This window comes from Pelecanus crispus, chromosome 6 (assembly GCF_030463565.1).
Source record: "Pelecanus crispus isolate bPelCri1 chromosome 6, bPelCri1.pri, whole genome shotgun sequence".
NCBI classification, from domain to species: Eukaryota; Metazoa; Chordata; class Aves; order Pelecaniformes; family Pelecanidae; genus Pelecanus; species Pelecanus crispus.
Window position 1 is genome coordinate 61,921,655 of NC_134648.1, and position 288,358 is coordinate 62,210,012.

The 288,358-nt window shown below is 43.6% G+C and overlaps 3 protein-coding genes across 8 annotated transcripts; 2 read left to right on the forward strand and 1 right to left on the reverse strand.

Annotated features, from left to right (window-relative positions):
* The first annotated feature begins 17,265 nt into the window (after positions 1 to 17,265).
* On the forward strand, positions 17,266 to 81,006 carry TRAF3 (TNF receptor associated factor 3). 4 transcript variants are annotated; one of them, XM_075712090.1, is made up of 12 exons: positions 17,266 to 17,304; positions 17,978 to 18,033; positions 51,933 to 52,189; positions 55,199 to 55,250; positions 57,728 to 57,832; positions 58,740 to 58,907; positions 63,527 to 63,607; positions 66,288 to 66,362; positions 68,173 to 68,265; positions 72,764 to 72,904; positions 78,077 to 78,251; positions 79,458 to 81,006. In XM_075712090.1, the coding sequence occupies exons 3-12, from the start codon at positions 51,948 to 51,950 to the stop codon at positions 80,027 to 80,029; spliced, it is 1,704 nt and encodes a 567-aa protein (XP_075568205.1). In that variant the 5' UTR covers positions 17,266 to 17,304; positions 17,978 to 18,033; positions 51,933 to 51,947; the 3' UTR covers positions 80,030 to 81,006. The 4 variants fall into 4 exon arrangements, with proteins under 4 accessions (XP_075568205.1, XP_075568207.1, XP_075568206.1 ...); XM_075712092.1 differs by lacking the exon at positions 68,173 to 68,265; XM_075712091.1 differs by lacking the exon at positions 66,288 to 66,362.
* A 12,692-nt stretch (positions 81,007 to 93,698) lies between these two features.
* On the forward strand, positions 93,699 to 119,679 carry AMN (amnion associated transmembrane protein). Its single transcript, XM_075713077.1, has 12 exons — positions 93,699 to 93,753; positions 95,939 to 96,057; positions 96,239 to 96,283; positions 108,250 to 108,337; positions 110,293 to 110,528; positions 112,132 to 112,269; positions 112,351 to 112,459; positions 114,301 to 114,383; positions 115,361 to 115,547; positions 116,639 to 116,813; positions 119,188 to 119,290; positions 119,569 to 119,679. The coding sequence occupies exons 1-12, from the start codon at positions 93,711 to 93,713 to the stop codon at positions 119,677 to 119,679; spliced, it is 1,437 nt and encodes a 478-aa protein (XP_075569192.1). The 5' UTR covers positions 93,699 to 93,710.
* A 6,205-nt stretch (positions 119,680 to 125,884) lies between these two features.
* Positions 125,885 to 223,808, reverse strand: CDC42BPB (CDC42 binding protein kinase beta). Of its 3 annotated transcripts, none has more exons than XM_075713132.1 (37): positions 223,631 to 223,808; positions 194,307 to 194,398; positions 180,155 to 180,238; positions 176,511 to 176,606; positions 171,863 to 172,011; positions 167,977 to 168,070; positions 166,450 to 166,650; positions 164,393 to 164,641; positions 163,335 to 163,414; positions 162,172 to 162,338; positions 161,957 to 162,076; positions 159,918 to 160,051; positions 158,050 to 158,292; positions 156,268 to 156,378; positions 155,563 to 155,807; positions 155,277 to 155,382; positions 154,571 to 154,695; positions 153,681 to 153,786; positions 151,905 to 152,053; positions 151,223 to 151,317; positions 151,056 to 151,135; positions 148,583 to 148,672; positions 148,071 to 148,145; positions 147,540 to 147,645; positions 144,941 to 145,077; positions 144,227 to 144,366; positions 142,574 to 142,655; positions 139,131 to 139,347; positions 138,674 to 138,736; positions 134,593 to 135,186; positions 131,823 to 131,920; positions 131,627 to 131,711; positions 131,354 to 131,474; positions 131,145 to 131,262; positions 129,920 to 130,028; positions 129,756 to 129,826; positions 125,885 to 127,651 (listed from the first exon to the last, which is right to left on the reverse strand). In XM_075713132.1, exons 1-37 carry the CDS (start codon positions 223,806 to 223,808, stop codon positions 127,520 to 127,522), a joined length of 5,142 nt encoding a protein of 1,713 aa, XP_075569247.1. In that variant the 3' UTR covers positions 125,885 to 127,519. The 3 variants fall into 3 exon arrangements, with proteins under 3 accessions (XP_075569247.1, XP_075569246.1, XP_075569248.1); XM_075713131.1 differs by having other exon boundaries at positions 131,354 to 131,471; positions 134,590 to 135,186; positions 148,071 to 148,125; positions 148,554 to 148,672; XM_075713133.1 differs by lacking the exon at positions 148,071 to 148,145 and having other exon boundaries at positions 131,354 to 131,471; positions 134,590 to 135,186.
* Positions 223,809 to 288,358: the final 64,550 nt, after the last annotated feature.

Below are 288,358 nucleotides of genomic sequence, written 5' to 3' on the forward strand. Positions count from 1 at the left end.
GATCTATGTTCCTATCATGTAAAGGGCAGTATTGACTTTTGAGTTAATTATACTCAGATCTACTGTTATCTCTGCATAAAGCATAAATGATATCGTTCTCCGCAACTTCCATGTTCCTCAGCCACTCTGCCTCCCTCGCCTCCCGACGGCTGCTCCGCTGCCTTTAGCTTGCTGGCTTTCCTCCTCCTTTCCATCTTCCCCGCATGTTACAGCTTCCGTGTTTTTCTGCTGCTCCAGGTTTCTCTTGAGATCATCGTGTCATTTCCTCCTCCTTTTTAACCCATCCCTTCCCTTGACATGACCATTCTTCTCTTTGCAGGGCTGCGTGAGCTGACATTGTAACCATAAATAACAGGAGGGCTGTGGTCAAGCAGTAACAACTCTCAGTACACGAGGAGCGCCAGGGGAAGCGGGGTGATGTCTCACCCTACCCCACTCCCCCAAGATTTCTCAAGGTCTCTCACATCCCCATCAGCCACAACAAACCCACCGGAGCTAGCCGTGCTCCAGAGATGGGACCCATCAACGGCCCTCCTCCGCTGTTGACCATTTATCTACTGGCCACAATCCAGCTAGGGAATCTCTTTTTCCTGCTGCCTGCCATTGCATTACAGGGACTGCAGCTCTTCCATGCAGCTCGAGACAGCAGAGGGTTCATCCTAGCTTTTGGTAGGGGGGGTGGGACAGTAGTTGTAATGTCAGTATCTGGGCCCATGTGGCACAACAACCAAAGGTGGAAGAACTGAAGTACTGCTACTCCTCCCTGGTACTCAATCAGCCCTTTGCACTGTGCAGTGTACTTCCTTGGTGACTGCTATCTCCTATTATACATTTTTAATTGATTAATTTTTCATCCTTATCCTAAGGTCGCACATTCGTGGCAGTCATTGTCAGCACCCCGTGTTCATTTCATGTAAAGCTATATTTAGACATTTCCCAGATGACATATCCCTAATGTCCAATATCCTTTTACAGCTCGTGTTAAGTCAGACTTCAGACCTTTAGACTAGGATTTGGTTAGTCCTTGTCTGGACCATAAGCCATGCTGCTCAGGAGAAGCTTGTTGGTCTCACCAATGTGACTGCAGTTATGCAGCTACATGAGGTTTCCTGGTTTTTCACACATTTTTGGCATTGCATTGGCCTGCCCTCTTCCCTTTGCTGCCTGCCCTCGGCATGCTATCCGAGTGTGGCCGGGAGGGCTCCTGTGTGTGGCCTTTACCACAACAGCACCGCAGTGGCCGTTGCATATAGCATGACTTGAGGCACTGGGTGTACTCACCAAAGCACTATGCTTCCCCCCTCCCCGAGTATTTTAAAGCCAAGAGATATTCTAGGAATTGGGTAACAGGAGCAAAATCATCTGAGGTCAACTTGGGGAGGTCCAAACCATGCTCTCTGCCTTCTGGCCACTGTTTTTTATAAATCCTGTAAGAATTTTAATAACTCTGAAGAACTTTACTTTCTGCATTAAATTCTGTTGAGATTGGCTAACGGGGGAAAGAAGATGGGGAGAGGAAGAGACGCGCATTGCCCAGCTGATCTCATAAGCCTTATTTCTACAGAAAATGGGGATAAACGCTAAAGGGAAAGGGAATAAGGAGTGTTAAAAGTAACAGCCTTTCTTGATCCTTTGCATATCCGATGCTTTTAATATTTTCTCTCTTTTTCAATACCTTAAGGAGGATACGTAGGGCTGAGATGTTCTGCCTGAAGCCTCGGACTTCATTTACTAAGTTGAAGTTGAGTTAGCACCTCTGAGCCTCTGGGGCTGTGTCTTGCATCAGAAACAACACAGCTTGTTATCATCCCTGAACTCTGCTCCTGTCAGTTGCTGTGCTAGGTGATGCTAGGTGACATGTGGAAGAAAACAGGACCTCTTCCAGAATATGTGAAAAGGTAGGTTTGACATAAGATTAAATCAATAAGAGGAAGATGGATGAGCATTCATTACCTGTATTTATTGAGGAGACTGTTTTAAGAGAATTTGTTCGCCTCCCTTTTGTTGTACAGCTGCTTGTCAGTCAGCTCTTTGGCTGCCACAGTTGGGAGTGTGTGTTTCAAGGTGAACTGTTGCTTATTTCAGTTTGCCTTAAAATGTTGCTTGGCAAACGGAGGTAGTTCAGGAGATGATTGATGAGCAATGAGACAAGCACGCAGCAGGGACAGGCTGGACAGCTGGGATGACTTCAGCCACAGTCCAGAGCTGATCCTATCATTTAAAGGGCAGGATTGGGTCGAAAGGAAAAGGGATGCTAAGGGAGAAAGGATGAATAAGGGGGAGAGAGAGACAGTTTCAAAGGCTGGGAGACAGCCTGTGATACAGTAGTCACCATAGTGATGACGAGGGAGGGAGGCGGGAGACAGGGCAAAACCAAAGTCAGTCAATAGTAAAAACATTCAAGGTTCAAAAGGCAGCCTGCTGGCTTTGTGCATGCCTGGGGATCCTGAAGACTGGGCAGGCACCAGCTGGCATCTCCATGCCTTTCTGCTGCTACTGGGTTTTTTTGCTGAAGTTATTATCTGGACCATCATGTAACAGTGACAACAATGTTTTAGCTAAAGGATATTCTCTTTTGATATAAGTGACTCTTGGCTAAGCTTGACTAACTTTGTGGTAAGATTGATATGGGAAAAAAATTCCTTGTGTCCTCCTTCCTGTCTTTTACTAGCACCTTTGAATTGTTAGTGCATTTATTTGCTGTGAAGGGAGGACTGCCCTACTGATGGGGTAATCAGAACACAGGTACACACCAGCCACAGCAGGATCTGCAGATCTGTGGTAGACCCCTTGGTCCCCCAGTGCCTGGAGATGATAAGGTAACATCAGAAGGAGATCCACAAAAGCCACTATGCTGAAACGCCAGTTACCGAAAATAGTCCAAAGGAGGCACTGAAAAGAGGAGACATCCTTGGGTATGCACTACCATTTTAGAAGAGGCTGCAGCAGTTTAACACATGATCATCCTTTCAGCTGTTTGAGTTTGTCACGTCTCTGCCCAAGGTTGCCATTGTCACAGCAGAATGGTGCACCTGAGCGCTCCTCATCTGCTCCAGTGCAATGTCTGACTGGTTAGTTCTTGCACTGGAGCAGATGAGTTCTGTCACAAGCAACTTTGCCAGCCCTGCTAAGGGAAAGCAACAGTTTTCAGCCCAGGAGCTGTAGCTGAAGGACAAGGAGCTAATTCCTTATGCTGTCACAGTTACATTTGCAAGAAGCTACCTGACCAAAGCTTTAAATCCATCCCTTCCCATGGCATAGACATCGTACTGCAGGCCACCAGGCAGTGCCTTTCTCCTTTCAAAATTCGAACTGGAGCTAGATGCCTGAAACTTTGCCTTATTGTGTTAGTCTGTTTGTTCATGGTTTTGTTGTTTCTGTGTCAGCTGCTGGAGATGACACAAGAGGCAGGGGTTAGAGCACTTGACAAAGAGATCCATTCACCTCCTGCCTATCAGCAGAGCATCCAGGCATAGCTGGAACTATGCTGGAAGAGAAGACCCTGAAGACCTTTTGAAGCTTTTCTCTGCTGCATGACATAATTAGAGATTCTCGAGGGAGAGAGAAAGGGGGAGAATAACTCTGTTCCAGGTATTACAGCACCTATCTCTGAGTCTTAGCATCCCAGGCCATCCCTAATAATTTAGCTAGTCATGCCTAGTCTTGTTCTGTCTTTGTCCCCTCAAAACTTTATTCCAGACAGCAGTGTTTCTCTGAACTGTGGAAAAAGAGACATATAAGCTTAGAGACAAAAAGCAGCCTTATTCCAGTTATTACTGGAATACGCCAAGGACATAAAAAATTGACGCTGTGTATTAGGTGTGTTATTGCTATCACTTTGAAGGCTTCAGGATACGCTGTATCTACTCTGACTCTTTTACTTGTGTCTCTTCCTAATGCTTCATGGTAAAACTATCCATGGGGTTTTTTTCTTTCTTCAGAAATTAGGCAAATTTTAGATTTCCAAACCTGTTTTCCTTGATGTTCTTCAATGAGAAAGGGCCTCTAACTACACCATGAGAAGTTTAGGGATTTTGTGATTTTTGCCTAATTTTTTCAAGGGTGTGGGATGGACTGAGTCTCTGGATTTACTCCACATTCAATGAATATCCTCACCACACTACTCCTCCCATTCCATTTGGGTTGTAAAACCAAATCTAGCCTTGCAGGAAAGAGGGTGTCAAGCCTAATTAGCCCCCTTCCTTTGATCTCTTAAGCAGAACAGAGTACATGTTAAAGTTCTTGATTCTTGGACCCTGCAGTTCTAGACGGCTTTCAGGTTTCCTGTGCCCTCCTATAACCATTTAAAAATGTGCACATTCTGTGAAGTGTGTTGCGTGATGGACTACTGAAATTGTGAACCTGAATTACAGACAAACATACTGACCCTTACTTCTGCATGTATTTTTATGGTATTTCAATACTTTGTGTTATACAGACCTTGTGGTGTTCAAGCACCAAGAGGAGCTCAAATTGCAGCATGGCGGTCTTCCATAACCTGCCTTTGGGGTTTTTTTTGGCAAAGATTGCACAATGGTACCCTGGTGTGGGGCACAGGCCTAGAGGTGAGAGGGAGAGAAAGGGAAAGGGAAACGGTATAAGCAATAGAGAGGAGAAACAGGAATTAACATGATTAAAAGATGGCTGGTCCTTGGTGTGAAGGCATTGACAGTGTAGAAAGAGAACAGTACTTGGATGGAGAATCCAGAGATGGAGGTTATAGTGAGGCCATCAGAGAGACTTGAATGAGGATGAGATCCCTGAGCGATGGAGAGTGAAGTTAAAACAACGGGAGAAGTGAACAACATGAGAGGAAGCAGGGATGTGAAAAAGACTGAGACGCAGAAAGGTCCATTTTAGGGGAATGCCCATCAAGATGCGTGATACCCCTGTCAATGTATGGAAAGGCAATCAGGCTGCTGAGCCTCCCTGTTCTGCTGTCAATAAATAGCAGTGAAGCTGTGATGGCAGGAGAGGTGCTCTCCCCTCCAGAGTACACGGCATTGTAGTACTGTGAGCAGATACTCCATTAGGTCAAGCGGTAGAAGTCCATGGAGTGGATCTAAAGAGTCTCTTCTTTCTGAACGTGAGGATATGAATGATTCCAGACAATACATTAAAAAAAAGTCTTCACTCTCCTTCCCCTCACCCTAAACTAGAAATCTACATATACAAGTGACAAGAGGTTGAAGTTCAGGTGATTCAGAAATTCAGATGACTCAGAAAAATGACAGAATAGAGACTGCATTATGATGCAGTTCTTAGTGGGATACTGTTCTTTCCAAAGGACTTGAATTTCTTTGGTACACAAATGGACAGAGGATCCCTTAGTCATGTTGTTTTATCTGCAGTATTTAATGTGTGGTACCCTACATATTTTATTGTGTGTTCAGGCTTGTTTTAAAGGCCATATGTCTCATCCTAAGTAAGGATGCCATGTATTTGTTTTTCTCTGGTACATCCTTCTTTCCTGCACTTCTAATCCCATCTGGGTGATTTTTTTAGGAGGTAATCAGGATTTTAAAAGAGAGTTCGAGGGATAGGTACTCATGGCTTTGAAGGGTTTGGGAGTTACCATGTAAGACCTCTACTCTACCCTTACTTTTTGGCAGCAATATGGTGGCTCAAGTCCTAAAATTTTCTCTAGTGCTCATCACTGCTGTTCTTGAGGGCTTCACAAACACTCAATTCATCTTCATATCAGCCTGGTGAGGGTTTCATTTTGCTCTGTTATTTTGGGGAAAAGTTAAGTGGGGTTTTAGAAATAAATTTCATTATCCATCTTTCAACTTTGATTATAGGGTACATCTGTCCAAGCAAAGACCTTGCCAACAGCATGCTAGTAGCGCAATGGATAACACCCTCTGATTATAGATCAGAAGACTGTAAGTATGACTCTTGGATCATTTTTCTTTTGCAGGCCACATGTTTTTCCCTTCTCATTCAAGGTGTTTGAAGCAGAGTGTGGTAAACCCTCTTGGCAATCTAGGATTCCTGACCAGCTGAGTGCGCAAATACCCCATTTTCACCTACTTTCTATAGGACTTGGCTTGTGTAGCTCCAAGTACCTCTTCAAGGTTAAACTGAAATAGAGATCTGGAAGGCAGGAGTCTCTCTTACTGCACACTTCACGTTTAAACCCCAGCAGAGTGATCCAGTACTCAGAGAGGTAGAGGATCCTGTGGAAAAAATGTGATCACATAATTAAAGGTTTCAGAATTAATATTCAGAAGCAGGACAGAAGGGCTATCAGTCACACTGAAGTTGCACACACAGGCTTAATTTTAGTACTTCCTCAATTCCCCCGTCACATTGTTCTTACTAGATTTTTATATAAATGCTGGAACTAGAAATGGAAAGACAAATACGCTTAGCAGAACTGATATCAATTCACTGCAAAATATATTAGTTGTGACCAATAAAGTCAGATTATTTCACTGATTTACTCTGGGTTTACCCTAGTGTAACCCAGAACAGACTGTGGTCCACTGGGTATGGGAAAAGTTACACTTTAAAGAAATAAATCTCACCTATTTCAAATTTTATTAGCTTCTGTTTCTGTTGTGCCTTTCAATTTTTATGTTTGTCATATACTGGGACTTGGCTGGATGAAAGCTTTAGTCTTCATTCTGTTATAGAGTTTTTGTAAAGAGTAGATGATGTTTTTAAAAAGCCAAGAATAGACAATACGTGTAATTGTTTATAGTGAACTTACTCTTGGCTCAATTTAGCCTTTAGCGTGACAAAGAATTTTATCCAAGAGCATAGTTAATCTATATGGTATTGCCAAATTGAATCATTTAAAAATCATGAGTCAGATCTTTTAAAAAAAATATTATGACATGGACTTCTAATTATAACGTTTAGGAGCAAATATATGTTCAACTCGTTTTACTTTGCCTTCTGATTCCTGAGCCTTTGCAGTGTGCTCAGGTTATATGTTTAAGCTTTCTCGCTACAACCATGAGAGCAAGAAAATTACTGCCTTTTTGTTTAAATGAAAGAAAAATGAGAGTTTCTCACATAATCACATCACTCCAAGACGTGGTACTTTGAGGAAAAAGCCTCAAATATCACAAAACTTATGATAAAAATTGTGAGAATTGGCAATTTGTGGCTCCTCAAAGGTGTCTGATTTTCAGATATGCCCTTCTTACAAACAAAGAACTTCCTGAAGTATATAAAAGATGTGAAGCTGTACTTTTGCAGCAATACCATTAGAAATAACTTCTCCTTCTCCAGGGAAAGACACAGATTGCCACCTTCTCTCCACAACCGCTGAAATGGGAGGACCAGCTAAAGAAAAAAGAGTTCTGATCTTAGCTGAGTCGACAATCTGTTACCACAGTATGGATTGGGAATAACTCCAGGAAAGTTAGTGCAAATACCACAGCTTTCCACTTTGGATCTAAGATCAGAATGTTTCCTGATACCTCGGGGAAACTGGAGGAGGGAGGGATACTGGTTTTTGGTTTTATGACTGTGTATTATCTCAAACAGCCCAGGAGAGGTTTGGGGCCTCCTTCTGCTCTGGATTACGTTGGTTTAATTCTGCAGAAATTGCACAAAGACAAATTAGCATACCTCAGATAAGACTGAGGTCAAAGAAGAATTTGGCTTTTTGCAACTTTTAGTTTGGTACAAAGATGACATTAGATTTTGTGCATTTTAACTCACATCTGTCTGCAACAGGGGAGCATTTAATTCAGGATGTGGAAGCACATTTCTCAATGGCTAGAGCAGACACTGGAGATTGACCTCAGGAAAGTGGTAGGAACAGATATGGGTTCTTATCTCTCTGGGATATAATCTAGGGAGAATGAAAAAGTGAACAACCTGGGAACTGCTTGTGGCATGACCTAGTGAATGGTGAAGTCCCATAGTCCCATCTCCCTGGGGATCCTGAGAATTCAGCTATTCCATTTGAGAATGGACACAGCAGCCCCTTATCCTAAACCCCAGTGATGACATTTGTCTGCTATTATTAAAGTGAGAGGGTTGCACTCAGAATATTCTGGGGCTTCTTTGGCTAGATCTGCTGAAACTACAAGAGTGCCTGGGCCTGCCTGCAGTTTGCCAACAGGTTCTGTTCTGTTATTACTTGTTTTTATGAACAAATGCACACTCACCTCTTTTTGCTTTGCAAAGAGTCCTTATTTTCCACTCTGGCAGCAGATTACTAGGTGTGTCCTGTAAGGTGACCAGATGACTTCTCTGTACATCTTCCACTACTCCAAGGGTTCCTTATGGAGTTGCAGCCTAAGCATCTCTCCTGAGTTTCAAAGGAGCTCTTTTTTGTCATGAGGGCAGCTACAGCAAAGTGTTACCATCCTATGTCCGCTTTTTTGCAGGAGGATGCCTGTGACTGATATACCATCCCACGGCTACAGGAGATGACCGCTGCTGACAGCAGCAGCTCACTCATTTCTTGTGGAAAATCTTCAAGCCAGTTTTGTCAGACACACTCCTTTCCAATCATCTGAAGGCTCCAAAGGAAGTTTTCTAATACTTCTAGCTCAGACCTTTGCAGGGTCAGAGCTAATATTTCCCCACTTCCACAACGGGCCTTTCAACATCTGGAAGAGCAGGAGAGGCTTCTTCTCTGGTGGACGTGGCTCTTGTGCGGGTTGGTGCCAACAGAACTTGTCTGTTATCCCCCCCAGTTTCAAAACAGCTGCCTCTGCAGTGGAATAGTTGAAGACTATATCCAATAGTTGAAGACCCAATGTCTGACAGGTCTGTTTGGCTTCCTTTTGCTGCTTGGGCCTTGGTGTGAGTCTGCACCAGAAGTCCGAATAGTCCCGCATGATTGAGAAACTCAAGGTAGTTACCCTACCAGGGTAGCTCTCTTCCAAACGCCATACATGAAAGATCCATAGCTCATTACAGCTATCTGGCAGCTGCCTGGCCTTGGACTGGGAGGCATCTCAGTTCTACCATCCTACATCTCTCAGGTTCATTGGAAGCCTTATCCTGGATAGCCAACTTGCCTTTTTCCCTTCTCAGCTTTTCTCCCCAGTCTATGTGCTCTTGAGTCATTACTCCTTTATGCTAATCATTAGAGCTGGGTTCTTTCTAGCTCTCTTTAATTACTGTCTAGCTTATATATAACCACCTCATACTGTAATCACAGAGATAGTATAGATTATGCAAATGCTGATTGGAGTGTAATGTGGCTTGCAGAACATTTATCATAACTGGTGAGAGGGGAGAAGAAGGGAAGCTTGATTCTTAGGGGCTAGGCTGAAGTTGTCCTGAGAGCATTTAGATTTTACTTTTTTTTACTTGAAAAGTGAACATATTTGATACAGAGAATACTGAAACTCAGCAAGGAAAATATTTGAATAGAATCATGTTTCCCTGGAGATACATTTAAACAAGATATCTGTTCTTGGGTCTCACCTATGCAATACGTGAGGGTGGTGAAGACTGTTGTTTGCATCACAAGACAGCCACTCTCATCCTGATACCACTTGGAGCACTTTTTGTCACTTTCTTCATATGCACAGGGCAGAGACCTCCCCAAACCCTGTGATAAAAAATTATAGGCGAAAGTGAAATTATCCTAAATATCAGTCAGCGAAGATGCTGACCTTCTTTCCTCTCTCAACTCTGAAGACTCAGGTGGATAAGTAGAATCCAGCTGTCTTCAGACAAACAGCTGGGTAACTATTTTTTCTCTAGAGTTACCGCATTTTATGCATATTATTCGCAGGCAGGCTGAATGGTACCTGGGAAAATGTAAATCTGAATTACCATTTACTATATAAGGTGAGAAAATTGCCAAGAATAATAGAAAAAAACATTGAGTAACAAGAGGCAGACTAAAAAGGAATACAAGCTTTATGGTAAAGGCCAGCGACACAAGGATGTTATACCTTCATATAGGTGTGCATATGTCTTGGATCCAACACTTGTGGATCTACTAGAAGCCTGGATATATGTTAGACAAAGGCTGGAAGGGAATTGTTAATGCCACGAAGGAAGTCCCAAAACTGTGTCTGTGAGAACTAGATCTGGAATGGAACATCCTTCAGTAGCACAATAGTATCTCTGTCATACACGCCGGGCAAGATCCATGTGATTTAACAAAGGGAATCAGGGGTAGCTATATCAGCTGTAGCTCCCATGGGAACAGTCTTGACAAGAGAAGTGTTGTTTTCCTTTAGGCTTCTAGAACAACTATTTAGATGATGATTGCTCCTGACTGGATTGTCTCCAGAAATCTGCTGGTATTACCATGTAGCAAACACAGAGGTTCCATCTCGCAGTAATCTCTTCGGTACTGAAGCCTGGTAGGTCTGCCTGGGTCAGGCTGCATGTGAAATCAGGACAGAATATTTCAGGGGTTGGAAACACACCTTCTGCAGACCGTTTACTTAAAAGAACACCCAGAGGCTCAAACAACCTTCAAGAATGCTCTGAAATCTCCCTTTAGGACTTGCTAGAGCACTGTCAATAAAAGGGGGGGAAAAAAAAAGCCTCTCAGCTGGCACAACTTGAAACCTGTTCTGATGCTCTGATGGCGCTGGAGGTAAGGCACACGGCTAAGCTGGAAGCCAGGAAAGTGATGAGACTCAGCGACCACCTCCCAGTCACCTCAAATGCTCAAATTGTTCCTAAGCCTGATTCTCACAGGTTGGTTTGCGTTCCCATGACTACATGCAGAAAAGGTGAAAGTAAAAATAGTTACGTCACCCTGAAGAAACAGCTATTATTGATTACTGCGAAGAGCCAATAACCATTCCTACAATAATGAACAATTCTCAGCATTGGAAGTATACCCATCTGGTCTTTCTGCCAATATTAGGTGAGGGTTTTTCCTCTTATATGATTAGATTCTGAGATTCTTGATGGAGAAAAGATCCTAAGGCTATTTTCAGAGATACATGTATCATCCAGAAAATGAGGGCATCTGGACAAATCAATACAGCTGTTATATTCATGTCAGCCTTTTGCTTTGCCAGGTATTCCAAAGAATCCTTGCAGTTGTTAGTTACAAACTAGTATAATGACTGACATTTTATGTCTGGGGAAAACTTTTGGACCAAATCCTTGTTCCCGATAAAGCTGCTTTGTGCTCCTCAAAAGGCACAAAGCAGCCTTTAAGATGCTTTTACCAGTTATACTCAGACTCAGCTGTCACAGGGAGATCTCCATATGGTGGAGAGCTGGTCTTGCTGAGTCTGCACTCTTCCCATCACAGCTCTGATTTTGGAGCCATACTGAGAGACAGACGTACAGCTGAAGCATTGCTGTGCCTTAGTAATTCCCTGCTGTGGAACCACATCCTGTCTCTTTTTCCAGGTACAGCTTAGAGTTCACACGAACCACTTTATGAGCCTCCTTGGAAATCCACTGACATGCGCTCAAAAATTTCATTTGACTCCGAAGTCGATTTGGCATGGGCATAATGGCAGTCTTGATGGTAGGGGAGCCTGGGGATCTCAATATATTTTTAATAGTCTCAACAAGAGAGTAAGGCAGCCCTAAGATTACTGAGACGCAGTTGTGATATGCCTTACTAATATTTCTCATCATTGTGAAGCAGATCTATAAGCTGACTTGGGAATTACAATTAGCTCGAAAGAAAGGAAAAATGTCACATAGCATACTCATAAAGGCATGTATCACTAACTTCTGGAAGACTTGGGAAATGTTTCACCTCAAATGCTTGTCATTTAGAAAGCCATCACTTTCTAGGAATTTAAAGTAGAAAATCACAGCTTGGGCAGAGGAAGTCTTTTTTTTTCCTTAAGCAAGTGGGCTATCACATTAGACATTATTGCTTAGTAGCAGCTGAAATAAACCCCAGGGAATCTTTATCTCATGTATAGGATGCAATAAATGAATGTGTATTCCCATGATACAGGTCCTCTTGGGCTGTGCTTCGGCAATAAAAAGGAATATAAATTTAATGATTTTATTATTCTGTAAATAAGCATCTTCAATCCAAAGCATAGGATGAGGAAGCTGCAAGTCAAGAAGCTTCCTCAGTGCCAGAAATGCAGAAACTGGGTCCTGCTAAGTCTTGCTCAAATACACAGTAGGTATCGATTAGGAACGCAACATAACCACCTTCTGCAGAAACTGTGGAGAGGTCATGCACAATGCACATGAATCACAATGCTTAGAGATAGCATTATGTACAGAAGCAGTGCCAAACTGCACCTGAAGCAGCAGGGCTAAGAAGGATGTACCGTATCATTACCAATTACAATAGTTCAGCTGAATGACTGTTAATTGCAATAAGCCAATTCACACAAGAAACAATGGTTTTCTGCCTCCCCCCCTCACCCCCCTGCCCCCAGATTTACTTCCAGCATTAAAAATAACCTGTTGATGCCGCATTTGGGAAAATAGGACTGGAAATGATCTCTCTCTACAACTACACAATGCCAGTTTTGTTTAGGAGGTCTCACAGAACACCCTTCCTGCAGCCCCCACTCATTGAAGGTCACAAAATGCTTTTCAGTACCAGGCAATAAACTTAAGAGCCACAGTAAAAGACCAAACGCCTCAAGCACAATATCACAGAAGACTATAACTGGTACCCCTGCAACAAGATACTTACCAAATAAATCTCCCAGAAGATTCTGAGAAAGTAGCAGGGGGGGAAAAGGCAAAACAGTTCTTTGCCAGGCTCACCTGAGGGAAAAGGTTTTGTTGTGACCCAAATCTGGCAATCAATTCAACTGTACGCCTGTGAGCAAGATGCACCACAAGCCACCTCATGATTTAAAGTCACCAGTGTCCTTTCTACATCCTGTCTCTGACTAATTTCCAGTGCTTCAGAGGCAGTTGAAAAAAACCCTCACAAGCCAAATGCAGATGGGGTAGAGGACCAGAAGAAGCCGTAGAGCTTGGGAATGGTTGAAGTACAAGGCCAAAGGTCAGCAGCTCAATCACCTTTCAAACCCCCTTGGACCCACTGAAGTATCATGCCCTGATTTAAAATCATTTAGGTGCTTGTGCCTAGAGTACTGTTTGTTCACTTCTGGAATGGTTAGAAAGCTTTCCAGTCTAAGTGTCCTCATGACCAATTTATAACCATACATCCTCATGCTAGTATAATTCTGTAATTTAAATAGTTCTCCTTCATTGATATTTACTATTTGAATCTATTTACAGTGAATCATCAAGCTGTTTTGGCTTTGCTTGGCTAGCTAAGGAAGCCAAGCTTGCTTGCTTGCAGCTCCCATTCAATGGGATCTCTGCTCCCCCATCACCCCAGTATTCCTCTTCTGCACCTGTGGCGACCTGAGTCAATCTTTTCTGATCATAAGTCACCAGAACTGGACGTAATTTTCCAAACGAGGGTCCTTGGCTGTGCTGTGTATAGCCGTATTAATACTTCCCTATCTCTACTAAAAATACTCCACTTTGTGCACCACAGGCTCACATAAGCCTTTTCCACAGCTATTCCTGCTGGCAGCTCTCAGTCATTTTCTCATGGAGGAATTCACCCACATAGTAAGGTCAGACGAGTAGGCCCAAAGCTACCAGCATCACCACCTTTCTCCTTTCACTATAGAGTTTTAGACAAAGGGTACTACTTCTAACCTTGAACAAATCCTTGCTTTGGCAATTGCAATTTCCTTTGCCAGCTTCTTTCAATATCTCTGGGTAAAAATCACCTTTGGGTTCCTCTGTCCTGCCAACCTCATGCATTTCCTCCGTTTCCTGTTCTGCGATCCCAAGCCTTAGACAAAGATCTACATTTGTCCCTCTTGCAGTTTAACATAAGCCAGATTAGTCCATGATCACTCAGTTCAAGATTAGTTTCAATACTATGGCCTTCTACAAGGTCCTTGCCACTTATTAATACTAGGCCTAAAATAGCATCCTCTTTCATGGAGTCACTCCCTGTTTGCTTGAGAAATCGAGTTTCTATGACACTCGAGAACATTTAAGCCCTACCACTTCCCAGTGGTATTTCCCAGGCTGTATCTGAGAAATTATAGTTTCCCATAATCACATGATACTCACTTTTCTGTATCTTCCCCATAGTTTTTGGAGACAGCTATCCCTGTCCAAGTTTGTAATGAATTACCACCCTTCTCTCGGTGGATTTTTTAAAAAAAATTCTTTGCTCTCATGTGATTTTCCAATATAGTGCCCTATGATTTTATTTCTTCAAACCATTTTACTAAAATACAGTTACTCCACAGTCTTTACCGTTATTTCTGTTGTTCTATGTAGCTACCCCTTCAACAACTATATTCTAAACACTCCTGCTAAGCAGAGGTGTGCAGCATGCAGCAGCAGCACTGAGACACGGCATTTCAGGCCCCAGTAAAAAACATTGCTTATAACATGAAACTCCAAACCTGGTGAAGACAAGACATTGGTGACATATCTCACTGTAATAACTGTATCAGAAACCTTTAAAATCTTGTAGGCATGATATGGAAAAAGAAAAAACCAGCAAAGCAGTTGAAATGGTAGATATTGCATTAGATCAACGTTTATCCCTTTGGTTACAGACATTTTTAAATGTGGGAAAGGTTCTGACATCTTTTAGATGGTACAAGAATTTGTTTTCTCTTTTGGGGGAAGAATTAGAATTACATTAGTACAGAATTAGTACAAGAATTACATTAGTACAGCTGCTGGAGCTACAAGCATTGGAATCTTATTATGTTCTTTCCCCCCCCCCCCCCTTTTTTTTTTTTTAAGGGCAAAACAAGAGGACACATATGCAACAGCAAAAAGAGTGGCAAAGAAGGAAATTGCAGGTTTGCCTCTGATAGAAACTTATTTGCAGCCCCGCTGCTGGAGAAATCCAGGCTTGGTGCACAGTCCTATCAGGTGGTCCAGAGCTAAGCAATCTTGAACAAGTGATGGGAACATTTAAGACATCGGTCTTAGATTGTCTTTCCGATCGCAGGTTCACGGCATCATTTCAAAAGGCGCAGTTGTCTTGACAGCTAAGCCAGCCTCTTACTGGGGACAGCAGCAAAAGGCGGGGGGCTGCAGAGAAATGGCATGAGGGAAAAACCGGCACACACGGAGGGAATTAGCGGTGCGTGCCAAGCTCCGTATTTTCGGGGCTGGTGAGGACACAGCCGGAGCTAGAGATGTTTGGTTTTGCAGGGCAGGTTGGCGTGGGCGTTACAGAGATCCGGGGGATGAAGACCGAGGAGGGTCAGGATGGATTTCGGGACGCGGGGAGATGCTGTAAGCGGCAACTATGACGCAAAGCTTCTCCGTTCAGGATCACGCATCCAACTGTTCCTCCCTAGTGATCCCTCGATAAACAATGTCCAAAAAGGACGGTGACCTCATCCCACTGAAATTAGCCAAACACCACACATTTCTCCGTGTTCAGCTCCGCACATTCCTTGCAGCTCCGGCTCTCCCGGCTCCCTGACCCACCAGCCCCATGGCTGCACCCGGAGCTCCGCAGCCCCCTGTGCGGCCATTCCTGCGGCTGACCCCGGCCCGCGCTGCCGCCGGCTCCGGCTGAGCCCCCCGGCTCCGACCGAGCCCCCCCTGGCTCCGACCGAGCCCCCCCGGCTCCGACCAAGCCCCCCGGCTCCGACCGAGCCCCCCCGGCTCCGACCGAGCCCCCCCCGGCTCCGGCTGAGCCCCCCCCTGCTCCGGCCGAGCCCCCCCAGACACCGGCCGAGCCCCCCCCCCGGCTCCAGCTGAGCCCCCCCAGACTCCGGCAGAGCCCCCCGCGCCGTTTCTGCGCCAGAGCCGCCTCTCCCCTCCCCTGCCCTGCCCTCCCCTCCCTCCAGCAGCCCGGGGAGGTGACAAGCCGCACACCGCTGCCCCGCAGAAAAGCGAGGCCGCCGGTACCGGCCGGGCATCTGCCCTGATCGGGACATGCCGCGATACAAGCGCAGCCCGGTACAGCCATTCATTTAACCTGGCCGCCCGGAGCGACCGGTTCTGTCGGGTGTCAGCGTCGCCCCCCATCCCCCGCCGCCGGGAGAGCCGCCTGCGGAGGGCGGCCGGCGCCTCTCGCAGCCCCGGCCCGCCGGCTCGGGGTTGCCACCTACGGTCGCTGCTCCCCGCCCGCCGCCGGCCCGGGCCCGCCTGAGGCGATCGGCCCCTCCGGGGGGCGAACGGCTCTGGCTCGCTGCTCTTTTCCGATCTTTTCCAGACTCTTCTCCCCCTCTCTTCCCCTCCCTCCCCCCCGCGGTTTTTCCTCCCTCCCCTTTTTCCCAGTGGCTTTTTTTTTTTTTTTTTTTTTTGTGTGTGTGTGTTTAAATAAAGGCTATTGTGTGCGAGGCGACCCTTTGTGCGGAGTTGCTCGCACCTCCCTCGGGGCGGAGAGGGGAAGCAAGCGGCTCTGCGCCGCGCCGATCCCTCTCTCCCGGCGCCCCGCGCCCCGGCGCCATCCCCCGCGCCCTTCCCCTCCCCAGCGCTCCCGCCCTTCCCTCAGCGCCCAACGGCCGGGCCGGCGCAGCACCGCCCGCCCTCGGGCCGCGCTCCCGCAGCGGCGGGGCGAGCCTCGGCGCGGCTGCCGCGGCACCACCCCCCGCGCCCCCTTCGCCGCTTGCGGGGGGCCGGCAGGCGCCGGGCGGGACGGGCCCCGTCTGCCGGGCGGGGAGCGCGGGGTCCCTTCTGCCCGGGCTGCGCCCGCGGCGGCGGAGCGGGGGGGGGCGCGTAACGGCGGCATCAGGTGCAGGCGGGCAGGGCAGGCCCGGCCCCCGGCTGCCGCCTGCGCGCTGAGCGGCTCGGCCGGGCCCGCCCCTCGGTGTGTGTGAGGAGGAGCCGGGAGAGCAGCGGGCTTCGCCGGGGATTTCCAGCCTGAGCGGGCGGGAGAGGAAGTGCGGGGCGGGGGGAGACGGCGCTGAGCGGCAGGGACTTTCCGTCGGGCTGGCGGTCGCCTTCGCCGGGCTCCAGCTGCCGCCCGCCGCCCGCTCCCCTCACACGCTCGCAGGTAGGGCGTCCGCGGGGCTCGGCGCGCCCCGGGGAGCGGCGCGGTGGCGAAGGCGGGGGGCGGGGGGGGCGGGAAGCGCGGGCGGTTCACCGCCGCCGTGGCGGCTGCTCCCGCTCGGGGCTCCGGCACCGGCCGGGCTCGCCTGCCCGCAGTCGGGCTCCCTGGGCGGAGGGACGGGGCCGGGCGGGCGGCGGGAGCCGCGGGGGTGCTCCCGCGGAGCCGGCGGGCGGCTCGGCGGCGGCGCGGCGCTGATACGAGGCATCTGCTAGCAGGCAGGGGCCGAGCGCGCTTCGCCCGCAGCCTGTTGCCGGGACCTCGGCGGCGGCTGGTGCCCGGGGACAGATCAGCCTCCGGCGGGGGCGGCGTGGACTCTGCCTGCCCGGACGCACGCACACTCCAGGGCTCTGCAGGTGCCCCCTTTTCGCTTACTTATTTTGCCTCCCCTCTTCCCTCCCCCCCGCGCCCCGCGTCTCCCCCCTCCGCCCCGCGGTGCGTGCGTGCCGGGGCGGGCAGGCGAGGCGAGGCGAGGCCGGCAGGCCGGAGCGGGGCCGTGCGGCAGCGCTTGCGGCGTTTGATGTGTCGTTTGAATGCAGAAGCCTCGCTCCGCTCCTGGCTCCCTCCATATGCAGTGCTGGGGGCGGGCCGACGGCCTTTAAAGGGGCACTGCCGGCAGCCGCCGCGCCTGGGTGCCGAGCGCGGGCCCCCCGCAACTTGGCACCTCCCGGGGCTGCCCGCTGCGGCTCCGGCTGCGGCTCCGGCTGCGCTCTGCCCGCGGGGCCCTGCCCGCCGCTCGGCTCCGCTGCAATGGGCGCTTGGGCGGCCGCCGCCGGGGAAAATCCTTCGCCGTCGGTACGGAAGGAGTTATATTTCTATAAAGGCTGTCTGCCTACCACGGCCCTGCGCTATCAGCCCGGCTGCCTGGCGTGAGCGGAAAGAAAAGTGTTTTTGTTGTCACGCCATTCATTTTATGCGCTGCTTCGCAGCACCGCGTTTTGGTGTGTTTAATTACCGCGTTGTAGGTTAGAGAAAAAAAAAAAAAAATAACGACTGTTTAAAAGTTTATACTGAGTCATTCCTCTGCAGATGAACCTATGACTGACTCATAATCTGAGAACTGCAGCGGCTTGTAAAATAGGAAGGTAAGGCATTTACATCTTGATTTATTTGTGTCTTCGAGTGTCTAAGATCTGAATTATCTGCGGAAAAACAAGAGAAATGGGATTAATGCCGAGACGCATAATCTCACGTTCTGTCGATCCGAGCTCGCGTGTGACATGACGGTCTGCATGTGCACCTCTGTGTGGATCTTTGCCGTGCGTTAGGACATATTTCATCTTTTTCTGTTTCTGTAGCAGTAAAATGTGGGAAGTTCCCGTGATACAATGTGAAATTTGCAGTCTCCTTGGGTCAGTGACTTCTCTAGCTTGTTGGGATCTAACCGAGCTGTGTATGTTGTAATTTGTGCGGGTTTTCTATTTCTTCAATAGAACTGTGTGTTTTTTCTTGCAGGTTTGTCCCGTAGAATGGACATAGCATTACTGTGCACTAATCTGAACTTGCATTCATAGACCAAAAAGGAGTTTAGCGTATGATGTGAAGGTGTACTAGTGCTATTTAGCTTAGACAAATGAAATAGTATAATTTGAAATAGTTACTAAAAACCCGTATTTAAAATAGCTGCTGGCTTGCATGGAAGCCTGGATTTAAAGGCTACGCTGGCTGTTAGAGTTAGAAGTAAAGAGATCATAAAATATACTGTATGTTGTCCTTTAAAATGAGCCATTTGGCTGAAAGGGTTTATAAATGGCAATCCATATACACCGTGGATTAACATAGATGTTAAGTGTTATTTATTGTGATTAGGGAGAGGGTTTTTCTTTTAAGATGAGAAATACTTGAACCGTTGGACTGAATCAGAGTTTTTTTATGGCTGAACTGGGAAACCCCTTGTCATAAAGCATGGTAACGGAAACATTGATGTATCATGAGTTTGGGCATTGCAAGCAGACGGCACTATGAGGTTCTAAAAGTTGCTTTGTTCCAACATGAAAATGGTAGGTGTTTTACTGAAACGTGGCTTGATGAGAAACTTCCAATAATAGCTGGACCTAGGATATGGGAAGGTAAAGTGCATTCAGTAGCAAAGCAAATTAATTCTAATCAAAAGAGGGTGCTAAATGACTCTGTTTTTAGGCTTTCCTGAAGTTGTTCTGCAATTAAGTTTGATGATACCAATTTTGAGAAGCCATTCTTGTATGGATTCAGAGAATTTGATCATCATGTAAGCCTATGTAGTGGTGGTACCTTGGAAAACTGTGTAAGATGGCAGTAGTTAGCATCAATGACAAAAAATTCTTTATGAAGTCTTACCAGTCTATGCTAATACAGTTTGTCTTCTAAATGATTTCAAGATCGTGTTGTATCTTAGATCTTTACAGTGTTCTTGTTCATAATGAAAAGTTTAAGTGAGTGAAGAGGAACATGTTTTTTCAATACTGAAGTCTAGCTGTTCTATTAGTAGATGTGGGAATGCTGAAAATATGAAAAGCCAGAAATCCTAATTTTTAACTTCTGTTGTTAAACCACTGGAACGTAAATAAATTGATAAGTAGATGATCATAGTTCTTTTGCAGATGAAAAGGCAGTTTAAAAATAGGAATGACTTAAATCTACTCCAATATCCTAAACTGGCTTTGTATGAATAGATAATGCAAGAACAACACGTTTTGATCTCTGATATCCTAGATGATGCAACAACTGGATTTCATTAGGTTTTTTATTTTAATAGTGTTTCTTAATTGAAGGTGCCGAATCTTATGATGTCTGAAGACTGCTCATTACACATTGGTTTCAGATGTCTGTGCTCTTGTGCGCAGTTCCTTTAAAGAATTGCCAAGGCTTAATTTTTTTTTTTTTTTTTTTTTTTTAATGCCGGTGGGTGGGTACTTTCTGAATACGATGCTTGTATTTGAAACCTCCTGGCATTTTTGGCGTATGGCTCAGGAACACCAAAAGTGGTGGGAGAGAGTGAAATTGGAGATTTCAAGATGTGGTATGGGGAAAAGAAACCAAGGGAGGGAGGGTTGTGTATTTTTGTGCAACAGAATAAAGGTGTGATTGTAGCACAAGAGATAGTGCTGTAATCACGCTAGGTTTTATCTTACACTTTTCAACCTGTGGTGATGAAGTGGTGATACAGAACTACAGCAGTGAAGGGCTGGCAAAGAGAGTATAACTGGTCTCCCAGCTCTTCCTGCTGGAAGCCCATACCCTCATAAATGGGTAGTTTAAAGTCAATATATGTTTGTTTTGACAAATCACAAACATGTTTCATTTTTTCTATGCCTTTTTTTTTTTAAGGTAGAAAGAGAAAGGACTAGAGAATTGGTAGGAAAGGGGGGGGCAACTTACGATGAGAGATCATTAGGTGTCTGCAAAGTAGGAAGAGGTGCTCTCTTCTAATGGGAAAGAAGAGAAAAGGAAATAAAGACAAAAAAGCTCCTAAACAATCAGTAAGGAAAGTATACAGTAAGAAAGATCTTAGAACTTAGGGAGAAAGTAAGGCAAAAGATTATTTGGTATTGGGAGTTGTGTGAGAGAGAGAGGGATACATTTATATAGTCTTTGAGGGTGTTTTTGTTTTCTTCCTGGAGATCTTTTCTGCTGGAGCACTGACAGCAAAATATTATTGCCACTGTGACTTCAATTGCTACTGACTGTTGGCTTTGTAACTAGGTTATCAGGGCGAGTGTCTCTAAAATTATATACAACAACTGTAGGTCACTAATCCTCTCCACCCCCCAAAAAATGTTAAGCCTTTGATTTCCATGCTGTTGCTCTTCCCTGCTGCTTTCCTCTGCATGTGTAAAGTGTGATTTTCGTAGAATTCCAAGTTCTGCAGTTCATCTAGTCAAGTGCAGCATGGGAAGTCCTAACATGTTCATGGATGCAGAAGTTCAATATTGGACATGTGTGATGGCCTCCATCCCTGGCTCCCTCCTTGTACTGAAAATTAGGGTGATGTGTATTTTGACATCAAGATTGAATTTTTGCAAATTGCAGGCATTAGAACTGCAGTGGGCATAGCAGGAATGCTTCAAGTTGGGATGATTTATAGTTCCAGTATTCTTTTGTATAGTATCATAAAATGATCATTTATAAAATAGATTTCTCTTATGTATAGAGGAAACACTCTGTAGATTATTTACAATGGTAAAAATTGCGAATAACTCTGTAGTATAGTTTAAATGCTCTGAAGTAAATATATCCTTTCACATACAGTACACGTAGCAAATGCTTCAGTCAAAACCATTAGTGAAAGAAGTCATTAAACTTCTATTTTACATGCTTTAATGATGACTGTATGGAAGTCCATAATTAGAAAAATTTAACATTTGGAGTAATACTGAACTTTTGTCTGACTTTGTGGTTTCTGCATTAATGTGGAAAACATCTTTCTGTAAATAAAGATATGCCCACTCAAGATAAGCTTGAAATGCTATGAGTCTTTACAGCTTTCTTAGGCATCTAGCAAAAAGAGTTATTTTGATTTGGTCTGTCTTGAAAAGCAAGTTGCAGATGCTACTGTAAGATAAGAAGTGCCTTCCAGGCTGCCACATCGTTCCTGCAAGCTTTGACATCTATCAAGGAAGACAAGATGGTCCACTGAAGATACCAGTGTAAAATCTAGGAGACCTGGAGGCTGCTTTTTTTTCGTTCCTGTAGATGTGTGTACTGTAAGTCATGCAGTTAGGGCCAAACTGACGAGGGGCTTTGATGTTGCAGTGTGGAGTGATGTGACATCACGCCCAAGTCCCAGGGGCAGAAGGGGGATTCCAATCCAAGTTTCTTACTTCCCTGGGGAGTATTCTCATCATCAAGCCACAGGCCAGTTCGAGTAGTGTCACTTCCTTCTCTTGAAACTCTTCTGCTATGCCAGGAATAATCAAAACTCGATGTGCCTGAGAAACAGAGCAAGAGGAAGCATGATGTCTCAGTCAAGTGGTCAGGACAATTACCAGGATGAGGAAAGACATGAGTCTGCTGATGCTTCTTCCACTGCTGTTTTGTTTATTGTTTTCTGGTGCATTTGAACTTGGTGTTGAGATGCTTGCTGAGGTGACCAGCCTTGTCAAGACAGACGTTTCCTTAAACATAGAAGATGTGCCGGGGAAGAAAAGAGTACTGCTACTTGGGTGCCACTGGGGTTAGGTGGTAGCTGGCTGGGAGTTCTGAGAATAACTTTGATGCAGCTAGTGGCTTATGTGTGTCTGGCTTCTGGCTCCATATGCAGACCATTTTCCTGGTCTGTAATAAAATGGGAATAGTGGCGCTTTCCTGCAATCTGAGGACGTAAAAATGATGAGGTGCCGAGACCCAGCAGGGCAGTACAAGCATTATCTGTTGATAAATGAAATGAATTGCAAGTGCTGTGTAGAGGCCTCCTGCTCTGTCTCCTCTGCAGTGCTGTACCATTCTGCACTGTCAGCACCGTGGGACAGGAAACACTATTTGCTTCACACTCTTCCATTGTTGCGTACCGCAAACGTGCAACGCTGTGTGAAGCTGAGTGTACATGATGGAGTTTGTCAGTGGTAGCTGTTCTGGTGCTTGTACTTGTTCCGAACTTCTTCCTTTGGATGTTCTAGAAAAGTAACATTTTTTTTCTTATTCTATGGAACCAGCTTACACAATAAATGTGCCTAAAATAACTTTCTAACAGCAAAGCCCAGCTCATAAATCAGATTTTGGCAATGTGAATGGATTTCGTTTTGTAAGCTCATCCATGTACTTGAGAGAGGGAGATAATTAGAACAATTATTAGAGGTTTTTATAATGGACATGTTGTGTACTGTACCAGTCTGACTGTGCCTTCTCTCTGTCTTCCTACAGAGAGGAACCTTCTGAGAGTAGGTTTCCTTGAGTGTTGTGGCTTCTGTTTACTTAATGACTTGCAGATGTAAGTCTTGATTTTGCATAGAAAGTATAGCCTTACAGTTTTCATTCGACTTGTTCTTGTTTTAATCTCCTTTAAACCATCCCAAATGACTCCTCGTTCTGCATTGTATGCTCTTCAGCTACTAATGGAATGCTCTGGTCCATGCTGTGCTTCTCTTCCGTCTTAAGTTGTTTGGCCAAACAGTATAAATGGTCTTAATTTCTCAAGATGGTTCCTCTGATTCTTAAAGTGGCTTGTTTTGAACCGGTTTCGGTCAGATCTCTTGTAATTTTAATTTGTTACAGGGTGACTTTTATTCCAAAGTGGCTTCATCCTTGCACTTGAGCAAAGTAACTGCATTTTCCCCTTTACTTTCCTTCCATTTACATCACTTTTTCTCTTGAAAGACTTGTTCCCAGGCTCGTACTTACTTTCACACTTCTGGCTAATAATTTTTATCTCCAAATCCACTTTTCTTTGACCTCTCTGTAGCTACCTGCTTCTTCGATTCCCTCCCCAGCACACCTCCCGCTCCAGGTGAATTAAGAGGCTCTTCCCTTCCAGGTCACTAAAGACGGTCTACAGTGTACCCTACTATTGTCTGAAGTACGCGTCTTTAAATCTACACTCGCTCTCCGATTCCATCCTTTTCACTGTCCTCTCTTCTGTTCAGCCCAGCATCCTTGAGAGAGGAGTGTTGTGCTTTTGCCTGGGAATGTTTTTATTGTTACGGCTGTTGTGGCTGAACCTGATTAGGGTACTGGTTCTATGTTCAGTAGGTGCCAAAGGTAAAGTGCTTGTGGCTGTAAAATGACATACTCTCAAAATGCTACAATTTGGCTGACAGCTTGAGTAGAAGAAAGTTGGATACCTAAGTAAGTGAAGGCTGCTGATTTGCATGTGCACATCTAGCAGCTTTGGAACCCTTTGATGCAGTAGTATTTTTATTGCCTTCTAAAACTCAGCATTTTGGGGGGGCGGAGGGATTGAGCTAACTTCATTTGAAGTTAACAATATGTAGTATCACTTGAAGTCAGCAGTATCTTCTCTCTTTTTCCATCAGGAGTTGAATCATGTTTCTATCTACAGAACCTGAGTATGCTATATTTCAGATTAGCAAATATGTCTCACTACTCACCCATGGTGTTGATATGTAATGGAAATACTAATGGATCCTATGTTGTAGTTCAGCTAGCAGATATGGCTGTTGTGTTGCTCATACTGTTTGGTAGGGTTTTTTGTATCTGTGTTACAGCAAGGTATTTTGACACATTTTTGGAGCATGTGCAGAAGAATGCTCTTGGCAATCTCTAGGAAGATAAAACAAGTTTATTGTTATTTGTGTGTTGTACTTCATCAGCTGTTTTTCAATACCCAGGACCATGAATTTCCCTTATTCCTCTTTCCTTCTTACAAATTCCTGAAAACTTCACTTTCATTTTGGAAAGGGTTATTTAGACATGCAACTTTCAGTATTTTGGCCAGTAAGAATTTGAGGGAGTTCTGGGGATTTACTCTTTTGGTTGTTTGTGTGGAGGTTTTGGGGGGGTTTTTTGTTTGCTTTGGTTTTGTGTGGTTTTTTTTTTAAGAAAGATTTAGGACAAGGAAACAAATATTCACCTACTGTATTCTGTGTGTTTTTGCTGAGGAGATTCTCCCAAAATAAATGAGGAAGAAGCTTGGAATTGTTCTGTTTGTGTAAATAAAGCTGTAAAGTATGATGCTGTAATTTTGCAGAATTATTTACTAAGAATTTTGTGTGGGTTGTTTTTTTTTTTAAATATGAACTCTCAGTGTATTAGTTGACTGTTCTGAGATGAGATAGGGCAGAAAGTCCTTTGAGCTATACATAAAAAGGCAGTTATTCCAGAAAAAGAGTGTCTGTATGCTGAGTTAATTGGAAAAGTTCAAAGTAGTTGAACCCTTACTTGCAATGTTGTGATTTATATAAAGAATAAGGAGGACAAAATGCAGTGAGGAAAAAAAATAGTACTTCTAGATCCATTTCGCATGTAAGTTCTGTCATGTTTGTTTGTATGAGAAAATGTTAATGACATAAATAGTGGAAGTTGCCAACAGTCATCATGCTATGTGCTTTATTGATGCTTACAATAATTTGTACCCATCTCCCATGTTTTGTAGCAGAAGTGCAACCTGAAGATGTCTTGGAATGCTTAACTTCATCTTAAGCAGGTATAGGTAGTAACTTCTGTTGCTATGGTTAAGGTCCAGTTTGTCCATATTCCCTACACTTTAGAGGTACTAACATGTCTGTTTTGCTTTCAGAGAGAAAGTTTAAACATGCTTAAGGTAGCTGTATTTTTAAGTTGGCATTGCTGCTTCACAGTTATTTCTAACTAAAATCTGACTAAAATCTTATCTCCTGGTTAGACAAATGTCCTGTTGTACTTAATAAATTTGTATGTGAATGTAATGTCTGTGGGGAGAAAACCGTCTGATTGTTGCCTGTGGAGAAATGATTTGGCTTCTCTTGTAGCTAATCGGTTTTTATAGAGTATTAAATAGGCCATGTGTTAAAGTATCAGTTGTTAACACCTCCAAAATAAAATGTTTGTCATGTTAAAGAAGGGGAAAAATCTCCATTAGATGGTGCTGCTGGGACTGAAATATTTATATACTTAATGGTAGCAGGCTTCTGCCTAGAACTGTTTTCATGGCTTTTTTTTTTTTTTTTTTTAAATAAAGAAATCTTCTCTTTATTAAAATACTTTCCAAAGGCAGGGATACTTGCTAAGATATCCCCCCCCCGCCAAGTTTGAAATTAATAGATAAGATACTAAAAAAGCAGGCTGTCTCCATGGGAAGGAGCTGTGGAAGAAATAAATCATATGCTTTTTGCATGGGTGATTTAGATTTTGGAAGCTGCCTCTGTTGTAGCTCTCATCTGCTTAAGTGTTGACTCTGTGTTGTGTTTTTGCCCTGCTATCATGTAGATGGGGATACTGCAGTATTAAAGAAATTTGGTGTCAAGAAATACTTGATTTAAAAATCCAGGAGTTAACTAGACTGACCAGTACAGCAGTAACACCTGTCTGAGTTCCTGTCTTCTTGTTGACCCCTGTCCACTAGCACTTCTTGTTAAAGAGCAGTGTTTTAACTTAAACTGATAGTGATAGTATTCCTTTGCTTGAGCCCTGACTGACTAGTGATTTTAGAAAAACTTAAAGGAACAAAGATGGTGCCTACACACAGAGGCACTGAGTACCATCTTAAATGCTGTAGGTGATCCCAGATCCCATCATCTGAAGTGATGGTCCAAAAGTGTGCGATCTTCCATGTGGCCAAACTCTTACCTGCCAGTCCTGCACATGTTTTGGATATTTTAGGGCATCTAAAATTGTACTAAGCACCCATGATTGGACACCTGACTCTGCAATAGTTAGAGTTGAGATACATATTAAAAAATGTGCATTAGCAAGTGTATTTGTTAACTACTCCTTGCTGTTAGGACTCCTTCAAAGATAGCAAGGCAAGGCTGCTGATGTCTTTGAATTCTCCCACGCCACAGGGCTGCAAGTAGAAAAAAAAACCCTCATTTTTAGAAATGGCATTGGTCAAGAGCAATAGAAGTTAAGTTGGGTTCATGAAGCCACAGCCCTCTTCTCATTACAGGTAGAAGTATTTTTAGTGTGATTTAAAGAATCGAGGTGATTGTGACCGGCTAGCAAAAAAGTCTAGTAGCATTAAATAGCACTGAGCAAGAAATGTAAGAGACAAAATCTTTCTTGAGAAACTGAGATTTTTTTTTTTCTTTGGAAAAAGAAGTAGCTTAGCAAAAATCCACTTCTTGGGGTTGGAAAGTTTAAATAATTTCAGATCCAGCAGCAGGAAGCCTAGTTTAACAGGCTTGGCCTGAGTTTAAAATCTCTTAAAGTGGTGTGCAGTAGCCAGTGGACTTCACATGTAATTTTCTGTTTTCAGAAAAAGAAATTGAGAAGTTTGCAGAAATCTTTGTTGACTTTCTAACCTTGGCCAGGGTTAAAATGTGTGATTGCCAGGTGCTGTTCTGCAAAATCTAGTAGGTTGAAGTAATAGGCAGAGGGATGATTCTCTTTGGTCTTAATCATCCATTTTGGAGTAACTCAAATAGGAAAAGTTATCAGTTTTATGATAACTGGAGAAATGGACAAGCTGTTCTGTGAAGGTGCTTGGCCATTAGTATTTTACCAGTTTGCTAATAATAACTTACATCTTGCTAGTAATAACCCTTAAAGGGGCAATTAAAAGATAGCGGTTATGATGTCATCCAGCCATATGACTTCACATCAAATATGAACTTTCTATTCCTCAGTTACGTGATTGGCATGCTAAGTGAGGCCAGAACCGCAGGTGGGAATGGATCAGGCAGAAAGTCAGTCATGCTTGGTCACCTTGAATAGAAAGCCTTGATTCTAACATTGCTGTAGGATAGCGTGTAGACAGAAGGGTGATTGTATTCTGGGCTCTATTAATAGATACTTAAATATTAGCAAAACCTAGCCTTGCTTCTTCCCTCCTGCCTTGACTTTCAACTGGTTAGGAGGCTACCTTTGTGTTTACAGGCTAAGACTTGGCAGTTAACAGGATTTGTCACTGTATTTTGCTGTGCTTAGATTCCAGGTTGAGGAATAACTATTGTTCCTGTGGCCAAAATGGCATCAACAGCATATCCCACAGGAACGTTGATCAGAGAGGGCGTAGTAAGGACAGTCAGGGAAGAAGTGACAATGTGTTGTAATGTATTAAGGATGTGTATGCTTATTTTTGGTAAAGAAGGTAATGAGGTGAGGTCTAGGGAGTGATAAGAGCAGTATTGTGATAGACCCACCAAAAATGTGTGGGGTGGTAAAACTTAATTCTGTTTTTAAAAAAAAAAAAAGACTAAATGAACAAATGATCAATCATGAGATATGGCGTAAATGAAGGATTTTATTTGCACAGGTATCTTTTGAGAAAGGCGTGTGGGATGTGCTCCTATGCAAGAATTTATTGGCGTACAGGAAAGCTCTTGACAATAAAAGTTAATGTTTATCTTGATTTAATGTTGACTGACTAAGAGAGGAAGGAGCTGGTTAAAAAGATGGAAGAAGGAGGCAGCTTGGGAAAGATTAACTTGAACTCATAAAATTCAGTATTTCTAGGAAGTGAAGGAGGAAGAACAGCAAAATAAAGAGCAGCAGCAAAATAAAGACGACAAGAATTCAGAAAATTTGTAGGTAAGGTGCCATAGGAAGCAGGTTAGAATCTAAGAGGAATTCAGTAAAGTTATCTTCTTTTTAGGGAGCAAGTGTGAATTAGTATTTTTGCTTTCTTTTGCACTGACATATAGCAACAAACTGCTTTGGCTAAATCAGTACATAGCTAATGATCTGAAATTTGAGAAGAAGTTGTATGAATTCAGGTGACGGTGTTAAAGATGAGTAAGAAAGAATGGCACAAGGGAGAAGATTGGAGTGTTTGAGCCATATAACAATATAAAACTAACCATGGAGATAAAAGATGAATGAGAAAATGTTGTTCATATGGTCTTGAGCCGTAAGAGGATATAGTTCCAGTAGCCAATACGGAGGGAAAAGTGACAAAAGTTGATGCCAAGAGAAATGAAATAACTAATTCTTCTTTCTTCTGTCTTCTTTAGAAAAACCAACTAATATAATGCATAACCCAGTTAGCTGTTAACTCTTTCACATCTGTTTGTGATAATTGATTGAGGTTAAATGCAATTGAAAAGCGTTTTTGTATTTGATCTTGTGATTTGTTTTCTGTAATAGGAGTGATATGAAACTGAGTAATGAAATTTATTTTCCAGAAAAATTAGAATAAATGTTTGTTTATGAACATCTGCAAGATAACAGAATGGTGGCAAGGGCCATTAGAAGTTTTTCCGTAGTATTTTATCACAATTCTTCCTGTGTCGTGATTAATAGTCTAGGGGACTGAGGAGAAAGAGTCTGGTTTAAAGGACATGGCTGCAAGGGTAGCATGCAGTGGATTGGGAAAGTGAGCAGGAAGATGCAGGTAGTTGTCGTCATCTTGGGTAATATTGCCTAGGCATCTATTTTGGCTCCTGAGATAGTTAAAATTTTTGAACAGTGACTTTAAGGACTGAATAATAGAGAACAAATTTAGTACGTTTGCAAATGGATATGAAACTGGGAACCCCTGTAAATATTCTGGAGAACAGAACTCCAGTTCAAACTGAACAGGCCTTGACGGGGTCAGTGCCATCAGGTAGCTCACTGCTCTGAAGTTTTCATATGGCCGACATTTTTCTTGCAACTAAGGTTGCAGCTTTAGTTTCTCTTATTCACCTGATTTCAAATACTGAATCCAATTCAGGATGTCATTGAGCTTCCAAGTACTTGGCCTCCAGCTTCCTATATTATCTTAAATGAAATGCCTGAATCTGATGTTAAGACTAAATGCAACGTGCCAGTCTTGATGCTGTTACCGACGCTGAAATGAAATCGTGTATTTCTCCCACTCTTAGAGCAGACCCAAAGCTACAGTGTGCTTTGTACCTTGGGTAGTGTTTAAACCACCAGTGAACACAAATTTTATGTTGTATGATGTTGTGAAGTGAACTGTAAAAACAAAGGAGCCATGGTTTCAGGGGGTTTTTTGGGGGGGTGGTGGTTTGGTTTTTTTGGGTTTTTTTTGTTGTTGCTTTTTTTTTAACTATCACAAGCATATTCTAAGGAAGAGGTAGGAAGGCCAAGTAAAGATATACCAATATCTTAATGGCTGTAGTTACTCACCAGGGCTCAAGCATCAGAGCCTACTGCTGAGTATTACAGACAATAAGTAAACCAGAAACAAGAGTGTTTAGAGAGCATTTTAATAATACATGTTTCTATATGGCCTTATTCCCTGTTAGAGCTCCCTGAGCCTGTATGATACTCTCCTTAAACTGCTGTTGTCTCTTTGTTCTTCTGGTCTGTACTCATTTTCCTGTAAATAGAAATGTTTTTAAGAAGCCTTTAATGTTTGCATACAAGTGACTTCTGAGATGCTGTTTCCTTATGGCCTCTGATGAAAGATGAAACCACCCTATATCCAGATGTTCACTGCAAGAATAAAGAGGCCAGCGTATAATGGCTGTAAATTAGTACAGTAGAGTTCAGCTTCCATTGTTCTAAGATCATGTAGGCTATTAACCTGTTTTCAGTAACTAGGATGAGACTAAGTGGTGACAGGGCCATTCTTCCCGCTGATGCTCAGAGCAGTCAGTCCTCTTTGTGACAGTATCGCAGCTTTGCTATGACTGTGGCAGAACTAGCTAGACAGTCCAAATTAACTAACTTTGGAAAAGCAGGCAGGATGAGAATTGATATCAGACTGATGACGTTTCAGGATTATATTAACTGGTGGAACTGACCTACTACCACTAGGGAATGAGGCAGAAATGCATAGGGGAAGTAGATCTTGGAATGTTACACATTTTAAACTAGTAACACTGTTGCCTGCAGTTTGCCCAAACTGAACTGTTTCTGGTGGTTGTCTAAACACAGAAGGCTTCAGTGTTGTCTGCAGTCCATACTCAGACTTGCGGATAGTTGGACTGGAGGTATAAAGTCTGGGAAGTCAGTATGTCCGTAGAGAAGTCTTAAGTGTTCTTAAACAGTGATACAGGGACTTCATCTTCTTATGTCCACAAGCAGAGCACCGTAGAAAGACAGAAGTCTCCGTTACAGAAAAAAAGGAATCTTTCAGGTGTGTAGTAGTGTTCTGTCTGCCTTCATCCTCTCCTTTTTTCCCATCTACCAGAGGACTAGATCAGGGGCTGGACTATAGGCTACAACACAGCTGTTTGCTGCTGCAAGGATTTCTTTTTTTAATCCATCCTTTGCTTCTGGTCTAGGTTGTTGTTGGTTTGGGGTTTTTGGGGGGGTGGTTGTTCTTTTTTTTTTTTTTTTTTTTTTTTTTTTTTTTGAAATTTGTATTGTGTGTTTTGGATTACTCTACTGAGGTCTTTCCCTGAACTACATGGAGATACGTTGTTAGACGAGAACAACTGAAACCTCTATAGCATTATATTCCTATCTGAATTGAGGAAATTGTTTTCATGGTGTGACCTTAGCTTACAACAGTAGCTCCAAGGGTTCTGGTCTCTGTAGGGCCATTTTGCAAAATAGTAGATTAAGCTTGCTCCAGCATGATTTCCAGATGTTTAACACTCTAGGAAGAGCTGTGCTTACTCTTGTGATTTGAAGCACAGCAATTGCCTTAGGTGGAAAACCTAAGGCAGACCACAAAACCAATATTGTTCTGGCTGTGGTTTTTTGATAAGGCATACAGGGAGTGCAGCCTGCCAGTCTGTGGAGGGTGAGGACTGGTATTCAGTATGTGGATGCAGATGATGAAGTCCATGTAGGTACAGCGCTGTCAAGACTGACAAGAAAAGTCTAGTTGCAGGTGAGGAGAAGTGTTTAGCTGTCCCGGGGAACTTGAAAAGCTGTGCTACTGTCTGCTTTCTGTGTGAACTGGTGGACACCTTTGGGTCCTCAGGACGGTTCCCAGAGATTGCTTTGGTCATTACAACATGGAGACGTTGCTTTTTACTTGGGCAATGCAGCTCTATCGCTGATCTTGGTCTGTGTCCTCCGGGGTAGAATTTAGGCCTTCAAATGGATGAGTGCATCACCATATAACAGAAAGAAACATGCTTTTTGTTTTGTTTTGCATGGGGTGGGTTTTTTTTTTTTCTTTCTCCATAATTACAGGTTGGTTCTGTTGTGCAGTGGCGACAGCCCCCTTAACTAGGTTTCAATTTAAAAAGGAGCGTATAGTTATTGGAGTCAGAAAGCCTTTTTTGTTCATTCTTCTGTTATCATCAACTCAGATAAAACTCACATAATCAGAAATGTGGCTTTTGCTGGCAAATACATAGTTAAATTATCTTCTCTCTTGTCTGTGAGCAGAAAAGTGAGATAGGATGTCTTAATGTACTGTGGGGTGGAAAGAATGTTTCAGTCGGACAGAACGCTTTATAAAGGATTTGCATCACCAAAAATAAAATAAAAAAAATAAGGTCCAGAGAAACAGTTGTTCATATATTGCATTATGGAGCCCTAACACCAGGGGTTGGCAAAAGATGATGAATTTAACTCTCTGAATTTGGGCTTCTAAACTCCCTCCCTGCCCCAAATGCTTTGTGGCCTGCTAGGGAAGTTGTATTACGCTGTCATGGTAACAGAGTTGTACTTCAGTACTAAAACAAATGTGGTCTTTGCATTTTTGAGACTTTACATAGTAGAGTTTAGTTTATGATCAGTTTTGTAATTTAAAGTCTGTTTTAGAGCTCGAATCCTAATACTTGTGCGTTTATGATCCACAACATTAATTCAAAGTATTTATTAAGTTTCCAACTTTCAAAAAGTTGTGTAATTAAAAAAATACTTACCCTTAAGTATCATTAAAAGTATTTTAAAAGCAGAAACTAAAATAAAAATACAGATTGTTCAGATTATATGTTGATCGTTTTTAGCAGAATAAGGGGACTAGTACTTGAGCTGTGAGATGTTCTGAATTTACTCTTTGGTTTTAAATACAATCCTTAAGCTGTTATCAGCTCTCTGAAAGCTGAGGAAAGATTCCTTCATTCAAGCTACTTTACTTGGTTTGAGCAAACTGGATTTTATACCATAGTTATGTTGCAGCATATTTTCATAGCTAAAAGAAGGAAAGAACACCTTTCAGTTGGTTACTGACTGACTGTAGGGATTCTCGGCTCTCTTGTTAGCCTTTATTTCACAGTAAAGTGAAAATGGAAGAAATAAGATGGTATCGTGCTTTCTTGTAAATCCATTCCGACTGTTTCACTAGTACTAATTTTCTACAAGAATAAAACTGGTGGCTTGAAAAACTACTGAAGTTCTCAGTATCATCGTTCAGAAATGGCGACTGTGTGCTAGCCAATATGTTTTAATACCATGTGGTAGTAGTATTAAAACTACCTGTGTTTGGTGTTCATATTTCCTTCCTTTTATATCAGAGTGTAAATCTTTCCTGTGCTGAATAGGTTGAAGTACAGTAGCCAGTAAAATTAGACCTGTGTTGTGAAATGGAGCATGCATCTCAGATAGTTTCTTTTCTTGGTTTTGGTTTGGGTTAACAGAAGTATCTTTACATCTGCAGTTTCTGGAAATTTAAGAACACTGTGAACCTCTGGCCAATGAAAATTTTCCCATTATGTAAAACATTCTTGCAGATTAGCTTGACTCACTAAGTGGTGGCAGTGGTGACTTCCTCCATGAAGTAAATAGACTTTTGCAATGAATTTTTCTAGTGAACTAATAAATCTCAGTGCAGCTTTTTGATTTGCTATAGTTTGTTATGGTTTCGTGCAACCTTAACCTACTATTTCTCTTTTCTGCCTTCAGGCTTGTGAGAATTGTTTCTGTAATTTGATAGGAGATGCTCGAAACCGACTTTACTTGTTTGTTTCCCAGCAGGAAAGCCTGAGTGCTTAGGCTTTAACTGAATCAAGACCAGCTCTCAGCAGCGGGAGACAATATATTAATCCATTGGAAGCACAGACTGCAGTCTTGTGTGTCACTGTGCTTTGTGTTGTGAATTTTTTTTCATGTAAACAGGTAGGTAGCAACAGTTCTTCTGCTATATATATTTTTGTGATATGTACATTTAGAAGCCTCATGACAGTTGTGTGAATTGGGGTTTTTTGTTGGTGTGTTGGTGGTGGTTTTTGTTTTTTTTTTGTAGAAGTGGTATTTGTATCATTGCATGAAACTGTAAAGTACCTTGTTCTCCTTTGTGTTTTCACATCTTTAAGTTGATGGTATTACTTTTACAAATCGTCTTCAGTGCCTGGACTTGCTTTAGTTATGAATGAGGGTGATACCTCAAAAGTCAAACAAGTTTCATTCTTATTTCTGTTAAGTAAACCCTCTTATAGCCTTGCTCTTTCCTGTTCTTTGTCTTCCACACAATCAGAATGGACTATTTAGCAAGTTCTTCTGCACTCTTTGCCTGATGGAATTAAGTTGCGTTATAGTGTATAGGGGCTTGTTCATAAATTTTTGGTTCGTTTTATCAGTTCTGCTGTTTTTGCAAGGAAGGTAAGCAAATTGCCTCCATTTCATTAAACATCTGAGGGAAAGATTTTTTTTACTTTTAAATAGCTTAAAAATATTATTAAAACTCATAGGTGGTAGCCAGCTGCTTCAGTCAGCCACAGCCTAATTTGGGAAACTATGTTATACCTTAGTTACAAGACGAGAAAACATCCTGAATCTCTTAAAACAGTACATTAAATGTGTTTGAGGTGGTGCTTTCCTTCCTTGTTCCGCTCTACTTTTTCTGGAGTTTGAAAAGAAATGATGCTTCTACAAAAAAGTTAGTAGTCCTGTTTGCCTTCAGTTTAAGTTATAAACTAGGAATGGGTAAAAGAAGACAGACATGTTCCTTTCAGCTTCTTGACATCAACATAGGAAATTCCTCAATCCTTCAGGTGAACAACAGGGGTTGTGTCTTTAGAGAGTAGCAGCAGGTGATGCTCTGGGACTGCTCTGTGGCCTGTTCCTCAGAGCAGGTGCAGCTTTATAGAGCTGGAAGGTAGAGAAGCTCTTTCAAAATTTTGTGTGGAAATGGTGTAAAAATAAGCTTTTTGCTACAAGAACACTAGACAATATGTTAAGCATTATGACTAAGAACTTGTAAGTTAATAAATTATGTGAATTAATGATGCTGTTTATACACCAAAGTTCATGTTCTTGTCACAGTAAGTGCTTTTTGTAGGCTCATGTAACAGTATAACAAGTCCTTTCTAGGTTGTGATCTAGACGTAGCACCTGAAGGGTGCAGGAGGAGGAGGAAATAATCTGCTGGAGTGGTTGGATACTGTCTTGGCCTTTTCCCTTTCTGTCTTACCCTCCCACCAAGAATACACGGGACCTTGAACAATTTATGAAGCAGACTTGCTATATCTCTGTAAGACATTTTCTTCCTTGGCCCCATCTTCTAACCTAGTGCTAGGTGGATGCTGTGTGCAGCCTTGGTAGTATGTGAATCGCAGCCAGAAAGCAGCTAGGCTGCATGTGGCTGTCTTCAAGTCATTCTCAGTGTCCTGGAGTAAAACAGGTTAAAAAGTGTCATTAAGGTGCTAGTTTTAGACTAACTGTGGAAACTGAAAAATATTTAAAGATCTTATTTTACCATTTATGTTATGTTTTTAGGGGAAAGGGATATTTTTGGTCCTCCTTCCCCCCAACTTTACGAAGATATAATTATGTTTTTGTGTTCCTTATTTCTAGTTATTTTTTCACTTTTGGCAGTTCCCAGCTTAAGACTGAAGTCCTGTTATACAAGGTAATATGTATACAAGTATGTGAAGAGATGGGAACTTGGTAGGTGTCCAGGTAAGATCAGAGAAAGGAGGCATTATATCTCTTCCTCAACGAAGGAGAATAGAAATGTACAGAAGTGCGCTAAGTTATGCGGAAAGTCTCTGATAGCTCTTCTGATTTTTTTTTTTTTCTGTTTCAAAGCCAGCAGGCCTTTCCCCTTTTCAAATTCATTATCATATTTTTTAAATGTGATACGTGATGTTTGGCCTACAAACCAGGGAAGAGAGTTGAAACTGAAGATGAACTTTAGTGTTAGATAAATTATTTTTAGTAGAGACAAGCTTAAATTAAAACTAACTAAAACTTTGTTTGGGAGCCTAAAGTGAGTATATGTTGTCCATTACAGAAATTTGAATTTTAACTAAGCCATGTTAGAAAAGAAAAAAAAAAAGTAAAACTGCTGTTTTAGTGCATGGAAACTCAGGAGCCCCTGTGAAGAGTAAGCAAAGGACTTTTGTACAGCTGTGAGAAATCTTTCTCCCATCTGTGGGTGCGGGAGTGGTAGTAGGTATGTTCTTTATATCTGCGAGTCTGTACCTATGTTGCCCATTACCTTTTCTTTAAAAGGCCAATGTAAACCTTGTTGAAACACGCCATAAAAACAGCCAGCCTTTTCACTGCCGTGAGCCAAAACCCAAAAGGACGCATCTACCTCCAAACTCTCCCATTTCCTTTCTGCTTATCCCTGTATCACATGCTCTGAACGCTGGCTACTGTCTCTTCTTCTGGGGGGCTGCAGCAGAAGGTAGGGAGGTGCTGAAGAGCTGCTGGAGGTTTCTGAGCTTCCCGTGTCGTTGTCGGCATACGTTCAGCCCCGCCTGATGTTCCAGTGAGGCCAACCCAGAAACGACTGGGCAGGATCCTCCTTGGGGCATCTCCAGGAATAATAGGTTGCTGATGGTAGGCAGCTGGGCTGCTATGGGCTAAAAGATCTGGCCTTGAGCCTGGTGCTGCCGGATGCAGAGGGAAGGAGGGGTGGAAAGCAGTGATGAGCCCATTGTTGCAGAAGAGCCAACAATTGGCTGATTGACACCGAGCACTCTTGTTGCTCCCTTTGCTCTTCAGTGCAGCTGTGGAGAATGAAGAGGTGAGGGGGGGAGGGAAATAAAAAAAGCTAACCCAAGTATAAATTAAGACTTCTAGTGTCCAAAGAGGCAATGGGCATAAATTAAAAAAAAGCATAAAATTCCATCCGAACACAAGAAAAACTTTTGACGGGGGTGTGGGTGTGTGTACACACGTATGTACTCAAACACTGCAACAGGTTGCCTAGAGCGGTAGTAGAGTCACTCTCTGTGCAGATACTCAAAACTCGATGGGACACCGTTCTGGGCAGCTGGCTCTAGCTGACCCTGCTTGAGCAGGGGGGTTGGACTAGGTGATCTCCAGATGCCCCTTCCAACCTCAGCCCTTCTGTGAAAGCTTCTTTAATATTCAGATGTATTCTTTAGCTGCTGTTGTGGAACACTCGGGAAATAATTACAAATGCTCCTGCTGGGCATTTGTGTCACAAACGCCGCCGCTGTGTAATCAAGGCAGTTTTAATTGTATAGGGAAAGAATCCGAGTGTTAAAATGGTTAATTGACTGAACTCCCTGATTTAAGCAACAAAAGCAAAAAACTCACCAGCACCACCCCTTCCAAAACCCAGAAAACCCCAAAACACCCCAAACCTTAAAAGACTTTTTTTTCTTTAGTTTTTTAACTCCTTAAAATATTAGTGGTCATGAGAATAAAAGGTAGCTTTAATATAACTTATAAACAATGAAGTCACTAAATATAAGAAACAACTTAAAAAATTAAAAAATTGTTTATCTTTTTTTTTCCCCCCAATTCCCTCTAGTTTTGCTACAAAGTAAAAATCCCAAAATTATCCTATGAAAAATGAAGGAAGAGAAAGGCAGGAACATGAGAAGAGGAACAGCAGAGAGAATCTGAAGAGATCCCACCAACCTCTGCAGTTTATTTCTTTCAGCCCACAGCTAATAAGACATGAGATGATTTGAATGGACTCTTCTGTAACTGTGTTTCTTTCCAGGGCTCTTTCAGTCCTCCCCTGTTTGCATTTTGCATAGCCCTCAGAAAGACTGCAGTGCAGTAATTGGCAAGGAGGGAATTACTAGGAGGGAAAAATCAAGCTATGGTGGCTCCTCTTGCAGTGTTACGTTGCCGAGATCTGCATTTTGGAGCAGGGGGTAATGAACGGCTGCCTTCAGGTTTCCAATTCGGAGATCTGACTGCTTGCAAAAAAAAGGTGTAGATAAGTTTTCTTTAAGTGTCCCTAGTGTGTGCATGGCATGCTGGACAGCCATTAACTTTATTGATGGAGTGGTTTGGTTTTTTCTTGATCTGAAATACTTGCAGTTTCTGCCTAATGCTTTGTTTTTAATCCTCTGTGCTCAGACAGTGGAGAATAAGGTAAGGTACTTTTTGTTGCCTAACATATAAAGGATAATAGAAGTAATTTCTGCATGTTGTAGCATGCAACAATAACTGCGTTCTGTTGGAAAGTAAAAGTTTTGATTACCTTTTTTATTGCTTGTAACTCATTGAAATTCATTATAATGAATTCCCTGAATTACCTAGTATATTAAAGTTGACAAACAGTTATTTGTACTTCATGTGTATTAAAATGGTTTTTTTGAGTCAGTTTTCTCTTTGGTTATCCAATATAATAAGGAATTGTTTTCAAGGACAGTGTTCTGGGGATGTTCCTCTTTTTATGTTAAGAGCTAAAACCCCAATACTTTCTATGTCTTATCCATGTCTTTGGTTTTTTAATGCCAGAATTTTAAGGGTGTAGCACTGTCATAATGCTGCTGTTTAGCTGTGGAGTGCACTTGTTCAGTAAGAATGAAACCTTGGAGGTGCCTGAATTCTCTGTGAATCAGAAGGGTTGGTGTGTTGGGAGAGAAAGGAGACGCTGGAAGTGCAAAACTCCCTGCACTAAATTCAGCTTTATAGCTAAGAATATGAATGGACAGCGACCAGGGCAATCGTAATTGGTGTCTAAACTCAGGATGGGAGCTTAAAAGAGCTTTAGAACTTAAATTTCTTGCTGAGTTACTATATAAATGTTTAGTACAGAATTCATACTTCATTCATGACGTCTGTAAGAATTATGGGCTGATTTGCAATTTATATACTATTTTGGTGGGGAAAGTGTTGTACAGTTGCAGATCTTCTTTTCGTATGAGTAAGAGTTTATTCCTGTACTTTTCTATAAATCTCAGTGCTGGACTATTTTTCCAGCTACTGTGTTTCTGGAATGAGCCAGACCGGGCTTTCCTGGAACAGTGTGTTTCTTTTGCCAGAGTCTGTAACCACTCGTTAGCCTGTTACTTAATACGATTCTGGTCCAAAGTAGCATGGCTGCTACCTCGTTAGTAGCAAGTAGCCTTTGCTTTCCACCTGCTGAGGACCAAAGGTGAATTGTAGCATGTGGCAAAGATCAAAAAACCAGAAAGCCATAAAAAAGGACTCATCTATAGGTGTGGAAGTTTGTGGCATTTCTCCCGACTAGAGAAATGTTATCTTGGTCTCATGTTACAAAGTCACTTAATTTAGACACGATAATGGGAATGAGAGCACAGCACGTTTAGCGGCAGGTATGCAATTGTGTGTCTGTCTGAACTTCCATAACCAGCTCTGTGTAACTGCTGAGGCTGATCCATCTTCGCAGCATTCTGTGCAGGATGACAGCTGGGAACGCGCTGCCGAGGTGGGCCCTTGGTGCCGGTCTGCTTAGTGTCATCTGGGAACATCGCCGCTCTGGCACTACGGAATAGCTGCTCACATTTGTCAGAGTTCACTGGCACTGTTGGACTCTGTGGTAGGTGGATGCAAACTTCATGGACAAGATTTGAGAAACTTAAGTCTTGTGAAAATGTGGTTTGACGGTATATATTGTAAATGGTCAGGTGAGGTTATCGCAAGGAGGTCACAAAACGTTGTCCTTGAAGTGTAAATATGCGAGAGACTGTGGGGGCTTGAAATTTAGTGTACTGGTGGCCTGGGCATTGTTGTCGTCTTCGTTGTGTCTAAACTTTACTATCAACATTTAGGAATGCATGCAGATAGAGATTGATGGAGATGTGTATTAAATATGCTTTCAGACTCTTTTTCCTCTTTTTCTCTGTGCCTGTAAAAATTCCAGGATCAAACAAGCTTCCCCAGACCAGGTTGCTTTCTTCTAACGATCTGTTGGAATATTGTCATAGGGTGTGTTTGTGGGTTTTTTTGTTGGTTTTTCTTGTTTTGTTGGTTTTTTTTTTAAGAAACACTCTGCACAACAATTAGTTACTTTCCCAGAATTGGGCTGGTGTCTCCAAACGGAATTTAACAGACTGTTACCAAGAAAATGGCACTGCTCTGAAGATACAGTCTGTAATGACATGTAATGTATCTGGGTGGAGAAGTTTGTATGTGTGTGAAGGCAGGAAGAATTAGCTCTGAGTTTTACTTTGTGCATGTCCTTCTATACTGCTATTTTGTTGAGAGTCCTTTGTGAACACTAGTGGAGGAGAGGAAGACAATGGTTTAAAAATCATGTGTTGGTATGTTACCTATAATGTTCTTTATGTCTTATTTTTAAAAATTACCATTAAAAAATTAGTTTGCTACTTCCGCAGTTTCATTAGACTAACTTTACAGATGTTGAGAAGCCTGTTACAGGGTTTTTGAATGAAGGTAATGTAACTTAAACTTTTCTTTCTTTAGGGCAAAGAAAGAAACGGGGCAGACTATAGCAAAGCTCCTCTTACTGGCAAGAGTAAAGAGAACCCTAACAGAGCATTGTAAAAAGCATTCTCCTTTCTCCTCAAGCTGCCGATCAAATGAGATTCAAATAAAACGAAGGAAATGTAAGCAATCAAAGAGTATTCCAAATCTGGGGGAAGGGAGGGGTGTTAGTGTGTGGGGAGAAAAAGAAGTATACAAATTTCATCAAGAAAACTGGCACAAACTTTGGAAATCAAGAGGTTTTTTTTAAACTTAACCAGTCCGCTTTTAATATTGTAATCTCTTCAGTTGTCTTCCAAGGAGAATCATTATGTGAGAAGAAGTATATAATTTCCAGATGGATCCAGAGTCTAGCTGGTAGCAGATAGCTAGTGAAGAGGTTAGAAGAGGCAGTGAGTAAGAACAGAGGTTGGGCTGGGGAGAGGACAAGAGCTATCAAGGTTTTCAACCTTTATGCCATTCTGAACAGCAGCTGTGATACTGATGAGGTATTTAAATGGAAGAGGGTCTTGTAACCTGTTCTTAAGGTGAACCTATTATAAAGAGTAGATTCTAAGAAAATACATATATTTTATGGAATTGTGTTACTGCTAGTTTGGAGACTCGCCTTTAATCTTCTAATGCTTGTAACTTGACTTGCAGGTTGCTTGAAACTGTATTCATGTCTCCGTCAAATTCTTTGGTGGCACTGCCACTGCTTTGTGTAGCTATAATGTGGTAAAATTCTTTCTTGTTCCTTTTGTTTTTAATATAACTTTTTCTGGCTGCTGGGAAGAATCTCACATTTGTCAAGCACGAAAATTCTGATAGCGTTGGATAAACTTTGAAGGAGAAATATTTATTTGGAATTACAGATTGATCTACTTTCTCTCATAGTGGGGTTTTGGGTTGGGTTTTTTTTTTCCCTTTTATTTGAGTGCATGGCTGTACTGGACTGTACTCAATCCAAACTTCATGATCTTGCTGTTTAATGGTTAGGAGACCACATTTATCAAGGAGTTTGTGATTTTTATTTTTTTTCCTTCTAAAACATGAGTGTTTAGACAGAAGAGAATATTTTACCTGAGCAGTCTTTTTATTGCATTGAAGTAGGTGGTTAGGATTCATGTGGAGTATTTTTCCACTTGCCTGCCATCTCAAACTTTGCTGGAAACCTTCTCCTTTTTGCCTTGTTTTTTAATTCAGCATCTAGTTACACACAGAATTGTTTTCTCTTTACATAAAAAAAAAGTGTTACAACTTTTTGTGAGGATGAGCATTTATTTTGATGACTTTTATCTGAATTTCCATGTGCAACACTTGGTTTCCATTGCACTGCTGCTGTGACAGAAGATAGATGCCAGGAAAATAAATGGCAAAAACCTGTGTAGTTGATTTGTATGTTGTGCTTCAAGGTAAAACTTGAATGTGGTAGTGAAGGGCTTGATTGGAACTACTGCTTAAAGTTCTGCAGATGAGAGAAAAAGGGGGGCTATATAAAGGATATTATATGAATGTAAAAGGTTTGTATTAATAGAGATGAGCTCTTACTTGCATATTATATTCAGCTTAGGCCACTTTTTAAAAAAATATATCTGTGCATGGTAAAAAAAAAATGGGTGATGACATATCATTAAAGATTTAAAACTTTCATATGGGAAGAAAGAGAAAATTGGGGTTGTCCTCATTCAGCTGAACTTAGATACTGTGGATTTGCCTTAATTACAGTTGTTGTTGTCGTCCCTCTGTCTTCTGTAAGCGCACTAATGAAATTCCTTACTTAGTGAGGCACAGAAGCTGTTTGCATTGATAACAAAACGTATCCTTGTTCCAAAATGGGATAACCTTCACTTCTACTTATTTGCCAACAGCTGTGCCAGTGATAGCTGTGATTAGTAAAACTCTGGCGTAGTCAATACCCAGCAGAATACTAAAACTAGAAAAAGAAATACAGTGTGAGTTTGCATGTAGCTAGTTTCATAATTCCTTTTTTTCCCCCTGAATAACTGTCTTGGAAAGTGGAAGATTAAAAAAAGTTAAACCTGCTATCACTTCATTAAACAAATGGACAATATTTTTGTCTTCCCCTACATTCTGATAAATAATAAAATACAGAAAAAGAGTGGAAAGACTTTCTTGTGGAAGTGAGATACTGTGATCCCAGTTTCGTGGGAGCGCCATTTCTAGTTCCACAGTACTTCATTTCAACATGGAATTCAAAAAGTGCAGAGCCATACTTGAAGTTGCATTCTCTTTCATTTACCAGCTTCCTCTATACTCTGCTGTGTCCAGAATTTCTTGGGAGTATTATTTTGTTAAAGATGAGCTACATTTTAAAATTAGATTAACTAATATTCTTGAGAAGGCTGTTTACCTGTAATTATTTATAACAAACCTCTTGAAGTCCTTTTGTTTGTGGTTTTTTTTTTAAATTTATTTGCTGTTCTCTGACACCTTTGCCTTCAGATACTTTCTTCTAATAACTGCAGAAGATGAGGTAAAGAATTTTAAGACAGGTAATACCTCTTCTTAGGTTTCAAGGCTGGATTCATTAAGAGTCAACACAGATGCACTCTGCCAGAAATTGGCAGTGAAGAAAGTATTCTTCATACACTTGCCAGTCAGCAGAGTAGATAGACTGTGATTTGAAGAATATCTGTTGCTATTCTGCTAGACTTTTGAAATTTCATTAGGTTTGAAAATGAGGATCTCTCTGATTAACAGAGTGGAAAAGAACAGCATCCATTGATAAGTCTTGGTTTAAAAAAAAAAAAACGCAAAACAACTGATAATAACTTTAAAAGACAGCAAGATTTTTTTGATTCCTACTTGGTGATTTCAGAGATGAAGAGACTTTAGTGTCTTAAGTTGATATAATTTAAAAGCAAGTTGTTTCTGATAAATCATGCAGCAGATTTTTCCTGAAGGCACGCCTTGGCAGGAAAAGGGGACTTTTTTAGGTCATTAGAGAATGAGACGTCTTTTTCTAGGACTGTATACTTTGGCCAAAATGATTTGGATGTGCCATCTGCCTTAGCCCTTGTTGATCTGTATTAGGATTTGTCATGGGTAGTTCAAATTTACTGTTTCCCAGTCATAGCAGGCAGAAGTGGAAAACATAGTGAATGACTTCTTTTTTGGGTGTATGCTATTTGACATTACTGCTTGTAACGTGAACAGATGACTTCTATGCTGTGCAACAAAAGTAAAGGAAATGCTAGGCTTACTGTAAAACAAGAAGTGGAGGAAATCTGGACGCTGATGGAAATAGCTTTCCATAAAACCAGAGTATTCAGAATGCAAATATAAATTGGTTTTGCTAGTTCTCTCTTCAAAGTGTATATAAAACAATTTTGTAAAAGGAAACTACCTTTAACTTGAAATATTATGATAATCATGGCATTCCGCAGAATATTTGATCTGAATATTTTTCTTCTGTGGTAGATTATAACTTTTCCTTTGTAAACAGAGCCAGAAGTTACAAAAAATACACAGTGTTGATCCACTTCCTCCACATGAGACTGGCATATATATCTCTATCATGGACTTCCCCTGAACAGCAGAGGAAGAGATGAAAGTACGCCTTGTCCTGTGATCATCGGCTCGTCTTTTGATCTTTCCTGTTCTTTAAATGCTTCTACTAAAAACCTCGTCTAGAAATACGGATCCCAACTGGGGGTTAACTTCATAGGTGAAATGCAATAACCTTGTATGTTTTCTCTTTTCTCTTCTGCACCCGTAGACAAGAACTGAAATTGGAATTCAAAATGCAGAAGAAAGTACAGAGGGCGAGCTTGGACAGCATGTCTCTTATCTGTTGTCTTGTGACCCAGGCTTTCAAAGCTTAAGAGGTCTTTTGATTTCTAAAAGAGGCTTTTGATTTCTTGCACTTCAAATGACTTTATACTGTGTTTTGGTAGCCCACTGAGATTAGAAAGTAATTATTGAGAGCTGTAGATAACAAGTCTAAGTCAAAATACACACTTTGTTTTTACTACTGCCTCAGGCTGAATCTTAAAGCTGTTTTGCCAGCCCATTATGTCATGATTCAAAAGAATGCTGTTAACTTTCAAAAAAGTCATAGTTAAACATAGCATCAGGTAAAAATCAGCTTTCCTAAATTGCACTGAATTACTCTTCTGTTGTGGTTTTTTTTTTTTAATAGTTAAAATTGAAACCCGTCTAAAGATTTTCTTCTCATCAGTGCAGTATCTGTTAGCCTGCAAGTTAATTCTATTCAACATATTATTGGGTAGTTATTGAAACTGTCAGTCCCTGGGCTCTTGGATACCCCAAAAGAAATTAATACTACATTATTATTTATGAATATTCCCATTCTCATCTCTTAATACTGAGGTAATTACTTTGCACATCTATCCAATGCTTTCTTTTCTGTTTAGAATCCAGAAATTTGTTACCTGCAGGAGGGAGTGTATATTAGAACTGATTCCATGAAAGCATAGTTTAGCAAGCTTGCTAAATTGAGTTCCCTGTACTGGGATGCTGGTTTGTTTAATCCTGTAAGACAAGATACTTCACGTGAATGTGTAGACTCATTGTTGAAAGAAATAGAGCCAAGGAAGGTGTTAAAAAGTTAAAATAAAACAATGTAAAACTTAGCTTACCATTCATTTTGTGCTATTCAGTCATCTTGCAAACTAAAACACGGGAAATACACAATGTCTGCAATTCAAGTCATGTGCATGGTTGTTCTTTTGCAAGAATATCAAGATACCTTTTTTGGTTATACTTCTAATTTTCTAGTTCAGATAGGAAAAGAAGGAATAGCCTGTACCATCCAAGCCAAAAATGGTTTTGCTGTTTGTTCAATAATTTTTACAGACTAGAAACCTTAAATATTATGGTGAAATCTGGTTTAGTTGCTTGAGAACACAGCAGTTCATGTATCGGAACAGGCCTTTTTTCTACATAACAATATCATGCCAGAATTGCTATAATAAAAACTCCTCACAGAGGAGTGTTAAGCATTGGAACAGGTTGGTTGGAGAGGTTGCGGTATCTTCATCCTTGGAGTTTTTGAAAACTCAGCCTTGGACAACCTGATCTAAGTTTGAAGTTGGTCTTGCTCTGAACAGGAGGTTGGGCTAGGTAACCTCCAGAGGTGCCTCCCAACCTCAGCATCTCCGGGATGCTGCAGTAATAAGTGACTCCGAAGAGGCTGCAAATGGCAGAAGCTTCTTGTGCGGAGCACACTTAGTGTCTTCTGTGTGTTTTCAAATGCTTCTGTCCTACTTGTTTATATCCAAGTAGTGATTTTTCCTATCGATCTTCTGTTATATTATGTGTATGATCTCAAGGTCTTCTTCACAGTTATTTTGCATTAGTTTATGCAAGGAAGGTGGATGCTTATAGAAGTATAGGGCAAACTTTAAAGTAGTTAAAATACCCAATTTATTTTAACACAAGGGAAAAAAAAATTAAGTATCAGTGCTGCTTGTATAGTTGTATAGGAATTAGACTTAGTAGTTGAGTATTTTGCATAAAAGAAGGTAAGTAATGGTCTCATCTTTTTCACTAGGAAGTTATATCTAGCGTTGATGACCAGCAACCTTTCTCCATCCTCCCCTATCCCCCTCAGAATATCTGCTTAAAGCATACACTGGAAATACCTCAGCACTGGTTGGTTGATCCTATATATGCTGTATAGAACGGTGCTTCAGGCATGACAAGTGCATGGAGGAAAAAAAAAAAATATGTATCAGTAGTTCCCCTGTACAAACAAGAGGAGGGAAAATGCCAAGACTTCTGACGTCACACAAGACAAAATTTATGGATGGTCCTCTGCTTTCAAACCTGCCGCTCCAGTGCTGCTGTAGTCGCTGCCTGGGTATTTCTGGGAGTATTTGCATTTTATTTACCTGCCCCTGTCCAGACTCAGTGGTGGGGCTTTTACCAGAATGCCAGGCTGAGGGGTGGCCGGATGCTGTGAGAACAGACCTCTGCAGCAAGACACCCTCCTGCTTAAGAGCTCTAGAGTCAAGATTCCCATGGCAGTCTCCCTGCTTAGCCTTAATTTTTTTTGACATGTGTGCACTGACTAAGTAGGTAATACGTTGTCGCCAATATACTGCTTTCAGCTTGCATTATTGTTTTAACCAGTCATCAAGGTATGACAGTATATGTTGCATATTATAATCACGCTCAGAAGTAGAAGCAGAACTGAGTCAGAAGACTTGTCTGAAAGACGCTGAAAGAAAGAAAGATGTTCTTTTCAGTAAGTATGTGCTAGGAATTTATTAGAAGCTATAAAATGCTGAAATATAAGACAAAGGAAAAGTTCAGATTGTTTTAATAATTTAATTTTAAGATAAAGATTTCTGTGTGATAACTTGAAGTAATAATTCTCGGTGATAGAAAGCACACGGGCTAGGAAGACTGAAGAGCTGGAAATACCACTCCAGGTACTCGATTATTTGGCTCTCTGAGGGTATCCTGTAAAGTACAGAAGCAAGCTCTGTGAAGAGTGAAGCTGATGAAGTCTGGTTTCCTATTGATCTCTGCTCTTCATCCCTTTTATACCCCTACTGCCCCCTTCTCAATTAACACCCCCCCCCCAAAAAAAAAAAAAAACCAAAACCCAACCAACCCTCCAGCCCACTCCCTGCTGTTAAAATATTGGAGGAGACTAAGACCATGAAGTTTGCCTTGGACAAGAGGGAGCAGGTGGTCTTGGTTGGTTTGGATGTGATCGTGTACTGACTGGCCAACTGATAGACCACACAGAGGTGGTGATGGGTGGGGCTGCACTTTTACAGCCTCTTGCTCACGGGGACACTACATTAAGTTTCTCTTTCTGTTCCCCATGTAACTGCTCATTTTCATGAAATGTATGTGTCCAGTTAGTTCCCAAGTGGTTTTGAGAGGCTGGGAGGAGAGACAGCACAATCACAAGTCCTATCTCATTAAAAGCTAGACTAAAAAGGCATAAGCCATGCTACCAAAAAAATGACCTAGTTAGGATGACACGCTGAAGTTTGTGTGGTTTTACACTTTCTAGATAAAAATACACAAACTGTTTTTTGAAGAGGAAAGGTTGAATCATCTCATTGGTCACTTTTCTGCTGTGATCTTTAGCTCACTGTCCAACTTCAAGTTTCTTTTTCAGAGCTTAATTTAGATATTGTGCGTGTAGTGCTGTTCTGTTTGAGTAACTCCTGTTCTTGGTGCAAATTGTACCTTGATGGAAAATCTTTTCTGTCCTAATTAAATTGTGTCTTCTGTTATCCTATTCTCTGGTAGTGTAACAAAAACATTTATTTCAAATAAGTTCTTGACCTTTTTGAATTTTAAAAATTTGGCAAAAGCATATTTGCTTTGTGTTGTCAATATATTGAAACTGTCTTCATGCAGAGCTTGCTAGATGCCAAATCCTGTGGTCCTTTTTGCAGTCAATTTTTTGGGGGTCTTTTAGATTATGTAAGAATTACAGGGGTTTTTTGGGTTTTTTTTCAGATGAAAATTTATTTTGAATTTTTATAAAAGCTTTATTGTATTTCTATGTTGTAAATTGGTTTTATTCCCAAAGAATAAATAAAAAAAAATATATGTGGTATAATTGAGAACACTAATGCAGATTTCTAGGATATTTGTCCTCTCTGCGGTGAGAACAGCACCCTTGCCTGAACGAGGAAAGAGCAAAATGCTTTTTGTTTGGGAACTCCTATGCTTTCTAATTCTTGGAACATCTTTGCTGGTAAATTCACACTTGCTTCCAGTTTCTAACCCTCTCTACTAATGTTAGTATGAGTTAAGTAACAACAAATTGTTCTAACCCTTATTACAGTATATACAGCCTGAAATACTAACTGAGGTCCAGCCTCGGATACTTGAGTACCACTTGTCAATACAAGTAGTATTGTCATAAGTAGTGACAAAAATGGTGCTCAGTGAGACATCACGGACTGGAGCAAGCAGTGTCACCCATCGGATGACCCGAACAATCTGTGCTTATGTTACTCTGCAGAAGCATATGCTGGCTACAGGAGAGGGGGCTGAAAGAATGTAATCAACAGTGGACAGAACCGACCTTGGTGACTGTGTGTCTATGTGTTTATCTGTCCTGAAAGGGGATCGTCCAAGATTTAACAGCCTTAAAAGAATATGACTTTTAGATGTCTTTTATTGTGATGATTTTTCACAGGGATAGGAACCTGGAGTTTAAGAAATAGCTAGTGGAGAATGAGGAGTTAAGATTTAGCTTGCTGAACAAGAACCAGAGTCTTTGACTTGATGGCAGCTTGCCATGCCTTTAGGAGTCGGAAGCACCCACCAGAACTGGCCTATCTTGCAAGTTCTAGCCAGACTCCTCTCCTTGCTTTCTGGAAGTGTGTTAGCTTCACTTCTGTAAGTGCTCAGTATCTTACTGAGGTGTGACTTCAAAATTGCTTCTTGTTGGCAGTTTGAAACATGATTATGGGGATATAATCTGAGTCCTGCTGTTAAAGGTTCCTGAAAAGGAAAGGAAGACATTGCAGATGTCACCCTGTAGTGGTATGTAAACCATAATAGAAAGCTGTTCGCAAAAGGGTGGCAGCTGAAATGTTTGTATTGTCTGCACTTGTGTTCACCGCTAATCCCATATACAGGTGTAAGAGCATGTAACTCGTGCATGAGGACATAGCTCGGTGCATACAGATTTCTGTGTGCAGTTTGATCGACATCATGTCTCCCCACCCCCTTGTTAAATGCAGCTCTTTTGTTGTAATAAGGAGGTTTTGGCATTCTTTTAAGCTCAGTTCTCTATTGTATTTTTTTGCAGTACTTCATGAATGGTTTCCTAGTTGTGCTGCGTAAGAAAATGCTGGCAGTTCAGAGTATTGTGGAAGAGAGTTCCTCACCAAGCTCGCTACTCTGGTGCTGCGCTTGTTTAGCTTTTCTGGTCTGACATACTTCTTCATAAAACAGACATATAAAACCCGAGGCACACAAATCTGACTGTTAGGCATATTGCATAGTAAATTTTATTTATCAGTGTGCTTTCTGGTTGTTTCTTCTGTGACAAGATATCCAATATGTCAGTTCCAAAAGTGGAGTCCTGTGGAGCCCTGTGCAGTTTATTTTGGTATGAAATCTCTCTTGACAGCTGACAGTCCAGCCCCTGAGCAGTTTCGTATCTCTATGAAAGTCTCACCTGCTGCTCATTTGGCATTCGGTACTCTGTCTCAGTTAAATCTTGAGTATTCTCCTGCTCACTCCTGCCTGTCTCCTTGTGACTAATTGCTCAGTTTCCATGAAGAAATCGTGCTATTGGAAGACTTCACATCTCTAGTCATCTTCAGCTTCTTTTTGTTTGGAAGAAACTTACTGGGTAAACAGACATTTGGTAGTTGTGTTGTATGACTTACAAGTTGATCTTGCCAGTTCTCTTGTCAGCATGTCTTCTAGTGCTGCTTTTTCTGAATTTCTTTTGTGGGTCAGAATCAGGCCATGCCTTGTTTTATTCTGGTATTTTAAGGAAAATCATGTTCCCTGTGTTGTTCTTACCAGTCAGCTTGCTTGAATTTGGCTTTTGACTTCAAGAGTTGGCAGAATGGTAGAGGTCTTGAATATGATAAAAAAAATATTCAGTTGCAGAGGGAAAAGAGGCATTAGTATCTATCTACAAATGATAAATTGGTGAACTGAAAACCTTTACAGATTCCTAAATTGCAAGCTCCAAATGAAGCTTTTCCCGCAGTCGCACACAAGAAGCAAATCCACAGGTAGCTAAGTTTCACCAGTCCGGATGCTTATGGAGTTGCACTTTTTTTCCTCTCTCGCTGATCCCCTTTTCTCTTACAACTGCAACAAAGTGCCAGGTCCTAAGCTTGTGACTGGGTTCCCCCCCTGTCCAGCCACAGATGTTCAGCAATGGCAGTCATGCCAGACTACTTTCATCAGCTGCTTTCCTTTCTCACTCATGGCACTCTCTTAACCTCCTTGTCTCTCAGACTCTTGTTCTCAGCATCACATCTCATTTCTTGTGTGCTGGTTACAGTCTCTTGAATTGCCTCTTCAGTGCCATCATTATCTGGGGGTTTTTTCTCTTTTTTTTTTTAATGCTTGCTGCTGAAACTCTAGTTCAGGCTTTGCTTACTTCCCTGGTCTGAAATAATCTGAATTTCCTCATTAATGAGAAGTGCAAGTTGCTTTCAGTTCAGCACTGATTTTTCTGGTTTTTTCAGATACTGTTCCGCCAAGGCATTAGTCTTTGCAGAGTAGACAAGGAACAGCCAGACATTGATTCAAATTATGGACCAGAATTTATATTTCCCTTTCAGTTACTGTAGAAACTGTTTTGTTGGTGGTTGGTTAGTGTTTTGGTTTTTTTGGTGGGTTTTTTTTTTTGTTTTTTTTTTTTTTTTTTGCTTGGTGGGTTGGGTGGTTTTTTTTTTTTTGTGGTTTTGAATAAGACCCAATCGTCGGATCTATGTAGCGAGTTATGAGGATGGTTTCCTTGGGCTCTCTCTGTGTTTGATGGAGATAGAGAGGCTTCCCTCTGGGGCAAGGGGGCAATGAAGTGGGGATTCTTCACTCAGCACCTCTGCACTTGCTCAGCTGGTGTTGGTAAAGACATGAAATGGTATTGGCGATGAGTCACAATGATGTTGTCTTTTGTTTTCTAGAAATAACAGTTGGCATCGGAAATGAAAGAAATTTCCTTGTCTGGTTAGTTTCTGTGGAGAATTCTATACCAAAAGTATAGATGCAGAAATGATCTACAGGAAAATATGTTTAATTAAAGTACTTGTTTTGGGCTTAGCAAGGGAAGATAAGAGATCACAAAAACCGTGTACAGCAAGGTTTGCATATTTGGGATGCGAGGCATTTGACTCCCTTTGTGGTATTGGTGGACATACTTTTATAATTGAGAAGTGAACTGGGCCTCATTTCTTCATTCTGCTGCTTGAAGTTGAATTATAACTGTAGCAGTTGAGGCAACCGTAGAGCAGTGGAATAGGTTTATATTTCAAGTGTCAGTTAACATGGAGGGAGAACTGCAGTATGCCTTTCTCTTGTAAATAGCCAGGCATTTCTCTTATGTAAATAGGTGCTGTATCCTCCAACTGTGCTTTCTCCTTAATGTGCTGAGGTTTTTTTAAGACCACTTACACTTGTTTGACTACAAGATAAGCAAGGAAATTATTGAAAACAGGTTTTAAAATTTAACCTGGGGTATTCTTCCTCTGTTGCTCCACTAATGTGTTGCATGCTGACCTAGAAGAATCATAGTCCAATATAACAGGTACTATAATTCAGTCTTCAACTGCATTAATTATTTTTCTCAGCTGTCTGTCAGTTGTGCTTACTCCTGGTGAATTGATCAAGTGGCCATGTTATGTAGGCGCTTCTCTTCTGTCAATTAGACGTGTATTGCCGGTTCTCTTTGTGTGGGGACGTATGATGAAAAGGTTGGGAAGTGTTTAATAAGTAAAAACCTGTTGTGTTGTTCTAAAACAGACTTAAAGAAGCATGTCTTACACTTTGCTATTGCATGGGATAGACAGGAAAAGTTTAGCTGGCAGAGGAGCTGCGTAGACTCCAGATACACAACCACCAGTGTCCTATACAGGGTGTTTTTTACAGTAGCATCTGAGTAGTATCATGCATAGTAATGTACCAGTGCACCTTTTCCACCACACCCCTTGCTGCTTCCTCTCATGATACTTCAATATTAAGGATGTTTTTCAGAGACAGAGAAAGATATGGAAGAATGCAAGCTCTGTTCTTATTTGTTCCTAGAGTGATGCCCATCATTAACTAACACTTTGCTTTCAGGAATAGGTTTTAATTCTTGACCTTCTAGAGCCTTTGAAAAATGTGGAATATTTTACAGATTTGCTATGCTTAATATACTTAGGCAGTTACGTATGTATTATGTTCACGTGATCTGTGGACATGGATCTGTTCTTAGTGCTTTCTGTTTTTACGTAGTCTCTCGGAGATGCTGTATTTGTTTTATTTAAATGGAAAAACCCGTCTTCATTTCTCAGAAGTTTTCTCTTTTGCTTCACAGAAACTATCTTAGAGCATGGACACCAGTAAGAAGATAGAACCCCATTTATCTGTAGAAATGGTACAACAAAGGGCCAATCCTGATCGCAGTCCTTCAGCATCGATTTATGTTCCAGAGCAAGGTGGCTACAAAGAGAAATTTGTAAACGCCGTGGAAGATAAGTATAAATGTGAAAAATGTCACCTCATCTTATGCAATCCTAAACAGACTGAATGTGGACACAGATTCTGTGAGACCTGCATGAATGCCTTGCTCAGGTATGTTTATTGTTGTTATAGAAGATACTTTAGATCTTTTGAACTGCTGAAAACAGTGTGAACACCATTGTAGTTTTAGGAATACATTAAGCTAATGCCCTGGCTCAAAGCAGCCTTCTGCCTGTTGCTTGCTTGATTATTTGTTATCCATATGCTGATGCAAACATTTGTGGTCTACTCTGGGTCAGGATGAGACAAGCTTTCCATCAATGTTGTTGAATCAGTTGTTAAGGTGGTTTAATCCCACGTAGTGATGTGTTAGGTAAGAATTTCATTGCTTGTGGAGCCTAGGCTGAGTAGCTATTTCATGTGACTGCTTAACATGGCTAGTTTGGTGTAGAATACACTTAGTAAATTGTGGCTGTGTGAGGAAGTGAGCCTGCAGAGGCTCCTTAGAGTAATGGTACCTAACCTAGCTGTGGACCCAGCCTTACAATTGAGTGGTGGGACTCTTGGATAAACGTAACTGCTTGTGGAGCTTCCTTTCCCCATAACCCTTTTAGCTGTATGTCCTGGGGTTGCATGTTTTGTGGATTCCAGGAGGGTCAGGAGGGCTGGCTTCTGTATTACTGAGATGTTTGGGCCAGAGTGCAAAGTGGGTGAGTGAATGTTACAGACAGACAAAATGAATGCCGAGAGATGCCATCTTTCCCAGTCTAGGTAAGAATAAAAGTGCGATCATTCAAGGAGTATCTAGCTTTTAAGAAGTATCTGTGCATCAGTAAAAGTATATTTCTTTGCTTCTCATCTTTGATGCGTTGCTACTGATTGTATTCAGCAGTGTGATTTCAAAACTTGGTCTAATGTTTGGAGACCATTCTGCAAGCTTTAATCTCCTGGGGTAAATAAGCAGTCAGTACTTCTACTTACTGCTGGGAAAGCAGAGGTACAGAAGAGATTGAGCTCACTGGATGTTGCACACTGGACTACTAACAGACAGAGGATCTGACTTTGGAAGGTCTTGGTGATCGCCTGTTTACTTTTTGTGACCATCCTGACTCTAGGTATTAGTTTATATTTCACTTGGAAATACTGTAATCTCAGGTAGATATAAATCAAGACTATATGCAGTATGGCAAAAGGGATTGGAGGATATTACATTACTCTGTCTTATGACAGAGTAACCTCTGTACTGGGCAAATACAAGGGTCCATAACTCACTAATCCACTCCTGTAGGTTTTGTGCTACAGCATGTAAAATTTAAAACAACAACAAAAAAATTCACCAACTTTTCTTTCAATACACATATTCAGGTGAGGTGTAGTTTGTATTTAAGAAATGCAGTTATTTCTGAATATATGTTTTTGGAAGACTCTTACATGGTTAATAACAGTGACTGCAGAAAAGCAAACACCTGCCATGCTTGGATATGTGCAGATGGACAGAGAAGATCCTTAACAATCTAAGCAGTAACAATTCTGGCATTGCTGGAATCTGGGCAGTTTTCCTTCCCTGCTGTGAGACATGCACATGTGCTTATTACAGTGCAGCTAGAATATGTGTAATTTTACCTTCCTGACTTTCCAACCAGTCTGTTATTGAAAGGGACACATGGGTAGGACCATCCACTACACTGCTCTTTCATTCAAGTTATTTCACTATATTTACGTGGTTGTTGCAAACAAATCCTTTATTAAAATTAAATTTACGGGTTTTTTTGAGAAACAAAAAGTGTGCTATGAAACTGGAAGCAAAATAAGTTTACATTGTTTCTGTATTTGGCACAGAAATTTTTCATTCAGTGTTGATATGCTGCTGCACACACATACACTGATTATACGCTAGCAGCTTCTGTTCCAGGGTTATCTGAGGACAAAGAATTGGGAGTCAGTGTAGATAATGCAGTAAAGATGTCTGCTCAGTATGCAGCAGTAGTTTAAAAGAGCAAGTGGGATGCTTGAGTGAATCCAGTAAGAGCAAGGAAAGCATGACATTGTATTAAACACTATGTGCCCTCAAGTAGATTAGTTTCCTTTTTTTTTTACTTACAAAAAATCTCACAGATACTGAAGCTGCAAGGTAGTGAAGATGCTTAGAAATATGATGAGACGCAGAATGGTCAGTTCAAGGAGCAGAAGCCAGTGAGATGATTTGAAATAACCATACTGATTATATAACATAATTGAACTTATTCAGCCTTCTACATTGATTTGCACTGTTGCTAGCAGCCACAACTTACGTATCCTGTCAATGAGTTGCTTTACGAAAGAATTTGCCTAGCTTTTACCTAGTACTTACCATCCATAGATCTCTGTGCTTTACAAAGGAGATCAGTACCACTATCCTCATTTTATATGGGGAAAAGAAGCTAAAAAGGAATGAAGGGATTTACACTACAACACCTAGCAGGTCAGAGCCAGAAACAGCTGTAGGAACCCAGGTTTCCTACACTCTAGTTGAGTTTGTGTTCATGGACTGGACTGCTGCTCAACCTACCTGTTGTCTAAGAGATCACAAGTTTTGTAATCAGATGACCAAAACAGCTACAGGGCAATAGTCCAGATAAAGGAGGGACCAAGGATCTGTAACAGTTGCTAAAACAGGAACAGACTTGAAGGAGATGGACATAAATACTTTTTTTTACCCTAAAATGATGTATGATTTACTGTCAGAGAAAGTAAAGTTTAATTAGGTGGTGTTTGAAAAAGGACTGGATAATTCAAGAGACAATATTTTGCCTGTTTGCACAGATTGAGAAGTGATGAAAATTGTGGATCAGGTGCAGGCTGTAAAATAGGGAATGAATTTTGCCACCTTGAAGAAAACCACTGCACAGTTGGCTGGAGGCATTGTGGTGGTCTTATTTCCTTGGGAATGCCAGATACTGTCCACTGACAACTCAGTGTTCAAATTTTTTGAAGTAACATCATGTTATCTCATTGTAATGAACTATATCCACTTTGAATGATTTTATATTGAATAATCATAACTGCCTCATAAATAGAAATTTTTGTACTACAAAAATTCAGATGAGTTAAAATAGTTTTTCTGTTTTCTTTTCTCTCCAGTTCTTCTAGTCCAAAATGTACAGCGTGTCAAGAAAGCATAGTAAAAGATAAGGTATTGTTAAAATTGTTTTATTCAAGGGTATTGAATAGTAGTGTGGCATACATAAGATGTGTTACTGCTTTGTTGTAATTATTTCATAAGCCTAATAAGCTACCTGAGGAAGATAGTTTTGTTATAAAACCTAAACCATGTGTTTTATGTAGGAAGACAGCTCATTTTTACTGTTAACCATGTGGTAGAAAACAACATGTCAGCTTCATGCCTGACAGGATGTCAGGTCCAGCCAGGTGTCATATCTTGTTCTCATAGTTGGGAGCCGCAGCAACACATTGCAGTTGTCCTCCCATCACCTGGGAGGATGATAAGAAACGGTGCATCTCCTGTAGATGCAGACATGTGGCAGATCTAGAGAAACCTTACTCCTGATTTGGCTCCAGACTAGTGTCTACTGTTTCACTGATCTGTTTTTACAGTGTGGTGTTCCGTGAACCACACTGGAACCAGAACAGTGTGGAGTTAACAGTAACTGTAATAGAATCAGATTCTCTTTATATGGATAAGGTATTTCACTGATACCCTCTTCGCTGTTTTTCACAGCAAAACTTTGTGTTGCTTTTGAAAGGTTGAGGATGGAGAAAGTTCTTTTTGACTTACTACATTGTTTATGCAGTTTTTACATTAGATTTTTCTAAAGTGTTTAGTAAGTTCTTTGTGTTAGTATCTTTCCTGCCTAAATAAATACTTGTAATAGTAACCATTTTCAAGAAAAGGTTAATGGGTACGTTAATCTCTCCTTGTCTTAACGCAAAATAGTTCTCTGAACAGTGCTCAGCATAATTCAGTTTTGATGTGGATGGGCTCTCCAGGAGCTCAGACCAATAATCATGATGCCTACTTTATTTGTCATTTTAACTCTGACTTTCTAGTTCCCAATTTTCATAAATATGTACATTTGTTATGGAACTTCAAATATCTCTAAAACAGGAGGAGGACAAGAAGGGCATTGTATATTAAATACGTTAGACTAACTATGCAAGACGGTGATTTTCACAAAACTGGAAACATCTCTCTTCCTGTAGAATGCTGATGTCCAAAATCGCTGAAAAGCTTTTAGGCAGTCTTGGAAAAACTTTTTTAAAATTATCTTCTTCCCTTAACTTCAGTCAGCAAAACTGTACCTAGTAACTCCGTGAATTACTTCAGAAAAAAGTACTAGAGTACTGGCCAATCGATTATTCAAATGAGATTCGTTGATTCATTAAACTTCACATACGCATCTGAAAAGTCAACAGAAACCAGTGACCTGTGTCAGATGAGATCGGATGAGGATGGCTGCAGCGTTTCCTCCTTCACTGATACTGGGGATAGATTCATAGTCACTGTGGACAGATCTGATCATAATTCTTTGTTGTTGCTGTTAAATGTTAGCATGCAGAACCGTTCTGTAATTACAGTATCCCTGCAGTGTACACAGTGTCACAGAACTCGGTTTGTCAGAGAAGTAGTCATAGGTTGCGCTTGGTTCTTTGGTATTTCTTAATGGTCATGAAAGCAATTGCAAAATAACTAGAAGTTTTTATCCCTTTGTTTTGGACTTCAAAATAGTAGTAGTGATGTCTTCAATCCTCATCCCCAGTTCCTGCCCTTAGCAATGGGGGTTCTTGAGAGTGCAGTTATGTTGTCTATCTTTTATGGGGTGTCACCCATAAAGGGTGAAAAATCCAAACCCCGAGCTCCCTATTTCCAACTTCTTGCAGTTCTATTGTAGACAAAAATGCTGGAAAGGCTTATAAACATGAAAATCGTAGAACAGAATCATAGAATGCTTTGGGTTGGAAGGGACCTTGAGAGATCATCGAGCCCAACCCCACTGCAGTAAGCAGGGATTGAACCTGTGAACTTGGCGTTATTAGCACCATGCTCTAACCAACTGAGCTAACCCGGCTGGTCAAGGAATGGAGAGATGGTTAAAGCCTGCTTATCTATGAAATAATAAACCTGTTCCAGTCTAAGACCTTAGAAAATGTTGTTAATTATGTGTTACCACTGAAGTGCAAGTAGGTGTTCCAACTAACCTGTCTAGTCATTGTGGAACTGCCTTCCATGAAATTCTTCCTCTCTGAACCACTGTGCTTTGGCTCTCTTTCATGTCACGGTATTGTGCCTAATACACCAGCTTCCCAAACAATATAGAGAGTTCTAGCTTATGCAGGCCTATTATTGGCAAGCAAATAGCAAAAAATTTAGTCCTTTCTTGTACCTGTCACTTTACTGTATTTATAGTAAAAGTGAAACAGTAGTAGAGCATCTGTCCAAATGCTTTCTTTCACTGGGCTGCTTCATAGTAGAGGAAGCTCAGTGATGTGCACGTTCAAGGAAAATTGAATGGTAGGATTTTATTTCTGGCACATAAAGCTAGAATTAAATGACACTGCTGTAGCCAAATTGCATGGCTTCTACTTTATTTGAACTTGCATGTTCTTGAGTGCTTTTAAATGTCTAAAATGAAGTTATTTTTGATTTTTCAGGTATTTAAAGATAATTGTTGCAGGAGAGAACTACTTGCCCTTCAAATATACTGTAGAAATGAAAACAAGGGCTGTAAAGAACAACTATCTTTGGGTCAATTACTGGTAAGTAATCTAACATAGTCATAAGCTTCCTTTTGAGTTAAAGAATGAGAAGAAATCTTACAAATTAAAACCTCAGTGCATTTCTTGACTTGCTCACACTAGTGGTTAATCTGATTTATAAATGTCAGAATAGACTTAAACTGTTCTGAAACTCAGCTTTTCAATGAGCTATAAGGAATTGTAGTAAAAAATCATGTGATTGTGTGACACTCAAATGTAAATACATGAAGCAAATGAGAACTGGAGGGAGAACTAAAATTAGGAAAAATATTAATATGTACTTCACAAATGTGAGAAATTTTAATGCCTTTTTGGTATGTGTTTTATTTTTATTTACCAGTCTTAATCCTCTCATGTAAGTGGTGGTTTATGCGTGGAGTTAAACCTTTGGCTTCTCCAGACTTGTACAAAGTAACTTGTAGCTTTGTTTCATGAAGGCATAACATAGCAGTAATCCAGTAATTTAACAGTCAGAAGGGATGGCTACACAGCAGTCTGCAGTAAGATGTGTAGCTACTTAAACTTGCTTTGAATGAGCAAGTTCAGGTACTTAAACAACTTAAAGCAGCATCCATGTTTATGTGGAATAATATATCTTGAAAAAGAATGCTTACCTTTTGTTTAAATAGCCTGTGTGGAATTTTGGACTGTGGTAGAATGCTTTTGGTATAAAAGTAGCTTGCATACATCTATAATACAGTGAAAGCTGCTGTCTACGTAAACGTAGCATAAAGTCAGAAATGTATTCCTGAGTAGATTTGTTAGCGTTTTCTTTTGCACAACATAGTGCACAAAATAACTTGGCTTACTATGGTTCTGAGTTATTTCACATGGGATGTCTCGAAGGATAGGAGACATGCATAAAACTTAGTTGGCTTGACTATTATTTTTTTTTCTAATCTTTCAGATGCATTTGAAAACTGATTGTCAGTTTGAAGAACTCTCGTGTCCTCGTGCTGATTGCAAAGAAAAAATACTGAGAAAAGATTTGCCAGACCATGTAGAGAAGACCTGTAAATACCGGGAGACAACCTGTAAATACTGTAAAAGCCAAGTCCCAATGATTACATTGCAGGTACAGTATTTTCTTGTGCACAGAGAACAAGATTCTATACATTAATGTGGAATAGTAATTCTTCTTGTGCTTCTATGTAGCTGCCAGTAGAGCCTTGGCCTCTCACCCAGATTTAGTAAGTCAAAAAAGAAAATAGGCTGACTTTCAAAACACATTTTTTTTGCTGCTAAAACACCAGCTACTGCATTGACTGGGAAACATTTTCTTTTTTCTGATGTTCAGATGCTGCATTTAAAAAAAAAATTCAGACCCACTGCATAATATTGATACTAAAGTAATTTTTGCTATGCTTTTTTATTTTGCTTAAATTGTTATAATGAATGCAACTACCATCATAACAAATGTTGTACGGGAAAAGCATAAGTACAGCAGTTGACTGGAGAAACAGCATCTTTCTATATAATCCTTCTTGGGTACTGTGTGATCTATTATGAGAGGAGAGGAAGAAAAAATATAAAAACAAATTGTGTCTTGGCATAACCAGCAATGGTACATGACAGGCCTAGGCAGAGTTACTGCTGTTCTTGGCATATGAGTAGGTTGTCTGATAAGCAGCATGTTGTGAGTTAGAAGTATATAGCAGAGGTTGAGAAAGTCATACCTACTTTACACATTGTGACTTGACTGCATTTGCATTATTTCACATTGAACTGTATTATGCTGAATCTCTCTTGCTGTAATTTTAACACCTTTTTAAAAAATTCTCTCTACATAGTTTCCATAGTTTGACAGTCTCGGATTTCGGACCTTCTTAGTATAATAAGAGTGATGTGAGACTTCACCTGACAAACAATACACAAGAACGTAAATGAAAATTAAATTCTCAATGATGAGAAGCGTTCATTGCTCAGATGTCTTTAGAAAAAGGCGTAGGTAGAATCTCACCAAGTTCTGATTTAGATCTGGCTTTCAATTATTTGAGTGTATACTTGCAAGGGCTGGTACTTTAATAGTTGTGCATTACGTAGCATAAGGTGGTTCAGATGTGAAAATACACAGAGAAAATTAAGTTTACACTGTGTTTATTCTTGCACATTCTGATACAGAGGTGAAACTGTATTTAGTTAGATTATGGATGCTGTTCTCACAATTTTCTTTAGGCTGGGAATTGTGAGGCAAAAAGTGACATTAAGAAACGTGTGGTGTCTTAACAGACAAAATCAGTGAGTATTAAATATGTCTTGTCATACAAGCTGGATTCCCGTATCTAAGCAACATGCTCACAGGTTCCTTGTAGGCAGTTTCTTTTTATAGGAGCAATGTAGTTAAATTTTTGAGAGTCTGAAATCATCCTTATGTTTTGAGGAACTCTGTTTTGGTTTGAGCTCTCTCTTTTATCAGATTTTGATGGATTTGACATCTATGAAATCTTTGAACTAGTGGTAGCTTTCAAGATACTCAGAAGCTGAGACAGGTTTTAGTCTATCAGATTTTTAATTCACAGCAAAACCTATTTTAGACATACATGTTGGAAACAAGAATGGCATATTACTCTGAAGTACAGAAAAGAGTGTTTGTAAATAAAGTAATTGTTCTCCAAAATATTAAGTGGTGGAATTCTGAGTTGCTTTAAGAGGTAATAGACTTGGCTTATCCAGAGAGCCAGAGAGGTTTGTTAAAATGTAGTTTTATGTTGAGATGTCATTATTTTGATTGTTTTAAAGTTGGTACCACTATTCACCTGTCCTTAAAAGTTCTAAACAAATCTGCAGTTGTAAATCAGAACATTTCCAAGGAGCATTACGTGTTCTCATGTTATCATTGGCTTATATGTTTCAGTACATAGAAAAAGGACAGTTTTGCTTCCATGCTGCTTTAAGGGTGCAAAAAGCTCCACAATTAGAAGATTAGCAAAAACAAAATTTTTTTTTTGGCCTAGATTTTTTTAAAGTTCAGTGATTACAGAAATGCAGATGCTTTTATTTGTTCTGGCCTGATAAAATGTTACCTCATTGTACTTTGGTAATGAGAATCGGAAGCTTAATGAGACTGTGCGTTTGAAAGGCTCCTTTTGACTTCTCATTTGAGTTTTGTCACCCAGAGCTTGAGTTCATCTCTAGCTTCTGTAGCCTAAAATTTTCTCTAATGCAATAATGACTGAAGCAGGCCTCAGTGACTTGAACTGAAAATGGAGATAGAGAGAGCGTATTGAGAAAAAAGGTATGCAAATGGAAACAAAAATAATTTTACCGGAGTACATATGGTTCATGTCTTCATAGAATCCCATGACCCGTGGGGTAGGAAATCCCCGTTGTTGGAGGCAGACTCGTTAGTTAACAATGTTAGTACACATTTTTTTAGATTGCATTTGTCTTGCCTGCATTGTCACTAGGTGAGTTAACTTCTTAATTTCTTTTCTTCTGTTTAAATCATCTAAAAAGCTGGCATGTTTTTGTCACAAAACTACCTTTTCCATCCTGTAACTCCTGGCAGATAAAGATGGTGCATTGTTAAAACAGAAATTAGTGGCCTGAAATGCTCTTGAATTATTATATTTTTCTGTGGATAATCCACAAAACTATTTGAAATTGCTTCTCCTATAAAATCAATACTTGGGCAGTATTAGTATGATACAGATGTGGAAGGACAGCATTAGTTAGTGCTCAGGCTCTTCACTACCACCCTGGCCACAAAAAGGCTGTCCCAGGCAGACCCTACCAAGGCAATCTGAAATACCACTGAGCTGACTGGGACAGCCACTGGGGAGGACACGAAAGACTGTCATCTTGCTCCCTTGTCACTGCTCTGGAACCAGGCGTGTTCCCAGTGTGGCACTGGCTTCTCTGGGGAGCCATATTAATATCCTGCCTTCCTCTCATGTGTGCCAAGTGCCCTGCATGTGGTGTCACCCATGTTTTGCGTGCTCGACTGTGTGAATTTAGCTGGTTGGTAGGGAGAGGATTCTGCCACTGGGATGGGATTAGGGTGGTATATCCTGAAACCACTGGAAAGGCTTCCCTTGGTTTCAATGCATGGGCCCTGGGATGCATCCAGGGAGTGAGGAGGAGAACTGGAGAGAGAGCCGAAAAGAAGTTGCATGTTGCCTTTTTGTCTTGAACCAAGAGTCAATGTCATAGCCTCTGCCAGACTGGGTAGGTTAGAGAAAAGAGTGAGTTAAAAATTAGGGAACGAATGTTAGAAGGGAGTATCATTTTTCTAGTTGTGTAGTTGATAAAGCATTAAAGAAGTTCGTAGGGCAGTGGCTCCCTAAGCTGCGCGGTAGCGTGTGATGGCTTTCTCCAGCCTGATTGCAGATGTGTTCAGAGTGAGGGGGGGGCCCAGGTCCAGTTCTTGAGTCCAAGCAGAAATGGCTCTATGAGCCCGTGCTTATCAGAAGAGTACCACAGTCACCCCGACAGACGTTACTCTGGGGAGAGGTGTCAGTCTGTTAACATAGCCCCTGGTCGGGTATCCGTGTCCTGGTGGGGAGGGACTGAAGCTAGCTCCTCGCCCCCACCGTCTGGGAGGCTGTCCCAGCTCTTCGGCCAAGGAGCAACTTCGGCTTCCTTGCTTTCTGTCGCTGTGACTGTCTACGTGTGCTACGCCAAGTGAACTAGTGCGAACAGGAAGGATGGCAGGATAAACTTGCTTCAGAACAGCATACCTGAGATCTGTTTTTAAAAGCAAGGAGGTATAAGTTTTCAAATATTTGCAGATTTATGACAGAGTTCTGAGCCAAGGCCGTTCACATCTCAGAGCTTGCGTCTCCTTTACGTCTTGGTTTTGTTTCAAAAAATAGACATCGTTACTGGGCGAAAAGGGCATGCTATTTGTTCTTCTTTTCTAACAGGCTTATACATCTAGACCTTTGCTTCCTTTGCTTTTCTGAAGTACCAGAAATGAAACAGTTTGTTTCAAGTTGAATGGGACATGTCACTTGACATGAAACGAAATTTTTTTTTTTCCAGATTTTTCATTTTGTTGAGAAAAACTGAGAAGAAATGTAAATTCCATTAGCTTAGGCCTGATTTTCTTCCCTCCCTGTGGTGATATGGTTTGACAGCTATGAAGTTTCTGTCATCATCTAGGTTCAGATCAAAATGCCTGCCCAGCATCATAATAAAATTTCAAAATCTCTTTGAACTTTGGGTGTATAACAGTGAGTATCAGATGTTTGGGAATCAAAATTAGAAAAGAATTGGAAGGGGAGTATCTGTACATAGGAAAGAGAGATTCTGTGAGAGCGGCCAATGTACGTTTCTGAAGACCTTTTCCAAGCACTGTGTATACCCTTACTAAAAAGGACATCTGCAGTGGTTCTGCTCACTCTTAAAGGTGCCCATTTTTTGTGAGTAATTCTTGGGGAAGAAAACTTGACTTCTATTATTGTTTCATTGCTCTAAGTAAAAATAATAAAATGGGAAGTAAATAGGTTTACTCTGCATGGGAAAACACAAGAAAACCCTTATTTTTGCTTCAGAATATCAACACATCTATCGAAAGCATAAACTGATGTTTGAGCAATTGCGGTTCTGTAACTCTGCACAATTGGGATAAACATTGAAAAAAATCTCGTGTGTTTTTTTGAATTATTGTAGGATGCTTTTCTTTGCAGGTAAGTCCTCTCTTTAATTTCAAAGTAAGAGTGATTTGTGGTTTGTTTGCTTTTTCCTCTGTAGAAACATGAAGATACAGACTGCCCATGTGTCATGGTTTCATGTCCTCACAAATGTAGTGTTAAAACACTCATGAGGAGCGAGGTAAGAAGTCATGCCCAGTGTTGTACTGAAAAATTAAATAATTTTGTTAGTAAGATCTCGCAAGAATTTTGCCAGAAGCCATTTCCTTATTAAAATGTGAGATCTAAAGAAAAGCTTTTTCTACCACACAGTTAAGTGTGATAACATTCAAATATTTTTAATGATTTCTTGAAAAAGTATTTAAAAAGACATAATTTCTTAGTTTTGTGTCATTATTACACTTGGCTTGCCCAAGATTAGCGCATGTCTTTCCTGCTTTCATTTTTACTAGTTTACCCCCTGCCCTTCCCCCATTTGAAGCATTTGTTAAGCATAGTTGAGCAGCATCTTGGGGTAGTTAGCTTATACCAAAATAAAAAGAGAGAATTAAAATTTAGTGCACGTTGACAAGAGTTAGTATAGACTAGAAAAATCATATAAATGTGTAGAATCGTTCCATGCAAAAACTTAAATTATGATTAAATCTCTTAAATTTGGGGGGACCCCACCCCAGGCACTTAAAGAATTAGATACAGGGTAACATGAGTACAACATTCCAACAGCCAGATGCAGCAATGCCTAAAAATTTCTCTTAATGTGTAGAAGCTTGCAGTAATATATAGATCAGATTAAAAAAAAATTAAAACCTTTGTTGTTTGAACAGATCCATGTTCTTGTACATAAACAGATATAAGTAGCATCTGTCAAAGTCAATGTGCGTTATTTTTTCCTAAAAATAAAACTTACCAAGGATGGGGAAGAGCTTGTTTAAGTCTTCAGCACTCTGTAAGCCTCACTTAAGGAAAGTGAAGTTTCTGATCTGAGGATAAGCTTTTCTCTTTTCACTGATAGTTACTTCCTGAGTTGGATTCGTACTATTTTTCAGTTACACTTGTAAATTATTAATCATGTCATAGTGCACAAGGCACATAAGGCACCTGCCAAACACAGGGGTAGTCCTTTCCCCCAGGATAATGAAATATAAAAGATATGATACTGCACCTATTAACAGAAATTGAGCTGCTAAGAAAAGGGAAAATATGTATACTGAGCCAATTCAATCAGTGCTTACTTCTGAGTTTAGATCCTGCTTCTGGAGCACTTGGGCATATTCTCAAATCTTGACTTGAGCAGTTACTTTGAGAAGAGGTATATCTGAGTTCTAGTAAGAATTGACCCATTAAAGCCTGGGTTGTTACACATATAGTCAGAACTGGGTTCTGAAACCATTGGTAGAATCAGAACTTTAAACAGTCATCTTGCCCTGCATCATCTGTTGCTGTATGTTGCTTAATTTTTTTCTGATAACTGTGCAAATGTATGTATTACTTAGCTGCATGGTTAGGGACAATGACTCTAATGCAGAAAATGGGAAAATGCCTGCCTAACAGTTTGAGAAAATTCTGTAGTGTACCACAAGTGAATGTAGAATAAAAGGCTATTTTTCATGTTTAATTAATAACTCTTTGGCAGACTTCTACTTTTGAGAAGGTGAAAATGTGGCATTCTTGTAAAGCCTGTTATACCACGTCTCTTTCTTATTTGGACTTTTTTTGCCTGAACCACATGTGTTTTGAAACTATACTGTGAATTTCTACAGATAGTGTTTAGAACATAATAGGTGTATATCAGAGATGAGTGACAGATTGCATCTCGGTATCAGATTTTAAAGACTGTCCTGTTCCAGAGCTACATGTTCAAAGTGGAATTGGTACACCACTTCTCTCCATGGAGGTGGATGAGCTGAGTCATGTGGGGCTTATGGTGTAGGAATTTCAAATGAGATTTTGAAACCCAAAAGAGTGATGCCAGCTGAGGAGCTAGACTCTAGCTCCTGTCTGCTTTGTGGGAAATACAAACTGCAGATCCTGGTTTTGAAGAGAGAGTGTTTGTTGCACTATCCCTTCCAAAAAGGGGCCTTTGCTCCAACTTCTAGGCAGTTTGCATCCAGCTGCTGCCCTCTGTGCTGCAATGGCTGCTGTCTGTATATACGTATATGCTTCTGTGAATTGGTTTATTTTTAAATGAAAGGTGGTCTGTGCTCATAATAATCCAGGATATTGGAATAAATCTCAATCTGTGAAAAATGCAGGCATTTTTACTAATCGGTTTTAATCCTGTGTACTGCATTTTTTTAAAGTTACTTAACTGTACCTATTCTAAAACTCTTTGTCTGTTTCATGCAGTACTTGTTTAGTCTTTTTTGTGTAATTTAACTGTTAAATTTAGACAGAATTGCATGTTATGTTTTGCAAAATCGGTTTCTCATGAAATTAGGATTAGAAAAAATGTACTTTACTACAGTGAAACTGATCTTAAGACTTGCGTAGAACACCAGTAAAAAAATCACCTGTTGTGAAAAGATTAGTCATTCACTAAAGTCAAATGAAATCATATAAATAATTGTAGAGTGTGTTCTTTTTGTTTGCTTTTTTTTTAATTGGGTTGCCTATTGACATAGTCTTTAGTAGAAGTTTCACTGTATATTAAATGTATCACAGTGTATTGGCATGTGCGTGTGGTTTACATATGTGTATATATAGTATTTGCACTTTGGGTCAAACTGGAGAAAATATACACACGTGTGTTGTATGTTCTGGAAATGGCACGCAATACAAACTTGATAACCTGTGCCCTTTATGTTTTGAGCATTATCATGCAAACGTCTTTTGCCAAAACTCACATTTTTTTCCTATTGCAGTTGAATGCACATTTGTCAGAATGTATTAATGCCCCAAGTACCTGTAGTTTTAAGCGTTATGGCTGCACTTTTCAGGTCAGTATATAACAATTATACTTCCCAATTGATGAAAGTCTGCAAATAGAACCTAACTCTTTGACATGAAAGTTCTGGACTTCTCTAGTCTCAGTTAAGAAAAAGTCATCCAGTTGCACCGAGTGATTATGCAGCAGATGTTTGCTTTTCTATTTTAGAAAGAAACAATATAAAAAGCCCACACGTTCCTGCAGTGGTTTGGGAGTTCAGTTATTAGGTACATCTTGTTGAAATAGGAAGATGATATATTTGAAGAACTTTTTAACTTAGAATAAGAGGAAAGACACTTTTGTTCTTCAGAAAATAGACTAGTAACTTCAGTTGTTTCTATGAAAGTATTTATTTTCTTGAGCTAAGTATGTTTATATTTTCTCTCATTTGTGTGTCTTAATATTTTTATTAAGGTTAAACATAGGTTAGCACACTTAAAACATGTACTTTTATGTGCATTCATATGTCTGTGTGCACATAGGTGTATAATCAAAGCATAGCATGAAATTTATTTTAAAAAAAAATTTTAGATTTTAATCCTGGCAATCCCTGCAATATTTTAAAAAATAAAAAAAAATTCCAAACCTCAGAGTTTAGTTTCAGTTGTATTATTCCAGTCTCTTCTACTATTCTGCTTCCCTTACCATGTATCTTGGGGAATTTGGATTCTTATATAATGAAGAGATTAGTCAGGAAATTTCAGAAACCGCTGACAGGAAAAAGTGGAGTTTATTGGATCGTGTGATTCGTTTGTTAGCCCATGATAACTTAGAGACAAGAACTGTAAGCAGCAACATTTCTCAATAAACTACTTCCTGCAGGTATTTCCAGGTTCTTAAATAATGGGCATTCATCATTTTAAGTGTTAACAGTAATGCTCTTAGGGGTAGAACTGATCAATGCTGTAACCCTGCCCACTGTTATGTCGTATGTATTGCCATTCATTTTATGTATGTATATGTGTGCATATATGTACATATATCCACATATATATTTTTAGTATTTTATATAGAGTACATAACTTGAGGATCATTGAAACCCTTTCAGTTGCTTTGCAGCATATCCAGCATCAAAGCTAATATACTCTGCATTGCAAAACACTTACTGTGGTAGGTGTAATGCAACACAATACAAATAAAGAAAGTAATATGGTCTACATCTTATGTACTCTGTATATAATCTATGTGTGTTCTGTAAACTTTTTATATAGTGGTTATTTGTAACAGCATTTATAGGTTGTGCAGAGGCAGCATATCTGAATATCGCAGAGCGATCATGGTAACATGTTAGGATGACAAACTAGGCATTGTAGTATCTCTCAAAGTAGTTTATAAAGCTGGCAGTTTCCAGTGATGATAAATTTATCTTAAATATTTCTCTTTAATACTCAACGGAGGGAAAGCTTAGTGCTTATGAAGCTGTTCATGAAATACAAGAGAAGTTTTAAATTACGGTTTGGGGAATTGGACATGTTAGGTTTTGTATGACTCAGGAGTTTTATTGTGCTTTATTTAGTGTAAAGCTACACAGAAGACTCTAAAATACAATTCATTTTGTAAATCTTGTTCATCTTTATTGTCTCTGACGTATCAAGTACACTGAATGGAGATATATGGCAGTTGTATAAAACACTTGCTATATTAAATGTGTTCCTGACTTTTGTAAATTCCCAAGTAGATTTCCCTTCTCTCTACAGTTCTGCAACATGCATCCGTGAACCAAAATATGTAGTGTTGGTTCGATGTCTTGATATACTCTTTCTTTGTAGGTTTAAAAGAAGTGGAATTGGCTAAAATGTATAAATTCTTTGTTGTCACAGGGAACAAACCAACAAATTAAAGCACATGAAGCCAGCTCAGCAGTGCAGCATGTTAACTTATTGAAAGAGTGGAGCAATGCTCTAGAAAATAAGGTATATCTTCTACTCACTTCTAATTTTCATTGATTTCTTTAAATCATATAAAAGTACTGGAAGAAGCGCTTTTTTTTTCCTGTTTAACAGCTGTTCAACAGTACAGCTAAAGCACTAGTAGGCTCCAAAAGCAATCAAGCCATTTAGCATATCTGGTACCTTTGTTATAATAAAATGCTGTGAGAAACTTGGCTTCGCAACTCCATATACAATTTTCCTCATTGGTAACTTAATTAAAACACTTTCTTCACATAGATAAACAGTCCGGTATTAAGTTTCCTCTCTGAGCTGCCTTCTTACAAAAGGGAGGGTGCAGAAAGCTGTGGCAGCGCTGTGAGCTGTATTTTTGCTACCTCAGTATTTTTCTAGAGATAACATTATTAGAAATACCATGTAATAAACTGGTTATTTTTTTTCCTTGCTCTCCAAACTTGATGACCTGCAAAGGTTAATTAAATTAAACATATTATAACTCATGGACATGATGATTTCTGCTTTAGTGCTAGACGAGAATGAAGTTCATGTTGCAATGCTTCCTTGGGACTCCTGGTTTTAGAATGTTTGGGATTTGGGAGATGCTAGAAATCATATCAATATCAGCTACGATCTTGTGAATCGTTTGAATGACTTAACCACCTGTTCTCCAAATAAAATTTAAGGCTTTGATTTTAAAAATGCAAAACTTTGGAACAAATCACTGTTTTCTTAAAATCTTTTGACAAAAAGATTACTGGTTCACATAGCCATTAAAAGAATGCTTTGGGGGGGGGGGGGGGGAGGGGAATCCCAGAATTACTAAACTATTCTACAAATGTAGGCAGAAGAGCCAGGAGCCCCTTCAGATTTTTCTAGAATGAGTTAAGAAAGAGTAACAATTCCAGTGTAAGCTCAGTGGTAGTTATGATATGTGTGGCTTGTGACTTCTGTAATCTCACAGCAGACCGCTAGCTCGAGTTTAGCAAACTCTGTCTAGAAAGCGTATTCCCTTTTTGGCCTACAGTGCTCTCTGATGCATTGGGTTTCCAGCAAGGTCCTGCAGCCGCAGGAAGTACAGTTTTAAAGCAGAAGTTAACAGGAACAGCAAAATATGATTTTGTACCCAGCACATTTGTCCCTGGACTGCTTGTTTTTGAACTTGAGGCCCCATAAGGAAACCATTGAACCTGGAAGAGGTCCAGTATAGTTTTTTTAGATGCAATTTTTACTACATGTGTAAGTCTTAGTTTGATCAATAACAATGCTTAAGTTTGCTTTTGCACTTGAATCTCTTTTTTATTATAGGAACTGAACACTTTTCCATTTTGACAGATACAAATTCGTATCCTTAGTTCTCTTTTTCATTAGTCTGATTAAAACTATACAATTTATTTTACATCCTAGGAAAAAAAACCACGTTCCCTGTGACTTCCAGAATAGATCATGTTCTGCCTTTTGTCAGTGTCCTGAGAGGTGCTTTGTCATTTAAAAACTGCCCAGCAGTTCTATGTTTGTCTCTCATAGAGCTAAGACAATATACACTTTACTACTCTTATGTTCAATTTTTGTTTTAACTTTCATTTAGGACATAACTGCTTATCACTGTTTGTCCATTTTTTTTTTTCTTTTCACTTCCTGCTTTGTAGACTTCTTCCTATTCATAATAGAGTTGAATCACTGGAAATCCCAAGACCGTGCCAAGTTACCAGAATAGCTAACCACATAGCATATGTCAGTGACTTTATTCTAGAGAAGCGTAACAAAGTGATTTGTAACTTCATTGTTGTTATCTTCTTTGAGAAAAAATTAATCGATGTGCTGAAGAACAACAGTGCAAAGTTAACTTAGCGGATGAATATCACAGAAATCTTGGCCCTGCTGAAGTCAGTGGAATTCTTGTCATTGGTTTCTGCAGGGTCAAGATTTCATTAAGGGTGCTCACTGTGGTATCTATGAAGGGAAAAGGAGAAGTTGCCTTCTCCCAGTCACCACGTTCTTTAACAGTGCTTCTGGGGTATGCAAACTGAAAGTCTTCAGAGCTGCAAAGCTTGTGCTAAGTTATGAGTTTGGTATTTGAATGGTGCTGTTGGCAAAGTGTAGTAAGAGAAGGTCAGATGTAAAATCTTGAATCAAAACTTCGTGGGGCGAATTAAAATTTGGTGTTTTGTTCACTCTGTGATGGGACAGACTTGCAGACTGAACTCCCACGGGTTTTGTGATGTTGGAAATAATGACTTGAACATGACTTTGTGACTTTGTCACATTCTTAAAGAAATCTGCTATAAACTCATTTTTCTTTTTTAATATGTGACTTAAATATGGGATCTGTCTGTTTTAATCCAGTTCTTTGTCACGTAAGAGGGTTTCTTCCATTCTTTTTTAGTAAACAATAATAAGCAATAGCTTAATTTGAAAAACTGCTGAATAAAAGCATGCTTTATCCTAGAAATATTTCAAATATGACAAGGAAGTAAAGGAAGCTGATTGATGCAGTTTGTAAATAAATAGATGCTGTGTTTCCTTTACCCTGTTTTTTAACTCAAGTTCCAAAGACTTATGCCAGATGCAATTAGGAAACTATATTTAGTGTTAAAGATTTCTTATTCACAAATTGCCACCAAACTACAATTACTGACTTAGCAATGACAGTTCTGTATGATTAAGGGCTGCAGGACATAATTCTGTTTTTCTTTTGTTCTGTAGAACTGCGTGGAAAATCTCAGTACAAGACAGGCCTACGTTTTATAACTTGTACAAAAATGGAAATGTAATGCTAGTGACACAGAGTGTAACTGTCTTATGATTGGGAGGCCTGGGGAGGAAACAATGAGAGAAGGGGAATGTAAAGATCACAATTAACTAAAGAACTCTGATTCATTAAGGAAAAGGACGATGCAAAAAAATTGAAGTGGCTACCCAGCAGATCTGAAACACATAGGAGGCAGGGGTACTAGTTTAAATTTAAACTTGTTCTTGAAAATTTTCTGTAATACCTAGGTATGCATTCCTTCAGCCTCGAGATTGCTTCTCTCTCTGCACTGGCAAAATTAGCTTTGTCTCATTTCTGTTGAGCCTCTTCTGCCAGTTTTTCATACATGAAACATGGAACTAACATATGTGTGTATATGCACAGTTGTTATGCTATATTGAAAAGTAGATACGCATATATAGTATGGTTTCTCTACATATTTTTGGCCCCTGTCTGATGAACCTGCTGAATGCCTGTGGATTTTGGCAGTCCTTTGTCTTTACCTTTTTAAAGAGACTAGCTTCTTGAGCGTAGGAATGCAGTGACACGTTAAGTTATTTGACTGTCTGATTGGAGGGCAGTTAAAGTGGTGGAATTCTACAGTGGTACCCATATCAGAGGTAAAAATGGCTTGACCTCAAACCAGCATCTGTACTGGGGGTAGTGGTGTAGATTTTTTGGGGAACATGAAGCATCCAAGTAATTGGTCTTAATGTGGAATGTTTATCAAAAGATTTTTGTGGGTCAAAAATGGTGCTGCTTCTTATCCATATAAAGATCTATCTGTGGAGCTAGTCAGGGCGTGTCCAAATGTCATTTTGTGTCAAGTGTTTGTTTTCTATGTTTTTGCCGCTGAATAATCTTGCCTGGGGAAAAATGAGATTTTTTTTTTTTTTTTAAAAAAAAAAATAAAAAAAAGCAACCCACCACCACAAAGCAACCCCCTTCCCCAAACCAAATTAATGAACAGAGCATGAAATAGTGTGACAAAGAATATTTACTGTGTTACTTTCATCCCCAAAAGATAATAGATGATATTCCTCTAACAAGGCTCATGTTTTAAAGTCAGAATGAGTCACTAATGAATTAATAAAATGTCAGTGCAGAGAGAGAATATAATCCATAGCCTTGTATCTCTTCAGTCTTTTCTACTAGTAGGCACCATTGGATTTTCCTTCAAATGCATGGATCCCTTCTGCATTCACTCATTTCAGGAGTTTTCATCACCATCACATTCTGTGAAGCCAAGCCAATCCCACGCAGATGATGTTTTTTGTTAAATTTGCTATAGATCAGGATAGATTGGACTAGGTGGGGAAGATTAATATTTCCCTTTCCCGACTAGCTTCTCAGCTGCTCAGCTTTTCTCTGGTATCCCTTCTGTGCAGGGCTCGAGTTCTTAACACTGATGTAGAGCTAAATAGGTTGTTTCTTCTGAACTCCAAGCAACTCCCAAGTCAGTTAGTGGAAACCAGGAAACCAAGCCATTAAAGAACAAACTGAATAAAGAAAAGATGATGCTTAGACACAAGTTCTTTTGCTGTTTGTGTATCCCATCTTGCACTTTCATTAGCCAAAGTTGTGCCAATACCATGTTGTGGAAGTGCAAAAGTAGCTATCAGAAGGTTGGGGTTTATTTATTTATTTGCAAGACATGGAGAGAGATTTTACTAGGATCTCATCCCTTTTATGTGTGTAAGATAGTTTAAAACTAACAAAGTTATAGGTATTTTAAATAAACTTTGGCAGGAGTAATTGTAGAATTTTTTCCAGGTGGCCATGCTCCAGAATGAAAGTTTGGAAAAGAACAAGAGTATACAAACTTTACATAATCAGATTTGTAGCTTTGAAATAGAAATTGAAAGACAGAAGGAAATGCTGCGGAATAATGAATCTAAAATACTTCATTTACAGGTAAGAAATTTAGAATCTCCCCATTAAAGCAGAAATGGTAGTAGCTTCTGTTCTGTGCCTTTACACTTGTGAAGTGAGGTGTTCTAATTAAAAAAGGGGTGGGAGAGAGTTTACAGAGTTTACCTTACTACAAAGATATTCTGGTTTGTTTTTTGGTTTGGTGTTGTTTTGTTTTGTTTTTTTTTTTTCCTCTTCTGGTCAGTAGCTGGTTTATTGTGTTTGTTGGAGTAAGAGACTTCACTACAGCACTGCAGTTGCCTAGCCTATGTTAAAACAAAATGCCCTGTTTAAAAAGGGAGAAGATTGAAAACAAAATTACAAACCTTATCTGAAGAATAATCCTAATTATTTTTTCTTCTCTGCAAAAAATAACTGCTTGAGGAACTACTGCCAAGCTGGTGGACAAGATTACCACCTTAAAACTGCCATACGTATAATGTCTCTTTCTTTTCTACTTGCTGGTACTTTAAAAAATATTAATCATGAGTGAGATCAGTCTGGTGTGGAATTAATCCAAACGTAGTACAATGCATTTGAATACACTTTAAAATCCACGTTTCTGTTGTCTTCCTTCTGAGGAAAATGTATCTAATTATTCCTTTGCCAGTAGGTCTGAGTTTCTTATTCTGTGGTCTGAATAGCCTGGCCGCAAGCCAGCGTCAAACTAGAAATCCTCTGGATGCACAACCATGGTGCTTAGCCCAAGCTTGTAATTCTTTGCTTTGCATTCAGAGCTGACTTGGAATGTGGATGCTGGGAATTTGCATTAGCTTGCGTGATACTGACCACAATTAGGGAAACCCCAGGAGATACTTAGCAAGCTATTGTGAAGGTATCATTTATGCATTATTTTAGTATGTCTACTGCTAGAATATCAGATACTTGCTTTAGCATCCAACTTAAAGGAATGTAAATAAAATTATCTTTTTCACTTACTATTCGCTTCACATATTAAATTGCAAATGTTTATACTCAAGAAAGATATAAGTATCCAAACTAGAGCATGGCTAAAATTCAAAGGGTAGCGCATTCAAGAGCTCAGAGCCTTGAAACCCTCAGTGTTGGTTTATAAGGAAACCTTTAAGTTCGGCAACAGCAACATTTCTCCTTATCGCACTTATTTCTTTCCATGTTCTTGCCCACGTAGTAACCAGCTTAGCCTGCCTTAGTCATTGTTATTTGGTCTGATCATAGTCTGGGATATGGCCGCATGCTTACAATATTGCATTCTGACACTGGGAAGCTAATCCTTGTATGTATTGATATTGCTGATTGAATCTACCAGGAGGTAAGTTAATTTGTAAGCCTGGGGTTTTTACACATGCTGTCTCAATAACCAGTGATGAGAGGGGAAATGGAAAAAATGTAGAGCAGAGTTTTTCATTATTGTCTTGATGACAGATTGCAATATCTTTGATTTCCTCAAGCTGTAAGTGTTAGCAAAAGCAATTTTCAAATGGTTTATGTTTAGGAAAAAAAACCAAAACACAAAACAATATGGTTGGCAGATTCCAACAGGTAGCTTTTTGGTGGTAATAAGTACTGGGGAAGATGTGTTTTGCTCTTTATTCCTTCCTCCCACCCCCGCCAACACACACACACACACACACACACACACACACACACTTGCCAGCTATTTTAGTTCAGTTATTTTAAGCCAAATTGTGTTTTATACCTATTTCAACCTGTTTCCTTCCATGTGCTGGAACTTCCTGGTTCAGTCAGGTTGTTAAGGGCATCCTGGAAACACACCTCAATTTGTTTTTCCCTGGACAACATGATTAGCCTCCTTCTGTTGTGTACTAGGAGTTGAAGGAATTAGTTGTCTGTTGTGAGCCATTCTTTTTCTGGGTTGCACTGAGCAGCCGTGGCTATACAAGAGCCACAGATATTTCCAGTGTAGAGCTAGCAAATTGAGGTCTGGACAGGCATTGTTTGCTTAGTCCCCCGAGTCATATGCTAGTAATTTCTAGTACAGTTTCAGTATTAGTAGTTATGTGACCTCCTTTGGCTTGGGAACAGCTGTTTTACTGAGCACAACTGGCATCATCTGCACTGCAAAGCATTTAATGCAACTATTGTAAATGCATCAAAGTTGTCTGGGCACTGGCAGGAACCTCAACCTTGAGATGTTTTGATTCAGATTAATTTTCTATATAATATATAATATTAATTTTCTATATACTGGTCTCTAGGGAAAGAGTTTTTGCCAAGAGAGTATGTGATACCTTTTCAACTGCTGTCTTGTGGAAAGGAACTTCCACATCCAGTATCCAGTCTTTCTTATGAGTATATGGAAGCATATTAGTAAGCCAAGTCTTAAGCTGAGTGTGGACATGAGGTACTTAAGACAAAAGAAACAATGACCTTATTGAAATTATTAAAATTATTTGATTGGTAGTACGTTCCTTCAAAGGAGGAGGATGTATGATTTGTTTTCCCAGTCAAGTAGTATCTGGTTCCTTTTCTAGTGTGTTCTTTAGCTTTTTGGTTTTGCTGTACCAGTTGCAATGGAAAGGTCCATTAGGAGCATCTGAAAGAGAGACAACTGTGAATATAGCTTTCTTCAGTTCATCATGACATTTTCTAAATTCTTTTAGTAATAGTAGTGCTGAAATTCTGGAAATTGTTTATCAGAAATACCAAACAAAACCTAGACAAAAAATTAATATCAAGAAGAGCCCTCAGTATTTTGCCAGGCGTATAACTCTGGATTAATGATCTGGAGAGGTCAGCTGCTGGAATAAAAAGTGCATACAGAAAATTGATACCTACTTGAAAATTTATGAGTACAGTGTGAGACATCTGTGTGCTTTCTAATGGAATAATTAGAGAGAGTGAAATTCTCCACTGCTGCATTAAATTCAGATTTAGTACATCAGTACCTCCCAGCATGAGGGAGGTTGACTCCCTGTAGGGTAAAAAGATAGAGATCGCACTGCTTTTTAAAAACGGAGTACAAGTCTATTTCTGATTATTCTATCTCTCTTGAGCTCTCATGAAGACGTACAGGGGATTAAATACTGCACCTTTGCCGACGTGTAGTAGAAGCAGGTAAAAACCAGAATTGGTTGTGCTTGTACAAAGGTAGAAGGTTGCAAACAGGTTGATGGAAAGAAGTTGGACCCTAGTAACAACTTTTGATAAACTTCTCCCAAAAGAAGAATAACTTACAATTCTTCTGCATCTTTACCACTTTCCCAATTCATTTAAAAATGTATTTATTCATTTTGTTTGATACTGTGTTAGTGCCAAGAGGTCCCAACTGGAAATTAGAACATCTCTATATGAGGCACTGTACAAACCCACGACCATGTAATTGTTCTTTCCTTGGAGGGTTCATGTTTTGTGTGAGTAGAGGAAAAAGGTTAGACTTGGGCACACCTTGAGTTTACTTTTGCATGTTAACTGTGAACTAATGGCCAAATCTTGTGGCTCTGCTCTTAAAACATTCATTCAGGCCATCCCATGGTGTGTTTCCTTTTATATGTATAGCTAACAACCCTTCCCTATTTTATTTTCTGATTACCGTCAGTCCAAGTGAAAGGGTGTGACTGTGTTGGTAGCTGATGATTAGTACATCCAGGCAAGTTGCTTAATGTATTTAATGGGACCGTGCCCTGCATTTATGATTCGGTACACAACTTTCCTTCACAAAGTCATAATTTTGCAAGTGAGATATATAAGCTTGTTTTAAAACACCAACATAGAAATAAATAGTTAATCTTGACATATGTTAGATTATTCAGTGGTTTTGAGACACAACAAAATAAAACACTCCTAAACATGACTTTGCTAGCTGGCTTATCAAATTGACAGCCTTTAATTAATTGTTACAGACTTTCAGTATAACTGAAACCACATGATTAAAAGCAAATGCCTAAAAGGGGAAATGAAGGTTGCATGAGGCAGAAGGGTTTTCCCCATCAGTGGGGAACATTGAATCCACATGGCTAACCAGAAGGCAAATGCAAAATGGCTTTATTTTCTTGTTTTGTACTCAACTGCTACTTTTTTTTTTAAGAAGTGAAAAATCATTTTTACACATGTTGGCACTATATGATAATAAACTGTAAAGTTAGATTTGGAATTTAACTGTAGGTGGTAGGAAAAGTAGTTTCTTGTCTCAAATATTTGTGTTATCATTTGAACTTCACAACTGATTATAGGGTTCTGGCTAAAATTCCTGCTAGTCCAAATTAGCTGTGATAACGTAATGTGCTATGTATTCCTTGCATCGGATTTGAGATAGACTGGGAAATATGTTCTCCTTTATATCTGTAATATACTGAGGTGCTTGCAATGTCCCTCTTCTGGAGAATACCAGCCTTTCTATGTATTTTTTTTTCTTGAGTATTATATTTCATGCCTTTCCAAAACTCAACGCGTTTTGGTTTTTTTTTTTCCTTTGTTTTCTTAAAAAGACTCAACCAGCAAGCACCTTCAAGGATGCATGGTTTATTCAATTTAGGAAGTAAGGGTGGGAATTTTAAAAGTGTTTAAGGGGTCAGAAATGGTAGATTTGCGTACACTCTTTGAGGGCTTCTGCTGTGGTTGTGGACACATAATAACCTAGGCTTTGATAACTCATTTATGTGAACTTGGAGCTTGATAATGCCACTGTATCTGCACATACACGTACTCCTGCTCCGTGTGTGCAAGAGTACTGATGTTTTTCTGGAGGGGTAAGTTATTTTGCTGTTACCCAATGCTAAATACATGCACATGAGCAGCCACTTGATTCACACCATGGTAAGTTGTTGTTGTTGTGCCCCTAGTTTGTTGCTTAAGTACTCTGACACAAAACCCAACAAGTATCAGCCCAAATATCAATATAGAGACATTCAGGATGTTGTTCTTGCATTGAAAGGTTTTAAAAAAAATGTTTAGACAAGAGTGCACTAACAATTTCTTTTTTTTTTTTTTAAATAATTGTGTTGATAGTTCTGATAGTGCTCTAATATTAATACCTATGCAGCACTGAAGATTTTTTATAAGTGTTTTATAAATACTTGGGCTATTCCTCTAAATTTTCAAGGTTTGTGTTATTAAAATATTTGACATAAGTGAAACTTGTTTATATTGGAAATGCATCTTATTGATACATAATCCTTGTTTAATTTGCATAAATTATGTCTTTTATTTTAACTCATAACTTGCTGTTTTATAAAGCGAGTGATAGACAGTCAAGCAGAGAAACTGAAAGAACTGGACAAAGAAATCCGTCCCTTCCGACAGAACTGGGAGGAGGCTGACAGCATGAAGAGCAGTGTAGAATCCCTCCAGAACAGAGTGACTGAGCTGGAAAGTGTTGATAAAACTGCAGGGCAAGGAGCTCGAAATACAAGTAAGTGTAAGCACAATGGACTAAAGTAGTCAGCAGCGCTGTCAAGAGAAAAATTGTCTCCTTTGAATGGCACTTCCATTGTGATTTTTATGTGGAAGCATCAATAATGCTGGTTCTGATTTTTGAATTGGAAACTGCGTAATCCCTTTGATGTGGCATTGCTTCCACGCTGTTCCTTGTCTTTCATTTTGTTTTCTTGACCCTTGTCTTGATTACAATGTTAATTCATTATAAATAGTTTCTCAACTGATCTTTGACAGCTAATAGCTTTCAGCAGCTTCTTTAAATATAGTCTTGGTATATTGACAAGTCTTCTTTTACTACTCTTCTCCCCCTTGAATGGATCAACACTATGTTATCCACCTGAAACCACCTGTCCTGATATCTGTTACAGAGGAATATTTGATCCAAAGAAAACTGTGAGATCTGCTTGAGAATAAGGTTGTTGTGCTTGCTGAATAAAGTGAAAACTGGAGTTTAGCAAGATAGTGTAGATCATATGTAAATGTTTAAATGATTGGGAGAAAGAACTTAATGTTTAAATAGATCTATATAAAACAAACCTGCCTTGTGAATTCATCTGCTTCTCAGTATTTTACGTTGACCAATTTTGCCAGTGTGCAAAGAGAAACATTTTCATGTGAGGGAAAGGGGCCATTAAAAACAGCCCTCCCTCCAAACTAAGTAAGTGACCATATAATGCAGAGCTAAGCTTGACTTTTCTATTCTTTTATGATGAACTTTAGACAAGGTAACAGCACTACACTTCTGAGACAAGTAGTGTCTGAGAAGAATATTTTGAGTGATCAGTGGTGCTTCTGAATTTCAGAGGGATTATGTAGGATGTGTGACCACTTCCGAGGTCTTCACTGCTTGCAGCAATCTACAGATAATGCTACCAAGTCTCCTCTCAAAAAATGGAAGCCTCTGTAGTTCTATTGCTTAGTGACCAGACAAAATTTATGTTAGATGATTTGAATATTTGATTTCTTTTGCATGTGTGGTTAACACCCATGTTTGTAAAAATCCCAGTTAACCTAGATACTGGCTGGCAAACTACTGTCTGTGGAAGTGGCTTCATCGGTGACCAAATGCACTTTGCTTCTTGGGGAGGAAAATGTTTTCATATACAATAGCAGCACTGGCAATTGACTTTTACAGTCTTTAGAAAAAAAACACTTTTCTCACCCTCATCCTTTCTAACAGGCCTGCTAGAGACACAGCTGAGCAGACATGATCAGATGCTGAGCGTTCATGATATTCGGCTGGCTGACATGGACCTCCGATTCCAGGTTTTAGAAACTGCCAGCTACAACGGAGTATTAATTTGGAAAATTCGCGATTATAAACGTCGGAAGCAAGAGGCAGTCATGGGGAAGACTCTGTCCTTGTACAGCCAACCCTTTTATACTGGATACTTTGGCTACAAGATGTGTGCCAGAGTTTACCTTAATGGAGATGGTATGGGAAAGGGGACGCACTTGTCACTGTTTTTTGTCATAATGCGTGGAGAATATGATGCGTTGCTTCCTTGGCCATTTAAACAGAAAGTGACTCTCATGCTAATGGATCAGGGACCGTCTCGACGCCACTTAGGAGATGCTTTCAAGCCAGATCCAAACAGCAGCAGTTTCAAGAAGCCAACTGGAGAAATGAACATTGCATCTGGCTGCCCAGTCTTTGTGGCTCAAACTGTTCTAGAGAATGGAACGTATATTAAAGATGATACTATTTTTATTAAAGTCATAGTGGATACATCGGATCTACCAGACCCCTGACATACAATGGGGGAGGCGGATTAAACAGAAGACAACTCCGTTTGGGGGTTTTATATCAGTTTGTCTTCAGTCAGAGGTCCTAAAGCTCACAGAACCACCTTGTGGAACAGACGGAAGAGTTTGAAGGCATAACTGCATAGGGTCCAATTGCGAAAGTGGCAACACATTAAGAAATCATACCATGGTATATTTTTTAATAGAACTAGCAACACTTAAGCTCTGAAGAATCACTTATCCCTCATGAGGATAATGATTATGGTCAGAGAGGATTTTTTTTTTTTTTTTAACTTATTAATGATCTAGTCAATTGGAGTTGAAAAGACATATACAGTATGTGCTGAATAAATTACTGACTTCTATTTCTTTAAGCTAGAATACAAAAAAAAAAATCTTCACACGTGGGCTAGCTGGAAATTGTCAGCATGTTAAAAGAAGAAATGATGAAGTAATGTTGCAATTATGATATTATTTGAAAAACTGAGGTGCAATCTTGTCTGAAATATACTATATTGTCTTTTTAAGGCCTCATCTGGTCTCTGTTTTAAGAATTACTTTGTCAGAAGATCTTGGAAAAGTATCCATGTCTTCTCAAAAGTATCTGAATTGAAACCATATTTTTATTTAAAGTTCTATTGTTACAGAAAACATTTTATTTTAAAACTGTTGATAGACTGATATTTCTTGGAAGAAAAATAGAAGATATCAAACACTGGTTATCACTTGTGATAGGAAAAAAAAACTATTCAATTCTGTTATTTCTCTTTAGAAATGTAAACCTGCAATATATGTCGTAGTTAATGACACTATTTCAAAATTAAGGAAAAATCACTCATGGATGCTGTGCATCATTATCAGATTTATAATTGTTTTCACCCTAAAATAGGGCATTTGTTGAACTTTGGAGTTCTAAACGGAATCCTGTACATTTTTTAAAGTTCTGCCCCATGCGTTCCAATCAAGCTATATATGTTGCACATTATGCTGTCAGCAGTATATAGTATTTTCAGTATTGGGGAGGAGGATTAGTGCTGAAAAAAGCCTGTATGTTTGTTCTGTACTAGCAGCCATTGCTTCTTAAGGACAAATCAGCAGTCTTAATACAGTGATGGTGGCTTGCATGCATACATGTGCCTTAGATGTGCTGTGCTGCTTATAAACCATAGCTTTTTATTCAGATTGATTCTGATATCTGAAATGGTAGTTTAATTGGACTTCAGGCATAATGTTTAGCCTTGTCTTCAGAGCCCTTAGGTACCTTGCCATGTACAAAATAGAAGCCAAAGCCCATTTCTTTGGCTTCTGGAGCTTGTATGACTTGGCCATGGCGGAATTCATCTTATTCAGGTGCCAAAACGTTATGCTCAGTGCTCCTATGGAGCTTGGACTAGACAGTCTCCATGGCCACTGTGAAGGCAGGCGACATTTTTCCTCTAATGCCTGTGGTTGTAAGGTGGCATCACTTGAAACGAACCCATCTGAGAACTCTGTGGGGCTGTGAATGTATATGCTCATGACAGCTTTTCATAGCAGACAAACATCCTAACAGGGAATGCACGGGCTTCTTTTTTACAACAGCCTGAACTGTAGTGGAAAGCATTTGCTAGCCCTGAAACATGCTGATAGCAACCTGCTGTGTTCATCTGCTTCTATTTAATAGCCTGTGACAAGCAAGTCTAGAGACGTAGCCTGACTGTGGTGCTCTTTAAAATCCAAGAACCGCTTAAGCAGAGCGGACTTGCACCACTGTGTTCTTAGCCTTTGTGGGCTTAAAGGAAAACATTGCATCTCAGCCTTTAATGTCAGGTTGTATCAGTTTTCTGCTTTTTGAGGCATAGTCACAATTTTTGTCTAAGGTGCAGTTGAATTCATGCCTTTGTATTTCAGCTTGTCTTTGCCGTTGTCTTTTTTGGCTGTGCCTTCACACACAGTGCCTGCAAGAAGTATTTATGAATACACAATGCATGCTAAGTGGTCTTCATGGGTTTTCCAGGCACCTGCTAGAATACTGCCTGCTGCTGACCATCGCAACCGTCAGCAGCAACTTGTCTTCCTTTTCTTGCCTTCCATTGTCCAGGTACTGTACTCCCTTTATGGTACATAGCTGTCACCAGGTGCAAGCTCAAATATGGAGGCATGTGCTAGCATTTAATTTCTAGCACGGAAGGAGGACATTCTGCACAAGAGATAAATATCTATAGATATACCCTCATCTATATCTCTAGATATAATTATATGGCACTTGCAGTTTTATGCAGGCTGCATAAGCAAACCCATCACTTAACGCTTTAGGGAGAAGGTTCGCTCAACTCGTGTCATTTTAATAATTGTGAATGTAGGCAGCTGAGCTTTTGTGTTTGTGCATCACAGAATTTTACTGAAAACAGGATTCCCAAGTGGAAATGTCCAAAGGACTCTCCTCCCATTGCTAATGCATGTCTTGCGAACTTAAATGAAACCGTTTGGCCATCTCAAAACAGTTTATATCCTGTTTCAATCTGGGACTTGGAGGAGACTTCTAGTATAAGCAGGGCCCAGCATATTCTGCAGATTTGTGACTACAGTTTCCAACTCCTGTGACAGAATTGCGCTTCTAAATCCAGGCTCTTTAAAAGAGGAGGAAAAAAGAGTTTCCAGCCTTTGTGATTGAAAGAGGACGTTGAAACATGCGAAAAGTGTAAACTAATAGGGAAGTCTTCCTGAGTCTGCACACAGCCTAAACTAGTAGCTTTAAGAGATCTGAATATCTCCTCTTAGTGGGATATTGACTCAGAAACTTCATAGAGAAGTTTAAATATGAACACTGCTAACTATATTAATGCCGATCACTGTAGCAGAAACATCAGTCACTGCTGTATTTCACAGATCTCTATGCTGCTTTCCACATCTCCCAAGTGCCAAAAGCACCAGCTGCCAGAATCTTCAGCTTCACTTGGGCAGCTTTTATAATGCAGTAATGTGCTATCGATATAAAAATATTTTTGCATATATGCTTTTTATCACAGTTAATAAAATGGAGGCCTACTGCACTTATTTTTTAAAACTACATGAAGCTGCCAGAGAATTTCCAGTTTGCCAGCCTTGCGTACTGTGAAATCCAGGATCTTGCTACACAAATGTAGACACCGCCTGCTGTGGAATACCTGAAGCCTTGACTGTAACACCCCTTTCTCCGCAGAACTCGCGGGCCATCTCTGTAGAGTTCTTACTGTGTACATAGAAATCGGTTTCCTCTGCTTTCCAGCAAGGAGTATGTAGCATTTTGTGAAAACAAGGCCACTGTATATTCTCTAAATTGAAAGGAAAAGATACCTGGTGCTTTACTCAACACTTTAAATTATTTATCTTTTTCTCTCATCGTTGAAATGCCCTTTATCCTTTTTTCTGTATGTTCCTGACCCAGATATCCAAAGTTTTCTAGGGACTGTCTGTTTAAAGTGACCCATGGGGCAACAGTCTGCACCCACATATACTCTTGAATCCCAGCTAACTCCTGTGGTGTACCGTTGTTGCAAGGGGGTCCCAGAGTATTTGCATTACTTTGAACAGAGTTTCTTCAATGGAACCTTTTTTTCCTCTGCTTAGTAATTCTTTGCAGTGCACAACTGAAGTCTCTTGCTGGTATTCTTTCTTAACGATGACGCTCCAAGTTACGTACAAGCCTCTTCCGTTTCCAGCTTTCTCTAGGGAGATTCCAGTGTGTGACCATCTGGACGTTGCCCTTTTTGTACACTCTTCAGCACAGGGTGAGTGCATCTGTTACCTAGAAAGTCTTGAATTCTAAACAGGATGAAACTCTTTGGGTGTTTAAAGACCAACCTGCGATTATGATGCATGACTATGTCTGCATTATTTCTCTGATCTAATTAATGGGGTCTTGTTTCAGTTACTGTCTACATGGTACACCTTCAACTGCTGACTTACAATATGCAATGTTGATTTCAGCCTTGTACTGTAAATGTTGTTCTTCACAAAGAGAATGTGCAATAGGAAAAGGGGATGATGGGTGGCATAATTTTGATGGGGGAAAAAAATGTTGTGGGTAACATGCTAGCTTTCTTACGAATATGAAATACAGTTTATTTCCTTTTCCTGGGGGTTTTCCTACTTGGAAAAGGAAAGTTGAAGATATGTGCCTGTTACTGTGCCTGGTGAATTTCTCAAATGCAAAGGTAATAGAGATTTGTGTTAATTGTAATTTAAGTGTTGAACCTATGAGTGTTAGGTTGTGTTTGTACCACTTGTGTTTCTCAGCTTGCCACGATTATGGCTTGTTGAGATGGAGTTTAAAAGTTACCACCTATTTGTCTCTGTATTCCATCATGTGAGATAGGCATTTCACCAACAATGCAGGGTTTCTGTTGTTCTGTTTAATTTTTAAAACACTGGTGCTGTTTGGTCCAAGACAGAGAAGTGTGTAGGGAGTGACAAGAGAAGTTGCCTGCACTGCAGAAGAGTGAAAAATGTGACTGCAGTATTGATGCCTTGATATGATTTAACTATGCAAATATACAAATAGGTGAGGGGGAAAAATTCTTGGGTTGCATACCTAATCTCTTAGTTTTTGCTCTCTAAATTACTCGTACGTGTGTAGGTACATACATAGACATACAGACATGCATGCACATATATATGCAAAGGTTTTTCTTTACATAGAAGTGATGAAACAAAACCCTTTCCTCCAAGTTATACCTGATCAATTGGTGCAAATACAACTTGCTGCTGCTAAGGGAGGATCTTGGCTAAGGGCAAACTTTGGATTCACATCTTCCAGGTTTGAAGACCTGTATATAGCAAACTGTTTAGCCTTTCTGAAGACCTTGGAATGTCATCTAGGACACACGTCCTTCCTCATACTCCGCTAATTTGGAGATTCCTGTATTTTAAACAAATACAGTGATGGGCAACTTGTTAATTGCAAATTTGTTCCTTTAATTTGGGAACAAAAGGTGATAAAAAGCAGCTGGACCTCTTCCTGGAATTCCTGTCCTGTTCAGTCAATACCTCTATATTCTGGTTGACCTAGAAATCATAGCAACTGCAATAAAAATGATTGGTTTGGGAATTCAGTCTGTCTGAGAGTAGTTTTTAGTGCTATGTAAAGCGTAGGAAGCGCTTTGCATCTGCAAACATGTTCTTCTTATAGCAAGTGCCATTTGTCTTTTCTGGAAAAAGGAAATCAAGGATGAGAAGTGAAGCAACTTGCCCAGAGTTGCAAAAGGAATCTCCTGGAGCCGGGACTGAATGAGAGGTTCCAGTTCCCTAGTGTTATCTTCGAATCACTAGGTTTTACTCTTTTAATTCATTTGTCCCTTTAAAGGAACCGACAAATAAGTTGACATACCTTAAAGACCCACATCAGGACAGTAAGGGCTAGAATTAAACACACAAGCTGTCATGATCTGGGGTTGTACGTGTATGGTAGCCCAGACGTTGCTCACTACTTGGCAGTGCTTTGCACGACCTGCAGAGTGGAAGGCCAGCGCCATGTGTCAGTGTGAATAACAGCAGCAAATGTGTGTCCTGCTCTATTTGTTCAGAATCACCCAACAAAATAAGTCTCATTTGATGCTCCTCTTAACTGAGGAGGGAGGATACCATTTGAAAGTGAAGTGGGTTCATCTTTGTTCTACCAGCCTGTGGTGTGACTGACCATTTCTTTCTTGTGGGGCTTTCTCTCTTTTTTCCTTAAACCAAAATACGGAGGGCTTAATTGTTCTTTCCTGCCTCTTAATCCAGGCCTTTGCTGAGAAGCACCAGATAGGAGGGTTGTGGAAAACTTTGGACTGCTGATTCAGGGACATCCTCTTAAGGGTTAGAAGAGTAGAGATAGACAACACATGTAAGGGATCTGACTATTCCTATTTCTCTTCTAATTTATGGTCAAGACTGCAGCTTCTGTCTTCCATTTCATGATCTTAGTGTAGATACTAGGCTGTGTTTGTTTAGTTTTTTTCCCTCCAAGTTAGGATTAGTTCCTTAGGGTTCAAATAAGTTCTAAATTTCACAGAGAAGCACCTGAACCAAAATCCTGGATCCAAACATCCCAGACTTGATGTGGAATTCAAATCTGGATCCCAACTCTGTGGCTTACTGACCTACCCATTTAGGGAAGGGTTTGTTGTCTATATGTGGTGTTTGTGTTTTTGGTCCTTTGGAACTAAGCTTTTAATTTGGTTGCCAGTTCTGCAAGGACTTTTTAACTTCTTAGCAATGCCGGTGTTCACACGCTCCATTGCTGGCAGTGCGATGCGTAGTGATAAAATTTGACTCTGTCTAAGGGTTACTGAGATAAACCAGCATTATCATTCGTAAAGGTCATTTTCTTGCATAGTGTTCTGAGCTTTGGATTTGAATATAGCTCACATCTGAAAGGACACATCTTCCAACTATGACCTGCATCACTGGCAGAGAGTTGTATAATCTGTACTTGTGGAATGGGAAGGTACAAGCTTCCATTGTTGCTGATGCATCATGTGATCCACCTATTTTGTTTTTCTTAGAGCTGTTGTTTGGGTTTTATTTTTTTTTTTTCAGTTTTATAGAAAAAAAAAAAGGGGGGGGAAGTTCAGGATTTTTTCTACAAGGTATAAAACTCCAATGATTTAGTGGTGACTAGAGAGCTGTGAAAAATACCCCATTAGGAGATGATGGGCTAAATGTAGGTCCATTTCTCTTAGACAAGTAGGATAACCTTTAAGATGCATGGAACAACATACTAGTTGGGAAAACTAAAGCTGACATTTGTTTCCAAGAAATTCTGTAAGAAATATCTATGGAAAAGACATCAGTGATTGAGAATAATGTACAAATTAATGTGTTTGAAACTTGTGTATCCATTTCTTTAATCTCATACTCTTCAGTGAACGGTACACTTGTGTTCAGTTTTATGATCGAAAACAAAGACCAAAGAAGGCCAACCTCATTTGATTGTGTATATTCTGCCTGTCTTAATTATCAATAGCTGTAAGGATACAGTGCAAGTGATCTGGTAACCAGTGGTTCTCGTCCTTTTCTTTTAGGGGGAAAAAAACCAACTTTAAAATGTATAATTTATTGCTCAGCAATAACCATGTTGTTAAAATAATAATAAAAAAAAAGAATTAGCAACATGTCTTAATTTCCCAATAGCATTATTATATGTTGTATTTCAGTTTATTGTATATTGTGTTTTTGTATTTATTTGTGTTTGGAGGTCTTGCTATGTCTTTTTGTGTTTAAATGCTAATAAACAAGGACAGTGTGTAAGACTGTAGAATGCAAAACTCTGAAATGCTAAACCGTGTTATTAAAGGAAAAATAAATCTAAGTAGGAAATCATATTTTTTAAAAAAAAATGGTGTGTTGAATTTGAATGACTGCTGTTGACTTGCAAATGGCCAAGGTGCATCCTTTCTCCTCTCTGAACCCACTGTACCTTGGCTGTTAAGTGCTTTGTGCTTACGCACCTGATAGACCTTTATTTTCCCTTCCTCTTCACAGGAAACTTGCCATAACTTTTATCAGAGTCGTATTTTCCATGGGATAACTCTGCTAGAATAAACTAGGCAATGATGTTCATCCTAATGTCAGTGTCAAGAGTCCTCGTGCAAACAGAGTAGAAATAATTTAAATGGCTTTTTGTGCATTTGTGGTACACCGCTTTCCCAAAGAGGTGTGGGAGAGGAGAGACAGAATGTGGCTTGAATGTCTGAAAACGGAGAGATTTTTTTTTTTCTTCTTCTCCTCCTCCTTAGTGACTCTTCTCAACTTGGAAACGCATTTCAGGTGTGTGTTTGAAATCATGGAATGCGGTGCAGTCTGTAAAAGCAGCATGCCATTTTGAAATGAGTGAAGCAATAGTATTTCCACCACACTTCAGATTTAGCCTAGCAATGAAAACCCTGATCCCCACTGGTGGCGTATAAAGCATGTCACTTCTACCGAGCACTATGCTGATCTGTCTGTCCTTCCGTTTCTTCTTCCCTCCCACTCCTTTCTTACTGAAATTCCCATTTCCCCTCTTTCACGTCACTGCAAGGGTAATATTGGGTTTAGCAATGTGGGAATGCCCTGCCTGTGCTCAGAGGCAAGACCACAGTGTCTTGGCAAAAGCCACCGCCATGCTGCTGGCACCCGAACGCGAGTACAGCCCAGCCAGCGCATACCAGCACTGGCAGCAGGTAGTCTAAAAGTGCTGGGTGGCTGAGTGCCTTTTCTTGATAAAATGGGGACACCAGAGAAAAGGCAAATGCAGGAAGGTGGGCACGGTGTGAGGGAAGGGTGGCTAAGAAATGCCGTGCTCACCGTGCGCAGGATGTGCTGAGGTGGATGTTCCCTTCTGCTGCTGAGAGCAGTCACCGGTAAGTGACTCTGGGTGCCCTGGCATCCCTGCCCTGCTCATCACACTTTCCGCTCATCCTCCCACGGCTGGCACTCGAGGCTGCGCCACCTGAAGCTCTTCACATCTCCTCGCTGTGGAGCACAAAAAGATGGTGAACTTCCTTGTCTTCTGAACGAAGTGGGTTACCTTCAAGCAGAGCCCTCTTAAGGAAGAGCAACCTTTGCTATCCCCAGAGCTCCTCCTCCTTCCAAATTTTTTTGTTTGGTGCTGCTCAGAGGTGACACTTCTGTCATTACAGCGCAGCAGGATAGGTGGAGAGGAAACAAATGAAGGCAAACACTGATTCTCTCCTCACCTCCCTGCTCCTCCTTCCCCAGCAATGAATTGTAATTGAAATGACACACGATGCCGTTTTCTGGCAAGAATGAGTCTTTATAGAAGGTTTCTCCTTTGCAACAGGTCACAGAAGGCAGCTGGCAGCTTTGTAGCATGCTTTCCCCCGGCAGGCAATACGTTATTTAGGGTGATGGGAGCAGAGTGCCAGCTCTGCGAGAGCGGAGCAGCCCGGGAGAGCAGGGTGAGGAGCTCTCCTGGTCTACAGAGGGTGCTGTGCAGACACGTATGTTGCCTGAGCCTGGATCTGCTGCTGGGGCCATCTCTTGCAAGAATTGAAGGGGGACTTTTTTTTTTAATTTTTTTGGAAGTTTTCCAGTGTTTCAAGCCTTGGGTTTGCTTGCTGGCTGGTAAGGAGAAGCATTTTCAAAACCTCTGACTTCTTGGTCCTACAGATGGACCTATCTCCTGCTCTCTGGGATAGCCTGCTTCGGTGTGACCAATTCCTGGAATTGTTTGAGGAAGCGGGGAAGATCTGGTGGTCAAAACAAGTGGCGAAAGAGGTGATTTCCCCCCGTCCTTCCCCAAAGTTGGTTTTCCATGAGTCAGTTGTGTGGTTCCTTTCTGCATGCCTGGGTTGAGCCCTGGAGGCTGTCACCGTGGAATAACGCATCTGGCTTTTCCTTGTTTGGCCAAAAGAGGTGATAGCTCGAGTGTCTTCCTCTGCTCCCCTTGGCGGGGAAGGTGAGCAGCCCACTCAGCTCTTCGCTGCTTCAGGGTGGCCACCGGAGCTGGCTCTGGCAGTGGTGAATGTTGGACCCGATACATGCTCTCATGTGTCCTGTAGGCTCCCCAGAACAGGGTACGGACCCCAGGAGGTAATGGGAGGGCTGAATTCCCACCAGCCAGGCTGGCAAATGCAGAAGAGACCCCAGGGCCTGGCTTCCACTCCGCAGGCTGCAAATTGGGTTAAGTCATGTTTGGCCACAGCTTGCAATACTGGTTGCAGCTGGTGGAAATGTGTGTTTTGACAGCATGGGCGTGCTGATTAGAGGCAGGAGTTGTTTGCAGACATTGCTATGGACACTCTATGGCTGCTTTGTGCCAACACGGGAGCTCCTGCAGAGGAGATTATTTGGATCAGCCCTGGCTGGTAGAAAGGGCATCTGTCTCAGCATATCCTGTGCCATCAGCCAGCGGGAATGCAGATGAGGCGTGAGCCTGTCCCCAGCCGTTGCCCCTTTAGCAGATGTCCTGGGGGTTGGCAGTGGAGGCTGGTAAGTGGCTCTCAGTCTTCTGAGGATAAAAAGATCTTCCCCAAGCGCAGGGGCTGGATGAAGTGGGCTGGTTAAAGTGTCTGGCAGGGTGGGGGCTCAGGACTTGAGAAACAGACCCAGTTGCTCAGATCCCCACGTCCACACAGGTGTAGCTCCGTACCCGCTTCTTTGTGGCCACCTCCAGCAGGAGGACCTTATTCTCCTGCTTTGGACCACGAGATAAGCGGTGAGTCGGAGTGTAGCTTCCAGATAGCTCCGAGATCAAATGTGATCCCCTCCAGTGACGACTTCTGCCTTACTGCTCCTAAGTTGGTGACTTAGTCGCCTAAGAAGGTGACTGTGTGACTGCTGGAGGTCTCTAAGCACCAGACAAGTTCGTCTTGCTGAATTGGTGCAGAGTCCCAAAGAGGGTTTGTCTCCGTGGGTTTACTGAATATTCAGCTTTAGCTCCTGACTGGCCCTGACATGGCACTGTGCCTCTCCCAGGTGGGCACACAGCTCCTCTGCCACTGAGGATTGGTCCTGGCAATACAGGTTGTGCTGCTGCACCTGAGACTTTAACATTTTCTTAAACAAGACGAAATTCCACGTGGGATCTTATTCTGTTCCACTGGGTCACTGCTAGGGGCTGCCTGCTTTGAGGGCAGGTGCAAGATACAACAGCTAGAGGGGCTGCACCTGGCAGCGCGCTTCTCCCCAGTTATTTAGGATTAGCTTCATGTCCAAACTTTAAGCAATGACGCTCCATGCCAAGGGGACGGGTGAATAATGTGTGCCTGGGTACAGCCCAGCCTGTCAGCATGCCCCAGGAGCAGCCTTGTGCACCCGCAGCAGGGCAGCTTCAGCGCCGGGGAGTTTGGAGCCAGCTGCTTTTGGCACGCCTCTGCCCTCTCCCCTCTGTCTGAGGCCACGGGGCCTAATGCAGTTAACACAAAATAATTTTTCCATGTGCTTCATGACTTTCTGTGGACGGCGCTGTTGCAGCTTGGCTGTTTGGAGGGCTGCAGGGAGCGTGTGCCTGTTGAGGGTGATCACTCGCCTCAAGCACTGGTGCTCGCAAGTGTTGCTGCTCCAGGCTCAGCACCAGGCTCCCTTTCCAGCTGCAAAGTGCTGGGGCTGAGGACTCACACTGGAGAAGTCCCTTGTGTTGCAGGCTACGAGCATTTTAAGCGGTGAGAAGAGATGCAGTTGTACAACAGGGCAATTCAGCAAGGTGCTGCATGTCCCTGACAGACTTTAGGAGGTGGCTTTGCTGACTGGCTAAGGGAACAGTTTCTGGCTTTGATACCAGTTTATAACTCAGTGCTGGGAAGGTCAAGCATCCGCTGTGTGCTGTTTTCCCCCTCTGCAGCAGTGATGCGCTCACCCTCCCCAGGAGCATTGCGAGCCACCAGCACCAGGGGAGCAGGCTGGGGGCAAGGAGTAAAACGTGCTGATCTCCGCAGGGCAGCTGCTTTCATTTCTGTGGACTGATTTCTCCTTCCTTTCATCTTTGTTTCCTTCTCCCTGTAACTGCCTGATCCAAGTCTCGCTCCCGTGCAGCCTTTCGTTGTGCCTGCCTGGTCCTGGGGCGCAGCAGCATCTTGGGGTGGTAGCAGCGACAAAAGCTGGGTCAGAGAGGAGCGTGCTCGGGCCCTGGGGAGAGACCCGCAGCAAGGGCTGGGTTATTCTGTCCCCTCGCTCCCAGCAGTAACGCTGCAGCGAGCAGCTGTCCCCAGTAACACAGGTTTTGTTGGGATTTCTGTAATTGCCCTGCCCTGTCCTATCCTAAGGCTAGAGTGGGGGGAGCAGGGACTGTCAGTCCACAGGCAGGATTTCACAGGCCCTTTGAATGCAGAGCAGATCGGGTATTTTAGACCTCTGCCTGCTTGTCAGATGAATCCTGGCTCACTTAAAATCAAACGAGTATCAGCTTTGGCGGGACCAGAGCTGCTGAGCAGCTCAAATGAGCAGCACCCAAAAGCAGTGGCTCCAGGGCACAATAAGTAAAAATAAGGGTGTGGAGCACCCTCTGAAACACAGGGTTTCAGGGACCATGGCATCTCTCATGGTACAGGATCCCAGAAGCGGTTTCTCCCTTGCCGCCCACCCCAGCCATGCTGAGGGATGCTGAGGCCACAGACAAGCGTGCACCCTGCCCTTTGCACGCTGCAGTCCTTTCTCCAAGCTGATATTGCTGAGTATCCATGATTTATATTTTTTTTCCCCTCTATTAAAATACTGCAGCCAGCATTCACCCTGAGAGTCCCCTGGGAGAGATTTGTGAGCGGTAATGAGAGCGCGGGAGCCTTTCACCTTGAGGACATCTCTCGGCAGCCAGCTCCCTGCACGGAAAGTGCTGACTGCGTTTTGGCTGATGCCCAGGCTGAGAGCTGCTGCTCAGGAGCTTATTCCCTTGGCAGTTCACAGGCCACACTCACGCCACTGGTGGGACAGAGGTCGGTCCGGGCAGGGGGCACCTCCATCTTCCTTCGCAGGGCACGCTGCATCACCCGGGGCTGTGCTGGGGCATCCTGGGGGCAGGACCCCCGCTGCTCTTCTCACTCCTACACCTGCAGCAGAGGTGGGAAATGGCACCAAAAGGGTTAAGGTTTTGGGAGACAGAGAGATTTCCAAAGAGTGATGGGTGCCTGGTCCCTACTCCCCCTGCCCCGGTCTGCTCAATTAGAAGCTGGGAAGTGGTGGGAGCATGAAGGGTGGGATGGGATGGCCTGTTCCCTCTCCTGCGCTCCTAAATCCTCGTTGGTGTCAGGTCAGAGCTTCTTGTGGTTTGTGACCCCTCCACTGATGTCCCTTCCAAGCACTGCTCCAGTCTCCTCCTGGGTTCCTGTAAACCCCTGCATTCACAAATCTTCTGCCCTCACCCTGCTTGTACCAGCGTCAGCTGAAGGGTCCCTGCTAGAGGGGTGCTGAGCCCCAAAGCTCTCCCCATGGCACGGATCTTTGTCACCGTCCCCACGCTGTCCCCTTCCCAAGGCTGTCATTGCTCTCCTCCCATCCTTTTCTACTCCTAACACACCCTTGCAAAGACCCGGGCCCAGACCTGCATGCAGCATCGCTCCGCTCTGGGGCAGAGGACAGAGATGGTGGGGTCCTTCCTCCTGCTCCTCCTCCTCCTGCAGCCGCAGGCGCTGGCGCCGCCGCCAGCTGCCCCCTTTGGCCCCCGGCAGCCTCAACAAAAGCAGCGTGGGGCAGTGCCGGCGCTGCCGCGGCGCGTGCCGGGTAATGAGCAAATCAGCTGGTGGCCAAAGTACAATTACAAGTCGTCGCTGGGAGCTGCTCTCTTCCAAGCGAGCTAATTGAAAACGCATTGAGGCCGTTATTAGTAATTACAAGGTAGCCAGCGTTCTGCAGGGGAGAGCGGTGTGGGATGTGCACATGGCGCAGTCACGCTTGCCGCCCTTTAGCAGGACCCGGATGGGTGGAGGGGGCGCGGACGGCGAGGTCCGGTGAGCCGAGCTGGCGGGACCACCGCTCTCGCCTCCCCGCCGTGTTCCTTAGCGGCTCTCCCAGGCTCCCCGCGGATGCCAAGGAAGTGGGGAGCTTGGGAAAGGAGCAACTCTGAGAGCGAACTGGCTTCTGGGACTGAGCAAGGCTCTGGTTTGTGCTGGGGGAAACCTGCCTCCTGTCCTGGTTTGTTCCCTTCTCCCTGCAGCCTCCTCCGGGCTGGGCCCATCACGTGCCCCTGGGGAGGGTCCAAGGTCCAGCCGGGCAGGGGCTGCGGAGGCGAAGGCTGGCAGCCTGCTGCAAAATGAAGTGCCTGTTCCTCCTCCTCCGTGTCCTGCAGCTCCTTGGTGAGTATGCCCAGGGCCCAGCCGCCATGGCGAGCAGGGGTGACCGCTGGACAACTTCTCTGGTTGCACTTACGGCAATCCTGTTTCGGAGCAGAGCTGCAGGCTCTGTCACTTCAGGCATATCTGTAACGCAAACGGGAGAAGGCATTTCCAACTGGACGGAGAGAAGGCAGGGGAATGAGGCTGGGACTAGTGTATCGTGCCCACTGCACCTCCGCAGCTCGGGTTTTCCTGCTCTTACTTGAAGCCAGCAGCTCCGCACTGCAGGACACATTCTCTGTTGAATATGCATGTCGCTTTGATGTTCAAGGACCGCGCTTCCCTGGAGACAAGGCTGATTAAATAGCAGGCTGATATTTCTAGGGCTGTGGAGGGTGCAGGAATGCATCAGTGCAGCTGCATAGGGGAAAAGGCTTTGCAACGGGAGGTTGACCTCTGCAGTCTCAGAGCCCCCAGCCAGAGGAGAAGCCCCCGCCACTGCTGTAGCCAAGCCGGGTCAGCACACACAGCCATCGCTGTGGTGCAGCACGGCACGAGCTCGCTTGACACAACACCTCGCAGCTGCAGGAACGTGAGGCGTGTGTGCAATGGGGCCAGCTGAGCCTTTCTGCTGGAGCTTTAACCTCTCCATTCTCCGGCTTCCCAGGACGGGAGGGACGCAAGTCAACCATAGCAGGGACAGAACAACTTGCAATTACCATCTGGGGGCTTTTGCCTTTCTTAAGCTCTTTTTGACCTCAAATCAGCAAGGTGTTTGTGCCCATGACACTGCAAGCAGCTACCCGGGTGTGGTTTTCATTGCTGTACTTTTCCCTCTCAGTGGGTTTTAAAGTAGATATGGGGCAGGGGGGTGTTTGCTGTGCTAAGGGGTCCTTCAGGCAGCTAAAAGTCATGGCTGCAGCCTGGTGTGGGGCTGGGGGGGCCCCTCTGCTCCTTGCACCCAGGCTCCCACCCCTATTCCTACATTAGAACTTTCATTCAGCTTAAAAATATATCGCTTCCTCTTTGCCCGGCAGTGGCTACAGTACTGCAGAGTCAGACTGCAAATTAGGCCCTGAGGTGATCGTTGCGCACTGATAAAACCTCCACAGAGCCTACAGAGCACAACCTGCCACGTCCCTCCCGTCCTTCGGACTAGCAGGGCCCAGGCTTTCTGCAGGGCACCTCCCTCCATCGGCCGGAGTCACTCAGGCCCCCCTCCCATCCCAGGATGGGGGTCCCCCCATGGCCCCTCCTTGCCCCCTCTGTGGCCAGGTCCCATCCACCACTGGCTTTCTACCTATTTTGTAGTTTTGTGGGGTTTTCCCCTAAAGAAAAGATGATCCATATTAAGAGCGAAGGTTTCTTCTTTTCTTTCTTTCCTCTTTTCTGTCTCATAACTCGCTTGCCTGAAGCCATTTAATTCAGGCTGCTGGAGATTCACCTTCAGCTGGACGTGCATCTCCCAGCCAAGCCTGGGCAACGTTGGGCCAGGAGGCACGCGTCTCCACCGCGCTCACGCAAACACAGCGGGTCAGCGTGGAAACCCACCTCTGCCACGGCCCGGCCCCAGCCTGCGGGCTCATCGCTGCGGGGACCCGTGGGCAGGACCACCACCATCCCGGCAAGCCCCATGGGGAGGACCTCTATTTCCCAACCTGCCGGTGCCTGAGGCTGCAGGACACCGTTGAATCCTGCCCCTCCAGTCCCAAACACATGAAACCAGCCCATATTTTGTGCTACACGACCCATAGCAAATGACCTTTCTCCTCTCATCCTGTCCTCATGGTCCTGCCAACTCTGCATGCCCGCTCCGTATCTACTGGAAACACCGAGGTCAAGGGGGTCTCTGCACATTTGATTAGTCTGCGTGGCAACAAAACCCACTGCAATGAATGCTTAGGTACCAGGTGTATGTTATTCTTACCCATTGCCTGCAGGACTTTCCTGCCTTCTCTCTGCCTACCAAATGTTTGTCCCTTACTCCTCTTCCTACCTGGGTAGGTAAAAGCCATCACCCAGCCAAAAAAATCCCCTGTGCCGAGGAGGGCTGTGACTGTCCAACTGGGAACACGCAGGGACCGCTTCTGAGTGGAAAATCCCCAAATCTGGCCTGAAAAGGCCAACCCATCCCATAGCACATCCTGGACAGGGCTCCCAGTGCCTCCCACGGACTGGGTCACACTGGTTTCCCTGCTCCTCCCAGCTGCCGCCGTCGCCGTGTACAAGCAGTGGATCCCCAACACCAATTTTGAAACTGCCTCCAACTGGGATAAAGGCAGAGTCCCCTGTGCCAGCGATGTGGTTCATTTTGAGAAGAACAAGGTATTGGCCATTTTTATGTTTTTTTGGTTTTTAGTTCTTGGGTTTTTTTGTTTGTTGGTTTTTTTTTTGTGTGTGTGTGTGTGTGTGTGTTTGGGTTTTTTTCCCAAAATACCATTGGGCGTTCAGAAAAGCCCTTTACTTGCCGGGGGAAAGCCTGCTTTTATTTTTCCTTTCCTTACAGGTCGTCTCAGTCTTCGTCAGGTCTCCCCACATGCTGACGGATATGGTAAGGCAGCGTGCGGCGGCACCGGGAGGGCGGGCGAGGGCAGGGCTGGCGCTGGCGCGCTGGCAGCCGGTGGCACGTCCCCCGTCCCCCTCTCCAGGGACTTCCACATTTTGCTCCGGCCAGACTCGCCCAGGATGCCTCGGCTGGGGCAGGGAATAAGGGTCACAGAAGCCAGGGGGACTCTGCGCTGTGGAGCCAAACAGCCCATTTCTGGGTTTATTTTTTTTTCACTGGGGGCTATGGGAGGAGCACCCCAAAACCCACTTTCATTTGGAAGAAATTAATTTTTCCTCCCCAAAGGAAGGGAAAAAGCCCCTCCATGGGACTGGGACCTTGGCAGTAGTTTGCCGAGGAGCACCAACACGCGGCATTGCCGACATGGAGCCAGCTCTAGCCCGGAGCAGAGGCTAAGTGAAGCTGACATCAATATATCTTGAAATGAAAACAAACTGTTCTGGGAAATCCCAAAACATTGCTCGAGATATTTCCTTTCAAGTGCCGTTGGGTTTTATATTTTTCTGCGGTGCTGTTAGCCTGGCCATGGCAGGACGGGCACAACACCCTACTGAAATGTGTATGTTGGGTGAGATCAGGCTGGGGGGGGCCTCACCTCGGAGGGGTTTCTGAGCAACCCAGTGTCCCCGAGAAAGAGGACCCCTTCCCGGAGCAGGCTGACAGACAGCCATGAAAGCGCAGGGTCTCGATCCCCACAGTGTGGAGGGTCAAATTTAACAGGGAGGAAGGAATTAAAGGGAAAAGCAAACCTTCGCTGCCCCAACACATCAGCGTGGGATGGGTTGCCAGCGATCCCCAGCCCAGCCCCAGGATGGCACAAAATGGCCTGGATCCCATTTGCAAAACCTTCTCCGCTGGACGGAACGACCTTGTGGCCGAGTTTTCTCTCTCTGTTTTAGAGCAGCTTTGCTCTTTTATTGGCCATTAAATCCAAACAAGCCCTTGAAATTTATGTGGTGTAATATGTTCAGGCTGTCTACGCCACTAATAGTTTTGATGCTTTAATAATGCCATGCGCCGCATTTAATCCCTGTACAAATATTTGGAGGAGTTACTTTATTTATATGGCATTTTAAATATGAATTTTTGAAGGAAAGAATGTACTGGGGAAATACGTACAAATATAATGAAATAAATGATGTGGAATTTACCCAGAGAAGAAAAGAGCAAAATATCACTCCAGTAGATTTTATTTTACTTACAGATGAATGTATAATATTTCTAGAGTACTTTCAGCAGAGGCCTGCAAAGTGCATAATTGCAAAGCAGCGTTATTCATTATGGCGTAAGCCTTTCACAACCAAGCGAAAGAGCCGAGCTGAGCAGCCCTGCGGCGGGCTGAAGGAGAGGGAGGTGCGACACAACCTTTGCACAACTAATGACATCCGTGGCCGTGCCGCTGTGCCAGCCGGCTGCTCGGGCGGACGTTTCCCGTTGTGGCTGAGTGACAGGGTCAGGGTGCCGGAGTGGCCCCCAACTTATCCCAATCAAAGGATCCGGCGGTCCCTGCGGGAGCCCCCGGGGACCGTCTGCTGCCCCGGGGTTTCTCTGGGATCCCATTGCTGGCAAGCGGCTGCGCAGGGTCCAGGGTTGCAGCGACTGTTATAGTCCCACCGCTGTGCAGGAGGAGAGGAGGGCTGGGGGGCCCACGAGGGAATAAATCCTGGCAGCCGCACTGGCTGCGAGAGCGCGGCACTGTTCCCCTCCAGCCAGCAGCTCGCCCCACTGCTGCACCAAGTTGCACCTCCTGTGAGCAACCAAGCTCATCTCAGGCTATCACCCGACCCGCGGCTCATGCTTTCCTTCTGAGCATCACCGCCCCAACGATTTGCAATGAACTGTCCCAGCAAGTTTCCTAGCGTGGTGGTTAATATTTCTTTTTAATTTCAGCTCAGCCACCTCCCTCCCGTGCGCTGCCATGTTCTGTTGTTGCTAGGTGATACATAGAATCATAGAATCGTTTAGGTTGGAAAAGACCTTTAAGATCATCCAGTCCAACCATTAACCTAACATTACCAAGTCCATCACTAAACCAATTAAGGGTAGAGTAGCAATTTCATGTTTCCTGGCTTGGTGGCTGGATTATTTATAATGAAAGTAAAAACTAGGAATCATTAAGATTGGAAAGGACCTCTAAGATCATCATTCCAGTCATCAACCCAACACCACCATGACCACTAAACCATGTCCCCAAGTGCCACGTCTACCCATTTTTTGAACACTTCTAGGGATGGTGACTCCACCACCTCGCTGGGCAGCCTGTTCCAATGCTTGACTACCCTTTCTGTGAAGAAATTTTTCCTAATATCTAATCTAAACCTCTCCTGGTGCAGCTTGAGCCCATTTCCTCTTGTCCTATTGCTAGCTACTTGGGAGAAGAGCCCAACACCCACCTCACTACACCCTCCTTTCAGGTAGTTGTAGAGAGCGATAAGGTCTCCCCTCAGCCTCCTCTTCTCCAGGCTAAACAACGCCAGTTCCCTCAGCCGCTCCTCACAAGGCCTGTGCTCCAGACCCTTCACCAGCCTTGTTGCCCTTCTCTGAACACACTCCAGCACCTCAATGTCTTTCTTGTACTGAGGGGCCCAAAACTGGACACAGTATTCCAGGTGTGGCCTCACCAGCGCCGAGTACAGGGGGACAATCACCTCCCTGCTCCTGCTGGCCACACTATTCCTGATACAAGCCAGGATGCTGTTGGCCACCTGGGCACACTGCTGGCTCATGTTCAGTCGGCTGTCAACCAACACCCCCAGGTCCTTTTTCCCCAGGCAGCTTTCCAGGCACTCTTCCCCAAGCCTGTAGCGTTGCATGGGGTTGTTGTGACCGAAGTGCAGGACCCGGCACTTGGCCTTGTTAAACCTCATGCAGTTGGCCTCGGCCCATGGGTCCAGCCTGTCCAGGTGCCTCTGCAGGGCCATCCTACCCTCCAGCAGATCAACACTCCCACCCAACTTGGTGTCATTTGCAAACTTACTGAGGGCGCACTCAATCCCCTCATCCAGATCGTTGATAGATATTAAACAAGACTGGCCCCAAAACAGAGCCCTGGGGAACACCGCTCATGACCGGCTGCCAACTGGACTTAACTCCATTCACCACAACTCTCTGGGCTCGGCCACCCAACCAGTTTTTAACCCAGCGAAGACTATGCCCATCCAAGCCATGAGCTGCCAGCTTCCCAAGGAGAATGCTATGGGAGACTGTGTCAAAGGCTTTGCTGAAGTCCAGGTAGATGATGTCCACAGCCTTTCCTTCATCCACCAGGAGGGTCACCAGGTCATTAGGAATGACAGAGGAATGAAATCCAGCACCTGAGCTGGTCTGCCACTTGTGGGGATAGCGTGAAATTTGGCAACCGGGTGGTTAGAAAATGAATTGGTCATGAGGCTTTTTGCAGAGAGGCTGGGCTGTACCTGTTCAGCTGCCGGCCGCGCCGCGCCAGAGCATTAATCACTTAAATCAGCGGGAATACATTAAGCTTTAGAGTCGCCATGGAGATGCTATACAGTCTTTGGCCAAAAAAAAAAGAGCGTGTTGCCTGCTGTAGTAGCGCAGGAGGAAATTCATGGCCGGGGAAGGGGCTGGGCTCTCATTGACTTTCATGAGGGCGGTGCGTGCCGCAGCGGGGGAATGCTCGGTGCCAGTGCCCCGCCGGCGGAGGGTCAGCATGAGACCTCCCACCCTGACTCCCCAGCCGAGTGGAGCGAGACCTGGGATACTGGGGGGGTCCTTATGTGCCACTGTCAACCTCCCCTAGACATTTATATTCCGTATGGTGAGCCCTCTGGCTCCCCTCCCCACCCATCCCGTGGGGGCACTGGCCAAGCACCGGGAGCTGCTTTCTCGGGAGGAAGCCAGGGCTGTTGGGGCATGCAGCCCACCTCCCCACTCAGAGAAAACCCATTTATCACCCAGCTTGGAGGTTATTTGGTCTGAAGTTTTGCGTGGGTCCCTAATTCAGCCACACACTAAATCCAAATCCACCTTAAGCGTAAGTGACTTTGAAGCACAACCGTTGTGATTATGCTGGATTTTCTATGGTATTTAGCTGCCTAAAGATGCAGAGGGGTATTTAGCTGGCTTTCAGGGGCACGTGGGGGTAAATGCACAAAAAAGATGGAGGCGCTCAGGGTGGTAGTGCCTGACATGGGTGCTCCAGGGCACGGCGGGCTTTGGCTTTGCTTGTCTCCCTGCTGGGGGAGAAGGGCTCCTCCGTGGGGTTTAGAGCCTCTGGCTATGGCTGCGCTTCGAAAGGCAGCCAGGCCAGGGCATGGCTGCAGCTGCGAGCCCAACATTTGCCCCGATAACACCAGCCCTGGCACAGTTTGTGCCCGAGCCAGCCAGAACCACTGCACAGGCCAAGGATGGATGATGCTGCTTACTATTTTTGGGGTGGCAGGAGTCAGGTTTAGCCACGTGGGCAGAGCAGCCTCACTTGACGCCCATGGTGCCAGGGTGAGGGCACTGGCGGGGGTTATTCGGCAGCACCAATGTCACATTTCCAGCTCTGCCCCATCACCGAGCCCTGCCATAGCGGCAGCAGCTGCCTGCACCTCCTCCCTGCCTGCCCGGTGAGGGGCCGCAAAGGCTGAACGAGGGTCAGGAGCGTGCGGGGCACTGGGGTCTAACCAGGGACATCTTGCCCAGCCTTATATTTTTAGCTGCCTAATTGCGAGAGCAGAATGTACTCGGCTTTGCTGCAGGATGCTCCTGCTCGGTTCCTGGCAGAGATTGATCTCGAAATGCCAATTGCTCTCCAGGGGCGCCCGCTCTAATGAATTGCCACGGTTTGTGCTCGTCCCAGGCGCCGGCACAAACAGCAGGGTAACGAGACACCCAGAAAAGGAATTAATTTTCCTTCTCCTGAGATGAAGGTAAAAATTTCATGGGAGTGCGTGTGTGCGTGCGTGTGTGCCAGCGCATCATTACAAGCCCGAATCCTGCAGGCTTTTCTCCGGCAGCATTCCCGCTGAAGGTTTGCCCTAGGAAAGGCGTGTGGTAAAACAGCCTTTTGCTGTCACCTCCCCGAGTTTATTTGCTCCTTGCAGGCTTGTTTCCAGCAGAAGCAGTGATTAAAGCCTGTGATGAGCAGAGCAGCTTGCTGGCATCCTGGGCTGGAGCGGATACTGGGGCAGATCTGGCTGGGCAGCCGCTCCGTGCACCAGCTGCTGTCCCTCGATGCCAGGCATGGCTGCCCTGCCCACACCACCGCTTTCCAGCTCTCCCTGACCTTGTCTGCAGAGGGAAGTTCAGGAAAATGAGCTGAACTAACCTAAAGTAGGTTTGGCAAATGGCTTTAAGTGTCTGTGTGCTTTCTGCATCCAGAACTCAGGTATCTTGGGCTAGTTTACCTTAATGCGCTCCCCAAGGGGTTCCCGACATTCCCTTGCCCCCCTGGGACATCTGATTTTTGCACCCTGCTATGACCTGTTTGGCTCTGCATCTGGAGGTGTGCGCTGGGTGGCTGCAGTCAAAGTAATGGCTTTTTTAGGACGGTTGCTTTTTTTATGCCCTGATGGCTTTTATTGGGGTTTGCGGGGTGGTTTGGCAGGGTTGTGTGCAGGACAGCAACCACACAGGACAGCCAGGACCTGTGGCTCCTTTGTGGGGACAGGCAGGAGTGTGATGTTTCGGGAACACAATGTGTCGGGCCAACCCTGTGCCAGGGGACATGGTGGCAAGGCCAGCTTGGGAGCCCGTGCCCCGAAACACATGTAAAAAGTGATGAGCAGACATGGCAGGGGAACCGGCTCCTGCATTAAGAGAGCACGGCATCCTACTGCCAAAAGGAGCCTGCCTTGCAGGAGGGGGAGGCAGGGCCGCAGGCGGGGAGAGCAGCCAAGCGCCTGGCTGGCTTTTGGGGGATGGCGCTGAAATGATGGCGTCCCACTGCTCCCCTGCCCGTGCCCCTGCCTGCTCCGGGTGGCAAAAGCAGAGGGGTGAGTTATTGCTGGGAGCAGAGGAGGGCTGGTGGGCATCTTCTGCCTGCTGCTGATGGGTCCCGCCGGACGGAGCAATAGCTCCTGTGCCCTGCCCTGCACTGCACCAGCCTGCCCGAGCGTGAGGTTTTTTTGGGAAAAAATGCATTTCTTGCCCATTTTCCTGGGGATGCCAGCCCAAGGATACAGGTGGGAGCTTCAGCCGGGGCAGGAAAGCAAGAACGAACCCCGCTAACGAACCCAAGAAGCCCTGCGGCGAGCGAGCCCCTGGCAACGCTCCAGAGCCGTCAAAGGGATTCACCTGCAGATGAATCCGGCCTCGTGCCCTTCTGGGGCCTTCAGCCAGCAGCTGGATCCCACCCAAGCACCCTCACACCCGGCTGCGCTCAGACCCCCCCAGCCCCAATGGGCATTAGGAAAACCCCCACTATTCCCACTTGCGGGCAGCAACGGGCAGGGTCTGCCTGGTTGCTGCCCTGCCTTCCTGCTGCCATGTGTGGGGCTGCCGCTGCCCCACCAAAGGATGACTGCGAGACATAGAATCATAGAATCATAGAATCGTTTAGGCTGGAAAAGACCTTTAAGATCATCCAGTCCAACCATTAACCTACACTACCAAGTCCACTCTAAACCAATCAAGGGTGGACTAGACTAAACCATGTCCCGAAGTGCCACATCTACCCTTTTTTTGAACACTTCCAGGGATGGTGACTCCACCACCTCTCTGGGCAGCCTGTTCCAATTCTTGACCACCCTTTCCGTAAAGAAATTTTTCCTAATTTCCAACCTAAACCTCCCCTGGCGCAGCTTGAGCCCATTTCCTCTCGTCCTATTGCTAACTACTTGGGAGAAGAGACCAACACCCACCTCACTACACCCTCCTTTCAGGTAGTTGTAGAGAGCGATAAGGTCTCCCCTCAGCCTCCTCTTCTCTAAGCTAAACAACCCCAGTTCCCTCAGCCGCTCCTCATAAGGCCTGTGCTCCAGACCCTTCATGAGCTTCGTTGCCCTTTTCTGAACACAGAAATCCTTGAGTGTTAACGTCTGTGGTGGGTTATGGCACACATCCTCTCCGTGGCGGACAGATAATCCCTTCACATCCTACCCCAGCGATGTGTTTCCATGGGGTGCCAGCAGTGCCAGCCCGGGAGCTGCCCCTGGGCCGGGTGCTGGGCAAGGGGATGTACCCAGGAGCTCTGCACAGCCCCGATGCCTACCGAGCCGCTCGCTGGTGCACCCATGGGTGCAGTGCTGCGGAGCCCAGCGTGCCCAGGCAGTCTCGGCATTGTGCAATGGTGACGGTGGCACAGTCTCACCCAAGGAAGGAATTCATAGAATCACAGAATCATAGAATGCTTTGGGTTGGAAGGGACCTTTAGAGGTCACCTAGCCCAACACCCCTGCAGTGAGCAGGGACAGCTTTAACCAGATCAGGGTGCTCAGAGCCCCGTCCAACCTGACCTTGAATGTTGCCAGGGATGGGGCCTCCACTACCTCGCTGGGCAACCTGTTCCAGTGCCTCACCACCCTCATTGTAAAAAATTTCTTCCTTATGTCTAGTCTAAATCTATTCTTCTTTAGTTTAAAATCATTACTCCTTGTCCTGTCACAACAGGACTTGCTAAAATGATTGTCCCCAGCTTTCCTATAGGCCCCCTTTAACTACTGAAAGGCTGCAATAAGGTCTCCCTGCAGCCTTCTCTTCTCCAGGCTGAACAACCCCAACTCTCTCAGCCTGTCCTCGTAGGAGAGGTGCTCCAGCCCTCGGATCATTTTGGTAGCCCTCCTCTGGACCCGCTCCAGCAGTTCCATGTCCTTCTTGTGCTGAGGGCTCCAGAGCTGGAAACATGTTGATGCTGTGAATTAGAACGAGGTTGATGGAAGAGCCAGCTGCAATCACGAGCCTCGCTCACCCGGCTTTGAAGCATTAGTGCCGCATTTTTTCCTGCACTGATGATGGTGACATGCCAGTCACACTGCTGCTGTCAGTCATCTCAGCCTGATGCTCACAAACTGAGCAGAGCTGGGATGTGCCGGAGGCCAGTTCAAAGCAACCCACTTCAAAAGCCATGCGCCCAAGCCTTTGCCATTTTTTTTCTTTTGCATTTCAGAGGTTAGTTTCATTTTCACTTACACATTGGGGCAGCAGGATTTCTTCTCAGTGCAACGCTGGGGTTGCAAACGTGGTGACTGTGGGTTGAGAGCCACATGGGGTCTTTCCTCTTTTTTTTTGCTGACTTCGATGTGAAAAATGATGACTGTGTTTCAGTTGTCATTACACTTGATAACGATGACTGAAGAGATAAGTCATTTACCAGTATCAGGGATGGGAAATGACTAATGGGACTCAAAGCTCGCTGTATTAATGGCCCTGGAGTACAGGTTGGCAGGAGCAAGGGAAAGGAGATGAAACCGCCAGCTTTTTGGCTCTGGTCCTTTGGTACATGTCATTGCTCAGTTCAAAATGTACTTGGAAAGTGGCCCAGCCTATATGCAATTTCTATACTAAATAATACCCAAATGCAGAAAGCCACTGCCCAACTGGAGTCTCCATTTGTCCTCTGCAGCAAGCTGAGATGGTTAACTTACGTTAGGAAAAAAGAAAGGGCAAATTATTTCCAAACTAAGATCCACTGAACAACAGAGCCACTTCTGAAACACTGCCCAGTGGCATGCATCTCGGGGAGGGCTGGTGGTGGATGGCAACATGTCCGCCTTGGCGGGCAAGGACCTGCAGCCTCAGAAACTCCTGCTGTGAAGCAGAAGTACAGGGCTCTTCTTGCACTTCAAGTTTGTGGGGATGAGGTGGCTCCATCCCCTGGCTTGCATCGCATTGCCTTGCATTTTAATTCCAGGGCTGGTGCTAACAGCGTTTGGGCAGTCCCAGAGGGTGAAGGGGTCAGCGGCTGGGACACTGTGTGCTGTGGGACTCTCATTTCCCTGCCACGCTCACACTCACGTGGACAGCTTCCACTGGGCTTGGGAAGTCCGGCCAGCCTGGGGTTTTGGCCGTGGTGGTAGAGGGGCATCTCCAGCGGTAGCTAGAGAAGCTGTCTTTACCAGAGAGCCCAGTGTCTCCAGAGCCCTGCATAGATACTGCAGGTGTAGGGCAGGTTTAGCGTGAGGCATTTTGTCCCACCTCTCCCCGTGGGTAGGATTGATGCCGCGTGCTGCTGACCCTGCATCTGCTCCTCACCCCATCCAGACCCCACTCACCTGGGCCCTCCCAGGCACAGGAGGACATGACCGTGGTTGGTCATTGGCCCAGCATTTGTGCATCTCTGTGTGCACGTGTGTGTGTATCTTCAACCCACCAAGCTCACCTCATCCCTGCTCTCCTCACACTGAACTCAGCCATGCCATGTGAATCCTTACCAGATTTTCCTTGCTTTGCTTTGTCATAATGCATGCGCAAAACGCTCTTGCATTGCTCCCTGGAGCAGCGTGAGTGATGCAGCTTACAGATGTAGGCACGTATTTGTCCAACTGTTGTCTCTCTGGCTTTTTTCTCCCCCTAGTTAATTTGTGAAGATCTGAATGAACACCCCCCTGGACAGGAAAGCTCATTGTGTGCTGCATGGCCACTGCAGGGTGTTTGGGAAGCTGTGACCCACAGCCGTAGTCAAAGTATTTGGTAACTCTATAGGGGAAAGAGCTGTCAGGCAGGCAGGAATCAGAGCAGGGACTTCCCAATCCAGTGGTCTTGATCCAGCCACAACACTCACAAACGCCAACTTCTGCAGCCTGGGAAAGTGAACAGAGGCCAGCTAGCCATGACCCTGCTGTGTCACCAGCCATCCCTGTCACCAGCAGTTGCTGTCTGATTTTTCTTCCTCCACCCAAAGATGGGTGCAGCTGCAGGCCCAAGTGCCCACAGGTAACTGCTGTAAAGAGCTGGTACCCTGTGCTGGTGAACTGATCAACTGCATCCCATCCAAAACCCCATCCTGAGCAGCTCAGCTGGACCCCAGCAGCCAGCTGGCCACTCTCCCTGCTCGGCCCCATCATGCACGGCAGGCTGCAGGGTGGCAACCTGCAAACTGGGCAAGAGGCAGCGGTGAGGGGCTCCAGCCTGAGATGGCCCAGTGGGTTTGGAAGAAGGGACTTAGCCGGCAGCACCTGCCCTGAGTATTGATGGTAGCTGACTGCCCCAAAGTGTCCCACCACCTGTTGCTGCGTGGGCTCACATTAAAACAAGCCAAGACATTTCTGAAATGAGGCACCTTGTGAAAGAAGCTGGTAGCATAGACCTTGCCCAGCTCAAAGCAGGCCAAGTCCTGAGCCTCAAAACGTCATCAGACATAGCTTTTATATCTGCAGCTAAAGGGCACGTTGCCATTATTCTGGCAGACCTTTCAGCCTCTTTCAGTGCTTCAGTACTGGAAAAATTGCCTTTACTCAAGACTAATAGAAATTCAGGGAACATGATGGCATGTTTTCCAGTTAGGCATTGCACTTGCTGTGGTCTCATGGAGCAGCATCCATAGGCAAAGGCTTCTTCCTGGCCGGTGGGGACACTCCATTCCCTTGGGGCAGATGTTGCCCAGACCTCAGCTATTCACCTCGTCCTCCCTTCTTCTCCAGCCCCACATACGACGTTGCTGGGTCTGAAGCAGGTGGTGCACAGGAGCACTGCGGGGCTCTTCTCAGTGGCAGCCACCCTCTGCTCTCCACCCTGGCTTCTCACAGTTCCTGAACCAAGAGGGGGACCAGGGCTATGGACTTCAAAGCACCACACCAGCAAGGCACTGAAGTTCTAAACAGCCGCCTACAGCTTGGGGGTGAGGAGCTTTTTGCCATGTCCACCCACCCCTCCAGGGCAGTGCCTGTGTGGGACAGAGCATCCTCAGGCAGGACTGCCCCAAGGACAGAGAGCCATCGCAGCCACCCACAGCAGTCATTCATAAGTCTTGCTTTCTCTAACCTACATGCATATTTAAAGACCAGTTAAGTAGAAGAAACCTTAAAATCCCATCTAACATGCTTTTGCCTGAGCAAAGGACCCAGTGCACAGGCATAACGCAGTCCTGGAGGGCTTTTAGCTGCTGTCTGGGCAATGATCCTAAAACCCTGACTAGACCAAGTTAGAGGAGAATGGCACCATGAACATCACTCACTCCTTGACACATGAAAATATTGGGGAAAAGCCCGACTTTCTCTGTGGCAATTTCTAAATGGAAAATAAGATGGGCTGGGCTGAATAACCCATGTACTGTAAACAAGTCGCCTGACTCAGTTTGCCAAGGCCTGTCCTGGAGTCAGCAGTGCTGGCTGGTGACCCGGGTGGCCACAGCTGCTTGCTGAAAGGGCCCCCATGGCAGAGCTGCACCTGCTGAGGTTTGTCCTCATGCCCCAGAACAGAAACCTGATGGGGCTGAAGCCAGGCAAGCGTGGTGACCCTGACTACCTGCCCATGATGTCCTACCCAACAAGAAGAGGGTCTAGCTATGGCAAGCTGTGCCAAATGCCACTGAGGGCTTTCCTTAGCTCGCACTGAGTGTGAATCCACTAGCTGACACCTCACCAAGCATTGCTTGGGCCCCTGAGTTATTTTTTGTGGGGTAAGTGCAGTCCCTGGAGGTGGGAACCCATTAAGCAAAGGGACCTCTGGCCACTTGCGGAGTAAGTAAGGGTTTTTCGTGGCATACCGATGTATGAAGCCTTTCCTGATCTGGTGGAAGTGGGTGTGCAAGAAGAGGAAGGAGCTGTCAAAAGAGCTTATTTTGCTTTTTTCTTTTTCTTGCTTCCCTGAATGCTTCATGCTTTTCTGTGTTACTGGAAGATAACGTCAAACTGCCTCTCCCCATCACAGCGTCCCCATCTGTAAAACCGGGAGCTGATATTTTCCCATTAATGCAGGGCACGGCGAGGGTAACTCCTAATGACTGTAAAGTGCCTCGGAGACAGCAAGTGTAATAGGCAGCCTAATAATTAGCACTGTTATTTGATTACAAGCCTGGGTGGCTGGCAGCAGGACCGCACAGTAATACTCTGAATCCCTTCATCTAGTACCTGCCCCTGAACGGAGAACTCGTGCTGGCATCTGGTGCAGGATTTGCAGCTTTCGATGGCAGCTGGGATCCAGGCTGTGATTCAGGTATTTTGTGCCCAGACCAGTCATCTCATCAGCCCCTGATTAATCACTCGAATTCACCCCCAACGCTTCTACAAAGGTCTCTGCTGTCCCACCTCAGAGCAAAGTGAATCACTCCTCTTTTAATACCTGCCTTTTCTTTGATGACCTCCCTCACATCAGATCTTTTTTTCCTGCTAGATCACCTCTCTTCTAAAAAAGCAATTATAGTAGGGAAGCCTTTGAAGTTGTGGCAGAGAGGCAAATATTGTTTGTATTTTACCCTGCCTATTAAGCATGTAACCACATCAAAGCCCTCATTTTCTTTGCCATGGTATTTCTAAAGAAAACTGGTTAGGAATTACACACCGGCAAGCTGAACCGCAGCCATCGCAGCAAGCTGGCCTTTGGCCCAGTGCGCACAGGCATTTCAGCGTAAGTGCATCTTTCCCTCCCCTCTTAGCCTCCAGCCCAGGTTTGCAGTGACGGAGGCAGCAGGTTTGTTTCATCGGTGCCTGTTATTAGTCTGAAAGCTGTTTGCTAGGGAGATGTATTCTGGGTATTTCAGAGCTACCTAACGCTTTCAGTGGCAAGTAACTTTTTAGTTCGGCCACAGGAAAGGAAGAGTCCAAGTGGAACACCTGTGCCTGTGCTCTGACTGGCAAAAAAAGAGAAAAAAGAGAGAAAAAGCCCAAACGGGTCTGGCTGGAGGAGAGGCTGCAGCATCAGGCTGTTTGGAGCCACTCCAAAAACCTTCATCCCTATAATTCTTCCACATTGGGTCTGTTTGCCCCCCATCAGGGATGCTCTGGCAGCTGCCTCCACCTTGCACTGGGCTTTTTCTTCTGACCACATGCTGCTCACCTGAAATCAACAGGCATTTCTGGGGCAGCTTTCACAAATGGGTTTTTTTAAAATCATGACTTTAAAATGAATGCAAATAATTCAGTCAGTAAACGCCTGTGTGATAGCTGAATCGGTAAAGGTTCAGCGGTGGGGAAGGGTGAGAAGGAAGCAGGGCACTGTGTGATGATACTAACTGTGTCCAGCAGGGAAACAGTTAATGGTTAAATAATTAATGGTTAAATGGTGCACTGGTTTTGGGGGTTATCCACTGCGGGGACCAGGGCTGGTCATGTTTCTGCAGGCCTGCCAGGCTGCTTGGAAACTGGGACATGACTTATCATACCCATTTTCTTTCCAGTTTAGCTGTTATTCAGCATTTAGGCTCCATGGCTGTTTTCCTCCCTAACCATAAGGGTGAGCTTTAAAGAAGTGGGGGAAAAACGTCCTGTGGGATCTGGGGCCAGAGGTCTGCAGCCAGAAGTGGGGTCTGGGCTAAGCTGCTGAGACGCCAGCCCTGAGCACTGGAAAGTTTTGCCGAGCCTCCGCCGGGCTCTGGGAGGTGCCTGCAGTGGCTGCCCGGGGAAGGCGATGCCTGGGCCGGCCCTTTGCTCCCTGCCCGCAGGGTGAGCAACTCTGCTTTGGGCCAAGCACTCACTGATTTTACCAACCCAGATGCATCCTTCAGGGCTGTGGATTTGGGTCTGGGTCACGCTCAGCCTTTCCTGTTGCTTTTCCAGGTGCTGTGGATTTGGGCTGTGGATTTGGGTCTGGGTCATGCTCAGCCTTTCCTGTTGCTTTTCCAGGTGCTGTGGATTTGGGCTGTGGATTTGGGTCTGGGTCATGCTCAGCCTTTCCTGTTGCTTTTCCAGGTGCTGTGGATTTGGGCTGTGGATTTGGGTCTGGGTCACGCTCAGCCTTTCCTGTTGCTTTTCCAGGTGCTGTGGATTTGGGCTGTGGATTTGGGTCTGGGTCACGCTCAGCCTTTCCTGTTGCTTTTCCAGGTGCTGTGGATTTGGGCTGTGGATTTGGGTCTGAGTCATGCTCAGCCTTTCCTATTGCTTTTCCAGGTGCTATGGATTTGGGCTGTGGATTTGGGTCTGGGTCATGCTCAGCCTTTCCTATTGCTTTTCCAGGTGCAACAGTGAGGTTTGCTGATGCCGAACACCATGCGTGGTTTGACCCCATGCTATGGCAGGCCGTGCTCCCCAGTGGGGAGCTTGAACCAGGCAGGCGCATCTTTTCTGTGGATGAGGAAAACGTCCCGTGCCGCTACGATGATGTTATCTTCCAGCCTGAAACCTCCTTCCGGGTAAACGTCGACTCATCGCGGCGAGTGATTCATCTCCGCAGCATCTCTCTCATGGGCCAGGTAACGTGGGGATGATGAGAAACCGGCCTGACGCCTCCTCACCATGGCCCCAAAGTAGGTCAGGAGAGGAAGGACCAGCCAGGGATGGAGGAGCGGTGCTGCACGGGGCGCTCCCACAGTGCTACAGCTTCATGGGCTGCTGCTGCTGCGGATGGTCTCAATGATTTTTTTCCTCTACCCGTTTGTTACCACCTCCCTCCCTGCGGCGTGGGAGCATAGGCCATCTCACTATTCATGTTAAAAAAAAAAAAAAGGCCACTGTGCATGGGTCAAACTGTCAGCAAATGGCATCTTCTGCGGCACCCAGGGGCTGCCTGTTCCCAGGCACGTGTCCACAACTGCGCTGCTCAGGGGCCCTCTGGGGACACCTCCCTCCCATCCCCGACCTTAACGCAGCCCGCGGCCCGGCAATTGTCTCCCAGCTTTGCTTCGGTACTGCTTTTTAATTGATTGGAGGGATAATTATAGAAATGCTGGCAGCCTGCTGTGCTTCAGCCCGGGAATCAGGTGCACAACGAGCCCCGTCCCTCGCCGGTCGGAGGAGTGAAAGATCACAGGCACTGCAGCAGTAAACACAGGCTCCTTCCAGGAGTAGGAGATGCGGCAGACATTTCATAAGTTATTTATTATTTCTGCTGCTGTGCTGCCTGGGATCTGCCATTTCAGGGCCAGGCATTAGGTAACCGGTTTTTGAGTAATAACCTCAGTCGGTGCCCAGGCGGGTGCAGGCAAGTCTGGACAAGGCAGGACCCCAATGGAGCTCACCTAGGGCACACGTAGCCCCAGGGATGCAGAGGTGGGCAGTCCTGGGTGCTCAGAGTGATGCTGGTCCCACTGATTCCTGGGGACCAACCCATAACACATCATCCCCCCTGCCAAATCCACCCCTCGCAGGGACTGGAGCTGGCCATGCCCTGGGGTGGAGGCTGCTGCCGAGTGATGAGATGGAAAGAAAAGGTGCTTTTTATTTTTGTGATTAGAGCATATTTCCTAAAAACTGACCTTATAAGCTACTTTGTCCCTTTGAAGCCAGCCCACTCCTTGTTCTGTTTGGGGTATTTTCACCCCAGGGCCTGAGAGATCCTCCTGCTATGCCAGGGCATGGAGAAGCCTCCTATAGAAGGCAGAGGGTGAGGGACTTACCATCGGCTTGGTAGGACAAGGCTGGTCAGTCCGGCTCAGCCTTTGCTAATGCTGAGTGCACTGAAATGCTTCCCAGATGAAAGGAAAACACCTCAGATCTAGCCCCTCCCTTGCAATAATTAAAAGCTGATAAACTGAATTCTCCAGGCCAGCAGAAAGAGGGAAAACAAGAAGGGAAAAAAAAAAAAAAAAAAAGCCCAGCCATCTCATGATTTATTTGTGGTCCTTTTTTTTTTTGTTGTTTTAAATTAGAAAGGGTTTTTCTGCTGGCCCCATGGAAAAGCCCGAATGGGTGTAGTGGCAGGATTTTCCTGCTGCACTCACTGCCTACAGTGGGGTTGCCCCAAGCTGGCTGTCAGACGTGCCACCAGGCGCCCGGGCGGCATGGCTGAGTGCCTGGGGACAGTGCTGGGACCTGGCTGGGGTTGCTCACCAGTTTTTGTGGCTCTTCCTTGCTTAGGAGCTCAGCAGCCCCGAGGCCTGGGCCGGGTACCTGCGGGGTCCCTCCGCCCCGCTGCAGTTTCATGGCAATGGCACTCTGCAGGTGACAGGCACCGGCTGTCCCGACAAGTCTGGCTGTGCCTGCGGGAACGCCCTGGTGAGTCCTCCCATTGCAATTTAGGGGGGTGCCATTACAGTTTGGGGGGCAAGGGACTGACTCTGCTCTGATCTCCTTTAGGATGGCCACCGCATCTGCATGGCCCTGCTCGGGGCATCAGGGAGGCAGTGCCCAACACCAGCATGCCGGAGCCCTTTGCAACCCCTGGGCCACTGCTGCAAGGTCTGCGGTGAGTGGGGGGCACAGCCCTATTCCTCCTCCCTGCCACGCTGGCTGCCCCTGCCCCCTTCCCCTGGCTCTGCAGGGGAAAGCCAGGTGCAGGGGATGCTGCTGCTCTGGGGTCTGGGTGCTCGTGGGCTGAAGTTTTGCTGTAGCACTGCTCCCATGGGTCCCATCTGCAGATCCCATCTGCATCCCACATGCCACCTTCCCAGGGCATCTCCCTGCACCGGGGTCGGTACAATCCCAATACAGGCTGGGCGATGAGTGGATTAAGAGCATCCCTACAGAGAAGGACTTGGGGGTACTGGTGGATGAAAAACTAGACAGGAGCCAGCAATGTACGCTTGCAGCCCAGAAAGCCAACCGTATCCTGGGCTGCATCAAAAGAAGCGTGGCCAGCAGATCAAGGGAGGTGATTCTGCCCCTCTACTCCATGCTGGTGAGACCCTACCTGGAGCACTGTGTCCAGCTCTGGGGTCCCCAGCACAGGAGAGATACAGACCTGTTGGAGTGGGTCCAGAGGAGGGCCACAAAAATGATCCGAGGGCTGGAGCACCTCTCCTATGAGGACAGGCTGAGAGAGTTGGGGTTGTTCAGCCTGGAGAAGAGAAGGCTGCGGGGAAATGTTATAGCAGCCTTCCAAAAGGGGGCCTACAGGAAAGATGGGGAGGGTCTCTTTGTCTGGGTCTGTAGTGATAGGATGATAGGTAATGGTTTTAAACTGAAAGAGGGTAGATTTAGATTAGATATTAGGAAGAAATTCTTCACTCTGAGGGTGGTGAGGCACTGGAACCTGTTGCCCGGGGAAGCTGTGGATGCCCCATCCCTGGCAGTGTTCAAGGCCAGGTTGGATGGGGCTTTGAGCAGCCTGGTCTAGTGGAAGGTGTCCCTGCCCATGGCAGGGGGCTTGGAACTAGGTGATCTTTCAGGTCCCTTCCAACCCAAACCATTCTGTGATTCTATGATTCCATGAAGAATCAGCCTGGCTTTTGGGAGCCTGTTCTGAATTGCAGCCCTTTTGTCCCTGCCTCTGGTTTATCCTGTCAGGATGTCACAGCTTGTCAAGCTAATAGGGCTCTGCAGAGTTTATGCAGCGGAAAACACTCAGAGGAAACGCACCTTTTTCACCATAATGTCACCTTTCCAACAGCAAGTTCGTTTCATTTCATTTAAAATAAAAACATGCAGATTGACAGCGTTCCCTCTGCAAGAGGTGCTTCTCCATTAACCTACCTGGAAGGTTGTTAAGGGGAATTTTTCAGGCACAGTTGTACTTAGATATTTGGTATATCATATTTGGTATATCACACCAAATGGCACCATATGTTTCTCTGACATGTTCCTAAAAGCAGAGCCTCTTAAAGCCTTTATTTCATATTTTAACAAATGCTTCCTTGGGTTTTTTCCCAAGGAAAATATTTGACCCAATGACTGCAGTGCCATGGTACCGGGAGCACAGGAATCCTTTCCTCTCCGCCTTCCCTCCAAAGCCAGGGTAACGTTGCTGAATCGCAGCCTTGCAGCCCTGACACCCAGTTACATGCAGTGCTTCCTAGGGGATACTCAGGTGAAAGCTTTCCAGGGAAAGCTTCTCTCTGGAATATGGTGGAAACCAAGAGCCCTTCACCAAACCCAGCTGACAAAAAGACCAGTGAGGGAGGGAGAGGTTTCTTGGGGCAGTGCTGCTCAGGCAGTTGTGGAGCTGCCCCTCCTGAGCCCAGCCAGGCCAGTTGCACGGAGCTACCGGCGGGTCCCAGTGCCTTTCGTGGCGGTCAGAGCCGTGCCGCTGTGACAGCTCTCTGCCCAGGCTTGGTGACAATGTCCTGTCTGTCTGTTTTTGGGCTGCAGGAGCCATGATTAACCTGGATTTTACTCCCGATTTTGACCTGCAGAAGTACCGGGACAGACTGGTCCAAACCTTGCTGAGCCAGGTATGTCAGCCCGCCAAATCAGGAGGGACTAATGAAACCGCAAGCCACTGGCCACGTCTGCCGTGATTCAATACCGGTGGGGCTGTCTGGGGGGGGCACAAGGTCCCAGGGATGCAGGGGGTTCAGCCTTGCTCCCCACCACCCTGCAGGGCTCACCCCCATGTTTGGCCTCTTGGATGTGCCAACTTGCCATGGGTGCCGGTGCAGCCTCCTTTGCTCCCCACCACAGCCACGCTGTCCCTCTCAACGTCGGGCAGGAACAGCTGCCAGCAGGCAAATGGGGAAGGATGCAGGGGGACTTGCTGGAAACCCTAGGCTAGAAAACATAGGAGGTCAGGTTGAGATAATGTGGGAGGTCAGCCCATGCGGCTGGGATCATGCAAACCCACTGCAATGCATCCCGTGGGCTCTGGGAGATCATTCCCAGTGCTGGGCTGCTTTTTATTCCCCAGTGGGCAAGCACTGAGTGGGTTGTTGGCACTGGTCGGCACTCAGATGCATGCTCTACAGGGCATCACTCCACGCTGCTGCTTGTCAGACACAGCATGACATCCCTCCTCCTGGCTGGGAGCTGCTGCGGGGGGAGGCGTGCTCCAAGGTACACTGGGAGGATCGATATCAGAGTATTTCTCTATTGATCCCGAGCTGAAAGCCTGCTGCCTGCCCTCCTTACAGCTGCACATGTCTTAATACACCATTTAACGGGTGTACTACACGAAATTGCTTTCTTGGCGCTCTCACCTCCACAGGGGGACGCTACGTGCTGGGTGCTGGTCACAGCTTCAAAGGGAGGGGAGATATAAACCTCTCATTTGGGAAACCCAATAGCACTATGGTAACAGGGATGGCAGCTCTGTGATGGGACTCACATGAAGATTTATAGGTGGGCCTTGCTGGTGCATCCGCTGTGGCTGTCTGCAGAGGCGACTAATTTCTGCCACCTGTTCTCATTATGTGTTGTCTTGTGTTTTGAAAATCCCAAGTACGCTGGTGTGCGGATGGCCATATCCAAGGTGCACAAAGAACAGACCTTCCTGGGAGTCATACCCCGAAGCTCTACTCCTCTCATCCAAATTGTGCTGATCGATGACGAGGTGGGAGCGCAGACCGGCACCACTGCGGAGCAGATGGCTGCAGACGTCATGGAGGACATAGCACAGCACGGTAACGCTGCTGTCCTCCGCAGTGGGTCCCCCATGGGTGTACCTAAAGCCACTGTTGTCCAGAGCTTCTTGTGCCCCGCCAGCAGCCCACGTGGTAGCCCCACGTCCCTGCTCTTTCACCAGGGAATCACCTGGGAATCAAGTGGCAGCTTCGTTGAAGCTCTTCGAGTTGAACGCTCCTAAGGTCCTTGTCCTCATCAGTCTGGTCCAGCACACCTCTAAGCCTTCCTAACACACATGCTCTGCATTTCTAGTGATTTCAGTAGTGAACTTTGCTTACCCAGAAGTTTTACCATTTTAATTGTAGTAGGCCAGTGGTGTGGGCAGAGCAGAACTGCAGGATCAGAATTATTGGGGTTGGCAGAGACCTCTGGAGACCATCTCCCCCACTGCCGCTGAGAGCAGGTTGCCCAGGGCCGTATCCAGCTGGGTGTTGAATCTCTCCAAAGATGGAGACTCCACAACCTCCCTGGGCAACCTGTCCCCCTATTTGACCACCTTTGCAGTACAACAATTTTTTCTTATGTTGAAGTGGAATTTACCGTATTTCAGTTTGTGCCCATTGCGTCTTGCCCTGTCACTGGGCACTGCTGAGAAGAGCCTGGCTCAGCCCTTCAGCTGTGTCTCACCAAGGCAGAGCAGAGGGAGAAGGGTCATCTCCCTTGGCCTGCTGGCAACCCTCCTCCTCATGCAGCCCAGGATACCATTGTCCTTCCGTGCCACGTCTGGCTACTGTCAGCTTGGTGCCCACCAAGACCCGCAGGTCCCCCTCTGCAGAGCTGCTTTCCAGCAAGAACGCTGTGTGTGGAGGCAGCCACGTAAGCTGGCAGATGCTGCTGAGCATGTAGGTCACAGCCAGGGGAACTGGTGGTGGTTGTATGGGTAGCAGACCCATGTAGGCTTGTCCCAGTTGAGTCCACCCAGCTCTGTATCCCACTCCCTGTCCCCAGGGAAAGGTGATTAACCAGGTGAGCAGTGCCAGACCCAGCTGCAGGCTCCCTCTGCCCTGTGTGTGAGTTGGGGTGGTATGCAGGTGTGGGGGCCTGTTGCCCCGTCCACTCCTCACCCCTATTTCTTCTTGCCCTTTCCCAGGTGAAGCACTTGGCATTTCAAGTGGCAAAATGGAGGTGGCCACCGGCAGCACTTTCAGCAGGCCAGCAGGGAGCCACGCATTGAGCAGGATCACAGCGGGGACGGTCTTGGGGCTACTCTTCGGTCTCCTGTTGCTTGGAGGGATCCTCTTTCTCTACAGAAAGGGAAAGCTAAGGTAGGGATGAGGCTTCTGCTTGGCAGCATGTCACCAGGCTTCTCCTGCCTGGGGGCAGCTATCATCCCAAGGCTGTCCTTCCAGCCAGCCTGGTGGCACGGAGGCACACAGGGCTGCCCAGAGCTCCCGTGGTGGTGGGCATGGCCGGGCAGTCTGCTATACCCAATGTTACTAGTTCATGGCATCACAGAATGGTTTGGGTTGGAAGGGAGCTTTGAAGATCATCTAGTCCAAGCACCCTGCCGTGGGCAGGGACATTTTCCACTAGACCAGGTTGCTCAAAGCCCCACTGAGCCTGACCTTGAACAATTCCAGGGATGGGGCAGCCACAGCTTCTCTGGGCAAACCGTTCCAGTGTCTCACCATCCTCACACTAAAGAATTTCTGCCTTATATCTAATCTAAATCTACCCTCTTTTAGTTTAAAACCATTGCCCTCATCATTCCTCACAGTTTATTGGAGGTGAGCTGGCTGAAAGGCACTTCTGTACTCTTGCAATGGTTCTTGGCCGGGAGGACTTGCTTCTTGGTGCCATGTGGCACCGTGTGCTCTGGCAGGAGTGGGGCTGCAGTGGCTTGGTTGGAACCCTGCACAGCCTGGTCGTGCTGCCAGGGGACATCTCCTGTTCCTTGTAACTCTTAGTTTGTAGTCCTGCTGGGGGATGGAGGACTGAAACTGCCAGCTGCTAAATAGAAATGCATCAAAATAATTCAAAGCACTTGTCCAGCAACTTTGTATCCATGAAAGGGAGTGACAGCATCCAGAAGCAAATGCAGCTTCTGGTGCCTTAGTTGCTCACACTGCATGCAGAGTGGTGTGCAGGTCCCAGGGGAGGGACGGTAGGGTGCATGGCACCTGGCCTCACCGTAGCTGGGAGCTGGACAGAAATACCCTTCTCCATCAACTTTTCCCCTTGCAGCTTGGAGACAGGCTCCAGCAGTGAATAGGGCGTCCTGGCAGTGCCCACAGCAGGTGCTTGGGGCACCCATCTCTGCTCCTCACTCTTGCACCCAACTTCAAGCAGGGCCTTGCCCCTGCCGAGGAGGGTTTTGCAGGGTTTATTGGCAGACGTCTTTGTGTGGAGGGCTGTCTGCTGAGCTGCTATGGCTCGTCTCACCTGCTTGACCACGGGTAAACAGGATGGACCCTACGCTTTTTATAACAAGGGAATGGGAATTGCTTTAATTTCTGTGTAAGGTGTATTGGTGTCTGCCTGGGCATGCTGGTCCTGTCGCAGGCTCACAAGTCAGGTTGTTTCTTCCCTCCTGGTTCCTCTGCCGGGATTTTCTCACCACGCAGCAGCAGCCATGGCCAGGGATGCTTGCCCTGCCACTCAGCACGTGCTGACATGACATTTCCTAGCAATAAACCCGCGCCTTCATTTAATTTCTAAATAAAACTCCCAGTCCCATAATTGCTACTTGATGATTTATCTTCCACTGACACTTCTTTGGATTCCGGACAGGCCTTTGAAACCAGCTCCATCAGCAGCAGAAGGGAAGTTTGTGTAGCTACAGGAGACGGAGCTGAACCCAAGCCCAGGCCATGTCCCCAGCCAACCCGCTCCTGCTGCATGTCCCGGGGTAGCTCCAAGGCAGGTGCCCTTCTGGGCAGTGCTGCCGAGCATCACGGAGGCATCTGACACTGGCAGAGATGCTGCAAATTAGGCAGGCAGCTCTGGGAGCCTACAAATAGTCTGCCTCCATGCAGGAAAGCGGTCCTGACCACTAGCAAAGCAGTGAATTCAGCTTGTTTCCAGCAAAAAGGGCCTGGTACAGCTTCCCTGCAGATAATGCAGCTCCTTCGATTGCCTTAGAGCCTGTGCCACGGCGGTCACAGTGTTTCAGTACCAGTGGGCTCTCAGGATCTGTGGTGATGAGTGCGGACCCACTGCCGAGCCCACCCGCACCAGGCGCCTGGTGCAGGGGATGATGCTCGGTGACTGGGACCCTTAGGATAGGACTAATGAAGAAAATAATAAAAATGGTGATGGTGATTAAGATGATAAAATGATAACATGATAAAAGTAATTAGTGCTTGTTGAGATTGCAGTGGGAACAGGTGTTAGCTCTGTGGCAATTCATTTTAGGCCACGGGGGGAGAGCGATGGCTCTGAAGCAGAGCCTGTGCTGGGACTGTCTGCCTCTGAACAAACTCTTCCCTCCAGGATGCAGGTCCTAGACCTCCAGGCTTAACGGTTTCTGCTGGGTAGGGCAGCTTTTCCCTGGGAAAAGGTACAAACATCCCGTTTCAAAGACAGCCTAAGACTTTGCCCTGTATTTTCCCATCCACCTCTTGAAGATGCGGTGTTTCGTCTGGGGGAGCTGCTGGGATGGGCAGGATGCGGGTGGGTGATGCCCAGGTCTCTCCCCAGGCTGCCTGCCCTGCGCCTCCCCCGGCCTTGGGACAGAGCAGAGGACCCGGTGTCCCTTGGGCCAGCCAGTGACAAAGGCTTCGACAACCCCATGTTCGCTGTGGTGAGTCGCCGCCGCCCGGGGATGCTCGGGGCCGTGGGCAGGAGGTGGCGGGGCCCCAGCCAGGACCCTCTCAGGTGCCCGTGGGGCTGCAACGCGAGGTGCAGCGCACCCGGCAGGGCTCCTCCTTTCCCCAGGCCGGGAGGGGTTTGTGGGACGGTCCCATCCTCCCGTGGGTCACCAGCTCCTCAGCTGCCGCAGGGACTCAGCGCTGGGTGGGTTTTGCCAAGTGTTTTGCTTCCCTTCTCCATCAGTTGCTTTTCCCTCCCTCGCTGCCGCAGGAGCCGCCAAGTATTGACACTGGGGAGGACAGGCTGCAGGACATGGCTCCCAAAGACCATCAGGTGTTCTACCTCAACCCTCTGTATGATGCAAGCGAGACGGAGACCTGATGGCGTGACCTCCCGGGGGAGACTGCTGCCTCTCCAGCCCTCACAGCCCCTCATGTCGCTCCTGGCGGGATCTAAACCACAAGCCGGCAGATCCCACCTGAATAAAAGTGTCCATGCGGTAAAGGAAACCCACAGCAAACCTTCGCCGTGAGGGCTCAGCCACTCAGGCACAGCCTCCCTGATGTTTCTCCTAGGTTTTAAACTGTATTTTGTAGGCATCAGTCCTTTTTGATGGTTCAACATTGAGATTTGGGTCTCAGGTGGTACCTGGGGAAGTTGGGCTTTAATTCAGCACCCCACTCTTGAGCCAGCACTGTGCTGGATTTGCTCAGGGCATGCAGCAGGCTGAAGGATGCATCCCTGGATGCATGATGGAAATTCAGTGCTTAAATTAATTTCTAAATATGGCCTTGAGCCTCCAGAGCTTGGACCCATTAGTTGAGTTTAAAAGGAAATAATTTTGCTTTCCAGCAGTGTGCTTGGTGCTGGGGGGGTCTCTGCACGGGGTCCCTTGTTTCTCCTCTCTGGGACCTCGCTCCTGTCCCCTGGGTGCTGGCATGGGGCTCCGTCCTGAGCAAACATTTCCCTCCCCTGAGCTGCCTGAGCTTGCTCCTCTCCCCCGTGCCCAGGCTGATGGTTATGAGACCCTCTTGGACCTACCTGGGGATTTAGTATGTTATTCCCCGTGCCAAAAGAGCGCTTCTTCTTGTGGTGCAAGGGGAAAGGGGTTCCGTGGCAGTGTGAGGGGTCCCCGGGGAGGGACGGCTGGGGACAGTGGCTCTGGCCTGTCTCTAACGAGGGTCAGGGCAGTGGCGGCACCGAGGGGCCTTGTTAGCGGTGGCGTTTGCAGCCTGGCGTGTGTCAAATACCCTCAGCTTCCTGCAATGTCAGGCAGTGCTTCATTACGGGAACGGGTCTGATGGGTGAGGCGGAAATTATGGAGATGTATGCAAATTTATGCAAATTTACGCTCTACTGGGTTTTCAGTAGGGCTTGTTGGCATATTCCATAAGGAAGCAGCTATTTTAAGTTTATTGTATTTTGTTCCAGTCTCTGGAAGACATAATCCCTTCTCAAAGGTCTGGGAATTCATCATTAGGAGCATCAGAGGCCTGACGAAGGGTGACAGGCAGCGCGTGGTGATGAGACCGGCCCTGCCGCCCCCCTGCCGGGAGAGAGCCCGCCGGTAGGGCAGTGTGAGCAGGCAGGACACAAAACACCAGCCAGGCAGGGCACAACATCTCCAGGCCCCGGCTGCTGCCATTGCTTTGTGAGCCAGGGCAGAGCCAGGGCTGAGAGGAGGTCTGCGCTCGAGGGCACAGGGTGCGGATTTCGCCGTGCACGTCTCTCCTGCGAGTGCCCCTCCGGCAGCGCTGGGATGAAAAGCAACTTGCCCAGCCAGGAGCTTCTGCTGCGGCTGGCAGGCATTTGGAGCCGAATGGAACGGTCACCAGCTGGGTCAAAATGCAGAGGAAGCCATCGGCTGCTGCAGGTGGTGGCTGACGCCGGCAGGTTGGGAATACCCAAGCCCTACCATCCCGTGGTCTTGCAACAAGCACATCGCCGGGGAGAGCAGTGACCCAGGGATGGTCCCCAAAACTTGCCCCACAGCGCACACGGTCACCCCTGTGATGCGAACCCAAAGGAGACACCCCACCACCACCACCACCAAACCATCATCCAGACCTCGTGAGGCCAGACAGCACCCCATGGCCGGGGGCCCGGCGCGGGCATGGTGCAGCATGCTCAGCCTGCACTGCTGGGTCAGCGTGGTGCATTGCTCGCCGGTGAGGCGCTGGAGCCGCGATGTTACCATGGTGCCTGCGACAGCAGCCGCAGCCGCCGCCGGCTGGGTCTTGCTGCGGGGGGGGGGGGGGGGGGGGGGTGTCTTCATATCTGTATGGGTGTTTTACTTGCTGCCTGTGAGACCCTTTTTTGTGCGCTTTTCCCCTTTCAAATTAGTCCACTGCAAGTGACTGTAGCTCCTCTAGCTTACAAGCCTTTAAACACACATGAGTTATTTTTCCGAGGCTGATGCTGCGTGCTGGAGGCCGTTGCACCAGGCAGCCCACAACCCCAGCTCTGCCCCACACAAGGAGAGGGCTCAGGGCCATCCCCCTTGCTGCTCACCTCAGCGTGAAACGCTTCCCTCCCTCTGCTGTTTTTGGGGCCCCTCATGCCAGCATCGCGAGGGGGCTCGGTGGCTGCATCCCTGTGACGCGTGCTGGAGGCAAGAACATCCCTTGGCTGCATGCTGGGGGTGGGAAAAGACAACCCGGGGCAACAGGGACCATCGCACAAGGTGGCGGCAGGATGGTATTTGAGGATGTCAGCTCTCTGTCCCGCCTGGGCACATGGGGATTTTGGCGTGGGCTGTGGGCAGGCGCGTGCCCGTGAGGTGGGATGGCCCCCAGGGACGCACAGCTGGCTGCACAGCTGGCAGGGAGGGGGGCAGGCCGCCCTGCAGCACGGATTGCCGCCCGGTAACACCTCCGTATTGGGGTGTATGGATTTGCTGCTGGCGAGGCTTCATTTTTAAAATGCATTAGCAGCTCGAGGTCACTTACAATAGAGGCTTTAATTAAAGTAGAGATCAATTTTTGTCAGTGCGCTAGCAGAGCACATTCTGTACTTTTCCTTCAGGACCCACGTTCGCTCGCTTGTACAAAAAGCGTCACAGGGAGAGGGGGGAGCTCTGCAGAAAAAAAACCTGAAGCACCAGAGTCAGTTTGCGATGCTGAGGGCCAACAGCTGCTGGAAAACCAGCTGTATCCATGATCGCTGGTGCACGCAGACAGCCCACTGTGCAGGCAGGGCAACGCAGTGGGTTTCAGTACGTAAGGGTCTCTCCTGGGATCCTGCCTAAACGAGGAATTTAATTCGCAGACATCTTCGGTAAGCAGTGCATTAGATGGGTGGTTTATGTCAACGAGGCTGTGCGCAGCGCGGCTGGGCACCTCATGGCTTTGTTTTGCTCTTGGTCCTGAGAGTCCGGGGTCCCCTGCTGTGACAGACTAATGCAAAATGCATTAGCGTTAGTGGCAAGATCTCAGGAGTCATTGCTTCCCAGGGTCTTAAAAGAAAAAGCAACCTGGACACTATTAATAGATACCAACTTGTATCACCGTGCCTTCCCTCCATGCGTTACAGCCACTCATGGAAGTTGTGCAAATCCGGATTCAGACAGTGCAGCAGGCAGCAGTGCCCAAAATACAACCCAGCCTGCAAACAGACTTGGCCCAATGCTTTTTTTTAATTTTTTTTTTTTTTTTTTTTTTTTAGCAGGAGGTAACAGCAGCGAAAGGGAGGGGATTTGGCAGGGGCTGGCACCACTGGAGTGCCGGAGCTGGCCAAGGCGCTGCGGGGTGGCAGCGGAGCTGCGGCCATCTCCTCCATCAGCACGCAGGGCTCCGCACTGCTCTTCCTCACAGGACCGCAGAGCAGAGGCTGCGTAAGGAACCGGGAAGCAGGCGATGCTGCAAAAAAACCTGAGGGTTTTATCTATGACAACACAAGCAATAAAGCTGCATAAACCTGTGTAGTCAGGTGACGAAAAAGTGCTGCATCTTATTGGGGAGCAGGGAAAATATTTGCTGCAAGGACGGGGAGCTGGCTGATTCCTGAGTCCATGTTCCTCCTCTGGCTGGAGCGCAGCATTGCAGCTCTGGCTTGCTGAGCACGTCCCGCTGTCTTGGGCTCCTGTCCTCAGCTAACCCTGCCGGCAGCGCTGGGCTGAGCTCCGTTGGCCACCGGGACACGCTCTGCCAACGCTTGGCTTTCCCTGGCATCCCGCAGCAGGCGTGCAGCTATGTCCGGCCTCATCGTCACCCCGCGCCCCCAGAAACCCGTTTGGGAGGGCTTTGTAAGGGAGCGCCGAGGTCGTGCTGGCTCTTTCCAACCACTGTGCCTTCCCTGATGCGGTACCTGCGCCCATGGCACCCCTTCCCCTGAACCAGAGCCCCTCCGACCCCGCGCTGCTGCGGTGCCCTGCCAGCGAGCAGCGGCTCCGAGCTGCAGGAAAGCGGCTGCTCCGTGCGGGGCGAGGGTGGCCGCAGCCGCAGCTCTTGCCCCACGAGCTGCCAGGAGCCCAAGGCTGCCAAGGAGGGATGTGGGGAAATTGAGACGGGAGCCAAATCTACAGGGGAGCAAGCGGACAGGAGAAGGCAGCCCAGACCTGCTGCCACCGCAATGGAAGGCAAGAGCTGGGCAAGTGAACGCTACTTTCTGGCACGTCCTCCTCACTCCTGCCTGCTGGAGCCGCTTGGTGCGGAGCGGGCAGGGTGCAAACCAGAACATGAGATGCTCCGGCAGCCCGGCACGCAAGAATGAATGCCACCTCTCTTTTTTTCCTTTTAGAATAGGCTAAACTCGGCAGCAAGACAAGGTTTGTGGTCATGATGTGACACCTTCCTTTGACTGTTACGTCGCTTAACTGCACCTAAGGGTGCAGTTCGGTTCCCGCAGTCATCTCTTCCCTCTTCCCACGCTTCCCTGCCTCTCAGTGCTTTAGACTGCCACTGCCAGCCCTTAAGATTTTTATGCATCTGCTTTCTCCCAGGGATGCCTAATCTGGTGTTGTGCAGAACAATGAAGGTGCCTGGCATTTCCATGCCGAAGTCCCCTCCCTGTGATTTAGCGGTGTTAAGCACTTACTCAGCAAACATAAAGCAAGGGTTTACACACCCCCCCCAGCAGACTGCACCCATTTAGGAAGCTGTTTGTTCTCAGCACATCTGTGCTATAGATGGAGCTGATGGCAGATGGGTTTAGTTCTTGGGTAGCAAGTCACACCAGGAGGTATTCCAAAATACACAGCCTTTCAGGGCACAGATCTGTGCTAGGAATGACCAACCCGTTCTGGTGAGTGGTACACCCACGGCCCTGGCTCTGGGACCTGATGTGGTGCCTCTGAAAATGGAATGGGCAGAGGAGCAGGCAGACCAAATTACCCTCGTTCCTTGTGTAACTCAATTCCTCACTTGCGATACTAGACCAGTAGCCTCCAGGGAGAAGAAAGTGCACCGTCAGAGGGACATTTCACATCGAGTCTTGAATTTCTGCATTTCTCAAAGTTCTCCTGGGGGCTGAGGAGGACTCTTTAGGTAACCAGCATTGGAAGCCTTAAGGGAATAAGAAGATTTGCAGGGGGCTGTGGTGGAGGACTGGGGAGGAATTCTGCTTGGCCAGACTTGAGGGGAAAAAAAAAGAATAATGTATTCATACTGAGCAATTAGTTTATTTTTCTAGAAACGTTCTCCTGCTTAAATTATAACCAAGCCCTGGCACTGCTGAGTGCTATGATTTAATACCCCCATAATTAAAGACTTTGTTGTCATCTGAAGTCTTCACTGTGCAGAGAAAAATCAGCTCAAGAGCAGTAGAAATTTTTTTTTTTTTAAGTCAAAGGCTGATTAGCATGAATACTTGTGAGGAGGCTTCCAGCACACAGCCCTCAAACCTCCTGTCAGCTATCACTCCCGCACTTCCTAAGCCGGCCCACCCCAGCCTGCTGGCCTTGTCCAGGTAGGTTTGGTCAAGCAAGGGACAGCGGGGTCCAAAATATTAATCTAGGCCTTCCCCATTAAGATAACCTGGAGTAGGATGGGCAAGACAAATCAAGAAGTAACCCAGGAGCACTGGGGCACTCTGTAAGGGAAGAGGGATGCTTACCCAGGACACGCTAGGGAAGATGTTGGTGCTGTTCTAGCTACACTGGAGCATGAGGGGAGCTTTAAAAAAACAACCCCTATATTAGGGGCAGCACCACTCACACACCAATCCTTGAAGTGTTCCTAAGTGTTTCTTTGGGACTAATGCTTCGACAAGAAGTCAAAAGTCTTTGTTGTTTTATCACACTTAAGATGTCTGAATAGATCCTGCAGCCTCCTTACTATGCTTCGGCCATAAGGAAATAGTCATATTTAAAAATTAATTAATAGGGCCAGCGACTCGATGAAATGACAACTCTAACACAAACCAAGGGCACAAAATTTCAACACTGTATTCCACGAAAAGGACTTCCATCGCTCCTGAACATGCATTTACGTGCAGAAACACACACCTTTCTCGTAGCATTCAGGTATGGAGCTTCAAAGTATCTTTCACAGTTTCTGTAAAACGTCCATGTGAACAAAGTGAATTTACCATGAAACTAAAGCAAGTGTCAGTGGTATACTGTTTTCACATGTCAAGACAGACAACTATGAACTTTAAAACCTCCCTCTTCTGCTTTATTGACAGGTAAATTGTTCAAAAATGTTCTCACAATTCAATAATTACAAAGACTTAGACTTACATTAAAAAAGTAAAAACCAGAAAACCCCCAAAGCAGTAGTGTCCAGCTCTATCTGAGCCCCTTTATCAAGAATCTGAGAAAAAGAGCAAGTACTGTCGAACACTTAACATAACAGGATTAAATGTTGACTAGAACACTCAGTTTAAACTAAAGATAAGTGCACGTCCTATACAGTGTTTCAGAAAAGAACATTAACCATTGGTATATCATTAGCCCATTTAAACCAAATTTTAAATAAGTGACATCCAACTGTCATAGAATTGGCACAGAAGGCACACTAGTGTGACAATGACAAACTGGATATGCCAGCCACTGAATTAATTACAAGCTTTTAATGAAACATGGTCACAAATCTTTGATTACTAAATGTATAATACATGGAAGCATGAGATTAAATATACACGCAAAACATCACCACTGCACGTGGGCCATAGCAAAATATACAGGAGTGTGTTGTGCATTTTTCTACATGATCAATACTTGATTAATAATCATGGGGTCTTCATGCAGGTGAGGATACAATTAATGAGAAAAGCAGCACTCCCAGTTACACATCCTTCACGTTCCACTTTGGTAACCAATAAAACAGACCGATGTTTTAGTGTGATATAGTCCCTTAGGTCAAGCAGACTTTGAGGGCAATGCATCCACGAGAAGGCTTGCTAGCTAAACAATGTAGTGTGTCCTTACACCAAAAAACCCAGGAGAAACAACTTCTCAGAAGGAGATAGGCAGGAACTAGGAGTAAAGTTTTTTTCACAGCAGTAATTACCAATATTTTAAAAGCCCTGACTAATGACTGATTGATGAGGACTAAAAAGCAGGGTATAGGTAAAAGATAACTGGCAGTAGTCCTATGTACAAGACTAAAAAGTTGGTAGAAAGATAGAAAGAGAGTTAGTTATGCAGCTGTATGTGTAACGGCTAAATGAATTAAAAGGCCACAAAACTATAACCAACTTTTATTTGACTTCCTGGTGATTCTATTGATGTTGGAAACGACCTACAGCTTCCTAGCATTCTCCTTAAGATTTAGGAAACAAACAGTTATGGGAAGAAGGGAAAAGTGTATTCTTTTGAGGATGTAACTAGACCTGCTCGCATTTCCTATTTAGAGGTCCAAATTGTGTCCAAAAGGATTTCCTGCTAATGAGACATTACATCATTCTATAGAAAAATAATATTCCTGATATTGTAGCAATATTATCAGTATCTCTCTCTATTTCTTTTTCAGCATAAGAATAAGACTATTTACTGGTGGCCTTAAATGCTCCTATGCAATAAAACTGTGTCACAGCTGTGCAGAAAGGAATCAACCGTAACTGAGCAGTGAACAATTCTGCATAAAAAGCTCGATTGCTATTTAGTAAAGAATTTTCTTCATTTCAATAGTTTGTATCTACAATCTAGATATATAATTACTCTTGTACAACACTAGAGATTCAGTGTCAGTCTTGGCACTAGCATCTGAGACAGTTTTGCCCTGCTTTTGAATACTCCACGGAGTAGTGGATGATCGAAGCCGGAACGGTGAGAGCGGTACTGTTATGCATCACAGGTTGACTGGTCCAGTCCATCTAGTGTAAGCTGATTCCTATGAGGAGAGTTGGGACTTGGGGGACCACTTGGATTTGAGCTGTTGGATGGAGTAGAGTGTTTGGTGGAGTCTGAATCAGGCTGTTAATGAGAAACATTAAAAAAAAAAAAATTACTCTTACTTAAAATCAATTCTTTACACTCAAAAGCTTTCAAAGGCACTCAGAATTTAGGGTGAGCAACACCTATGAAGCAGTGTGTATTAGATTCATTTCACAGCTAAACATTCATGCAACTACTTCCATTATTGTCAATAGGCCATGGTGCAGTCCTGAAGGTGACCACCTTCTGTTGTAACAGGAATTTTAGCAAAGTATGTGGAAATTGCTGAATCCCAGGCTCCTCTCCTTTAGTCATAGCAAAGCTTTCCTGATGGAACGCATCCATCTGTCCACTGTTGTTCTGGATTTACCAGCCTGTGTTTTTTTAAGCAATTTTTACAGCCCTAAAATAGATTTATCTGCCCATATAAACATGTACACAATTATGGTCAAATCACATTCAGTTTGGTGAGAAGGAAGGAAACAAGCACATGAACTGTTTACAAAACAGCAACAGTGACAAGCATGTGAAGTGCCTGACAAAAGAGCGAAGGTTGCCAAGTATCAGGCTGGAGATCTGGAAAGAGAATATACTTACTGGAGACGCCCTATGTCAATATCTAATAAAGACAGTCTATCCACAGTTATTTCCCCACCGTTAGATCGGTTGTTGGATATTTGCCTTCACAGACTGGTCTCACTTCAACAGGATGGCTGGCAAGTTTCCCACTATTTTGGTGAGTTACAATTCTGAGCACTGCACACATTCATAGCTAATGAAATACTGCACAGGAAAAACTAGTACCATTGCAGCAAGTTACTTTCAAGAAAGGGAATATACATTTAGCAAATAGATTGAAAGGTAACATCCTTCAAAAACGCTGTTCACAAGGTTTTGCATGGCTCAAACAATAAGAAGATCACCTATAACAAGATTATCCTAACATGATCCAGTTCATGCTGCAATAAAGCCAAAAACCATGGAAGAAACAGTATAAAGCCAAAAGGTGGTATTAGAGCCTCGCCTCCTTTTTCAAGTTTGAAACTACTATTGGTTTTTTTTAATTTAAGAAGTTGTAAGAGATTGTAAGATCTACTGAAAAAGAAAACATAAAAACCTTAGAATCTACCGCTACTTGTGCCTACAAGCAGCAATTATCATTAGAGCATGGAATGTAATGGAATTTGGGAATGATGCTGCAGAATAACTAAGTCAACTGACATAGTCCGTCATCGGCACCTTTGACAATCAAGACAGTTTCAAAAATACCTGTGTTTAGAGATCCCCATTTTCACATGCTTTTAATGGCTACTCAGAGTGACAAAGGAAGTCAGAGCATGGCTGTGATCAGAACTCTGGACAAATGCTTTGACTTAGGGTGTACTAAGGCATCCTGCAAAGGTCTGGCTTCAGGAAAACACCCTTCAAAATCCAGAACATTACATGGACCTGTAGCAGGGTACCAAAAAGCACTAAAATAAAATGCAAAGATCTTGATCCAGGAGTTTACCTCCCAGCAATAATTCCTAACACTTCCCTTGCACAGGCAGTGCTTCAGCAGAGCTTGGAAGAAGCTACACCTATGATAAATCAAGTAAACAAAAATCATACGTCTTCTCTCCTTAGATTCAGGGACACCAGTTTTGTACAGCCAGGACATTTTCAGTTTGATGACTACTGGCACATACTCTTACTCTTGCTAAAAGCAGCTTTACATATTTTAAAATAAGATTCCTTCTCAAGTTACATGACAAAAAGTCTTCCTTAAGGCAGCACAGAAAATTACTTAACTAGTCATATTACTTTGCTATTCTATGCTAATAGTCCAGAGAACATTTTTAGGATCTTTGAGGACATTTCATCAATTAGTCAAATTTCCCTTGTCTACAAAGCTTAATCCAAGACATAATACTTCTTAAAATATCACCATAAAAAGATCTTTTCACAGCTTTGCTTTTGTGCTGGCATATCTAACTTGCAATCATATATTACAGGCTGGAGAAAACATTTGTGGAAGGAAAACATCTCCATAAAGAACACAGTCTTTATGAAATATTTCCTCAGAAATTTAATTTATTGGAATAAGAAAACAATCTACATCAACAGGATATCATCAGTTTCCATTTAATAAAAGCTACTTTACCTCTTTGTCAAACTCCTGGTCAGGATCAGACATACTTCGGGAAGGCATTGCTCCTCCCACATCACTGCCACCTGTAGAGAAAGAAGCAAAAAAAGGCAGGTTTACACCTCTTGTTGAAGCCATAAATTACAGCTCAGAACTGACAAGCTTGCTTCCAGCCTTACTTGATGAGGGCCATGAAATATAGGTTTTGTTCCTCTGCTGCTGCTGCTGCCGTGAGAGGTTAGCTGTAGATGGACATGGCTTTTCATCCTGCGCAGGAGGTAGGACACTCTACAGTTGAAATGAAACACCTTGTTAGCCAGCAGCGAAAAGCTATCCAACTAGGAGCTGTTACTCATGAAAACTTTACTGTGCTTTTGAAGCTATTACAACCCAGTGTTGGTAGAAAAACTCTGAACTTACTTGACCACATCCACATATTTTCAGTAACAGACACAAACCCTGAGAAAGACAGAGAAAGAACTAAGCCCCATAGCAGCCACTGGAACCTGTCAGCCAGCAATCCCTCTACGAAGGGGCAGGGACTGCACCAACAGCTCTGCTTTCCTTCCTCCTCCTGCTGAAAGGACAAATGCATTACCCTCATCTGGGCTAGCCGAGAAGGACAAGAGAAAGCCTGACTAGCAGCTATAAAATGGAGGGTACAGAACATAAAAGTGTACCTTCACGCCTCCTTCTTGTGGATTTAACACTAAAATAGCTCACAAAATGCTGTATTTGTTAAATGCAAAAAAAAAAAAAAAAAAAAAAAAAAGCAAGCTATAAAGCACTGCAACTTACATGCATTTTAGTTACCTCCACAGCATTAGTTTTCCCCCCAGTTGTTTTTGCTCTAGAATTGGCAAAGTGCCACAAGCACACCATTCCAGTTCCTAACAGTTTGTAGCTACTCCTACCCTTGCTAGGGAAGCAGAGGAGGGACAGGAAGAGGAAGAAAGCAGAGGGGAGCCTTGCAGTGAGGAATGGTCACTCTGGAGAAAGATTTCAGCAGAGATTGGGCTCATGTGATAGACGTGCTGAAAGCCTGTTGGAGGTGGTATCAGAGCAGAATGTTGAGAGGATGAGGGGGAAGGAAATTCATTCTGTTATTTTAAGAAGACAAACAAGAAAAAGGAAGGAGGAGAGACCGATTATTTACAAAACTACTAACAAGCTCCTGGCAGTGACACCTATTTCTTTCAGGGTCTCATTCGTAAGTCAGCTAACAGTATTTCCTTGCACAGGATTTAGAAGCATTGCAAATCAGGAAGGTTCATCTTTCTCAAAATAATTAGAAGAAGAATTTGGTACAGAGATAACACTTGAACCCTATACAGCTCATCTTCACAGTTTTTCTGAGCAAGAACAAATGCACATACATCTCCCTCCCTTTTAAATGTGTTTTACCAGTGGGAGGTCCATGAGAACCTGCATTCCATCTCCTGGTCCCATATGAGCCACGTGGTTGAAATTCGTTGGGTTAGAAATCATCTTTGACCTTAGCTCAGGGTCTCTAAGCATTTCCCTAAAAGAACAGAGTGATTTTTGCTATTAGCATTCCCAGTCTCTGCATGTCATCATGTATATTAAGTTACATACCGTGATTAAATTCTTACCGCCTTTGTTGTAATCGCTCTTCCTCGGGAACCTTAAATACAAATTTTCTTTTGCTCCTAGTTCGAAGCATTTGCTTCTTGCTATTGTCAGATGTTTCTGGTACACTGAGGACAGCTCCTGCTGTAACACCACAATGCAATTTCACAAACATAGGTACATGCTGACCCAGCCGCATCCAATACAAGTTTCATCTCATGCAAAGGTAACATTGCTTAAAATTACCCAGTTAGCTTTGTATCATTTTCCCATTTCTCCCCGTGCTCAGTACTCACCTGCAAACTTGTTCTTGAAATATATTAGTCTTGGCGGCTCACAGTTGAGAAGATTCAGTGTGCCGTCCATGTTTAATGGTCTGATCTGTTTTGAGGAAGGAGGCAGAGAATTAACTCAAGCCTAGCATACACTGTAAAGAAACATCTCATTTGGAATTAACACAGTTAAGTTCTACATTCAAAGAAGATTACTTACCCTTCGCAGGCCAATAGTCTGGACCCATTCCATAGTGTTAACATCAAATACATCAACACCATACTCGCTATACACTGTTACATATGAAGAATTGCAACCTGCATAGATTAAAAACAAACAGAAAACCCTAATGTGGTTTCAGTAGTCAAGAACTGACATATATTTGAGCAAATTTCTATATTTACCAGTTTTCCACCACGTGCGAGATACATTTTAAAACACTTTTTCCCAGCCCCACTTTCAAACAGATATTTTTGTGATAATAGATTTGCTAACAACAACTGCCATCATCGTGGAAAGATTTAAATTTGACTCTTTCTGTATTTTTAAACTTCAAATTATGATTTAATGAAATTGCAAAATGGCATCTGAAGTTTTCAGATGCATACAAATTTGCTACTTGGTAGAAACTGAGCAGCTAGCTTTTCTACAGATGCAGATTACTTCATTTCGGAAGCATCAAACCAACTATACATCTGCCGTGTGCAGGGGAAAAGAGAGGCCACCATCTGCGAGGTGGGTCATGAAGTCATGATGCGGATCTGTTCTCAATTTCCTTCCTCTTTTGCTAACAATTATCTAGCTTTAGATATTCATGTATGGGTTGCTTTCATCAGGTTAACAGAAAAATGTTGCAATGCTTAAAGCCCACAACCCATTTTCTCTTTTCAACTGTTTTTTTTTTTGTTTTTTTTTTTTTTTTTGTTAAAGCATAAAAGGCATCAGCAGACAAGTTTATTTTAGGTCAAATGAAAAGCGGAGATCCCTAGAGCTTCATATCAACATGCTTCTGCTCATGGAAAGACCCTGTCCTGATGTAAAGAGCAGTTACTAGAAATTTATGGGATTTAATAGAGGAAAAGAGCCACTTCAATAAACAAAAGCAAAATAACGCAGTAGGACACTAAACACTTCACAGAATCTTCTTAGAAAAAATGAAGTTGTGGTGCCATTTTTTAAACTTGTTCACAGAAAGCCTTGGGCAGCTATCATAAATATGTATCCCAGAAGCGATTTATAGTCAAGAATTTATTATACGGTGTCATGGTTGACTTGGATGTCCAGATCAAGGGAGACCACCGAGCATCAGACAGAAACACCAACTGTTTCTGCCTGGCCAGCACTTACCAGTCAGAGCTGACGAGCTTGATCAGACCTCAACTGGTTCCCAGAGAGACACGTCAGTGTCTGCCCTGGGCTTGCCCACGCTACAGCTTCGAGACCTGCTGGCTCCAAGTCTTTGCACTGCACCGTACTCAAGCTAAGCAGCCCCACAACACCTATGCTGACTCAGCACAGAACCAGTGCATTAAGCTGGTTTAACCACAACCTAGACAGGCCATCCGAAACAGTAGAGCTGACTGCCTTAGCACTGGCCTTCGCCTCTCCTAGCATGAGGGGTCTGAATGCCCTAGAGACAAATTCTCCATCATATCCTAAAACCTCTCCACAACATCGTCCTTTACCACAGCAGAAACTGCAACAGGGGGAGAACTATTTCCACTTTGATGATCTCCTGATGGGACAGTTGAAAAAAAGCCACCATCACCAGTGGCAGACACCAGGGCTGAGGAGGGAGGACAAGGCTGACGGAAAGGAAAGTAATCCAGTTTCCTTTGACAGCAGACAAAGTTGCTCTTTCTACAAAAAACAGCCCTAGGCCAACACCACTCAGGGTTGCACATACAAGAATGCTATGAAATAGTTTACACTAAGAACAGCTTCTAATAACAACAGACAAAACAATTAACTAGCAGGCCTAGTTTGCTGAAATGCAAAAAACTGTAAAGCTGAGAAAAGAAAAGGAAACATTAGCTTTGCCTAATGGCGTTTTAAAGTAAATTTGCAACTACATCATTTCCTTGGGCCTTTGCTTCAGATTTCTGTACAGAACTAGGTCAGAGTAAAGCAAGCAAACAATTTCAGTTCAAGACAATTAAAATTAAACAAACTGCTATTAGGGCCTGGCCTGATCAAACCAACGAGCACCTAACTGCTCAATGTACTATTTAAACAAAAAGCTATTTTTTGCTTTCAATCATTCAAACCACTTTAATTGCTATTTGAGCTCCAAATAGAAATCCCGGTTTTATCATAAACTGCCTTTGACTACCGAATACTGAAAAATGCTCCGCATGTGCTTCCATCCTAACTAGCTGATAAACCAATGAGCCTGAAAAGAGTAGAGCGGTTGAAAAATTACCCTCCACCTGCCTATATTATTTTTGGAAATTCTCCCCCTAAAAATAAAACCAATAAGAGAAAAATTGCAACCAGTTCTGCCAAAAGCAATATTTTTACCTCTTATTTTGTTATCTTTATGAACCTTAGTCTTGCAGTTACATTTAATCTTCAACTTTCTATTGTACTCTGAGTACAGGACACAGAAGACATCTTACAGACAACTAGACATTTACACTCTCTAGGGGAGCAAAAATCTGTACAGAATTTCACAGGCTGGTAGTCTTGCACTGTCCTGCATCCAGGACTACTCTCCGCTCCATAAAGTTGATTTGCATTCCATCACTTGTTCTTCTGTGTCCTGTAACAAGACTGAGCTTCTTTTCTTGCAGCGTCCAGGATCTCAGCCCAGGAGATCGCCAAGTCCAAAACTACCAACAGGAAGAACTGTGTATCCTGTTAACTCATCAAAACTTAAACTGTAGATATTGAAAGACAAACCAAAGCAAAATAGAATACAATGCTGATTATTTTTAGACAAGTAAAGCAGCAACAGGGATATGGCAACAGAAAAACATATACATACTACAGGCAACAGGAGTTGCAGGCCACATTAGTTCCTGCATGCGTGACCTTCGACCTTGCGAATCGACGTATACTCCCATATGGCTGAAGCAAAGCAGGTATTCCTCATTACTGAGCTCCACAGCACAAAGGGCATCAAAAGACTGCTGTGAGAGGAAGATAAGCGAGGGGTCATTAGGATTTACCAGGTTTATAGATTGTCCATCTCCCTGGATGGTCAACAGAGAGAACCCAGACTGGTAGCCAACACAGAGCTTGTCCTTGAACACTGTCATCCACTGTACAGTTCCTGGAGCCTGGATTTCACTGAATTTTTTGTGGAAAGGTTTAGTTCTGTGAATTTCATAGCAAAAAACCTGTCGTTTGACAGCCACAAACAAACAAGTTGAAGAACTCTTCTTTAGTGTTCCAGTTGTAATTGATTGGCAGCCTTTAGTTTCTGCAAGCTTAATGTCAACGTTTCCTTCTAACCCATCCAGAGAAGCCCAGGGGTAAAGGTGAACGTGATGGTTCCGACCGCAGATGAGGATGATAATTTTCTCTTTGGGAGCAACCTCTATCTGGTACACCTTCTTGCAGTCAGCAGCTCGGACTATCACTGCAAAGGAAACGAGCTGCTCTAAGTTAAACAAGAAAACCATCAGGCCTGGAAACATTGCAGTGTTACATACTGATGTCTGAAAATTAATCTAAACACAGACACATACCAGATAAGAAAGAGCACTTATTACACACATTCAACACTCCATTATTAACTCTCAGAACAAACAATGAAACAAAGCATTCCTGTAACTCTCTCTATGGATATAAAATCTCACTTCAGCAACACTTTGTGGGAAAAGGCTACTTAACCTCTGGGATAAACAGAGAAAAAAATTTACAAAATAATATCTGCACTATCTATACACTGCAAGATGGTGTATCTTCTGAAACAGGTCCCACCTTCAAGAAAAACATCAGCATCTTCAGCAAATTACGGAGGAAGACAGAATTAGCAGAACACAAAGAGAATAAATATAAAGTATTTAATGCTGGTAATTGAGGATAGAAAATGCTGTACTGTTGGCAAATGTCTCAGCCAAATACAAAAGCAGTACAGTAAGTGGATGTTAAACACCTATAGGGAAAGGCAAAAAACGCTGCGTGTGCTGGGGAAAGGGTAAGTAAGAATAGGCTTAAGCTGTAGGAGGAGAGGTTTAAGACAGGCACCAGGAAAGCCTTCTCACAATGAAGACTAGTTAGGTAACCTGTGGAAGCTGGGGAATCTTCACTGTTGGAAGGTTTCTTTAAAACTGGGTTAGATGCAGCTAACAGGGTTAGGTACAACATGTTCTGCTTTTGGGATCGTGGGTATATTGGCACTTTCAAGAAAGCAGTGAGTATTTGATGGGGTAGGAATAGAAGAGACTAAGCAATTCCAAACTAGGAAACATAATATATAATATGCATAAGCCAATTATATTAAAACACCATTTTCATTTTTCTGTTAACCAAATGTGTTCAAAATATTTGTGAATTATAATAAAAAAAAATGTTAACTGGAAATTATATGCATTGTTTCAGTAGTAGTTGAGTAACATAGCCAAGTTACCAAATTCTGTAAAGTTATAACAAGACTTTGGCTGTTTAGATCAAAGCCAAGTGTTTTATGGCATTCCCCCCAACTGTACAAATAGATATGTCTGAAGAAATGTTCTATGAAATAACCAGCTGTTGGAACTTTGCCACAAAGATTTTTTTTTTTTCCCCTACCTCCAACTCCAGCTTACAGTTTAGTTTATTTGTCAAGAACTAAGTGATATTATGACGAAAGACCTTTGATACAAGCAGCGCACAGTTAATTAACACTGAAAATTACAACTGACATAAAATGAAAAAGACATTACGATTTATAAAAATGCTATTAACACACAGGAACTGGTCACAGAAAACTTAGGCAAAACATCTTTTAACTTGAAACCAAAACTGATAATTCATTTTCACATTTACATATGACACTGTGATGCAGATAATCGTTCCTTTGTGAAATGACCTTTCAAATTAAGTGTACAATTTTCTTTTATGCAATCAGCAGTACTGGAATCTCTGGAATTACTTGCATCTAAAGTTATGTTCATATCTAAGTACTTACAGAATGGTGACCACTGGAAGTTTACTCAAAGGAATGGCATTTCTTACTGCTAAAAAGAATTTCAAATATCTGCCATCTCCATGTATAAAGCAGTTTCTCCTGAAATTTGGCAATGGCTTATTCTAAGCAAGAGGAAGCAATAACATTTTCCTTTTTCCCCTCAAAACTACATCCCTGACTTTGTACTTAATTTTATTTTGAAAGTGAAGTATGTCTTTAAAAACCTGTATTCGCTGCTGTATTTTACATTGAAATGCAAGTTTTAGCATGACTGCAATTCAAATTTCAAATAGTCACAAACTGAATGGCATTGAAAAAGGAAATTCAAATTCTTCCATCAAGTCGAAATTCAATTAAATGTATTCTTTGAAATTTGAACAACAATGACTAAAAATGGTCAAAGGGCTATTTCAGGAGTGTCCCAGGGATTTTTTTCCAAAGCTAGAAAAGGGACCCAGGCACCTTCTAATTTTACAAATCTGTATCACCAACCTCAACATCCGCACTTGCAGACAGCTAAAGACACCAGAAGAACCTAAGCTCAAAGGTTATAAATATAGGTGAAAAAAGCATTAGGTATTTTGTTAGAAACAATCCTACCAGAGAGCCAAGGCTGTTAGCTCTTATACCACAAAAAGCATGGATTTAGAGTGTTGTTTAAATTTAGCATGACTCAGGAGTTATAAGAAAGGATGGATTTCACAAGGTATGTTTGGCGCCTTTAAAGTCAGAGAGAAATAACTAACTAGTATTTCCCACAGTAACTTGGAAAAGGATAAATAGTAGATTATTGTACTTTAAATCTGCTTTCCTTCTTAGAAATACATTACTTCTATAAATTCAGTTTAACTTGCTTTTTTAATTTTTTTGTTCATTTGTTTGTTCAAAATAAGAATATCTCATTTTGGAAACAGACTGCAAAATTAACCAGACTTGTTCCTTGCTTTCCCATGTTTAAAATTGCATTTTGTATGGATTGACCCTGAACAAACCCCATGCTCATGTGCTAGAAACCCTTTTGGCCTCCATGCTTTCCCCACTGTACCAAGGCATGTCTCCCATTGTTATTGTGTTTGTGCTCAGTATACCAGGTTAAAAGGAAAAATGCTTCCCTTACTCCCTAGCTGTGATGCCTAATAATTCAACGATAGAGGGGTATGCCTGTGCTGCCCAGTGACTACACAGCATACACTTTGCTGTGCTACCCGCAGCACACTCTGTGTGAATTTCTGGAATGCATATGGTAAGTCTTCAGAAAGAACAGGCTAAACTGATCCCACTTTTCCCAAAGCAGAGGGCAGAGTGCATTAAGAATGGGAAGGAAAAAGCAGATTCAGGAGGAAGCATGGGGTCACAGAAATAAAGAAATAATGGAAAAGGGCAAGCAAGACATTTGCTTTGGCCATCATCAGTCTGAAACAGAATGAGAGTGGTTGTCAAATTTCTGGAAGAAACAGACAACAATACATGTAGACTTCAATGGAAAGCCTACAAACTCTTGCGTTGCTTGCACTGGCTACCTTCTAATTCATGGCAGTTTAAATCCTCTGATGGTGCAGACTGGAACAAGTCTGTTTCCATGTCAAGTTTTTCTCAGCCAATTCAAGTTCTATTTAGTAACTGTGCATCAACTGCTGCTGTGTGTGCTGTGCTGTGCCTGCTCTGTGTGCTGAAGCATTTTGCTACCTGCTGTGGGAACACAGTTTAGGTGAGAATGTGTCAGAATATGCCCAGTAGCCCATCACTTTAATTTCAGCCAGTCAACTAAATGTAATGATAATGACCAAATTAGTGCTTATATCTCACATTCACTTTTCCTTCTCATCAATTAACCGAGTGCTTAATACTTACTATATATGAAGTGTTGTTGTGTAACCTATATTATAACAGCACTAAAAGTTATGGAACTCATTATTCTGTATGTAATTACTGCATGCATTATGGCCTAACTTACCGTCACGGGTTACCTCTATCACATACAGTCCTTCTTCTGAACCAATTGCTATTCTATCTCGATCTAAAGCAGGAAGGGGAAAAAAAGGCTGTTAATTCAGCTATACTTAATCTTATCTTTAAAACAGACTGTTTGCTTTGAACAGCTGGAAAAACTTCCGGACAAACAGATTTTCAACAGCTAATCAATTTTGCTTAAGTTCATGCAGTCTGTCAAAAGCATGCTATATACCATATTGCTAAAACGACCTATTAAACAAGTAAACAGTATTACTTACTCTGAGTGGATGAAGAAATTTGAATATCAATGCAAGATTAGCATTTTTTCCCCATTATTAAATTCCTGTGAAGGGATTCGGCTGAGGAATTTATTTCAAGGTGTCAGTGCTCTCATTACAGAAGCCCATCTAAAAGCTCCAACAACTCTCACACACTTATAAAAGTTAAACCAAACATACCTACAATAGCAGCAGCTAAACTTGCTTTAATAAGAGGCAGTGTACTGTCATAGGCTTCTTGTGGAATATGCACAACCTGGTTTTTCAGTCTGTTTTTGTGCAGGATAGACTGCAGCCCTTCTAGGATTCCAACCCACTTTCTCTTCTCATTCTCATTTTCCGTCAGGATCAGTAGAGAACAAGACTTGGAAGGCAAACCTAAGAGAGAAGCTGTCACCTTTTAAGAGACAGAGAAAGCAGAATTAATAAGGGTAATAAAAGCCCTTTTTGTCAGTATTGTATGCTCTGCAGAACTGTGAAAGTAAAAGCCACTTTTTCATAACAATGTGATGATGTACCTGAGTGGTATGCAACAAAGCACACAGCTAATATGGCCACAGTGCTTTGAAAAAATGCACAAGCCTCAGTGATTTTGTTTAAAAATACTCAGTCTTGCTTAATCATTTTGAATCCTAAAATATGGTCAAGGAACTCTACATTCCTTTCCTACAATAACCAGTATGTGCCAGCAGAAGGATCCTTCCTGCTCCAAACTGCAATTTTAGTAGCATGCAATAATTTGTCCTGATCCCTCCGCGCACCATCTTTTAATAACTTACTGAAAATGACACACATGCTTTCTGAGTCAGATGCACTTAAATCCAATGGCAATGCCACGATTAGTTCTAGATTTTGATTTGGCTACTTAATTTTCAAAATATTTGTCCAGGAGGAAGAGCACATCATATCTGCATTAAAAGCTCTGGAGGAAAACAATCTTTTGAGACTGAAGTATTCCTCCACTTCCCCAAGTTAAAAGAAAATCACGATGGCTTCACTTAATTTTCAGGTAAATCATCCTATAGAAAAACCATCCAGGAACTTTCTGTTGGCCAAAGTATGCACTTACTAATTCTTAATATTAGTTACGTGTCCTGTATGAAGAGATTGTAGGAATGGTGAGATTGTGGGAACTATGCTTTCAGTCATAGACAAACAGGCCATCAGCCAGTATTGACCCTCACAACAGACTCTTAGAATAATCACAGTTAAACAGAAGAAAAGCAGCAAAAGGTGCAAAAATGCAAAACTGAAGGCTATAACTATTCATACATGGAATAACACACCTTCAACCTATATGCCTTGATAAGAAAAATCACCATAAAGATGGACGATGTGGTTAGGCAACAAACATTTCCTGAAAGAGTGAATTAAGTAATAACATTCATCTTAAAGAAAAAAAAAATACCTGGAAGTAAACTTGGGACAATAGGATGTCAAAGACAGAACTCCAGAAGTAAGACGAAAGTGAAGAGCAGTAGGGAAAGAACGGACTACTTTGCAATTGCTCATAGCTCATATTCCTCTGCATCAAGCTTTGTTCATGTCCTAAACTGTAACTAAGCATTAATATTTTAAAGATGGATGAAGGCATAACGAACAATATTTCTAAATTTGAAAACCAGACTTCAGCTATGGTTTTCTCTTTGAAGTACGACCATGTATTTATTACTCCTCAGTCTTTTGAAGGTGACATCTTACATGCAGTCAAACGAGAAAAAATGGGAGAAGCTGGTCATAATATACCTAGCATTATTCATCATACAAAAATCCAGTATTTGCTATGACACTCAAGGCTTCTTAACTCAAACTGCTACTGTTTGACTCCACTACAGACACTCTTACACTATTATTAATGTATCAATGGCAGTACTTAAGACTGCAGTGTCTGAATGCCAGGATGGCCTAACATCCAGCTTTAAAAACTGGTTACCAAGGAGAGATGTTGGAGTCTGAGACAAGTTCTTCCTCTTCTTGATTTCATGGGGTGTCAGAGGTGGCAATATTTTGGTGTTTGGCAGCATTCTGGTATTGCTTTCTGCTGGTAGAAGATCCAAAAGGCATGAAAATCTGTCTTTGGTGGGACACCAATATCATCATGTGTTACATGAAATAACACATATGAAAGAAGGACCACATTTTTATACAGATGAGGTAAAGCAACAGCTTTAACTGTTGTGTAGAAGCCACTCTGTCATTATGTCAGCAAGATGCAAATCTAGAATTAAATGAAATTGAGAAAATAGACTCTCTTGGTTTCCAGTTTTAGAAATTCTTCTTTTGAAGTTAGACATAAAACTGAGAAAAGAGGTAGACTTTGGCAGCATCTCCTCTGGTCCTTGTCAACAGGGTATCTAAATAGATATACTCACACACTGGGCTTCTAGCTAATTCATCAGATCTCTTTAGTAGGGGATAATCTGATAAAACCATGGAGACATTTTTTCATGTCTATCCACACAAGTATTCTTACATGGGGATATTTGACAAAAGTTTTTTTTCTTAGATACCCTTTCAGTTAAAAACTGCAGACAGAAATTAGAGCAGCAAGTCAAGCAGGCTAAACTGTATGGATGCCTTGCTCTTAAATGAATCAACCACCATTCTGCATAGCTCATTTTCTCTCCTCTGAAGTTCTTTCCCATAGTATTCCACATTTGCTAATTTGAGAAGAAAGTAGTCAGATGGGAATAAAAGAAAATACATTTAGAAACAAGTGAGAGGAAAATGAAGGTAAAAGTAGTAGTAAACTAAAGGATGAAAACCCACTACAGAAAATATTTCTACAAAAAAGGAGAAAAGCAAAGCCACAGAAGCATTCAAGTAGCCAAGATGTTTCCTAAGTAAAATCCTAAAGGACCAAATGATTGGGACTGCAGGTGACTGTCAGCTCTTTAGCTTTCACATTCCACTGATTTGATTTTATATGACTGAGGATCAGAGATGCTGAAAACAGTGAGTTGCTGTATTCAAATGCAAGGGATTACAGATATTGGCTACTAACGTACTCTTCTCTACAGATTAAATACAATTCATGTAAAACCTATGAAAGAAGTTCCTGTTGTTAAAAACTAAATACAGCATTCAGATAGAGCATATATCAAAGAGGATATTACAACTAAGCTAATTATTTTCTCTTATTTTAAATTTTTTCTACTATACTTAAATATAAAATTAAGGAAACTGAAATTTCACATGTATTTTTTTTTTTTTTTTACAAGACAATACATGGCAAACTAGAATCAGTGAGCACAACGCAGCTGCAGCCTACTCTGTTACAGCATCAGTTCCTAAAGCAAGTGTCCTCCAAAGCTAAGAAAGAAAAACCAGGATCTGGTAATACCAATGGAAGAGGAGACGAAAATATACTGAATTATAATCAAGGAAAAAAAAAGCCAAACTCTGTATACAAAGCAGCAGTAAAAGAAGGAGAACTTTGTTCTTTACAATTCAGTTGTAAGAGGAGTATCATACTATTGTTCTACACATTTCAGCACACCTTGTAAATTCTTATGTTTCTGCATAACTTAACAAACATTAAATATGGATAACATACTTCAATATCAAAACAAAACACTGGTATTTAGCTTGTATTTTCCTTAAGAGTAAATTGGTAGCCATACCCTGAATATGCAAGGGATGTCTTTACGAGTTGCGTGTATTACATCCGATGCTAGGACAGAACTCACGCAAAAATCTTCATCTCTAGTAAGAAAAAGAGCAAGAGGATCACATACATGCACACACTAACATTATTCAGCAAAATCTTACTGACATCACAACTGTTTCAATAGGCTGCAGTCTCCTAACACTGCACAGAGGTCACAACTGCCATCACTGCTTTGTTATGCTCTAACCATCCTTGACTCAAACAACTCACAAAATTTAGTTATGTTTCTACAGCATTCAGTACATGTAACTCAGTCCACCTGAAGTTAAGTGGGGTGGCTTTGTGTAGTTTTGGTTTACCGACCACACCTATTCTACAATTAGCAGCAAGAATATTGCTTTTCCAGCCCAGCAGACACATTAGAAATGAATAATTCATACCTCAATGTGTAGCAAGAGAGGGGCCTTTGGAAAAGAAGAAAAATCACATAAAAAGCTCTTGGCAACATAATTATAGTTTGTGGGATTCAAATAAGGGTTTTCAAAACAGCTAGATTTTATTGTCTATTACAGTAAAATAAACAGACATCAGAACAACTTCTGCATTTCAGAGCGCTCCACCCCAGAGGGCTTGTCTACATAAGCCTTTTGAAACTGAATTTGACCAAGTCGATCACCATAATTGCCAATTTTAGTGTAAAGATGACACTAATGCCTGAAACTTGCCCATGCTAGAATTCATAGCTGTGGTGGTTAACGTCTATTAAAACATCTAAGAATCCTCAAAAGCCAGACTCAAAGAGGCAGCTACAATAAGCAGATAAAGCATGGGACAGTTGGTATAGTATCTGGCTGAGTTGCTTCAAGCAATGTACTGATGTGAATACTGTTATTTGCAATACATCCACACTTCTGCCCCTGCTGCCAGCATGTCAGAGGGAGATGACACTGACAATTCTCAGAGAATAAATGTGAGAACAGAACAGCAGTACTGGTGCAACCCCATGGTACTCCTGTCTAGAAAAAAATATAAATCAAGGTGCTTGTGAATGCAAACTTTATATTCAACAGAGATAGAAGGTGCTGTAACATTAAAAGGTATTACACTTTCTTGATATTTCCATAAATTGAAATAAAACAACTTCTTTGTTACTCTGATCAATGAAAGTCTCAGACCTTTTGTAGACAGTGTTCAGTGGTTCAAATGGTTCACCATGAAGAAATTACTCCTGTGAGAAGGCAGGGTCAGAGCCACTTACACTGTACATTAGTTGGTGCTTTTCTGAAGACTACTTCAGTTTTTCTAATGTTCCTGGAATTACTGGCTATGGGATGATCTATGACTCACTCTTGAGGTCAGAGTGCAGGGGAAAACCCAATATGCCAAAGTCTATTTGTTTTCCATGTGTGCATGTGGAATTCTAGGAAGAAGCATGCTAATGCTGTAAATATTAGTGATTGTAGTATAAGTGACTATAAAGTCACTTAAGTGACTTCTTGTTGAGGCACTTTGTTCAGCCTGAACTTAGCTGCAGTCTATATTCAGAACGCACAGGTATTCTCAGACCAGAGCTCTCATGACCTACAAGTTTCTTATGCACTATAAATAAATATTCCTGTTAGGGAAAAAATATAGAGGATTTCTACTCTGTCATAATGATACAAACCTGAGATCCAAGACTTGACTTGCAGCAACTCCAGGCTGGGTGGATTTTCCTTCAGGCACGTCATATAAGAACAGTTTACAGTCACAGACAACTGCATAAGCCCTCTGCCACCCTTTCTTAACTCCTGTAGGCTTTGGGACCTGCGTATAAATAACTGATTGCTTATTAAATGTAAGCACATGTAGTAGGCACAGAAAGCAGGGACATTTAGAAAAGCTTATACTTAGATCAACGGAATTAGAACACGTTCTACTTGCCCTTCAAAACGTAGTGAAAAATGTCAAGTAATCAAGCAATCATTTTTCCTCCCTTAAGTTCAACCATTCCCTGCTACAGTTTAATAAATATATTATGTAGTATTAGGACAAACAGCGGGGCTTGTACGTTCCACAAATGCCAAAATGGTAGGACAGTTCACCTTTTATATTATGCTTACATCAACAATGACAGAAATTCTTCCTTAAAGTATGCTTTCCTCCCTCCCCCCCGCTACTTATGAACACTGTAGCTACTAATCTACTAACCTTTAGCTCTTGTAATAAAACCGACTGTTTCTCCCACATCTAAAGCAACAAAGGTTAAATAAGTTACATAGCTAGCACACAAAGCCTTAAGGCTTTAGCCCAATTTAGGAGATCTGTTTAAACATACTCCAAGCTGCATAGCTGTAAGTGTTTAGTATTCTTCTCTTGTCCAAGAACAAAAGACTATTACCTTGACATAACCTTTATAGGCAGTTCCTATTCCTCTTTGCACATCCACTCCAAGAGGCCTTTTGGCTTGCTCAGGGGGTATAGGGCAGACCTGAGGTGCGCTATCCTTGCAGGAAACATGGCATGCAAATGAACACACTAAGTACAAAAGAGAAAATTCACAGTGAAATGCATGTATGAGTCAATCATAACAGGAGATTAATGTAGTCTACCCTTATGCTCAGCAAATTAATCACACTGAAATTGGCAGTCAAATATTGCAATAGCCCGCTACGCTAAAGGAATGAACACACCTAGATACTGTATGAGACTCTCCAAAGTGCTTTTATTTTCTCTTTTAAGCTTATTGCTTCCATAAAAGGCAGGAAGTGAGTCCATATTTCAAGGCAACTTATGAAAGCATTTTCCAGAAGGAAAAGGAGTTGGTCAGCCTCACTGGTGTTAAGTAGCAACTAACCCAGTCACAGAAGAGAAAAAGTATTAATAAAGGAGGAATAAAAATTACGTGGCAGTGGTAGGAGACAAGATAAATATAGTAGGTGTTTAATTCGATCCAAGTATACAAGAATACTGCAAAGACAAAGCAAAACTAAACTGACCAAAAAAATAGAACAGGTTAAACTACTAAACACAAGCAATAGACTTAAAAAAGCACAATAAAGTAGAAACGAGGGAACAAGAACTGAAATACTGTGTGGTGAAAGGGGCATGCTTTTTTTTTCTGATATATATATCAGAGTTCAAATAAGGAGCAAACATCTATACGAATTGTTGCATCCTTTATTACGATTTACATCACTTTGTGCTGCACTGGCAAGGGACAGAGGTCTCGTCTATATACAACTCTAAGAGCACTTCACACAGAAGCAATACACAGAAAAAACTCAGAATATATGCCTCTTCACATGAGACAGACTACAAGAACTGCAGAATGAATTAACATGTTATATCAAGGCATCTGACCCACAGTTTATGGGCCAGACCTTTCCACAGAGATTTTGCCTGGTTTGTCCCAGCCACCCTGTTTCTACCAGTGGGCTTGGGAAGTCAGTGGGAGAGTGGCACGGCACTGTGATCTATCCTGTGCTTCCTCCTAACCATATTCTCAGAAGTGGGCATATGGCAGATACCCTGTGCACATCTAGTCCTGTCATTACGAAGGGTCAAAAGATTTCAGAAAACGTGGAAACAGCCTGCTTCTACTAGAGTCACAGACTGGGCTACAAACCCCTCCTCACGATGCCTGAGGGAACAGCCAGGAGAGAGGGCAGCCCAGAGCAAGCTGCCTGGCTTGTTCTTCGAGCTACAGTCTGCTCCCAGGAGAACGGGGGTTACCAAAGAGCCATGCATGCAAAGCATTGTAGATGCTCCCCAAGACCAGATAATAAATTCAGCTCTTTCAGGAGGCACCATAATTATTTGGGACTGTGCATATCAAGGTACACTGGTTGCAGAATAGGGAAAATCCACAGGATATAGCTGGTTCCACATGCCTCTGGAGGTGCAGCTGTATTTTACCGTAGTCTCCAGCATTAAAGAGAGGAGGAACTGGGAAAAGCAAGTGATTGGGAGTGGAACATGGCAAAGTTTTGTTCTACGTGGAGATGGAGTCATCTCTATTCTTATGTCAATGTGATTCTAGTTTTTTCTGTAGCTATCAAGATCTGGAGCAGGAGAGGCAAACTGGAAAACTAATGATGCAGATCTTAATCAAAATACATGAGAAAAAAAAGAGTGAAGTTGATAGCTACGCTAAGGGAATAAGACCATTTGAAACTTGCAGGAAGAGATGCAAAACAAGAGTTCAGAACTGTCAGCAGCAGGAGACAAAAGGCAGCCCCAGGGCAAGTGCTGGCAGAGCAATAGGTGCTCCTGCGGAAGAACCACCACCAGAAGATCTGCCAGGAAAAAAGCCCTGAAGGGCAGATGAGGCAGTCTGAATATGAACGTGTCAGTGGAGAGGGTGTCACCAGCAAGAACTAAGCTGGGCACAGAAATACGATATGGTTATTTATATTGTAGTGTCTTCAACAGATTTGTGGACTACTTACTGAGTTCATGTGTCTAATCAAGACACAGATAAGTCTTTTCAAATAAAAATACCTCCATACACTCAAACATGGAATTCAATAGTGACACATGCACCAGAGACAGCATTTTAAATAAAACTAATGGACAGCAAGACAGGCTACAGGTCAAAAAACCTAGCAAATGGTCCTCCCAACATACAGGGTTTACGATCGGATAGCACAAAATAGACAGACTCAGATTCATGTTACCAGAGCATTCCTGCAGTCTTCTCCACTACAGAAAGAGAAAACACTCCTGCTTTCTGCACCCACCCCACCCCCCCCCAACTCACGCTATAACAGCACTAATCGTAGCAGAATTAATTAGTGATATGAAAGGGAACCATAAAGGCTTATATTAATTCTTTGACTTTAGAAGTCTGATGATGATGCAAAAGGAAGGAGAACCATTCAGTGGCAGCCACCCCTCTCATTCCCTCCCCAAAGAAATGGTTGCCTTAAAACACATTAGTGTTTTGGGATGATTTTTTCAGGGACTTGCTGAAAATATATAAAGTTTAACTGACTCACCGTCACAGGCATAACCTTGTCGAACTAATCCCACCATAAGAGAGGTGCAATGACTACACTGAGTAGGGCTTGTAAATGACTTGATATTGAGCTGGTGAGCTTTAGGCTGAAAGATACATTCAGGATAAAAAAAAAAAAAAAAAAACAAACCCAAACACTTTTCACTTTCAATATTTATGTAATGCAAGCATCTCCCTTCACCACCCTCCAGTATATCAGAGTGTACATTATGAAACCTTGGCTTCTTTTAAGTAAGTGCAGCTTGTTAAGGTGCTGCAAGACAACAATAACAGTTTTATTTCCAACTGCATAAGACACTCAAACCCAAACCGACAACCAACTATTTTTTATCATCCCTTCTGACAAATCAAAACCCATCAGCTTGCATTTGGAAACATTTGATTAACAACACAGACCTAACAAACACACACATGACAAACCCAAACAGGACAAGAACAAACATGGAGGGCTAATTTATAAATGATATTTTTTCCTTTGTTCTTTAGCATAAGGTTAGCACAGTCCCCCTACCTTTGGTACAGCTAGAGAAATGGATTGAATGGTGGGGGAAGGAGCAGCAGGCATCCTCTGAAGCCGAATTGGTTCCTGAATCACAAAAAACTGTAATTGAGCAAAATGAGGCTTCAAGAATTTGTTTCAAGATTGGGGTGGCAAAGATAATGTCTGATTTTTTTTTTCTTTTTTGAAAATTATGAAAAATTTAATGGTCATAAACATCGCCATTCTGATTCAATAGAAACAGGTTGTGTTTTAAAGCACTCACAGGAAAGCCTGCACACTAACAAACAAGCAGCAATACAGAAAACATATGAAAATGAGGTACATCAACATAGACAGAGCCAGCAAAAAGGTTTCATTTGCAACTGTCCTCAAAGCAGGTGCAATTAACACTGACACATTGCAAATAAGCAACATTCAATCCTGCTTCTTCATAATGAATGCTGCAATATGTATTTATCATGAACAAGACAGAGAGACTTTCTAGTGAATTACTCTTCAGGGTAAAATAACGGCGCTCTTACTTCTTGTTGTTGCTCTGCAGTTACAACTGAAGTAGATGGTGAAACTTCTGACTTGGGGCCTTGCGTTTCCTGCTCACTAATAGAACTGGTCTGCAAAAGCGACAGCAAACACGTTAGATTCGATACCACAGATCTGAAGAAGTTTTCTCATGTCAACAAAATGGAAACAAAATCCAATACTGCTTTCTATACGCAGTACGCATACATCTAACAACTTGCCACTCTGAAAAAGTCCTTTTCTCAAAACAAACCCTGCCACCTGACGGAAAAGCTGTAAAGCTGTAAGTACTGAAATGCAAAACCTCACAGTAGGCAGCGTAAGTGCTGTAACAGCCTTCTCCCAGCAAGGCTGTGTCTAATCTCTTCCATGCAGGTATGGAATGATGTTTGAGAAGTTTGGCAATCATCCATAAAATAGCTTATTTCTCATGGTAGCTTACTACACTAAGATTTTTCTAGCACACAGCAGCCAGCAATTCTGCCACAAGGAAAGTTCTTAAAGTGGTACTACACAATCTTTTAAAAAGTTGTTTAAAAGTTGTTGGCCTCTGTCATTAAAAGAATCATGTCTACTTAATCACATTGTCTTCTATTTCACTAAAATTTAAGACTAGCATCCATTACAAACCTTCTATTAATTTCACACTCACATTAGCAACTACTAATTGCCAGCACAAGGGGGAAGTATGCTACAATTCCAGAGCTAAAGAAGCTGGGTGTGGAAGTAGGATGCCGTATTACTGTACTCTGAGGACATCATGAAAATCATGATTAACAAACATCAGATTAGACTTCACATCAATGATGTAATTAGCACTAAAGGCAACAAGTAATGAATCACTCACTTCCCAGCCAGTTTAGACAGGAAGATGGCTCAAGTTCAGTTAGCTCACTAAATATGTTCAGATATGTTATTTTTTTTTGTTATGAATTGATTGGTAGGGCTGGGCCATTAAAGATCAAATTGCACCATTATGTAATATGAACTATTTAAAAATGCTAAGTGTAATTCAGCTTTAGCCATACAGATAGTCAAAATATAAAATAGTAAGCCTGTAAAGAGGTATTAAAAGAAAACTAAACTAGCTCTATTTAGTGGATTAAGTCATAGAGAAGTTAAGGAAGCAAAATATCTAGTTTTAGAAGGCCATTTTTACTATGACAGTTCACAACAAAATAAGGAGACAAAACTACTAGCAAAAACTTACTTCTTCCCAAAAGGCTAGCAGAGAAGATGTAGACGAAGAAGAAACAGAATCCTTTGTTGTAACAGATATGAGGGATAAAAACGATCACTTATCACCCACAGGAAAACTTCAGATAGAATATTAGTAGGCTAGCTAAATAAAATGTTTTATATGGCCAAATGATATTTATTCAAAATAAATTAACCCAGAGCAGATGACATGGACTATCTTTAAGTACACATAAAAAAAATTGTTAATGGAAGTCATTAAGCACAGTATCAGCAATTTTAATGTCATTAATCAGAAAATGCCACCTGCATTTCCACAGCGACTATATATCTATTGCAGGATCTGTAGAATGGTATCTTGATTAGTTGTGGGTTTGATATTCTACATGTTGCTGTTTTAAGTATATCTGGTACTTTTTAAAGCAATGTTTTAAAATACCAAGGTCGGGGGGGAAGTAGTAGCATATACATTTCAGATACAAAATCTAACCGGACTGATGAGGTTTTAACCTGAGCCCCTTTAGCTCAGCTCCATAAACATACCAGATTATTCTTTCCAGTTCCAGCTCTTGGTTTTATCCTAAACTATGTGTTTTGCAAAAAAAACATCCCAGAAAATATTCACAGATCAAGAGTTCATGAAGTAAGGAAATGTGATTCAATGTTGCATATAACAGCTGCTTCCTCAGGGAATGCACAAACCTTTTTAACTGAAACGCCCACTTGGAGCTGTGATTTGTATGATTAGTTTTCTAAGGATCAGAGGGTGTGTCACAATAAACTTATTACACCAACATCTGTGGGTCCTCTGATTCTCCTTCCAGTTCCTTCTACTCTTAACCACTCCATTAAGATCTGGAGCCAGCAATTTTACATATCTGTTTAAACACTCCTTGAACTGTATGAATACTTTTCCTTGTAGTAATCAGCATCTTCCAACTGTAAAGCATTTAATCCCTTATTTGTAGCAGGATGCACCAGTCTTTCCAAAAACCCCTGAATATATATTATTCAGCCAAATGTTTGAGATTAACCTAAACAAAGAAGCTAGAATGGGAAATAGCTAATGTGAACTTCTGGGAATATTTCCCAAAGGTGCCAGCTTCCCTACAAAATGCCAAGCAATCTGACATCTACTGGACATCCAATTCTGCATCACACTAATTTGGCTAATACGCCAGATCCAAATGTGGCATATAGGGTACAAGCATTACTTTTACATAATAAAAATATAATTCAGCCATCACATTTTTATAGTTACTTTATGTAATAACTCACTCTGAAAGTCAGATCACGTGCAAGAGGAGAGGTGTTGAAATATTCAAAAATGGAATCTTGAAAGTCTGGAAGTTTAAGACCTAAAACCCAAAGCAGAACAGGCTTAGCTAAAAGGCAACATTGCAGGTGGTGTTAGAACTCTGTTAAAACACAGTAACTTTAATTACCTGAATCTGTTCTGTATTTTTCTTCCAGTTTTTTCTTCAAACCTTCCATCTCTTCCAACAGTTCTCTATTTTTTGCTTCCGATTCCTTTAATTTACTAAAGCAACACAATATGATCAAAATGTAATCTGTAATGTCTGAAAGGCAGGAATGCCAGTGCATGGGCTTGTTCATTTCTGGTCCTACATCTCAGAGAAGTGGTGGTGATTTTTTAAATTTTTTTTTGTAAGGCTGATTAATTTTATTTTTCCCCTGAATAGGCACCTCACTACTTGACTAGACAGTGAAAACTGTACTTGAGTCTCCTGCTATCATTGCAGATATCTGCCAAACAAAATTATTCTAATAGTAGTTTGGCTTTTAATTCCCAAGAACATGTCTACTCTCCAGTTAGTCTAAGAAAAGGTACTGAATTTGCTTTGAATTTGCTCTTATGGTTTTTTTTTCCTGAGGTGCCCGAGATCCTATCTTATTACATAGCTGTTCACAGCAGTGAAATGTTTACCTGAAGAAATTTTTACAGTTCTCATTTGACTATGTAAGAAAGGCGTAGTCTGTGGAATGGGATCTTTCTGGCAAAGTCCCATATCCCAGGCACAAGGGGCATTTTTAAGAAAGTTACTATTCTAACCAGCAGTTTAGAGCAGCACGTTAAAACCCAAACAGGACCAAAGCCCTTATTACCTTTCAAAAGATATGTTTGCATCTTTAACTTTTCGTAGCTCTTCTTGAACTAGTTGTTTGGCACGAATTTCTGCATCAAGGGCAGACTGTAATTCCAACCTAGCTGACATGTCCAACTTCTGACTGCGTCGCACTTTCCAAAGTGGATCCTGTTGCAGTAAGTCAGTGAATATTAATATCAACTGTCTAAAGATATTTCTATTCTTGTTCAAAGACATAAAATAGCTTTCACACTGTTTTAGAGAATGCTTTTTTAATTAGTTATGGATGGCATACCTGCTACATGGAAATCAGTCAATAGACAGACTTTGTTACACAAAAATGAAGTAAAGAGCAATTTTTATAATGGCTAAACCACTAACACAGTATGCTTGAAACCAAAATGCTGGATCACTGAGCATGGAAGTCAAACTAAGAGAACCCATTGAAAATGGCTAGTTTTCACTGTCCAATCTAGAAAAGAGTATAAAACTTGCGCAGTGACATACTGGACTTTCAAACATGAGATAAATGTAAATATTTAATGTAAAACACACTAATCTAAAACATACAGAGAGTGGCAAAAACATGAAAAATTGAAATAATCTGGGTCCTGAGATACCCAAGATACCGGTTTCCTAAACAATTCTTACGCTTGCTAAGCAGCACACACAACGCAATTCTGCCATGCTACCCCCAAAAGCTAATTTTCTGAGCTTTGCCAAGCATTTTTCACTGTGGACTACATTTCTGATATTCCCTAATGGATACCTCTCTAGTCACACATGAACTTGCAAATAAGAGTAATGAAATTGAGAGGCCGTTTTTTACGTTGAGAAATAATTGCCTTAGATCAGGTTCTGCTGAAGTTAGAAAACCAGTTGTGATATAAAGAACAGAGAGCATTCTTTATTCTGGCAGTAGCCAAGAAGAAAATGCCAACTGCATGTGATGTGATCTTTCTTCCAATTAAACCTCTCAATATTACAGTTGTCTCCTGATGACGTAGGCAAATGGTAGCTCACAGAAGTCATAACTTTCTCTTATTTTCTCCTATTCATAGGTTTGAAAGGGGTGAGTAACTTCTTATCTGTATAACCAGCAGCGTACGGACTCTTTGCATGGCAGACTGTGCTGACTGGCATTGCTAGGGACGTGGGCTTCCACGCCTAGCCGCAAATGGCTCTCCCTTCCCTTATGCAGGTATGTAGTACCTGCCAAGGCAAGACAGTGTTTTTGTCTCTGAAACCGTACTCCTTCGTGAGGACTCTTCTATTTTGTGGATTTTTGGGAGAATTCATGTTACCACTGTATGGGAAAATTATAGCATAAGGTCTCACTGTTCTGCACGTAAATAAAACTACATGCTCTCGGTGTGTCACTGGTTTGTAACAATATCAACCAGCTAACGCTTGTTCACAAATGAAAACTTAAACTCGTTATCTCACTGTAAAGGCAATTAAAATTATTCACTTGCATCTAACATGGTGAGGTACATTTCTGTACTCCCCTTTAATGGTTTAAGTTATTGTTTCTTCTCTCCTCTGTACTGTTTAAAGCAATTTGTGATGGCAGATATTAATAAGAATCGCCCCCCCGCCTCTATCAAATTCTGATCAGATGACCCAAATGGATTTCACAAGCAATAGCTAAAATCTAGAAAGTAATTAGCAGAGCAGAGGATTTATTAGAAAAGAATTCTGATTATGAACAGATATTGATAAGACAGTAGCTGAAACTATAAAAGTAGCTTCCTAGACGTCCCCAGAACAGCCTGAATGATTGCTATTTTCTTACCAGTGTTCGTGATCCCAGACTGGAACTTCTCAATGATTCTAGTTCTTCTGTCATCTTGGAAGCTAATGCTTGGAGATAGCCACGAGCATCCTTCTCATCGCTTACCCTATTGTACAATTACAAAAAACTTACTTAACAGTTTCATGGCTCATAGCACCAAATACTGTACCACCAAAATAATCAGAGTGTCTGCGCTGGATTTAGGGACCTAGTAGAAATGAACACAGCAGGGAAAACTCTCCCAGCAACAGAAAACTGAATATATCTTAGATTGCCTGCTTTAGATTTTTCTTTTATCTTATTCTCTTGATTGTGGCAGTTGCTAGGGAAACTGAAGTTTCCCTTCTGCCATCAGCAAGAGTTCCGCAGAGATTCACTGTTATTGTTTGTAACATGATCTGCATATTGCTTGCTCAGTTTTTAGAAGGTCTACCTTCAAGTCCTTCTTGTCTTGCATGCTGAAAATACTTGCACACAGCTTGCTAAAACAGCAAACAACAGAGGGAAGAACTGACCTGTGAATTAAGTGCTTGTCTAGTATAGCTGGTGAGGTTCTATGTGTTAACATGGACCTTTTAAATCATGACCATCCTCCTGAATTAATTTATCGAAATATTTCAAATTGGGCGATTTAATGATCACTTTAGAGACTGAAGCAAGTTGACACCAAAACCCTCTCCTTCATACTTAATAGCATCTGACAATTTCACTTGTCATTACTGTGCAGCAGTACCAGAAAGCAGAAGAGAAACAGTTAATCAACACTCAGAAGTACCATGCTTTTGTTGATCCCAGACACAGAGAAAGGGCCTAGCTATACATTAAAAAAGCAAGCCAATCAATATTTTGAAAGTTGAAAGTGGCCATCTGGATCTCTAAACAGCACATACCATTGAATAATTTCTGCAATCTGAGCTTCCCAGTGAGCAACAGACTCCTTCTTTGCTGCTAGGTCTTGGAGCTCATCTTCTAGCTGCCTGTTCTGTGCTGTTAATTTGTCCACAAAGGAGCAAAGCTGAAACAAGAGATAAATTTCACCCATGGCTTATGTCAGCTTCAGGCTTTTTACATATGCATGTGTCTACACACCTACAGAATCTGAACAAGCAAGACCACCCTGGGCTATCTGCAAGTTCTAACACAGACCAAAGAACTGGAAGGGAGGGTTTTTTTGTGGAACTGGAGACTAGCTCCTGAGCATAGAAGACCACACTGCCAGTTAACAAAAAACAAACCAAAACAAAGGAAAAGAAAGAGCGAGTGTAGAGGCCATCGAGAGGAATGAGGTTTAACTGTAAGCCATCAGGAAGGCAGGCAGTCTTTGTAAATGCTTCCCTCTCTGTGTGGCCTTCATGAAGAAATCAGAAGGCGGTGGTACCCTCCGAGTTGTGGGAATCAATCCCACAGAGAGCAGTACTGAGATGCTAAAGTTACTATTTAGCCAGATCTCTGACATTTATATGGTGATAACTACATTTGTTTTATTCAGATATTGCACGAACATTTACAGATCTCATCAACGAGTAGACTACTTCAACATCAGAAAGTAACAAAGTAAGAATTGTTTTGCGTAAAAATGTTTCCTAAAATAATTACCCTCTCATTTTCTGTTGTTAGCTTTTTGTTATCTTCCAAGAGCATAGATTTTTCACGCTCATATTTCTCTTTCATTGTTCCTACTGCTTCTTCCATCTCACTGTGCCTGAGGAGAAGGACAAGAAATAGAAACTCTTATACTGTAACACTGCTGAACCTGTGGACTGGGATTTTCAAACAGGACTAAACAGAGTTAAGGTGATATACCATCCTGCACAGATACCTATGCAATGCAACACACGAAAAAAAGAAATCCATAGTTAATGAATCATGCCTGAAAGCTTACCTCTCTCGCTTTGTTTTCTCTAATTTATCCTTTAATATCATGATCTCTTTCTGCAGTGCAAGCTGATGGCTCTCTGAATCATGTACTTCCTTTTTCACATTTTTTACTTCCAAAACGTGTGATGCTTCCCGTCGGACCAACTCCTCTTCATAAAATAAGATTTTCTTTTCCAGCTCAGACTTAATTTTGGAAAGCTCTTGCTGATGCTCTAGTGTGGCACCTGCTGCACGGCCTCCCTGCTTCAGCTGCAGAAGAAGAGAAACCATCAGGAAGAGACTATGATCTTTATATTTTGGGAAAATTATTTAAACTTAGAATTGTTGAACTGGTGGCACTTTCGAAAAATTTTTATCTGGGCACGGAGTGATTTAAAAGGTGCCTGTCTCCAAGCATGAAGCCTCATAAGTGACTGCTCTGACTACATGACTCTAGTAAGGGGTTCAAATGGGTTGCAGACATAACAAATTTGGATCACATTGGTTTAGTATCTGGTTAGAATTCATAAACTGGACATTTTCAAGACATTAGTGTCCAATGAGATATTAAAGTGCTTCAAGCAAAAAAAAACCCAAATAAACCTGAACAGGTTAGATCAGGCTTCTAGTAATGCTGTAGGTTAAGTCTCCCATAGGTATTGACAGTTGAGTAAGCAAAACTATTGCAGCTCCTGTGTCATGAGTAAAAATCTGTCAAAGAACACGTAACCTTTAGAGCTTCCAGTTCATTTTCCAGTTGCTTGGAGAAGACCTCACTGTGCTCACGAAGCTTGCGCTCTTTTGATGCTTCTGCTACAACTTCTTCAAGTTGGGCTTCCAGCTGCAACGAGAGTAATGTTAAGTCATTTCAACACAAGATACTGCTATCTGTATCATTCATTTCCTCTCCTCCATACAGATGAGCAGCAAGCTTTTCTTTATTTCTATTTTATGTTACACCACTATAACAATCATATCAGAACATCATGATAATTGTTTTGCCTTCATTGACCCAGGCATCCATCTGTCTCATGCAGTAGAACTATTACTATATGACTTTTTGTACTGATATGAACTACACTAAGTATGTGCAGGGATAATTGCACAGCTTCTATTAATGCTAAGAGAAGGACATGGCACTAGGAAGTCATTGCAGCTGTGAAAGAATAAAGTTTCCTACATATTTACAGGTCAGCTCCATGCCTCAGTATCTACTAAGGCATCTTAAAAATCCCAACCTTTGAGCCAAATTATTGCAAAATACTTCAAATATGAACACTGAACACTTTTACCTTGCAATTATAGAGCAAAATAAGCTTGATCATCCATTTATTGACTTCAGAAAGACAATTTAGTGGCAACTAAGGCAACTGTTGCAATTCAAGCAACAGCGGCACAGTTTTAAAAAATGACAGGAAGAGTAAGATTTGCTTTTCTGCATTCAAATTCAACTAGCAAAGTTGGTTTTAAAAGAACTGTATTTAGAATTGCGGGCCAAGATAATGAACTTATAGACTATGTTCTGAATAGAAGATTGATACAGCTGTTAGGAAAGGGAGAACAGAAGAATTTGTAAGAACAAAGACAGGAGACTATAAAGCCCTGCATGGAAATATTTAACTGAATAAGCAACAACACTTGAATGCCTGCTGCACTCTGCTCTAGAGATGAGGTGCCAGAGCCCTACGCATCAAATGTGGTGCCACAGACACCTTTGCCTTTCCCAGTTAACCATTTCTTATTCATGGATCAAAGTCTGAGAAACTTCATCTCTTACTACATTTTCATAGACTGCCCTTCAATTTGCTAGAAGGTTTCTAGCAATGTTTATAAAGGTCTTGAATTTCTCTTCTACATTTCACCCAGAGAATACATAAAATTTGATGATTTTTCAGTAATTAAAACACTCTGGGTTAACCATAATAGCTGTTTCTTATGCCCTCTTCTGGTTATCCACTTCATCTTATGTAAAACTATAAATTGCCTAGAATACTAATTGGAAATTAATTTGCTTAAAGATATTACAGACATTCTCTACAATGACTAACTACAGAGGAAGGAAAACCACCTATTTAGCTTGTATCACTATTCCTCCCCTCCAGCTGAAGAGAAAAATTCAGTTGAAAAATAAATGAAGTCAGAATACTCCAACATTAAGCTTTCTAGGTTTCAAGCTCACTTGTGAGTCAGAGTCTACAGGAATCAAAACACAAGAACTAAGAAGCTGGGCATATAGCAAGAATAGTTTTCTCCAGACTAAAATCAGCCTGAGTACAAACAAAAAAGAAGACTTGGTTCATTTCCTCATACATCAGTAAAACATTTCGAAACAAAATCAAGATCTATTTTGTGAGCTGTAGCAAAGTCATATGAAAGAGTTACCAGGGTAATTTCTTATAAAGAGACAAAGTAAATTACTGTTAACAGTCCTGATTTTTCAATACAATCAAATATGAGATACTGGATAAGCAGCAGCTGAAACATGTTATTGTTTCCTATTTTATCAAGATACCTCTTTTCTGATCTTCTCCGATTTACGGATGTCCTGTCTCATAGCATCAATTTTCTGCATGCTCACTTCCACCTCCTCTTCTTTGTCACGAAGTTGACGGGACAGCTTCTGCTTTTGGGCCCGCAAGTCTCCCATCCTCTCACTGAGCTCAGAGAACTCCTGCACAGCCAGCTTCCTTTGCTGGTGGGCATCCCTCAATTCTTTGGATTGTGCCTTTAATCTCTCTGAGGCTTCTACAAGTTGCTGGTTTAAATAAAAAAAATATAATAATAAGAAAGTCATTTGAACTCCATATATTCTTTCCAAGAAGAAACAAAGTGGACGTACATAAGCATGACTTGAAAGCTCAACCTCCTCACATAACTTTTAAATATTATTTATACTACTTAATTTACACTAAGTTTTTTTTTCTGGGTAAGCAGCTGCAGTAACATACCAAGACAGCAGTTATTCTGCTTCTAGCGAGGCAGCTCTAAGAGTACCTTTGCTGTTCCAGAAGTCTGTCTTATAAATCTGACTACACAAGGGCCACCTCACTTCCAAATAACTTGATTTCAGACTACCACCATGTACCTGTGCAACAGTAATCTTTTTTTAAAGGAATATTTTACCAGACAGCACATTCAGGGGAGCCATCAAATACAGTCTACCAGCACTGAGACGCTGCAGCAAGTCTTGTGAAATTCTTCAGAAAACTGATGAAGATTCCTTAGAACAAACTGTGAAGCTCTTAATACTTTAATTGAAAGTATAAAAGCTGTTTCCTTTACAGCAAATGGTTAACAAAAATTAATAAGATTAAAACACAAATTGAATGTTCTACATAAAATCATTGCGGGGGGGGGGTGGGGGGGTGGGGGGTGGGGGGTGGAATAAGAAAAAGAGCAGAACTAGACAACAGAATAAATGTATACTGGCCAAAGCACTTCCAAAAAAATTCTGCCGTTAGTAGGAGTATTGCAGGAGCATTCATTAACTTCCCAAAAGGCACATGTTCAAGCCAAGAGGAACAGATTTGCCTTCTCTGCTACTCATACACTCTGGTAAATAACCCCTACCAGTGGTTAACAGACAGAAGAGAGACTGTTAAATTCTAGGGGACAAAAACCCCAGAGATTTTTGCCCATGGATTACTTTTGGGTCTATCTAAATGCCACGTGAACAATACGGCTGCTAGACTTTTCCAAAACTAGCTAGTTTTCCAAAACTAGCTAGCTGAATACAGGCAGCTTTTTTTGATATTATTGAAAGTTGTATGTAGTATATGCAAATGCTTATTTACTTTACTGCAAAATATTTTGCTGACTTAAACTAAGATACTGTTACATTTTAGGAAGCAAACAAAGGTGTAATTTACACAACAGTAATTGCTGAATTTATTTACCTAAAAGTCATCCTCAGCCTTAAGGAATAATTAACCTTTTGGTATTACAACGAGTAAGTGGGCTCAAGCTGGAGCAGTGACCTAGCTCTATTAATTCTTTCATACACACACACACACACACATATATATACGCATGCTTTTTGGCATCTACAGGACTGATGACTAGCCATAGATCTGAGTTTAACTCCTGTGTATACTGAAACAGTTGAGAATAATTAAACAGTTAAACTAAAAACATTCTTTAGGTGTTTGTTCCATCTAGCAGAACACATTTGAAATAAATAAGATGCCAATCAAATTCCAAAGAAGAAAGTGTGCTACTTTGGAAAACTACTGTATTGCTAATGAAATGAACAGGTTCACTAGCATCTCAGTATAGTTTTAAAAAGGAGCATTTATAACACTAAAACTGAAATCACAACAAAACTGTTCTACAACTCCTTTACATGACCATTTTTAAACGTATCTAGCTTTGGATCAATACCTTATGAAGGTCCTCCTTTTCTTGCCGCAGTACTCTGCACTGTTTTTCTAGTCCTTTCAACTTGTGTATAGAGTCTTCATGTTCTTGTCGAAAAGCCACTGCATCTGCAAGCTGTCCTTCCAGTTTACTTATATCTGTAGATTAGTACATATTAAAAGGTAACTGGTCCCAAATTTACACCAATAAAGCAAGCAACATTACCCAAGCAAACTGGCATCACCTTGTTTGGATAATCAACTTCTTCCCTGTTCCCGCCATTTTAGACTTTAAGGTAATTCTGGGGCATTGAGAGCTCCATATAGTTTTAATTTTCTCAGCCTATTAAAGAAATCCTCCCAAAGACTGTCATCTCTTGAAGTGAAAAAGCCTTAGCTTTGTTTTGTTTTGGAGGAATGCAACTTCTAGCCCTTGAAAACATTGAAACAAACTTGAGTTGTTCAAATTCCAGTTCTAGTAATTTGTCTCCTAAATAGTTTTCATTATATGACAAGCAAGGCTACAGTCAGCCATTAGTGCGTCCAGCAAGAGAGGAAAGGACTATTTATTTCTAGAGTAGATAAGAACTCACAATCTGGGAAGGAAATACCATCCTGCACGAGGCAGGCTGGAGACCCGACTGCCCGTATTTCTGGCAGTATGTTCTCCTGGTCGTTCTCTCTTTACTCTCGAAGAAAATTAAACAAATTTGATTTGAAATTATAACCTTTAAGCACAACAAACTAACCTGCTTAGTTATTTCTTAGTTATATTCCTGCTCAGTCTCAACAGTTGGTAAGAAAACGAACTGCCATTCTCCATCTGATTTTAATTACTATTTCTTTTAAACAAATAAATAAGAAATTGCACAGGGAATAACTGTCGCACTCAAGTTCCACTGATGTCTGTGGCAGAAGAGGAAATTGGACCTATGTGTTCAGGGATCCCAAGCACCGCTGTGACAATTAAAGTATTATTCCTTTCCTCATTTCAGCACAAACCTCCTCCCACTCTACAGGAACCAATACTACTTCTTTTTAAATGAGATTGTACTGCTAGTTTTTATATTAAACAGGACACCGTTGGCTGAAGAGCTGGATAAACCTGAACCATTTGCAGAAGTCGCACCTTAATCTAACTATTTTGACTCAAACCTAATTCCAGAACATACAAGAATAGCTTTTTTTTTGGAAGGATATTCTATTTAGAAGAGCTGAGCTGATTTTTGCAATGCATGCACCTACAAAGCGGGTATATTGCCAAACTGCAGGGGGAAAAAAAAAAAAATCAGCATCAGCAACTCAGCATCTGAACTCACTTATGCTATATTACAGGCCCCTATAAATCTCTCAGCCAAGTCATTAGGACTCAAAACTACCCTTTTGTTTATCATTCATTCCCACTTAAAAATCAGATGCTAACAGGAGGTTTATATGGATAAACTAATAGCATTGTCAAGCAACAGATTTTCACTGATATGGATGAGTCAGTCTTCTCTCAGGACAGATGCCAGTATTTGTTTTTCTGCAATGCTCAGTGCTTCCTAATTAATGCATCACCAGACAGAAACACAAAGGGAGCAGGATCTCAGAAATATTTAAATATGAACTATTATTACACATCCTCCCACCTATCCCCTTATGCTACTAAAGAGCAACTAGTCTTCTCTCCCCACTCTTACATCTACCTCCAGTAAAAACCCCTCCAAAACAACATGCACGCACACACACCCTGACAAAAAAGGAGGGGTAAGAACAGGATCTCTTGAGACTTCTAGAAACATCACAAAAAAAAATTTAACTGAACCCATCTAGACAATTCATTGTACTCTAGACTCCCTATAGCTAGTATATGCTATCAGGCTGAGCAAATGGAAGAAAAAGTTAAGTCCTCATCTGGAAAAACTGAAATGCCTCTTAATATTGAACAAGACTAAAAAAAAACTTTTTTTTTTTTAGCACCTCAAGAACATTAATTCTACTTATTGCAAAAACACAGTATGTATTTTGCTACTCCTAGTAACATGAAATTGCATTACAATAATTACCATGCCAGAGGCTTACCTGTTAATTTGTTCTTCAACCGGTCAATTTCTTCATTTAATTTTTTTATTTCCTTATCACGGCTTGTATTTACTGTAACACATGCTGGACCCTGGAGGTTTTGCATTGTCTGTGTAGATTCTTAAAATCAGAAAAGGAAAGGGTTTTCAATAAAATACATTCCAATTCCTCCTAATGAGCAGAAGTAAGAATCCAAACAAATACAAACCACTAACCTTGCAGTTTTCTGTTCAAATCCTGCTTTTCTTGCTCTAATTTCCGTATTTTCCTTTCATAGCCTTCTATTTGTGAAGTGTTCTTTAAGTCACGCTGTACATCCATATCTTTGGTTACAGTGTCAGACTGCATCGCACTCTTTAAAGTGCCTCTATCAGATAAAGAGCTGAAAACAAATACATAAGTTAGAACATTTTAATAAATACTCACAGCAGTCTATAGCAGTGAGATGCTGTGATTCCACAAAGTACACACCTTAAATTTACAAGAACAATTACTGCAGTAATTGTCACTGTTGAGACAACTGTCAGGGTAGATAAAGTTATTATTCCCTAGCTACTGTAGAATTCAGATACCTGCATTCAGGACTTTAAGGATGCGGATGTATATTCACTTTACAAACTGCCTAAATGATTGAAAATGTTAACTTCCCTATGCCAAAGGTTACTACTACCTGACAGCAAAGTAAGCAGGTAAGTGTACCTGTGTACCGAGAGAGCTGAGAAACAAACCCAAAAGCTTAGTTTAAAGGGTGACAAAAACTGATTTAGCTAAGCCACATGATCTCACTCTGAAAAAGATGAGATGTGCGTACTGGGTTCTTTCTGAAATTGTATTGCATGCGGTAACAAACCCCAGCAAAGGGAAATAACGGAATAACAAACAGGGCAGAATAACCTTAAGATCAGATACAAGCATATGTTTGACGGATCTCCGAAGTCAGATGGAGGCCATTTCAAAGATCTGCAAAGTGAGCCACTTTGTCCATGCTCAGAACCATCTATGTTAACTTAGCCTACCAGCAGGACTTTGGACCAATGAGCTAATCCTAAACTGTTCCTGGCAGACAATCAACATGGACAAGACTTGCTCTCAGCTTCTCAATGCAGGAACAGCAAGTTTATACCCAAGCGCAAGTGACACAACTAGTCCCTTAGCTTTCATTAATTTCAAATAGATAAAATATTAAATACAAAAGCATCTAATCTGGGCAAGCAGAATCAAAACATGTTCAGACACTTGGAGAAAAAAAAGGGATAAAGGTTTATCCACAGGCACACCTATGGACATCGACCTTTCTACATGTTTATAAAAATGAGAATTTCCTAGAATTAGCTGCATTTGGGAAGCAAGTTTAATGAACAACATATCCTTTGCTTACCTATCAGTTGTGTATGTAAAGCCAACAAATGGTAAATGCAATCCAGAAAAGCCTGTATGAGAACTCGGTGGCACCACTTCCTGCATGAAAACAACATGCATGAAAACCCAAAAGAGAACCCATACAGAGCTAAAGGCATTTGACTTAGCCTCAACAGTTAAAGAGAGACAGCTAACAAAGACTTTTCTTAGCGCATACCAATTGAAAATTGGCAGTTACGCTTCATTGGATAGCCTTCCATTGTCCCTGGACAAACTTCATTTCAGATTAGGTCACTTAATATAATGACCTGAATTTAGGAGCCTCTTGAACTGGCACTTGAAAGGGCAGCATTTCAACAAGCTCAAAGCACAATGCAACCAGTAGAAGAAAACCCGAAATTTCAAGTTCCTAATTAAAAGTGACTTGGCACCAAAATGCATGCTGTTAGTTTTAGTATGCTAGTTACTGTTAGATATGGAATGAAAAAATATGCCAAAAGCTCTTCATTTCTTGGAATCCAAGCTGATGAACAAATTACCACAAAAGCCCTCTGCTCCTCCTGAACCAAGTTTGTAAACTACTACACAACAGAAATAGAGGAGAGGAACACTAATGCTCCCACTCCAAAAACCAGCCTCCTGGTTCTAAAGTGAGTGAAGTAGCAGTGTGAGCTCTCTCACCTGGACAGCTGTGATTGCAAGCTGCATGGAGCATATATGTGTATTTCTGAAGACAGATTTTTTCTCACCTTTGAAAAGCAATAAATCCAAATACTAGCTCCTTGTAAAGGTAAACTAAAAGGGCATCTAAGGTTTTTTCCCCCACCAAAATATTTTTTAACTTTGACTGACCGTGTAACAGTAGTCCATTTTGGCAAATGCTACCATTTAGAAAAGCAGCTCACGATTTCTGATAACCCAAAATGCCAAAGAGATGAAAAACTTGAATTTTTCACATTTGAAATGACTTATTTTTCATCTCTTACATTACTTATGTTGAAATAAGTTCTCACTACTACCTTACAGTGCAGCAAGGTTGCATACTTGCATTAGCAATATTTAAAAGCAAAGACTCACTGGATTTCTTAATACATCATCATCTACATCAAAGTTTGAGGTGTCAGAAGGACTGCTAACATCTGGAATGTAAGGTGCTTCTAAGTTTCGGATGTTATCCCAATTAAGTCCTTCAAAAAATGCATGAGACTTAAAATCCTCTATTCCATTCTGTCCCAGTCTACGCTCCCTACTGCAGATAAGTCGCTGAATAAGATCTTTTGCTTCTTCAGATACATCTGTAACATGGGATGGAAACTGAAATCGTTCCTAAAAAACAAAATAAACAGAGAAATTTTTAGAGAAGGAATCCATTCCATAACTTTTAATAGTAGTTTCAAAAAGAACATGCTAAGTTACACAAATAAAACTGCAAATGAATAGTCAAACATTGTTCAGTTCCAGTGAGCAGTGGCAGAGCACAATGCAATACATTCAGTGACAGACTTTTTGTCTTAAAATGGATTTTGAGGACAAGTAATAATTTCTCAATTTCTTTAATACAGATCTGTTTGAAACTAACTGCAGTTACAGTAACTCTATTAGGAAAAGCAAACTTTTTTTAAGACATACAGGAATTTTGACACACTACAATATGTTAAAGATCATACAATAAAGTCAGACCCTCACTGGTATTCTTAGTCACAGATCCACGTATCTCCTGAAGACGTGCTCCTTGAGATTTTATTAATTTCAACTCTTAAAAACCCATGATGGCAGTCAATTCTTTACAAAACACTGTTATATGTACGGATGTATTTTTCTATTTTATAGGTTAAATATCTGTTTTTCTTACCAAAATATAATGTAAATCTTTGCTAAATGTAGATTATCATAAACAAACAGAAGACCTAAAAATTGTGCTTACCACTAACATCTGAAATTACTCTAGGTAAAAATCAGGAAAAGTTTTTCTGTATTTTAGCCTGCTACTACTACCACCACTCTATAGTCAAGAAAGGCTTTCTGGTTTGGTTTGTTTTTTTTTTTTTAAATAAAGGACAATAGCGCATCTCTCTCTCTCTCTCTCTCTAATACAACTTCTCAAGTTTAAAATGAGATCATTAGGGACCAAACCAGCATAACTGAAATTAAACTTCAAAACTTCCATTGAAAAGCATACAGTCATATTGACTGTGTGTCCAAATGAGATTATAATATTAAGTCTGCAGGACAACAGCTTCCAATTTCCTCCCAAGTAGTTTAAGAGCCAGGTAGCCAGAGTTCATGCTGGTTACGTTTGCAACCAGCTAGTTCATTGAAGAAATTAAAGCAAGAGAGATATTAATATTCATCACATCAAGGGTGTGAGCTCTGGCAAGGATTTCATGTCTTATCCATTACTGCTTCACTGTGAGAGCACAGCATTGTAAACACTAGTAAACTGCACTCATCCTGGGGAGAAGAAAATGCAACAATACAGCCTATGCAACAGCTTCTGGCTACCTAGGATGAGTATGCACATAAACGCATCCTCCTAATACAGCTCATGAAAGGACACCATGAACTGGTTTGTTCTTATTCTCTAATGTTCAAAATGCACCCAGAAGTTCCAACTCTTCTCCACCACTTTGACCCTGGACAAACCCCCTAACATCATGTTCTTCATGAAGCTCAAATTCATGTTTTTCTACCACTTCCACTCCGGCCAACTCCCCCCAACCTCCTGTTCTTCATGCAGCTCATGTCTACACTGGTTGACTTGCCTGTTGCCTTTTTTGTACCGTTATCAGTGTGACAGAAAATGCACGCAGCTGTGTAAATACTAAGTTACTTCATTTCTCTTACACAGTCCAGAGAAAGCTTTAAATGGGCCTGACATGAGAGTTGGTTTTAATCTCTATTTTGTGATGACTGCTTAGGTTTTCAAACAAGAACATCAGCATTTAGAGGAAAATTTCAATTTGACAAAGAAGCAAACATTCCTCAAACCTGAACCAACAAACCTACACAACATGGTTCTAAACCATCATGAAAAAGCAAAGAACTACCATCACTCCAATATCTTTAAGTGATAACAGTTTCTGCATAAACATTATAATCTCAGTGAATACATAGAGATTTAACATATCTCTTACTTCATGATTCATAATCTTCCCATAGGTTTCCACTAACGACTCTGCATAAAAGGGTGTTTCACCATACAGCATTTCATACATGCAGACACCCAGTGACCACCAGTCACATTCAGGCCCATATTTTCCCATTCCATCTTCCATTGCTTGCAGTATCTCAGGGGAGATGTAGTCAGGTGTACCCACTGCTACTGACGACTGTACCTTAAAAGTAAGGCAAACATAATTCTCCTAAGTTTTCAGGTTCTCTCAGCAACTTTCACTAGTATTTGTGACAAACAGACACACCATGATTTTGGAAAGGGAAGAGATTTATAAAATCACAGCAACAAAATAAAGAAACTATTAAGAAAGTAACAAAGACTGCGAAGATTAAGTTCCAGTCTACTTCTACATAAAATTATTTGATACGTTTTATTCTGAACACAGTAGAAAACCCAAACAGTCATACCTGTTGTGAGAAAGCAGAAAGACAACAGGAGAAAATGTTTCAGCTTTGTATCTGTTTATACTTTAAAATTGCAGTTGGCTGCCAGAAGTTGAAATGAGAAATGAATAAGCAGGGAGTTCAAGTCCTATCACCTGAGTTTTACAGTTTCATTTGAAGACAGCAAGGGCAAGTAGACCCCTATTTTTATTACGTCAGAAATCGGTTTAAGGCTTATAGCATAGTTGTGCAACTGGGTGCAATACAGGGGTAAGGTGAGGATTACCCTGTGCCCAAGGAGTAGGGAAGCCCTGACCACCAGGGCAGTGGCAGAGCAGCTCTGGTCTCTAGGAACATGTTCAGAGAATTCACAGAGACTTATAATGGCTCCTTCCAATTCATTCTGCATTTTAATATGGTAAACATTTGACAGGCATTTTATGACTACAGAATGTCACCAAGACTTGAGTTTGTGCCAAAAATCAGTGAACAATGTTGCATGCCATATTCTGGCAGGATTGGCACCTCTGGAAGCACCCTACACTAGGCAAAACCAAACAAAAAAACCTCATGAGTTATTTAGCTTTTAGGGTGTATCCAATCTGGTGCACAAGATGGCCAATTACCATAGCGTTGCTGTTCAATTTGTAAAAGGCATATAAAATAAACTGCTTATTAATTATCTCCTCATTTTGAATGACTTATACTTCAAATCTGTCATGGCTGCTAGGTTCCTGGTCAGCAATGATTCCAGCACATAAATAATATCAAACTTCTATCCTTTTTTAACACAGGGTCTTTGGACAGTTCATAAAAGTCTCATGAGAACTCAAATGGCTAGTAGGAGAGAAGGTGAAAAACAGAGAAACATAGCAAAGGATAACTTTAAAAGGTAGCAGCCAGTGAAACAAGGAGACGAAGATGTCAAAAATGTTTTTATAAATACGCGGAGTTACACACTTCCCTCAATTTTTAGCATGTCGATAAGCTTACAACTATCACCTCCCTGATGCACACTGACAATGTCTAATAGCTTTAAGACCAGCAACTCACTTAAAAGGTCTCACTACCAGTGACCAAATTAAATTTTTCTTCATACATACTGTGCCATCTTCACTCATTTTCAGACAGGATCCAAAGTCTGCCAGTCGTATGTGGCCATTCATGTCCAAAAGGACATTATCAGGCTTTATGTCCCTGTTATAATAGAAAGAAGTGAAAAGATTTAAATATATAGTATTAACTCTGCTTGCAAAGATTAATCTTGCACCAGAATAACAAAGAATTTTATGTTGGATACCCACTGATGCAAACTCCTTATTGTACTAGTTACGACCTTCTCTTCCTGCCCAACTTAAAAGTTTGCCCGCAATATTGAAGCCTTAGATTACATCAGATTTTCAAGCTCATCAAAGTTGAACTCTGGTCAAATAACCAAGCAGAACAATTACAGTGAGTCATATCGACTGTAATAGATAGGCAGTTTACTTCATCAACATAATTTCAAGATTATATGCATCACTATGTTGTTTAGAGGCAAGAAAGATAAAAGAGAAAAGGCAATCTTTTAATCTCATGGTTTTTGCCAAGATTTATAACTAACTTCTAACTCCTTATCTAGGAAGATTTATTTTTACTGCTTCTCTAAATTTTGTCCAGCATTTCTGTTGGCCAGTGTTTTTCATATGCTATTCAAGACTTTCTATACACTACTGCACAGCACATTAGCTTCTATGGATACCTTCTAAAGACCTTTGCATCCTGTGTACTCTACAAGCCACTGAATTCCCCCAGCTCTGGGATCAGGGCAATGCCATTTCAACAGGATACAGTAACATTAGAAAGTCTCCAATATCAAACTGTGTCTTCCTATTCTTACATATGTATACAGCAGGGTATAAAACAGTATACAGCATGCTAAGGCTACTAAATGACATGGAACTAAGATTCCCATTTAATGTTAGCTCATTACTTTATATTCTTTTTGATATCAGAAAGGCAGCCAAAAGGATTTACTAAAGAGCATGTTAATTGAATTTAGCTCACCAATTAACCACATTTTATTTCACCACTTTGTACTCAAATTCACATGAAGTAAAGTATCAGTAAAAGATCGATCACACAGACAACTTAATAAGACAGTCCTGATACATACTATGCTGTTTGTTTTTTTTTTTTAAATTAATAGCCTCAAAATATCCCAAATTATTTTAAGAGCACCTAACCAATATGTTGGGAAGGTGGCAAGAAAGGAAGAGGGAAGAACAAGTGCAGAAGACAGAATCAACTCAGTTATGTACCAATTCTGCAGGCTAAAAAGGACAACATACATGTCTTCCAAGGTAACACATATCAGTCTCCTTCCCTTTCTTTATCCAACACTATCCAGGATCAGTTCCCAGCATGCTAGCATATCACTGTGACATTTTGAAATATTATTATTATTTGAGCTAGCCAAAAAAAGATAAAGAAACCTATAAATGTGTTGATTTGGTTCTTTTAAGATATCATATTTATTCAGATAATATTATCTATTAGTAATAAATAAAACCACATGTGGTTTACGTTAAACCCACCAGTCTTGTTGCACCATAAAATACTGTATTTCTTTTCAAATGCAAAGTTCCAAATGCCACTACATGTGCTCAAAAACTTAAAAATTGTACAATAGCTTCAGCTTAATTTTTGAGGAAGAGACTAGAATTACTAGGAACAAGGAAAAAAAAAGTGCTCTAACACACCTTGCCACATAAATGTGGAAGTTGACAATGTCTGATTTTTAAGGTGCTCAATTCCACAGTTTCACACTCGAGGAGACTTACGAGAAAAACCATGATAGGTTTAACAAAGGGTCTTCATATGTGTAAAAATCCTGCCAATCTGATAAATTCTTCCAACACAAACTTGAATTAACACTTTTTAACCAAAGGCTAATGCTTTGAAATTAATTACTGAAACTTCACTAATACTGTTGCTCATTAGCAGTATTCAGACAAAATGGTAAACGCTAATCTCTGCCTGTCAGCATAAATTAAATGCACATATACTTTTTATAATACAGAAAAAGATGTGCTAACCCAGAAAATTAAGACCATCTCACTATGCTTTCCCAATAAACGCATTACTAATTTTCTATTGTTAAATTTATTCCATGCATTTCAGTTCCAGATACCGTCAACATTCCCTTACAGTCCCCTAACCAAAGTCAAACTCAGTAGGTGCAGAGGACTATTTAAGCTTATATACCACGATATACCAATTTCTTTGTTTTTTACAGAACACTGCTCACAGTGCCATTCAAAGCATGAGCCAATCTCATCCAACACATCTCCGCTTTTCTGCTTTGCATGCAGATCCCGCTTGCCTAAGGGAACACTGTTTCTGTTCAGAAAGGCTTAATGCCTCATCTCTGAGCTCCACTGTTTCCTATCTACAGCTAACAGGTCATATAAGCCTTTAAAGGGTCCTTGAAATCCTCTCCAGAGCAATCATGCTTCCTCCTAATCCATTCCAGTTGCCAAGCAGTAATTTCTTGGGCATTCATACATCCCCTATTCAAAGTGTATGTTTTGGCCTCAGAGCCATTCATTCCTATTGCCACAACAGATATCCATTCAGCCCCGCGCAAAGATGTAGCTGGTCAGTTAGTCAGGCCACCTGCCTCGGAAATGGGTGTAATGGTGCCTCTGGTGAACTTCTCTGAGCCCATAACATTTTTAAATCCCTGCATATTGTCCACATTTACTCAAAGGAGTATTACAGAGTTTATGTATTTTTTCTCTTTTTAATTTTTGAAACAGTGATCAAAGTCCGAACAGAACAGTTCAAAGCGTCATAGTTTGAGTATTCCCCATGTCTTTTAAACATTAATTGTAAATAAAAATCACCTTACTTACCTAATGGTTTTCACCCACAAATGCATAAAAGAAACAGTAAATCTGTCCTTATTTCACAGACTAAGAAATGAAGGCATAAAGAGTTAAAGGGACCTGGCCAAGACATACCTGCCAAGCCAGGTACAATGCTAGTATGAAGTCCACTTCTCCTGAGCCAGGACTTCAGTGACCTACCATGAACCTACTTGTACAGCCATAAGCAGTTTTCACGTTAATTGAAAAAACCTCTCTACTCTCCCGCTCTGCATTTTCTAACTTCTCTGAAATCAATATATATATCAGCACATAAAGAGACAACTGCAAAGGTTTCCAGAATTAGTGTAATTGACACTAATTGACATATACATAGTTGTTAAAGCTGAAGAGCAAACAAAGGATAGAAATTCTCACTTGATCAAGATTCTTGCAATGATGAAATAAAATATTAATCAAGTGCTTCCCTTGCACTACTCACAGCATTTCTAAAACAGTTCCTCCAAGAGGAAGTCAAAAAAGAAGCATACAAAGTGTGCTCTACGTTCCTGACCAGTTTCCTCTGACAGAGAATAAGGAATATTATATATTATTAACTACTACAGGACACAACCTAAGTTAACATGATGGTAGGCACCATTTTGGAATATACATCCTGTGTGCAGAAACAATTAGACAGGCACATGCCCACTCATTACAAGAACCGTTTGAGGATGACCTCAGGTAAATAGATGCACTGATGTTATCATGGGCTTACTGTGCCTAAGTTTTGCAGAATGTCTGAACATTTGCACAGAATTCAAACTGCTTCAAACTTCTAGGTTGGCTTGGACAAAGGCAGACAAATATTCATGAAGTGAACTGAGAATAAGTCAAGAAGCCTGATTAAAAATAAAAGCTTTAGTAAAAGGTTAGTCAGGTAAATGCCACTGCTTCTAATATCAATCCATCAAAACTTGATATTTAAAATGTAATAGCTTATACAGCTCTTATGCAGTATATAGTAAGCAAGAACCCACAGCCGTCTGCATGTACCCATTTACATATGTAGCAATATCTTCAGGATTAAGATTGTATAATGGTACATGTGTTTTTTCCCCTAAGTGAGACGGTATTTTACCTGTGCACATAATGTAGCTCATGTATGGAATGTATAGCAAGCACCATTTCACCAATGTAGAACCTAGCCATATCTTCAGGAAGCTTGTCTTCAAACTTACTGAGAAGTGTCAGTAAGTCACCACCAACATAGTAGTCCATCACTAGATACTGAAAAAGGAGAAATAAAGCAGTTAAGTACCAAGAGACAGGTGGTAAGAAAAAAACTAAAGTTCAGTTATCTGCTGAAAAAAACCCCTATCTATGCCTGGGGAAAGCTGTCAAAACTGGTAATCATTTGCATTACTTTTATTTGCTTATTTAGTGTAAAAACATACCATGTTCCTTTAATAATCACAGTAAGGGTTACACATCAGCATTCAGTTCTTACCATAAAAAAAAAAAAAAAAACCAAGCTACAGTAGCAACAAACAAGTAAATTGGGGTGAGTTTATTTCTGTCTTAACTACAGTATCACACAAGGAAAATAATCAAGTACCACCAAAACTAATGTAGGTTATCAATCGTTAAACTGACAATTTCCAGAAGATGCAGGAAGAAAAAAATATAGTTAAAAACAATACTTGATGCAGCTTATTCTAAAATACACATTTCATTACTACTTTTTAGTTGTGGTACCATTTCAATACTAATTCCAAAGTTCCAAAAGTGGGACTTATCACATCAACATCTTCAAACACTCATCTTGGCACATGCCACATCATGGATGCATAACATAGCTGGCAGGAGCTTGATGACACTATATTAGGCATGCTAGTGACAAGCCAGAAGCACTATCAAGCCAGAGGCACGACAGCAGTGGGAAACTTAAAAATCAAACATTTATGTTATTTTGAATACATTTCAGTAAAAAAGTATGCAGCCTCCTAGGCCAATCGGCCATTACCCTACCCATGGAAAGAACCAATACATATAGGGTAATGTGAAAGAAAAGGACTCAGACTTGCTATTTGTTTCTCATGCCACAAAACAGGGATTACATTTAAGTTATTTCCTAGCAATGTCCACCTAAATCCAGACCATCACTTCAAGTATAATGACTTTATCTGGTACTACCAGTCTTGAGCCATTTTGTTCCATGCTTCCCAAGATGCTTTGATACATGGTTTTAGGAATAACGTTGCTTATTTTGGAAATAACTTTCCAAAGCAGTCATCATCTTTTTCTCCTCAAGGTAAAGCAACCTGCAATCCACTGTCCCTGCCACAGATTCATCTTCTACAAGGGAAGAAAATTAAACAAGATAGGAACCCAAAGGAACATGAAGTGCAATACTAACCGTTTCCTCACTATCTTTTGGTTTAAAAGAGCAACTCTGAAAGGCACAGGTTTTGATGTTTCCCCATAGCATACAAATTATAGCTTAATCTGACAGGCAAACTGCACCACTTACATTGAAATCAATCAGTCTGTACTGCACAACCCATCAAGGAATTTTAAACACGTGTTGGAACACTGTACACATAAAACAATTACGTTTGAAAACAGAAGGCTACAGACAGGAACCAGCAATCTTTTAAAAGGGATATTGTATTTAAGTGTTTTCTCTCAAATTCAAATATAAGAGAGCTTAGAGAGGCTTCTGTGGGAGCTGAAATAGCCTGCCTGTCAAAAAGACAAGGTAATGCACTTCCCTCAGCTCCCACAGCATTCGTAAGTCAGCAAGAACTCAGCTGACCCATGAAATGAGGCACTTGGATCAGAGAAAGATGGAAGACCTCTTCTATAAGAAAGTCAAATTTTATTCATCTTTCAATTCACAATGATTTTCTTGCCAGGAGGCACTTCTTTCACATGGGATTAAAATAAAGGGTATTAAGATGCTGAAATCTAGAGGTATTGCATTCTTCTGGGGAAATGACTACATCAAACAGGGGGAGGGTAGTTGGAAATCAAAGAAAAAAAACACATCAAAATACTCTCATGAATACTCAGGAGCCTTTAAGAGGCTGACAGCACACAAACACACATATGCCCTTCTTCATGAATGAGACCGGGAAAGAAAATTTTTCTGATAAAGCACAAGAAAACTAACAGATTTGAATCTGGATGAGATTAAAGAACTTCAGGTCCCATACATGTTTCTAATATTCATGGACTATGTTTTATCTACACCATATCTGCTTCAGCAAAATCACCAAAGGCTTACTTAACCCATTTTGACTCAAACTGTCTCTACAAAAAGCTTTCTAGGAACCAGAAAAAAGCCATGCTAGCATTTCCACGTAATGTCATTTAAGAGCTGGCTGTTTAGAAAACACTACCACAAGGTGTATTTGCCTCTAAAACATTTTAAAACTACAGAAGCAGAACCAGAAAATGAACTCCAGAACATAAAGTGTTTTGTGGAATTTCATGTTTCTTGCTTATGTGTAAATTCTGCATCATCACATGCTCTACTAATATTAAATAGAGGAAATAAACTCCCAATTACTTCTAGACTGTCCAAGGGCAGCTACTACTTTTCTACCTTAACATCTCATCTTCTCTTTATCTGTCTCATTCTGAGCCCTCTATCATGCAGCCAGAGGAGAATGGCAAAGCCCTAGGTGTGGGAAGACGCCAAGGTTCTTGCTCTGCTTTAGGGTTACCTTACGTGGTTTTGCCCTTAGGAATCACTGGCTGTAATGCACCAACATCACTGGGAGCAGACACCAGAACCTAGACCTTTCTCTTTCAGAGGACCGATGTCCACTCCAGGTCGGGGAACCAAGCTCTGTTGTCTGTTCCTGTTTTGTTCTCAGCTTTGCATTCCATTCTACAAGAATCAAGGACGAACAGCACAGCTAAAAAGTAAACCCAATCTGCTCAGGTTCTGTAACATGGCAACACTCTCCCGAGATGTGGAAAAACATGGCTATAAACTTCTTCAAGTTGAGCAGAGAACTGAACAGAGATCTTTTAGCCCCTAGACAAGTGAACCACTAAGATGGTATGGAAAAGAACCTTCTGTCCAGTCTTTGGATGAAAGTCACTTCCTGATGTGTTTCACCTTTTCTTCATGCATCATTTACAAGAGTGACTGAGATGCAGGTACACTCCATCTGTGAGCACTAGACATTTACATGAGACGGATGCTGAGTAAGAGATCAAATTGGAAGGCAGCATCTCAGCACATGCAGGACCAGACCTCAGGCAAGCTGGGAATCTGCTGACTTTGGCTGCCAGGCAGAGCTGATGCTTTCTTAGATACTGGATCTTAAATTAGATGCTAGATATCTAAATTCTGCTGTCAAGTGAAACTTCAACATCTAAATGTCTTTGGCAAGTTGGGGAAAAGAAATGTATTATACTGCTATAGCTTGCTTGGAACAGATTTGTATAAAATGGTATTAGCAACACTAGATCCCTCTCTATACTGTCATTACTACTGCTTGCTATCTTACACAGCTGAAAGTTTTTTCTTGGGGAGCTTCGTTCTTAGAAGCTACTTGGAAATACTACATTATAGGATGTCCTAGGCTATTTTTGTGCAAGTCTGAAGGACGTTTGGTTCTGAGGGAATTTGAAATTATGAGCTATCTTCATAAGGCAGTGCTAGAGGTAACTAATCTTTGAGAGGTTAAAAATCTGGATCTATCACAAAGCATTCAATGGAAATAGCTTGTAAATGAGGGTCTAAGACCCAACTACTTATTTACTTATGATGTGCTTGTTATTCTGAAAATACTTTTAACATGAAGGTCAAAATAATTTGTTTTGTTTCAGCACCTGTGGAAAAGTCTGAGTACTTTCTAACTCTTTCATATGCTTTAGTTCCTGAACTCATTGGCAGCCTTTTATCAATGCATTCTTTTCTTATTTATAATCATGACTTGCTACTGTGGTACTACCTAAAAAGTGTTAAGTAGGTGAAAACTTTCACATTACAACTATGTCAGTTTTAACACAAATAGGAGGTTTGCAAACCCAGCCTCAAGTAGCCACACCGAAGCTGTATGGTTCGGTATATTGCAGTATGTTGGGGCTTTACCGACTTTGCTCCTGACCAGCACTCTCCTGACTTCTGTGACTAAGGTAAACACAGCTTAAATGTTACAGTTCTAATAACCCATCATTAAAAAAATGTAATAGGAGTAATGACTTTCTTTATAAATGGTTGCTAAAGTCTCTCAAACTACTGAGATGACCGATCTGCTGATTTAAAAACATATTTTATTTAAATACTTTTAAGAAATGGGCTATTTTTTTCTGAAGCCTTTTAAAATATCATTTTAATCAGTTTTTAAATAAAATTTTAAATTACTTTGGCCATTTTTAAACAAAATCTTGCTTCAAAAGACATTCTGAAAGTTTAAAATAAAACAATACTATTTCTTACTTTCACAGAGTTAACACCTCTCAAATTATTTAATTGCAATGTTATCTAAAACATTAAACTTAAGCATGATCTATTTTATGCAATGGTAGGTTAGTTAATTTAAGGTGCTTAACTAAACCTCTCTATATTATAGTACTACACGACTTTCTCACTCTCCTGGAGTTACAGTCAGCCCTTTGAAGTATTTCTTCAAGGAGAAAACAAGAATGTTGAAACACTGCTGCAAGGCATGAGGTGGACTGATTTATTGCACTAATATCCTTAAATGTACCAAAAATAAAGTTATTTCATAACCTAAAGCTTTTATTTGCTGATGAATCAAACATACCAAATAGTTCTCATCTTGAAAGGCATAGTGCAATGTAGTAATCCACTGACAATCTCCATTCACCAAGACATTTCTCTCTTCTCGGAAGCAAGCTGTCTAAAGGAAGAGAGGGGGGAAAAGCCATTGTCAGCATCAACAAGTAGTTTTCACAGGATGAATATATATGGATGTTTTACAGGATTATTTAAAATTACTGAACAGAGGTCTCTATTCATTGGAATTTGGTCTGCACAAGTGACAAACCAGGGAATCTCCACAGGCTTGTAGTCAGGCATTCAGTCACTCTAATCCTGACTGTGACCTTAAAAAAAAAAAAAAACAAAACCAAAACCCCCAAAAAAACAAACAAAAAACCTCAACCACCAAACCAACCAATACACAACACTCCCCCCCTCAACACCAAAAAGCCCACAAACCAATTAGAGTCAACACTGGATCTTTGTTCCATAACGTATTTTTAAAAGCCAGAAAAATGATAACTTGTCACTGCAATCTGTAGCAGAAACATAACGGCTCTAGGAAAGCAAGTCTTGTTCTTCTGAAAAAGACCTTTGTGAAAATACAGTTTCCTGTATACTTTTCTTGCATTACAGTTCCAGTACCAGACACTGCCAACACACTATAGGAAATAAGCAGATTTTACTATTACTGTCTTATCTTTGTCCAGTATAATACATTTTTAATAATCTTTCCCCCATTTCAAATAACCCACTACAACACTTCAGAGAAGCAAGCTCTGTGTAACAGGTTTTCTCAGCATCTTTACATAAAGCCAACTTTCATAAACTTCAAGGCAGTCCTCCTTAATAAAAATATATTAATGTTTTTATTGGATCAGAACTATCAAGATGCAGACCTTGGAACTCTTTCACTACTCTCAATTCAGAAAGCCATTATTAGGATATTCAGTAGCTGCAGTTCAAGTATTTGGGTTCTGGATAATAATTGATTTTTTTTTTTTGTCATTGCCACTTGTCCAGATGTCTTAGAAAATGTACCATGGAAGGAACATTCCTGGGAAGCCCAAGCCTTATCATATACTGATTGCATCTTATAAAGATATCTCAACCATTTTTCCCCCGCCTAAGGAAGCAAAAGTCAATTTACATTTCTACTGAAGATGACCATACTGTGGCCACGTTGTAAAGTTAGTAATTTTTGGTGCAAAGAGATGTAAATTGTAATTAAACGTTAACTGAGAGTGGTTTAATGGTTTATGAATGCAAGGCCAAAGTATCACTCTACAAAAAGTTTGGCAGCAACAGCAGCTCCAAGTAATCTTATCCCCTGTCCGCAGCACCAGAGCACAGCGCTTCCCAGTTCTTCTGGCACCACGATGCGAGGAGGCTGCCAACACAGAAAACTAGTTTGTTTATTTTTGAAGACATCAGTTCCTTGATCCAGTCCACTGTGCAACCTCAAATAGCGAGGGAATGTTATGAACACCTCAAAACCAGTAATGCTGCTGAATACTTTGCATCATGAATTCAAAGTATAAAACTCTCCTTTTCTGCTTACACTAGTTTAAAAGGCCTTGAGGCATGCCTTGAAAAAAGCATGACAGGCTACCTAATCAGCCAGTCAGGACTTATTTGGAACTGTCAACAGTAATACACTAATGACTATGTATTTTGCTGTCAGAACAACGAATACAAACGGTCCACCTTATCAACATAATTGGCATGCCTATTTTTTCTTGCTACCCATTTACAGATGTCAGCTGATGTTCACTAATCTTTCCTCTATTTTAGTGGCTTCCAACCATGGTTAGTTTTTCTTGCAGCTAGTACACAAATAAGCAGTGTTTAGATAACTTTTTTGCTACGTTTACTAAGTCATAACATGCTTCATATTACAATTCACAAAACAAACATAAACCAGTGTAATGACATGCTGCTTAGACCACTCATACAGTGGCTAATAAAACACCCAAAGTCTGCTTTTCAGTGGAACTGCCCACTTAAGAGGCTACTGTATTCTTGCAGGCTTCCTAACAAGTTCTACCACACTTGGGAAATTTTAACACCCAGATGTTTTATGAACTTGATATGCAGGTTATAAAGTCTTGCTTATCCAGAAAAGCCAAATCAAGCAAGCAAACCAAACAGGAAAAGACAAAGGGGCACAGCAGAGAAGACAGCTCCTTTACTGTCCTTTGTAGATGGGGAAAATCAGTGAGAGAACTTAACTGGACTGTTACTTGTCCTAATTGTGTATTGGGAAAACTATTCCTCATTATACCTCTTTCTTGGTGGATAACCATCTTCCACCTCTTGCTGCCTGAGAAGGTAAGAGGGGTTAGCTGCATAATTTGAAGACAATTTGCAAACAGCTGTCTTCTCAGGATATGTCTCCATGTAGAAGTTTCAGCTATTTAGGTAGCCCATTTAATTGTCACTTTAAAAATGACTGAAGTAAGCCAGCATAGCTGTATTTCCATTAGAGTGTGGGAGCCCCCTACAAGCATTTGGGTTTCAAACAATTCTATACTGACCAATGAATTAACCCAACTGAAACCTGTGTAGAAAGGGCACCAAATTTCCGCCAGACAGGGGAAGGCTCAATGCAGACCTGCTGATGCAGCACAGCCAGGAGCATGAACTCTGCTGACAGCTCAAAGAACAGCCGAGTGGCAGTGGCTGCTGCCGCTTCGAAAAACGAGCACAGACCGATGGACGGAGTGCGACTAAATCAGGCAAAGGCAGTGGTGAAGAGGGGCTTAACACGAGGGAGGAGATTTATTCACAGGAAAAGAGCTGGCACTGACTCACTGAAAGGAAGGGAGGGCCTAGGAAGGGTAGGCTGGGGGAGAGAAGCTGTCAGGAAGGGGACAGAAGAATGGGACAGGGAAGGGTCAGCAGGCTCAGTCCTCAGCAAGCGGCTAGCCTTCGCCCCTTAACAGAACTGCTGCAAGCATTGATGCACTACATGTATTTTCCCCTAACATCTACTGCTCATTTAACTCCCGATTTATGTAATATTACATTTGCCATAAGGTTTTCCTTTACAGTGCAAAAGTAGGTATTCTAGGAATATGCCACTTCCCATGGCATATTCTCAGCAGGCCCTTTCCTTATCTGTGAAGTATCCATTCACATTTGCATAATTTGTTGTGACAATGTACATCTCCTTTCATCAAAAATACCCTTTTTAAACAGATTTACCTTTTTAACACATTTTGTTTTACAATCTGGAATCCGTGATTCCAAAGTATTTAGTTATAGTTCACCAGTTATATCAATCCTGTTACAAACTGTAGGATGCAAAGCTCCTTAATGTATGCTTTCTGAATGCAAGAGAAAAAAGACCTTTTCATAATGTTTTTGTATACAGCTGTGAATGTCATAGTAGCACGATCTCAGTTTTCATGTAGTCTTTAACTTGCCTTTATTGTAAACAAAAATCTGGCCAATAAATTCGGGGTAAGAACTAGGGCAGACTGTCTGGTAAACGAATACACAGTAATGCTGAGAACAACAGATGCCTGGAAGGGACTGTCAGACTTGATTGCATTAAAACAGCTTAAGAAAAAAAGAAAAAAGAATGAAGCTCATATGCTCATGAAATAATTCTTCCTAATCTGGAATGCAATTTTCCTAATGCCATTTTAAAAATTCTCTGTGTTAGAAAACCATATTACTTACCTCTGCCCTTTTAAGCATTTCCCATTTATTTAGAATTTTCATTGCATAAATGCGCTCTGTACACTTCATTTTAACAACTGCAACCTGAAATAAGAAAATATTTAACAAAAACATGGTCAGAGATATACAATATTTAAGCAAAATGTTAATAAAGTAAGGTACTAAGGAGTCATCAGCGATCAGCTCACACATTGATAAATTACAGCTTGATTCTTTGCTCCTTCTGTATTCCTCCTGCATTACTACGATGTACTTGATGCACAGCACACCATGTGTGGTCAAGTGCTTATGATCAAGCACACGGAAGATGATACAGGAGGGGTATGAAGCTTTTCATATGAAGATGCAGAGTAAAGCTGCATTGTTTGCCAAGAACAAGCGATGCTTGTACACCATGCCTTCAGCCAACGAAGTGACATTTAAAAGGGCAGCCTGTGAAAACGAGGAAGGCTGCTGTCAATAAAAATAAACTACATTTGACTAATTTGTTTTCACATTTCAGGTTTCAGAAACTTGAAAGATATTTGCAAATTAACATGCTTGTGTACTATATGCAGATATTTAAAAAGAAGCAAAAACAGTATCATTTACTTATTTATCATTTTGCTTGAAGCATTTTACTATGCATCCTGTGTATTAGGCTTGCTCAGACTGGTCTATTATGAGCAGTAGTTGCGCACATAGCTGTACAGTGGAAGAAAAAACAGCATACAGAAACTTCAAGGCTTAGGAATGCAAAGACTTTATTTTGACCAAGACTTGTATTCTCCAAGACCAAAACTAATTCTTCTCATAGGAAAGCCACCATTTCCACAAAATTCTTCCAGTTAGCAAAGAAAAGCAGGGATTCACAGGACTATACGCGGACTGCTTGAATGTTTCTGCTGCTTCTCAGCTTGTCTCTATTTCAGACACAGAAAACCAACCAGCTTTCATTGCTTTTAACAGAGCTCTAAATAGCAGTGGGAAAAGTTACAGGAATCACATCAGCTCGCCTCTTCTGTTGCTGAAAAACTCTCATCTATAAGGGATTCAGGAGCTGCAGCAACTCTAAGAAGACACTAACTATAAAAAAAGGTTGGAATAATGCATCAAGCAGAGCCAAACTATACAAAGTCAGAAGTCCTGAGGAGGGAAGAGGGAAATATAGTACCTCCCTGCACCTTACCAGTAAAGAAGCTCCAGATGAGGGGCGGGGGGATGACTGCTCCTCCAGTAACACAAGAATGGGATATTCACATTTAGACAGACACCTGACTCTGCAGATGCATACTTAAGCCTCCCACCCCTCGGTGGGTGAAGGTCCACTCACCAGGTCACGTAACAGGTGATCAAAACCTAGTACACACGTGCACACAGAGTTGTGTAATGGAAACATATCTTAAGAAAAGGACTGGCACGTACCATCACAGGAAAGACATGGGAATCTGGCCCTAAACACAGCTGGGAAAGACACAGCACAAAGAAGAAACTTCTGTAAGCTATGTAGAACATCCACGGCTCCATTACATCCCAGTGTCTCCTGGGCTACAAACACCTCCCGCAGACACTGCTCGTGCTGCGGGGGAAGGATGAGTAAGATGAGAACATCTCATTTGAACACATGAGGTTGTTTGGGACATTCGGAACTGTTCAACACTGACTTTTGGTAACAGCCTAAAACATTAGCTTTGTTCCTGTCCTCTTCACGGCCCTGCAGTTAACAGCCACTGTAACAACCTCTCTGCATACATTTAATTGAATTATTTGCCTGATACAGCTGAAGGCACACTGTAAGTCAAACTGCACATTAAAAGCTTTGGGAAACCACAAGATGCTGACATTCCTTGCTACACACTTTAAACTCTGTTCCACACAGAACATGATGACTCAGGAGATACCCCCATCTCCACTGAAGGGACAGACCAAACTGAGCACCATTACCTGCTGCAGACGAACAAAAGCTCTGGGGCAGAAGCAATTTGCAAGCCTAGCTCTTCCAGCCCTGAAGTAGCAACATTCAGGTTTTATTACACCACAACACTAAAACTGCTCAGCCATTTAAGTACAAATATAGTGCACAAATCAGAACCCAGATATGCATCTACTGCACTTTATCTAAGGCCATCACTGTCTGAAAGCACTGCAGGCTGACGGAAGTTTGAAGCGTGCTCAACTGCTGAGGAGGGATGAGAGCCTGACATCGCGGAGGAGCTGCGCAAATGTTAGACCAGAAAGTGGTGAATAAAAACAGGCCTGGACAAAGGGGAAAAAAAAAAAAAGAAAAAAGAAAAAGGAAGCCAAATCTGTAGGACCTATTTAGCAATTCCCCAGGTGCTACCTATATTAGTGCTATGTATTTTCAACTGAAAGGACTGCTTAAAAAAAAAACCCATTTTAAACTTTCTGGAGGAAGAGAATTGTCTTCTGTGGAAGAAAAAGTGGAATGAATAAAAGGAAAGTCGACTCATTTTCACAATAAGTGATCCATCAAGTTAGGGCACCAGTAAACACACTGCTGCTTTAGTTTTAAGGGGCACAGTGGGACAGCTTCTTGTGCCAACAGAAAAGTTCATGTAACCATACAGCAAAATAGGTAATTCCCCAAGAATTTTACCTCTGAAAAGAAACCTAAAAGGTGCAGAAGATGCCTCACAGAAGTAACAGAACTTTGGCCTGACTAGACCTGACTCCTCAACCCATTCTAATCATTAGGGTTTGGTTTTTTTTTTTTTTTAAAGAAAACATAAATTTAAAAACCAAACCTCATTGATGTTGGAACTGAACCAGGGAAACACAAACTAAATAATGCTTTGATAAAATCAGTACTATTATAAGCAAGAATATTGTTGCAATATTGCGAAAAATCCTACACCCTTTGTTCCATAAAACACCTCAGCGCTTCCTCGAGTTAGCTTTCTTTTACTTTCTTCATCAGGTGGCAGTATTTCTAAGTTTACATTTGTCATATAATGCTTTGGCTGTTTCTGAGATGCTGCTGTGTAGTTGTTTTTTCTTACTTTTGTATTAATTCCTCTTTCTCTGGCATACCTCAAATTCAATTACAATAACCACACTGACCACTTTGCAAGATCAAACAGAAACCTCTTAAATTGCAATTATGCTAACCACGCAAGATGTCAGGTTTTAAATATGATGGCTCTTATGCTACACACCAATCCACCACATCTACTAATGTAAGAAAAAATACTCGGTGTTCAGAGGTATTCCAAAAGATGCAGATTTGTACACTGCTGCAAATGCCTAGTTTAAGAACAAAAAGCACTGCTGCTATCTTCAAAGTTTAAAAGTCTACTGGCCAAACAAGTGCTCATGTTATGCACAGACTGTAAAAGATCAGAATTTAATTTTGATGCTTACTCTTTGTTTCCAAGGCCGTTACAACTTACACTGTAATTGAAGTTAAAAAAGAAAGTACGCTAAGGATAATGAAAGGAAAAAAGGTACAAGCAGAGGTATAAAGTAGCTTCTGAAGAAGATGTATTAATTTTATTAATAATCATAATATAACTAAATTTTTATATAAATAATGTATATGATATAAATATATAAATAATACATATAAAAAGAATATAACTTAATTATAATATAACTAAAATATTCCAGGCCTGGAAGAGCTAACAGCTACGACAGGCATACAAAACCACAGATGTTGAGGAGAAGATGAACAGAGAACAATTATTTCCTGTTTCTCATAACACAGAAATTGAAACACTTCAAATAAAATAAAAAGGTGGCAAGATTAAGGACATTATTATTGTCAGTTTTGGAACTCGGCCACAGGCTGCTATGGACAGCTAAGTATTCAAAAAGTATTTAAATACATGCTTAATACCCAAGTAACACATGTAGCAGAAGTCTCAGAGACTACTGACCACTGAGTTACAGGTGTGGTTAGGGAGTCCCTGACCCCTCAACCGCTGGAAGCTGGGAGGGATCAGCTCTGCTCTGACCTTGGACTTTTCCTACACCTCTCTACCTGGCCAAAGGGACGGGATGTGGGCTAACTGTTGGCGAAGCACTGGAACAGGTTGCCCAGCGAGGTAGTGGAGGCCCCATCCCTGGAAACCTTCAAGGTCAGGTTGGACGGGGCTCTGAGCAACCTGATCCGGTTAAAGCTGTCCCTGCTCACTGCAGGGGGGCTGGGCTAGATGACCTCTAAAGGTCCCTTCCAACCCAAAGCATTCTATGACTAACTAATCCACACACCTTTGACCCAGAACAACTATCTTTGATACCTGTGTCAAATTAAGAAAATTAAAACTTACCCAATTTGTATCTCATTATGCTAGGTTGGAAGGGACAATTGGGGGTTCCAAATACTCAACAATCCCAGAGTGGTTTGGTAGAGAGATTTAGGTGACTGTTTTACCAAGTCTTAAAACACTGCTAAGGAAACACTCCAGATGCAGGCGTTCCCCCTCCACTGCAGCCCCCCTTCCAGGCAAGCCCCCGCGGGTCCATGCTGTCACCGGCTGATTTGACTACTGTCACTGTCACTCGTCATGCTCAAGATTCACGGCAACAGGGACACTGCAATAAAGATAAGTATGTTTCCTCAAGGACCTCAGAAAGCCTAATGAATCCTAGGGGCTACACTTCAACCAACGTAAGACATATTTATGTCAAAAAATGTGTAAGAACTGGGGCTAAAGCATAAGCGAGAGCCAGCTGTGGTAACTACATGCCACAACACCCTATCAGATTTGTATTACTTCTGCCATCCATTTTCTTCCAGTACTTTTTGCCTCAAAGCTCTGTTTCACTTGTATTGCAATAAAATAGAAATGGAATAAATTTTGCTAAAATAACATTTTTAGATTTTGGCAAGAGCTAGTACTTTGCTTCTTGAATTGTTTTACGGAAGTATTTTGCTGCATTTTCGTCTTCAAAAGCCACCTGATACTGACATTTAGGGTGGCAATGTGCAAAGCCAGCCTAGGCCAAGTTCCACCTTTCCTCACGCCCTGATGAAATCTACAGGGTGGGAATGTGAGCCAAATCACCCTCTACAAACATGACAGAACTTCCCACCACTGTACTCTGCCCTTTGAGTGACATGATCAACATCAGTAAGCAGTATTAAGTTACAAATGTTCTTTTATGTAAACGATAAGCATGGCATAAGAAAGTGCAGAAATCATTTAAATGCAAGACTGGATTTCCAGAACGCAATTAAGATAGTTAACAAAAAGACTTTCTACTGGAAAGTTTATAAATTCTTTGATGTTCAACTTCTTGGAAACTATGCTGGCATGAGTTTCAAAGCCAAGATAAAAAAGCCACCTAACACACTATTCATGCTCATGGCACGTTAAACTTCCAGGTAAAACTTATCCTCAAGGACTGGACTTGCAGGGATAAGGTGAAACTCAAATGTAAAAAGTTCTCAGCTGCAACACCACCACTGACATATAGGTGATAATCCTCATGCAATCAGCTCATAACGACAGGTAGTTAAGAAAAAGGCAAACACTGGAATTCATGGACTTCATAGGCAGATACACACCACTAGGGAGGGGTAAACGTTACTACCTTGCAGAAATACAAACTCACTGGAAACTCCACACACAGCCGCACCCCAGAGAAATAAACTACCTGGAGCAGGTGTGAAGGAGGACTACTGAGGTGATCCAGGAACTAAAGAGCCTCTTATACTACCGTGGGAATAGAAAAAGCTCTGATTGTTCAAAAAAAAAAAAAAAAAACCCACCCAAAAGTCAAAAAATGCTACCTGCAAATAAAATTGGAAGGAAGAACATCAGTAATAAGGATGATAAAAGGTAAGAGATCTGCTTAAGCTAATGGGCAATAAAATTACATGGATAAAATCATGTAAAATTACCATGTATTAACCTTTGGCAGGAACTTGGAATGGCTTTAGACATTTGAGCAGAGATTTTTAGACAAGCCTTTCAACCGGGAGAAGAGACAAAATGTCATTTCAGATGTAAACAATTTATCTGTAATGTCTTATTACCAGATTCATAATTGCATATTACAGTCATTTCCCCCAGTTAAAGCTTGTATATGCCACTTTTACTCGACTATTTCTGTCTCATGCTATTGATACCTTGGACACTAGCTACTGAAAAAAACACTGCAGGAACTGCTTTATCCTCCTGATACTCTTGGATATGAAAAGTCTTTGATATATATAGCTCGTTAGTTAACAGTTTTAATACTGCTTCTTTGAGAAAAACTGGTCTGGACTGCTCTATCAGTTTTTTTATGTCTATTTTACATTTAAAACGAGCAACCAGAGTGTCTTTCGGTAGGGTTCATATGCCACGGTGCACATTTCCAAAGCAAAATCATTTTTTTGAACACACGGCGGGGATCTTCATGTCGTGCAAGTAAGAAATCACTTACAAGTGCCAGCCAGAAAGGTTCTGCAAAAGAAGAGTAAGGGCCCCGAATAACACCTAAGCTCTTCCTCAGCAATCGGGGGGATCGCAGAGACAAATGGCTGGTCTCGCAGCGGCACTACAGTGAACCATGTCTCTCCAGCTCCTTGCAACCTGCCTGTCACCATAGTAACTTGGTGCTGCCATACAAACAGACACAGAGCTGGGGAGGACTAAGATAGCAACCAGCTCTTTTGAGGCATTTTCAAAACAAAGCAGCTTCTTTCTTCGTCCATTTCCACAGCAGAAAATAGCTTGCTTTGATATTTTTTTATGAAAAGCAGACTGTGGAAAAGCAAAGCTAATTAAATATTTCTTCTGCATCATATTCTGAACCCTTCGACTCTTTGAATAGCTGGATGAATAGTGTCATACGTTGCATGCAATACGTAGGAATTCTGTTAATCTACAATGCAGGAAGGCACAGTCCCTGCTGGGTACCTAATACTAATCACCAAAGCTTCTGAATAGGTGAGACAGCCTTAATTGCAGTCTGTAGGATCACTGTGCCCCAGGTTAATTTCTAGAAACACATAAAAATGTTACACTCAGTACCATACAGCTGCAATTACAAGGTGGAGAAGGCACCAACAGCTCTGCGTCACATTGTCAAGCATGACAGTCCACGGGATGCTTAGCTTTTGCATATTCACTTTGAGTCTCATTGCACCCTTAGCCAGTGTATCTCTCGGTAGGAACCACATAATTTATCAGAAACCCATGGTACACAGGGCATCAATCTTTTCTCTCAACCATTATTTATTTTCTTCTAGAAACAGATTTTTACGTCTGTTGATTCCAGCTAAGACTCTGACTAAGCATCCTGAGTCAAGGTGACACGTCCTATTACTAAACACTACACAGATCAAGTCTGTACACAGCAGCATTTTTATGAAAAGGTATTTCTAATCCATCCAGAGCAATAATACTTAGGTGGGGCATGTTAAGAGTTTTAGTTATTTTTGTGCTAAGCAAGACCAAGCAGTTCCACCCTTCCGCTGCAACCACAGTTAAGTGTTGCTCATTGAAGAAATCCTCGCTAACAAACAAGGGAAGGAAAACAATTGTTTTAGTCCCATGCTGCCAAATTTCCAGGAGGTGTCAGCCACATTATACAATCCAAGTTCTCAAACAAGGTACATCTTGACACGGTTCTTCCTTCAACAACTGCTTTTCATTGAAATGCGTTAATCTACAGCAGTGTGCCTAAATGGTCCTTTACACAAAATGAGGAAAAGCGATCTTAAAGTCTTACAAGTACACTACTAAGAGGTCAGATGAAGTTTGCAAAGGAGCAAGTGCAAATATTCAGAGCCAGACAGTCCCCATACACAGGATTCTCCTCCTATCCCTCTCCCCATACCGCAGCACTAGTACTCCCAGTTCCCTTGGCATGCAGGAGCAAACACCAAGCACACAGAAAGCACATCTTAGGCTGCCATAAGTTTCTCAGCTAGGCACACTCTCACCAAGCACAGGTTCTCAGGACATTATTTCCTTTCAAATAATGGTCCACAGTGTTTCTAGACAGAAGGAGTACACCGGCACATGCAAAGTTCAAGCCACAGATGGGTTTAGGTTTTTTGTTTTGGTGTGGTTTTTTAAAGGCCTAAAAGCTGGAGGAGTTTTCCATTCTGTGCTCATATTCTTTAAATCTTGTACTAAAGAATGTGTACTTTCACTAGTTAACAAAAAACTTCATAGAATCATAGAATCGTTTAGGTTGGAAAAGACCTTTAAGATCATCCAGTCCAACCATTAACCTACACTACCAAGTCCACACTAAACCAGTCAAGGGTAGACTAGACTAAACCATGTCCCAAAGTGCCACATCTACCTGTTTTTTGAACACTTCCAGGGATGGCGACTCCACCACCTCTCTGGGCAGCCTGTTCCAATGCTTGACCACCCTTTCCGTAAAGAAATTTTTCCTAATTTCCAGTCTAAACCTCCCCTGGCGCAGCTTGAGCCCATTTCCTCTCGTCTTATCGCTAACTACGTGGGAGAAGAGACCAGCACCCACCTCACTACACCCTCCTCTCAGGTAGTTGTAGAGAGCGATAAGGTCTCCCCTCAGCCTCCTCTTCTCCAGACTAAACAACCCCAGTTCCCTCAGCCGCTCCTCATAAGGCCAGTGCTCCAGACCCTTCACCAGCCTTGTTGCCCTTCTCTGAACACGCTGAAGCACCCTATACAACATACTCATTCTCGTCTACAAAGACAGACTTCTACATTAATTTTATTAACAGAAACCAGAATTAAGATTACAGAAAACCATTTTAGTTCTGATTTTATTTCAGGGGGCTTTTTAATTATTATTATTAGTTTTACCTCTCATGGAGGTTGTCCCCCTGCACATGAGCTATCTACCTATATGACCTGCAAAAAAGAAAGACTGTAAGTAACATTAGGGCACTCTCAAAAATGTTCCACCCAGCTGGGTATCCACCCAGGCAAATGCACCCTAGGAGATGGGGAACAAGCCATGAGTAGTTTATCCTTCTTACAGATAGCATTTCAAATTACATGCTATTCTAACTGTCATGCACTCAAAGAAAATGTCAAACTTTTCTTCATAACTATGAAACTTGTGAAAAAATTAAGTTAGGTTCTCAAGCCAGTGACTCCAGGAGTCAGAGCCTTAAATGTTGCTGTAAAGGACATTCAGTTTACCCTGCATGCAAAGTAGCTGGCTTAGTTAATGGGAAAAGAAGGACTGCATGTTTTGGCAGGTGGCTAGAGAAGAAATCTCTAGGTTCTGAGCTAGGCTATTTTTGTCCTAGTATAACAATGAGAACTTTAAGAAACATTTTTCTTCTCTAGCTTTCTCAGATCTCCCATGCTGTAGGAACTTTCACTCAGGTGGTTTTGGATTACCAGTTGGGTTTTGTTCTCATATTGCTGGAAAAAGTGTAAAGAACCAGGCTGAGTTCTGCTGGTTTGAAAAGGAGAAAGAAAGAAAAAGGCACTGACATGCCAGTACAGATATGTACTAGTGATTATATAAACCTGCCTTAAATTAGATACTGATTTTGCAGTTATCTTCACAGGGACAAGCTTACATGTGGTCTCAGTCCTCTCTCCGGTCAAAGACCATGTTTCCTTGGCTCATACGTTGTGTGGCAAAAATTGACCACTGATCCTGACTAATAACTAATACCATGCCTTTATTTTCTTTAAGGTATCTTTCTTCAAAGCTACTGATTTATACAAAAGTTCTTTGGTAAGACTAAAGCCCCTGGCATTCTCCAAAAAGTCCAAAGTACCTAAACTGAGAGGAATGGAATGCAATTTTCATCCTTTTTGAAGTCTGGCTTGTTTAGCTGTTCAGCATGTAATTTAAACTACCGAATAGGAACATGTTTAGTTTAATTATGATTAATTTCTTTATGCATTCTAACAAATATTTTATAGGCATATTTAAAATTTATTTCCAGCAGATAGTTGTGAGTTTGTTTGGTTTTTTTTAAACAAGAACTAATGAATAACCTTATAGCCACTAGAAACCCACCCATCATGTACGTATGTATGTATGAATGCACTGTGGAAAAATTACTTACAGCTCCCCTATTCAGTAAGTGTCACTTTATACAAGTCAGATGCCACAAGTCCCTCTCAAGAAACTAGATTTTATTTTCTTATTATGGAATGCCAACTTTTATATAATTACTATTTTATAATGCCTATAATATTTGACAGTTATAGCAGTGTAGTATACACAAGGGTCAAAGGATTCATTCATAAGCAAAAAGCACAAAATATTCTCTAGCAAGTGGGATTGAAGTATAAAGAACTTAAAATCAGTGATTCCTGCATAATTTAAACTGATCAAAAAGTTTCAAGCTGCTACAACTATAAACTAAAACTTCTATAAATAAAAGATGAACAAGACAAGGTGATATTGACAGATAACTGACACCGCTGACTTTGTGAGCACTCACAGCTCTAACATTAGGATGAAATCAAGATACTTTCTCATTTCACTTCTGTGAAATTTCATTTCCACTGGGGGGGATGGGATGTATGAATTGCTTTAGTTAAGTTTCATGCTTTTCCAAATGAAAGAATATGAAAGACATTGTTGATTCAGGCACTCTGAACACTATTAATATAAATTTACACCCAGAATTTCTCTCTTTTATACACTTTAAGACTCTTGATCCAAAGCTACAGTCATCCTAAACTCCCAGCAAGTATAAACTGAAGTCTCTTGAAGCTCATATAAATATTTCATCTGTTGTTGTACTGAGATTTCCAGTTGGTCAATTCCTTCAGTGGAGAAGAGCATCTTTTTGAAAAAGAATGGAGCAAGTACTATGGAAAACAGCCCTTCCTTAAAGTTATACTGTGTGAAGGCATTCCCAACACTGGCTCCATCTGCAAGTTGCTATAAAGGGTTCCCTTGACCTGAAACCATTTTTGATAGCTATAGCATTCACAAGTCTAGTTTTGAAAAGATCCAGAAATCACTTCTAATCCCACCAAAAGACAAACTGCCAAAACACTAATCTAAAATTCTTTAGGTATCACTGCTCACAGCCACTATAGCAAGTAATTTGGCACAGCAAGACCAGAACAACAGATGAAAGTAGCCTGTGCTGAGCCTTCCCATCTATACTGCACGCAGTTCAGGAGTTTTGCTTCAGACTGTATCTAGCCTGGTCTCCTGGACCAAACATGCTTTGAAGCTGTTAGGAGAGTCAAACCCAGTGAGTGATTCTTATGTACTGCTTGGGGCCAGAAGCACATTTGGTGCACACCTGGAATGGACGTTCTGGTTTAGTTTCCTCCAAAAGAAATCCAGCTCATGCACAGCAAAATCATTCTGCAGTAAGTGGGGGCACTCTCTTCAAAACCATGCCACTGCTTTGAATCAAAACCCTAACGCAGAGATAGACAGTTAGCCTACTACTGTCTTGATTCTCTAGGCCTTTTATCTACTCATAAACCTCTCTGCAGAGACCTCTTTTCTGGACTTAATTTGTAGCTTTCAGCCCTTCCTTAGACTTATCAATTTTTTTTCCCCATTTCTGCTTTTTCTTGCCAAACTCTTTGCAGTAACTTTTCTCTCTAAAAGCCATGTTCAAATAATACACACCAGCTAAAAACACACACTCAAGTGAAAAAACCAACTGATTTTCATGCAGTGTTTCCACTACTCTAAGATAACACTTCCTTTTTTACAACAAATGTTGCAACTCAAGTTCAAAATCCACTAGAAAGTGAACTTCTGTCTTACAGGTCAAGATGTTACTATTTATCTGGGCATTTTACTTAAAATGGTCAAGTTCCTTCAGCGGCTATGCTCATGATGATTACCCGTGAACTACGTTACGTCATCACATCATTAGATGATGGTACAGAAGAAGAGATGTTCTTGAAACACTAATTTCTGTCTTAGGTGTCCACTTTCCTCAAAAGCAGTCTCTGAAGTAGCTTAAAATTATGTGGATATGAAGCTATTACTTCACCCACTACCAAGTGCATATGCACATAGAAACCTCATTGCTTTCTGAACCTAGGCTGAGTAGGGTCCTGGCATTTTTCTAGCTTAGTTTCTGGACTGCCTGTGTGTGGTGGCTTGACCTTGGCTGGATGCCAGGTGCCCACCAAAGCCACTCTATCACTCCACTTCTCAACTAGACAGGGGAGAGAAAAATATAACAAAAAGCTCATGGGTCGAGACAAGGACAGGGAGAGATCACTCACCAATTACCATCACAGGCAAAACAGACTCAAGGTGGGATAAATCAGTTTAATTTATTACCAGTCAAATCAGAGTAGGGTAATGAGAAATAAAACAAAAACTTAAAACACCTTCCCCTCCACCCCTCCCATCTTCCTGGGCTCAACTTCACTCCCCATTTTCTCTACCTCCTGCATTGCAGTCAGTTCCTCACATGTTGTCTCTGCTGCTCCTTCCTCCTCAGGGAAGACACCTCACAGTCTTTCCCTGCTCCACCATGGGGCCCCTCCCATGGGAGACAGTCCTCCACGAACTTCTCCAGCACGAGTCCTTCCCATGGGCTACAGTTCTTCATGAACTGCTTCAGCATGGGTCCCCCACAGGGTCACAAGTCCTGCCACCAAACCTGCTCCAGCCTGGGCTCCTCTCCCCACGGGGCCACAGGTCCTGCCAGGAGCCTGCTCCAGCGTGGGCTTCCCATGGGGTCACAGCCTCCTTTGGGCACATCCCCCTGCTCCGCTGTGGGGTCCTCCCTGGGCTGCAGGTGGATATCTGCTCCACCATGGACCTCCATGGGCTGCAGGGGGACAGCCTGCCTCACCATAGTCTTCATCACAGGTTGCAGGGGAATCTCTGCTCCAGTGCCTGGAGCACCTCCTGCCCCTCCTTCTTCACTGACTTTGGTGTTTGCAGTCGTTTCTCTCACATATTCTCAATCCTCACTCCAGCTGCAGTTGTGCCCCCGTTGGTGGGTTTTTTTCCCCCCCTTTTTAAATATGTCATCCCAGAGGTGCTACCACCATCACTGATGGGCTTGGCCTTGGCCAACGGTGGGTCCATCTTGTAGCCGGCCGGCATTGGCTCTATTGGACATCGGGGAAGCTTCTAGCAGCTTCTCACAGAAGCCACCCCTGTTGCCCCCCTGCTACCAAAACCTTGCCACGCAAACCCAATACACTGTGATACATTTGTCACATGTCCCACAATCAAACCCTATGTGACAGAGTTTGACATGCCCAGGGCACACCATGCTTGGAAGGAAAGCTCTGCACGGCATGCAGTCCTGCTCTCTGTGGAGACAACAGAAGATGAAGATAAGGAAGCCTAGCCTTAGCCACCGGCAGCAGAAGTTGTAACCAAGTGCTAATGTGCTGAAGTGAGCCGCTAATGGCTGTCCCCACATTTGCCTTTAGTGTGGCACTACTTAAAAGAAGCTTCCTGAAAGAAATCTAAGGGTTTTTTTTTTTTTTTTTACTTCTAGAAGTTCCCTAGTTAATAACCTCTTTTGCTGACAGCTATGGCTTTACTTACATGTACTTAAATGCTGAAAGGGTTGTCTTTGAGGTTCTCCAGAAGTCTCAGGTATCCTATGCCTACTGGAGGGGACATGCTCATGAATGCTTTTGCCAGTGGCAAGCCCTATCAGACTGCTGTGACTGATGAGACTTTCATCAAACATATTAAGAAGTAAAGCTTCAGTCCAGGGTCCTGGGACTAGCGAGTCCTCAGAACACAAGGCGTTCCTATCATCCCAGCATGATTCAACTTGCTGTCCAAAAAACAGATTCAGCAGCCTTTGATCTTCAAAGATGACAGGGAACAGCCTTTGAGGCAGCCAAATGCGTCTTTCTATATTACCAGATTGCTACAGAGACAGGCAGATGGGTGGAGCAGCCTCCGCGTTCCTACCATAGAAGCAGCTCAGTTCTGTGTTAAATTATAGCAGCACAGAAGAGTACATACGGCAAGTGGGAGAAGACGTCCCAAATTCAGCTGTGCAGCTGCTAGGTGGGACCACCCTGCTCATACACACATTGAAGAGACACTTGTTTTGCTACACTGAAGTCAGAATGAGCCAGTCACAGAAGTGGCAGAACTGGACACTAAATACCCTGCTTCAAAGGGACCCTTCACTAGTACCTAGCTACATCCCACATTTGGAAGTATTTTAACACATCTGTGTGAATCTTTAGGACAAGTACAGGTCAACTGTGGCAAGAAATCAGATGCACAGGCGATGAAAGTTGCATTATTACAACTGAGAGTAAAAATCTCTTACCTCACCAAATGCACCTCTTCCAATCACTTTTATAATTTCAAAGTCATCTCGATGAAGTTGCATTTCCTTTACCAATTTTGTAAATGGTCTTGCTGTTTAAAGGGGGAAAAAAAAAAATTTGATTATGAAGAGAAATATTGTGAGCCAAAATAATCCATAAACTAGAGGTCAAAAGTACCCATTGCATACCCAGTGCAATAGTAGTTTTTCAACTACTACTAGAACTACAGAAGGAAAAAATATTAATTACACTATTTAATTAACACTTATAGTTTTAAAAAATGTTCAATCCTATGACTGGTTCGGCCTTGCTGCCAGTGAGTAAAAAGCAGATTCCTGCCCCCCCTTTCTTTAGGGTTTTGTGAGTCAGTGAAGGACCATGTGAAAGGCAGAGACCTAATTCATTATTGGTAAACCCTAGAGAAAATCTGTCCTATCCTTCATCCACTAGAATGAATCGCTTTTTAAGCAGAGTTCAGCTTTGCTTTTTATTATTTCACCTAGTACCAGCTAAAGCTTTAACAACCCACTCTCAAGAGATAGCTGTCTCTACTCAGTAGCAATGAAGTAATTTTCTACAAGATCTGTGGCTAATTTGTTTACTTTGAACTATCTTTTCTGTTAAGCAACATTTACCAGATCTCAATTAGACCAAATATTTAAGGGCTGCAGCCTAAAAGATGTCCAGCAATTAACTAACCTAGATTTACTTTATTCTGGTGGTCCAACTAGATTCTAGACATTTCTCAAAATAGCTGGTTGATAAATTCCACTGTACCTGCAGATCCCACCAATTTTCTCCTCTCTAGTTCCCACTCATAATGTTATTTATTTCTAGCATATCACAGGATGAGTATTACTGTTTAGATACAACATTTGTTACAATTCACTACTCTGGTTATGAAGACCAAACCAGTAAGGAAAAACAATGGTGCAAGCTAAACCGCACAAGAGCAAATACGGCATCTACAAAACAGCAGCTTGCGCTTCTAACTAAGTGCAAAAAAGATTGCTGCTCTTCACCTCATCACAAACATTATTGGACTAAAAAGATTGACATTTTTAAACACATGTATTTTTCCCATTTGCAACTGAATAAAACATCACAGAACTACTACTTGTAATTCAGCCCAGACTCCTGTTTTACCTTACCTTACATTATGATTAAGCTAATGAGTTATAAGCCAAACAGAATTCCTACAAGAGGGGTCACTGCCTTGAGGATGTATTTCAGATGCTAACACAAACAAACCAAACCTTACAAACACACAGAAGATACAGAAGTCTGAACTGGGGATTAGGCTTCACTATGAATTCTAACCAAGAAAGCCTGAAAACCTCTCAGCAAAAATTCATATAACAGCAAATAAAATGAAGAAATAGCTGTACTGAAGAAGAGCCATGTTGCTGCTTTGTACTCAGGAGAGATGTTATCGAAAAAGTTTCATCCACAAGTAATACCCCTTTCACTAGATGTTTCTTGTCTATCCAAAGTACAAAATTTAAGAACGAGACTCTACTAGCTTTTCTGCCAGATTCCCCATTTCAGCTGGGCAGAAATGCCTACCACGGTCTCCCCCACCACAAGGCCACTGAGACTATCATCCCCAAACCCCAAATTGTTTCTAACAAACTTACCCAGCAACACCAGCTCAAACCAGTTAGAGACCTATACCAGTCCAATCAGACATCTATACAAGTAAATACCACTGCTGATGGCTGTGATACATATTTCAATTATTTTGCAAGGTTCTCTTGCCTCCTTCCCTTCCTATCAAATCAGGACAGATCGAGGAAACACAACTACAGATAAGAAATAAATGTGAAAGTTCCATTATCAAGTTATGGATCACTACTACAAAATGCAGGTCATTAGTCTAATTTTGCAGGACACCAGCTTCTGTTATTAAAATTCAATGGGAAGGGAAATGAAATCCAGTAACTTTACTTCTGGGGGGATACTAACCCAATAATAATTTTTTTTTTTTTGAAAGAAATAACCAATTTTAGCAATAATTCTAGTCAGTAAACAGAATACCAAAATAATTGGTTTAAGTATTTATAAAAACCCCTGCTGCTGTAAATTGATCACAAGCAACTTTCAAAGCAGGAAGACACAAACCTACATAACTTTAACCTGTCTTATACACTTAACTCCCCCCCCCCCCCTCCCCCCCCATTTCTTAAATTTTTCTTGTTTTGTCAACTGGTGACAAAATATTTTATTATTTTGTCTACAGCTTTGCTTGCTTTGAAGTGTATCAAATTCACCTTGCTAAAATTGAGATTTGGTTTAGAAATGCATCAAGTTGTATTAAAGCAAGTGAATTCAATTAGTTTTCTATTTTAAAAGATAATAAATACTATGTATCAAGGAGAGCATGTACTTAAATTTGAATAAGCAGAAGAAATAGCGTCTGCAGAGAAGGGCATTAATGCTGTCCTTCTAGGAATTGTATCCTTTGAGAAGGAAGGATTAGCAGACCTCATTCTCTTTACCACCATTTCAATTAAAAATACTGCAAGAGTCCTAGGTTGGTCCTGCTTTTTCCATCTCAATTGGTCAACCAAAGTACTACATATTAAAATGAATTAGTTTAATACATGTAAATGAAAAAAGTATTCCCTCCTAAAGGGAAGTTACTATTTTTACAAGCTATTTGTGCACTTAACTAATGTTGGCTTTTAGTATTTGTCAGGTGTTGGTGTTGAGAAACACTGCAACTTCAGTGGTCTCTCTCTTGGAAAGCTAAGCACCAAACACATATATTTGAATGTACAGAAAAATTTTAAATTGGATAGGACTTCCCCTGAAATGGAAAAATTCAAGTCTTTGTCAAGGCATCTAAGATTCCTTAAAAGTAAATAAAATTTGAAAATAAAACCTAATATCCACAGAATCTCATGATCACAGAAACTACAACAGAGGTTATGCAGCAGATCAGAGCTCAGAAGGGGCAACAGACCAGGAATTCATTTAAACTGATATTTGCTTTATTGGCATTTTGGAGTAGAACCCTGTTTACACAAGGATGTGACCTGCTGCTTTTAAGTACTGGATTGTGCAATTTTTACCTTTTAGTAAGTTAAATCAAAAAATATTTTCAATTTGCTTTCCTGCTCCCTCCCAGGAGGTTGCTGTTCCTCAGCCCTCTAATATCCAGATCAGTAGCATACACAGAACTGGCAAAACTGAGTGAGCAGAAACTTGCACCAAAAAGTATCAGAGAGCTGTGTTCGCTGTGCTTGCCAGAATGATGCCCAGTGATATACCCACCACTACATAACTGGTAGAAAGGTCCGGCTTCTCCATTTACATGTCGCTATTTTATAAACAGGGAGCTCAAAGTAAACTGCTCTCCATTTACTGCAATGAATAATTACACTTTACTGATTAGTTTTGATCCTAATATTAAAAGCAGGACTTCTGATTTGGAGTTGACTTAATACTTAATGAAAGTATTTCATCCTGGCAAAGAGAAGCATTAGCAGTACTGGGGTTTTTGCTGGCAGTGATTACTGAATTTTGTTATATATACACTGTTGTCAGGGTAACGTTAGCTGAGAGTAATTGCAAGAGTTTGTTTATTCATGACTGTGAGGCTGTAATCAGAATTTGGGATAGGTGTTCTATCCCAAATACGTGCAATATATTTGTATGCGTCACTGCCTTTTCTCTCAAGCTGGTTTTGCATTATTGTACTTACACCTGTTTGGAAGAAGGGTGTTCTCCATAAGAAAAGAACCAAAGAAAAAAACCAAACCCAACTAATTTTAAGGATCCAAGAAATGTATGCTGTCAAGAATATAATACAAAACGGTAACAGTCGATTTTTTGATCAATGTTCATAACAGGAAGTAAAATGCCAGCATTTATTTCTTCATCGAAAACCAGAGCATGTATGAAAGACATAATTCTCCACCCACAAACAAATTCTATTCCGATCACATTCTCCTCTTCCCCTGATAGATGGGACCAGGATATTTTGTTTGCACAAAAAGAAAACATCAATTTGAATAATTTGAAAACATAATTTGAAGCACAGTTACAGGTAAATAGGTTTGTGATTTAGGTTTGTGAGCTGGTGCATCTGCGCTGCAGTCAATTTGTATTATGGCACCTGATAAAAGATATTTGAAGACTGTTTCAGAACGACTAAAAGCTGCAGGAAATGCCAGTGGAGATGATCTGACATGGCAGATTGGGCACTCTGCGCTGCTACCCCAGGAATGGGCGCACACCAGTCTCTGTCAAGGTCAGAAGTGTATGTCAAATTTCCTCCCATTTCTGAAAGCAAGGTCAGGGAAGGCTGTTAATATTGTCAACATCACCCTCAAAGAATAATAGGGCAACTTTTCCCAAGCTAGAATGTGATTAAAAATGAGAAGTGTTGAGGTATGTTTTGGATTTTTACTTTTCCGTTCAGATTCTGAACCATTCAATTTACGTCAATAATTTACGATCTGGAATCACAAAAGTTAGCACCTTTACATTACAGTGGACAAAAGACTACCTGCTGGGTTTACAGTAACTACTGCTTCAGCGGTGGAGTTACCCAATGGCTCTAATTTGGGGACTCCTGTGTATTTTGTTAGGCAGTGAGAGTTTCCAGAAATTCAGAGTCACAAAAATCACTGAGTCAAAGCTGCCAAATGTTCAAGAACATCTGATGTTTTGTATCATTGGCAGCTTCAAGTTTTAAATAAATGTGACAACTGCAAGAAAAGAATACACAGACTTACAGGTCTCTATCAACAATTCAGGTTGAAAGGGACCTCAGGAGGTCACTAGTCCAACCTCCTGCTCAAATCACAGTCAATATTGATTTCAGACCACATTGCTCAGGTCTCAAAAACTTCCAAGGATGGAGACTCCATGGCCTCTCTGGGCAACGTATTCATATACTGGACTGCCTTGCACTAGATAGTTTCACAGTTCAGAACTGATCTTGTAAGTTATTTGGGGTTTAAGTCATTACATAACATGCTGATAACATCCAGGTAGATCTCCCCAGAAGGTATGTCCAAACTGTCCGGTCATACAGAAATTCATCTGCCACCACGCTCCCTTTATCTACTCATCCCCTTTACAAAACATTGTGGTAGGAAACTATGCGAATTGCAAAATGTTAATGTCAGGGAAACAACAAAATGACGCAGATAATTGTCTGTGGAGCCATACTCCCACCAGGCAGATCCAATATTTTATTGAAGATGTTTTCTTTGGAGGAAGAACATGAAAGAGCAGCAAGATTTACCATTTCCCTCAACCATCCCTCTTAACTTACATTCTAGAAATCAAGTAACTTGTTTGCCCTTTGTGCACCCTTTTCAAAGAAACAGCATTCCTGTGATATTGCTACTAAAACAGTAGGCTGACAGGTTTAACAAGTTAGTGCTTGTATACATGTCTTGGGAGATACCCACACCCAGGTAGCCCCAACCTGCTTACTAGGGTGATAAATACCTGTTACAACCCACACTTGAGTTTTAAAGAAGTACAATCCTCTTGCTACCTGATTGTTGAAATTTTCCTTGTATTTTAGAAATGTAAATTTTTCCATCCTTTGTTAACTCTAGTCTTAATTTTTCCAATTATAGATCCTTGCCTCCCTTTTCCTGTGCTGGCCTGTTTCCTCTTACCGTCCACCCTTCTGAATGCTTTCTCTCAGGCTGGTTTCCTAAGGAAATAAGGTATGTGTGATCACACTGTTTGGCACTCTGTGTCCGTTCCTCCCGCCTGGTACCTTTTGATCTCAGTGAAGACCCTTAACATCCCCCTTACCAAATTTCACTGAAGTTGTCCAAAGATACCAAGTTGCTACAAGTTTTATAAAAAAAATGGCAGCGAATAGGAAAGACACCCACAGTATCATTTCCACTAAGGGAAAGGCTGCAGCAGGAATACAGCAATCACCTGCTTTAGCTGGGCAACCAGCGGATGCTAAGGTGCAAAGCAGACATACCTTGCTGTCCCTAGTCATGGAGGCACAGTAGAGAGGTACTGACACACAAGAGGGAAGAAAGGGCAGGCAGAACAGTGAGAAGAGCAGGGCGTTATTCAACTGAGCCTAGTAAAGGACGTAGATCCCAATTCTACAGGAAGCCAAACTTCACCACAGTTCTGCTGTTTACAAGCAAAAGCACCTTCTGTGCTCTCTGACACATTTTCTGCTGGGCCTTTAGCTTCTGCCATGCCCTCCCTCCTGTTTTTGTAACATACATACACACACTTCACTTACCCTGTCTGCCTCTTGCTCAATGATCTGATTCTTCATCATTCATCAACATCCATTAGACAAATTCAGTGGTGCAAGACTTGGGTTATCATTACAATGACACAAGCTCCACTGGGTTAAAAACCTGAGAAGCACAACCTGGTTACCTCTTGCAAAGTGCTTACAGCCCTTGCAGAACAGCCTCTTGACACAGGACACTGCTTCACGCACTGTCAGAGTCCCCTTTATCCCCCGAGCAAGGCCATCCAGTTTTATAGTGCCTTGCTAGCCAATACTTCCTAATTTTAAGATGTTCTCTTCCAACAGTATTTATCTGAACTGAAATGCCAGCAGAAACAGACACTACTACAACACCAAGAAAGTCTGAATCTTCTTGAGGCTGATTGTCAGCATTTTTCAAGAGAGTAAGTGGTAACTCTATTGTTAAATTAAATATTGTATTGTGATACTTAATCTGGTATACAAATGTTTAAAAAAAAACCTCCTCAAACTTTTCTGAAGAAGTAGCACACAAAGATATCCATTTGCAGCCACGATTATGGATTTTGCTTTGTTTTATGAAAGCCTTCTGACATACGTAAAGTAAGAGTGCCTGACCACTTTCAATCAGATACCTTGCTGGCACTTAACAGAACTATGAGTTTGGACAAGATTTAGATTAGATAATTACATGAAAAATCCTCAAAGGTTTAAAAGGATAAAACCTTCATTACTTTTAGGCCTAAACCAAGACCAAGTGCTCATAGCTTCTGCATTTTGCTAAACAAGCAGCTTTATCAGTTAAAGAAGAACCGATCCTGGCATTTAGAATTTGTATACTAGTTTGCGATAAGTGCATGAAAAATTTATCACCATGCTAAAGGGTAATGGCATTGGGAAATGTTTTGAAGAAAAATACTGAGTAGTAGTTCTGGTGCTGATCCTATTAGCATCACTAAATTTGCCAGCAGAAGAGCAAGGCATTTACCTTGAAACATCATCTGTGTTCACTGTTATTCTTTTTGTGTGGCAAGCCCCGAAAGCAAGTACCACATAGAAAAGACTTGACCCGCAGCAATATGCTACCATTTGCCAGCTTGTTGATGAATGTTACCACAAACACTAAATAGCTGGCTATCTGCCTGACTAGCCCATTCACTGCTTTTCGTGCTTACAATCGAAGGACACCAAAGATAATTCTGAAGATTTGTACAGACAAGTACTGAGAAACACACAGATGGTTCCGAGTAGTCCAAGCGACAAAATGCGTTGCCAATTTAACTCCTGTCAAAGCCACCATGCTTCTCTGAGAACCAGACAGCTACAGAGTTCTAGCAGGTGACAGGAAGTAAGTGTTGACTTACATATCCAAGAACAAAGACCAAATGACTATTTGCTGTACTCATATATATATACACACAAAAGACAGTAGTTTACCTATGGAAAAATAATGGTCAGGTAAAATAAAAACCACACACCAATCAGACCTAAAGGTAATGGCATAGGCTAATGCTACAATGGATGCAAGTACAAGGGAGAGGAAGCTTATATCCAAGATCTAACAGAGGAGGAAGCTCACTGCCCAATTTCTCATCTTCGTGTTGTGTTACTGTCATGGAATGATCCATAATTTAGAAAGTACAATTTGGTATCTAGAACCAATTCAGATATGGTTTTTTGGTTGGGTTTTTTTGATACTGAAGTTGACCTTGGAAGATGGAACTGTTAGTACTAAGACTGAAGAAAAATATGACTGTGAATAGCATTTAGTTTGGGAAACCCAGAAGTGACTTACCATCCACACAAGCTTGGTGCAGCTTCACAATACTTAACACTTTAGCATACAGCTATTAGGACACAGACAGACTTTTTTAAGCAAGATGACACTTCTGAACAAGAAAGCCTGCACCTTTATGAGTGCTAATCAGGCCATTTAAAAAACACTTGAGCAGCAGCTTAAGTTCTAGCCCAACTCTCATGGGAGAATTAAGAAAGCTAGAGAAACTATGTTCCTGACTGCAGTTTGCAGTCCAGTTTTTCATACCTCCTTCCAACTTGTTACGTTTGTTTGCGAGAGGGAAAGCTGCCATGCCTCTCTAACCTTTCCTTAAGGTTACCAGCTCTTTCAGCAGACTATGCTCCATCCACGGATTCCCTGGTGGTCTATCAGCCTCTTCAGCCTTAGAGACTTCCTGACTAATCTATTGTGCAGAAGCCCAATAATGTCTGCAAGTCATCACTTTCTGAAGAGACTGGAATACCAGATTTTGCTTCTACTTGAATTTCATAAGGTTTTCAAAGGTGGTACTTTCCTACCACTTAAGCCTTGCTAAAAAAATGCAAAGAAAAGATTACTATTCCACAATAAAGAATCTTTTCTACTCTTACCCAATGCCTTCCTAAGTTTCATCTTCGGTCCTTTTATTTTCCTCAATATGATCATACCCAGCCCAGAAGACACATGCACATCAAGTCATATACAGGTGCTCTGAATTTCAGATTTTCTCTGGGACTGTCTGACATCCCAGACATTTGAGAGAACTGAATGGGGAGCTACGTGACCACTTTAATCCAGGAAATCCATTCTGCTGCTGAAAGAGTCCCTCCTTGTTCCTTCCCACCACGCTCCACTCTATTGTCTGGATCATCGTTAACATTCACGTGGTATGTCAAACCAGGAAACATTTCCAGGTGAAAGCTAACTTGTCTATCCCATCTCCTCCCACCAAACCATTCGCCCAATATGACTCACATACAGCTGCCCAAGGCAGGCAGCAGGATAAGGCTAGAGAAGGGCAGAATAGCCTTTTTTCGAACTGATGTGGATCTGCCTTGGACTGCAGTGAACATGGAAGAGCTACTCAAGAGTCTGCTTCTAGCCAACCTACAGCACATTAGCACAGGACCTTCCAAGATACATGTCAAAACATTGTAGAGAAATGGATGGCAACAAACACGACAGAATACAATCTCTGTTTAATATGGCTTTATTTGTACCCAATTTTTTCTGTACTCCTAGTCCAGGGCCAGATTTTGCAGGTGTTGTAGAGGCCATTTAAGCCACAGAAAATGGCAATCACATATTGAAGCACGTCAGTAATGGAAAAACTGTTTCAGGCTTCTACATGAATCACTAGTTCCAAATAGTAAAATTTCAATGATTCTTTCATTCCATAACAAAGCTGTAAATACTGCTAAAATCTACTTATTTTACTGTATGATGAATAATCTAAAAAGCAGAGTTAATAATTTTTTGTAGAATAGTTTGAGAATTATGACTGCTCAGAAAAACCCTTTGATATTGTCACTTATTTTTCAGATAGTTTCAAACTAGAGATTAAGAAAATCTCAAATTTGAGCTCATCCAAATTTCAATAGCAACATATGAATGAATCTAAATTTCAGACCCAGCACCTCTTGCACACCCTAATAAAACAATTGCAATCTCATGACCACACCATGCTGATATTAGCTTACATGCATTACATTAAGAAGCCACCACTTACAAAGTATGAGCAAAGTCCTACTTTTCTGACTGCATGCTTTATTTCATCTTAAAAGTAAAACTTAGCAAGACAAGCAGCACAACTGTCTTATCAATTATTTACAGTAAACGCACATCTTTTGTTTTCTACAGATACATGCAAGATGTTCTCTCAAGTTACTGAAAACTTAATACACGCATTATGTAACAGAACAATTCATACTTTACTTGGTGCAATATTTACCATGTGCCACCTCCTTTATTTGAAAGGTTAGAGGTTTCTATTAATAAGCTCTTCTTGACAAAGCACCCTACACAAATGTACTTACGGTGATGAGAATTCCACCTTATGAGGTATAAGCACAAAAGTCTCTGCATATAAATTTAGAGTGGAGTAAAGATGTAGTTCAATGACACAACTGAAGTGGGTCACTGTGACCAGAAGGGCAGTTTCACAGATCTCTCTTCCTTGTATCGGCTGTAACAAGTTCAGCTGGTCTCACCTCAGTGATCGGATTCTGTTCACTAAACCAGCAGAAACCCAACCTACCAAGACATAGAATGCAACTACTATCCTGTAGTTTAACAAATTGAATCATCATCACTGAAGGGTCAGGAGAGGCTGCTACACCAGCGCAAGCAAGGAGGGTGAAGGAGCACAGCTCTTTTTCAGAGGCCATCATCTCAAGTAGCACAGACTAAGGCGAGATGAACTGCCCATGCAATGGCCTTCATAGCAGTCTAGTTACTGCAGAGGTGGCCTGCCTTGGTGCTAACACCCAGGCAGCTGCATGGGAAGTTGGGTAAGGGAGCAGAGTCAAATGACGATTACCTTTTTCCTGGTACTTCAGTTCTCAGCCAGGTCAACACCACAAACTAGGAAATACAAGACTAAGGGGATGGGGCATTGGGTCAGCTTACAGTGCTACAGAACTGCACCTGATTTTTTTTTTTTTTGATGGCTCAAGGCTGCAATACTATGCATATAAGTACCCTGAGCTGTTTTTCAATTTCAAGAGTTCAGATAGCAACAGCTACTTTAAGCACAGGTGTGGCACATCTTTCTCTTCACTCCACTTCCTTTTAAATGGCAGTGGGCAGGAGGACATTTTCTCAGACATTACTCGCCCTGTTTCAGAACTTCCCTGGAGCTCCAGATCTAATTAAAAGGTCAATGAAAGTCAGATTTTTGCCGTAGGAAAAGGCCACAAAGACATGTGACAAGCAATTACTGTAACCAGGCACTAGACTATTTGGAGTAGCTCAAGTTACTCAGAAGCAGAGAAGAGGGGGATTGTCTTTAAATCTGCAGAGAATACTAACAAGTCCCATGCTAAGATTTGCTACACATCATAGTGGAAGGCTCAGAGTAGCTTTTTTATTATAATAAATACTTTCACTTCTTCAGCTCCCTCTCTAGACCGGGAACTCTCAAGCCAAAGCCATTCTGCCTTGCTCTGCTCCTTCCAATGCCCCTGGCTGGGAGCAATGAAGAGGAAGATCATTTACAGCAGCACTACTTTCACTGACTCAGAAGTGCTAAAAGTCACTACCAACATAACACAGGGCAAGCAGGGCATTCGGAGCATGGTCAGCCATCTGTAACAAAAATCCCTGGGTTTTACAGCATTCAGAAGGCAAGCACATCTCCAGAGGGCAGGATGCTTCCTTACATCCTTTCTGAGCAAGTAAGTGTCAAGCGAGTAGAAAGGGAAGAGAAATCCATCTCTCAGCCTTCCAAGGTGTGATGAGAAATTTATACAGATAAAGCAACATGCCTCTAATTTCACCATGCAACTTTTCCTTAATGTCTGACACTGACTCAGCACATGTCAAAATTTGTCTACATCTATCCTCAGACTTTCCATATACTACAGTTAAAATTTAAACTGAAAAAGTCTAGATTTTGCAGGGTTAAAAAAAAAAAATCTACTGGAAATCTATGAGGAGAACCTATACCTGGCCTTAGATGTAGACTTCTAGAAATAGAGTCAAACTGCACGGTGCATGGATCATTAGCAGTACAGATTTTTTTTTAAACGTGCTGATGGCTCAAAAAAAGAAGCTAAAAATTGTCATTATTAAGACATAAACCGAGAAGCCTGCAGAATTCTGTTTTAGAATATTGCCCATTTACCTGTTTGCTAAACAGCATCAACTAATTATTCTGAAGTTTCAAACTGACCAAGATCATAACACCTGCTATTAAATAAGAATAAGAATCCATCTAAAGCTTGCTTGGAAGCAGGTTTTTGGTTTGGTTGGGGTTTTTTGTTGGGTTTTTTTTAATACACATTGAATAGTCCTGAAAGAAAACATTTGGTATAAATGATAATCTGGAATTAGACACATGACAGTTTATACATGTTCAAAGTTTTAAACTATCCTTTAAATCAAATAGTCATCCTTAGGGAAGTCAAATCCTGGAACAGTTAAGAGTGAATTTTTAAAATCCAACTGATTTAGAGCACGACTAAAGAGCTTTAACATCGCATGTATATGCAAAGCATATGGAACAAGAATCTAAAAACAGAACACCATGCCTTTTCCTAGAGACATTTCCAAGACTCCAAGCATTATAAATTCAGCTTTCTCTAGTACAGTTGGGATTGAGTTCTTCCTCCTTCTCTTTCCCTCATTCTCCATTTTTGTCACCCTTTCTCACCCAACTTTTTGCTAATTTATGTATAGTACACTGAATAAAGCTCTTACCTTATCTCAATATTTTGTGTCTCAAAGAACATGCTTTTGGTTTTGTTTAGCATTTTTAGCCCATCTTTTCCTAGCGTCTTTGCCATGATATCTGTCAGAATGTATATTCTTAAATATATATTCTTAAATCCAGTTTCTAGATCATGATTTTAGACAAGCTCTCAACAGACTGCCAGCCCATATGACGCACTGTTTAATGGACATGCTTCTAGGCATTCCCAAACCTCTTGTAGGCTCCCGGAAACTTGTATCTTCCACACTACCATTCCAAATCAGAACATACCTCCCGTTACTGCACGGCCCAGCATGATCAGCAGCAGCCCAAGCTCCCCGGGGTTCTAGCTTCTACCTCTTTCTTGCATAAGCGTAAAGCCAGTTGGAAACAAAAACCTGTCAATTGTCTGTAGCTGATACCACAATTACTGCCATTAAAATATGGAACGTATTTCAATCATTACACGCACAGTTGTAAATACCACTTATGTCGCACCTTTACATCTTGCTACAGCTTTTCAGGGTAGGCATATCAAGTGAGGATCACCCCAACAAGTTTTTATAACAGATGCAGTACCCCATAGAACATTCTGCTTTTAAGCTTGTTGTTTTACACACAACTTTTCAGTTTTGTACACTCCTCTTTACTTGAATTTAAGAGTAAGATTATCCACATACCATCTTTAATACACACTACATCCATAATCCTTTTGCCCCAAGATTTATTTCCACACATTTAAGTAGAGAATTCCTTTTCCTTCCTCATTTACAGCCCATCTAGACAGGTGTGTTAATTTGAAAACAGAAAATCAAGTACCAGGACATTCAGAACAAGCCTGTAGTAGGCTGGCAATCTCAAATCTTCATCTATACCTCAGGCTCCATTCTGTTGGCTTCCAATCTTTTCCTTTACTCATACATGAAAATGACAACCAAACATTTGGATGCTCCAATGCCACACCTGGGTGAGCACCTGCATTCCAGTACAGATGCAGCTGGAAAACCCTACCAGTGTAGATGCATTTCCACTTCCAGAGTAGGAAACAGTGAGGATGCATTAACTTCCTTCCAGAAATCTTCTGACATAGTACATGATCTCTGAGGAGACCAAAAGCAGAAGATGAGACCACAAGCAGAAGAACAAGGAATTTCTGCCAAGCTTCAAAATACTTTAAACTGTTGCAACATAACTGCAAACTAGTATAGACATTGAGTCAACTATTTACACAGAGAAAAGCCAAATGGTTGCCTTTCTACTTCCTTACGCATCGTTTTAGCTGTACCCCATTCCCTTCTCTTCTTCCACACAGAATTTAATATTTTCCTTTACTAATTTATCTCCAGTGTCATCTAAGTAAACCTTGGCTACTTTGCCCATTCAGTGATTGTTTTAGCTCTTAAGTAACATTTTCCACTTGCATTGACTCACTTTAAAAAACTATTCGGTCCCAAACCACACTCTTTTAAAGACCGTCAAACTTTTCATCCTTGATACTGTAGTTCAGACACGCTAGTTTCATTTTTGATGCTAGTACTGTGGAGCTGAGGCTATGCAATCCTTTTGTTCCATAAACATCTCTGGAATTTTCTAATGGAAAAGTCTGGAAGAGATGTAATCTTTAATTTTTTCCTTTACTTTTCCATCTCTTAAGATTCTCAATATTTATGCCACTTGTGTCTTTTTTTTTTTTTTTTAACCTACATGAAAAAGGCACTAAGGCCTGCTTGTTTAGTAACGCATCATTCCATCATTGGGTTGCAACTGTGACTCCAGCAAGGACATGAATACTACCAAAAATGTTTTTAATCTCTTGGTAGTTTCATGGCCTTTAAAGTAACATGCAAGCTTCCATCTGGTTCTTATGGGCAGGTACACACACAAGTCTGTGACAATGGTCTCCAAGACAGAGATACCGTGCAGCATTGAGAGGAAAAAAGCCTGTGCTTATAAAGCTTGCATTTTTGTTGTTTAAATCTTCTGTAAAGAAGTTCAAGTCTTGAAGATTATTCTTCTGCCAACCATCCTAATGTTTATACCCTAACAGCCACACAATTTCACTTTTATCATGATTTCTTGAAGCTTAATTCATTTCCTATATAATTCAAATTTTAAACCCAAGTTCATAGCAGCATCATTTAAAAAAAAAAATCTAGGTCCACAAAATCTTTAAAAGTAAATATCAGGAACAGCTATGCGTTGAACTATTCCACTGTATTATTAGCATGAGCAGCAAGTGTCACTTTGTCACAATTTCTATTATGGTGCTCAGACTGCACCAGTAGTTATTCTTACACAGGAACAAAAACATACGTAATTATTTTAAGAAATTTCACAATAGCTTATTAGTTTGTGCAGTTGCTGGCAAAAGTTCACCACTGACTGTTCAGCTCTATTTTAAAGGAAGGAAAGAAGCCAGGAGCACTTACAACTGTATTATATGAAATCAAAATTTAAGAAGTTGTCCTTTTCTGAAGAACCACGCTATAAGAAATGCATTTTCAAAGAACCAAGAAGTCAATTTGGAGACTCATCTTTCTTACATGAGCATATTTTAACACATCAGCCCCCCCCCCCCCCCCCAAAAGTCTAGTAAGAATCTTTTGGTTACCACATATGAAAAATTTTTCTTAAGTATCATCAGTTCCATATCTCTCCTTCAAAATCTTATTTAACAGACATTTTAGTACATAAGCTCAACTTAAAGTTTTCTTTAAAGTACAGGCTATCACTTCTGGAAGTACCAGGTAAAGACGTCTGGCCTGACCACTGCTTGTAATGTGTTGATCAATATTTAGGACTGTAAGTGATTCTTTTCCCAGTCCTTTCTAATTCATGTATCTGCTGCTTCTTTATTCCAATACTGCAAATTTTAATTCAAATATTATGAATCCTCAACAATCTATTTCTGGACAAGTGTTAAAAGATTACAAGTAGACAGTGTTGATTTCCTCTTCCATGAATTGTTATGCACAGCTAAATTTATTTCCTTGCCAATTAATTTTTTAAAAAAAAAAAAAATACACAACAGTGATAACTAACAGTCTCCACCCAAGTTCCTCAGAAAATGGAGAGGACAGGTTCTTAAGTGTTATATGGGACATGAGGGGGGAGGGAGAGATGAGGGCAAGGAGATTGAAGTAAGAAGTAGGTCTTGCCCATGCTTCTCTCTTGCAGAAAGATAATCCATTATCTTTCACCAGCTGTCACCCATTTCAGGGCTCCCCACAGAGCTCTGAAGGTAAATTACTAGAGCATATTTTCCAGTAAAGTCTCTGTATTATTTATTCTGTAGCTATCAAGCATATGCTTGAAGTAAGAGCTATTGTTACCAATGTGCACAATGACATATTACAGCCACGGATGCAAAAGATCATTGCAGCAATGTGTGCACAAGTGTGCATTGCTGTTTTAAAAGATATCACTGCAACGTGCCTTCTCTAAATACAAACAGAAAATAAGAAGTAAAAAGTCTGAACAATGAAACAAAAGAGGAAATTAAGGACATGAGAGGAGGGGGGTGATACTTCTCAGTAGTTTTAAGCAGCAAGACTCAGTCCAAAAAAGAAGTTATTGCCATTACTTCGCTATCTGCTTTTTCCGCCAAGGTATCTGCACAGTGTGCAGGTACCTCCCAAGAGGGAAGCAATACACTGTAACCAGAACGTAGCGTGAACAACTTCCATACATCAATCACAAACACAGCTGAGGGCTCACAACCACAGCATCTGAAACAACTATACAACACTTTCAACAAAGTTTCTTCTGAAAAATTAACACACACTATAAATTGCTCACATACACAGTCCTTGCCCCAGAAGGGTAATGGACCATTACATTACATAGCAGTGTCAATCAATGCCTTAATGACATAGCAGACAGTGTACGTTCTCTGGCAAGGATGTCTACCAGACTTCCAGGCGTTTGGGAATCATGAGAATTTTGAAAAAGCTTACTATTTTCCCAGGAGTTTGCTGCAAGCAACGTACTCAAAACCACAGACGTAAATTCATTGGATGGAAAGTCAAGTGTCACTTAGGATACCCTATTAGTAATTACAACACACCACTAACAAAGGATTCAGTTCTTGGTTTTTGTTCCATTTGTATCTTGTTATCCTCATCATTGATAGCACTTCCTGTGTTACTTTCCATATATCAATATGATTTTGAAACACTGAATTTGTTGTGTGTTTTGGTTTGCTAAGTACACTATCATCAAGAAAGAACATCAGCATTAAAACCATGTTGCAAGTCCAACTTCATGTAAGTCATACAAGCTCTTATCTTACAAGGCAAACCAAAAACCAGCTAATGTCTCCCATCAGATCTTTACAACTGTGAGGAAGATTTGTTTCACCCTGTTGTTAGCAACTGCTTAGTCAGACTCCTTATAATGTCATGTATAAGGATAGTAGGAACCCTACTAGACAGAGATCCCTTTGTGATATGAGAACATACCTAGCAGAACAGCTAAACCTGTATTTTTCGTAAAGGATGATTCAGGCTCGCAGTCATGCATGGATTGCAGGCTTTTCTGACAGCTCCATGGAACAAAGCTTTAAAATACTTCAACTGCTATCAAGGCTAACAACTAGGCATAAGGAAACCACACTTGGGAAAAAGCACTAGACATAAAACATAGGTTCAAAGTTCTTGAAACCTGTTCTGGCAATTCTCTTCCAGGAACAAGGAAACTGGTTCTTTTGTTAAATACAGGGCAGAACAACACGAACAAAATTTAGTTTCCCATCATTTAGAAGCCTAACAAGTACTTTAAAGCTTGTCAATACATACGTTCATGCTACGCGATAAAATGCCAACCAACTAGGATAAACACCTAAGATTACCAAAAAATGAATAGTAACTTTACACAAGTTGTGTCAACTACTTTATCTACAACAAGATGATTCTATTTCACATATTTCTTTTAATTCTAAGAAGTATGAAAACCAACTGTTTTCTATTAAAGCAGCCATGATGTTAAATAAATTTGCTAACACGGGGCGGGTCGTGGTGGTGCTGTGGAAAGATGATACTGAACCACAGAATAATTTTAGATTGGAAGGAACCTCTGGAGATCAGAATCCAACATCCTGCTCAAAGCTGAGGTAACATCAAAGTTCAGTCAGGTCACCCAAGGCCTTGCCCAGCTGAGGTTTATCTCCTAGAACGGAGAGACCTTTCTGGGTGCCTCTTCCAGTGCCTCACCACCCTCCAGAGGAATATTTTTTTTCCCCTTACACACAGTCAGAAGCCTCCTTGCCATAGCCCGTGTCCATTGCCTCTCCTTCTTGGCGGTGCACCTGAGAAGAGTCTGCCTCTATGTTCTCCCTAACCACACATGGCACTTGAGGGTCATGATCAGACTCCCTTTCTCCAGGCTCACCAAACCCAGGTATCTCAGGCTTCTCTTGCATATCACAAGCTTCAGGCCTCCAACTGCATCAGTGGTTCTCTGCTAGACTCGCTTCCTTTTCCCAGTGTTTTTTCTGTACTGGGAAGCCCAGAACTGGACACAGTACTCCAGAAATGGCCTCACAGGTGCTGCAAAGAGCAGAATTACCACTTCCCTCAACCTGCTGGCTACACTCATGCTGAAGCGGTCCAGTACACAAGCAGCCTCCATTTTTACAATGATGCACTACGGACTTTTTCAGCTAATTGTTTACCAGGATCCCCAAATCCTTTTCTGCAAGGCTGCTTTCTAGTCAGTCATTCCCCAACTTTTACAGCTCCAGAGGTGCAAGACTTCACACTTGTCATGCTGAACTTTGTGAGGTTTTACAGTGTGAAGGAAATATAATGCTGATATGCAAAACGTAAAGCACAGAATGTAATCTCTGCTATCCCCACTCTCAAAAGTGCCTGAAACATTAAACGAAACCTTTACGATGTTTAATACTACCCACAAGAACAGGAAGTTTATAACTAGACTACCTGTAGCTCTGATTCTGTCGAAATCAACCAGGGCACTTCTGCTCCTGGTTTGAGCCACTCAAATGCATGCATACCTTTAACATTGAGGATAATTACTGCAAAGCCCTTTCCCAAGAGCAATAAAAGCTTCTCCATCACTGATTTTTTTTTTTTTCTAAATGAAAAATCCCCCCCTTCCCTCCGTCTCAAAGTATTAGGTCTTTTGTCTTTACAATTCACATCAGACACAGTCAACTTCAGGATGCGCAAGGATTGATTATTTCTAGTCATGGATGTAGACCTGACTGGGTCTTGCCTGCCTGAGTCAAGCCTGACCAGTACAACACTACACCCAATCCAGTAAATCCTGCTGGCCCGCAATAACATACAGAGTGATAACCACAGTTCAGTTGCCTTAATAACCAGTAAATACTTCTAAGGCTAAGATAGAGACAAGTCTGTGGATGTGATACAGCCTCCAGTTAGGTATCCCCACTGTATGTTGTCCTGTATTATGTTATCTGGAGTACCAGGCCAGCAGAACCACAGTTTAAAAACAGCTGTTTGATATTGTCATTATTCCCAACTTACATATTAACCGTCCAGGAAGCCAAAGACTGAACTTACTAGTAATGGAAATCTTCAGTTACGTAACAGAGTAAGTTAACACAGTTAAATTTAATTCCTCCATGCAGCGATACCATGCCACATGACTAAGGCATTTTGCTACAACTAGTTAAAGCTGGTCTGGAAGGAAAATGTTTGTGCTTCTTCCCTGTGACACAACAGGCTAACTCATCTGCAACTTCTCAGAAAGTCTGCTCTGAAAGATGAAGTGTTGTGAGTTTAGGAAAAATACCATATTACCCACAAAAGGCAGAAAGACTAAATACCACAGACTCCAGCCTTCACTCTGCATTTATAATCCAACATCTAGCAGTTACTAGCTACCAGTTATTCCACTAGGACCTTTAGATCACTTTTAGCCATTTGTACATGTAAAAATTTTCTTCTCCCAGCCTCCTGTAGTAAGTCATATAGGGTGAGGTTCTGAATCACAAAAATGCAGTTTCCTTTTCTTAGGCAACTTGAGAGGGTTGCAGAGCAACAAAGCCATCCTAAAAGGAACCACTGATAGCGAGCGTGCAGTGAGACCCCCTCCTTGCCTTAAAGAACATACAAACTAAAAAGAAAGAAAATGTGGACAGATACTATATTCGCTCAGATGCAGTATAAATGATCACAGACTAGCTAACAGAAACCCAATTCCTTAATTTAAAGTTTTCAATGCAAACCTCTTACTCAAGCATACCTAGCCATAGAAAAAACATTTGCTACTCTTCTTTGGATCCACAGTCCAAGAATGGTCAGAAGGCTGCAGAACAAAGCCTGCAGAGCACGCACACTAGGTGTCCATCTCTCAGCACCAACAAGAGACAAGGAGACCATAGCCACGTGGCCATCATACACAGAAATGGAGGCAGAGGGAAGACAACACATGACGACCTAGCTAATCCGATCAGAAAAAGAGCTAAATTTAAAGACTAAACACGCATCTTAAAAAGCAAACCTTTGGGAACATATTTCAAAATGATAATAGGATCCTCATGCCTAAAGTCACCCTCCTGCTGTTTCTACTCTGCCTTAATTACAGTAAAATAAAAGACACTCAGAACACTCCAGCTTTCAGTATTGATAATCCAAGTCACACAGGCAGCAATAAAGCTGGCAGCACACAGAAAAGCTCCATGAAGAAGCCAACTTTTGAGGAAGGATGTGTCATGCTGTAACAACAGCAGAAATTCAATGGCATGCAAGGCAATAGAGACTACCCCCATCCACCCCCAAGGTATACGTGGATCTCTGGAAGAGCGGGGGGAGCCAGGGACAGAGGAATTCCTCAAGAGCGGGAAAAAGGTTTCAGATGCCCCAGACGTATTACCATGCAATTACTAGAAACCTCGTCCTTCCTCAGATGAGGATAGAGATTTCCCCCGCCCACACCCCACTTAGCAGAACTCTAAAAGGGATTCAAGTTTTTAATGCCTTCAATTAAAAAAATGGGTTCTTCGCTGGGAGAGGGTATTTGTTGTCTTTTTTCCAGTACTACAGGGTTTAAAGCAATTTAGGGCATGATCTATTTTTCTGTACCTTTGGAGAGTTTCTAGTGACCCAGAGCTGCTCCTTAGGTCTCATCTATCCAGGGAAGGTATACAGTTTAGTTCTTAGGCTAAGGGACCATTGCTAGCAGGGAAATCATAGTATACTAAACGCCCCCCATACTTCTATAGTGGTTGCTATATTTTGCGTAAAGTTACACCATCTATAAACACAGTGAATCCACATCCCATGAACTACACAGTCCCAAATAAAAGTACAATATTGCCAGAATAGCTGCAACGCTCCTTTAAGACTGACTTCCACATATCTACTTCAGTGAGTTTAAAACTGGTTTCATCTTACTTATTACTTCATCTTTCACTGAATTGTTTGATGAAAATTAGAACAATATAACCCAAGTTTAAGCTGAACTAAAAGTCCAGACAGAATTTTGTATAGACTTTTCTAAAATCCTGAACATGCATGTCTTGCTAAACTGGCATAAACACAATTCAAGTAGGACCTCACAAAGCAATTATCCATGTTTATTTTTATGTTGGAGAACAATTATAAATGGTGAAAAGAATTTGAGATGTATCTGGAATTGATGCTGCTTCTGATCTTTTCTCTTCTTGGCCTTTTTGGGAAAGGCAGCTGTACATATTCAGCCCTCAATGGCACTGCACCTATACCTCAGCCTTCATTAATGCACACCTGATTAATAAACTCCATACATTTTCAATGATACAATACTTGGGCAAGACATCCCCACCATTTTCCAAAGCTGAGACTCCTTTATAGAGGTCTCAGGTTGGGCATCCAGAGGTACTAGTCACATTTGAAGCTTTAGGCCACGGTTAAGTAATAACAGGTTTCAGTGTTAAGACCCTGATGACATGAATGACAGAAATTAAGATCTGAGGCACTTCAGGATGCCTAAGGCCTCAGCTGGCAATGATGGATGCACACACTTAATCTGAATGCACTCTAAGTATATCTACAGACATGATTACTGAGGTCTATGCAAAATCAGGGCTTAAGAAAACAGTGTGTAGTTTCCTATTGAAGAAAGCTACATTCATTATAGTGAACAAAGATCTTTATAAATGAAAGCCTGCATTCTGGCAATTTGCATACGCTGATGAGAAAAATAGAGTGGAATATTTTAGTATCAGGAGACAGCTAAAATGAACAGATCACATTGAACCACAGACCAAATGTAGTTAGAAATTCTTAGACCTGGAAAAGCTTTTTAAAATTAAATCCCCTTTAAAAAAACAAACAAACAAACAAAAACAACAAACCCACACCCCCTCCTGAGCTTCAGTGGGATATATTAGTGAGCATGATAGAAGCTTTTTGGTAACTACATCAAGAATATACTGGAATTCTCAAATGTACCTTATAAAAGACTTAGAAATTAATCTCAACTCTGTTCAAAGCATTATTAAAGGCAAAAATACAGTAAAAAGCTTTAACAAGTCCCTTCTATTTTTCTAAAGAGATTTGCTTGTGGTCCACCATCCTATTCATCTTTTCAGACATGGGTAATGAAAAACATGAACCCATAAAATTTTTCCTAATCCTAGGCAATATATCCTGTTAATGGCTCAGAGAAATTTGCGATTGTTTAGGTAAGTATTATAATTCTTCCTTTTTGTAATACCCGTCTAAAAACAGCTTGCATGAATTGCCTCAAATTACAAGCAAAGGATAAAATGTAAGTTTCATAAAGTTGAAGAATCTGTAGTAGTTTAACATTCTCAACTAATCTCAGCTACAGATCAACACTTCTAAAACCCAAAACATTAATATATAACCATAAAGTAAAAGCAACTTGCTAAAAAAAAAAAAAAATCTAAAAAAACCCAAGTCTCTTCAGTTCTGACTCACAGTTATTTGTTTCTAGTAGGTGTAGAAGAAACTGACTCACTCCCACACATGAATTATTTGCAAAAAAAGGTTAGTTCAACTTCATTTGATAAAAAAGTTCATTGCACTGAATCTGCTGACTAAACCAACATCCAAGCCACTTCCACTGCTAATGCATGACTGTGCCAACCACGGAAGTTTTAAGGATGTAAATTAAGGTGGGGTTTTTTTTCAAAAATATTGTATCTTAATATTACCTATGAAAGAGCAATATGAAAATAATTTACATTTCTAACTGAAACAAGTCAGAAAAAAAATGTTAGATTTATGGATGCTTACTTCTGCATTCCATACCTTATCATGTACTATGAGAAACTACTAGCTGCACACGTTTTTTCTATATGAAGACAAATTTACCAATTACTTATTTACCCCCTTCTGTTTATACATGAACATGTATAAACAAAATTAAAATACAAAATATAGGTCACAGGCTTTAACATACCACATAATTCCTCAAGCCCTCATTAAAGACTGTTGTTATTTATTAGCAACTCTATCAACAGGAGAAAAGCGGTACCGCCTTCCCTCTATAGGACAAAAGACAAGCTTCACCCAGGACATCTGCCATTTTAACAGCACATGCCAACGTATCTCTCATCCTCCAGACCACATTACTTTCTCACTGTCCAAACATGACTGTGGCATTCAGTGCCACTGTTTCACAGCATAAAGTTTTACAGAAAGTGTCATTAAAAGATATTGCCTCATTCTAAAAATAACAGATTAGAACAGCTGTACTGTAAAGGGCCCATCATACATACAGCAGCAGGCTTTGAACCTCCTGCCTTCAGATCACTAGCCCTGACTACAATGCTATCAAAGCTAACACGGCAGTTTGGGCTACTTCAACATGAATTAATCCTAACGCCTATTTTTCAAAAGAACAAAACCAGTTTACTCAAAGCAGAGAATGCAGGAAACTAGGATTCAGCAGCCATGCTCGCACTATTCTGCCAGATGACCATCAAAGACTTCATTAGCAAAGGCGATCCAAGCTACGGTGCCCCATCTCCAACCACAGGAAAGCCTTCAGGGAGCAGGAAAGGGTTCCAGCTGCATCCATGCTGCACTGCACACAAAGAAACTGTGGCCGCCACCACCACTGGCCTTTCCAGAACCTCTGCAAGGCACCTGTAGCTTCACCCTGCCCCAGTGAGCCCTCCTCCACACCCTCCTGCTGCTAGCTCTAGTATAAGGGATCGTAACAGGCTTTGGTGGATAGAGAATGGAAGCAGAGGAACCCAGGCCAGAATCTGAAATTCCATTTTCTTGTTCATCAGCTGTCTTCATTATCCAACCACACTCACTTCGCACATGTGCCCAACAGGCTTATCGCTCACTGCACAGCTTTTGCCTGCACAGAGAAGGACATTACAGAAGCTAGCAGAGCCTGAGGTCCCTTCCTGGCTTTCTGTGCATATTTCTGCAAGCAGGAGAGGGGGGAGGAGTGCTAAAGGGAAAGAAGAGAGGAGTTTAAGCCCTCAAGTCAAGACATACAACATGTTATCAAGTGACAGTTTTTCCTGGTGTAACCCAAAAAGGCCAAAGATCCTCATAAGCAACCCTCAAAGTCTGACAACTCTAAGGTCATCTCAAAAATACTTAAAGATAGTTTCTGCCTCCTATACTAGCAGCACACTCAGCCACACACCGTGCCCCCACCCTTACCTAGCACTTTTTCTGGTACATCAGTGCCTGTGGCAGTCAGAGGACTAGATCTACCCTGCAGCTAGTTTTGAAGATGCTCTAATGCAGGCTGGGAAGACCTTTTCTCAGGTCCATGTCTACACTTCTGAATACAACTGCTTTCAGGCTGAGAGGACAGGCTCTACACTCTTCTGACAGAAAGGCCACCCTGCAAGGTTCTCCCTTCCTTCATTAGATTTTTTTTTTTTATTTGAAAGGTGCCTCTTTAAGCAGAGCTGGAAGGAGAAGAAAGCAGGTCCAGGAGTAGACTTGCAAAGTTCACAGAGCCCCCCCCAACAGCAAGATCCAAACTTGAAGCACCAGGCCTGACAGTGACCCAAAGCTGTGAATCGCTGCACCACCAGCAGCACAACAGCAACCCTTTCTGGTGAACCTTCCATGCATGGTCCAGCCTCAAGTGCAAGGGATATATACTCAAAAGTGGCAACTTGAGGCTAGGCTAGAGGGGTTGCTTTGAGCACTCTGCATGCACATTTCTCCCTCCTCTAGCCCAGACTGGGAATATATTGCTGTTACTACACCAGCATCCACCGCCTATTACACCAGACTGTCTTCAAGGGCTCGGCAGCAGGTGCCCAGGCAGCCTACTTGTGATAATCATCTGCAAACTTCTTTCTTTTCCCCACAGCTTCAGCCCCATTAAAGTAAGTTCCTCTCAGGAAAAATAAAAACACCCAAACAGAAAAAACCCACCACCACCATACAAAAGCAGAACACCAGTCTAGCTGGGTAGCAGACCTTGCACAAACTGAGAACACAGAAATCAGCATTCAAACAGACGGCTCATAACACATCGGGAGAAACAGTCCACAGAAGTATCCCATGCACCTGCTTCAAGGAAAAAAAAAAAATCAACCCACATTTCAGATCAGTCTAAACTACGCTGACATTGATTTTGAGGTGTTCTCACAGAGAGGACGAGCCAGTACACAGTCCAGGAGTGAGACAAGACTGAATGAACTACGTGGGGACGTGTGCCATCTTGCCCTCTGTAGCATGCCAGCAGTACAAAACAGGGTCAGAGGAAACAAAGGCTGGAGCAAGAAAGGCTATGCATCACCAAGAGCATTTTGAATACAAATAAGGCCCATTCCTGTTAGACTCTTCTCTGAACATGCTTGCCTACTGGCTGCAAAGTGTGCCAAGTAGCTGTTCAAAAATGGGGCAGCCGGTTGTGCCAGTCCCTGCTGACTGGAAGCAAAGGGGCAGTAAGCAGCAGCCACAGCCAGCTAAGATAACTCCTGAAAAACAAGGTGACGTCAGACAAGCACGAATGTGACGCCAGCCAGCAAGGTGCCCTGCAAGCAGCCATTCTAGCACAGCATTATGAGAGATTCAGATCCCTCAGTATGACAGAACAAGCGGCTCCATAGGGAAGAACACGCTGTACCTGAAAGCCAAAGGACAGGTGACATGGTCACCTGAGCTGCAGCCATGCTGCTCCAGCACTGCTGTACTACTCCCCTCATCACATGAAACAAGGGACAGCATACTTTTTTTGCAGGAAGAGTCTCTTAGGAGGTCCCTCTGCAGTGCATGGACAACACCACCTCCCAGCACCCAAGCAGTGGTGTGCACCATAATGCATCGGGTAGGTCCAAAGGCCATGCAGCCTCCTCTGTGCTTACTGATAGCTTTAGGTAGTCTTCACTAGTGGCCTAGGTCAGCTTTACCAAGGAAAGTACCTCCATAGACTTCCAGGGCCATGCAGACTGTTTTACAGGCTTTCTAGGACCCAGGACTGTCCAGTTCCAGCACCTTCCCAGATGCCAGCTAGGTTGCTCTCCTGACAACTGGAAGAATGAGTAGAGATGGTCAAGCAATTTGGCCTCAGACACAAGGGTTGTAGCAGCCCAGTTTCACTGACGACTTTCAGAGAGGAATAAGGAAGTATACGTAGAATAAACAGGACTCCTCACTGTTAGGATTCCTCACTATTTCTCACTCTAGGAGCAGCAGATGCAGCAACAGTTTAAAAGACACTAAGCACAGATTTGGGAAATTCTTTCTGAAGATGTAGACATGGGACTGCTATCTAACAGACTTGGATTCAATTCCCACTAAGGAATCTGAGCATTACTTCAATATCTATTATATAAACAATACAGTGATAACCAATTAGGCAGAACGTTATTCAACAGGAGTTATAAATAACTAGAAGAAAAGGACTTCTGAACTCCTCACCTGCAGCTCAGCTAGCTCTTCTCTAAAGATACTCGGCATAAAGATATGCGTATTATACTTTCAGTATAGGGAAAAAATACAGTCTGTTTGAAAGCTCCATTCACCATGGGAAAGCTACAATTGCCAAGGTTAAAATGGCAGATTCTTAGAACATTTCTAAAGTGATGGAAGCCACAAGCTGCCTCAAGGCGAACAGCCACACCCTATGCTCTTCTATGGTTAGCAAATAGGAAGAAGATTTTGAAGAAATAAGCCTGTGGCAGGACTGCCAGGAAGCAGCAGCGGGATTTATAGGACAGAAGCAATGAGATCCACTATTTGGGGCTCACTGGCCTCTGCAGGTGAGGTGCAAGGCTTCTACAGAGGTTGAATAGGGAAAAGGTGGCATAAGTCTCACAGGATAAACATGGGACTTATTTCCGGACTTCCCACTTCCCTTCTCGTATAATCACCAGCTCCAGAATATGAGCAGCATCACACTGCTGTCAGAGAGCAGAGATATCCACATCCAGCAGCTACACCACACAACTCAGCATCTCCTCTGCACCCCACAGTCAGGAAAAAAAAACTCTGCCTCAACTACCACACCTGAACTCTATTTTCTCTTGGTAATTAAGAATGCAAGCAAGTCCATCAGCCATGCTGAATCATTTTAAAGGAATTTTACATGTGTGATACCTCACACCCAGTTTTAAATCCAAAATAGTAAAGAAATGCTTGTTATATAGCTCAGCTTAATTTAACCTTAATACCTATGCAGCTTATTTCCTTTGTCAGTGATAAGTCTCCATTTTGTCAAAAGGAAATTCTGTCTGTCTCCAGCTGATAAAGAAAGACTGATCTTCAAAGTATATCCCAAATATTTAACTACACTCTCATGCTTCTACAGACACACAACAGCACACAAAACTTGTGCACATCAATCCAGAATATCTTCTAACAGAGAATCAGGCTGTAATTAAGACTGCACATCATGACATGAGGAAGATTAGCGTGTTTGGCATGATATTTTCCTTATTAGCTGGAGGCAGAAACAAGTTCCTTGTCAGTGGAAACACACTGTGAGGGCATTAGGACACAGATAAAAGGTGTCTCATTGTTGGTATTTATTTGTTTTTAACAGCTTGAAGGACAGGGAGGAACACATAGTATCAACTGTAATTGGTTTTAAGGGTATTCCTTGCTGATGGAACACAAATATGCAGCAGCCCAGATTTAGGCCCATCCCCTTACCATCAAGAGCCTGGATTATAAACTTTTATCCCTACTCTGCAGCACCAGATGGTAGCTCACATACATTTCAATTATTTATTGAATAGGCACTTTGTTATACTAGGGTAATCCCACACTGCAGTAAGAACTACACACTGTTTTTATTGCGAGCTATAGTTTTCATCAAGTCAGTAACCTTTTCACATTCAGTGAACACAATAAATAGAATTAAAAGAAGCGATTTTATAAACAATTGGATAATCGGCCTCTCCATCACACAGAAAATGACAACACAGGGATCAATCAGTAAGACACAGCCACCAGCAGTGCTACAGAAAAAGCATATCATTCTTTGGCCAGTCCCAAATCCTTTCCTCAACTTCAATGCTCAAAGTACAGTCCTAGTCTAAATCTATCACATTTAACAGTTTGTAGGTGCTCACTTGTTCAAGCCGTCAGCTTAAAAACAAGAGTATGAAACCAGATTGCACTTTGCGGAAGACGTACAAAGCTCCCACCCCAAAACAAATAATCAATGTTCCCCAGGCTGCAGCCTTTACAGGGCAGATGTGATAAAGTGGTTAATTATTCAGTTGGCAATCGCATTACTGACGTCAATAGAAGAGTCCAGGAAGTGAATCCTCTTAGTTTGTTAGCGTATGACAAAGAGTGGTGGTCCCCACAGAAATTAAGGAGAACCAGCTGTCCCTACATGTTAGTGCTCTGGTCTGTAGAGCTAAAGACACATTTGCATTTACTGAAGTAAATCGGTCCCTCCCTCTCCCTTAGGAAATCCTTTGTTTTGCAGGGGTTTTTTTGGTGGTTTTTTTTTCTTTTTAAGAGGGCTCTTTAAAAGCCTAATTAACTGTACATGCATGGAACAGCTGATAAACGGGACAATATACTCGTGAGCAATGATCTCTCCTCCCTCCCCTCCAATTTTTATTCCATGGAGAAGTTAAGTCACCTTTGTCATACATTAATATTCATAACTTACTCAGCTGAATAAACCAGTCAGCCACCATGGCCATTTTAGCATAAACTCATTTAGGCATGCAGCAGGGAAGGATCCCTACTATCCACGTACCTGTAGTCGATAGTCTTAACTAAACAACACTGGACAGAAAACTTTTATCCTAAGTGTTATCACAAGCATCCGTGTTTTCTTTTGTCAGCACGCTCCCGACTATTGGAGGTTTCTCATTATCAGGCTGCTTAACAGTAGGAAACCATTAAACAAAGCTGTTATAAAGGTTGCCTGGAATTGCTCTGTCCTTCAGGGGCATGCCCAAATTAAAAAGACTGCATGATGAACGGTAACTGCTGTTCCTTCAAGACAGACACACACACACACACACACACACGCCCTCTCTAACAGCAACAAACCCGGCACAAGAGCCGTATTTCAAAGACTGCTGCTCTCCGCCGGCCCCCTCCCCCAGGCAGGACACCCTCCGAGGAGCTCGGGATTAGCCTGACGTTTCGGGTTAAGCCGAGCAGCGTTTCAGGCCAAGGACGCTCCGGTGCTGTTCCTGCTGCCGGCTGCCAAGCGCTTCGCCTGGGACCGAGCGGAGCTGGGAGGAGACCTGCCGGGGTCAAGGCCCGGCTGGCGGCGGGGGTGTTCCCCAGGGAGGCTCCGCATCCAGGGGCGGCCTCTCCCCACCCCGCCCGGCCCGGCTGCAGCCGGGAGCGGCGGCGGGGAGCGCGCTGCCGGGGCCGGGCCGCCCTCCCGGGCCAGCTCGCCGGCCCTCGCCCGGGGACCAGGGCAGCGGGGATCCCCCTCCCCCCCCTCCCCAATCACAGCCCTCCGCTACCCGGGCCCCGTCCCTCCCCCTCACGGCCCCCATCCCCCCCGGGCTCACCCCACTCGAGGAAGTCGGAGACGTATCGGTCGCGGCGGAGCGGCGAGTCGCGGCTGCACTCGGCGTAGACGCCGACCAGGAGGTCGAGCAGGGTCTCCACGCTCAGCACGCTGTCGTGCCGCTGCGGCCCGTCCAGCACCAGCTGCTCCAGCCGCTTCAGCCGCACCTTGGCCGACATGGTGCCGCGGCGGCGGGCGCAGGGCAGGGCAGGGCAGGGCCGGGCCGCTCGGGCGGCGGCGAAGCCGGCGGACGGCGACGCGCACAGGCCCGGGGCGCCGCGCTCAGCCGCGCCGCACCGCCCGCGCCCCGCGCCGCCTCCCGCCCCTCACGGCCGCGCCGGGGCCGAGCGGCTCCTTCCACGGGCTCCGCCTCAGGCCCGGACGGTCCATGGGCCGGACCCGGCCACCCCACTCCCCCCCCGCTCCGGCCTCGCCCCGGCGGCGGCGGGGACGGGCTGCGGCTGCTACCGCTCCTCCTCCCCCGGCAGCGGCGGCCCCGGCGAGCGCGGCCCGGCGCGTCCCACGGAGCGGCCCCGGCGGCGCCCGGCCACGCCCACCACGCAGCGTCCGCGCGCTCCGACGTGGGCAGGGCCGCGCGAAGCCGCCCAGGAAGATTGGGGCGAGCGCCGCGCCGTAGCGCGCGGGGGGGCGCGGGGGTCCCTGCGTCGCCTCGGCAGATTCGCCGCGGGGGGCGGCGGCAGCAGCTGCGGGTTCCCGTCCGCACTTTCGTCTCCCGGCGGCGGGGCGCAGCGTCCCCGCCTCCGCCATCCCAGCAGGGATTCGGGGGCGAAGTGCCCCCCTCACCGGCCAGGCGGGGCCCTGGGGGCCGGGCAGCCTGCCCCGAGCCGCCCAGGCCCGCACCAGGCTGCGCCAGGCCGTGGCTTCCCTCGAAGGACGGGGGTGACCCCGGAGGCCGCCGTCCCCGCAGGCCTTCGCTGGGCGCTGCCCGCCCAGGGCCGATGTGGGGGGCTCGGGAGGCTTCTCCGGCCGCGGCTGGAGCGGGGCCTTCCCTTTCCCTGCCTCCGCCACGATTCCCTGCTCTGCAGCCGGCCTTGCCTCGGTGGAGCCCCTGGCAACGGGCGCGGGGCTGGCAGGGTAGGCGAGCCCCCGCAGCAGGACATGGCGCCTGGAAGCTGTGGCTTTCTGCGCCTTTCAAAACCTACCTGGTGATAGGGCTTTATTTCAAAACAGCAGGAGCTAGCCCGGGCAAATAGAGCCCTGTGTGTTAACAGCTGCTGACCGTCCTCCCTTGAAGGAGAAGGGAGCTCAGTGTAAGGCAAACTTTCTGCGCTTTTTTTTTTTTTTTCTTGCATTACAACTTAGTCTGAGAACTGTTCTCTCTGGAGGCTGCAGCACCTTAAGGCAAGATGCTGAGTAGCTTGAGATGGGAGTTTACGCCTCTAGGAATGCAGCCAGTCAGGTCCTGATGCAAAACTGAACTGGGAAGGATGCCTTTTCCTTGCTTGTCTCCCCTGGCAAGTAGATGGAGCACTGTGTGCTTTCTGAAATCACACCAGAAAGAGAGGCAGCCGAGTGCTGGTTCTCAGCGCTGGGAAACCCCCAGCCTCCAGGAGCTGGAGCTAGACAGGGGTTTGCACTGTGGTAGCTGCAGTTGCCAGGGGTCCTCCACGGTCAGACGTGCCATATCTGTCATCGTTGAAAGACCTGAATGTTCTCAACCATCACCTTCAGGGCCAATGGCTAGGCCAAACCCGACCAGTGCTGCGCAGAGGGAGCTGCCCTTTTCAAAGGATCAGAAGCATAACCAGACAGAGCTAGATGGAGTATTTTGTAGCAGAAAGTATTGCTCCCAATGTGACAGAGAGCTCCAGCAGATGATTACAGAAATACTTGTTTCTAGGAGCCCTTGCCCCTCAGGCATGTCTGATAGATATCTTTTTGACACCAAATACCTGTTATATCTGTGAGCTATTCAGGTCTTAATAATACTGTACTGTGCGTTTGGACCTACTACCTGGATCAAGAAGGTACAGGCGTGTTGGGACCTGTTAATTCTAAAAAATGCAGTTTGATAGAAGATCCCGTGAAGCATACTTTTATACCGAGAACCTGTAATTTTAAAACAAAGAAAAACCACAGTGGACTGAAATAGTTTTGTTTTGTTTTTCCTAAATGACTTCTGTCTCTTTGTACTTCCTTCTGCAAACATCCACTTGAAAAAATATTTCACAGCATATCTAGAAGTTTTCATTGTTCTCTCTCGGTGTTCCTCCCTGGTTACAGTTGTTTCACCTGACCTCAAACTGTTTAATATCATAGATAGATTCATTTGCAGGATCCTTAACATTTTAACGGTTCCAATTGTATTTCTGGTGCTGTTGCTTTATTTAAAGGAAGAGTGTAACATTTTCCACTTATTACCACTTCAAAGACTCATTTTTGGGCAGTTGATCAGAGTAATGGCTAGGGAGAACAGAGTTTTAAAGATCCTGTTACAATACTTATCTTTCCTCTTCCTATCTGTTCGGGCAGATGGTGATTATCACCACCTCCTTCAGCAAGGAAGAGATTATAAAGGAAACTGCAGCTGGATGAAGAAATAGCCATTTTCTGCCTACCAATTGCTCTAATATTTCCAGTCTCCTCAGTCTGTGTTACATTTGTAGAATTCAGGGATTTCAAGAGCTATTCCTGACTTACACCAGTCACAGGGAAGAATCAGATGCTGTGCTGGGAAAACGACAGATGGGTGACAGATGATAACTGTAGCCTGCTTTAACAACTATGGAAGGTTTGGTGTATCAGACCAACACGTGCAGGATTATTTATGAGCGGTACTGTAGGTATTCCAGAATTAGTCGAAAGATTTCAAAAACTATTGCGAAGAGTTAACAGCCTTGTGTATTGTAGATAACGCTGGGGTTTCACAGCAAGGTTTGCAGTTACAAAAAAACTACCTAGCTGAAAAGCAATGTTCGGTATACATCCTAAAAAATGTATGTAAGCTTGAAAATGTAGCTGAAGGTATTCTGCTTCTGTTACTCATCTGTGCCAATTCCATATACTAAAAATAAACGTGTTTTGGCTAAAATGAATTAAATGATCCATCTTACCAGTTCCTTTTTCCTGTGGTATATTTCAATGGAAAAATACAGCCCCTTTTTCTGGGACTGATCTGATTTTAAAAATCCTCTTCTTTTTTTGTGAGAAAAAAATGTAAGCGAATGGGTTCTTACGTGTATTTTATGGAATCATTGTAGACTCGCAGAACTGAAGGCACAAAGTCCATATGGCTACTGAAAAGTTTTTTCAGATCTAATCAACTTAGGTCTCCTCTTTTTTTGTTGTTTTTGGCTGTACTCCAAGTAACTTAGTAACTAGTAGAGGGAGAAATTCTGTTACAGAATTTTGATGGCAACAGGAAATAGCTGTGTCACCGCTTTATGACTTCAGGAAAATCCACCCACAGATCATTTTGGAATTAAGAAGAATGAAGAAATATAAAGAGTATGGACAGAAATTGCAAACATAGCTCATTAACAGTTAAGACCCCCATGCTAAAAAAAAAAGATGTTGCGAATATCTACTTTGTCACATTCAGACAGATAATTCTAGAAAAAGAGAAAAAACCATCAAGTTGTAATCTTTTGTTTTGCTTTTTAATTGTTTTTACATTAATAGGCAAAGGGGAGCCTCTGAACAGCTAGAAAACCTAGCTAGGAGATCTAAATATATTCTACTCATTAAGGAAATGAGATTAAATTTCTAACTGAGAGAGAAGTTGACTAATGTGGAGCAAGGGAGGAGTTTTTTAAGGATTCAGAATGCAAAATACGATTAAATTGAAATCAGAGAAAGCTCCTAGTAATGAGCTCCAAAGGTAGAATCTAAGAAAGAGTTAAACATGCCTAAAAGCAACACGACTGTTTTATATCTTGCTGTTATCATAGACGTTCCTTCCTGGAATTATTTTTTAGGAAACTGTCACCTTTCCAGCTCTGTTTGTATTTGGCAATATTCTAAAAAATTCCTTCTTGCCAAAAGCAGTGTAAATCTACAGCTGTCGTCCACACTAGGAGCCAAAAATAGTCTATCAGTGGGGGCTGTCTTTGATGACATTGCCTCATGTAAGCCTGAGCATTGAGCTAATGTATTCAATATTAAAAACAACAACAGCTAAGTCACCCTTGGTGTGATGTTAGCCATGGTGGGAAGTACGTAGAAAATTTCTCAAAGAAAACAAAGTCTCTGCTCTTTTGGTAGGGTGGCGCATGCCAGAACTCTGCTTCAGCTTCCAGGGCACTCTGCCTGCTTCAGCTCACTGCTAATGCACTAGCTGAGCAAGGGGGTTTCACAAATGCTCTTGTCTTTGCACATGATGATGAGTGAAGTGGGAGGAAGGAAAGGGCAGTTGCTCATGGAGAAGTGCTGGGAAGGGCTGAGAGTCTGGTCATTTCCAATTTTCGCTAAAGGCTTTCTCATAACAATAATAGAAAAAAAGAGCAGCAAAGCCATTTGGCAGGCTACCTTCTGTTAAGTGCATTCTGCCATTAAGTGCATTTGTTGGCAGTGTTTCTGTTTTGCTCTTGTAAGTATCTAGATCGAACTGAAGGTGAGGAAAACTGGGATATGAAAAGATTTTGCACTTGCTGCACGCTTTCGTAAAGAGAAAAAATCCTGAAGTGGCAAAAAATAATTAGGTGTATTAGTAGAGACTTTTAGGAATACTGTCACTTCTGGCTGGTTTGCTTTGCAGAACTTGGGGAGCAGAGTGCCATCATAGGCAAAGAAACCATGCTAATCCCTCACTTCTTCCAGCCTACATGCAGCATTGTTTTTTTCCTCAGTACTTATTCACAGACTTTTCTTTCTCAATAACTTATGCCTATTTAAAGTTCACCTGAAAGAAGGGAATTTGCCTCCCTGCTGCTGTTTCAGGAAACCGTCAGTCTTATTGATCAGTACGTTTCCTGATTACAGGCAGTTTAATACAAGGAGCCTGAAATGGATCACATCAAATTAACGGGCTTCCCATTCCATTCATGCTTTGAGAGCAGCATTAACTGAAGTGGGCCGCTGCTTCCATCAAAATCATTGTGAAGCCACTTTTTTTTTTTCCAGAATTTCTCTGAAAATGACTGAAGTGTAGGGAACTGGGGGTTTAGATGAGGTCATTGTCATGGACATCTGGAACAGAATGTCATCACCACATTTAGGCAACACAACAGCTCGATTTTATTTCGGTTCTGATTTCAAGTCTGCAATATGCCAAGGAAAGCATTGGCTCAATGATCCAGTCTGTTTAGGCACATGGTAATGTTGAAAGACTGGCAAAACAAAACATAAAAACCTCCTTAGACTCATGCTGCTTCAGGGATCTTCAAAGGAGGTGGAAGCAGTAGTACAGGGATGATATTAAAAAACCCAAATACTCGGCGACAATTTTTTATGACATCTCGCAAGTAGCAGTACCATGTCTTGCTCTCTGTACAGCTGCCATTTTGTCATTTAATAGTGTTGAGTTACTGCAACTTCACATCTGCCAGACTCAGTCAGATCAATCTTTGTACAAAGTGTGGAAAGCATCGTGTTGCTAGAGGCAATTTTTTGCACCTGAGTTGATGCTAGACTAAGATTATCTGATTTTGTTTTGTGGGCTTTTTTTTTTTTGCTAGATACTCTGGCACTCTGGTTCAGCCAAGCTGACAGTAGTACTGTTCATTGCAGAGAATAACATGAGTTTTAGGTGATATGTGCAAAAAATAAATAGGAAATGTGTTCCTTTTTCTTAGCTAATCTGTAGGATTAGTTCTCTTGGGTTGCTGAGAGTAGCAGTGTTATTCATATTGCATTTTAAATTAATACTGCATTTTATTAATTTTTTGATGCCTTGAGAGGAATGATTTGGGATGAAAAATAAAACTTTTCCAGTCTTCTCTCTAAAACCTTTAAAAATCTGCCACTGACTTTAATAGGAGTGTTCCCATGGAGATAAGCACAACTAAGTCTACCTACAAGGAAAAGAACTAGTCTGCTTTGAATGAAATATTTTTGCATTTTAAGTAATGTTACTTTAATACACACTTCATTCTTCTATGACAAAGTGCTCTTTGATTTTCAGAGACTGTACAATCAAAATAAAAAGCACGTTCTTTGTATTCTCTTCCCTGGTTCCCTCTCCGCAATGGACAATACATAGATAATAATTTTGTGGTAATGAGAAGTTGAAATCAGAAAATATTCCAGTCTATTTCTAAGATACAGGCAGAGCATAAATAGCGTTCAGGAAAAATACAGTTGTAGACTGCCCTAAAAGCAGCAGGAGATATTGTGCAGAAAACACTTTTACTTCTTCAGTAATGACGACCTGGCAAACCATCCTCAGCTGATGGTTCTTTATTATAAATTTTCAAGCACTATTCAGAAAGATAGAGGTGGGACCAAATTGGCTTCAATTTATTCACAGTATCCTGGGACAGTGAAAAAGTAACTGTACCAACTTCAGCATCAAATATCTTGAAAGGCTGCTCCTGATAATTCTCACTTTTCTGTTCGATAAAACCTCTTCCAAAAACAAAGTGATTTTTCTGACAATGTGCAAAAAAGACATTTTGCTTCTATTCATTTGCTCTGAACAAAGATTTCACCCAAGCTTCAGGCTGATCTTGGCTGCACCGTTACAAATCCAGAGGCACTCAGTCTGGATTTACACAAATACTACCATCCTTGGCTTCCACCTTACCCCATCTCAGCAAAGCTGTGTGGAAGACCTCCGTCTCACATGTTATGCCAGCAATTACAGAGGTTTGTAACAACGTTGACAGCAATTCAGAAGAGACCTGAACTTTACAGCACTGCAGGCAAGCATGAATGCTACCTCTGATTGATTCCCCTTCTCCCAGCCACCGCCAGTCCCCCACCTCACAGGAAATACTTGATCCCCCCTTCCCACCTTCGTGCTGGGGGCTGGCTTCCTGTCGTCCCCCACGCTGACCCTCTTCTCTTCGGGACTAGCGATGAGCTACTCATCCTCCAGTAGCAGATGCTGCAGGAGTGGGTGGTGGCACCCAGCTGGACTTTTCAAGGGTCTGTGGAGATCATGCTGCCTGCAAGAATCAAGGGGAAAGGGAGGCAAAAAGCCAGGGAAGACCCTGAAAGAGCTGGACATGCACCTGCTAGTTTGGGGTTGGGGGTTGAATGTTGACTGGCAATGCTCCTGGGAGTGCATTCACCCTCCTCTCAAAAGGAGTAGCTGCAAGCCTCGCTCTCCAGCTTCAGTGAAGGAGGAGAGGACAACTGCTGGTGCTGCATGGGCCTCCAGCTCGCTCTGTAGTCACCAGCCCTCGACCACTCCTGACAATAAAAAGCTGTCTGCAGTCCCCACACTTTTATTGTGTTTTCTTTTCAGCTCTGTTTAGTTGTCTCCATAAAATGTTGAAAAGATCCACACATTTTGGATCAACTTGAAGTTCTGAAAATCAAATCTGCGATGAGGTGCCTCAGTTGGGATTTCAACTTCACAGACAAGACCAAACACAGTGTTACAGGTGTGGGTGCATTCCCACTAACATGAAGATAGAGACTGTGCCCACTGGTGTGCATGTCAAATATACATTTTATGGCATCACACATGTCTTATCAAAGCCCTGTGTTCAGTGACAAAAGGCCAGGCAGTAATTACCCCGTGGTGCCAAGAGCTCGTAGTCCCAGGTGAGGAGGTCCTCCAACCACCAAGTGCCATGGGAAGATCAGAAAGGAGGGATTACCCAAGCAGCCTTGGGTTCAGAGAGCTGCTTCCCCACCATGAGATAGAAGGGCAGATGTACAACATAAGAGGAGGCAGCTGCTGTGATTATCACTTCTTGTTCTGAGTCCATTAGCTGTAATGGGGAAAACGGGGACTTTTCCAAGTGCAAAAACAAAGACTCTGCAGTGGCCATTGCCACGGGCTGAGTGCTCAGGCTGGACAACCCAGAAGAGCATGAAGTCATGACTGCTCTTTCTGAGAGGATTAATGATTTAATGGATACTGCTTCTGTTCCTGCCATTAAGCAGGAGGGGGGTAGATCCTCAGCTACAGTAAATTGTCATGACTTCATTGGAGTCAATAGCAAATTGCAGAGACTTGTGATGTCAATAACTAAACTCCCCAGGGCTGATCTTCAGCTGGTAGAAATGGTCATAACTTCATTGGAATCCACTGATGTCCAGCTGACCCCAAGGTTTTGCTATTGATTATGCTAGGAGTAGAACAAGACGTAAATTTAATTTTGTGATGGTCCAGGAACAGGATACATTATTTCAAAGCATCCATTGTTACTGCAATTAATTGGTGCCTGTCCTGGGCAAGGCTGTCTCTTTCGATCATTAAAATGCTGCTTGCCAATCTATGATTTGCCCTGCAGATGTGAAAATCTGCACTGACATAATATATGTAAAGCAGAAGGGGTTTGACTATTTCAGGTTTCATTCAGGTGTGTAGCCTATGGTTGCCTCAGGTAACACCGAGGTACTACTTAATCATGATAACACGATTAAGATGCAAATCCACATGCCTAATTTAAATACATTTTTTCTCTGAACCATCCAGCGGGGTGTAGTTTCTAAGAGTAAATGCAAAGTACTCACAGCAGACTTCAGCTCAAGGAGAATTTCAGGGACAGCTTCCAAATGCAATCACTCATTGTTGTAGTAGAAAGTTGAAGTCACCTTTTTAAAAGTTCTGGGAGTCCAGGTGTTGTGCAAGATCCTTGCCGCTTGTATTACAGAATCACAGATCACAGAATGGTTGGGGTTGGAAGGGACCTCTGGAGGTCATCTGGTCCAACCCCGCTGCTCAAGCAGGCCCATCTAAAGCCAGTTGCCCAGGACCATGGGCAATATCTCCAGGGATGAGAGAATATCTCCAGGGATGCAGACTCCGCAACCTCCCTGGGCAACCTGTGCCAGCGCTCAGTCACCCCCACAGAGAAAAAATGTTTCCAGATGGAAACTCCCTTGTTTCAGCTTGTGTCCATTGCCTCTTGTCCTGTCACTGGGCACCACTGAAAAGAGCCTGGCTCTGTCCTCTTTGCACCCTCCCTTCAGGTATTTATATACATTGATGAGAATCCCCCTGAGCCTTCTCTTGTCCAGGCTGAACAGTCCCAGGTCTCTCAACAAGGCCCTCGTAAGACAGATGCTCTAGTCCCTCACTCATCTTAGTGGCCCTTCACTGGACTTTCTCCACTATGTCCATGTCTGTCTTGTACTAGGGAGCCCAGAACGGGACACAGCGCTCCAGGTATGGCCTCCCCAGTGCTCAGTAGAGGGGAAGGATCACCTCCCTCGACCTGCTGGCAAACCTCCTCCTAATGCAGCCTGGGATACCTTTGGCTTTCTTTGTCACAAGGACACATTGCTGGCTCATGTAACCACCATCTTTTCTGAGGAAACGGGCTTTGTGCAGGAGTGGAGAGGATATCACCCTTGGAACCAAGCCTCACAGTTGGAGAACCTGCTGAGACACTGCTCGGCAGGGCTGATATGGGCTCTCCTCTGAACATAACGAAGAGTGCGCTAAGTTAACCAATGGATCTACCTTGTCAGGTCCTCACTAGTCATGTCCACCCATCTATCTTGCCCCCAAAATATCTATCTATCTGGTGTGTTATTACTGAGAAAGCCTCCTTGAGGAGCAGCCACCACTGAGCAAGGTGATGCGCAGCTCCCGTTGTGGGATCCTGCTGGACTCCTAGCAAAGCACAAGGCTGGCATTGGCTGGTGGCACACACAAGAACATGGGGCACCAACCCAAGGTCTGAGCCATGCTGAGCCCTGGGTGGACACCTATCCCAGGATTTTGACCCTGACCTTATGTAGGCAGACTCTTCTGTCTAAGACACTTTGTAGCAGCTCCTGACTTGCCGGGATGCAGCCTGGTCAGATTGGCCATCCCCTCTCTAGCTTTATTGGTGTGAGTAGCTGTCCCATCTGTGTGGGACAGGCAGTGACATTTTAATGCAGTTGGCATGCAGTATCTGGTCTCTGCAGCTCAGGTTAAACCCAGATGTCTTGCAAGTTAACAGTTTGTCCTGCTCTGCCTGTGCCTCCTCCTGCCTACTGCATTTCCCCTTGAGAATAAATCCTGAGGCTCCAATAAAGGTTTGCTTCACTTTTACTACCTTGAGGCAGGGCTGTGGGCCTCATTCATCACAGAGCATGAGCTCTAATGGTGTTTTAATGGCCCTTTCTGGTTAGTATATGACCATAGAATCATAGAATCGTTTAGGTTGGGAAAATCCTTTAAGATCATCAAGTCCAGACGTGCAGAAGGGCTTTTGTATTCCCATGGGCACACAGCTAAACCTCCAGTATTTTTGCCTGCAGACTCCTTCCCCCATCATGCTGAAGGGGAGTGGCCAGATTAAGACGACTGGTCCTTCAGACTGCAGGCTGGACATATGTTTAATATCTCTTTTCCTATAAAAGCCCTGATTTGTAAGCAACTCAAATACACCTTGGGAAAGCACGAACTATAATATGTGCAAATTACTTAGGAACATGGAATGTTTTGATCTTACTCAGTTCAGGCCACCTCCAAAATACAGCACTGCAACCAGAGGAGTATCACAGCCATGCAAAAGTTGAGAGAGCTGGAAGTCTTTCTTTTAAAAATGAGCAAACACACTGTTTTGTAGCAGAAGCAAGCCAGCTAGACATGCAGTGTGAGCATGTATTATGATGAGCCTAGGTTATTAGCAGTCACCAGTTTGGAAGCGCTCTGTGAATAAATTTGCTGTTTCAGGATAAAAAAAGAGAGCACAGTATCTGCTTCATCAGTAGGCACTGCAGAAGCAAATGATGAAATAACAGGAACAGTCCATGAAGAACTGTACTGATGTATGCTGGTTTTCTCAAGTTTGTCATAAGAAATGGGCGAGAGAACTACAGTGCTGAAATAGGGGAAGAAACTAATCACATGGTAAAAGAGCCCACATACTATGAATAATTGCAAGGGAGTGAGATCAGCTTGTGCCACACTTAAAGATACAGCTGTACGGAACTCGAGAGATCAGGTCACTGCCAATCATGTTAATCAGTTAGTCAGTATTGATCCAGTATGGAGAGGGTTCATGAGCAGCAGAACTAAGGAACCTTTTTCCAGTGGATCTGTGCCCTGTACATTAATGCTCGTTCCTCCCCTCGTCCTCTGTATCATCTCCACAGCAGCATCCTCAGATCTGCCCCGCATCCAGCGCTCCAGTCCAGTACCCGCCTTTCCCACCCATGCTTCCTGTGCCTTTATCCTCCAGCCCTGCAGTATGCTGAAGCATTTACCACTTCCTTCTGGCTAATCACAGTATTTCCAGTTCCCTTCTTGTTTCCCACCTACCACTTGTGGGCTCTCAACCGAGTGCCCTGAGCATCCTGGCTGTGTTTGTTGCCAGACCTGGTAGGTGAGGGCTGGAGCCAGTCTTACCTTTCTCTCTGGGAGGATAAAAATGCAGCATCTCTCTCCTCTGTTAAATCACCCATTTGCACAGAACTTGCAGGAAGACGGCGTCTTTGCTATTCCTGTGCTTTTGCCAAATTTGGTAGAAATCAGGTTCAGTAGTTGCTGGTGCAGGGGGAACAATGGACATATAACCAGAAGACAGGTTGCTAAGGAAATCAGGAATGACCAGAACACCAGGCGCCTGAGGAGCTTTGACTGTGACTTGTAGGAATGCCGATAGCAGAAATACCTGCATGATGAAGAAGCAGATGAAGAACAGCCATAGAAATACCCTGGAGGCTTTGAGGAACCCAAACCCAGATAGGGACGTCACAGAAATGCTAAGAGGAGTTTGAGGTTTTGACTGAGTGGTGTATGAGAGTTATGAAAGACATTGGTATCTACAAGATATACACGACATGGGGAAGATGACACAAAAGCAGCTGAGGATTAACATGCAGTGTGATGCATTGTTTGCCTTCAAAATCCAACTCAGTCTCTTGCAGAGGGACACGATATTGCTGAAAGTGGGTACAAAAAAGCTGATAGGATGAAGCAAAAGGTATTTCTTTTGTGGCTTGCCAAACACGATGGGGCAGAGTAGAAGTCCTAACAGCATGCGAGCATTTTACAAAAGTGGCAGTGAAGGGAAGATAGCAAGTGGGAGTGAGTCCGATAAAGAACAAAAATGGGAGCTTTTAGTTCTAAAGAATTCAATTGCAGAAAGGCAGAGGAACACTTTAATGAGCTCCTTAACAGAGAGGTGGGCAAAGGTGAAGAGTAAGTGGCCGTTTTCCAGACAGCTGAGCTGTTTGCAGCAGAAATTTTGAAAAAAAAAGATGCAAAAGATGCTTAGGAAGCTCAGGACCAACAAGACAGCAGGGCACAGAGTGTTCCTGCTGAATTACTAAAAAATGGGTGGTGGAGATAAGATGAAAGCCTTTACAAGCTATTTTTATTGGCTTGGAGGTTTGAAACAATAATGGAAGGGTTGACCGTGACGTAAATTGCACGGCTGCTTTGGAGAAAGGAGGAAAACGAGAGCTTAAGAACGTCAGAAGCTGCTCTTCAAGGCCTGTGAAATCTGACTGTGACACCCAGGAGAGGCGGACCCCTTGTGCCAGGGAGCTAGTCAGGCTTTCCTGAAGACAGGACCCAAGGCAGGTGTTGCTGCCAGCAGCCCTGAGGGGCTTTCAGCCATTGCCCCAGTGCAAACATGCAGCTCTCTGGGTCCAGGCTGGGCAGCCGCAGAGACGCACAAGCCCCACACTCTCCCCCCCATGACTGCTGAGGCTGCATTTTAATCTATCTTCTTGTGTCTGTTTCTGCATGGTCTGTGAGTTTCTTCTCTGTCTCTCAACCCTTGTCACTCAGCCTCAAACACTACCCAGACAAAACCACGCTATCCAGAACAGTCGAATTCCTGAGCAGCCTCCCCTATATGAAACACGTTTACTGCGCCTTAAAGATCCCTTAAAGGGAAGAGCAGCACAGAAACCTACCATAGCTCATGAGATTTAACCCAGTCCTCAATCAGTATTTATGGAACTACTGCTTTATTTTCATGCTGTAATCTCAGCAAAATGCACCTACCACAGGCCGTATGGTGCAGATTCTGCATTCAATGCCACCAGCAACGGCATTATTTCTCCCAGTTTTATTGCAGCTACATACAATGCTGACGAGCTCAAAAGTTTTCTGAATAGGACTCCCGAATACTTGGCAGTGTATTGCATGACAGTGCTATTTGCAGCTTGGCACTTCTCCCTGATTTACTGTTTCACGTTAGTCATCAACATTAAAGCCCATCTCTCCTTTATTGGCTTCGGGTCAGAGACTGATGCCCTGATTCACTTTGAGAAGCACCCAACTCTACAAATATTCGCACTGACGTTCAAGGATCTCCGGTTCAGTTTGCAGAGCAGGTGGTTATGAAACTGTCATTTGCTTGTACATGAAATATAATCGTGTAAAAAAAATTCCAGTATGTAATTTTCACTGTCACCTTTCAGAGCAGAGCTGTGTTGCACAGAGACCAGCTCCCTTCCTGCTTATTAAATCCGACTGTTGTCTTAACCTGCAAATTTTGGTAACTAATATTGCATATCCTAACCTAGTCATTTAAAAATACAAGACATTACAGATAATTAAAGTCTTAAAATCAAATGCTTGCTGGTTTGCTCATGTCCTAGCCTCCCCTTATAAGCTGTTCTTAAGCCAGTTGTCTGTCTAACCAGATGCTTTACTGCATTATCATACCACAGCCAATAGTTAATAAATCTTTAACTTTTCTCTTTATGAAGTGCTTTTTAAAAATCTTGGCACAAAATACGCTCTCTATTTTCCCTTACTATCATCCCACTAACAGCTTTGAAACATTGCAGCAAATTAGTTATACAAGACTTCTCATCATTTCACATCGTCTGTCTCATCATTGTAAATAAGGCACCGAAGCGCTGATTTACCAAGACCTGTCTCAGATAGATTACTGCATCCTTCAGAACTAGCAGTATTTTCTTCCTAATACGTGTTTATGTTGGGTTTTTCCCCCTCTATATTTGACTCCATTTTTCTTTTGGGAATATTGTCTCACTCTGACAGGTTCGGTTCAAGTATTTTTGAACTCTGCATATTCTATGCTGACTCGCCGTTAATTGCCTCTGATGTCTTTTACCTTTTTACTGGGCTGGCTGGCAAGTTCAACCAGCTCTGCATTCCCAAGGTAGAGAAAAACCATCAGATTTCTGCAGCTTCTGTAATCATTCCCCTCAGCAGAGCTGCTGAAAGGCTGAAGAACACCAGCCTTCGTCCTGGCAGCATATCATTGCTTAAGCACACTTTATAGGTACTTCAACTGCTAGGACATATGGTGCAAAATATGTGCCGGCAAATCATTTCCAACTGTCACGGTCTTTAAGGCCCCAAGATACCTTGTTTGGCAGCCTAGGCTGCGGCAAGCACATTGCTATGTCCTGTGGCATCCTCTTTTTCCCTGACTTATATCCACTTGAGCAGAAAGAAAACAGTAGCAGCAGATTGATTGCAATACAGTTACCACTTTTCAACACAGAAGGTTTTATTTTAAAATTACATTTTCCCTTTATCTTGTATCTTGCTTGTACCTGTCATGTCGATAGTTACCAGGTAGGGAAAGGAAAGAAATGCAACCCCAGATAACCCAGCAAACAAACATGTGATGGGTTAATTTTTATTGAAGAAGTTTTTCCACTTTGCAATGATTCAGCAGCAGCTGCCATAAAATCTTTGAATATTTTAATTTTTTTTTTTTTTTTTTTTGTGATAGTGGAATAAATAAGGAGTTATTAACGCTCAGGAAAAAAACCAAACCAAAACCCAGAGATTTTCTTTGGCTTGCTAATAAACTTGGCAGTTTACTGTTCCAACAAAAACAATATATCTAGGAAAGTAGCAAATACAATTAATTCGCACTTGACCTGATGTAAGTATCCAAAGACGCAGTGATCCGAGCTGCAAGGCAAAAGCAACTTAATTCTTGCTTTCAGGACACTAAAAAGTGAATGAAGTGCCCTGAAATGGCTTTTATACTCAGGACACAGCCAGGCCTGCTCAGCAGCCGCCCGTGGCACTTGGCAGGCGTGCAGTGCACATGGGCTCACCCTTCGCTTCGGTGCGAGCGCTCCCACTTAGTTCACTCAGAGCTGGCCGGGCTCCATCGTAGCTGGTAAATTGGCAATCCCCTTCTCTCCAGAGCACAGGCACAACGTGCCACGTGGCGCAGCATGGACGGCTAGCACTGTCGGTGTGGCTGGCGGCGGTTGCCCTCCGGCAGGCACCTGTACGGGCATGCAGAGAAGCCTCTCCAAGCACGAGCAGGAGATGCCAGCCCAGCCACTGCTCCCCATTGCTGGCTGTCGCTCGCCACACTGCCACAGTGGGTTTGGTGCTGCTGGGACCAGCCTGAGCCCTGGAGAGCCTGGGGCCATGTCCTCACTGGTACAGACTAATGCATCCTCCTTCCCTACCCCATGCTTTCTACACAGGTGTCTTTTACTTCAGCTTGAGGAGAGCAGCAAAGGAAATCAAAGTCAATACAAGCCCCTGGAAGGGAGGGAGGTTGGGCTGAGGTCCCTGTAACACAGAGGTCTGCAGTGCGACAGCTGCAGCCAGCAAGGGCAATGCTCACGGCTCTGCTCTCTCCTAGGAGCAAGCCCAGTGTAAAGGGGAGATGCTACCAAGAGCTGGCACGGCCCAGTGGAGGTCCTTGAGAGCCTGGGTGTAACTCAGCAGGCAGTGGGTAATTTTTTTCCAGTCTGAGGTAAGATGGGCATCTGTGGAGAAGGGAGATGGGATGGTCCAAATCATCCTATGGCCAATGCGAGGACTCATGCCTGTGCACGGGAAGGGACAACAGCCGGTGGCTGTAGAAATGGAGGAGTACAGGGCAGCTGTGCCTGGTGGAGCCTGGGCTGAACCCCAAGCTGCAGCCTCAGTCTCCCGAGAGTCTCTCTGCTTGCTGGAGAGACACAGGCTCCTCTGGGGCTCAGTCAGAGCAGAAATCCAATTTGGATGGCCACATGTGCCCTCTGTTTGTCCTTCTCTGTGGGCATAGAGGAGTCCCGCTTCCTCCAAGCATGTGTGTGTACATGTGCGTGTGACACGAGCAAGCCAATCTCAACAAATGCTCAGAAACCTTTGAAACATTAATCTGAGCAGTCAAAATCTGGAAGTAGACACAGAAATACATAGAAAAAAAGTGGAAATACATATTAAATAGCTAGTCAAGAAAGCTACAGATGGGAGCAGTTTTGAATTAAATACACTTAAAAGTGTGATGGTTACTTCAACCACAAAAGGGCTGGCAATTTGGTCTTATGCTGCAACATGTCAGAGCACATGAGAGATGCTGGGAGTGAGCACATACAATGTAGCTGAGCTGGGTGGGGGGGAAGAGAGGGAAAAAGAGAAAGATGGATTTAACCCTCAGGTTGTGGTTGAATATTACCAGACCTCCAGCAGCAAGACCTCCTCCTGCTGCTCACTCGTGTGTGGGGCTGGGTGCATGGTGCTCTGTCCCTGCAGCCCTGCTAGCACCATTATGTGCAGCTCCTCCATCCATTTTGTGGTGACACCGTGCAGGGTGGGAGCAGAAACCGCTGTCGTGTCTCAGAGCCAGGCGGGAAGCGAGCAGGGGCAGGGAGATACCTGCAGAAGCACCGCTGCCAGAGGCATCGTGTCCTGGATCCCCGGGCTTGGCAGGTTGGTTTCATAAAGAAGTGAGGCATGAGGCATAGGAACATATCTGGGTTTTCTCCCCCTGGGTGACGGAGAACATTTTGTGATTAAACTGAAAGAATTCTTTCATAGCAATTGGAATGACAATTACTGACAATGGCAGGCAGCTGTTGTACTGTGACCGTGGCTTATTAAGCTAATCATAATTGTCTCCCTGTTACCTTGTGCTCCTCCCTGTCTGTATGGGGCATCCATCTGTTGTCGCTTGTTCTGTAATTAAAGCGGAAGCTCTTTGGGGCAGGGACCATCTTTTCATTATGTCTTGCACAAGGGGGTCCCAATCAGAGCCTCTAGCTGCTACTCCAGTGCAAATAAAGTGGCAATAAATAAGGGAAAATACACTACTTCTCTTTGATTTGAATACCAGTTACAGCTTAGAAAGCATTACTGCTAATGAGATGTGGTTTGTGAGAGGGAAATGTGCTTCATCAGAGGAGAGAGACACGTACGTTGCTGCTGCTGAAGGCTCGAGGGCGGTGGCGAGGCTGACCCTCCTGCGACTGCAGTGTGCGAGCTCTGGCATCCCGTGGGAGGGCGAAGGCTTTGCCCCCCGCCGAGTGCTCAGCTGTCCTCGGTGGAGGAGGCATCGGTGAATTTGCCACCGGTCGCTTACCCCCTGGGCCAAGGCCGGCCCCAGTCAGCTGGGGGAACCCGGGAGCTGTAACCCTAAGTGCCCCTCACAGCCTTGCTCCTTGGAGCCGTACCCCGTGCCAGCTGCTGGCTGCTCCTGGGGCGTGTGCCAGTGGTGCCCTGCGTGCTGGGGGGGGGGGTGTGTGTGTGTGTGCACACGCCTGTGGGCAGGACACAGGGGGAGGACCTGGCGTGGGGCATCCTGCAGCTGGGGAAGCGCAGAGCACGGCGCTGAGCCAGGGAGGCTGGCCCACGGTGCCTGCGCCAAGGGCAGCCGTGCTGCTCTGGCTTGGGATGTCGCGAGGGCAGCGGCTGGATGCTCTGCTCCCTTGGGGACAGCAGAGCCAGGGCAGGACACCAGGAGCCTTAGCATCAGGCCAAAATAGGGGGGGAAAAACCCCCAAGCGAGGGCTGCAGTGCAAGCCATCAGTCCAGACTTCATCACTCACATCTCCTCTTTCTAAAGGATCTTTTCCAGGTCCCTATAGAAGTGTATTACTTCACTGCTGCACTAGTAATCTGCTTCAGAGGCAGTAAACAAAAGCCTGCACTGCTAGTTCATACTTCACCAGGCATCAAGCTTTGGATGTGTCAGTACTCTTATTTTATTTGAAGCTCCAGGAGGCTGGGAGTTTGCTGCAATTAGCACTTTATTGAAAGCCCTGCAGGGCCAGGACCCATCTCTTTCTCCTGCACAGCTTCAAGGCGTAGCAAGAAGGGGTCCCACGTATGGCAGGCGCAGCAGCCTGCACAGCACGCGCCGTGCACACAACATTTCTGGTGCTGCCGTCAGCCCCTGCGGCATCCCCTCTGAAAACGGGCGCTGCCTTTGCGATCGCTCCTGCTCCCTGCAAACCAGCTGGAAAAAAAATCTCAGCTCCCGTAAGAGAATATTGCCAGCCCGCCCCAAGAGCACAGCGCATGTTATGAATATTAATACTGAAGGCTTGGTGGAAAAAATAACCCGAGTGCCCTCTAGTGACATGGGATCCGAGCCATGCCGGGGCTCCAGGGGGGATCGGTGGTCTCGGGGCATGGGGGTCTGGCTGAGGAGGGGTGGTGGGAGCCCAGGGAGGCCTTGAGGGGTGATTTGGGGGAGAGGCCTTTGCAAGGGTGAGGATTTATAAAAATAACCTGTGGCCTTGCCACTGTAGCCTGCTGGAAACCCCGGCTCTTCACAGCAGCCGTGCAGCCTGTACGTGCAAGCTGACCACCGAGAAAGCCCACCGGTAAGACACCGGCGCCGTCCCTGACCTGCCTTTTCACAGCTGCCCTGGCTCAGTGGCAGCAGCCCTGTTACCCGGCTTCTCTGATTCTTCAGCTTTTTCCTGCCTTGATTCATACTCCCCTGTGACACAATATTTTCCATGGAAACCAGTGATAAAGTCACAGACAAATGTTCCTCGCAGTTCTGTCATCAGCTGCCCTTTCAAATAAATGAGGCAAGAGAGGCGGCCGGCTGTACCTTGCCTCAGCCCGCTCCCCTTGCCTCTGCAGCAGCAGGGCTCCGAGCCAAACCCCACTGCCCCGAGCACGGGCACTCTCCCCTCCCTCCGTGCAGCCCTGCACACAGCCAGGGCAAAGAAATCTCTGTTCTTCCAGCTGTCACCTGCATGGGGACTGCATCTGTCCCAGGCAACTCCCTAGTTTTTATTAGGATTTTGGTGTGTCTCTCCCTTTGCGTTATTGCAACTGCGGCAGGCTTGGGTAGGAGCCTACCCGTTCCTTCACTTCCCGGCGGAAATCCATTTACTGGGATAAGTCAAGTGAGGAGATGAACAGCTGAGCAAATTGCCAGCATCCTCAGCTGGCAGGCCTTCACTCTGCGTGCAGGCTGGACAGGCGCTGCCATTGCTAAGATGAAGGAGTCAATTAAAATGGGTGGCTTGACTACCAATATATCTTCCTGATCCAATGTGGTTGCTTGGAATAGAGACAGGCTCTCATGCAATAATGCAAATTATCATCATAAGTCAAATAATGATAATAAATAGCTAGGGTGATAAAGCTGATAGTAATTATTGAATTTATTATGGCAAAGCAAGACAAGAATGAAATGCTGCTGAGCTGATCTTGTAAACTGTCCTTGGCCTAAGTGGGCTGCAGGCCCAACACGCAGCCCTGCGTGGCGGCAGAAGGATGGGGACATTCAAATTAGCCACACACGGTTCCTCGGGAACGTTTGCAGGTTGCGACCTGCTCAGTCAGAGATACTGGGTTGTCTAGTGCACTCCAAGTATTCTGATGGTTTTCCACATTTTGTTTTTAAAATGAGTCTAAAATAAGTGAGAGCAGAATGGATTATTACTTGGCTTTAGTCTGCCGAAGGATGAGGTTTTTTATATGCATGACTAGTTTGCAGAGCTTTTTCTTTTCTGTTGCTCTTTTGCAAAGCATTTAAACGTATTGACTTGGAACCATAAAGCAAACCCCCAAACATTAATTCCAGAAAAAACCCTTTTTTTGCCCCAGGAACTGACTGGGAAGATGTAGCCAGTAGATGCACTTGATTTATAAAAGAGCATCCTTGCAGCTCTGACTCCTTGAATATTGCAGCTGCCTTGTGAATATGATTTGCCAAGCCCTGACTGCCTGTGTGAGGCCAGGATGTGACTGCTGTGACTGCTGGGCCGGGTGTTATCCTGAAGGAGGACCCCAGCATGCGTCTCTCCAGGGTCAGGAACAGCAGGCCTGTCGCTTCCCAGCCATGGGGAATGCACAGCAGCGCTTTCTGCCCTTCAGCTGCTGCCAGCTGCAGCCTGCGTTGCACTGCAGAGAGGAACGGGCAATCACTACTGCATGTCTGCGTCCACAAAATGGCCCATAAATTACCCCAGCAGCAGCCCAGGGAGGGGACAGGAGCTTGTGATAGTATTTATCCATCATTTCCAGCCAGCATCCCCTTTCCAAAGGGCCATTTTCCCCACTTTTAAATCCAAATCCAATGGCCTTTACCTTGGCTTGCTCAGTGCAAGCCTAGGTAGAGCACAGTATTCACGCTGTGCCGGCCGATGCCTCATGTCTGCTGCAGACTCTGCTAGCCGCAGCAGGAAACCGTGCCCGTGGCCTCTAACCGTGATGGGTATCATAACCGCAGCCCTGCACTGTAACCACAGCAGGAGCAGGAACCGTGTCGGCAAGGCTGCTGGCCGCTTTCTGTCTGTCAGATGTTACGTCTTCCCAGGATGTTTCTCCCTCTGTAATGGTTATCGAATAAGATGAATGAGTTGAGCAATAAGATGCCACATTGCTGCCTGTGACTGGACTTCTCCAGCCTGACTAACTGCAAATGCTCTCCTAAGTCAGCGGCCTGTGAGTCCCTGGGGAATTAGTCAGAGTTTCCATCACTCAGGATTGCTGCAGATGAAGCCGTGGTGCCACTCCTGGTTTCGTGCAAGCCGACGTGTGAGCACAAGCCTGGGCGTGGGGACGAGCAGGGCATCCAGCTCACAGCCACTGGCTCTTCTACGGAGCCCTGAATTTATCGATTCAACAGTCCAGCTTTGCAGCTTGCCACCAAAGATGTAGGCCGAAATAGTTTACTTCCCCCACCTCCCCCTTGCAATTTATTAATATAGTAATATAAGTAACTATAAAAAGGAAGGAAAGGTAAGTTTTGTGCTGCATCATAAGATCGCCATAACACCAAGGCCGTGCCATTTTGCTTCTTAGCTCAGAAGCCTTCCTCCAGCCAGACCCCAGGCTCCGTCTCGAAATCACGCACCCTGCTGTGTCCCCCCTCGGCCACTTTGCTCTCCCCGTGTAGGCAATATTGATGTCTGATTTGTGGTCTTCTGCTGCTTGTGGTTATGCTTCTGCCTCCCCCCTCAGCAGCTCCTAGAAAGCCCTCCCCAAATCCACCTGATGATTGCAGTGGTCTCTCTTAAGTCATCTCCAAAATTTTCTAACAGAGGTTTTGGGCTGAACTAGGACAAGTGGAGAGGAGTTGGGTTTGCTGGTTTGCTGCTGCCCTCTGCTTTGTGGCCATATTGAAGTCCCCTGACCCATCCTTTGGCGTGAAGACGCTGGGGGAGGAGGGGACCATCCCTGGGGGTGTGCTTGCACAGCACCTCACCCCGCATGACCCACCGAGGAGCCCACCAAGGCGCAGTGAGGGTGGGTGGCACACACACCCAGCAGGTTCAGAGGGGCACCAAGGGGGCTTCAGCGCAGAGGTTTGGGCACAACCGTCGACAAAGTCCCGCAGCTGTGGGGCAAGGAAAGCCCATGCTTGTGTCTCCCGTAAGTACGTGCTGGCTGCCTCTCCTGGGCACAAGCTAGAGAGGACTTTGTCTGGCCATTTTGTGTAACATTAAGTTGAGAAATAAATAGAAAAAAACCAAAACAAAACAAAACTGCCTTTGAAACATGGTCAGTGCTATGGTGGTGAAAAAATCGTCCCTGCTGGGGGCTCTAGGCACCTGGTGAGGAATGAGTAAACTCCGCCCAAATGAGAAGTGAATAAACTCTGTTTACTTGCCTTCACCTTTGACTTTGATGTGCAGAATCAAAATCTTCAGACTTTCCACACTGATGGAAACAACACAAAGATGTCAAGGCTTCTTCAGGACCCTTATGGTCTTGCGATCTCCCCTCCTTCCCCTGCTCTCTGCCCCTTTATCCACTGATCAAACGTCTAAATTCAAAGAAGCTGATCCTGGGGTAAGCACTATGTCTTCACTCATTTCTGTTATATATCAAGAGAGTATCTGATCCTCTGAAATAAAAATAGATCCAACAGCAGAGGAATCAAAAGGCAGAGCCCAGCTCTGGCCACAGCCTTTCTCCAACTGGGAGACCAACACCCAGCCCTGCATGGCTGCTCCCGGGCAATAAATAATTCCTGCTGAAGACAAAGGAGATGGCGAGAGGCAGAGGGAAGGCACATGCTGCTTCATTTAGCAGCACATTCCCAACTTGAAATGCACCAAGCGGCCAAGCCACTGGCCAGCATTTATCCCTCTGATAAAAGAATGTGTTGGGAAGTGGATTGCAGGCTGCCAAAATGGAGATGGCAGCAATGTGAGTGGCTACTCCCTCTGGCAAACACTGGCAAATGAATGTCACATGCCTTCCCCTGTGCCCAAGCCACACAGGGCTCTGTGCTAGGGCCTGGTCAGCAGCAGTAGTGAGGGCAAGGAAGGAAGTCTGCCAGCTGCTGGCCTTGCAAGGGGCTGTGCCTCAGGGGCATTTGCTCTGGCAAGGGTCAAACCTGGTCTCTGCAGACTGCAGTGGGAATCTGGTGGCTGGACTCAGTGGGAGCCAAGACCATGCTTTAAGCTAGCAGCCTGGGTCCCCCCGGCATGGCCAGCACTGAAAAAAAGCCCCACGCTGATGGCAGGGACAGCAGGAGCAGGCTCCTCTTTCCCATCTCACGATGGCGTCTCATGAGAGATGAGAGGCATCCCATCTCTGCTTAAAGGGCTAGCTGAGTCTTTCAGTTCACCTCTCTTATCTCCTGCACTTCTTCAGGCTTTGATTGTTCATTGGGGTGGTTGGAAAGGCATATTTATCCTGCCTTCAGCCCAGCACCTTGCATCTTGTCTCCTTTCAGCTGGCAGAGCAGGAGGCCAAGGCTGGGTGTGAGGAGTCTTGCTAAAAGATGGCAGCTTTCTGTTGAGAAGGAGCATGGGGGTCAAGAGGAAAGGAAGGCAAAAGAGAGTCTAAGAACAAGAAGACAGAAACCCAGAAACAGGAGAGAGAGAAGACTGCCAGAAGAAAGAGAATCAGAGAATCATAGAGTCATAAAATCATAGAATCGTTTAGGTTGGAGAAGACCTTTAAGATCATCAAGTCCAACCATTAACCACTAACAAGTTGATTGTGTTCTTCCAATCGCAGTCCATGAAACTGATAAGGTGTTTGTGACTACTGAGCATAGGCCTTACCCACTGGAGGGAGAAGGAGGATAAACACAAGTCAATATGCAGGTGACTCATTTTTTCAAGCTGCATACTGCTGCACTTTTTCCTGGAAGCCATCCCCAAACTCAAATCAAAGTTTACTTCCAAGAGAAGTATAATTCTGCAGCTGAAGTAGAGAAGTGAGATCTCCCACCAGACAAAGGGATGGTCATAGTGCTCACAGGGGTATTCTGCAGCTTCTCAGTCATAGGTACGTTCCCCACCCTGCCCTGGTTTTAATTGTCAAAGAGATTAGAGCATTTTCCCCAATGTGAGATCTTTAATCCATTGTATTTGTTCTCAGTCAAAATGCAGTATTGACTTTCCCTGATGTGGTTAGGTATTTCTGAGCATTTTGGAGACATGAGTGCATTCACTGAAATCTTTGCCCAGGCTGAAAGATAAAGCAATTAGCAGCACCATTCTTATGGCCATATCCAGGACGAAGTCATAACAAAAAATAACGAAGACTCCCAATGCCACTGTTCACAAAATCCTCCTTCTTAAACACTTTCAGGTATCTGTTAGAAAGTTATTTAGCTAAGTGACATGCTCTGTTTTTCATCAACTCTAATAAAGCCAGAAAAAGGAGAAGGACTGGGATATGGCTTCTAATCTAATTGAACATTGCTTCATTGATATGGTCTTTTACATACTGTCACAAATAAAGAAGAAGAATAAAGCTATTTTTGAAGTTCTGCACAGCTCTGTGTAATCTCTCTCTCAAACAGTGCTCTGCAACCAAATTTGTTCAAGAGCTAGCAACATGCCTATCACACTTACACTCAGAATCTGCCACTGCAGGGGTGTTTTATTCCATGTGGCATATTAGGAAAGCTGAAGATAAGAGCAGCAGCAGCAGATTACTACTAACCCTGCAGTTAAGTTAAAATACAAAATCCCCCCAACTCTCTCATGCTTCATGGACTGTTTCAACTTGTTATCACCCATGTTGCTCTCTTCTACAGATTTTGGCAAAAGTCAGGCTTGTAAATTGTTTCTTCTGATGACTGAATAGCCTCAGTTTCCTTATAGCTTAGCACCACACAAGTAAAATGCCTGGGAACAGATTTGTCCAAAAGTCTGATTCCACAGATCAAAATCCCTAAAGAACCTCTCAAAAAAATTCAGATCCCAGTTTCCATCTCCATCGCTACTTCCCATGAAGACACCACCCCACAATTCCAACCCACATGGTTCCCCTGAAGAAGGAGGAGGAAAAGGTGGAGTTTTGGGAACAGACAAAGCAAAGAAAGACTGAAGGAAGAGACCTGCAGCAGGTAGATAGTTATATTGCTTTGTCTTCCAAAGATTTCAAGCCATCTTTCTACTGACTCATAGTGCTGGACATGCTTTAAATAACTGCCTGACCTTCCTCCTTTGCCTTCTGACTTGACTTCTGCTGCACCCATCTGCTCTTGTTGCCCATGACACATAGAGCCCTTGGGGCCATGGGTGGCCCTTGCCAGCGAGGTTGGCCTTGTGGGGTGGCTGAGTGCCTGGGGGCTGCAGAAACAAAACACATCATCCTCATTGGAGTGATGGCGAGCCGGGGAGATGCTTCCTGCCTATGCTCTGCCCCGCACAGACCCTGCTTACTCAGGCCCAGCTAGCTCATCTGCCTCTTGCTCCGGGCATGCGGCTCAGCTCACTCCCATTGCCCTTTCCTCTTTCTCCTCTCCCAAAGGCTATGGGGTCTCCTGCCCCCTCTGCTTTTGCTCTTTTTGAGGCAAGTCTTAAGGCAATCAGAGAGCTGCTAATTTCACAGGCTAGCTCAGATCTTCTGTCTTGCTCTCCATTTTGTTGCAGGCTACTTATTTCAGATCCTGGCAATGCTGCTTCACTAAATAATGTACAGGGTAGGAATAGCCACATTGGCTTTCTGGTCCTCATGCATATGTACCTTTGTGTGCAAGTACTGGCTTGTGCTGTGGGAGGACATCACGGGGTCCATCAGGTGGACAACCCATACGCTGCCCAGTGCTCTATGCTGTATTTTAATAAATTTTGTTTCAGCTTTTGGCTGGTCTCACAGGGTGCACAAGACTGTAAAGGCACATAAAGCCCTTGACATCTATTACATGGGCTTAGAAATTTGGGTTAGGGCTAGGCATCTCTGCACCACCTTGTACAGGGTTGGTCTGTGGTCTCTGGCACAGCTGGGCCTGAAAGTGCAAAGCTGAGGGTGCCTGACTCGAGGGGACCGGGTGTCCCCAGGCACACTGAGCTGGGTGGAGGCAGCAACTTCGCAATCTCTCCTGCTGAGCCAAGGATGTTGGTCTGCTGACGTTTTCTGCACAAGGACTCTGTTTCCCCCCTGCGAGCTCTCCCCAGCAGAAATCCTGCCTCTCACTGAGTGCCTGGCATGCTGGAGCAGAACCAGGCTGGGGCTTCCTCCAGTGTCTTTTCAATGTAATGAGCGAGGTCAACACAAAGGCATTTCTAGCCCCACGACAGCTCATGTGCAGCTTGATGTTGCTGAGATCTGGATGATCAGACTGAAGAGACACCGAACCAGTCAAAGCAAAAACTATTTCCTCTGTCAGCTGTGAACTATCTTGCTATCTAATAGCCAAGTTCCATCTTGATGGGGAAACCTGCCAGTCTGAATGACACCATTCGGAAATAGCTTTGCTTTGTCTTCCAAAGACTTCAGACATTTCTAACGCACACAATCCTTGCTAAATTTTCCGAGCAAGTGACACATAAACAGTAATTCTTGCAGAGAAAGAATGTGTGTTTTCCACTTCACTTACACCCTTTGTACCATGAGGCAAACAACCTCTTAGACGGATCTGGGGCATGGAAGACCCAGCTGTGGCAGGGCATGCTCCTCCCTGCTAAAGTCACCAGGGAGCCCAAAGAAACCTACCCGGTGAGAAGGGCAAGGCAGAAGCATCACCAAGTGGTATCGTTCTCCATAGATTTTCACTACTTGGTGATTTATGTTTCTGAATAAGGCACATCAGGCGTATTGAATGGCTCAGTGGCTGTTCTACACCAAAACGCTTTCTAGCTCCTTTTTCACATACTGTCACTAAGTCTTATGGAGTATCTCACAAGTGGAAAATGAGGTGGAATTGAAATAAATTGTCCTGGAGGCAGCTGCAGGCTCATAGGTGTTTAATGTGTAAAAGTCTAGCGAGCATCACTTCACTTACAAGATATCCATTTGCCAAAGATTTATTTTACAAGCTCTATACGATGCTGTTATTGTTTGTGTTGTTACCAGGCCTTAGATTCGCACAGAAAAAAGGACCTCTTTGAATCTGACACCTTACCGCAAGAGAATAAGAAATTGTCCTGCACTCAGCAGCTTAAGTTTGAAATACAGAGGACAGATGAAGGAGGGAAAGAAAGGCACGGGAAGGTTCAGTTGCTTACCTGAGTTCATGCAGCGAAGCAGCAGACCCTAATTCACAGCCCTGCAGCTGCAGGCACATCCTGAGCCTCATGCCAGCTCCATGTCCCTGGTGCAGCTTTTGGTGGCATGGCTTGTCACTCTTCATTTGCATCTCAGAATGAGTTATGGCTGGAATGAGGGATACAGCTGGGACTGAAGCATGAAAACATAAGTGGGAAAATAAAAAAAGAAAGGAGTGAAGGAGGATAAGCACATTTTCAGGTGATTTGGGGTCACAGGGATGAAAGGAAGGGGTCAGGTGACAGAGGCACACAGCAGTGCTGACAGTGCCCTCACAGACAACAGCGTACCAGGTGCCGAGAGAGAAGGAAGAGGGGTGAAAGGGTTGCCAAGCAAGCGCAGGGCCATGGCTAGTGAAAAAGGAGGTGAGAGCCAGGGTGAAGTGGTTGAGAAGGGGCAGAGGAGCTGACAGACATGCTGGGAACGAGGAGGAAGGCGACAGCTCTCTGGAAGTGCTGCAAGCTAGAGACTTAGATGGAGATTTAAGCCAGGTTGTGGGTAGAATGAGGATGCTACAAAGACAGGCAGGCCCAACCCCATGGGACAGGGGGAAGCAGCAGGGGAAGGAAATGTAGCGACGCTGCCAGCGACACAGCTACTGCAGACTTTAGCTTGAGGGAATGTGGGAAAGGGCAGAGGAGTAACAGCTATGGATGGTCTTTTTGCTTGGGAGAAACCACATCTGTCGCTGAAACTGGTGGTAAGGCATGAAAGCAAGAGCATTAAATGAGCAACTTCCCATAGCTGGGGGCACGAGCATAGCTGTGAAGCCAAACACACGCTGGAAAACTCAAATTACTGTATTTTACCTTGCAGCCAGAACGACGCACCTGGCCGGGTACCGCAGCCCAAACTGCAGTTTCATTCCCTATCCCCCCCCCGGAGCTCCCTGGGCTGAATGACGGCCAGGAGACGGCGAGGGCCGCCGGGCTCCCCGGGCCGGGGGGATCCCCGCCGGCGGCCGCGGGGCAGGAGCTGCGGGCCCGGAGGAGTTGTGCTTTTTGGGGAGGCCCACGAGAGGGAGCCAGGAGTAAAGGAAAGGCGGCTGCTGCCTCCGCCGCGGAGCCCCCGGCCCGGCGGGCGCGGGTGCGGGCGGGGGGCTCCTCCGGAGGGAGCCGGGGCGCCTCGCACCCCGCCGGCCCCACGCACATCGCGCCGCCCACGACCTGCACAGCCGGGGTTTGGCCCCGAAGGGGTGAATAACAGATTTACACATCATTTGGTGCTTTGAGCACGAGATAAAAGCTGCAGGCGGGCTCGCTGACGTCCCTGTGAATACCCACGGAATAAATTTAGTACGTAACCTTTGCTGTCAAGGGTAAACCTGATGCAAGTGGCAAAGGTGGACACCTCTCGTGCTCGCCCTTCTTCCTCCCACTGCACTGCTGTGCTGTGCTTGGCTTGGTCTTCAGCGGAATGGGGCTTTGCCGTCGCAAAGCGGTGGTCTCAGCCCCGCTGCCGTGGCCCCGTTCCCAGCATAGGGGCCGACGGGTTGGGGATGGCCCCCTTAGCAGCCCTCAAGCCAGCATCTTCCCCCTGCCTGGCGTGACGAAGGGAGGGTAAGGAGGTGAGTGTGAGAAGACTCAGCATTGCTGGTACGGATACAAGCTACTTTCTCAGCACCCACTGAAGTCTTCACCTTTTCACTTCACTGGGAACTAAACAGGGTTTGGACTTGCCCAGGGATGATCCTTTGAGCCCTAAGCTCGTGAGGAAGGTGAACACATGCTTGCGTCAAGCACTTTTCTGAATCTGGGCTACAGAGCTCAGCACCTTGCAGGGGGAGATCTTGACCCAGAGGAGCTACATCCATTTATTTGGAGATCAGTCCTTGTATTGCTGAAGTCTGTGGGAGATGTGGTGTTGGCCCAAAGAGCGGGGAGGTCATCAGTACCTGTGCACCTCCCTGTGAGGGCTCCAAAACACCGCCCGTGCCGCAGCAGGGAGGCAGCAGCTCAGCTGACCAGGATGAAGGAAACTCCTGAGGCTGCAATGGTAACCTGACACATAAAAATTGCTGTTTTAAAAAGTGGCTACAAAGGAAAAATACAGCTCTTATTGAAAGGCAAATTAGTAGCAGGCTCTCTCCAGCAAACGTTCAGGGAAAGCATACGGGGACCGTGTTATGACTCTCCTGAAGCTTCCTACCACACTGTGAGAGGCGCAGCCAGGGCTGGGTAAATAATACATCATAATTTTCAAGTCCCAGAGAGGTGACTTGGAGGTAGTTCAAAAGTTCAATGAATTATCAGTTCCTCTTGGGTTCTTTATTTCTCTTGCAAAGGGTGCTATCAATCTCAATAACTCACTAGCTACCAAAAATAATAATAAGTATAAGAACATTATGTTGAAATATGTGTTGTAAAGCAGCATAGCAATTTGGAAGATTAATTCAGTCCAGAAGGGGCAATAGCTGCTGGCTAGAGATGGGCTGGACACCAATTACTGCTCTCACTCATTATTTCCATGGACAGGGATTGGGAAAACACCTGCAGTGCATGAATAATTCTCCTTGAGTTAATATGCTTTCATTCAGTACTGATTAACTCTATTTATACCTCATCTATGGTGATGAGAGCAATGTGATTCATTCCTTTATTTCCGTAACTCTCTGATAAACTGCATTTATTTGCCACCTCTGACCTCCTCACGTGCACACTGCCTATTAATCCTTCTCAGCTTGGGCTGCTGCTGCCATCCCAGGCCCTTCAGTAGCCATCAAACAGCTGCTTCTCATTTTCTTTCCTTCGTTTAAAAGCACCTGCTACAAAAATGTGGGTCAAGGGAGAAAATTGACTGGAAATTTCACTATGATGATGGAGGAGAGGGGGTATATTTTGTGCACATAATATCTGGCTCTGCAGGGTGCTTGTCCGATAGTGAAGCCTCAAGGCACTATTGAAGAAATAATGATCAAATGTGATCTGTTTGGGGTATTCAGTCCTGACAGCTGCAAGGTAAAGCATCCTGGCCATGCCTTGATACAGAAGGCATGACCGGCTTGAAATCAAATGTTGCCACTGGTGTCACTGAGGACTAGCCTGTGTCATGGAATATTTTTTTTTCCACTTTTATTTTTCAGGTTTCATTTTTATTTCTCTAGCTCCTGCTCTGAGTCAGGGCTACAGGGTTCATGACCTGGGGCTTAGTCTTCCAGCAGGCTGATTGAAACACATTACGGCCAAACACCGTCTCCTGAGGCTGGCAGGGTGAAGTCTGCAAAGAGACCTTGAGTGTACAAAATGTTCCTTCTTCTCCCCCATCAGCACAGCACTACGCAAACCCAGAATTAAAACTTGTCTTAAGATGGGATGTAAAGTAAAAATATCTGACTGCTTGCAAGAAGTAGAGATGCTCTTTTGCTCCTTTGCAAGTGGAGATGCATTGCCCGGTGGAAATGCTGGCTGGTAAAATCCCTCACATTCACAATGGGACCACAGACATGTAACCTACCCCAGTCTGTGAGTAAACTGGGGAAGTTTGACTGTGGTTGTCAGAGTCATTCTAGGAATGGCTTAGGTTTTGCTGAGCTGGCAGATGGCCTGCATTTTCTTGTAAGCTCCCTTCCAGCTCTCTAAGTCCAAGTATTGCCGTGCCTGGGTTTCCAGTTACAGCAGGCAAACACCTTAAAACTTTAAAATACTAACCTGAGATCATTTCAGATCATAGAGTTACAGAATCATGGAGCAATTTAGGTTGGAAGGAACTGCCAGAGATCATCTGGTCGACCCCCCCAGTTTAAAGCAAGACTAACTTCAAGATTAAACCAGGTTACCCAGGTCCTTTCCCAGTCGAGCTTTGAAAATCTCTAAGGATGGAGATTGCACAACCCCTGCGGGCAACCTGTTCCAGCATTTGACCACCCTTTCTGTGAAAATTTTTTCCTTTATATATAATATCTTATTTTTTACACATCCTTCCATGCCATCCCAGATCCAACACTTAGGACCTGCAGCATTTTGCATAATCTAGACAGGAGGAAAACTGGCCTTTCTGCTCAGCCCTGCTCATGCTCTCCCTGAAGCATGAGTGTGTGCTTTCCTGGTGTGGGACAGGCTGGATTCCCTGGAGGAGCTGAAATACCTTCTCTAATACCTGATCCCCACCACTGAGCTGTGAATCTTTTTCCTCTGACATTCTGAGGGCATGTTCCTCTTTTGCATTTTCCTTTGATCATTGTTTCAGAATCTTGAGGGGATTCAGCTGCCTGCTCTGTTTATCTTGCTACCCTTTCTTCTCATTCAAGGTCTCCAAACACCTTCCCTAGGAATGAAATAAAAGCTTGCACTGAAACCCTGGTCCTTTTGTCTAATTCCCCAGTACTCCTGGATCTCCTCACCGGCCTTGTCAGGCTTAAATATCATACAGTTCATGTAGATGTTTCAAGATAGCTCACTGTCCTCCCCCTCCCTGCATTTCAAACCACACTTCCATTTCCAGTGTGTCCGAGGTCTTTCCTTTTCTCGGTAGAGAGCTGTACTCAGCAGCCCACTCTGCTCTGGTGGTACTTCAGAGCCAGGCCACCCTGGCCAAGCCTTCAGTGAAGAATCTGTTGTAAATGGCCTCCTGCCACTGATGGCTGTGGTTCAGGTGGTGTCTCTTCCAGTGCTTTTTGTCATCATCTGGTACCCATCAAATCATAACCAGAGGGTGGTGGAGGCTCATTGCACCTGGTGCATAGGGGAGTTTGAGGACAAGAGGGTCAGAGCTGGCAAGGCTGGGTTGAATCCACGCTTTATCACCACCGTGGCAGTGATGGGCGTTGAGCTGCAGGGCTTGCTGGCTCCAGAATTAGCAGCTTTGCTCCTGCCCTGTGGGCTAGAAGGGAAGATCTTCCCCTACTGCTGCCCACCCCACCCCAAATCTGAAAGGATACCTGAGATGCCAGCTGGTTACTTGGGGAGAATGGGTTCAGGCTTCAGTCCTGCAGATCAGGATTGTTTTGCCTCGACATACTGCCTTTACCTGCTTTGGGGGCTGAACATCAGAATCAGTCTCCTTTTGGCTTCCCTTGGCTTCAATTTTGGCTCTCTTTCCTGAGACTTTTCTCACTCGCAAGCCGTGGCAAGGCTCCGCAGAACCAGCCCTCCCACGACAACGGGGAGGATTAGCTCGGCCGGCAGCACTCCTTTGTCCCCGCCATGGGCTCCCAGCACTCCTCTCCCCACGGGCTCCCAGTGTTTGCCCAGGCTGCCTGCTCTTGACATGGTCCAGGCGAGGTCAGCAGCGGGTGCAGATCAAACACCGTTTGATTACACCAGTTTTTGGTAGCTGAGACCAGGACCTGCTGCTTACTCCTGCCCCGAGCAGCTCAGTGCCTCCTGCTAGCGTGAAACTGCCCCAAGTCAACCAAGGGCATATTGCATCTGGAGATGTTTTCTGCCTCCAGAAGATCAGCAGGATGTCAAAGGCTTAAATAAGAAAAAGGAAAGCCCTTAAAATGAGCTTTTATAGCCCCGCTATTGTGCTTTGGCATGGCAGAGGGATGTTTCAGGTGTAGGTGAGGTCAGATAACTGCTGGCAGCACACTGGGTGGCTGAGGGAACAACAATGGGCTGGCCAGGAAAGGCTTCATCAAACGACACTGAGATTTGCACTTGGGAAAAATACTATAATTTGGAAAGACTCACATAATTCACTTTTCCCAGGCATGCTGTTGAAGGAAAGTCATCAGCACTGAGAGATGGTTAGATCTGAGAGGTGCCACAACCATCCGCAGACAGACGGACATTGGAGTCAAGCTGTATGGGGATTAATTGCTGCAAGCCCAGAAAATAACCATAAAGGGATAACACAGCTGCATCCGTAAAAAGCAAACCTCTCAGCTTTTTGCACCGCCCCATGCGCGGTGTCCCCCTCCTCTCCATCCCTCCCCGCTCCCTGTGCGCGCTGCCGTAAGGCACATCCTGGAGCCGCGGTTAATGGAGAAGTGATTTGTCTCATAACTGCAGCTTTACACAGTGTGCTACTGTGGGCGTTACAAATTGCTAAGCAGTTTTAAAGTGTTCTTTGAGTTGCAAACTGCAGTATTTCTCCACATAGTGATTATTCATCTTTTCCAAGACACCGTGGGCCTGATCCTGCAATCTGCACTCCTATTAAAGTCAGTGCTGTGGGAGTACTGCCAGCATACAGACGGCAGGAGTAAGACCCAATTAATTTAGCCGCAGGGAAGAGCAGGGCAGCAAACAAGCTTTTTTCTTTTTTTTTCTTTTTTTTTTTCCCTGTGCACGTATATGAATTTTTTTGTTCCGTGGGCACTTTCAGAGACATGTGTCTGTGTGTAGGCTCCTGGCTGGTGCAGTACAGGTGTGCGTGCAAGCTTCTAGGCTCTCTGGAGACATGTCCTCCCTTACTCTGCCTCTTTCTTTCTTTCATCTTGGTCAGATGACCAGTAAGTCTTTCTCAATGGAAGTGTCATCAAAACTGGTTCACAGCCACCAAAAGCTTTGCTTTGGTCCAGCTGATATTGTTCAACACCACCATGTTTGGTTTAAAACAGGCGTGCCTGTTGTGCTATAGAGCTGGTGATTCTGGTTCTTCCGCCTGAGCCGTAAGCATGGTGGGAAGGCGCACAGGCACAGACTTAAAATGCTATGTTTGGAAATGCAGGAAGTCTAAAAATGTGGTGGGGGTGTATTGAGCCCTTGAGCCCTGACCCCCACCAGCAGCCCTGCAGGGGCGGGTCCCCACCAAGAGCATCCTCTGTGGGATGCTGCAGAGAGCATTTATGGGCCTGTTCCCCACCCAGCACCAGGGTCTGTCTGTGGGCAATCTGGAAAAAGCTTCTGACCCTCATTCACCCTCTTCTTCTGAGGAAGACCGCTCAGACCTCTTCTGAAGCCAGCACAGATTCACCAAGGGCAAATCCTGCCTGACCAACCTAGTGGCTTTCTATGAAGGAGTGACTGCATCAGTGGACAAAGGAAAAACAACGGATGTCATCTATTTGGACTTCTGTAAAGCCTTCAACACAGTCCCCCACAACATCCTTCTCTCTAAATTGGGGATATAGGGATTTGATGGGTGGACTGTTCAGTGGATAAGGAATTGGTTGGGTGGTTTCATCCAGAGGGTAGTGGTCAACGGCTTGATGTCCACATGGAGACCGGTGAGAAGTGGTGTCCCTCAGGGGTCCATACTGGGACCAGTGCTGTTTAATATATTCGTCAGTGACACAGACAGTGGGACTGAGTGCACCCTCAGCAAGTTTGCAGATGACACCAAGCTGAGTGGTGCAGCTGACACACCAGAAGGATGAGATGTCACCCAAAGGGACCTGGACAAGCTGGAGAGGTGGGCCTGTGTGAACCTCATGAGGTTCAACAAGGGCAAGTGCAAGGTCCTGCACCTGGGTCAGGGCAAACCCTGATACCAATACAGGCTGGGGGATGAAGGGATTGAGAGCAGCCCTGCAGAGAAGGACTTGGGGGTACTGGTGGCTGAAAAGCTTGACATGAGCCGGCAATGTGCGCTTGCAGCCCAGGTGGCCAACCGTATCCTGGGCTGCATCAAAAGAAGCGTAGCCAGCAGGTCGAGGGAGGGGATTCTGCCCCTCTGCTCTGCTCTGGTGAGACCTCACCTGGAGTGCTGCGTCCAGCTCTGGGGCCCTCAGCACAAGAAGGACATGGACCTGCTGGAGCGGGTCCAGAGGGCCACAAAAATGATCCGAGGGCTGGAGCACCTCTCCTACGAGGACAGGCTGAGAGAGTTGGAGTTGTTTAGCCTGGAGAAGAGAAGGCTGCGAGGAGACCTTATTGCAGCCTTTCAGTACTTAAAGGGGGCCTATAGGAAAGCTGGGGACAATCATTTTAGCAAGGCCTGTTGTGACAGGACAAGGAGTAATGGTTTTAAACTAAAGGAGGGTAGATTTAGACTGGATATAGGAAAGAAATTTTTACAATGAGGGTGGTGAGGCACTGGAATGGGTTTCCCAGAGAGGTAGTGGAGGCCCCATCCCTAGAAACATTCAAGGCCAGGTTGGATGGGGCTCTGAGCACCCTGATCTGGTTAAAGCTGTCCCTGCTCACTGCAGGGGGGTTGGGCTAGATGACCTCTAAAGGTCCCTTCCAACCCAAAGCATTCTATGATTCTATGAAGGAGAAGGCGATCAGCCCCCTGTGGTGGTGAGCTACAGCTGCACTTCAAGGAGCATAAAAAACAGGATGGCTGCCATGGTGGCCCAGCCCCTGAACTGTCCCACTGGTCCTTGTGTCACAGGAAGGTGGCTGCTGCTGCAGGACACAGCAGTGGGGCAGGGCAGGGCAGGAGGAGAGGCTGTGTCACCCATTACCTCCATCCAAGGATAGAGACCTTGCATCAGGCTCGGTGGATGAGTGATGAGGCAACACTGAGCCTTGTGGTGTGAGGTGTTCATGGAAATGTGTGTTGCTAAGCAAAGAGGATATTGTGCTTTGTTCCAACTTGAGCATTTTAAGCTTGTGAGATTGTATGTCTTGAGGAGAGTTGTAACAGCTGAGTCTAGGATTTGCAAATAAGTGATCTTGAGGCCAAGGATGAGCTGGAGTCGACCCACCAGGAGGAGGGTGTTTGTGTGTCTGTGACACTGGGACACTTGGTGTCCTTACAAAGGGTTCCTCAAGTCCTGCTGGGCTTTGGACGAGAGCTTCCACCATGCTGGGAAATCTCTGCCTCCTTGCCCCAGACCCCAGCAGCACAGGGTAACGCCTGGGTGAAAGCCAACATCTCCCCCTTGCTTCTGAAACCTATCTGGGATTTTTCCTGGCCTCACAGAAAGCCATGACAAATCTCCTGTCCCCACCCAGGGAGGCAGTACCAGCCAGGAACATCTTAGGGAGTGAAAAACACTCTGTCAAAAACATAAGGAAAAGCAAGTGGAAAAAGGTCATGATTAGTTACTTTTCTGCCATGTGCATGTATAATAATGAACCTTGGGAGTGAGGCCATGTTAGTCCTAATTACAGCTCTTTAAATATTTATATAGCTTAATCTGTTCAACTTGCTCTTTGTCATGGTCCAACATATCTGTAGGGCTGACCTTTCCAACTCAGCCCCATTTGTATACTTTACTGGTCTCTGGGTAGCTATTACTTTGCTTTACTGAGAGGGGGAAAATGCATCACACCAGAACAGTAAACCCCAGGTAATAACAGCACAATGTTAAATAAAACCAAGAAGATATACACACAATCTCCTCTCTCAAAGTCACTTATGCAGATTCTTAACTAATGCAAAACCAGGAGATTTCAGAAAAATTAGCCACCAGGTATGCCCTGAAGAATCAGCTGAGTCAACCACACTTATTTTCATGTGTGACCTCCACCAGATTGGAAATTATATCTCCAGCAGTAACACACTAGTACATTAACCCCCTCTTTCACCTCTCAATGCTTTGTTACAACAGCTCTATTTAGATGTAATGGGAATGGCTGGGAGATAGATGAGATGCTCATGGCTATGTTGTGGAATTAGCTGTGCAGCCAAGCCCTTCTTTAGCCCTCTTCTTCAAGTCTTTCTTCAAATACCTTTCTTTCAACAGACCTAGGAATCCCAGGCTGATTTCCGAAGAACTACTCATGTGCTAGAGGAGTGAAAATCAAATATAATGTAATTAATATCCTCCAACCTTGGATGGCCCCCACTCCCCATTCTGTACACTGACCATCTAGGGGGTAAGTTCATGTAGAAACTGTTCTGTAATGAGTCTGTGAGGAATTTGGCAAACTATGGGCAGTTTATAAACACCACCACTGAAATCACAATGTGGTGTGTACAGAAGACTGTGCAGCTCTGAGGATTTTGGTCACCTTGACAATTTGAAGGACCTCTAGTGTAGCATACTTCATCCTGAGCACCCTTATGAACCTATTATGCAGGCAAAACAACACATCTGTACCTCCAGGTGCTTCCATAAAACCTTCATTAAGGAGATGTTACCCCAGAGTAACTAAATTAATTTGCATAAAAAGTGTCCTCATGCTGCTCACTTCTATACCAAATTTGCTGTCCAGCCTAGGTCTGAAATAATAAATAAAATCAGGCCAGGGACCATTCTCTGGCCCTGGAGCCAACTGGCACAGATTAGCCACTTCCAGTCCATAACACATGTGATTCTGGATCTCATCTGGTCCCCATGAGCTTCCCCTGTGGCCCTAATACATTACTAGTATTATCTTTTTCTTTTTTTTTTTTTTTTTCGGTTCAAAGCATCTGAACTAGTGTTGCACTTGAGCAGGGAGATATTTTATTACTGTGAAAATGGGGGTATGGAAAAAGTGTGGTACCGATGGAGGACTGTGTGGGGAGGACGATGCTGAAGCCGGTGCAGCCTGGTCCCCACTGCCCTTTTGGGAAGAATCCTTGGTGCATGCTGCCCTCCATGCTGTGCCAGGGCACCAGCTGGCAGAGCACTGGCTGGCACCAGCCAGCACCAGGCCAGGGAGCAAGACAACAATTAAACAGCATGGATGATGTCCCACACCTGGGGCCTTTCCTTTGCTCATGCTGATGGACCCATAAGAAACCTCCATGAATAGGTGCTGGGTGACTTCCCAGTGAGGCTGTTCGGTCTCTAGGGTTCATGAAGGCTCATTTCAAACTGGCTGGCTGGAAACTTTCCAGTAAATTTTCAGCCCAACAGCTGCTTTCTTCAAATCTTGGATGTTTCATGTAGAACGGGTTGGGTTCAGCCAACCAAATCTGAGGCCAGGCTCTGGGGTGCCTTTCTCTGGATCCCTAACGTCCCCAGGGTGGGGGTACTGCAAACTGTGAGGGCAGAAAGATGTATTTGGAAAGTCTGTTGCCCGGCTAAGAAGCCCAGGTTATGGGTCTTTGGCCCCAATTTGCTGAAACTCGGGGTGGAGGGGGGCAAGAAAAATGTAATTTTTGGTGAATCAGAACTCCTGATCTTCAACCAGCTCTGGTACCAATGTTGCCACATCTGGTAGGTTTCCAAACATTACCCAAATGATACCGCTCCTTATTGGGACTGGCCTCCTTGGTACGCTTGTGTGCCCACCACAGCTCCAGCGATGTCTTGACTAGATGCCAGCTCTCTGGTGCTATTGTTTCCCAGTGCTTGAGAGGAGCATGTTCATTTAGCAGTGCTGCACAGCTCCTCTACAGACCCTGCAGGGGGCCTCACAAGGCTGCCTCTCCAGAGCTGCATGTTCAGTCTCCATCTGGAGAAGCACCACCAGGATGAGGAGAGCTGTGAAGAAGGCGTAACCCTCCTGGAGGCAGCCTGGTGCTGCAAGAAGGCAAGACCGCTCTGGCAGAAGTGTTTGCAGGCAGACAGTGATCCCCCTTTTTGTTCACCTTACGAGGAGCTGGACTATATTTCTGCAGATAACATCCTTGGTATTACAGGTGTGCTGTACAGATTATGCTGCCAGATAGGACAGTGTTGGAATAGTCCATTTTCCCAGAACCACCCTGTGGCCAGTGAGTAGCAAGACAAAAGTAACCCCTGGCATCATTTTTGACCAGGGTCTGCTGAGGTGGACATTAACAAAGGCAGGCAGTGATGGGCAAAGACCTAGCAGATCTGGGCAATACATTCAAATGCCTTGAGAAGAGTTTCACTGAACACAGTGCAAAGACAGCCTCCAGTAGTAGATATGTATAAATACATATAAATTATGTAATATATATTTAGACAGTATATAAAAACTCTGTTCTCCAGGTACTGTCTCTCTATTTGCTTAGCATTCAACCCTCTTTCCCTCTGTACATGCACCACACAACCCAAAATGAAGTCACCCGAGACTTACAGGTTTGCTGCCTACCATGTCCGCCCTGCAGCCGCTAGCCAGGCTCGCTGCTCTTGCATCCCATTCCTGCGTTACTGGCGGTTTGCTCAGCCCCGTACACCCACAGCAGCTCACACAATGCTGGGTTCAACGTGCCAGCGACACATTGGTTAAATAATTAAGCATTCTGAAAACCCATTATGTGTATAACAGTAATACATCCCAGGCAGAAAAACTCTCTAGGAAAGGTTCTCTAGCTCATTATTTCACTCAGCTGATTAAGAAGGTGAGCTATCAGCGGTGAGCTCCTGGGACCGAGCTACCAAGGCTGACCAGGCATGCAGATTTTAGGGTGCTGTGAAGTGCTTAGGAAGACCGCTGGGAAACTCAGTTAATTTCCAGTGTGCTTGTGCTGATCTATAGGCCCTGTGTAAGGAAAATCAAAGCCCATATGGCACAGCAAAGTCCTGCAAGGCAAAGCTGGCTCTCCCCTTCCACTCCTGCAGCCATGAGGAGAGCCAGCCTGGCAGACTCCGGCTCCCAGTGTGGTCCTGGCGTGACTATTGCCTCTTCAGATGAGACCTGTTTGGGGTGTGGGGAGTTTGTACCAAGGTGATGTCCTCCAGCTACCCAGCACTGCCCCGTTTGCTCTAACATCTGCCCGGGGGGCACGGGCAGCGGCAAGCCTTTGCCATAGGGGTCTGTCCTTGGGGAAGCATCTGGGTAAGCATCGCCTCCTCCTGAAGGGAACTGAAGAGCGGAAAGAAAGGAGGTGAATGGCATTCCTGAAATGTGGGAAAAGAAACATTTTATCATGGTTGCCATGGAAACTGGGAATGGACAATAAGCACTTAGAGGTTTTATCATTTCCCTTAGCACTTGTAGCACACAACCTGTGTGAAAAGGAGCATTATCATGCACAGGGAGGCTGACAGATACCTGAATGGGAAAAAATGCGTGAAAGAATCTGTGCCAGGGCTGACTGAACACATCCCAGCAGAGGGGCTGCAGAGACAGCAGGGAGATGGCACTTGCTGAGGTGCTCCCGAAGAATGGGAACAGGGCACCCTGGAAGGAGGGATTGTACGGGCAATGCAGAGGCAAACATCTGGGGAGAGTGGGTTTGGCACAGAGAACCCCATGCAACCCAGGAAACACAGCATCCTGGGGCTCTCGTTACTGCCAGCCCTGCTTTGGCACCTTTCTGTGGTCCTATACATCCTTAGCCCAACCAGGCACTCTTTCACAGCTGTTATGTTTGTGTGTTTCCTCACTGCAGTCTTTGGGTTTTTATTCAACACGTCGTGTATTACTTTCCTCACTCAAATTCATTTTGGTGCATTTGACTGGAAAAGGTCATGTAGATCCAGCTCAACCCTTAAATGACAGATCATGCCCACACACCATCAATACATCAAACAGGAAGACATTTCCTTGGTTACAATGCATTCATAGGCCAAAAACCGTTCTCTGTCCTCAGCACACCAAACATCCATTATGTTGTGGTCATGACTATTTCAGCCATTTAACAGAGATGCTTTTCCCATCTGCCTAAAATATTAAATTTCTGCTTTCTGCTCCCACTTACATTCCTGCTCCAATATTGCCTTCAGGATGTCTCTCTTCTTCTTACGGATGTGCAGAAAAACTGCAGGCACTTATCACATGAGGCACATCATGATGAGAAACACCCACCCTGCTCATGAAGTACCACCTCCCTCCTATCCATCTTCCTGAAGTACATGCCAGCGATCATCTGCAACCACTCTGCACAAAGCTAAATAATTCTTCCTTCATGCCGAAACCACCAACAAAGAGCTTCCTTGGCCAGGGAAACAGAGCATACACTGAATCCAGATGCCCAGAACAAGAAGAGGAACCATAATGTTCACATCCTCTCTAGAAGCAAATAGTCCCTCTCCATTCCAGCACCCAGGCTTGATTTTTGCAATAGCACAGCATCACAGACCTTTCCACTTCACATTAACATCAGTGAATATTTTATAGTGATCAGTCAGCCTCTGCAAACCCATGGAAAATACCTTTTCCTGCTGGCAAAGACTAGGCATGTGTGTCTATCATTTACAGCCCTTTAAAGCCAGCACCAACTCTTACACATTTCCAGGCTTATGACATGACGGAGCAGAAACCTCCCCATTTCCAGCCCCCATGACAACATTTGCTGTACCTGATCTCCCAACCCCAGCTGGTGATCTCCTGGTCAGCAGTAAGACGCCAGAGGTAACAGTGGCATGGTTGCCCACTTGGATGGGCATGGCTGTGTTCTTCTCTTGTAGCTCTGGGCCCTGCTCACATCTGTAATTGGTCTTTGTCATCCAAAAGCTTTGCCACTGGCAGCGGCCATCCAGTTCTGCGCCACTACCTGCATCCCACCAGTCGTTGCTGCCTATGTGAGCCCCAAAACAAAAGTTTCGTCAAGTAAAACTGCTTTACATAAGCGCTCACAAAATTTGATCTCATCTTCCTACAGCATCATTTCCTACAGCTGTATCACCTCAGTATCAAACACCTTAGGAAACCCCAGATACAAATTCTTCTGCTTGCCCAACTACAAGTGCATATGCATAATCCCATCTATATTAATGAATCTCAGAACCACAGCACTTAGCAGCAGGTCCTACATCTGCTGCCCAATAGTAACTTGAAAATGGTGCCAGGAACATTAATGGATGGCAGGAAAGGATGTGAATCATGGGAGCTTGGCAGTTTAATACACTTACCCCTCCAGACCAGTATTCCTGTAGTTTTGGAATCCCACAATATACTGCCAGTGAATCTGTAGAGCAGAGAAGAGAGCGAGGGACTGATGGACCTCAGGACATCTCCCAAGTACTGAGCAAACAGTACATACACAAGGATTGTCAAGAGAAGCATCTTAGACTATCAAAACAAGGAGGGTGGACAAGAGAGTTTGATATACTGTAAACAATGTGCATATACAGACAGAAAAATACTACTCCTGTATAAACATGGCCAAAGCTCTAAAAAAATCAGTGTCTGTTCTAGTTGGTCCAAGGACATCCTTCAAAATTTAGAGAAAGATGTGAATGCTCGACAGGGAGAAAACTGCAACCTATCTTCCCAATGAATAGCTGGGATTAAATCTGGAGTAGTTGTTTTTCACCATTCAGCTGTATAACTATATTGTGACAAGTTTGCCATTTGAATCTACTCTTTCACAGTGGAGAAAAACATAGTTCAATTGACTTTCTGTGAGAGTAAGGCCTCTCTCTCTGGCTATTTTAATATACATACTGGCATAGAGCAAACATGATTTCAAGCAAAGGTCTGCAGAGAATTAATGTTCCAGATAAACACTTGGTTTTTGCCTGACGCAGCACCAGGATGAATGGGCTGTTGTTAGGTTGAATTTTTTTCTTGCTACCGAGCAGGCCTCCCAGTAGCGCCTGCAGAGATAAGGGGATCAGATCTCTAAATTCGGGGTGAAAGCTGATCACTACATCACGTTGGAAATTAGTCTTGCTTTCAAAGTATCAGGTAATGGCTGTTACCACAGGCTTTTGTGTTAGTTTGGAGACGTATAAAACCCCCTATTTTCTACCAAGATTGTTGCCATCCCATTAATATGCCCTTCTTATCTTTTCTCACTTTTCTTCATTTTGTATGTAACTTTGCACTTTGCTTTGCTTGACATGTTACTGTGTAACCTATATCCCAAGAAGATCATAAATGACTGTGGGTCATATTTGTTTGGTAGCAGGTCTCGCAGCTGATCGTCTTCCAGGCTGTCCATACAGGATATGTAGCTGGTTGGCATAGAGTGATTCCTACCTTGTAAATCTGAGGTCTCCTCCTTTATCACGTTGCTTCACAACAGAGACAAGTGTGTCCTGCAAACACATTTCTGTTCATCTGAATCTTTTTATGGATTTGCTTTGACTGTGTTCCTTCCTTTTTCATGTTTGCTTTCCACAGTTATCCTAGGGAAGCATTTTCTGGTAGGAATACTCACCAAGTGTGAATTTAGCGTGAAAACACATTTCAAACTCATAATAACAACCACTTACATCACAAAATAATTCCAGAAAGTTACACTCACCCACTTGGGACCAGAAACATATCACATCATCAGAATATCAACATCTCCCAAGGAACAGGCCACAAATGAGACACAGAGCACAGGTCATGCTGATAAATTATTTAGCAAATAAGTCTGAACAATAGGTCCATACGTAAATATTGTGATCTCTTCTCAGATAATCTATGAAGGGAAATTATTTAGCTATGTGTCAGATGAATTATTCAGCCAAATACTTGGAAAATAAGTGAGATGCAAAACATTTGCTCTTAAAGAAGTCCTTCTAATCAATTAATCTTGTTAGCAACTTGGCTTCTGACATAGGAAAAACGGAAAGAGAATGAAGCAGAAGAGTTTCTTCCTGAAGAGCATTGATTATATGTCAGCAACATCCTGGTTTTAAATCTGGAGAAGTAGTCTTTGAATGCTAGTAACTTTCTTAAATCTTTCTTCAAGTTTTTAAATTATGCCTAGGATCCAGATGCCACATCTCAAAACTTCTGCAAAGGTGCTCAAGGTCACAGTTAACATGTTTCTCAAAGAGACTCAAGAAATACGCAAAAAAGGTTCCTCACGCATCTCCATTTGATTCCTCTGTTGGATCATGAACTATATTTCCCTCTTAGAATCATAGAATCATAGAATCATCTAGGTTGGAAAAGACCTTTAAGATCATCCAGTCCAACCATTAACCTACACTACCAAGCCCACTCTAGACTAATCAAGGGTAGACCAGACTAAACCATATCCCGAAGTGCCACATCTACCCGTTTTTTAAACGCCTCCAGGGATGGTGACTCCACCACCTCTCTGGGCAGCCTGTTCCAATTCTTGACCACCCTTTCCGTAAAGAAATTTTTCCTAATTTCCAGTCTAAACCTCCCCTGGCGCAGCTTAAGCCCATTTCCTCTTGTCCTATCGCTAGCTACTTGGGAGAAGAGACCAACACCCACCTCACTACAACCTCCTTTCAGGTAGTTGTAGAGAGCGATAAGGTCTCCCCTCAGCCTCCTCTTTTCCAGGCTAAACAATCCCAGTTCCCTCAGCCGCTCCTCATAAGACTTGTTCTCCAGACCCTTCACCAGCTTCGTTGCCCGCCTCTGAACACGCTCCAGCACCTCAATGTCTTTCTTGTAGTGAGGGGCCCAAAACTGGACACAGTATTCCAGGTGCGGCCTCACCAGCGCCGAGTACAGGGGGACAATCACCTCCCTGCTCCTGCTGGCCACAGCATTCCTGATACAAGCCAGGATGCTGTTGGCCTTCTTGGCCACCTGGGCACACTGCTGGCTCATGTTCAGCCGGCTATCTACTAACACCCCCAGGTCCTTTTCGGCCAGGCAGCTTTCCAGCCACTCCTCCCCAAGCCTGTAGCGTTGCATGGGGTTGTTGTGACCCAAGTGCAGGACCCGGCACTTGGCCTTGTTGAACCTCATACAGTTGGCCACGGCCCATCGATCCAGTCTGTCCAGGTCCCTCTGCAGGGCCATCCTACCCTCGAGCAGATCGACACTCCCACCCAATTTGGTGTCGTCTGCAAACTTACTGAGGGTGCACTCGATCCCCTCATCCAGATCATTGATAAAGATATTGAACAAGACTGGCCCTAAAACAGAGCCCTGGGGAACACCGCTCGTGACCGGCCGCCAACTGGACTTAACACCATTTATCACTACTCTCTGGGCTCGGCCACCCAACCAGTTCTTTACCCAGCGAAGAGTATGCCTGTCTAAGCCGTGAGCTGCCAGCTTCCCGAGGAGGATATTATGCGAGACGGTGTCAAAAGCTTTGCTAAAGTCGAGGTAGATGACATCCACAGCCTTTCCATCATCTACCAGGCGGGTCACCAGGTCATAGAAGGAGATCAGGTTGGTCAAGCAGGACCTGCCTTTTGTGAACCCATGCTGGCTGGGCCTGATCCCCTGGTTGACCTGTACTTGCCTGTGGAGTTCGCTCAAGATGAACCTCTCCATAATCTTCCCCGGCACCGAGGTCAGGCTGACAGGCCTGTAGTTCCCCTCTTCTTGCACCTCTCCTAAGTTATATCACAGCACCCCACTACGGAAAAAATTAATACATCTAGTGAATCTCTCTTTCAAAAACACATTGAAATGCTTCTCCAAGAAAATCAGCCTGCATCCCCCTTGAGCAACAAAGTCTGCCATCTGGTAGGTTTGTCTTTATAGTCATTTAGAGGATATTAAATCTTCTTTTGTATGCAGAGAATTAGGTGGTGGAGGGGCTTAGAATTCTATTTAAGAAAAAAAAAAGGAGAAAAAAAGTTCAGAAAGTCATTGTGTCCAGAGAAGAATATTAGAGAGGCATTAAGTAGAAAGACAAAAGGCAAGCTAGCATCAGCTCCTTTGAAAGCTGTAAATCATTCCGACTCCTCGGGTGGTTGGTTAAGTTCATTGTTAGTTCGGTAATTATTGTCCTTCGTTAGAACCTAAGCTTCTAAACAGATTTTGAAACAAAATCATCCAAAATGAGCAGCCAGGAAGACCTAAGGGTGTCTAGGGGGAATCAGAAAAAATATCTTCAAATAGAGCCTTTAAAGAAACCCGTAACTTTCCATTTACATAGCTAAATTGCTTATCTTTGGAAAATTAGAGCTTTTTCAAGCTGTTCTCTTTGGTCACTGAGGAGGTGTTGAAGGTAGCTGGTTCCTAAGGAAGAAAAAGCCTCCAGACAAGGTTTTTGGTTTACCTCAGGACTTTCAATGACCCTCTACCCTGGAGACTAATGGAGCAGGCTAATGCTTCCAAATCTGTTGTTTCAGCAGATGCCAGGAGTGTTTGCCCAGGTGGAGTGCCCCTTCTGTGAAGTGGAGGCTGTTTGCAGACTCTTCCAGCTGGAGGGATCAGGTAAATCCAAACAGAGACTGAAGAGCTAGCAAATCTATGGGCATGCTAGAAATTCAGGAGACTTGTGCAAGGTCTGATAATCTAAAGCAAATGATATACAGTGATTGATGGCATGCTATTGATTCATTGCAAAGACATAGACCAGCAGATTCCAAAACAGGCTTCACAACCCTAGAAGGTGTACACAGGGCCGTAGACCTAAGTTAGATTCAGGTTAATTTTATTTTAATGCTGATAACTGTGGTTGTTTTAAGCATTCTGTCTGTAAGTGAGGATTCAAGAAAAAGAAAAGTTGAGAACATTGAGCTAGACAGTGTCAACGCGAAATGCAGAAGAGCCCTGAAATTGAAACCTACTATAGCACCTGCACTGGTGAAGTGTGCCCAGTGCCACACAGAGCAGCCCTGAGCTAAGTTCTCTAGAAATGTGGGCAAAAGTAGTAGCAATCAGGAGTGCCATTTTGTGCCATCCTGTAGCCTCAGACTACAAACTCATCCAGACTTGCAGGACATGGCTGGCCTAGCTGCCTACTTGGGACTACATAGTCACCTCGGGGATCGTATAAGTCAGAAACTCTCTAAAATGGGAATTCAACTGTTCTTGAATCATGGCAAAGGTACAAGAAGCCCTCAGAAAAATACATCTATTTGAAGTGCTGACCCAGCACAGGGCAGCACCTACACCTCAAAGTAGATCCATGTAAGCCAGCTGGAAGAACCAGATGCAAATTGGAGGAGCCCTCCGGCTCACATAGCTACCTGTAGGGAGAAATAAGCCTGTAACTAGCAGCAGCAGCAGATCTCCAAACCCCTCCACTATTCCTCCGGATTCACAGTCAGATTCCTACCAGACTCATGTGTCAGCAGGTCATAAAAAGTTTTAAGTTGCCTTTTCTTTTTCTGGTGTTCTGGAAGAAGTTGTACTAACAATGAGCCACTGCTTGACAGCTCTGAATCCCAAGCTGTTGGGATACAGTGTGACTTCCAACATATTGCTTCCAGCCCCCACCACCCACGGGGAATGGCCTGGCAGGGGGAGCGGCACAGCCTGTTAGGAGGAGCCTCTAACAAAGAGATTCCTTATTCCCTGCTCTCAGCTAAAGGGCAGCACCCACATCAGTCAATGCAAGGAAGCCAGTGCAGCTTCTTGCAGGTCAAGAGATGAGAAGAGTGGTGATAACTTTATACATTTTTTGTGCTGCGTGGCCCAAATTAAAGGATGTGGGCTGAAAGACACCACATCCACAAAGGATGGAGTGTTTTTTTACCTTGAACTGCAGCTTCAAACCCATGCAGGAAAGCTAACCCTAGAGGGTTGAAGAAGGAAGAAAAAAATTAAACGCCACCAACTGCTGTCATTGGACCTGGCTTTGCTCCAAGGTCTGTCAGAGCTGAGATTGATTAGGATATATGGTATCCTGGAAACAGTCGGTACCTTCAGCTGGTTATAAAGCCATTTTAATTGTCTCACTACCACCATGGCAACCATACTCCCAACCACAGCCTCCAGGAGGGGAGACGGGCTGTTGGAGGACAGTCCTGCGCCTATAGACCACATCTGATGATGATGATGATGCAGTGATTCAGACGGGTAAAATCCTGCTCCAACACCAGAAGGGACCAAATTTGGAGAAGGAAATGAAGCCAGTACTGTAATACATAGTAACTCATTATCATAGCCAACATTAAGCATAATAATTTAAATGAACCTTTGGTGTTTACAGGGAAGCCCTCATTATGGCAATCCCTAAAAGTCTTATCCCATGAACAACCCCTGCAGTGTTGCACACCCACATGTGGGTTATGCAGGGCCATGTTCCCTGCACAGCAGCAAGGGAAGGAGATGTGTGGCTTCGAAAGCGTATCAGGGAGTGAAGCCTGAAGGGATGGGGAAACGGTGTAAGAAAGAGCTCTGCAGCCAAGGAAAGACAGGTGTTTTAATGAAAAGTTACTCTGCTCCTTCCAGTAAGTTTTTGATATTTAATATCAGAAAGCTCTATGTGATTCTTTATTATTTTCCCGGCCTGAAGCCCTGGCATCTGAAGCCTCTGTGACTCTCTTGCGCAGTGCATTTTAGTACACCTTACCTTCTCTGGTTCAAGCAGCACCACAGTGTGACCAGATTTTCTGACCCAAAAGCCTTTGTTCCAGGTGGGAATTGATCCCTTTTGCTGCTGCCTGATTTGAGTGAGAGCTGAGCCTGCTGTTGGCCAGCTCAGCCATGCCTGCTTGGACCAAGGAGCTGTCCTGCCTGGGTTTTCCTTTGGGATATGTAGACATGGGACTTTATGTGCGATGCTTCACAAAAATACCTTTTACAATAATCGAATATCTGCAAATGAATTGGAAACTCTTCTCTCCCTTGCCTCTGCAAGGACATTACTCAGTCGAATGCAAGCAGAAAATTGAAGGACTGAGAATTTTCAATCAGGACTGGTGTGATTAATTGTCTTGGAGCACTCACAAGGTGACCTGCACAGCAAACAACAAGGCATGAAATCTCACGATTCAGAACGAGGGGTGTGTCCAGGAGGGACAGGAGCGATCTACAGAGAGGAGCAGGATGGGAGCAGAAAGATCAAATTTACAACAGTAAATTCACAAGGTTAATAAGGGTTTAGCATTGTGCATTACCATTCCTTCACTTCGGCTGAGCCAGCACGGCTGTCCCTGCTTCTGACGTTACCCTGCAACAGAGGCAAAAGAAATTGGTCTCTTTTAATATATAGCAAAAAGGTTTATGGTAAGACACACCTTTGTATATATGCTGTGCAGGTGGCCAGTTGCCACTGCTCAGCTGATGCAGTGACTTGTTAAGGCATGCAAAGAGAGAGGCATGCACACCATGAAGATGCAAGGTGATAGCTGCATCTCTTGCTAATTAATCCGGGTATTTCTCCCTTTTTGCTATTACCTTGTAGTCAGCTACATAAGCGTAAAAAAATTCCATGAGCCGCAGGAGCCCTCGCACCAGCAGGATGTCAGGCATGGGAGATTTGCACCTCAATAGCAAACACTGAGCCCAAGTCCAGAGGGGGACCAGTGGGAGGAGAGAGGTCACAGGCAGCTCTGCAGCCTCCAGGAGGGCATAATATCAGCCATAACTGTGGCGTATTCACCATAATAACGTCAGGTTTTGGCAAAGGCCCAAGGCTTCTCTGATGCAGCACTGCTGGCACCGAGGGCTTGCACATGGTCTCCTCCCAAGAAACCAGAGGTGGCATGTGCAACTGGTGTTGCACAGGGCCTCAGCACTGGCATGTCTCCCCAGGCCTCCTGACCATGGGTTTTCATCTTAATTTAGTGTGCAGGATGAGTGCCCTTCCCACACCAGCCTTACTCCAGATCTGCAAATGCAAACCCCTTCTCCTGGAACCAATAATTATTTCCATGATATTTATTTAATAAAGGCACCTATGCAATACTTGGGGTCTTCTGGCATAATTAACCATGAAATTAAATTCAGTCTTTGCAGTGTTCAAATCAATTCCGCAGGAGTAACACTGGCTGACTGGCACCCTGTTCATCATCTAAAGACCCTTTGCCATCCAGCCTATTTTAGAAACTGCGGTAGTCTTCAGAAGCCACCAGTATGGGGCTTCCAGGATCCTGAACAGAGGATATCCCATCCACATCCTCTGCTTTCCCAGCCGGCATCTGATCAACTTGCCCATGGAGGGAAGTGAATTTCCCACTCAGGACCTCAAAGGTCGCAAACACAACTCCAAAGCCCTCCTGGAGAGCACCAGGCAGATGCTGGTTGCTTCTTCTGAACGGTTTTACTAGCTGCCATGGACACATCTTGAGCCGACAGAGGTGTAGACCGTATCACAAGTGTTCATGTGAGAAAAGAAGGGTTACATTTCCTCACCAGGTACATGGTAAACACGCAGTGGAAGTATTGCTACAAGAGGACCACCAAACAGCACCTGGGGATTTCTCATGATTCAAAGGGACCTCAACCATTCCCTCTGACTGTCCATGTTGTTCCTCATTATCCCTGCTGCCCTGTCTGGGTAGTGTCCCAGCCAGCTGCTCTTACATCAGTCTCAGCTAGCAGTTGGCCATTGCCCAGTGACATCCAAAGAAGGGGAGAGACCCCTTCTGGTGTCCAGCCCTCGACGTCCCCAACGTGCTGGTGGGGAGGAAGGACAGAGAGGCTCTGAGCTGTACCTGTTACCTGAAAGCCCCTCAGGAAAAGGCTCAACTGCCCACTCCATGATCTCTGGAAGGAGCAGGAGCAAAGCCCCACCGCACTCTGCAGGGCACCGCGGGGGCTGAAGGCAGACAACACATCCCACAGCACCCACACAGCTGGCTGGGTGCAGCACCCTGCGTGCCACCGGGGCACATCTGCCGCGCAGGACTACACAGATCCTGTGGTGGAGACAGAAGCTTGTTCTTTCCTTCCTTGTGGCCACAAAAAGTCCCCCAGTTGTTCCCGCAAAACTCCAAATAGCTTTAAAACATCTTCTATTCTGACAGCAGTCACCCCCTGTCCCTGCTCTCCACCTTGCCTTTCCCAGTTCCTGGTGAAGCAGCTCAGGAAAAAGTGCATGCAGGAACCTGCTCATGGGGAGTGGAGAGCAGAAGTGGAAGCAGAGGGAAAGGCCCCTCGGTGGCACTGCATTGTCCCCACCAACCTCCCTGCAAGATTCTGGTGCCATTAGATACGGAGGGCAGCAGCAGCAGTTTCTCTGTTTCACCCGGCGGGGCAGCTTGCCCAGCCCCATGGCTGGATCCCACCACGTCCCAGCCATCACCTGCGCTGCCCAAGTGTCTGATGGGGCACACAGGCTCCCTAACATTGCCCCAGGGCTCTAATCATGTGGACACCTCCTTCCTAAAGAACTCCTGCAATTCCTAATGCCACTGGGAAGTCGGTTTTAACATCCATCCTATAAATCTCCCCTTACAGCCGTTCTGTCCTCAGACAAGAATAACTCCCTATTACGAGTCTGGGAACAAAAGTGCCATAAACAAACGGCCAGCCCATTGCCATGGCAGAGTTCATGCTCAGCACACCATGTCTTTATACACTGAAGCTATATATTGCCCATATAGGTTTAAACCGATAGGTACATTCTACACACACTTGCAAAAGGAGTGTGTAAAAAGCACACAGTGTGTAAAAGCTCACAGTTCAGGAGCAGCTCCTGAAGGAGAGCCGACACCACCAGTTCTTGGGTGGCTGTTGAGTTGGGGTCCATGACGATAACCCTGGCACTGGAAAATATGCTGGTAGATACACATATACCTATATATATCCTTTGGGAAGGAGCTGCCTTCCCTCCCAAATGGGTTCACTGGGCATGCACACAGACCCATCCGCTGTCCTGGGTACATGAAGAGCTGAACGCAGCTGCGCCAGCGCTGTCCCACTGCCCCAATTCAATTACCTTTCAGCATTGCCCACAGAAACAGGCGGGTGTCTTCCATAAATCATCAGCAGCTGACATTTTCTCCCCACCAGCCAAGCATGAATCACCCTGAAATGGAGGCCGAGCTCCTTGCTTCCTGACAACTCAATATTAGCCCAAGCAGAGGAGATTGAAGAGGAGGTTACACGTTGCCTCCTCTTCCCCTGCCTGCTGCTGGCCGGGCAGGGGCTCCAGCACCTGCAGCTGTGCCTCCCCTGGATGCTCCATGTGCCCTGCGCCGTCCACGCGTGCTGGCACTGGTTTTGCAGGACCTCACACGAACCAAATGCTGGAGGGGCCTCCCCTGGTTGACACCCATCTCCCCTGCAGTGCTCACGCTGCTCCGTCGTGCTCTCATGTGCTCGTGCTTGAAGCGCCGCTCTCACTCTTGGGAAAGGCATCAAAAGAAAGGCCCGTTGCGGCAGCACGGCACTCGGCCCTCCCGGGAGCCCCACTGCCCCTGGGGCCAGGCGAAGAGGGGACCCCAGGGGCTGCATCTCTGCAGGCTGAACCCACAGCTCCAATCGCTGGCTGTGCAGAGGGAGGAAGGCAGGTCTCGGCCCCCCTCGCACCCCTCAGCGCCCGCATTTGAGCTGCTTCCCAGGGGACTAGGCGGCAGCGGGGAGGACCATGCTCCTTTTTACAGCCCTCCAGGGTCACATCCCCCTGCCACCGCTCCCCAGCCTCCTGCCAGGAGGCCGCCTCACCCCACTGCGGTTGTTTTCTGCCTCTGCCTCCGGCATCACAAATAGAAGCAGAGCTGCAAACGCTCCCCTGACAGCCTCTTTCCAGCGGGTTTGAGGTGGGCTCCTGACAGCCCCCTGGCAGGGGGGTGCCCCTTATCACAGCCCTGGCACGGTCTGCCTGCCACCCCCAGCTCCGTGGCCCCTCTGGCCAAGGCACTGACGGGATGCTGCCCACAGGGGAGCGTGTCCCAGCTGTGGGCAGGGCACGCAGCTGGGAAACTCACGCTGGGGGGAATACCCCCCTCCCAAAGAAACCCCCCAAAAGAGCAAAAAAAAGTTCGTGCCTCCTGAACTCAGCGTTTCCTCAGCAGGGACTGCTGCGGGGACGGGTCGGGCGCCCCGTGTCAGCTCCACACCCGTGAGCAGGGTAAGGGGGGGCACTGCTCCGGGGCAGCGTCCCCTCCCGGGCCCCTCTGTCCCGCGCGTGGGGCGCTGGGGGGGCCGGGGGGGGCGGGCGTGCTCTTCCACGCGTGTCTGCGGACAGCGCCGGGACCGCGAGGGCTTCCCCCCCCCCCCGCCCGCGGGGCCGTGCCGTGCCGTGCCGTGCCGTGCCGTGCCGTGCCGGGGGGGCCGTGGCTGCGCGCCGCCCCGCCGGCGCTGCCGGGGGAGTGGTTTCCCCGCGCCGGCAGCGGCGGGGCCGGTCTGCGGGCGGGGAGGTGCCGCGGCGGCGGTGCCAGCGCCCGGCCCGGGAGGATGCGGACGCGCTGACGGAGCTGCCGGCTCCCCTCTGCCGCCGTGCATGGGCGGCGGGCGGCTGCCGCCTCGCCTCGCCTCGCCTGCCCCGCCGGTGAGCCGGGCCGGGGGGCGGGGGGTCTCCGCCGGGCTCGGGGGAGGCGCGGGGTGGCGGGGCGCGGCGGGCGGGGGGCGGCCGCCCCGGGCTCGGCTGCGGGGTCCGGCGGCCGCCCGGGGCAGAGCCGCCACCTGCGAGTGCTCCGCGGGCAGCCCCGCGGCGGCGGGCAGCAGCCTCCGGGGGCCGGGCCGCCGCCGGAGCCGCAGCCGGAGCCGCAGCCGGAGCGGGAGCCGGGAGCGGTGCGGGGCGGTGCGGGGCGGTGCGGGGCGGTGCGGGGCGCGGGAGCCGGCCGAGCGCCGGCCGGGACAAAGTGTTTCACTGCCGCGCCTGGCTGCGGGGAGTTACGGGGGGAGGAAAGGCAGAACCGCGGCTCTGCCTTGGCTGGTTTCTCCAAATGCCTTTTGGTTTTTTTTTTTGAGTAAAGGATGTTAAGGAGAATTCACAGAAGTATGGATGCTCCTTTAAAAAAAAAAAAAAAAACCAAAAAACCACCACCCAACTTGTTCGGCAGCCGAAGCGGCTGTGTGAAGGAATCCTGATGAATGAGCGTAGCGCTGAGGGAGCTGTTGGTTTGCGGTCTGCGATCGCCTCAGCTGTTCGTTTATTCCATTCTTTTTTTCGAGGCAACTTTTGAGGCGAGGAAGCGGGTAACAAAGCGCAAGTTTGAGACAATGATGCTTTTGCTTGCAGCCTAGCTGAACTGGGTAAAAGAACACTGAAATCCTGCTTTTCCCATCAGGTAGCAAATACCACACATACGATTACTTGTAGAGAAAGAAAGAACCTACTTTGCTCCATAAATGAGGACTATGTTTCGCTCTGAGCAAGGGGTGTGAATATTTTCCTGCTGCCAAATGAACGTACCACAAAAATTTTCTTTTCATCTGGGACAGAGCCGTGTTTGTAGATCTCTGAATATGGCTACAGTCGCGGAGGGGACTTAGGTTGGGCTGGGTGTAGCATTAACCCCTCAAGCCACAATAAGCGATATACAGAGAGAAATTTGTTTCCATTAGCCTTTTCCTGACTGAGGTCTTTACTGCAGACATATAGTCAGTAGTACAGCGAAGGAAGCCCCCCTGGCTATAGATTTGAATCTTATTGAAGGACCTAGAAGTTGGTGTTCAGGTCTGTCCCGTAGCCTGGCTCTCTGCACAATGCCTCCTGATGAGTAGCCTGAAAATGAAGGTGAAGCGGGGAAATCTGCCTACACACAACCAGGCTCAAGCCGGTGTTTTCCATCTCTTAGATTTAATGAGCAACAAATTTGGTGCCCAGAAAAGAATGCAGCTCACAGCTCAGGATTTCGATAATTAATATTCCATTTAAAAAACATGTTTTCAGAGTCAACATTATGATTGCAGAGACAAAACAAGCAAACAGGGAATGACTTGACCTGGTTTCCTTGCTTTCCCAATCTAGCCTGAGAATTTGTCAGTCAGGTGGAATTTCCTCTAACGTCTCTGGTACGTTATTTTAGCAGAAGAAATGAACGTGCAAATATAGTCACTATTTTCCCTCTCTTCTCACAATGATCTCTTTGTATTAAGCAACAGGCTTTTGCATAGATCAGGTATCAACCCCACAGTGCCACAGGCCGAAATTGCTCCTTCTCTCTCATTTCTAAAACTATGCCCCTGCGTTTGAGCCTATTTAACCACATCTGTCTATTTTGGAGGGGTCAGTCAGAGAAGCTTTGATCCAGGGCAGATCTTATGTCATATAAGGCAGGAGGAGCCCTGCCGTGACTTCAAGGAGACCAGCATATGCCTCGGCAACAGCCCTTCCCTTTTGCTCCTTCAGACGTGTACCTTGTCTGGAAAAATCTGTAAATGAATCTATTTCCTGCATTTTCTGTCTTCAAAGGACGACTTTATTGCAAACCCCAGGAAAACTGCCAACCAATAACAACCAGGTAGAATGAAAAAACACTGATTGATACCAACAGGTCCTTAAAACCTTATCTCAGCCCCCTATTTCAGCCTTTGTCCCTCTTTGATTGCAAGTCCTTAGGGGCTGGGATCACCTCTCCTTCATCGTTCGGAGAGAGTGTGACCAGTACCGTCCTCTGCAGAGCAGATACCAGTGCTGGAAGAAGCTGTGGTCCAGCAGGACAAGCCCCTGCTCTCATCAGGGTGCACTGACTGATCCCACAGCATTTTGCCCCATAGTGCCTATGTCCCCGTAGGACTAGGAGAGAATAGTCCAAGTCCAGCTCCTCTGTTGAGACCACTGCAACTTCTGTGAGATGTAACCTGAATTTTCAGCTGAGTTCTGTCTCTGGTGACATGCACATGCATAAACTGCCTGTGTGCAAATATTTAGGAGACCTCTGGATCCGGAAGGTGCTTGTTAATTGGTTGGCAGGAAGACTCATAGCCCTATTAATGCATATCTGCTTTCAGCGTTAATGACTCATTCCAAAAAAAACATACTGCATTTTCGTTTTTTTAATAATTTATTTTTAGCTGTGTGTTGTCCTCACCCTCCATCATGCTCATCCCTACTGCAATAGCACATGGTGTTCTCATATCCTCCATCTCAGGCTGGGGCAACTTCCCATACTTGGAAATTCAATTAAGTGTCGGAGTTTTAATTCCTAGAGAAAACCAGCTGCATCTCTGGTGTGAGGTTGTGGTGTCGCGACACCTGCGGTTGTGCTGTTAATTACCCATAGGGAACGCTAAAAGTCTCTTCATTGTCTTTGTTCTCTTAGGAGCATCTGGTGGGTTTTTGTTTGCTTGTTTTTAAGAGCTAAGACTTCTGCTGCGTTGGCTTTACTAAATTCTCTACTAAATGCTCAATATTGCATCATATTACAGCACCGATAGCACCGTATTCCAATTTCCCCAGAGTTACACAGAAAGAACTAGTTTATCTTTTAAGTAAATACTGTTCTACCTAACCGTACCTAACCTCTTATCGTATTCTCTTACCTAGAAATGAACCCAGTGATAGACTATCCAGAGTATTCTTTCACAGTGCCAGAAAGACATCAGACATTTCGCAATCAATTTCCCATGACGTTTCCATCTAAGAATCACCTACTCTGTGTTGATGTTCTAAGATACCTTTTTCTTCACTCATCTTCCGCTCGTGGGACCATGACCTGAATTCAGGACCATCCAGAAAAACCTCAGGAATAGTAGAAAGAAGCACAGGAAGCCATTTTCATCTGTCACCAATTCCCAGGGGTACTGTAAGGTGAGGGAGAATCATGGCATGAGATATGAGGGATGAGAGAATCGTCATCTTCCAGGGAAGATCCCAGAAACAAAACTATTTCTTTCTGAGACCCTTTAGTAACAGTTGCTCTGAATTAGAAGGAATGATATACTTATTTTTAAGGTGCTGGCTTCATAAGGTTGTTTTGAGAAATTGAAGCCAATGCAAGGTTCACTGCATGAGCAGAGCTCAGAAACACTCTGCTCAACACAGGCATTTCCGATCCCAAAAGCAAGTTCTCAGGTGAGAGAGTTCTGCACAGGGAGTACCAGAAGAGATACCTCTAAAAGCGTTTAACAGCTTGTTGAGGCTTATCTCTAATTTTGATGGGGCTGTTTTCTTAATGAGGTCCTTTCACATCAATTAGCTGCTGAATGCGATGTTAAAAAAAATAAATCCAAACTTTCTCTTGGCACACCATTCCATGAGGACTCTGTGGAGATTTCCATGATACCGAGGTCTACCAGCATTCGGAGGAGCTGGCTTAGTCATTCTTCCCATCTGCTCTCCTTCTTCCTCCCTCTGCTGCTCTGCACATGCTTCCTGGCTGTCTGCTCCTCATCCCTATCTCCGAGCATCCTGGCTGGCTGCCCCGCTCTCCTCCCTTGCTGTACCTATCCCTTGTGGCACCTTCCATGAGGATGCTCAGGTAGTTTAGTGCTGAGATCAAAGAGCCAAAATAAATGAGCTTCTCTAAAGCAGCCAGGAAAAAGAAAAAGAAAAAAGGAAAACCCACCGAGGAAGCATAGCAAACCCACCAAGCACCATAGCAAGCAGCATTGCAAACATCATTTGCAAAAAACTTTGAGTTAAATCACCCCCAAATCATGAGATTGCTTTAAAAATTGTGACAGTTAAGCACAGGCACATTTTAGTTCTTTCTCCTTCTTCTTTGACCATCTATGTGTCAAGTTTCTAGCTCCTTTTTGCAAACAGGGCCAACAGGAACTTGGACAACTACAACAAACTGGAAGTTGAGGTTTGTGTGCAGCCATGGCTCTCCAGGAGCTGGGGATGTAATGAATCACTGTGCCACACTGGGAGTCAAGGAGGCTGAGTTAGAGTGATCTGCCAGTACCGTGCCCTTTGCAAGCCTGTGTTTTCTAGTGTTGGTAGTCCGCAGATGAGTGTTTGAGAAATTCCCCAGGGTGATATTTACCCAGTAGCTTCTTTGGAGCAGGAACAGTAAAAACTGCAGCTCGCTGCGAAGTTAGCGGTGAGAGGCAGCACGGTCGGAAATAGCAGCCTCCTACCCCTTTTCTCTCTCCCAAACTACGTGCTGTGTCTCATGCTGAAATGCCTGCTCCTCCACATCGAGAGTCATTTCATCTCGCTGCTTCCTGAGAGAGATCGACATCTTCTGCAGAGCACACGCTGCCGAGGAGAGGAAGGCAGCTTTGGCCTGCGGAGAGCAGAACTCAAGTACTGTGTGGGTGGCCGAAGACAAGAGCTTCTGAAACGAGGGAACAGAACAGATCTCTAATCTCCAGACTGTGACACATACCGCACTTTTCTCAGTTGCTTAGGAAAGAGATTTGCATCCAAAAAGAAGTGGGAGGTTTAAATAGGAGTTCATACACACGCGCATTTGTCTTCTGTGGCCCATGCGGTAATTTACATTTTGCTAGTCCCGTGGAATCCACAACACTTCATAAAGTGCATCCATTACAAATGCGCAACCAGGGGAAACAAAGAAGTTGTCCGAGTTCCTAGCCACAGCGTCCAAAAGCTGAGCTCAGTAGGCAGTCCTGGAAGTTGGAGGCTGCAGGGTGTCACTGAGGTAAGCGCTTATTTTGGGTTATGCCAAGATGCTGACGCTAGTGTCCCATCCTCAGCAGAGGTACTGGGCATGGTCCTACCTATGGATGGCCCAGGCCACCTGTGTGGCCTGAAGCACTGCAGAGCCTAGGCTGTAGCTCCATCCTCCTAGGACACTAACATAAGACTGAGGCATAGAAGAGTTGGATCCACAGAAGCACCTGGCCCTAGAAAATGCCGAGTGACATTTTCTTGCAGGGTTGTGCACTTTCTGGTACTGTGTGAGCAGCCCCTTCATGGCTTCTTCCGCCACAACAACCGTAGCTTTGTCCCAGATCGCCCACTCATCCACCCTGGCTGAACTGACAGCCTATCTGCTGCAGCAGAGTGGCCCAAATAAAGCACCCTTTCTTCTCCTGGGTAGAAAAACCTCCTTGGACCTGTTTGTTTATTGGGAATTGCTGAGCACGATTTACTGTGGCCCATCAAAATTTTCCACTTTGCAAAAATCGAGCAGTAGACCATTGCTTCTCCTCCCTAACACCATTCTTATGCATGCCCTGTTCCAATTTTCCTTGTAAGCAATAGCAGGGGTTTCTTTTTGTAGCACACACAAAGACTGGACTCCTTGAATGAAGAAAAGTTTGCAATTATCCGGAGGCTTTAGTGGGGTGAAGCGGGGGGGACCAGATGCCCAAGGCTGAACTCCTGGTTTGTTTGAGGCGCTATCTAAAATCAGTGGGAACTGCATGTGCGCTGCGATTGCATGGGCGAGCTCCCAGAGCTTGGTGTTTACAGTCCTGCCCTGTGCGAGGCTGAGCCCACAGAGCCGCGTGGGGGACGTCTCTCCAGCGCAATTTAAATACGGGGCTGGTAAAGCCCCTGGGATTGTCCCATTGAAATAAGAAGGGGAGGGCTCCTGTTTCTGTGGTGCCAGAAAAACGATACATTTGCAAGCGGAGCAGTGGTTCATGGCCAATTTCTGCCACCTATCTACACTTATTCGTTAGAAGGTGCGCCTTCAATGTGGTATTGTTAGGCTGTTATCATAATATTTCCATGAGGGCTCAGTGGGGGAATGATTAACTCGGGAAGCCCTGGAGGGGAGGAGGCTGCGCAGCAGCCCCTGCTAATCTGGCAGCAGCCCTGGCACCCTGAGGTCAGGTCTCCCTCTGCCACCCAGTTGATTCCAACACTGGGGCAGCTGGGAGAGGAGGGGTGATGCTTTCAGAGTAGGATGCGTCTCTAAGTAAAAGTAACCTGATGTTGGAGGTGCTGCTGCCTCCCAGGGAAGCATTCGGGGCTCAGCGCCTCTGAAACGTGGGGCTCCTTTATCAAGCGGCCAATCTGCAGGCTGCTGGGATTGCAGCCTGTGGCCGGTTCCTATCTGTGTTTTGCCCAATGAAGCACACTCGCCTTAAAAACATCTACTTTGTAATTCATGGTGGATTTATCCCAAGGAAGGGCCTCTGCTGCTGTGCATGGTGGAGTCCTTTCCCTGCACTGCAAGGCGAGGCACGACCCAGGAGACAGCCAGGCTGGGCTTCCCACACACCCCAGCTGGCCGGAATTGCTGCACAACACCCTGCTTCTGCTCCCTGGCTCCGGTTGTCCTCCCGCGGGTGGTGAGAATGCCCCACCAGGACAGACCATGTCCTTGTCATGTAGAAAATCCAAACACACAGTGTGTCCCAGATGCTTTCAAAAGTACGAGAGAAGCCCAGAGAGCACCTTTCAGTGCCTGGGCTTTCGGCCCGTGCCAAGCAGCACAGGTGGAAATCCATCCCTTTGCATGGGGTGGGAGGCTGAGGGCCTTTGATCTGGGCAAAGGGGCTACCACTGAAGCATTGCTTGGTCTCACTGGTGGAACCGTCTCTCATCCCTTGGCTGTATCTCCTCACCCTTTGCTCAGTGCTATGGCTCCTAAAGAGGCAGGATGTGACCAGCTCATTGGAGTAGTCCCTAAATCAACTGTTCTTTACTGGGAGGTGTAGCAGGGCTCTCTGAGCCGAGAGGAGGGGTGGCCAGGCAGTGTCACTGGTCCATGAGACTTGAGACTTCTTGGTCACTGTTAATAGCAGCACAGCTATGTTGGTACTCCTGGAGCCAGAGAAGCAGCTGGTTATCAAGCTGCAGCAAAGGAGGGCAAATTATTTTGGGGGCGGAAGAGGGGTAGGTTGGGAGAGGGTGCATTGAGCAAATGGCCTCCAGGCTGGACTAATCAGCAAAGCAGCAAAAGTGCATAAAAGTAAGAAGGGACAAGAAGAGATAAGCAGAGAAAGACTTTACTTGAGTAATTTCCAGACTGCTTCCACTGCAATAAAGGCTCGTCGCACAGTCCCGGTAGCCGTGCCTTGTATTTAAAAGATTAAGCATTATCGTAGAAGGGAGAGTGTTAGTTTATGTTTCCTCTAGTGTCAGCCAAAGAAGATAATGACATCTATTAGGTAGTTAAAGTGAGTATTTCCTCATCAGAGAATAAATGCATTCCAGTAGTTTTATACACTGTAAACATTGAAGTCTTCAACAGTCTTGACGGGAAGAAGTTTTTCTGTTTTAAACGTGGCTGTGGGGCTGGGAGGGGGACTTCTTCCACGCTGCTGTCCTTAAGTGATTTTCTTTTTATTACAGCTTTCAAGTAGCTGAGCCCCAGGGGCTGACATCCCCTCTCAAACATTGCATGCACCATAGGACAGAGTTGCCCAAATCATTGGAGAGGAGATTGGTCTCCTCATAGAATCATAGAATGCTTTGGGTTGGAAGGGACCTTTAGAGGTCATCTAGCCCAACCCCCCTGCAGTGAGCAGGGACATCTTTAACCAGATCAGGGTGCTCAGAGCCCCATCCAACCTGACCCTGAACGTTTCTAGGGATGGGGCCTCCACTACCTCTCTGGGAAACCCATTCCAGTGCTTCACCACCGTCATTGTGAAAAATTTCTTCCTTATATCCAGTCTAAATCTACCCTCCTTTAGTTTAAAACCATTACTCTGTGAATGTCTTGGGTCAGTTCAATCCAGAAGTCCTTTGCTGAGACTGGAAAAGCAATGGATGTGGGTTTAATTCATTCAGTACTGCGTAGATCCTTATATACGGCTAACCAGGCATCTGAAGATACCTCTAAATAGCAAGTGGCCTGGCTTGGATTCCAACCAGTGGCCATGTGGTGCCTGGTTCATTATTTCTTACACCATTTTGTCTCTCATTGAGAGATGACTCAGTGTAATCTGTTCTTATTACATCCAGTCTTTTCTAAAGGAGACATTGAAGGTAGACAAGTTCATGCTGAATTTTCATAGGTTTAATAGCAGCAGTTTTGTAATGGGTAGTGGGATAAAAATCTTCTTCCCAGTGTATTGGATAACACAGTATTGGATACTTTCTGGTTTCCGTACAAGAGACAAGCACTGAGTGTAGTCATGAATTTTTGAGGGACAAAACATTAGCTTCTCTGAAGTTGGTTTGATCATTGGTTAGGAAGGAAAATTGCCAGACAAGAATTAACTTTCTGAATTGAATCCTGGGGATGGAGATGTGATTTCCTCCTTCCCTAATTTGTAATAAGCATGGACTGTGGCATTAGAAGAAACTCCAGAATGCAATGCACAATTTTTCCTCTGTCACTGTTTTTGAATAAAATCAGTGTGCAGTTAATCCAGTGTTATAAATCTTGGTAGGAAGGATTCCAGAGCAGGTAGATTTGTTTAATCACTGCGGCTGGAATCCAAACCACTGGAGGATATAAAATATATACACTAGTGCCATTCACTTCACTGAAAACACCTTTTTCCCATCCAAGGAAATAGCTGTGGCTGGCATGAATATATATTTGGCAAGCTGTAGGGCTAAACAAATTTCTCAGAAAATCATCTTTGGCCAAGATACTGACTATATTTCAGCACTGTAACTTCTCAAGCTCTTCAACTAAAACTTTCTGACAGAGAAGTCATCAGAAATCAGTGGTTCATACTTGAAATGGTGGGATCCTCACCTCTGCTCACCAGGGTCCCTGTCCTGATACCAGTCAAAGTATTACCTTCAGTTTGGAGTAGGCCTTTGCAAAAATCACTTCTCCTGTGACATCTGAAAGAAACGTGCAGTAATGTAATCCTAAGGTATCCTTCTTTCAGCATATTTTGTCATCTTTGTGTCTTGACCAGTAGCTTCTTGAGCAGATATCTTGTTCTTTGGTGTTTTGAACAGTGTCTCATTAAGCACGCTGATCCTGCCAAATAAGGGTATACATTTTTATTTTTTGATTTTCCAACTATCATTGAAATTCCTGTATGGGAGAATTTCAGAGTGTCCCAGTTTCAGCAGTTTTTATGTAGCTTGCACTAATAAGGTTTAGCATCACGAAAAGAGTCAGATTGCAAGGTATTTCAGCTAAGACCTTTGGGTGGTTTTAGAACATTAATTGCCTTGGTAATTCACAAGGTACGCTACGAGCTGTGTCCTTAGTGAGATCAAATCCCATCTGGCGTCGAAAATGATACAGACCTTCACGGTAGGAGTTTCTGCAGCAAGTTTTCAGTAGTACTCTTTCACACTGGTCACTGCCAGTGTTGTTGCTTTGGTTGCACGCTCTGACTCTTGTATTGTCTCTTTCAGGCACTTTTAGGATTTGACAGAATCTGCACGACACTTCATCAGCGACGTGAACGCCTGCAGCAAGGACAGTTTTTGGAAGTGACATCCGTTGATGTGATTGAAGGTAACGTGCTCTCTTCTGTCATTGCCCTGTACTTGCCGTTTGTCCCCCATGGAGCCTCATGCTCTGGCCAGGTGTCCCCTTTTGCTGCCCATCCTGATTGTTGAGGTGGGAGCAGGATCAGGCCTCAGTTTGGTGCATGTCTGAGCATCCTCCAGGCTGATCCTTGCTCTATGTGACAGCTCTTCCTAACCGTGGCTCAGCCTGTCCCATAAAATGTGGTTTTGCCCCTCTTCTTAAGGAGGTCTTTGCTTGCGTCATGCAACCTGCCTGTTTTCCATAGCCACATAAGTGCTTCACATTTTTCAATCCTGAAGCTGGTCTTCATTCAAATACTGTTTTGCCACCAGGAGTTTCACAGGTCAGTTTTGCCCTCTGTTGAAAATCTAAAATAAAAATGTGTGCATTGTTTCTGAGCACTTTCTCATGGTAATTGGTTTAGCACTTGTCAACCTATATATTGCTCTGTATGTTACCAACCTTGTTAGTGCCATCACAAACAGCAGAAAGTGAGCTGCGCGTTTGCTCATGCCCCTGGAAAAAGATCAGCATAGCGTGGTCCTGCAACTGTACCAGTTGTATTTAAGATAATCTTCTCTAAATGTAGTTTTCTCACAGAAAAGCAAGAACAGATTTTGCTTTTTTTTTTCCCTAATTGGTATATTTGCGCTTAATTAAACCTAGGAGAAGTAAATGCATCTCTCAATTCACTGCCACAAGAATTTTAAGGTTCAGAGTAGGTGACTCATCCACCAGAACAGAATTTATTCTTTGTTTGTAAATGCTATTTATTGCCTTGTTTTGCATCACTATGGCTACTGTATGTCATTGGTGATATCAGCATCTACCGTACATAAAATGAATGCAAGACCAAATTTAAAAGAGTTATAGTTCTTATAATAATTTGCTTGTATTAGCCACTTTTCTGTTATATGTTAGTATGTCTCACATAAAAGCAGCACTGAAAGTGGCTCAATATTTTTCCATCAAAACTGGCTGAAAAGTAAAAAATTGTCCTGCACATAAATCATATCACAGTTAAAAAAGCCTTAAGCAGCCACCAAAGCCCTTTTTCAGATTCTGTGGCTTTATAAACAATTCAGTGATGTTCTACAGGTGATTTTGAAGTTCCAGATTAACTGATTTGCAGCGGCATTCTCAATTATTTTACTTCCAGTCATTTTTAGTGTGAAATATCTAGTTAAGCTTGTTAGAAGCATCACTGCTTTCACAGCCCATATAGATTCTTCTGCTTTCCTTTACTGTTTGTAAGTGGAGACTGAGAACTATTAATCTATTCCAGTTAAAGCCTAATTCTTTTGCCAATTGCATAGCCCCATGTTCTTTGCTGAAACACATCAAGTACAATCACTTCTGCCATCCTATTCAATCAAAGCCTTAAGTTGCGCAGATTTTGTGAAATGGCCTGGGCTTCAACAGCTTGGGAGCTGATTCACTGAGGCATCTGCTCTAACACTGGCAGGACTGTCACTATTTTCCTAGCCAGAATAATTTGTCTTTGTCATTTAGAAATAATCTGTGGGGTATAATGTGGTCTTAGGGAAGCACGGAGCCCGTTATTGCTCAATAATACAATTTCATGAGGTCTTAACAACATCTTTGAGCTCATATGACACATTTGACAGTGCATGTGTGGATGTATATCTCTAATGTCATAGAATCATAGAATGATGTCCCATGGAACAGGGACAGAGAAGTGTTTCGAACACTTGGTATGTATTGAAAGACTGCTAAAATAAACCAGCCAGCTGTGGGCTACTGCAGGAGTCTGCTGCTGGCTAGCAGGGACCAACCCCCAGGACACACAGCAATGGCACATGTCTTCTCTGTGGTAGCCAAGCCCAAGACTTCATAAATCCTGGCCCCCCACAAAGCCTCCAAGATTATTTCCAGCCAGACACACACTTTCTCATTTCCCTTTCCCTGCAATCCAGGGCAGCTGGGAATGGGGCACTGAACCCCAAAAAGGATCCAAAAAGAAAGATGTTCATCTTGGATATGGTCAGAGTGGTTGGGCCCTGTGCTCCTCTGGGCTCACGGCTGGGTCTGGCTAACAGGCGGTGTGAAAGGCCCCCAACAAACTCTTGCCGAAGAGTTGGGGTGGGAGAGCGAGGTCCCGCAGGAGGGATACAAAAGGGTCCTTCTGGGACCAAGGGCAAGAACTGCATGAGCACCAGGGGTGATCAGAGGTCAGAGGCAACGGAGGGAGTGCTGCTTTCCTTTTGGGCAGGGAAGAGTCCAAGGGCATAGCTCTGTCCTTTTTAAGCACTGCTTGGGGTGTAGGAACAGCTGGCACAGCTGGGCCCATGGTCACCGCTCCAGGAAAGGGTCTCCCATTTCCAGATCACCAGTCCCTCAGTGTTGTTGTCCATGGGTGCCCAGTGGTATGGCCCACTGGATGCTGCAGGAATAAAAGCAAAAGTCCAGAAAATAAATGTATTTTATGGATTAGGTGGTTTGTGGTGTCCTGATGTGGTGTCCCTGGGGAGGGGTACAGGTCCAGGCAAGGGCAGGGAACTCAAAACTCTCTTCCTAGCAGGCAGAATCTGTACCTCTTCTACTGTGCCGTGGCTCTGGGAGGATTCAGGCTGTGTAAGCTGGGGGATGCTCAGATCAGGGGTTTGGTTCAGCCTCTTGCTGAGTTTCAGAGCCTGGTTCTGCTCCCCTGGTGGGTATGTGTGTGTGTGTGTGTGTACCGGGAAGCGTGCTGTTTAATTCAGCATTGGTTGGGTCCA

Bases quoted from the DNA above. Each gene is read 5' to 3' on its own strand.
- AMN (XM_075713077.1), top strand. From the start codon at position 93,711: ATGAAGTGCCTGTTCCTCCTCCTCCGTGTCCTGCAGCTCCTTG. The intron at 112,460-114,300 runs GTGAGTGGGGGG...TTTGGGCTGCAG, and splicing joins CCACTGCTGCAAGGTCTGCG to GAGCCATGATTAACCTGGAT. The intron at 114,384-115,360 runs GTATGTCAGCCC...TGTTTTGAAAAT, and splicing joins TCCAAACCTTGCTGAGCCAG to CCCAAGTACGCTGGTGTGCG.
- CDC42BPB (XM_075713131.1), bottom strand. From the start codon at position 223,808: ATGTCGGCCAAGGTGCGGCTGAAGCGGCTGGAGCAGCTGGTGCTGGAC. The intron at 163,415-164,392 runs GTGAGTCTTTGC...GTTTTCATGCAG, and splicing joins ATGATGTATTAAGAAATCCA to GAAGTGGTGCCACCGAGTTC. The intron at 152,054-153,680 runs GTAAGAAAATAG...TTACTGCAACAG, and splicing joins GTCTGGGATCACGAACACTG to GATCCACTTTGGAAAGTGCG.
- TRAF3 (XM_075712090.1), top strand. From the start codon at position 51,948: ATGGACACCAGTAAGAAGATAGAACCCCATTTATCTGTAGAAATGGTA. The intron at 52,190-55,198 runs GTATGTTTATTG...TTTTCTCTCCAG, and splicing joins TGCATGAATGCCTTGCTCAG to TTCTTCTAGTCCAAAATGTA. The intron at 66,363-68,172 runs GTCAGTATATAA...TTGTTGTCACAG, and splicing joins GTTATGGCTGCACTTTTCAG to GGAACAAACCAACAAATTAA.